The sequence below is a fragment of the Mastigoproctus giganteus genome, chromosome 12, assembly GCF_048544385.1.
Source record: "Mastigoproctus giganteus isolate SK-2022 chromosome 12, ASM4854438v1, whole genome shotgun sequence".
In the NCBI taxonomy this organism is placed as follows: domain Eukaryota; kingdom Metazoa; phylum Arthropoda; class Arachnida; order Uropygi; family Thelyphonidae; genus Mastigoproctus; species Mastigoproctus giganteus.
Window position 1 is genome coordinate 157,755,151 of NC_143586.1, and position 288,358 is coordinate 158,043,508.

A 288,358-nucleotide genomic window follows, 5' to 3' on the forward strand; every position below is an offset into this window, starting at 1 on the left:
AATGGCATTTATGAGAGCATCAGCACTTCTAAGATACAATATTCATGCATGATGGAGTGCTGTCACTTAGTCTAAAGAAAAACATTTGACTGGAGGTTTTGGCCTTCTCTACAGACTGACTGCAGGTGAGTGCAAACAATGTGATTTCTGTAGTGAATGGAGTGAAACAATGAAGTGAATCTGTAGAACATCTTTGATGTACTGTACAGTGGAAATATCTGTACCCGGTTTGTATTCGGTTAATGTTAGAAATTGCTTAATCTAATTTAATCTTATGTTGTATATGTAATCTTATGTCAAATTTTTTTTAAATTTTGACTTAATTACTGAAACATAAATATAGTCCTGCTGCCAGGGGAATTGAACTCAAGGTGACAACTATACATAGTTTATTTAAGAAGTATGGGGATTAGTGAACTAGAGAAAAAAGGATGAATGCAAATATCATTTATAATAGTATTTGTAGTAACATATAGATGTAAGGAAACAAACTTAGAAAGCATCATCATCAAAAAATATTTCCTACATCACTTGTCCAAATTCTATTTCCTCCTTGAATTTATTCAAACTATATACTTCTGCAATAGCAGATGCAAGTTTCTCCAAATAATCAACCACTGCTAGCTGAAGGCGAACCTACACACATCCATACTGCAACCAACCTTCCTCAATTTGAATTTATGCCACTTTGTGTGTGTCTCACCTGACCAAGAGGAAGAATACCTTCAGCATTGAGCTTGTGCAGTCCATTCAAAGCCTTAAATACCTCAATGAGATCACCTCACATGTGCCTAGTCTCCATATGCTGTAGTTTGCACAACTGAAGCCTGTCTTCATAAGACCACCCTTTTGTTCCCTTCACCAATCTTGTTGCTCTACTCTGTACCCATTCCAACAGTTCTACATCCTAAATTGAGTCCTCCAGTCCTGTATGCAACCTGAAGATGTGGCCTGACTATTGCCTTATCAATGGATAATCACCTTATCCTTGCTAGAAAAAATCCTGTATATCATTGATAAAACCCCCATGCGCTGTCGAGCCAGTCAGCATTGCTTGGGGAACCTCCTATATGACTACAGATTTACCCCCAGGACTTTTTCACACTAACCCTAGTTTTAATCTTTTATATTCTTTCTTATTTAGCTTAATTATTAAGCATTAGTATTTAAATTTACATTACACACCATTGCATCCCCCTCTGGTGAGTGAGAAAAAGGATGAATGAGTGAGTGAAAAAAAAAAAAAAAAAAAAAATATATATATATACAGTCGAACTTCCCTATAACGAATTCTATAAATCCAGCGAAAAAATTCGTTATAGAGAAATTTCGTTATACAGAGAATATCTTTTTTATTAGAAATTGTTATTTAATTAGAAAATGAAAATGAATCTACATTTATTTTTAATGTATTGTTATACTGGGGGTTTTTATTTATTATGCTTCTTGCTTGCTTATTAATTACTTACTTTCGTTCGGACTTCTCTGGACAACACATCTGTATGGCGGGACACTTTCCTTCCTTAATCATTTGTTCAATGATAACCCCAGTATACTCATGTGATTGTCTAGTGGTTTTTCATATTAGGACAATGATCTCGGCCCTCGGTAAACTATTCAAGGGAATAGGAACTGCAGCTTCGATCAGGCGTTGTGAAAATACTCAAACTCTTTCCAATTATAGGTAGAAATTCGAGTACCCGCGGTATCAGTTCTATTATATAATTCTTTGCTTACTCATTCGTGTGAATAGAGGATAGGCCTGAGGCATATGTTTAAAACAAAATATAGTTTAATATACTCCACTATAGAATTGATACATGTATGAAAACTACTGCCCTAGCGGCAGTGACAAGCAAATCCTAAATCATTTGGTTACAATAATATAAACTGACTTTATGGAAGTATTTAAGAGTTCTTAGCATTTATTGATGTTTTGGAAATTAATGGGTTCTTCACATAGGTGTTCTTCGTGTGGATACTTCATCTCAGGCAAGGACTAGCATATGACATAATGGTTGTACAAACATGATGGGGTCAATACTAAAAATACTGCACTATTTAGGATAGCATGCTTAAGATACATCATTTACCTATTGTTAATTTGTGAAACTGACAATCTAAGTGATGCGCTATTTAAGATAGCGGTATTAGGACATTTTACAATTTATCAATGCTAACATAATTAATTATATTATTGAGGAGTAAGGTTTATGTATAGCTGTGGGATGACTTACCTAAATACGGATGACTCATTCTACGGGGGCGGAACTCGGCGAGGGGATTCCGTGCTTTCGCAGCCTTCCTTCGGGTTCTGCTATCTTCGCTCGCTCATTCTGTATCTTCTTGCGCTGTTCTTCAAGCTTCTCTCTGTACAGTCATTCTGTAACGTAATTCCCGTTTCCAAAAACTTACTGTATTTTTTCACTCTCTCTCATACAGACTAACTAACCGACTGCTTCTACCAAAAGCCACCACAAAACAACCCCCTTTCGCTCATCGTCCACCAGGGTATATGCTCCTTATCGCATGAACTTTCGCCTCACACCGAGCTTGAACTAGGGTGGGACACTTTTCTCACGCGGTCAACATCAGACACACTGACCAGTATTTGTCAGGGAGAGCAAAGCTCGTATTTTCGTGGACTTGTGAACTTACTTCTACGTAGCGACTGTTATCTTCAGTTAGGAAAATAATGGCAAAGGGAATTTATAACTGAGAAAGCAACTAAGTCGAATTTAACCATTCTATATTTGACAAGAAACTGATAGCGGTTACTCATGTACGATTGGCATTTATATTTTCTGCTGAAACGGTCAAAACAACTCTTTAGCAAGAAGGGGCACAGCAAAGGGGGGGGGGGAAATGCATGGGAAATATCTGTAAATTAATATGAAAAATGTGGGCATTTTACACTCCTCGCCACTACCGCTGAGGATTTCAGTCGGGGTACACAACTAAGACTGAAATTCTCAACGTCCCTACTGGGGCTTTGACTTTTGTCAGGGGGGGACAACATAAACATTTCTCCTCTTACAGTATGTAAAAGAAACTTAATTACTAACATATTATATGGATATAATCAAATAAAATACAAGACAAACAAAACAAAGCGTATAGCACTTAGTTCACTGTGTGGACTTAATGTATTCACACTTCTCAATGCTGTTCGCTCTCCACATGGAGGCCATTGTCTGCACTTATCTGTTGGGAAATTGTTTTTTTTTTTTTTTTTTTTTTTTTTCACCACTAAAGTCCGTGCTTCAGTTAACGGTTTCCCTGGTTTAAATAAGTGAGCATTTTGAAGCACAACAGAAAACAGATCTGGACTTCCAGGCTGAGGTTGTCAGACAGTAAAAGAAAAGTTCTTCTGTAGTCCATGATTCGGTGAGGTTATTCTTCAGCAGGCTGGAGACACACAAAAGGAGCTTATCCCTCCAAGGAATGTTCTGGGCACTGCTTTTATTCATAGTCCTCACTTGGCTCACAGGCACGACATAAAACATAAACAATCACACAATTAGTAACTGTCCTTAGGTCATGGACACAAAGCATCTGAAGTTAATTAAGCAAGTACATTATAATTGTATACATGTAACTAAACATCACAATAACATAGACATGAACTAATAACTAAAATGGAACACTGCAACATACATAAAAGAAATATCATATATGTAAAGCTGATAAAAATATTAAAGTTAGGTCTATAAAATATATATATATATATATATATATATAATTTTTCTTTTGAATATTGTAGACCTTAGCAATCTCCTTACACAGAAATGAATGGAATTACAATCTCTTCTGTCTCCACGTTTGGCCTTGTCTTTCTCGGCTGTTAACACATGGCCTTGTGGTAAACCACTTTCACTATTCAGTTCTCAGGAAGAGCTTTTCTTGCCTTCACTAGACCGATGAATTCCAGCCACTGGGTGCAAAGGTTCACTGTGCGGACTGCACAGTGGTCCGCCGGGTGGTTCCAGGGACAATGAAAGGGATTGTTTCTTCATCAGGCAAGAATTCTGGATCGGGACAGGAGAAGACTTTAGCATCCACCACAGTCCGGAAGGGAAGGGCCTCTTCCAGGCTTTGTGCCTTTCTTCCTCCCAAAGTTATGATCGTTTGGTATGGCTTCGTAAGGATGCTTAACCATGATCCGAAATGCCGAGATGCAAACGCTCCTGCCTTTGGGGTTGATGCAATATACTGATGGTCCCAACTTACTAGGGCAATCTCCTCTACTTTGAGTGCACTTTCTTGGTTACTGGCAAATAGAAAATCAATGACGATCCACTTCGAGAAAGGAGGAAGTGATCCAAGGGGGTGTGTCCGTTGGTGACCGGGGAAGGGCAGGGTGCACCAGGTTGGGCGGACAAAGCGATCCACCATCCCAAGTCTATGTTTTGAAACCTGCACCTTACCTTTCCAATTTAGGAAACTTCTCGTGCCATGGTTCTCATAGTGGCAGGGAAAACGCATTTCCAGGGCTGCCTTAAGTTTCCTCCTCATGGGTTGAGTCCGCCTTACTTCCTTTTGTTTCTGCTCTCGCTGGCCAAGCTGCTGTGGGGTTAGAATCAGCTCAGCTCTGGAGGACTCCTGACAAGGACTTATGGATTGATTAGGCGCTGGGATCTCCCTTTCTGTGGTGGTCACCCTCTGTATCCAACGTAAAGGTGCTAGGAGGAAGGTCAGCATTCTAGCGATGAGGCATCGTACAGACCTGTGAAACTCCACCATTGCGACTAAACAAGGACGGATAAACACGACTAGTTAGTGAAGAAAATACTTCTGTTTATGCATTCCATCCATCCTCTCTTCCATACTAAAGATTTGCCCCACTTACACATCTTTTCCTCCTTATACTTTCGAATCCCGGGTGAGGGAGTATTTGGTACCATACATACTCCACATTTACCTTTCATTCATTCTTCCTGCTCTCACTCACAACCTCAAATGTCACTTTCTTGATTTCCTTGCATACCTCTCCGAAGACGAATTACTCAATTCATTTGCGAAATCAAACATGCCATGCATGGAAAAAAAAATAATATCCCCATCAGAAAACAAAAACTTTAGAAATCATTCTCTTATTTTAAAATAGCCCTTGATTCTCCTAATTAGCACAATGTTTTGTTTATCAGCAGTCTGGATTTTTGAAGGCACAAACATGCGTACACTACTTCAGCAATCTTGTTTCTGTTTTTTTTTTTTTTTTTTTTATAGTCAATATTACCTATATGTTTTGTTCTATATTGACCTTCTTACATTAATGCACTATCACTTACTCCCTACTGTCATACATGATGAAGTTCTCATTAGTAGGTAAACTTTATTCAAAAAGAAATTATTGACGGAATTAGAATTCTGATTAATATTGTTTTGAGGATTTCTTTCCACAGTAAAGTTTTTTTTTTTTTTTTTTTTAATATATATTATTTATATATATGCAGTACAAGAAGATGGATCCCAAGTCTAGATCTTGAAGTTCAGAAGTTACCTCCTATTCACTTAATTTTTTTTTTCTCTGGAAAGTGATAAAAACAACTAGTGACTGGGAGGAACCAGCCGTCCCCAGGCCAATTGCCCTATCCTCTCTCCAAAAGAAACCAAATATTATCTCCCTCTTGTTCTCCTTTTTTTTTTTTTTTTTTTTTTTTTTAGGATCCTCTCTCTTGACTTTTGGATTTCGATGTGCAATGAGAGAGAGGGAAAACAAAAAGTGACTAGGGGATTTCCGGACATTCCCTCAGCCACCTGTATCCTTCCTCTCTCCATTTTTATACCGCATAATTTCATAAAGTCTAGATATATTTGGTGGAGAAAGGTGTTTGCTTTAATAGTATTAGCTCAATGGTCATATAGTATTAGCTCAAACCTTGAATGGTTTGAGCATGCTCAATGCTGATGGGATTCTTCCTCTAGCTCAGAAAAATCACCTGAGAGGGCATAAATTCAAATTGAGGAAAGACAGATGTAGGATAGATGTGCGGAAATTTGCCTTTAGCCAGCGGGTGGTTGGTGGGTGGAACAGACTTCCATCCCTTGTCGTGGAAGTTGATAGCCTAAATAAGTTTAAGGCTCAGCTGGACAGGTATTTCGAACGAACAGAGGGGTGAAGTGGAAGTGGTTATTTTTATTTATTTATGTTACTTTTTTTTTTTTTTTTTTGGCTGATGCTGCATAAGCTTGCTTTCTTGCATCAAATGCCTCTACTAATGCTAATGCTAATGCTAATGCTAATATTTGAATAGAATTCGGATACAAAATCTCTGTTTTTTTTTTTTTTTCAAGGTTCATTGGAGTGGTTCGTGCTTCTGCGTGAGATTTATAAAGATAAATTAATTCTATTTTCCTACTTGTGCCATGTCATTCAATTTGCCATCCATTTATCTGGATGCTGATAAAACACACTGCCAGAATCCAACAAAACTGATCAATTTCTTCACCTCTGTGGTCAGTTATGTACTTTGATCCTTTTCTTATCATAACTTCGCTTATCCCCTCTCTCTTTCTCTTGAAATAACACAAGTGTTTTTTTTCACATTAGTACAGGAAGATGATCTTCTTATCCAAAATCTTGATCTCCTGATGTCATAAATTTTTTTTTGTACTGGTAAAGTGGTATGTAAATTAAAAAGAACCCTTTTCTCAATAGTCCTACCACAGTTTAAGCAGAAATGCAAATTACATTCCCAATCATTCCTCATACTCTCCTCAAAAAAAGACTCATGCTTGCTCTTCAGATCTGCTCCTCTAGTTCTCAGTATTCTTTGCTCCTTTCATCTCATGCATTATTATGCAGGGGATGTGTATACAGGTGTATATCCCTTCCTCCTTCTCCTATTTAGCTATTTGATACAGATTCAGAATCGAACCTTTTGTACATTGAATGCCTTACAAGAATGCTAAAAAGATTTTTTTTTTTTTTTTTTCATATCTTCTCTCTTCTGTGTTTCCACCTGTGCCATTTACACTTCTCAATCCTTTTTCCCGCTTTCACTCTCTGTCACCAATCTTATTTTTTTTTTGAATTTTCTGGTACTGGTTCTCAAACTGGTCGTTCGGTGTACACAACTGTCTTGCCAAAGCATTCACTTTGCTAGCAACTGCAATTATGGCTTGTTTCTCCTTGAAATCGATACACTTCGCTATCCTCACTTTAGTCTCTCCAGGCATCTCTCAGAATACCTGCCAGATCAGAACTACTGCCATCGCTTGGTCGAAGGTATCTCTCAGCAAGATGTGGACCCAATATCCACTGAACTGCTCTTTCTATCCTATCTGGTGGCTCGCTTTGGCTTGTGTTTGCTTGAGTGTTGTTACTCTGATCTGGGGTGACACCTCTTTCTGCTTCAGCTACATTGCTGGGAGTATCAACCACTGTATCTGCTCTTTCCACTGAAGCTGTCTCTGGCACTAATTCCTCTACTTGCGACTGGGACACCACAATTTCCTCTGGTGGGGCATGAGTTACTCGGTCGCGACTACGTAAATTATATCCGTGGGTCTGAGTCGGTGCTTGCACAGCTCCTTCTGGTCTTACTAACTGATCTGTCCTTGGTTGGCTCTCCTGATTTCTTTGTGGGAGGGATGACAACGGGATTGATATGGGTAAGCTGGTCGGCCTGGACATAGTTGGACGGGGAATTATAGGTGGATAAGATCACAATCCTCCACTAAAGGTTCATCAAAGATCCATGTCTCTTTGGGCACTGATGTAGTGCTTGTTTGGTCTGGTGAATTGCTATCCTCTGATTCCCCTGACTCCTCTACTCTCAGTTCGGGAAACACTTTCCTGTCAATAACCTTTGTCAATCTGTCCACGTGCACAATTTGTTTATCTTTTGGGTTATACAGGTGCTGTATTTCATAATTCACTAATGATGGCTGACTGATCACACGGTAGGGACCTGTGCTCAAACGAGCCAATTTCTTTGTAGTGCCCGGTTTTATCTTAGGGGTAAAAAGATAAACAAGGCTTCCTACACGGATGTTTTTGTCTACTGCAACGGATGCTCTACGATCCTCTTGCCTCTGCACTGCCTCTTCCAAGTGTTGGGAGACGATTTCATAGGATCTGCGAAGGCGTGCACACAATAGTTCTGCATAGTTTTCCAAAGACGCATATGAATGTCTCTCTTTGGAATGCCATAAGTCGGAAGGCAACACCAAATCTCTGCCATATATTAAAGAGTTTGGCGATTCCTGTGTGGAACTATGGGTTGCCGTGTGGTACGCAGCGATTGCTAGTGGGGCCATGACATCCCAGTCCGTTTGAGACTCGTTCACTACATGAGACAGGATGTTTGCCAAGGTGCGGTTTAGACGTTCGACCTTTGCATTGGCTTGGGGGTGGAAGGAACTCGTATGAAGCTGATGAATATTTAGCTTTTTACACACCTGTCGTAACAGTGATGACATGAAGTTAGTGCCCTGATCTGTTAGGATGTATTTAGGAATCCCATGTCTCGAGATCACATTGTTTATGAAAGCTGTGGCCACTTCCTCAGCCTTCTGGGTATAAAGCGGGCTTACTTCTGCGTAACGGGTAAAATTGTCTATTGCCATCAGTAAATATTTGTGCCCTTTCAAAGTCATTGGAAGGGGTCCCAAAATGTCCAAGGACACTCGGACCCAAGGTGAGTTCTCATTAGGAACTCTCATCAGGGCTGCTTTTGCCTTAGGGTTATACCCTCTACGCTCCAAACACGATGGACAAGTCTCCACATAATTCTTGACGTCGCCAAAAAGGCCTAGCCAGAAATAGTGTTTTCTAACCTTCTCTAACGTCTTGTGTAGGGCTAGGTGCCCCCCGCTGAGAAAACCGTCGTGACAGGACTTCAACACTTCTGCTTTCAAGCTGGTTGGAACTACTAACTGTTCACAAGGCTCTGAGCGAGTAGCTCCATGGTCAGGTAAAGTGTAGTGATACAGTATCCTGTCCTCACTCAGATAGAAGGAATCTGGGATTTTACTTGTTGCCTGTAGTGCTCCTTCTAATTGCTCAATTAACTCCTGCAAATTAGGGTCCTCTCTTTGGAGATTCCTAATCAAAGTTCTGGTTTGTTGTTGCGGCATGATCAGTGACTCTATGGTGGGATTTGCTGCTATAGGAGCAACTAATTCAGCAGTTTTGGATTTCTTAAGCCCCTTTTGTCTTTCCTCTTCCTCTAACACTGGCCTTGAAAAGAAATCGGCATTTGAGTGAAGTCGACCCGGCCTGTATATGATTTTGAAATTGTATTCTTGTAGAAGCATACTCCAGCGAGCTAATCTGGGGGATGGATTCTTTAAGTGAAGAAGATAGCTTAATGGTTGGTGGTCTGTTATTAGTGTGAAACTGGAGGCTATTAAGAATGGTCTGAACTGTGATACCGCAAAGACTATTGCCAAAGCTTCCTTCTCTGTGGTACTATACATAGTCTCTGCTTTCTTTAGTAGTCTGGAGGCGTAAGCGATTGGCTGTCTTTGATTTTCGTCAACTTGTTGCTCTAGCACAGCCGAGATTGCATAATTAGATGCGTCAGAGGACACAAAAAATGGTTTAGAAAAGTCAGGGTAAATCAATAGGGGTGGTGTGGTCAAAGCGACCTTCAGCTTGTCGAATGCCTCTTGGGCGGCACTGTTCCATAAAAAGGGGGTGTTCTTTTTTGTAAGTTGGGTTAGCGGCCTGACTATCTCTGCGTACTCTGGGACAAACTTTCTGTAAAATCCTGTCATCCCAAGAAACGATCGCACTTGCTTCATTGTTCTTGGCTCTCGACACTCTCGAACGGCCTTCACGTTCGCTGGATCGGGACGGACACCGTCCTTATCAATGAGATGACCTAAGTATTTTATTTGCTCTTTTAGGAACTCACACTTCTTTGGTTTCAGCTTCAGATCGTACTTTCTCAGGCGCTGGAAAACTTTCTCAAGCTTCGAAAGGTGTGAGGACCAAGATTTCGACACTATGATTATGTCATCTAAGTAAGCGAAAATGGAATCTCGTTGTAAATTATCCAAGACAAGCCCCATTGCTCTCACAAAACTGGATGGCGCGTTTTTTAACCCAAAAGGCATGCGCCGGTATTGTAGCAGCGATTCCCCTGTAGTAAAAGCTGTCTTGTGGCGGTCCGCGGGATGCACTTCAATCTGGTGGAATCCGGCTTCGAGGTCCAAAGAGCTGAAGTAGTGCGCGCCTCCCAGAAGTTCAAGTATCTCACTCATGGAAGGGATCGGGTATGCGTCGGAGATCGTCTTGGCGTTAAGTTTCCTAAAATCAATACATAACCTGTATCCCCCACCTCGCTTCTTCACCAGAACAATGGGCGCGGCATACGGAGAACAGCTGGGTTCAATGATGTTTGAATCTAGGAGTTCTTGGACCTGGTTGCGAATCTCATCCTTTAGTAAAAAGGGGGTTCTGTAAGCATTCTGTCTAACAGGAATGTTGTCTGTCAATTTAATTCTGTGTTGGATAACTTTTGAGTTGCCTAGTTGGGCTGGTGATTTGGCAAACACATCCCAGTATTTGCGTAACAGGTCTGATAATTGGTGTCTTTGATCGGCAGTCAGGTGATCAAGCTTAAAGTCCTCTATGGTCACTGGAGAAACTTCCCTTTTGCCTCTTTCCTGGCTCTTAGGGTTAATTGATTGAGGATTCAGGTTCTCCAGACACGCAATACCCATGCCTTTTGGAAGATGCAGCGGTTCCGCTGTTAAATTGGCGACGAGCACAGATATTTTCCCACTTTCATCTACCTGGTCTACCGAATATTTCACTGCTAAATCATCCCGGCTTAAGTTTGAATTTGGCCCTGCTAATACTAGTTGTTTGGGAGGAGCAGCAAGCTGGTCACAAGATACTGTTACCACCTGTTCTGTGCTTGCTGGGAGCACATGTTTACATGTAAGCTTAGCAACTGTGGGTGTGGAATCCACCAATTGTTGCCGAATATCCTCTTCCCTCAGGCAAATCCCTAATGGAACCGATCGTATGATCCCTTTACCTAAGTCTAGGCTGAATGAAAACTTCCTTAATATGTTCAAGCCGAGGATGATATCATATTTGCCACTAAAATTTTTTGAAGTAACCAGAATTTTCTCCCTAAAAGTTGCCTTACTTAATTTAATATTAGCAGTTACTGTAGTGTGTATTGGCACAATATTTCCCGAAACTCCGGTTACAGTTAATTCTGGAGGTCTGAAATCTAATGATGTATCATTTTTAATTTTATTAAATAAATCTGCACTCATTAAAGAAACGCCAGCACCTGTGTCTAAAAGAAATCTAGTTTTAATGTTTTGTACAGAACCCAATACCACAGGTAGTTTAGTATTATCCTCCAGAATGTAAATGCCATGTTGTATTCTGATGTCTCTGACTTCTGGCTTACTAACTTTACTAAAGTTAGGGGTTGGCAAAAGGGTTTTATTACATCGCGAATCCTTCCTATTAAGTTTAGAACCCCTTTTTAGTCATAAATTTCTATCTCTATCTCGCCTGTAGCTTCCAGTATTTGTATAATTATTTTGTCTGCCCTGAAATGTTTTTGGCCGAATTTGCCCCTGAATATGCTCATTCCTATATGTTCCTCTCCTTATCCTAGAATAAGAGTCTATATTACTCCTATTATGATCAGCATAATACATTCTATTGGCGGCTTGATCTCGATTTTCATTAAAATTACAATATCGATTGTTAGCATAGGACGTCCTAACTTTTGGGGATGCAGTGTACACATCCGTTTCGTAATTCGTGCACGGGCGGCTGCGGAACAGTTGGGTGGGTTGATGGAAGCTGGGACGGCCGTCAAAAATGCGTCTTTCCCTTCGTTCGCGATTGTTTACCATATTTCTGGCTGCCTGCTGCCGGCCGTAGTATGGCAAGATTATGCGTCTTTCCGGGCGGTCAACGACCTCTGGTCTGAAGGTCACGTTAGCGTCGGTTAGCGGATCTACTGCGCTGTCCGAGTGGAGGTAGGTAGCGCCTAATGCTGCCTGACCGTGGGGAGGGGGAAATTTTCCCACCTTCATAGTTTGCATCTGCTGACTCAGGGCGGCTATCTGTGTCTCTAAATTGTTGATTGTTGCGTGATTTATTGATAATGAACTTAACGATTGTTGTAAGTCGCGTATTTGATCTTGAATGGGTTCAAGAATGTGTTTGGGATTGTTTTCCTGTCGCTCCTGTTCATTCTCGGCCCTTACAGGACTATTAATAACATGTACAGGGACAGTTTTTGTGTGAGTAAGTTGGTCATTAATTTCCTCTCTTTTCGAAATCTCAATTGCCTGTGAAAAAGTTAAAGGATTGTGTGTGAGCACCATTTTTCTAATTTTTCCCGATATGCCCCTAAGGAATTGGGCCAGCATTGCCTGGTCTAAAATGTTTAATACTTCGGGTGTCTCTCCCTGAATTTTGAAAGCTGCCCTTGCCAAATTCCTCACGCGCGTGCTATAACTCGCAATGGTTTCCGAAGGTTCTTGCACAGCACTGGCGAACTGCTGGAGGGAAGTGATAATTGGTTCCGTTTTTTCGAACTGAGCTAAAAAAGCATTCTTAAATATGTTGTAATTCTTTTCCCCGCGTAATTCAAAGGATTGGGCTAAAAAGTCGGCTGCCGAAGCGCGAAGTTTAGATTTCGAGACTGCCAAAAGTTCTCTGTGTCCCCAGAGTGCTAATTCTCCAACACTCTCCAAAGTTTCGAAAAACAATTGGACTGAAGGGCCTTCATCATTTTTGCCAAAGAATAATGGCACAAGACTTAAAAATCCTGCGATATTCGCTGAATGCGGTCTGTCTGGTTCTGGGGTGGGTGGTGGCTGTTGTGTTTGAGGTAGGGGGGATGATATTCCTGTTGTTTGAGGAATTTGATCCTCCATTTTTTTTTTTTTTTTAAATTTACTAGGAATTGGGAAATTTAATTGCTAATTTTGGGCCCCTGTCTTCCAAAATAATGTGACTTACCTGTTGCTGAAACAAAATTATGATGTTAGTAATCACTTATTTAAAACAAGAGTGTGTTATAGCATGTAGTCATTTGTTTATTAAATCTAATTATAAAAATAGCAATAATTTATTAATTAGTGTAGATGTCCTGTGTTGTTGCAAAGGAGTAATGCCTCCTACCTATTCTCTTAGTGCACGAAATCAACAATCTTACTACTTATCAGTAATCCCTTTAGATTCTTTCTCTTTGTGACTTCTTCTTCTGTGTAGACAGTTTTTCATCCCGCAAAATATTTAATCCTGGACACAATTGGCACAAGTGTTATACTGGGGTGTTTTTATTTATTATGCTTCTTGCTTGCTTATTAATTACTTACTTTCGTTCGGACTTCTCTGGACAACACATCTGTATGGCGGGACACTTTCCTTCCTTAATCATTTGTTCAATGATAACCCCAGTATACTCATGTGATTGTCTAGTGGTTTTTCATATTAGGACAATGATCTCGGCCCTCGGTAAACTATTCAAGGGAATAGGAACTGCAGCTTCGATCAGGCGTTGTGAAAATACTCAAACTCTTTCCAATTATAGGTAGAAATTCGAGTACCCGCGGTATCAGTTCTATTATATAATTCTTTGCTTACTCATTCGTGTGAATAGAGGATAGGCCTGAGGCATATGTTTAAAACAAAATATAGTTTAATATACTCCACTATAGAATTGATACATGTATGAAAACTACTGCCCTAGCGGCAGTGACAAGCAAATCCTAAATCATTTGGTTACAATAATATAAACTGACTTTATGGAAGTATTTAAGAGTTCTTAGCATTTATTGATGTTTTGGAAATTAATGGGTTCTTCACATAGGTGTTCTTCGTGTGGATACTTCATCTCAGGCAAGGACTAGCATATGACATAATGGTTGTACAAACATGATGGGGTCAATACTAAAAATACTGCACTATTTAGGATAGCATGCTTAAGATACATCATTTACCTATTGTTAATTTGTGAAACTGACAATCTAAGTGATGCGCTATTTAAGATAGCGGTATTAGGACATTTTACAATTTATCAATGCTAACATAATTAATTATATTATTGAGGAGTAAGGTTTATGTATAGCTGTGGGATGACTTACCTAAATACGGATGACTCATTCTACGGGGGCGGAACTCGGCGAGGGGATTCCGTGCTTTCGCAGCCTTCCTTCGGGTTCTGCTATCTTCGCTCGCTCATTCTGTATCTTCTTGCGCTGTTCTTCAAGCTTCTCTCTGTACAGTCATTCTGTAACGTAATTCCCGTTTCCAAAAACTTACTGTATTTTTTCACTCTCTCTCATACAGACTAACTAACCGACTGCTTCTACCAAAAGCCACCACAAAACAACCCCCTTTCGCTCATCGTCCACCAGGGTATATGCTCCTTATCGCATGAACTTTCGCCTCACACCGAGCTTGAACTAGGGTGGGACACTTTTCTCACGCGGTCAACATCAGACACACTGACCAGTATTTGTCAGGGAGAGCGAAGCTCGTATTTTCGTGGACTTGTGAACTTACTTCTACGTAGCGACTGTTATCTTCAGTTAGGAAAATAATGGCAAAGGGAATTTATAACTGAGAAAGCAACTAAGTCGAATTTAACCATTCTATATTTGACAAGAAACTGATAGCGGTTACTCATGTACGATTGGCATTTATATTTTCTGCTGAAACGGTCAAAACAACTCTTTAGCAAGAAGGGGCACAGCAAAGGGGGGGGGGGGAAATGCATGGGAAATATCTGTAAATTAATATGAAAAATGTGGGCATTTTACAGTATTTTATTTCAAAAACACTTATTTAAATTACGCTTACACAATTTTCGCCAGTAAGTATCACAAATTAAAAAAAATCCGTAATTTTCGTTTGCACAGTACAATTAAAAAATGTCTGATTCTCAAAGAAAACCTCACATTTGTTCGGAGCATTAAAAACATTATCAGGAACATTTTCACAAAACTGTAGACCCATACGAACCGTTTTAAAAGCGTTAATCATTTCTTCACGAGTTGGCTTTTCTACGGGTTGTTCTGATGTGTCTTCAGCGTCATCGTTAATTTCTTCGTGATCATGGTCGTGTCTAACACTGTTCAGCAGTATTTCATCTTCATTTGGATGTTCTGTTGTAGTCAGGTCTTGATCTACATAAACATAACTATCCAGTGTTATTTCATTTTCGATGTTTCCGGACGATTCTAATATTTTCCAAAAGTTTTTCAGTTGTGAAAGGGGCAGTTCATCTTGTTCATCCAGTTGATGTTCGACTTCTGCATTCAAAAAACAATTTTGAATAGTGTATTCAGTGACATCGTTTGTCCAAACTTTTGCCAGTTCAGAGATGCAATCTCTAAGGTTAATTGTAACTTCCAAGTTTCTATTTTCTGATAACGCATTGACAATCTTCATTATTATTCTCTTTCGATAATGAAATTTAAAATTTTTAATTATGCCTTGGTCCATTGGCTGGAGTTTTGACGTCACGTTTGGTGGTAAAAACAATAACTTCACACTTTTAAGTTTGGCAGAAATACTGGCAGGATGTGCTGGACAGTTGTCAGTTACCAACACGATTTTCCTTTTTTGTTTTGTTATACGCTTGTCTAGTTTTAATATCCAGTCTTCAAAGATATCACTGGTCATCCATGCTTTTTTATTAAAGGTGTAGTCAACTTCCAAAGATTTTGTGCCTCTAAAACATCTTGGGTTTTTTGATTTTCCGATTACTAAAAGTCTTAATTTTTCACTTCCTGTCATATTTGCTCCAACTAGCACAGTGATTCTTTCTTTGCTTTGTTTTCCGCCAAAACATTTATCATCTTTAAAAGCAAGAGTTCTATTCGGTAAACATTTAAAGAATAAACCCATTTCGTTAGCATTAAAAACATCCTTAGGTTCATATTCTTCCAAAATCTTCTTTAAGGTATTGTTCCTCCAACTGTTGCAATCTTCTTCACTTACATTAACACTTTCTCCACAAATAACCTTTTCCACAATTCTGTGGCGCTTCTTAAATTTATCTAGCCACCCAGTGCTCGCATTAAATTCTGTATGTCCCAGGGACTGTGCAAATTTCAGAGCTTGTTGCTTAATTATTGGACCCGATATTGGTATATTCTTTTCACGTATCATTTGCACCCATTTTAGAACAGCTTTATCAACATCTTCGTATATACACAACTTAATTCGCTTCTTGTCTGCTGCTCCTTCAATTGCATTTAAAATTGATTCTCGATTTTTTAAAATCGTAGATAAGCTGCTTGCAGGTATGCCATATTTCTCCGCAATATCTTTTTTCTTAAAACTCTGGTCAATATCATGAAGAATCTTTACTTTATCATTAATACTTAAACATTTTCTCTTCGACATTTTTTCCCCAAATGTAAAAATCACTGGACTAGCTCTTGCCGATACATACACCGCAAACTTCGCTGCGCTGGCCATATAGTGAATTGTTAGTACAGGTACCGCCTACTCAATGACGTTTCTTTGCCAATTCAACAGTATCACGTGACTTTTCCTATCAATCACTTTGAAGAAATATACGACTTTCATTCATATATAAAATTTACGGTTAATGTATGCTGTATGTTACTTTTCAAAAAAAAAAAAAAAAAAATACAAGAGCATATAGCCTATGTGATTGATGACAAATTGTTCTAAAAGAACTAAATAAAAAAAAAAAATTTTTCATGAAAACCATCTACTAGGAGTCCAGTTAGATGAGAACGGACATATCATATAATGATTGACAGGAAGGTCACGTGGTACGGTTGAGGTGAGAAGCGAATGTCACTCAGTAGGCGTTCGTTACTAAAAATCGACTATGGCATCATTCTATGTATTGCCGCCGCAGCACGCTAAAGGCTTACCGCAGCGAATTTCGTTTTCCCCTGAGCCAACATCAATTTACAAATCTATCCTATTTATTGTAAAGTTCATGACCACTTTTAAGAAAACCCATTTGGTTTTATAACTGTAACAAAAATGAAACAAAGACCTTCCTACGGGCGTCAATGACCACAAGTATTCACTAAAAGAATGATTAATTCCAGATGCTAATGCGTAATTTCGGAGGGAAGGAGGTCGTATATTTTTAAAAATTCGTTATAGAGAGACTAACACTTCGCTATATGGGGTTAATTTTACATGTAATTTCGTTTCAAGGTGCAATGTTTTGCGAAAAAATTCGTAATATAGAGAAATTCGTTAAATAGAAGTTCGTAATAGAGAAGTTCCACTGTATATATATATATATATATATATATATATATATATATATAACCTAACAGGAAAAAAAAATTACTATAAGAAAAAAGTATAAAAGTAGAGTGAGAATACATATTACGAATGAAGTAAATGTGTGTCTCTTTCTCCCTCCGGGAGACAGGGGATTATTCCCCCCTTCCCCTGGTGGGTTCCCCACTGTCAGCTAACATATCCCACTGCTGGAGTGAGATGGGCAGTTTTTATTGTCAGGCAAACAGGAAATAAGTTGCGCAAGAAGGATAGGTTGAATAGGATCAGGTATGTCTGCCAGGGACAAGAGCAGATAGAGCAGATTTATGACATAGACCAGATTTAATCTTTTAAGTGCACAAAAGATGATATTGTTGTACACATTGACCCTAATGTGTATATTAAAAGTAAGAGATCTGAGGACTAAATTAACAAGTACCAGGCAACGTTGGCAAAATGTCACGAGTTAGGATTGAATTTGAAAGAGTCTGCAATTCTGCCCAGACAAGACAGGAGGAAGAATATGTTCAGAGCCTTGTCAATCAATTTGGCCTCGGCAAGAATGTGCAAGGCTCATGGGGTAGAATTTTTCTCAGTGTGATCTGTGCTTGTTAACAGGAGAGACTGTTTTTACAGGGATGGGATAGATTTGAATAGAAGTGGTGCAAGACTTTTTTTTTGTGAAAACACTAAATATGAAAATTATCAAAAACTATAGCATTTAGTACCATGCTAAAGTTGAAGGAGGGGAGGGGGGGTTGCTGGAAATTTTGCTCTAGAGACTAAACGTGGGTTTCACCACTTCAGGCCTCCCTCCAGTAAGTAAAGTGCAATACTTTATTGCACTGGTTGATGAGAGTCATCTACCACCTTGAATATTTACTGATGCTGTCGAGGCAGTGATAGGTGGGTCGCAAAACTGCTATCTTGGGGGGGATGGATACACACTAATAGTTTAACTAGAGCCACAGGCACAGGTGAAGGTGATTCTTGCATTGCTACTATTGGTAGCAGCCTGGAAAGCAAGGTGTCTGAGATTGCAAGCCCTGCTGTAGGTCATCATGGAACAAATGGATACATAGTAGTATCATTAGTAAAGGCACACGATGCAAGAAAGCAAGCTTATATAGCATCAGCCAAAAAAGAAAAAAAAAATTCTCATTTCACCTTCTGGGTGAAATGAGAATTTTTTTTTCTCCAAATGTTTGTCTAGTTCTGCCTTGAATCTATTTAACCTATCAACTTCTACGATAGATGAAAGTTTGTTCCAGCAATCAACCACCCGCTGGCTAAAGGCAAACTTCCGCACATCTATCCTACAACTGTCTTTCCTCAATTTGAATGTATGTCCTCTTAGGTGATTTTTCTGAGCAAGAGGAAGAATCCCATTAGCATTGAGCATGCTCAAACCATTCATACACCTCAATCAGATCACCTCTCAAGTGCCTAGTCTCCAGACACTGTAATTTGCAAAACTTAAGCCTTTCTTCAAATGATCAACCCTTTGTTCCATTCACTAATCTTGTTGCCCTTCTCTGTAATCTCCCAGCAGCTCTACATCCTTCTTAAAATGAGGCCTCCAGACTCGTATACAGTACTCAAGGTGTGGCCTGACCATTGCCTTATACAAGGAGATAATCACCTCCTCTTCCCTGCTAGAAAGATTCCTGTATATCATTGACAAGACACCATGAGATACTCTTGCAGACTGTCTGCACTGCTCAGAAAACTTCATATCTGCCTGCACAATTACCCCCAGGTCCTTTTCATTCTCTACCACTGTCAGTGTAGTACCATACAGTTAATACGTTACTCTGGGGTTACTAGACTGTGTTAGGCTAAGAATACGTGCATGTATACTTGCATGTAACCTAAAGCTAGGAGAATTGTGAATAAATTTGATGAATTAGAGGTACTGATTGTCATCAAATGCAGACATTGTACGTATAGGTTGGTAATTTAAATATGGGGAGTACAATGTATATAGGAAGAACAGGAGAAGTGGAGGGGTTATGCTTTTAGTTAAGAAGAATATTAAATCTAAGGCAATCTATCCAGTTGACTTAGGTGACAAGTGCAATGTTGTGTAATATACATTTTCCCAGTACCCCTATGTGCACTGGGAAAACAAAATTGAGACTAGAGGTATGTTATAGGCCTAATGACTTTGATAAGTATAGCAAACAGCTATACAGGGAAATAGACTTTGCCAGCAAATCAAAATGTCACACAATGTAGGATTTTAACTTTCCGGATGTTGACTGGAATTTGTGTTGGTCATTCACACTCTAGCAAGACTATTGTGAATTTATTGGATGACTGTTTTCTGTGGGTGCATGTTAGACATGAGGAAGCAATACTCTTGATCTGGTTATCAGCAGTGATTCCTCATGCATTCTTCTTCTTCTTTGGTCCTTAGCTGGCAGCTGGGGGAGGCGGTTGGCCATGCAACCAGTATGCTGCTGTAGGTGCCGCAGGGTTTCGGACTTGCTCTGTGATGTTCTTCCATACTTTACGATCCATGGCGTCAGTCCTGGCCTGGTTAAGGTCGAGACGTCGGCTCTTCAAGTCATTTTCCACTTGCTTGGCCCACGTTTTCCTAGGCACGGTCCGTTGGATGCTCCATTGGGTGGGTCGTTGTCTCCAAAGGAGTGTGGATGGTATTCTGTTCGTGCCCATTCTACATACGTGGCCAAACCATCTAAGCCTTCACTTCTGGATTTGGTGGGCAGTGGTTGGTTGCTGTTGGCATCTGGCGCAGATGGTATCATTAGTGATGCGGTCGCGAAGAGAGATGCCCAAGATCTGCCGCAGGCATCGCATTTGGAAAACCACAAGTTTGTTCAAATCTAACTTGAGACAAATCCATGTTTCCGATCCGTGAAGAAGAATGGGCAGGATCAAAGTCCGGAAGAGTCGGATTTTAGTCTTTGTGGAAATGTTGGTCCTCTTCCACAGACACCATTTGAGCGAGGCAAATGCAGTGGCCGCCTGTCCAATTCTGCTGTAGATTTCCATGGTGGATGCAACTTTCTTCTCCTGGACCAGCGACCGAAGGTATTTAAAGTCCTGCACTTGCTCGATCTGGATGCCTTCGAGATAGATGGTGGCTTGCGACCCATCTGTTGTCAGGGCCTTTGTCTTACCAGCATTGATCTTCAAACCGTATGGCCGGGCAATGCGGGCAATGTCGTAGAGGATGTCCGTGGCTTCAGCGTCGTTACCAGCAAGGATAGCACTATCATCAGCAAACATCAGGTCAGTCACATAGTGATCCTTGTCATATTGTATGCCCTGTCTGTTTCTGAATGCTTGCCTCATAATGGCGTCGATCACGATGTTGAAAAGCAATGGGGAGGCTACATCCCCTTGGCGGACTCCAGTTTGGATGGTAAATTCCTCAGATAAATCGTTCTGGATGCGCACCTGGCTGGTTAAACCGTTGTATGCAGTTTGGAGGAGTGTGATGACTTTTCGAGGGACATGTTCAACCTCTAGTAGTTGCCATTAGGCAGGCCGGTGGACACAGTCAAAAGCAGACTTAAAGTCAATGAAAACAATGACGGTTCACTGTCCACACCGGATCCTCTCCTCCATCAGCTGACGAATGGCAAAGATTTGATCACAGCATCCTCGCCCGGGTCTAAATCCTGCCTGTTCTTCTCGACTGGTTTGCTCGCGATGTTTTTGCAGTCTTGACTGGATGATCTTCATAAAGACCTTTCCGATGATGGAAAGGAGGCTGATGCCACGGTAGTTCTTGCAGTCCCGGTTATCACCTTTCTTGTGGATCGGTACGATAATGGCTTTCCTCCATGTTAGCGGAATTTGTTCAGTGCACCAGATGGTTTTGAGGAGTGAGTGTAGTCGGCGAAGCAGTACATCTCCCCCGCTTTGATCGCTTCTGTGGTGACTTGATCCACTCCTGGTGCCCTGCCATTCTTCAGGGATTGTATGGCTGCTTTCACTTCTTCTACTGTAGGCTCAACATCGACCATGGAGACCTCAGGGGGGGTCGATCGAGAGTGCTGCTGCTGGCAGTCCCTGAGGTGGGTTGTGATTATACAAAGCTTTGAAGAATTCACTCCACCGTTGCAGGCGTTCGGATGGTGATCGCACGAAGGTCCCATCAGCATTCTTGATGTTGTCACTAGTCAATTTGGTCTTTCCACTCAGACATCTGAGGGTGCGGTAGAGAGTGTGGTACTCGTTCTTGGATGCTGCCACTTCAAGATCGTCTGCCACTTGGTTCCACTATGCTTCTCTTTCTGCTGTCATTCTTTGTCGGACTTCTCGGTTTAGCTGCCGGTACCGTTCAAAGTCGACCAACTTTGCCTGTTTCTGTTTGTCCACGAGGTCAAGGCACTCGTCTGATATCCATAGTTGCGTTCGACGTCAGGCAGGTGGACATAGGGGCTTGGCACATTCCAGGATGGCATCAGAGATCTGCTTTTCTTCTTCATTTATATCCTCAGGCACGGCCAGCATCTCGAAGCGGTTGGATAGGGCGATCTGATATGCCTGTTTATTGGCAGCATTCATTAGCTGCCTCCAGTCCAGCTTGGCTGACCGAGATGATCTTTTTGCATGCCGTAATTTGAGCTGCACCTTAGCCCGGATGAGGTAGTGATCAGATCCGCAATCAGGTCCCCTCATGGCACGAACGTCCACGAATGATGAGCGAAATTTGGCATTGATCAAAATGTAGTCCAGGATTGCTGAGTCCTTGCCAGATGGATTTCGCCATGTAAGTTGATGTTTTTGAGGGTGCTGGAAATGGCTGTTTTCAATGATCAGGTTGTTAGATGCGGCAAAGGACAACAAGCGTAGTCCGTTGTCGTTGATCTTCCCATGGCCAAACTTGCCCATTGTTGTTTCCCAACCAGATCTGTCCACGCCAATGTGGGCATTAAAGTACCCTGTGAGGATGATCACTTCTGTCTGCGGAATTGAATCCAGCATATGTTGGAGCTGGTTGTAAAAGTCATTCTTGGTTGGGTCCAGGCTAGTCTCAGTTGGCGCATAGGCAGAGATAATATGGGTCTTGATGGTGCCCTTGACAGTAAGGACTGCCAGGCGGTCCGATATTGGTTGGAAAGCGATCACACTACTGGTGGCCTGAGCATCGACCATAAAGCCCACTCCTGCTTCTCGTTTCTCACCACCAGAGTAGAATAGCATAACCGCTTCGTTAGGTGCTGGTGGTTGGATGATCATCGTTCCAGACCTGGTGAGCCTTAATTCGGATAATGCCGCGATTGATATCTTGCACCTAAGTAGTTCTTGGGCAATGATTTCCTTTTGTCCAACGTGGTGCCCCGTTCGAACATTCCATTCGCCAATGTTAATTGTCCTTTTCGGCGTAGTAAGCTTATTGCTGTGGCCAGTGATCCACTTCACACCAGCACCCTGGGTCCCCAGTGCTGGTGCATCGGCTACCCCGGATGCGGTAACATTGTTTAAGAGCTTGTTCCGAATTTCATGCGGTTTCTTGCCTAGTTTCCCCGGTTTCCCGGTTCTGGTCATTTCGGCAGGATGACCACCCTCCTCCTTTCGCAGCCGGGCTTGGGACCGCCCATGCATTAAGAATCTGCAAATAAAAGACCCACTGGGTGACTGATCACAGTGTGCTAACAAATTTAATTAAAGACATACACTGAGCCAAAACATTATGACCACCTACCTAATATGATAATGGTCCTCCATGTGCAGCCAAAACAGCTCGTATCCGGCAAGGCATGGACGTTACAAGATTTCTAAATGTTTCTTGTAGTATCTGTTACCAACACATAACCAGCAGATCCTTTAACTCCTGTAAGGTTCGTGGATGAGACACCACAGATTGCAGTTCCAACACAAACCACAGATGCTCGATGGGATTGATATCTGAGGGAATTTGGAGGCCAGGGCAATACCTGGAAGTCTTCCTCGTTTTCCGCAAACCAATCTTGAACAATCCGGATGGTGAGGCATGGCACATTATCCAGCTGAAAGACAGGACACCACCAGAGGAGAAGACCATTGCCATGAAAGGGCGTACCTGGTCAGCAATGATGTTTAGGTACAAAGTACAATGTGCGTTGAGGGCCAAACAGCACCAGACATTTCTCCCATCTCCGCGAGTGTTCGCTGTATCAAGGGACAGTACTCTGTCAAGGCCAGAGATCTAAAAGTGTGTGGATCATATGTTGTATAGTATGTTGTGCCCATTGTTCTATTGGCCGTCAGGGCCCCTGATGGGACCCTACGTCCATACCATGCCAACGAGGAGACTGGCGAGGTGTACTCTGTAATTTATTGTATTCTGACAGGTCCTGCCACCTAATTTCCTGGGATTTCAGTGGCTAGGTCCTAAAAAAAAAAAAGGTAATAATCACAGTGGTATTTTTGAAAGATCGTATGTGGGGTTTGCTGAAATGACCATGGGGGTTGTACGCTAAGATGATACGTTCTAGAGGCCTAATGGATCAGGCAATTTTGGTGTGAATTTAAATTTGGATGTGTGGATCTTTTCCGGTGTATAGTCAAGAGAAGGGTAGGGAGACTGAAGGCTGGGGGAAAGAAAGAGAATGGGCCGATAGGGTAGATGGCCCCTGCAGTCAGTGGGGCATACTCATGCCCCACCAGAGGGAAAGAGGGGGTGGCAGGAGGGGAGAAGAGAGTGAGCCATCTCCCCCTAACAAGGAATAGGAGTTAAAGCAGGCTGGTCAAGGTGTCCAGCCCAGATCACCATATGACTAGGTGGCAGCAATGTGCTGCAGTCATTTCTCTGAGTCCTTGCATGGTAGGCTTGTTGTCTTAATCAGGTTGTCATGTCTGTGCTGGATGAGGTTGTCTAATCGGGTTGTCACTGTATTTTTTATTTTTTATTTGGTCTCGTCCAGATCAGGTCCAGTTATATTATCCATGTCACATTTGTGTGTTGAATGAGATTGTCACGTCAGGTGGATACAACTGTGATGGGGTTGTCATAGACATTGTCACTTCAAGCAGACTCAGTTTTAATATTTGATTCCATGGTTGTTTTACCATGGTCATGTCCTGTCCAGTTCGTCTGGGTAGGTTTCTGCGGTTGTGTAAACTTTCTGCTTATCTGCACAGCAGGTATCTTTGTTTACTGCAGTGGCTGAGGCTGTGGGAGCATCCTTGTGCAGATGTCCTGGGCCAACTGTGTGAACGCCTTGTATGTGTTGACTTTGGTTATGGCGAGGTCTTCTTGATTACAGAGGTTTAAGATGTGTTCTGGTGATGAACCTGCAATAGTGGGCAATTGTACATTAGGTGCTTCCACATTTCTCGTTCACCACAGAGGCAAAATGGCATTTCATTCAGTCCACATCCTTGTAGTTTGTCTCTAATGTCCCTGTGTTCCATCAGTAGGTAGGTGGTATAGAGTCCTGGTGAGAGCCATGGTGGATAATCTGGATATACCAGCCATATGTTGGGTAGAAATCTTCTAGTTATTGCACTTTTGCTGGAGGTCTCCCAGCTGGCCTGCCAAGTTTGTTGGAGGTAAGCAGAGAGATGGTTCCTATCTACTTTGGGATCATTTGTCAGGTCTATAGTGTAGTCAAGGCATGTTGCCATTCTGCCTTTGGTCAGTTGATAAGAGTAGCCCATGCTTAACAATCACTGGGTCCAGAGAGAGAGGGATTCCATTAGGGCCTGGAGTGCGTGGGTACTTAGTGTTACATGCTCTCGAGATGGTTATGTGTCGCTGCGTAGTCTCCAGTTTTTTCCGGTTCACTGCAGTGGTGGCCTTACAATACCATATTCCAGCAGCATATGTAATCGCTGGCGGGAAAATAGCTTTATAGTAGAGGCTGAGGGTTTTTCTCTTCAAGCCCCATCGTGTGTGATTCACACTAAAAAGTGCAGAGTATCCTCTAATTTTCTTTAAGTACACTGTATGTCATGTAAAGCTCGGGTTCTTGTGTAATACGACTCCAAGGTGCTTTAATTCGATGGTAAGCTTAACTGCGTTACCTTGTATCTTGATTTGAGGGGGTTGTCTGTTATCTAGGGTTCCTTTTAATAATATAGATCTTGTCTTCGAGAATGAGATCAAGTTACTGCTGTTAGCCCAGACCTCTAGAGTTTCTATTGCTCTGGTGGCGGTGTTCTCCAGTTGTGCCCTAGCCCCCCCCCCCGCATAGGCTAGGGGGATGACGTCACCTAATTCGAGGTTCAAAAAGCCATCTAAAACCAGCTTCCATAGGAGTGAACCCAGGATTGAGCCCTGTGGGCATCCTCTGAATACTCTTGTTACTGAAGAATGAATGAACCTATTTGACAGGTAGGATTTTATGACGATACAGATTTGATTGTTGGTTGGCCCTCCGGAGTTAGGCCAAGATGATTGGCCAACATAAAGTGACAAATGCCCTGGCAAAGTCTGTTGCTATGACCTGAAAGTATTTCTGATCTGAGGTATGAGTGTGGTTCAATAAAGAATCGCCCTCACCTACTTCCACATATCGCAGAGTCATGATATTTTGTGTGTAGCATCATACATATCTCTACTCTAAAGGTTTAAAATTTCAGCCCTGTGTCTTAATTTGTTTTTCTCTTACAGAGCTGAACGTGTGACGAAGTAGCATCATGGACAAAGTTAAAGCCAGAGCTGCAATCCGGTATCCATTCTTGAAGGGGAAATCTCCTAAAGAAATCCAAGTGGAGATTACTGCTGTATATAAGGATGAAGCCCCATCCTATGGTATTGCGAAGCACTGGCATAGACACTTTAGGTGTGGTCGTATATTGGTAGAATCTGAGCCCATTCCAGGTCGTCCCCATTCAGCCATTGATGACAGCACAATCAGAAAAGTGGAGTCGTTAATCATGGATCATGGAAGATCGCCGAATATCTGTGCGTGAATTGTCCCAGGAGGTGAAGATTAGTGTGAGCTCTGTTGAAACAGTCCATGACCAATTACATTTACGGAAATTGAATGCAAGATGGATTCCCCGATTATTGACTGGTTTCCAGAAGGCTGATCGACAACAGAAATCACAAGCGTTGTTAGCCCTGTGCCAAAAAATGAGGAAGACTTGTCCTGGCAACCAGAGAAAGTAATACTCTTGATCTGGTTATCAGCAGTGATCATTCATATATTAGGAATTTGCAGATAAAAGAACCACTAGGTGGCAGTGATCACAGTGTACTGATGTGGGATTTACTTAAAGATTTAATTACCATCAGGAGTAAAGGAAAGGGTTTTTGCTTCCGTAAAGGTGAGTACAGTGGCCTCCGACAGTTTTTAAATTCTGTACAGTGGGATCAACTAACGATGTTACCAACAGTAAATTCTAAGTGGTAAGCATTCAAGGAATTAATCGTAGAAGCTACTAAACGTTTCATACCTATTAAGAAATATTATTCAAGGTTTAGGCCTAAATGGTTGTCAAATGAACTAATGAGAGTCGTAACAGAGAAGAAAAACGCATGGGATGCATATAAATTATCAAGCGACACAGAAGCCTATGGCAGATATAAGTTAATCTGTAATCAGGTCACAAGGGAGGTTCGGCAGGCGAAGGCAGATTACGAGAAATCCTTGACAAAAGATGCTAGAAAAACAGCAAAGATTTCTTTACTTATATAAACCCTAAAAGGAAGGGGATAAATCTGATTGGTCCACTTGACATCGATGGTTCGACTGTTGATGATCCTGCTCAGATAGCAAACAAACTGAATGAGTATTTTGCATCTACATTCACACATGAGGAGTTATTAAGGTTTGAAAATGGCAGAAGGTTATCAAATTGTAGTAGGGTGCTTAATGATCTTGTAATAACTGAGCAAAGTGAAAGAGAAATTGTTGAAGTTAAACGTAAGAAAAGCACCTCGGGTGGATGGGATCTATCCAGTTATATTAAAGGAGACGGCAAAACCAACTAAGCAAACCCTTAGCCATAATTATGAGAGCATCCTTGGACTCAGGGGAGGTTCCCACGGACTGGAGATGTGCAAATGTATCCCCAATTCACAAAGGGGGTCGAAGGGTGACACGAGTAATTACAGACCAGTTAGTTTAACTTCTGTTCCGGGTAAAATAATGGAGTCGCTGGTTAAAGATGCATTGTAGGATCATCTAGACAAGACTGCAGCAATAATTCAGACACAGCATGGGTTTGTTAAGGGAAAGTCTTGTCTGACAAATTTGATAGGATATTATGATGTGGTTACAAAGGAACTGGATGCAAAAAATAATTTTGATATCATATATTTGGATTTCAGGAAAGCTTTTGACACTGTTGCGCATGGAAGACTATTGTACAAATTGGAGCAGAAGGGTATTAAGGATAAGTTGCTACAATGGATAAAAGGATGGTTAAGTGGGAGAAGACAGAGGGTGGTAATCAATGGGTGCTGCTCTTCTTGGACTAATGTTATTAGTGGAGTCCCACAGGGTTCGGTGTTAGGTCCACTGTTGTTTTGTGTATTTATCATTGATATTGATGAAGGTATATCAGGCTTAATGTTGAAGTTTGCAGATGATACAAAGGTGGGCAGGGTTGTTAATGACAGTAATGGCAGTGTGCTACTGCAACAGGATCTAGATAATTTGGGCAGATGGGCTAAGAAGTGGCAACTGAAGTTTAACCTTGACAAATGCAAAGTACTGCATATGGATAGAAGTAACCCCAGAGAAACGTACCAACTATGTGGTTCTACACTTAAGGTGGTAGAAGATGAACTGGGAGTAATTGTGCAGTCAGATATGAAGTTCTCTGAGCAATGTAGACAGGCTGCTAGGGAAGGTCATGGGGTTTTATCAATGATATATAGGAATTTTGCTAGCAGGGAAAAGGAGGTGATTGTTCCCTCTGTATAAGGCAATGGTCAGGCCACGCCTTGAGTACTGCGTACAGGTCTGGAGGCCTCATTTTAGGAAGGATGTAGATTTACTTGCGCGTGTACAGAGAAGGGCAACAAGATTGGTGAGGGGAATGAAGGGATCCTTTTACCAAGAGAGGCTTAAGTTCTGCAAATTGCAGTGGCTGGAGACTAGGCACCTGCGCGGTGATCTGATTGAGGTATATAAGGCCTTGAATGGGTTGAGCACGCTGAATTCTGATGGGATCCTTCCACTTGTTCAGATTACGAACCTAAGGGGGCATAAATTCAAATTAAGAAAATACAGATGTAGATTGGATGTGCGGAAATTTGCCTTTAGCCAGCGGGTGGTTAATTGCTGGAACAAACTTCCATCTGTCGTTGTGGAAGTTGATAGGTTGAATAAATTTAAGGAAGAACTGGATTTGGAGGGAATGGTGTGATTTTTTTTTTTTTTTTTGGCTGATGCTGCATAAGCTCATACATTTGCTTTCTTGCATCACATGCCACTACTACTCTCGTCTAATGAAAGTTGGATGCACCATTTTGACCCTGAAAGTAAAAAGCAGTCCCTGGAACAGCGACATCATGGTTCCCCCCCCCCCCGCCCCCAAGAAGGCAAGGGTCCAAGTTTCAGCAGGAAAGGTCTTGCTAACTGTTTTGGGATGTGAAAGGCATAATAATGACTAATTACCTGCCGAAAAGTAGAACAATTACAGATGCCTATTATGCCAACTTACTCACAGAATTACAGGAGAAAATCAAAACATGTAGGCGTGGCATGCTGTCCAAAGGTGTGAGAATGCTTCAAGACAATGCCCAGTTCACACTTCTGAAATTGCAACAACACAAATGGCCACTTGTGGATATGAAATACTGCTCCATCCAGCCTACTCACCCAATCTTCCACAATTGGACTTCTTGTTTGCTTCCCTCAAATCATTTCTTCGGGGGACCCACTTCCCTGATGAAGGCACTCTTTTCTGCAACAGAGTCGTGATTCAAAGACCAACCTCACCACTTCTACAAAAACGATATCGTAACCTCATCCATCGATGGGGAAAATGTGTAAATCTGCACCGTGGCTATGTAGAGGAGGACTAAAACCTGTGCCAAGAATCAACAGGCTAGCACCCCTGTAGCTAAGTCAGGGCAATTCTTTATTGAACCACCCTCGTTGTTGCAGCATCAGTAATATTTTCCAGGATATCCAGGGTTAAGCATCCTTTCGTAGAATTGTTGTCCTCCCACACGGGATGGAAAATACCTGAGTTTTTATAAGCATTTTCCACAACGTGGCTGAGTTAGTCGCACTCAGAAGAGGGTAGCTTGGTTTTTCCTCCCGGAAACTCGAATTTTTCATCCAGCAAACAGAAAATCGACAAGAGAACACACGCAATTTACAGACAGTATATATACGAAGTAATATGGCCTTAGTCGCTGATGCTCCTAAAACAAATATCATTTCAAATAATAATTTTATGTTATTTGAAATTTGATGGTTATCACCTCCTCCAGCCTAACCTCAAGCTGGAGGTGGCATTCCACAGCACGATTGATATTTCACAAAAAAAAAAAAAAAAAGAAGAAAACTTGCATATTAGAAAAATCAGTTTTATTAAATACTCCCCCAAGATTTTGTAATAACACTTTAAAGCCAAAATGAGGAAAAACTAGATTAATAACTGTGCATTTCAGAACTCTATCAGCATGGGTTCTTTAAAAGCGGGAATTAATTTATAAACAATGCTCAGTTAGACTCCATTTCTGAATAAATTATTTAATCCACTAGATAAGAACGAGGAAAAAATACAGAGCTCAACGGAATTATCACATTTATCTCCTCATAAATTCCTTGATAGTTATCTGGTGACTGTTTAGAACAAATGCTCTCTAGAACCACATTTCTGATAAAGAAGTTCAAATGCCTATCAATGTACAACCGAGGTTAGGAAAGACTTTGATCCTCTCTCTCTCTCTCTCTCTCTCTCTCTCTCTCTCTCTCTCTCTCTCTCTCTCTCTCTCTCTCTCCCTCCTAAGGATGACCTGGTTAAACGTCAGGACTTCAAAATTACAGTTATCTAATCATGAAATTTAAAATACTTTTGATAGCAGTCGTTCAGAAAAGAAGCCGGAGATATTGTAGCAGTTATAGAAAGCAAGGAATAATATCTTCATGATGTCTTCCTCTCTCCAGAATAGTGTAACATTTATGGAAAATAAAAATCGAGCTCATAAATTTTGCCGGCAGTTTCTTGGAGGGTCGTGGAGCAAAGTCTCTATTGAAAATATGGTATTTGAAGCAGTCAGGTGAGCATACAGTTTCCATTTTAGAAGAAAGGGTAGGATAGACGCAGAGTAATAGCACATATATAATAATTGTCATATGCCCACTAAATTTCAGTGGTAATCTGTTGAACAATGCCAATCTTCGGTTTTTAAGAATCCCCTAACGAGATGATGAGTGGTGCTCCAAGAACTGATTTGTGTGTGAAAAAGGCATTAATTGCAGGATCTTGCTTTCAAAATAGTTTTGTAATTACAAATGCATTTTAATGTATACTGATTTTGATACTTATCTTTAAAGACTTTTTAAACTCTTCAGATATTGTTGTACAACTTACCAGAATAGAAAAATCATCTACGGAAAATCCCAGAACAGTACCACTTCTGTTAAATGCGCCTTTCTGAGAAAACTGACCAAGGCATGGCTTCAATTGTCTTTGATGTTGAATTTCAATTTATGCTGAATTATTCAAGTGATAATCACATGACTAGGTAATGTTAAAAATAGTTTGTGTGCAGCAGTTTCCGTGTCCATTCTTAATTCTTAACCTTATGGGCTTTGAACACTTCAATTTTTAAAGCAAACTTACTTAACACGTATGTACAGTACTGCTCACTGACGAATTCAGAGAGCAGCCACCTATCCAATATTTCACACCAATATAATCGTGCCTTCCAGTATTAGGTAACCAGTATGGCCACCTGCTGAGCCCCACGTCATTCAGTATACTACACTGCTCGACAAAATTATCAGAACAAAATGTTTTTCATGAATTGTGATGAATTTTCATGAATTGTATTGTGAACAGTTTCACCGACGGCGAATGTATAATATACCAGGCATCCTAGCACTCAAATTGCTAGTATCCCATAGAAATCTATCTACCACCTTACAGAGCCGCACATTATTTTTTATTCTTTTTTATTTATTTATTTTTTACAATAGGCCCTTGCCACTGAAATTTTCAGAAACTTTGTAGCAGGGTCTGCCAGAGTAATATAATACGAAATATAATCTACTGTGTACCTGACCTGCCTCCTCATGGCAAGTGTGGGCAACGATGGGTCCCATTAAGGGCCCAACGGCTGAATGGTCATATATTATATCTCTCGCCTCCACAGAGTACTGTGTTTCACAAATGCATACAACGTGGAGATGGAAGAAACCCCTGGTGCCGTTAGACCCCAAATACTTTACACTTTACACTTTATGCAAATTAAGCATGCCTATAAAAACACCGGTTGAGACCACATCACTTCATTTCTACTTTTTGGCTTGCTCAGTGTGATAGCTACATCTCCAGGACTCCGGATGGCAAGTCATCTTCGTTTAAAAAACTATTTATTAGGGTCACCCAGAATGTTAATTCAATTACCCATGTGTATTTTGCCTGTTGCGTGTGTTCTCTGGTCGATTGGCCTGTTTTGCTGGACAAAAAACTCCAGTTTCTGGGGTATTAGTATCAGTAATGGCCACATGGTGCAAGGAAGCCTATGGCTTATGCTGCACCAGCCAAAAAAGCCTTAAAAAATAAAATAATAAGAATAAAAACAAATTAATAATAATAAGAGGAAAATTTAAAAAATAATAATAAGAAGAAAATTTAAAAAAAATAATAATAAGAAGAAGATAATTAAAAAATAATAATAATTAATAAGAGAAAAGGAAAATGGACAACCTATGCATTTCCCTCCTCCCTCAAGTAATTATCCAAGTGACTTTTGAATTTCCCCAAACTGCCAGCCTTAACCACTCATGTAGGTAATTTATTCCGTAATTTATAACTGGAATCAATTCGTCGGTTCCCAACCTTTTTTGCGAACCGCTTTCAACGTAATGTTTTTTTTTTTTTATCACGAACCCCTTTCAACATAATATTTTCAATCAGAACCACTAAGCCTATATTCTCTGAAATTGCATAAGATTTCTGAATTTTTATTATAAAATATTTCCAGTACTACGTTTTTATAAGCGACACTAAGTAATAATAAAAATTATTATTAAGTATTATTTATACTTTGTAAAGCAGTTATTAATCAGTCCAAACTAGATTTCGAACAGGCTAAGAGTAGAAAACTTGCTTCTTGTCCAAATGGTAGCCGAGCATTCTGGTCTTTTGCCAAAGCTATTGTCCGCAATTTTTGCTCATCTCTGTTCCCACCTCTGTCAAAACGAGATAGTTCTGTTACCACATCAGCCAAAGATAAAGTTAGCATACTATTTTTTTATAACTCATGCATTGATGATCTTGATAAATCACCTCAAACCATTCAATTCCATGCGTCCTGTGGTCTTCCGTCTAAAGGATGTCAGAAGGATTTTGATGAATCTGATGGTAAGAAAGCTCCAGATCCTGGTGGTATTTCTCTATTTGTTCTGAAAACCTGTGCCCCTGAACTTATCCCTGTATTGTGTAGTTCCTTTTTTACTTTCTTATTCCAATTTAATTTTTTTTTCTTCTGCTTGGAAATTTTCTTATATCCAGCCAGTTCCTAAAAAGGGTGACAAATCCCTTCCATTCAATTATCGTCCCATTACAATTACTTCTACTCTTTCCAAAATAATGGAGAAATCAATTAACCTCCAACTCTTAAACTATCTGGAAATCTTTAATCTTATCAACGATCGCCAGTATGAATTCCGACAATGTCGTTCCACTGGTGATATTCTGGCTTATATTATCCTTCTATGGACAAATTCAATGAAGAAGTTTGGCGAAACTCAAGCCATTGCTCTTGACACTTCACAGGCTTTTGATCGTGTTTGGCATAAAGGTCTTCTAAATAAGCTTCCATCCTATGGTTTGCCAGCTGTTCTAAATAAATAAATAAATATTCATTTATTGCAAATACAGTAAGCCCATTATAGCACATGGCTAAGGGCAGATTTCATATAAACATTAACAATGAATAGGAATTATACTTATGGATTAATAAAAATTTTGCAGAACAGCAAATTTGGCTTTCAGTTGCAGTTACTTGGGTTGAAGGCAGGCTGTTGTTTTTATTTCTCTTCACTTATCGGATATCTGACTCCTGTAGGCTTTAGAATTGAGTTATCTTTTGCAATGTTGTGATGATTTAGGAAGTAAAGGAATTCATTGGGGAACATTCTGTCGATTTGTTTGAGCCTGGAGAGGTGGGATTTGAATTGTTGGTTTCTTGAATTTTCTCTGTTGAGAGCTGCTATTGTATTGACTAAGTTTGGTGAATCCCATGCAGAAGTAATTAATTTTGCAATAAGCTTGACTCCATCGTTGATCATCTGTTGCAGAGGCTTTGTTTTTACGTTTTCATAAAGCTGTTGCCGTTGCCTGACTATTGTATAGGGAAAACGAAGCTTGCTATTGAACCATATAAGAACCCAATATTCTAGGGCAAGGAATTTCTTGACGGTTACTTGCGGAGCACCAGACAAGAGTTCGGAAGCATAGGACAGAATGGGAAAGAGAATCTCTGAACATGCTTAATGATTGTTTTTTTTTTTTTTTTTTTTTTGACGTGAATACGTCTTTAAATTTAAGACAGTACTAGGGGGTACGGGACGAAAAGTGGAGTGTAACGAAATCATTCGATAAGGTTTGGCTTAATAATTTCTAAAGTATTAAAGGTAGCCAAACCAAACTGATATCATTCGATAGTTGATTGAATAAAGATTCGTCAGTGACCTTCAGATAGCGCGCCGCGCTTCAGAAACTTTCACCCAGTATAACTTCGCACTCGGTCGTGGTACGACGCTCGTTTTAGTGTCAATCAACAGCTCTCGTCGATATCTATCGGTTTAATGCGAAATAATTAAATTCCAATACAATGTTGGTAAAGACAATGTGGATTGAAGTTGAAAAATTTTAGAAATTTCACAATGTCCGCCTATACTCGCCGGAAAGCGAGCCAGAAATATGTCGAACGCATATGACGGGAAAGCGCAGCTCGTCAGCTTTCCAATAATACTCCCATGTCTGGGTCGGAATGAATAAGGAAGTATCGGGAGGGGGAAAAATGGAAGCGGCGCAGCGCGCGGCTGACAGCACTAGCACTTCGGCGGCGGCTCACGAACCCATGGATGTAAATGACGTTAGTGACTATGCCACCGCTTCGGAAGTTGAATTGGACGAAATGGATGCGGATTTCGGAAAATCGGTGACAATGGAAGACCATTGGAGGTCGGCGAGTGAGCGTTTCGAGAGCACGTTTGTGAACAATCCATTCGGTCATAAATGTGATGTGTATGACAGACTATGGTTTCTGCAAAACCTGAAACCATTGAAGTCAAAACACATGCTACTGCTCCATAACACGTTCCCAGGCAAAGCGGTTGCAGATTTCAAGTTGTGCAGTGCTTGCAGAAAATCACTGGACAGCAATAAGATTCCAAACTTGTCGCGATCGAACGGTTTCAAGTATCCACTAAAGCCCAGCGGACTGCCACCGTTGGACCCGATCAATGCACGGCTGATTTTACCACGTCGATAACACTTGTATTGACCTGAATTTCGGCAGAAACTTGGATGTATCTTGCCTACTCTTTGTATCTTATTTCTCTTATCATAGACCTATGATAAATAAAATTGTAATCGATTATTAAACTTGTTTTCATTTATTTACACTTCCCAACACATATGTAATCCGCTGTCATGACGTATTCATGTAAAACCCCTCCGGCCGTGCTCCCACACAGCCACACGCGATTTTTTTCTTGAATCGCTGTTGTTTCTTGTTTGATTAACCTTTTTGCTTTTAGAATTTTTTGAGCAACATATAAATAGTGGGCATTAAAGGAGAGATTTTTTTCAAAAATAACTCCAAGGTCTTTGTGAGCATAGACATTTGGGATTGGGACATCTGCAATTTTTATTTCTGTGTGGTTGGGTTGTTTCTGAAGGGAATAAGTAATTTGAGCAGATTTGCTTGCATTTATAGTCAGATTGAGATCTTTTAGATACTTGAAGAATTTGCAAATCTGTAAATTTGCATCATGGATAACTTTGCGAATATAATTCGGTATCTAGGTTTTATTCTCGACCGCTCACTGCAGGTGATGGCAGACAGCTCTCTGTCTTCTAACTTCCCTACTAATTGGGGTGTTCCTCATTGTTCACTTCTTTCTCCCACTCTTTTTCTCTTGTATATTAATGACCTTCTTCCATTGACTGGAAATCCTATCCATAGTTTTGCAGACGATAGCACATTGCTTCCACCTTCCAGTTTGAGAAACCTTGTCCTGCTCAAACAGGCTTCAACTTCTCGAGTATCCACTGCCAAATCCTTAAGTACTGATCTCCAGGTAATTCTCCAGTGGAGCAAAAATAACTTAATTTCATTTCTTCTAAAACTCAGTCCTGTCTTATATCTCGCAAAAAGGATTCCTCTGCTCATCTTCGATGACGCTCCGATTTCTAGGCAAGATGTTGGGGATTACTCTGACTTCTAATCTCTCTCTCTCTCTCTCTCTCTCTCTCTCTCTCTCTCTCTCTCTCTCTCTCTCTCTCTCTCTCGGCATCAAGCATATATTAGAAATATTGCTACCTCTGCATCTAAAAAACTGCGTTTTTTCTTTCGCTCGTGGCGTTACTTTTCTTCCAAACAGTTGTTGACTCTGTAGAAATCGCAAATCCGGCCTACCATAGAATATCGTTCCCACACCTGTGGCGGTGCCCCCCAAAACCTCTCTCAGGCTTCTAGATTCCATTCAAAAGAAGGCAGTTAGGTTAATTAATGTCTCATCTCTAACAGAGTCTGTCTACTCTGTCTCACAGACTTTATGTTTCTGCTGCATGCCTTTTCTGTAGGTATTTTCACGGGAACTGTTCTTCTGAATTGGCTTCTATAATTCCCGCTCTCTCTTTCAAAGCAGTTCGAACAGATGCCGAAATCAGTCAACATCCTTTTACTGTCCAAGTTCAAACTCACAGAACCAACTTTTCTTCTTCCTCATTTATTCATTCAACTTCTGTTTTCTGGAACAACCTTCCTTCATACATATTTCTTGAAAATTACAATGTACAGAAGTTAAAGTGTAATGTCAACAAGTATCTTCTTTCATCTTTTCAACCTTCAACCCATGCACTGTACTAAGTACTCATGGTTCTAAAAAAAAGTACCTATACATAACAATGGTTTCTTTCTTTGCCAATTCTTTACTTTTTATTTAATTTAATTTTACTTTATTGTTTATTATTAGTTATATTTTATAGTTTACAATATTATACTTATGTAAATAGGCTTCTGTAATTCTGTAATGGCGTCTGCTTAGATTTCTAAGCAAACGTCATTACATCATTTTTTTGCGAACTCCCTGAAACACATTCACGAACCCCTAGGGGTTCGCGAACCACCGATTGGGAACCGCTGGTTTAAATGATTCTTTGAGATGGCGAGCCGTTGGACGACTAGAAGCCAGGCAGTCACGGGCGGAGGTAACACGTTGGCTTAATGTATCACGCAGTGTCGTCTCGGTACTGTGGAAGCAGTTTCAGGAGACAGGAACCATTACAAGGAGACCTGGCCAAGGAAGAATCGCTCGAGACTTCAACCAGAACAGACCGCTCTCTGGCTCTAACAGCAAGACGGAACCCTACGATATCCTGTCATTAACTGTCTCTTGAGGTTGCTGCGGCCACAGTTGAAAACATTTACAACAGGACTGTGTTAAGAAGACTGAACTGAAGGCTTCAAGTGGACTCTACGCAAGAAAGCCAATGGTTCGTGTCCCATTAACCCCAAACCACCACAGAGCTCGTGGAAACTTGTACCATTAACATGTGACTTGGAGCCCTGACAAACTGGGTACAGTTCGAATTTTGTTAATTACGCAAGGAATTTTTTAGACTGTTTTTTAAAACATTGTTTAGTAAGTCTGCCTTAGGCGAAGATATTATGGCTTTTTTCTCCCCCCCCTCCAGAAACTAGGGTTTTGCGTCAAGTAAAGAGATAAATAGGCCACAGAATACACAATATTCTAGCGCCCTTAGTAGCTGTATGTATTATGTTTTAGTGCATAACATATATCTACCCTCCCCTTCCGGGTGAGCGTCAGCGAGCGCCATATTTCTACACCAGGACGCCTCAAACTTAATGTTGCACAATTTAGTCAAAGCCAAAAAAATAAAATAATAAAATAATAATAATAAAAAGAAAATAAATAAATTTAATCTCACCTTCTCTTAAATTCCATTTCGGCCTTTTCTGACTTCCAAAATTCAGCCCCACTTTTTTTTTTTTTTTTTTTTTTTTTAAGGCTCTTGGCGCTGAAATCTTCGGAAACTAGGTGGCAGGGCCTGCCAAGAGTACCAAAATTATCTATCTACTGGGTGTACGGTGTAAGCAGTTAGGTTACACCATACACCCAGTGACCTGCCTCCTCGTGGCTAAGTTTGGGCAACGGTGGGTCCCACTAGGGGTCCAACGGCTAAATGGTCAGAGAAACCACAAAACATACCACTACACAATATAACCATCTCCCACACTTTTAAACCTCTGGCTTCCACAGAGTACTTGCTTCACAAACAGAGTACAGTACACAACGCGGAGAGGCACCTCCGTAGCCAGGTTGGCATGAGCAGCAGTGCGTAGCACACGCTTCTTGATTAGGCCGTGACCATCAAATACGGAGGATGCGGAAAGGTCAGGGAATGACCACCGCATATCCCCGGAGCAATATAGTCTTAGTTATTAATGCTCCTAAAAACCAAATAACAAACAACGCGGAGATGGGGGAACCCCCGATGCTGTTAGACAGTTAACACACTTTACACCAGCGCGTTCATTGTAGTGTGATGTTGCTGGACAAAAAAGTTTTAGAACATGTCTGTGAACATCGCTATTTCAAATAAAAAGTGTGTGTACCTCTCTCTTGTCTCCGCGGTAGCACAGTGGTATCGTCACTGTCCTCCCCACACCGCGTGTAAAAGGCCCGGGTTCGAATCCCGTTGATGACACGAGAAACTTTAATGGGCTTTTTTTCACCCCGTGGGTGAGTTTGTCGGTCTCAGGCGTAGGTAGCAGTTCTCCCCAGAAACTGGGGTTTTCCGTCCAGCAAACAGACAAATTGACCATAGAACACACGCAATTAACAGACACAAGACACAGCATGGTAGATGAATTTAATTAGTGCGTTCAGCAAAACAAACAAATCGACCATAGAACACACGAAATTTACTGACACAAATACGAGTTAATGTATTCAATTACGGGCAACCCTAAAATAATAATTTATTTATTTATTATTTTTTTTTTTTTGTACCTCTCTCCTGGTCATGACTGCAAGCATAATGTTGTTGGTGCGATTAAGCTTCTGCTACAGAAGCAGCATCAAACATTTTCGATATCCCTTGTGTACATGCGTGTTTGTTATTCTTTCACATGAAATACAGCTCGTCAGATTAAACAATTTCCCTAACAGTGTAACAGTTCCATATTTTCGATGATATGGAATTGGTACTTCGGCGGACATGGAATTGGTGCCTTTTCATTTTATGCCTACACTAGTTGCCATATGTTCTAAAAATGCAATCTGATTTGTTTCGTAGAATATTCACCCTCGTGGGTAGCACAGTTAGTATAATCGCCGTCCTCCTCACACCGGGTGGAAAAGATTTGAGTTCGACTCCCATCGATGAAATTAGGATGAAATTTTTTTGGCCCATTTTCACAACGTGGCTCTGATTGTCCGTCTCAGCGAAGGATAGCATGTTTTTTGTTCTCCCGGTAACTCGGGTTTTTCGTCCAGCAAACAGAAAATCGACCAGAGAATATGGCCTTAATCGCTGATGCTCCTAAAACCCTCCTCCTACAACAACAACGTAGAATATTCGAAACTGTGAAGGACACTAGCAATTTACACAATCTATTAACTGTAAGCAGTAAACTCCAATCCTAATTAAACGTGTTATCCGCTTTGTGTGGTTGTCCACGGTTACCTGTACGGTAGCGCAAACACTATATAACTGTGCATTTTGTCTTGAACTTACGTGCATTCTCTGGTTAGTTCACCTCCTTTACTGAATGATAAAACTCGTTTCCGGTAAAAAAAAGAAAACAGCTTTTCTACTATATCCTGTCGGGAGCAGTAGCAAAGCTCTTTCTATCAGCCAAAATGTGGGAAAAAAAAAAATCCTAGCTTCGTTAATGGGATCCAAACCCAGGCATTTTGAAGTGTGCAAAAAAAAAAAAAAAAAAAAAAAAAAAATTAAATAAAAAAAAAAAAAAAAAAAAATTAAATAAAAAAAATAATAAAAAATAAATAAAACCCTATTATATTAGGGTCACCCCGTAATCTCTTACATATATCCATATTAGTGTCTGTACATTGCGGGTTCTCTGGTCGATCTGCCTGTTTTGCTAGACAAAAAAATCCGTGTTTCTGGGGGAAAAAGACCTATCTACTCCTGAGACTAATCATCCACGAAGTGAAAGTCCATTAAAGTTCCTCACGTCATCGACGGATTCGAACCAGGCCTTTTTCACCAGGTGTGGGATGGATATCACACCTGTACACTTCAAAAGGTCTGTGCGGATAGCGCAGACCTTTTGAAGTGTACAGGTGTGATATTTGCATACATGTGAAGTATACAGATATCACAACCGAACACAATGAGAGGCAGCAAAGTTACAATATTTTAAATAGGCTTAATCGTTTTATGCCATATGAGCAATTCGTTATTGGTTACAATAGTCACACGTTTGATCTCCTCCAGGTCCCACATCTCTGATAGGAACATATAGGAGCACACTGTATTGTATCCTTGTGGCGCTAGAAGTTTTCTTCTTATCCTTCTGATTACGCTGCGTCTTAATCAGGTAGATAAGATGAACACTCACCATTAACACAAATGACTAACTCATCTACATGTATGTGTTAATGTGGAATTTCGTAGAGCACTGTTGTGGGGTTTTGTTGAGTTGTTAGACTGGATACTTTGCAACTAGGGTAGAAGAGCAACACGACGGAGGCCTTGCCACGTGAAGGCGGACATCAGTCTATATGTAGATCGCGTGCATGGTCTCTGAAGATCAACAGAGCAGGAAAAAGAGATCCAAGATAAAAAGGAAATAAAGAGAAAAAAATTAAGGAAAGAATACGAGAGGAGATACAAAAAGGAAACAAAATGAAAGAGAAAAAGTGGGCAACAGATCAAATCCTACTTCCAGATAGCCAGAGGTCAGCAAAGAACGTGAAAAGGTGAGGGAAAAAGGAAAAAATATAAGATGAAGAGGAAAAGAATAAAAAATGGCCCACAAGGGGGGAGGACCTCGAATTCAACCTATGGACAGACAGAGAGGGGTCAACAACGAGATAAAGGAGGAAAGCGGTGGACAAGTCGGTATTATAAGAAGTGAAAGATAACAACATTTCCCCGACAAATTTAGTGGTTGGCTTGAATTACCAGAACGTTGTTATAAGATTCCAGGCCCCGGGTGCCAAGCGTATTTCGAGGCCAAGCTATATTCTTGCGATTCATAAAGTGCTCTTGATAAGCAATTGAAATTATATTTTACGTTCACATTTCTTTAAACAGTCTTACTTTAAAAACAGTTCTATACTTGAAAAGTAACGAGTAGAACACAGAAAGGAAATACACCTTTCTTTACATTTTCCTCTATTTATATTTTTACTAATTAACTAACACTTCAACCGCTTGGCCTCCGAGCTCCTGCCTCCCCGTTGCGGGGCCGGTAACCTGGGGAAAAAGTTATCCTCAGGGGCGAAAAAGAGTAACGATGGATATAAGTGACTATCCACCACTAGAGCCTTCAAATTCAAGGCCAGACAAACCAAATGATGATGACCTAAACCAACCAAAAAGGCTCCGAAGAGAAGCAAAAGCTATACCGAAAGTGGAAAAGAACTGGACACCCGACTGATCGGACAACGTATAAATGCGAAAGGGCAAAGTTCATTCGACTGAAAAGACAAGCATACATTGAGGTTATTAAGGAAAAATTAAAAAAAGGAAAGAGAATAGTTAGCGAGAAAAACAACAAAAAAGAAATGACGGACCAGCTGTTTAGAGAGTGGACAGAAGTCACATTCGGAAAACCTTTGAATGAAAAGCAGAAAAATTGTGAGGAAAACATCCGCGAGATGCAGAAAATGATTGAAAAACTGATGGATCCCACTGGCACTAACCGAACTAGAGATAGAAACATATTACGTGAAATTAATATCAGCAGGGAAAACTTAAAGGAAGCTATTAATTCGCTCCCCAATAAAGCAACGATCGGGCCGGACCAGTTCCCGCTATTCATGATAAAAATATGTAGTGCTTACATAATTGACCCGCTCCACCACCTCTTCCAAAGAATACTAACTGAGGGGATTATCCCGAAAACATGGAAGAGATATTACGTAAAACCAGTTCCAAAAATAAACAATCCTAAAACCAGTAAAGATTTCAGGCCCATCGCAATCGGATGCTCTCTGCAAAAAGTTTTTGAGAAAGCAATCCTCAACACCGTCAATCAGCACTGCTTTGGGGACAGGCCACAATACTTACATTCTGTGCTTCCTCGAAGGTCGACTATTACAAATTTAATGGAGACTCTACTCCGAATACAGCTGGCATTACATAATAAAGAACAGTTGGACATCGTTTTCCTGGATGTAGCAGCAGCCTTCGACAACGTCTCAATCCCAGCTATAACAGTAATCCTCAAGGAGTATTTCCTCATTTCAGGAAGCACTTTAAGCATTCTCACTAACACCCTTCAAGAAAGACAAATTATCGCAATAAATGGGAAACAAACAGCAACTTACTGTATCTCTAGGGGAGTACCGCAAGGGGGTGTATTGTCCGCCACCTTCTTCGCAATAGCACTAGCCCCATTTTTAGCTCAAAACTGTGAGCAATTTATTACATATGCTGACGATTTGAAATTTTTTGTAATCTCTAAAGAACAAGAAACTGCACCCCATCTATCAGAGGAAGCAAACAAGGCAATCAGGAAACTAGAAGAATATCTGCACTACATTGGCCTGAAAGTTAATGAAAAGAAAACTGCCCAAATGACCTTCACCAATAAAAAGAAGAAAAATGAAATTACGATTTTCGTGAACAATACCAGAGTCCAAAAATCTCCCGCACATGTTGACCTTGGCCTTAAGTGGGATGAAGGATTAAACTTCATACCTCACTTCGAATACATTAGGAAAAAGACATACGCAGCACTCTGGAGCACTAGACAAGAACTCACCGGTCTCCGAAGCCCTCATCTCATGATTCAATACATCCTTAAATGCGTTACACCGATTCCGTTGTACGCATCGACTATCTGGTCATCGGCCCCCAAGAACAACATCAAGGCCTTCTTAGGAGTAGAATACTGGCTCCTGAGATGGCTAAACAAGATCGCCAGGAAACCGTTTACCATCTCAAGAGCGGTCTTGTCTGCCAATCTGGACATCACACCCTGGAAGTATATCATCACAACCAGAAACATCTTAACTCTGGCAAAGCTACTAACGGAGAGAACAGATGCGCCGAAAGTGGGAAACGTGATCACTCGCCCTCGGATGACACGACCGAGAATAAACAGAGAAGAACCAAATCTCAAGTGCCAACTGACTCAATTGGACTCTCTGGAGAGATTTTTCCCAGCAAATACTGTGAATTATTTTAATAATTTAAATATAGATCCAGAGAAACTATGTACAGACAAAATGTATAGGACAGAAATATTTGGTAATGTGTACCGGCAGGTACAAATATAATAAGAGTAATTTAATAATCTATATAATAATATTTAGCATTTAACAACCATTCGCAATTAATCCATTAACACATTCTGTGTTTTGTCATCTCCACATATTGTAAATAAGTTCATGTAAATATGCTTGTAAATACTGAAATAATGTAACCACACCCTCTAGCCACGTGCTGTCTATGGGTGTCTCGGAAGAGAAATAAACAGATAATAATAATAACATTAGTGCAATAACACTAGTCTCAATATACCTACCACCAAACAGTACTAACTCTTTAAAAGATCTTGAAGACCTCTTTATACAGATACCTCCACCTCTCTGTATATTAGGAGAGTTTAACGGGCACCACCCATTATGGGGCTCTCCTAAATTGGATAGACGAGGCCGACTAATTGAAAGTTTTTTGGAGGCACATACAGGTGCACCGACACACGTACAGCTTCCAACAGGACACACCTCAGCAATAAATCTCTCAATTTGTTCACCAGTACTAGTCCCGTAGCCGAGTGGTCAGGAGCGGGAGTGCAGTAGCACACGCTCTTTGAGTAGACCGGGGTTCAAGCCCCTGACTGCTGAATACGGTCGATCTGCCAACCCGCACTGGGCCAGCGTAGCAGATTATGGTCCATTTCCCTCAGCATGAATTGTTGAGGAGGAGGCTTCCATCCTGCAGTGGGTTGATAATGGCTGCACTTTACTTTTTTTCCCAGCCATAGAGTGGTATGTAATAAACTATCCCATGGGCAGTCACCACTTCCCAATAGTATGCAACTTTCTGAAAGCAAAGACTCCTTCAATTCAACCCTGCAGAAAGTGGAAATTTGTCCGAGCAGACTGGGCAAAATTTCAATTATCAATTGACCTCGATGAGGAAAAAATCGGCCTCCAGCACATTGATGATGTGACAGATTACATCACGTCGCATCTTCTAAATGTGGCCAAAGACACAATACCACTATCAAATCCGCCGGGCCGAAAGCATTATAATTACTGGTGGAATGACAAATGCACCACAGCAAAGAGAGCAAAAAATAAAGCCTGGAATTTGTTTCGGAAATGTCCGAGCACAGTCAATCTCATTAATTATAAGAAATTAAGGGCAAAAGCAAGCAAAGAAAGAATCCTGGATCCGTTTTGCATCCAGTTTTCACAGAAATACTGATCCCAAAATAATATGGAAAAAAATTAGACAGCTGTCTGGTAAGTTTCCTACCATACCTTCTCCAATCCTCTCCTGGAATGGGAAAGATGTCTCTAATCCTGTAGATATAGCTAATGCTTTAGGCAATACTTTTGCAGAAATCTCAGCAACGTCAGATTATACTACCTCATTCCAAAGTTAAAAACACTAAAGAAAAGCATGCTATTCATTTTCAAACTGCCCCTCTTCTCCCATATAACAAACCTCTGCAATATTCTGAACTTTTACATGTCATTAGAACAGCTCGCAATGGTGCTGCTGGGCCAGATGGGATTTATTATGTCATGCTACAACATCTTGATGACAAAGCTTTGCGCTTGCTGCTGATTTTTTACAATCGCATATTTTTAGAAAATGTTTTTCCAGCATCTTGGCTCTACAATTTTCCAGCTCTACAATTTTGGCATTCCTGAAGCCTGGAAAAGATCCATCCAACCCAAATAGCTATAGACCCATATCTCTCTCAAGCTGCCTCAGTAAAATCCTTGAGAAAATTATCCACAGAAGACTCGTCTGGATCATTGAGTCGGAACATCTAATGAGCCATAGTCAATATAGTTTTCGTCAAAACGGGTCATGCTTAGATCTTATGGTCAAGGCCGAATTTGCCATCCGTAATGCTTTTGTCAAACATGAACATCTAGTAATGGTTTCAATAGACATAGAGAAGGCTTTTGATACCACCTGGCGGTATGGTATACTTAGTGATATTTACCTTCTCGGACTACGAGGCAATCTTCCTATATTCGTTCAGAACTTTCTACATACTAGATCATTTCAAGTTCGATATCAACATGCCCTTTCCCCAACTTTCATCCAGGAAGAAAGTGTTCCACAGGGATCAGTACTGAGTGCCACTCTTTTTGCTCTGAGAATAGATTCTATCACTAAGCAGCTTCCAAATACAGTTGAGACTTACCTTTATGCAGATGACCTTTCCATCTCCTGTCATTCTCAAAACATGAGGTCTATTGAAAGACAGCTTCAGATATCACTTAATAAAATTCAACAATGGGGGAGCCTCAACGGCTATCGGCTCTCGCAGCAGAAAACAGTTGCTATCCATTTCTGTAGACAACGCAAAGTTCATCCAGATCCTGAACTTCAAATTTCTAACGTCTTTGTCCCGGTCACCAGCAACATCCGATTTCTAGGATTAACCCTTGACAATAAGTTAAAATTTCTAGATCATATTAAAAATGTACGGACTTCATGTCTAAAAAAGTTAAACATACTCTCAGAGCTTTATCTGCCCAAACATGGGGTGCAGATCGTATCTCCCTTCTTCGGTTATACAGGGCATTAATCAGATCCCGTCTCGATTATGGTGCTCTAATCTATGATTCTGCCAGAAAGAGTGCATTACGCTGGCTTGATCCCATTCAGCACAGTGCTTTGAGAATTGCAATTGGTGCATTCAGAACGTCGCCAGCACATAGTCTCTACATTGATGCTCATAAGCCCCCACTAACTTTACGCAGGAAAACACTGTTACTGCAATATGGTGTCAAGATACAAAGTTGTGCCTCTCATCCCGTTCAGTCATACCTTTTTAACCCACCGTTAGAAATCCTATACAGAAACAAGCCTAGCATAGTAAAACCAGCTGGTCTTCACCTTCTTGAACTGGTGCAAGTTTGGAATATTTCCATCCATTCCGTAAAGGAAGTAGCAACTTATACTCAACCTCCATGGATTCCTCCTCCTCTTCCAATCTGTGACACTTACCTCTGTCAATGGAGAAAGAATTCTTTGCAAGCATCAAATAGCAACCAAATTCATGCAGTTCACACTCAAAGATATTCTGATTTCTCCCCAATTTATACAGATGGCTCTAAATCTAATTCAAATGTTGGAGCAGCTGCAGTGTTTCCAAATAAAATTGTATCAGCTTCCCTTCCATCAGAATTTAGTATATTTTCTGCTGAATTATATGCAATAAAACTAGCTTTAGAAATCTCTATTCTAACTGTTCCTTAAAATCTGTTATTTACACTGATTCCCTCAGCTCAATCATGTCGTTATGTAATTCCTCAGATAAAGTTCACCCTGTTCTAGATGAAATCAGAAGCTTATTACTGCAAATTAAAGAACCCAATCAACAGGTCACTGTTTGCTGGATTCCAGCACATTCCGATATTTTAGGCAATGAACTGGCCGATAAAGTTGCAAAAAATCCAACTACCTTAGATTTAACCAACATCCCTGTTCCAGCATCAGATTATGCACTAACCATTCATGCTGCTTGCCTATCACAATGGACAGCACTGTGGCACTCTCAGACTAATAATAAACTCTTTCAGTTTAAACAAGACCCGAAAATTTGGCACTCCAGTGTCCGTACATCGAGACGAGAAGAAGTAGTCCTCTCAACGGCAAGAATAGGACATACTCATCTTACCCACCTTCATTTACTGACAGGAGATGATCCACCACAATGTACACATTGTTCAAAAATTTGACTGTAAAACATATTCTTATTGTCTGTTCCTATTATAAACAAGCCAGAACTTCTTCCTTGATCTCACTGGTTAATCTTCATAAACCAATAACTCTTGAAAATCTGATTGGTGATAAGGCAAATATTTCTGAATTTTTTTACTTTCTCCGGCAAACTGGGCTTTTTAATTATTTCTGATTTCAGATTTTCTTCTGATTTATGGAAAACTCATGTTTTAATATAATAAGTGAATAGACACATTATAGCCTTAGCAGCTTATGTGCCATTAAGCCTCCATAACAACAACAACAACAATAAGATTCCAGATAGTAGAGAAGTCCAGGTATAAGGAAGAAATATCCATCGGGTTAGTGACGTTGTCCAGTAGGCGGTGAAGAAGCAATGGGAAGTGCTTAAACACGACCAATGGTTTCCAGTCTTAGTTTAAAAGCAAATTCGAAAAATTCAGAGGGACTTTCTAAGGATTTAAAAAGTTCCTCTAAATCTGGATTCAGATTTCTAAGATAAGAAATTTAGATACGTTGGAAGAGGTCGAATATCAATCTTGAAGGTATTGTAGTGCCGACTAGTTTGTACAGTCTAATACGGGTAGAGAGGTAAATATAGAAAAAAGAAGGTTCATGGGCGGGATATTTTGCCAAGGATATTTTTTTTTCACCAAATTTTCGAATACGTGCAATATTTTAATTAAGTCAAGTTTGCCTGATTTATGTGTACAGCCGAGCCAACGTTTCTTGATCGGTGAGAGAAAGTACTTGTATTTTGAAAGAAAGAATTTGTATCGTTTTAATGTTTCAATAAATTAATGAAAATATTGTGTATTACTGTGAAATTCAAAGTTGGTGCACTTGCACCATGCTGCCGGCTCCCATGTGTGCATTAATTAGCATTAGCATTAGTTGAGACATATGATGCAAAAAAGCAAACTTATACAGCATCAGCCAAAAACAAAACAAAAAAAAAAAAAAACCCTTCCCATTTCACCCATCCAGTCACTCCAAAGATAGACCTCACAAAAAAAAAAAAAAAAAAAAAAAAGGTCTGATGGATAGAATTCGACGGTTCCTGAAAAAAAAGTGGTGAAATTGAACCGACCCAAATCTTAGAAAAAGTTACATTGAAGCCTCGATTTTCCACATGTGTTGTAGACATGTATAATATCTTATGTACGGCGACTCCAGGAACATTAATTCACCTCTACCATGTTACTTTGTAGAATTGCCAGAAGTGCGTAGAGTATGTGTTGTTTAGTTGTTCCAGGAGATCGCCTGCCCCGTGGCATCTTTGCCACGGGGCAAAGATGCCACGTGGCGATCTCCTGGAAAGCGTGCCCGGTGCTCGTCTACACCATGAGGAGGTGGGCCACAACTAGATATGTCCCTAGCCAAGTGGAAATAGGTCATTACAATCTTTGTCTTTCCTGAAGATGGTGAAGTCCCTCTTCAGGGCAGACAAAGATTGACAAAGACCTAAAATAAATTTATATGTAGTTCTGCCTTTAGGGGTTGTGTCGCAACGATCTTGCCAATTTTTTGTTAATTCAGACCAAATCAGGACTCTTTTAGCTCTGGTGTCTGCAAGAACGTCATTCTGTATTCCGTATAATTCCATGGAGATTTTAATTTTTTTGAAAGTAACAGAAGACATGATGTAAAATGCGCAAGTCCAGAGGTAGTACTGCAGCTATTAGCTGCAGAGCATCAGTTGAGACAGTACTGCAGGCATGGGGCATTGTAAGAATCGCTGATCTTTGCAAGGTGAGTAATTTTGATTTCAGTTTGACGTTCTTAATTCTGTCATACCAAACCAGAGCAGCATAGGCTGCAATAGGTATGAATACTGCCTTATAACATGTGTTCTAAATGTATATACAATCTATGTATAAAGGCTGTACAGTATGATTTCTAAAAGCAGATCTGCTGCTCGCCAGCAGCATATTTACACAGCAGCGTACTATGCGCGTGACCTCTTGGGTAGCACAGTTGGTATAATAACTGTACTCCTGCAGCGGGTGGAAAACCAAGTTACTATTACTATTACTATTATTATTAACTATATGGTGCAAGGAAGCCTGATGCTTATGCTGCACCAGCCAAAAAAAAAAAAATTCCCGAGTTATACCCTAATGAAGAGAGAGAGAGAGAGAGAGAGAGAGAGAGAGAGAGAGAGAGAGAGAGAGAATCACCAAGAAAGAGAAGAATGATGATATCTAGCTCAGGACCCTGGGTGTGCCAAGCCCATTAGTGGTTCTCAGGCGATGATAGCACGGTTTTTCTCACGGAAACTCTGGTTTTTTTTCGTCCAGTAAACGAGAAATAGACCACAGAACACGCGCAGTTTACAGACAGTAAACACGGAATAATATGACCTTAGTCGCTGGCTCTCCTAAAACTTTACAACAACAAGAACAACTAAGCACTTATCTAGGGCCCCAATATTTAGTGGAACTAAAAATGTTAAATTTTTTTTAGTAATTTTTGGGCTGAGTGGAATAAGGGCTCTTCATGACCTACGTTCGATTTTTAGGTATTCTAACACCAGCTTTCACCTGAATTCAGAATCTGATAATGCCATCTTTATCCACAAGATGGTATTTAAGGATTTATTTGTGCATCAATATTGAACCTTTTAGAGCGCGAGTAGTAGATCACCACATCCCAACCAAAGGCATGCTTTAAGTCACGTGGTTGCTTCACGCAGTAACACTACGGCTGGCGAGGTAATTTCTTATGTGTATGAAAAAGGTGAGGTATTAAATGAAGTCCTGTAACTATGTCTATGCAGTGCACATTGGGGCTCACCACTGAATAAAAGCTGATTGGTGGCGCTGCTGACTGATGCTTTAGAAATTGATGCTTATGCTCTAGTTGTTATTTTAAGGTAATGTTTGCATTATAAACTGAAAGAAGGCTTTTCCTATAGCTAGGTGGACGCTATCTAACTTCCTGTGCAAGTTTTGTCTATTTTATCAGGTATTTCCTTTACATATTATAAAGTTTGTCTCATTAGGCTTAGCATTCTGCTGACCGTATGCTAATACGTTATGTCACGGGTTGTTTCACCGTAAACGCAGTGGTTAGGCTTAGCGTGTTCGCTACTTGCTACTGCTTTAACACCAGTTATTGAGTCCGCTGATGTTAGTGAATCACTACCACATCCTGACATAGAGGTGTAACCGGATTACACTAAAATGGAGGGAAAACAAGGTAAAAACGGCGATAACCAGTTGCAGAGGAAGAAGGATGATCCTGTCATCATTTACTTGCAGGAGGAGGGGGAGGACATCCCATCCGGGCTGACCCCAATGAAGGGGAAAAACCGCAAAGAAAATGTCCCAATACCTGAACGGGAAATGCGCTCCAAGACGGAGAACAGGGAGCTGCCAGAAGCTACTTCGCTGCAAAAGAACACCAATGAGGACAAGCAGCAGGACTCACCCCTCGACTCTGCCCTACCACAGGGAACTGTTTACGAGAAGACCCTCTTCCTTAAAACGGCATTAGAAAATATATTTAAGGAGAATTCAAACAGTGTCCTCCGGACTTAGATCTCAAATTGTGACAATTTTCCACAAGATGGAAACAATACTACATGACCAGTACCTTGAAAGTGAGCGAGCCACCACTCGACTTCATGCTTACATAGAATGCGGGGCAAGTAAAATGCCACAGCGCGCCTCGACATATTCTGAAGCGCTGAGGCATAAAGGCGCCACTGCTGCCGATACCATGACCACTACAACCACAAAATTAGCAACTAGGAAGACGCTGCTTCCCCACATCTCGTGCTACTCAAACCGACCAACTCAGATACGCTGAAAACAAGTGAAGATGTCAAAAAAAAAAAAAAGGTTATTGACTCGCTAACGCAGGAATTTAAAACAGCCAGAATCCGCTCCATACGGAAAACTAGAAACACTGGTGTGATAATCGAAACGGAAAATAAAGAAGACGCTAAATTGATTATCAACAACACCAAGATCCCTACACTCGGTCTCATGGCGGAAACTCCTAAAGAAAAAGGTCCCTCAATCATCATATTTGGCGTAGACCCGAATCTGACTCTGGAGACAATCTGTAAAGAAATCTTCATGCGAAATCTGCAACAAGACTTCCCCGACGGAGACTACAAAAGTTTAGTAGTGCCCAAACATCAAACCAGGACCAGGGATGGCAGCTCGAACAACGTGGTGGTCGGATTTACCCCCTGAAGCGTGGAGAGTCATCACAAAACAAGAAAGGATCTACATATGCTGGAGCTCCCACCGCTTTAGGGAACACATCGCGGTGCCAAAATGCTTCCGATGTTGCCGATTCGGTTACACCACCCAAACATGCGCCCAACAGGAACCAACCTGCGGACACTGTGCCGAGAAGGGGCACAACTATGCTAACTGCCCGAACAAAGGAAAAGAACCAGCCTGCGCAAACTGCAAGTGGCAGAAGCTTCCCCACACGCACTCTGTTCGAGACAACAAATGCCCGGTATACGTAAAAGCAACAAGTGCACAACAAATAAGAATAAATTATGGGAACTCTCCCTAAAAGGTACAATAACAACTGTATCAAATTTCTTCAACTGAATGCGCAGCGGGCTATTGCCGTAGCTGGTCAAATTAGACAAAAAGCTGAAGATGAGAACCTGGACATCCTTCTGCTGCAGGAGCCCTACACCTGCGCGGGTGCTGTCCGGGGTTACCCACTCAGCTACAAAATTGTTCAGGTAGAGGGAGCCACCCCCTGGGCTGCGGTGGCTGTCAGGAATCCCGACATAACTGTGACAAGAATAACACACCTGTGCTTGGAGTGGGCGGCCTGCGCTCACATTGTTACTCCACTGGGAGAGCTATATATCATCTCTCTGTACTGCCGCCCAGGAGCAGACATCCAACCAGCCATCCAATACCTAAATCAAGTACAAACAGAACTTGTGGGTTCTAGGATCCTCGTATCTGCGGACCTAAACTGTCTATCGCCATTGTGGCATAGTGAGACTCCTGAACGTCGAGGAACTAGGAATGGCCAATATATGGAGGAATTCCTGGCTAACAGCAGCTTCGTTGTCCTAAATCGGCCAAACAATCTCCCCACATTTAGTTCCACTCTTTGGGAGGTCACTATAGATGCAACAATGGCTACCAGATCCCTTGCTGGGCACCTAAATGATTGGAAGGTACAGGAAGACTGGACCTCCTCAGACCATAGGGCTATCACCTTCACGATTCACAGATCGCTTCACCGGGCTCCAACAAACAGCTACAAACTCAACAGATATGCCGTTGATAAGGCCAACTGGAACAACTTTAAAGAAGCCATAATTAGGAACACAGAGAACCTGTCTTCCAATAACCTCCACAACCAAACCCCCGATCAACACCAGCGTGCTGTCACTAATGCCATCCTACAAGCAGCGGACCAGTCGATCCGGAGAAGGGCCCGCCGGCCAGGCGCTGTGCCGTGGTGGTCGCAGGAACTTGACCTACTTAGGAGAGATATGAACAGGAAAAGACGTGCCTTCCAAAGAGCCAGACGGTCCTGGCCTCCTCCTGAGGTTGAACCCCTCAGACAACAATACAGGGAGGCCAGGAATAAATACACTGCGATGATCAGGCAGCGGAAAAAACTGTCCTGGGAGCATCTGGTTTCCACAGTCGGCAATACAGACCCATGGAGCATCATATATAGAATAACCACAAAAACAAGTTACCAAGGGGAGAGGTCACGCCCTCCACCATCACCCCACAAGGCACCATGACAAAAAACTGGCACGACATCGTCAACAACATTCTCAATGCCACCTTCAAACCCATCGAAGAGGACAACACACCTCAACAGCATCAGCTGTGCCACGCCAACAAAACCTACCAATCGGCCCGAGTGGAACAACCATTCACTCTGCAAGATTTACAAACTGCCATACAAAAAATAAAAAACAAAAGAACCCCAGGACTGGACATGCTTGAACCAGAACTGGTAAAAAAGGTGGCCGAGTATGTCCCGAACTTGCTGTTAGACTTTGTATAACCACTGTCTTCGTCAGGGCTGGTTCCCCTCGGCTGGAAGGTAGCCAGCATAAAATTAATCATAAAAAACCCATCAAAGCAGCAACATATACTGGAGTCCTACCGACCTATATCCCTCCTGTCTGTACTCAGCAAAGTCCTGGAACAACTTCTTAGACAGAGGCTTGAAGTACATTACACCGCAGCAAATTTAACAACAGACAAACAATTCGGATTCAAAACGGGGAAATCCACTCTGGATGCACTAGAATATATCATGAATGCCACGTCAAACTGCCAACGAAAGTACCTTCTTCTCATCTCTGTGGACTTTGCAGGGGTGTTCGACGCCCTCTGGTGGCAGAGCATCCTCGCAAGACTAAGAGCTGCCAACCTGCCATCAAACCTATATGGATGCATTCAGAGCTACCTGAACAATAGGAAGGTTCTAGTGCAGGCTCCCTACTGCAAGGTTGAACGTCAGGTACACAGGGGCTGCCCTCAGGGCTCTACTGGGTCCCCTCCTTTGGAACTACGTGCTGGATGAGTTCCTCTCCCTGGAACTGGGGGGTGTGCAAGCGCTCGCATACGCAGATGACCTCTCCCTAATCCTCTCTGCTGATTCAAGAGCACAACTGGAAACGCTTGCCAACTCAGCACTTTCTACACTAAGAGAGTGGACCGAAAATCATCACCTTAATATCTCTGCCACCAAAACCCAATCTATCCTACTAAAGGGATATCTAACTCCTACCAGACCACCGCAGATAAAAATCTACAACAGAACGATCAAGTTGGCCACAGAAATCAAGTACCTAGGAGTGATCCTGGACCGAAATTTATCATTTACACCCCACTTAAAATACAACCAGAAGAAAATGAAAAACTATGCCGCCATGCTTGCCAGGATTACCCGCCGCGACTGAGGGCTGAAACGAAGAACCCTTGCAATACTTTACAAAGCAGCCATCATCCCTGCGATTGCATATGCTTCTGGTGTCTGGCACCATAAGGCTTCTACGGCGGTAAATCGTCGGCTACTCAACATCATTCGCCGACCGATTTTATTAACCCTCACCAGAGCGTGCCGCACTGTATCTACTCATGAGCTGCAAGTACTCACTGGGACCCTCCCTCTTGATCTTGAAGTGATTCGCCTAGGCATGTTACAGCAGCTTAGACGCGGAAATCCAACTACCTTCCAGGATCACACCACAGACCCAACTGCAAATCGGACAGTGGAGAAGAAAAGACTCCAGATCTATTTGCGATCGATATGGCAGCAGCGCTGGACGACCTCCACAAAAGGGGAAGTCACGTGGAGGTTCCTCCCCGATCTACAACAAATATACCCACAGTATCCGGTATGGCTTTGCCCTGGATTGTACAGCACATATCTCCTAACAGGACATGGAGCGATCCGCCACAAATTACACCTTCTCGGACTCGAAAACAACCCAATGTGTGCATGTGGCTCTGTGGAGACCTGGGAACACCAGATGTATGACTGCGAATTTTATGAAGATCTTCGTGTTGAATTAATCATCCAAGTGCGCCTTAATCCCAAAAACCGGGAACACTACTTACTGGAAGATGAAGCCTCATATATAGCGTTCACCAAGTTTGCCCAGAACCTGTATGCTAGACGCTTGACCATTCCTCTGCCTGCAAACTTCGAATAGATGTGTCAAACAAAGCTTCTCAGAGACCCCCAACCAGATTTCAGGTTTGACTGCTTGATCCTTCATGCAAGACAAAACTGGAACTCTTATGAGAAGTGAGAAAAAACTCCACTTCCCAGAACATTGACTACAGGACGGGACAACAGTCCCATGAATGACCCCCAACTGTGACATTTTGCACAACCTGTTCAGCCAAACCAACATTGGATCGCCTCTGCTGGGCCTCAAGTTTTTCTGGATGGTGCGGACCTGACCCTGCGGTCTGGTTTGCTCCCACCCATGCACACAGGCCACATTGGCAATCTGAGCCAGCTCTCTTGTCTGGCTCACTGTCTCACCTCTTCCTGGCAGGGTGGGGAGGGGACAGTTTACTGTCCCCTCCCCACCCTGCCACCCTATTTCTTCCCCCCTGGTGGGGCATGGGCATGCCCCACTGTAAACTGGAGTTGCCTTCCCTTTCGGCTCCATATTTCTGTCTATTTGCCTCCCAGTCTTCAGCCTTCACCCCACTCTATCTGATAGCAACGTGAACACGCCCCACACAATCTAAAATCACAAATCTAAATTAATTTTGCCCAACATTTTGAACTTCTAGCGCTCCCCGCGACGCGAACGCGATTTTTTTTTTTTTTTTTTTTAAGGTCCTAGCCACTGAAATCTTAGGAAATTAAGTGGCAGGACCTGCCAGAGTGAGTACCTGGTCTGCCTCCACGGGGCTAAAGTGGGACAACGTCGGCCCTCAGTAGGGGTCTGGCGGCTAAATGACCAGATGAACAACGGTACAAGGCATCAAATATATACAAAGTCCATACACTTTTAAATCTCTGGCTTTTCCAGTCAACTGGTTCACCCACAATGTAAACTACGCGGAGATGGGGAAAACCCCTGGTGCCGCTTGACCCTAAACACACTTTACACTTTACACTGAAAGGGAGCCTACTGCCCGAAATAGAAAAAAAATTTAATTGAGTAAAAATGTAAGTTTTTTTTAGTTATGTTTATGATAACTATTTACTATGTCTATGAACAATAATTTTTTTTCACACGAAACATGTTTATTGTTAACTAGCTGCACACATCACAAGCAAAACTCCAGTGACTAGAGGTGAAATCGTGTAGCATAGCTGCTGCTTCCAGGGCAATTTTTAAGAAATTGTGACTACTGCCAAAATCAAATAGCGGCCCACTTATAGTGGGTAGGAGCGCATTTATTAGTGATCATTATTGTTGAGTATAGTATTACTCGATATTTTAAGGGGACCTACACTAAACTTTGCATTGGGGCCCACTTTTTCTAGTTACGACACTGATTAAATGGGATAAATATAATGACCGAATTTTTTGATGATTAAAGGACACTTGCGAGTAACACTGCCGCGTTTTCAGGGTTGATGCCATATAGGGACTTAATGATTCCTGTGAAGCGTTTTTCGGATAAAAATGCGAAAAATGCTAAATGATTCCTTCGAACACTACTTTAGCCTCTTCTTCTCTTAGAAAATCATGGGACCGCCCTTGCGCGTTATAATGTGGTGTCCCGCTTTGGTAAACATAAAATCGTGACACCAGTAAAAATGCGAAACATAGCTTTGTACTGTTTCCTTCAATAATCAAAATTTTATTGAAAAAAAAATATATATATGCATCCAGCAGGAGCATTAGTTCCTTGTAAGCATAAAATGTATTCCACTATCTGTTTTAAAATTTCACCATGGACTTCATGGTTAGGAAAATGCGAAATATGCATTCCTATCTTATACCAATCGACAAAATTCTGAAATATGTAATATTTAAAGACACTATAAAAATTTTAATTGTCTAAACGGAATAAAAAGAATAGACGTCACTGAACACTATGCAAAATTCATATTAATTGACTCTAGTTATACAATTGGATATGGTAGCTGAACCATAGATAAATTACTTGTAAGGGCTGTTATTTCTTGGGTGGTAAAACTTTAGTAAAAAAGCGCCAAATTCAAATTAAGTCTGCTTTCGTGTCTTCGTAATAGAAGTGGTGTTAAGTGGGGATGAATTTTAAAAGAATGACTTGAAAATTGGAGTGGGTAGCGATGGAGAACAAAACGAAAATCTTTATGCAACAGCGGAATGGAATGTTTTAGCCTTTGGAAACGGACTAAAAAACGTGAACAGAATGAGCAGACAGGTGTGATCAAGTTAGTATCAATCAGACAATAATGAAAATAATGGAAAAATATTAAATCCACTGACTGATATATTGAATTTTGAGTTCCATGTTTTAGTTATTTATTCATTTTATTTATTTTTGGATTGTATAATTACATTTCGTTTTTTCCTTATTTCTCTTATTCGCTAAGATTTGTGCCTTATGGATGAATTACTGTATTTTTATTTTTAAACATATGGCCCTAATATGCTATCTCTTTATCATAAGAATGCCGACCGGGCTAGCCGGGTAGGTAAAGTGCTTACCTGGCACCCCAAAGGTCGCAAGATCGATTCCCGCCTCGGGCTGGATATCACGATGGTGCCGAACCAATCGGTTGGTTGGATATTCCGGCCACGATACATGAAGGAAGCAAGAAAAAACTGGTTCCTTCGTGTATTGATCACATCATACTAAATAAATAAATCATAGGAATAATTTCAGCGTTCCTCAGTCGTCCACTGTTGAATATTATTTTAATTTATTGATTGGTATAAAAGGTAGTATCAATATGGTCAAAGTACTTTTTCGTAATGTTATTTTTGCTGTTCATGACGTTTTAATATCAACAGCAATTTTTATAGGATTAGTGACAAGATGGATAATGTATGACTTAATTTCAATTGTTATTGTTATTTGGTTTTTTTTTAGGAGCATTAGCAACTAAGGCCATATTGCTCCGGGGATATGCGGTAGTCATTCCCTGACCTCTCCGCATCCTCCGTATTTGGTGGGCACGGGCTCGAACCCCGGTCTAATCAAGAAGCGTGTGCTACGACACTGCTGCCCCTGCCCACCTGGCTACGGAGGCGCCCCTTTAATTTCAATGAAATTGTTTTAAATGGCATTCTTTTACATTGTACTAGTTTAATGCAGTGTGTTTAACTCTCCCACCGTTTACACAAGTAACAGAGATTACTTTGTCAATTACCAAAAGCTTTACATTACTTTTATTTTTTAACCCCAGGGGCTCACATCTGGTGAGTATGGGCTTGGCACACCCAGGGTCCTGAGCTGGATATCATCATTCTTCTCTTTATTGGTGATTCCCTTTTACTTCTCACTGTCTCTCTCTCTCTCACAGGGTAACTGGGGAATTTTTTTTATTTATTTATTTATTTTTTTTGCTGGTGCAGCATATGCTTGTACCATATGGCTAATAATAATAATATATTTGCGTTATATTATATTTAATTACTTTTTATTTTTATTTACTTACTCTTTATTTTTATTTAATTATCCGACTTCTGTATGTTTTTCTTTTTTTTACTTACAGTGGTGGCGCTAGCAATATGTTATATCTGTGTACCCTTCCAGAAACGCAAAGATCACATTCTGACGAATTGAGTCAAGTGTTATTAAGGATATACGGTCAAATTAGCGGAAAAACGGATGCCATCTTAACAGAAAGTGTTATTTTTATGTTGTTGTCTGAAAGGAATCTGGGGCCAAAACTATATGGAGTATTTCCCGAAGGCCGGTTGGAAGAATACATTCCTGTAAGTACAATACGTCCATTAATATTTCTTTCTCATGACTGTCTTAGAAAGTCGTCTGCCGTATGCGTTGGTATAACTACGTTGTCTTAGATACATATCGCTTTACATTACAAAACATTGGTTTATTATGCCAGTTTTCGCCAAATTTATTTTTTGTATGAATTTTTATATTTTTTTATATATGCATTTTTATTTTCTGCATTTTTAATGCTTACATTATTGTCACCATTGGAACATATTTAAATTTTGAATAAAGACATATCAGTGAAGTGCTGATTAGGTTTGTTGTTATTGGAAACATCGGCAACTAAGGCCATATTGCTCTGTGTATGTCGATTTTTTGTTTTGCTGGACGAAAACCCCAAGTTTTCTGGCAAAAAAAAACAAAAAACACCGTACCCTCGCCTGAGACCGACTAATTCCTCCCGCCATTGACGGGATTCGAACTCACATCTTTTCCACCTGGTATATGAGGACGGCGGTCCAACTAACTGTGCTAACCACGAGTGCGCTGATTAGGTTTGAATTTAATAAAAAAATGAAATAACTGAAAATTGAGTAAAATTGAGTAAGATTAAGGTACCCCGTCCAACATGGCGGCTAGCAAAACAGTGGGAAAGAAGTGATTGACAAGTTGACTCTGCCCACTGTACCATCAAAAAGAAAATGCCTCCACAATACTCAGTATCTGAGAGTTTTAGATATTAATTCAGGTGCGAAAATGTGTCCGACTAACCAGTTATCAATTTTTATGGGTATTAAACGGTATTTGGTGATCTATGTGGGTACTAGTGACATGTCAAAAAATTATGTATAAGGTCATGCTGTAAAAATATCGCTAGAAGGGAGGACAAAATATTCTCGTGTCTACGGTTCTGTCCAGACATGATAGGAGCGAATATATGATGAAACTGTTGGATTAATTAGTTACAGTAGTTATAATCACCGTCAGTGCTATAGTTTTAAAATTAGCAGAAGGTATATGCAGAATGTTACGTATTACAAAATTAGCAGAATGTTTCGTATGCAGTTACTGTGCCTATTAATCGAATTCTAGAGCATATACTGCATATACCGGTGTGTATCTGTGTGTGTGTGTGCGTATATATATATATTAAAAAATAATAAAACTATAAGTATTGCCTAAGAATCAAATTCTAATAAATTTATTTTTTAATTTTCAATAAATATTTTAATATTTGTTTTTTCAAGTCTTTCAAAAACCAGAAGGTATACGTTATTCACCTTAAAAAAAAAAAAAAAAAAAGTCCCGAAGATATACGGCATATACCCGTATATACCCTCCACTACAGCCCTGATTACCGTTCTCCCCACAACTCGGAAAATGCCCAGGTTCGGATCCCATCAGTGGCGCCAGGAATCTTTCTGGGCTTTTGTCACTCCGTGGCTGAGTAAGTCAATCTCTGTCGTGGATAGTAAGGTCTGTTTCACCCACCCCGAAACACGGATTTTTCGTCTAGAAAAACAGCAACAAATCGACCAGAGAACTCTCAATTTATGACAATATGTGGATGAGTTGTTCTATGGAAAATTTTCTGTGTGAGTTGCTAGGGCACGGCGAGAAAATAAATTTGCAAAGTTGGAATTTATTTGAGCAGAAGTGGTGCACGAGTTTATGCTAATACCATACAGGTCTTTTAAGGGTTTAGGGAAATTGCTAATTAGAAGGGTTAGGGAAATCATTGGAATGCGTAGATTACTTAGCACCCTCCTGGCACTTTGCCGTCCCGGGGTGGTTTCCTTATGGAAATAAACAGATAATAATAATGATGACATGGGCCAAAATCACTTTCCCTGTAAGAACTTACCTATGTCCAAACTAATTATCTTATGCATAGGCTAGTATTTTAGCTATTTGCGGGGGGGGGGGGCGTCCCGAGGGTAAAAGTGGTGCACTGCACCCGGGCGCCAACGTTCAAAGGGACACCTGAAACTTGCATACACATATGAAGAAAATTTTAAAGGGGACGCCAAATTGCGATTGGCATCCGGGTGCTACATACCCTGGGAACGCCCCTGTGTTTGTGCATCAGGATTGTAAAAACCAAAAAAATACAAATTTCTGCTTTTGATAAGATTAACCACTGCTGATATAATAAGACTGAAGGAAACATGATGCTTGCTGCTCAGGGATACGGGTTAAGAATTTCATTATGGTGTGTGTGAAGTATTCAAGAGGGATAGTGAAGGTAGAAATGGAGAGGAACTGTACTTCTTATCTGAAGCTCTGAAAGCGACTAGACTGTACTCTGAGTCAGACCAAGTTCATATGGACGTTCAGTCTGTACGGTGCTACTTGACATTTGGTAATGGGAACATGATAATCAAGGTATGTTATTAATCAAACCAAATGATTTTGAGAAGTATGACAAAATCTATTCAGGCAACTTTAATGGGCAGCTAAGTGTGATTTCCACTTCAATCTGCTTCTTATAGATTGGAAACAGTGGTCTGGCAATACTCAATGGAGAACAGATTTTTCAGTCTGATGATAGTCTTGATTACCAACATGTTTAGAGAAAGTACAATAAGTTCTAATGTCCTCCACTTGGTTCCGACCAAGGAACCGGACTGCATTCAAAATTTGACAATGTAGGAACAAAATTTGACAATGTAGGGTAGTGAACATAAAATGTGTCATAAAAAGTGGCCAAAGAGATATCTGTGGTTGAACGAAAAGGTTATGCCTTCAACTTCAAGAGAGGGAACTATAATGGACAGCTATTTCTTGGGTTCTATTAACGGGAGAGACAGGTACTTGTATATACTGTTGGACACTAATTATCCTAGAAGGATTTTTTGGATACTAATTGTCCTGGAAGGATTTTTCTTGGAAATTCCAAATGCATCCGTTGATGCATTTGGAAATTACAAATGCATCAACGGATAATCTCAATTATCCGTTGATTCAACCACTGCTCGTCTCAGTTGCCCAAATTATTCGCTGTGTGATTCCTTTCGCCTCAAAGGTGGTACTTGAGCATATGTCCGTTACGATATTCCCTGTCAGAGATTTGGTAATTTGGAATCTTCTATTTTCGATCTTCTCTGGCTTAAAATCTCTCTACTCCGTTGTGTCAAATTCATCTGTTGTCTCTACCGTTCACCCAACTCCACTAATCACTTGGAGCTCTTTGATTTCCTCTTTTTGCAACTTGACTTTCTCCAGTCCATCTTTCCTAACAGTGAGGTAATTTTCCTTGGTGATTCTAATGTTCACAACTCCAGCTGGCTTCCGTTTTCTAGTCACAGCGACCCAGCTGGTAGAGATGCTGAGGCTTTTGCTATTACTAATGATCCTAACCGTGCAGCCAACACGCTTGATCTTTTTCTCACAAAGAACCCTTCAAAGTACACGGTCGAAGTGAGAGGTCCTTTAGGCACTTCAGATCACAACTTGGTGATTGTCTCTTCTCCAATGGAGCCTTTATCTCATGGCTATTCCCAACCTCGTATTGTTTGGCTTTACGAGAATGCAAAATGGCAAGACCTGTGAGATTTCTTTTCTTTTCCTTGGTCGGATTACTGTTTTAAAACTTCTGATGTTAACGTTTGCTCAGATCGTGTCAGTGAAATTATTCTTACAGGAATGGAATCCTTTATTCCACACTCCACTTTAAAATCTCGTACTTTATATAAACCTTGATTTTCCAATAAATGTGCTAAGGCTGTTCAAGAGAAGAATGCTGCATATCATAATTGGCTTGTTTCTAATTCTTCAGTTTCATTTTCTGCCTATACCAAAGCTTGCAACAATTGTAAAGCCGTTATTAATCAGTCCAAACTAGATTTTGAACAGGCTAAGAGTAGAAAACTTGCTTCTTGCCCGATTGGTGGCCGAGCATTCTGGTCTTGGTTACCATTAGAGCAAAGCTATCCGGCCGCAACTTTTGCCCATCTCTGCTCCCACCTCTGTCAAAACCAGATGGTTCTGTTGTCACTTCGACCAAGGATAAAGCTGACCTGCTAGCATCCCATTTTTCTTCCAACTCATGTATTAATGATCTTGGTAAAACACCTACCACCATTCACAACACGCTCTATTCAATGCCTCCTGTGGTCTCCCGTCAAAAGGATATCAGAAGGATTTTGATGAATCTTGATGCTAAGAAAGCTCCAGGTCCTGATGGTATTTCTACCACTTTTTCTCAAAACCTGTGCTCCTGAACTTACTCCTATTCTTTGCCGCCTTTTTTTTCACTTTCTTATTCCAAAGGTGTTTTTCCTTCTGCTTCGAAATTTGCTCATATCCAGCCAGTTCCTAAAAAGGGTGACAAATCCCTCCCATCCAATTATCGTCCCATTCCAATTACTTCTACTCTTTCTAAAGTAATGGAGAGATCAATTAACCGCCAACTCTTGAACTACCTAGAAACCTTCCGTCTGATCAACGATCGCCAGTATGCATTCCGTCAATGTCAATCCACGTGATATTCTGGCTTATGTTGACATTATATGTTGACATTCTGGCTCATTTATGGACAAATTCAGTGGAAAAGTTCGAGGAAACACAAGCAGTTGCTTTTGATTTCTCGAAGGCTTTCGATCGTGTTTGGCTTAAAGGTCTTCTAAACAAGCGTCCATCTTATGGTTTGCCAACTATTTTTTGCAATTGGTTATCTAGTTTTCTCTCTGATGACTCTTTGTTTTCTAACTTTTCCACTAATGCTGGTGTCCCCTAAGGTTCAGTTCTTTCCCCCACTCTTTTCCTCTTGTATATTAATGACATTCTTCCACTGACTGGAAATCCTATCCGTAGTTTTGCCGATGGTAGCACATTGCCTTCCACTTTCCATTTTAAGAAACCTTGCCCTGCTCAATCAGCTTCAACTTGTCGAAAATCCGCTACCAATTCCTTAAATGCCGATCTCCAGTTAATTCTTCGGTGGGGCAAAGACAACTTAGTTGATTTCAATCCTTCCAAAACTCAGTCTCGTCTTATATCTCGCAAAAAGGATTCTTTTGCACCTATGCATATCTTTGGTGACACTCCAATTTCTAGCAAAATTATACATCTCTTTTGGGGATTACCCTGACTTCTAATCTCTCTTGGTACAAGCCCATTACAAATATTGCTTCCTCTGCATCTAAAAAACTTGGTTTTCTCTTTCGCTGTCGGCATTACTTTTATTCCAAACAGCTGTTCACTGTGTACAAATGGCAAAGACGCCCTACCATGGTATATTGTTTCCACATCTGGGGCGATGCCCTCAAGACTTCTTTCAGGCTTCTAGATTCCATTCAGAAGAGGGCAGTTAGGTTAATTAATGACGCCTCTCTAACAGTCTCTTCACTCACTGTCTCATAGACGTACTGTTTCTGATGCCTGATTTTTCTACAGATACTTTATGAGCACTGTCCTGAATTGGATTTTATAATTTCCGCTCTCCCTCTTTCAAAACAGTCCGAACACGTCCCGCCACTAGCCAACATACATTTACTGTCCAACTTCAAATTCACAGAACCAACTTTTCAGCTTTCTCGTTTATTCATTCAACTGCCGTTTTCTGGAATAACCTTCCTTTGTACGTATTTCCTGAAAATTAGTCTACAGAAGTTCAAGTCTAATGTCAACAAATATCTTCTTTTCTCTTCTCAACCCCCATCCCAAGCACGGTACTAAGTACTATAGCTTCTAATACCTCTCGTGTTTGGGGTTTTCATAAAAAAAAAAAAAAAAAAACAGGAAGAAAGCATGGGGTGGTTAGAGATTATCACAAGATACTGATATACATTCATAAGCCAAAACATTATGACCATTTACACTCACGTCTAAAAGTTTGGAATCACGTTTCATATTTCTTAATTTTCAAAGTTTTTATTAAAATAGGTCAAACTCGAGTCTTTTTCCACCTGGTACGAGGAAGACGGCGATCCTACCCAGGAGGCCCCAATTTTTATTAAAATATTTTCTATTATGTATAAAAATCTAAAACCTTAAATAATATTAAAGAAATTTCTAGACTGTTGAAGAATATTCCAGAAAGTACAGAACATTCATGAATGTAGTAGATAGAACTCTGTAGAAGATCCCCGAAGGTTGTAGATGATTCTAGAATATTCAAGAAAGTGGGTGTATTGTTTCAATATTATAGAAGATTGTAGATGATTCTAGTGTGTTTTGCAATAATATAAATTGAGGAGTAAGAGCTGTAACTTATAAAATCGAACACCCGTCAATCAGAAAGAGTGTTTGGTGTAAGTTTTGTGCTTCGTGATAAAGATGGTAAGAAACAAGAAAATGAGCGTTGAAAAAAGAAATGAAACTAGTTTCATTTAAAGGATTACAAACTACCATTAGACGATTCAAGGAGACTGGCAGGTTTAATGACAAACTACGATCTGGACGACCGCGCTAAAAACGGAAGCACAAAATAAGATTATAATACTCCCTAAACGCAATCGATGAGGACTTACTGCACCTGAAATCCGAGCAGAGTTCAATAGGAAAAGAAACACCCCCGTCTATATTCACTGTAAAACTTCGTCTTAAACAAGCCGAACTTCATGGTCGTGTAGTGGTCGAAACCCTGATTAAAACTGGAAAATCGAAAGAGATAGTTGGCTTGGGATAAGAGCCGTCAACATTGGACAATTGATCAGAGGAAAAACGTACTGTGTACGAATGAATCCAAATTTGAAACATTTTGATCCGAGCGTAGAGTTTGTGAGCCGATCAACTGAAGGAAAATGGTGCCACATTGTTTTAGTGCCTACAGCCTAGCAACGATGGTGGTTCCATCGTGAACTGGGGTTGTTTCCTTGTTTCTGGAGTGGCCGATGTCGTCCAGAATTGAATAAATTTTAAGAAAAGAAGGCTATAAACATATGCAAGGGCTCACATCTGGTGAGTATGGGCTTGGCACACCCAGGGTCCTGAGCTGGATATCATCATTCTTCTCTTTCTTGGTGATTCCCTGCTACTTTTGACTCTCTCTCTCTCTCTCTCTCTCTCTCTCTCTCTCTCTCTCTCTCTCTCTCTCTCTCGCAGGGTAACTTGGGAATTTTTTTTTTGGCTGGTGCAGCATAAGCCTTAGGCTTCCTTGCACCATATGGCTAATACTAATGATATGCAATATACTCTGGACTTCGACTTTGTAGAAGAAATATATTACAACAGTCTCTAAACAGCTATAAGCTGTGCAGAGACTTCCTAGCAAATAAACAATAGCAGCAAGGAGGTTATTGCAAATTACGGTTAGGCCACCCCAATCGCCTTACTTAAACTCAGTAGAGTTTATATGCAACCATATAGACCGGAAACTTCGTAAAGTCTGCCCATCTTCACAAAATTAATGGGAACCTTGCAGATAGCTTGAAATAAAGTCACGACGCTATTAGATATTTAAGAATCTATTATAAAATTAATCGCCGGAATGCCACGCCTGTGTAAGTCTAATAAAATCTCTTGGAGGATATTTTGATGAAAAATCAGTATAGTTGTTAATATTAGTCATTTCAACAACGGAGTTCAGCAATGGAGCCAAGCACTAGCGTGAACTGGTAATGCTGCGTTACACCGCATCCGACAAATGTTCGATGAGGTCGATGTCGAGTGTAATTTTACGACTCGGGGGCCATATGAAATGTTTGGACTTGATCCTGATACCATTCCTGCACAGTACACTTGTGACATGGGCGTTGTCTAGTTGAAAGAGTCCAGGGCACAATTTGTGCCCTGGACTTTTTTTCTAAACAATGCCGAGATAGGATCTGGTGGTGAGGGTTTGTTCAATGGAGATAAGGGGAAGTGATGTCCATGAAAACATTCTCCAAAAACCATAATACTGATCATGACGGCCTGTTTTTTTTTTTTCCCCAACCGTGCACCTTGGTTTCCACTGTTAACATGCCATCGAATACTTACCCGTCCATTGCATGATGAAGCTGGAAGTTCGATTCATCAGGCCAGACGACTGTTTCCCAGTCGTCCAATGTCCAGGAATGGTGCTCTCCTGCCCATTGCAGGCGGAGGTGTTGATGACGGTCAGTCAACATAGGCACATGAATAGGTCATCTGCTCCATAGGCCTATCTGCAAGAAAATCCACTGGACGGTGTGCTCGGAAACAGTTCTCTGCCGTTAAATGAGAAACGGTGAGCGATCCGTACTCCTGGATAGCATCTTCCAACCACCATTTGCCTCGACTGTAAACCAGAGGTAACCTTGCCCTTTGCAATTTGGATGGTTGTGTGCCCTTCTTCAGACCATTCTCACCTTAACTATGGCAGCTCTCTAACAGCTGATATTGCCAGCGGTTGCTGAGATTCTCGTTCCTCCTACCTAGCGCCGGAAAATCATTTCCGTTCAGACTCCATGAGGCCCTTCCCTTTCGCCATTGCACGGGCTTAAATAAAATAGTGCCTAGATGTTTTAAATGTTTGGGCTATGGCCATTCAGTTCGATTATGTACGCAGGAATCACAAACTTGCGGTCATTGTAGGTCTGTGGTCATAGATAACCTGATCAATGGTGCGGGGGAAATAATGGAATCACTGGTTAAAGAAGCATTGCAGGATCATCTAGACAAGACTACAGTAATAGTTAAGACACAGCATGGGTTTATTAAAGGGAGGTCTTGTCTGACCAAATTGATTGGATACTATGATGTGGTCACAAAGGAACTGAATACCAAAAATATAAATTTTGATATCATATACAGTACTTGGATTTCAGGAAAGCTTTTGATACTGTTGCACATGAAAGACTGCTGTACAAATTGGAGAGGTATGGCGTTAAGGGTAAGTTGTTACAATGGATAAAGGGATGATTGAGAGGGAGACGACAAAGAGTGGTAATCAATGGACACTGCTCTTCGTGGACAAATGTTATTAGTGGAGTTCCCCAAGGTGTTGAGCCCATTGTTCTTTTGTATATTTATCAAAGATATTGATGAAGGTATATCAGGTTTAATGTCCAAGTTTGCAGATGTTACAAAGGTTGGCAGGGTTGTTAACGACGGTAAAGACAATATGCTACTCCAACTGGAACTAAATAAGTTGGGAAAATGGGCTGAGAAGTGGCAACTGAAATTTAACATTGACAAATGCAAAGTACTGCATATGGGTAGCAACAACCGAAAGAAACGTACCAACTTTGTGGTACTACACTCAGGGAAGTGGAGAATGAAAAGGGCCTGGAGGTAATTGTGCTGTCAGATATGAAGTTTTCTGAGCAGTGCAAAAAGGCTGCAAGAGTTCGCTGAGCAGTGCAGACGGGCGGCCAGGGCAGATCATGGAGTCTTGTCAATGACTACATGACAATATTTGTGAGACAGGGTGTCTCAAAAGTAGTGGTACAGACGTTTAGGGGGGGTAGGTAACATCTAAAGGAATGTGAATCGCATAGGAACCCATAACCGGAAACGTTACCGTAAGTCGGTACACGGCGCTGTTCATCAGTTCGCGAGAGGGAAAATTTCTGGTTTACTCATTCAAGCAGTAGTCGCCGCACGAAGAGCAGTCATTGATATACGAACTGTGAGCTGGAAGACATGCACCTAGTGTATGGATTAGCAGAGGGCCCACACGGTGTGCCCTCCCTTGCGGCACAACATCGCTTCGCAATAAATGTGTGGGCAGGTATGGTCGGTGACTGCTTAGTCGGCCCATACCTGTTACCATCCCGCATGAACTCCGCTAAACATCGGATTTTTCTTGAACAAGTTCGACCAGGGTTACTTGACCATGTTCCAGCAAATGTAAGACACAACATTTGGTTTCAACATGACGGGGCGCCTGCCCATTATGGAAGGTGTGTTCGTGACCATTTGAACAGGTGTTTTGGGCGTCGATGGATTGGCCGTGGTGGACCCGTTGATTGGCTCCCATGCTCACCTGATTTATCGAGCCTTGATAAATTGTCTGTGGAGACGGAAATGGATCTCGTGGCGAGACTCGTCTGCGCTGCTGCTACTATCAAAGAAACTACAGGTGTGTTTGACCATGTCCGCTAATCCATCCTGCGTCGGTGTCACGCATGCAGCGCGTCTCATGGTGGAATCTTCGTGCATCTGTTGTAACATCATGAAATGCATCCATCTCGTACTCCATTGTTAATATTATATCAAATAAATGTTTGCCACTAATTACTGTCTTGTGTCATTTCTGCTTCTTGTGCCTCTGCTACTACTTTCCTGTGACGTTTCCGGTTATGGGTTCCTATGCGATTCACATTCCTTTTGATGTTACCTACCTCCCCTAAACGTTTGTACCAATATTTTTGAGACACTATGTATAAATGACATATTCGAAGTAATAAAGAACTCCTTCATAAAAATTTATGCAGATGATATAATCTTATATACAATTGGAAAGAACCTGACAAAAATGGCTAAAGATTTACAGCAGGAATATTTACAAACTTGGTTGCATGATAATAAATTAGCACTCAGCTTTGAAAAAACAAAATTTTTGGTAATTAGACTTCCTCATCAAACCTTGGATATTCATCCCTCTGTTAAGTTACATAAACATGAATGCCTACATGATCAGAATTTCCAGAATTGCAAATATCTAACTGTGGAAGAAGTTTCAAATCTTTGTTACCTTGGGTGATTGACTACAGTCTAAGTTGGGCAATGTATATAACAAATTTGTACAAAAAAATGACATTTTATGTGTACTTTTTTTTCTACATTAAGAATAAGTTAAATCTTAGAACAAAAGTTACCTTATATTATGCATTAATGGATTCCCAACTCAATTATTTAGTAAATGTATGGGCACGTTCAAATATAACTGAAATAAGGGTTATAAACAACAAAATTAACAGGATTTTGAGACTTTTAATGGGGACAAACTTTTGGAATGACCTGAATAAGAGAAGGCAATTTTTGTTGAAATATAAAATACTTTATCCAGTTCAAAAACTGAAGTTAAATTTAATCTTGAAAAATCTTAACACTATTTTTGAAGAGTCGAATCTGCAAAGGAATGTCTCACATGATTTAAGGAACCCAAAAGCAATTGTTTTGCCACGCCCTAGGGTTATAAATAGATTTGGAGATAGGCATACAATGAATGTAATAAACAACTTGTTGGCTAGTGTAGATTTCAGACTCAGGAGAAGTTATTCTAGCTCCAAATTAAAATTCTTAATAAGAAAATTTTTGGTACTCAATGATACAGTAGATTAGAATTGCTATCTCTGTTTGCAGTGTGGAATGTACTATATGTTCTGATTTCATTATATATATATTTTTTTAGATAACAAATTTGTATGCAAAAACTGTTGTAAGTGAAGAATTACAACTTGTCAAGAAATTTACTTTTCTTAACAAGTTCATTTATTGTAAACAAATTCTCTTGATGAAAATAAATTGTACTGTGTTGTATTGTATTATTATTATTATTATGGTCAAAGAACAATTGGATGCAAGAAACAACTTTGACGATATTTACCTTAATTTCAGTAAAAGCTTTTGATGCGATTTTTAACGAATTGCTGTTTTAGATAAATTAGAGTAAATCATAACCGGTAAGATCTTTCTTTGGATTAAAGGCTAGCTAAAATAAGAAATGGATAATGATAATAATTATTTTTATTAGCCATATGGTGCAAGGAAGCCTGAGGCTTATGCTGCACCAGCCAAAAAAAAATTCTTCTGAGTTACCGAGAGAGAGAGAAGAATGAAAATATCTGGCTAAGGACCCTGGGTGTGCCAAGCCCATACTCACCAGATGTGAGCCCCTGGGGTTCATGGATCTTCCTCAGAGTGGCTAACGTTGAATACCTATTGGTATTAGTCCTTGCCTCTTTGTGTGGTGGCAGGACGACAGTTTAAGTAACTGTTTAATCATGAACAATTACTTTAACGAAAGCTAATGTCGTTTAGGAAACTCACCATTTGGCATTATACGTATATAAGGGTTGCTTTCTTATTTCTGATCACACACTATTCGCCATTTCTTACTGTCTTTCCCGAGTGTTGCACCGTTTCCATATCGGTTTTGTGTGCAGCTCCCTGGCTGGAAGTTAATCTGTAATTACCAAAGTAAAGTTTGTTATTCCCTTCTCTTTATGAAGTAGTTTTGCTTATAAAATTGATGCCCAGATTGTGTGGTTTATTTCATTCGCCAGTTTGGCAGAAGACTTACTGATCGCAGCTTAAAACAACTGAGTCCAACTCGCTTGTTCTGCTGTCGTTGAATACCTATTAGTATTAGGCGTGTGTTTGTGTGTGGTATCGTTGTTTATTGGCGCATTAGCTGCTATGCCTATAGTGCGCATATTCGTAGGAATATTAGAAAATAATTAATAATGAAGCCAGTTTAAATTAATTTCAGTTTTGAAACCTATTCATAAAAGATGATACACACCAATTTGTTTTAAAAAGCAGAAAAGTTCGTCTTATTTTGCTTCCTCTCCAATGATATGATGTAATGTCAATGGTTCTCGACGATTAGCCAGATTTCGAAGTATTGCAGCTCGATGTTGTTGATACTGTGAACAGTCAATCAGAATGTATTTGACTGTTAGATGCTCTAAGCAGTGTGGACACTGAAGAGGATCATCGCCCATTAGTAGATGGAGGTGAGTCAGATGGGTGTGTCCTATTCTCATTTGTGTGAGTACCACTTCTTCCAGCCGCACTGTCTGATTGCTCGAGTGCAAAAACTTTGGGTATTGTTTCAGCTGGAAAAGTTTGTTATTCGTTTGGGTATGCCATAACTCTGTGCATGGCATGCTGCTTGAATTAAGATATTATAATCGGGCGCTGGAATAGGGACAGAGGTTATGTCTAAACTTGGACTTTTGGCAGATATCAGCCACTTCATTCCCTTTTATGCCTGAATGTGCTGGAATCCAGCAAAACTTCACTAGTTGTTGACGATGATAAATCTGCAATAACAAACTCCTGATTTTCATTAAAATATGGTGATTCTTTTGAGAGGTATTCTGCATTGCTCTAATTGAGCCGAGAGAGTCAGTGTAAACTATATGTTTTGCAGATGGATGTAGAGTCAAATTTTCTAGAGCTAATTGTATTGCGTACAGTTCTGCTGAAAAGTTGCTATACTCAGGTGGAAGAGAAGCTGATATGATAGCAGAGCAAAACACTGCTGCTGCTCTAACAGTTGAAAGAGATTTGGAACCATCCGTCATAGGTTTGAATATGGCTAGCATGGATCTGTTGCACAGTCAGTGCTGGTAGACGATTCTTTCTCCATTGAAGAAAATAGGTATCAAAGGTCAGTTGAAGAAAGGTGGTCCATGGTGGATGAGAGTAATTCTTTATCTGTTGCCTATTGTGGAGAGGAACATTCCAATTCTGTGATATTTCAAAGAGTCGTAGGCCAGCTGGTCGTATTTTACTTGGTTTATATCTGTAGAGATTGAATAGTGGTTGAATAAAAAGGTATGGCTGAATAGGATGCAAAGAGCAAGTCTGTATTTTGGCTGCATATTTAAGTAATAACATTTTTCTACGAAGATGCAAAGGGGGCTCATGAGCTTCAATGTATAGACTCTGATTTGGAGATGTCCTGTATGCACCAATTGCAATCCGCAGTGCATTATGTTGAATAGGATCCAGCCAGCGTAGTACACTCCTTCGGGCAGAATCATAAACTGGAGCACCATAATCTAAATGGGATCTAATCAGTGCTCTATATAAGAGCAGCAGAGTTGTACGATCTGCTCCCCAAGAGAGGGCAGATAAAGCTCTTAGCATGGTGACCTTTTTAAGACAGGCAGTATGTATTAATTTAACATGCTCAAAGAAGTTGAGCTCAGGATCTGTATGCAATTTGCGTTGACTGCAAAAGTGGATCGAAACTGTTTTCTGTTGGGAAAGACGATATCCATTGAGCTCAGCCCACTTTTGTACTTTATTGAGGGACATCTGCAATTGCCGTTCGATAGATCTCATGTTCTGAGAATGGCAAGAAATAGAGAGATCGTCAGCGTAAAGGTAAGGCTCTGCAGTATTTGGGAGTTCTTTTGTAATGGAATCAATTCTAAGGGAAAACAGGGTTGCATTTAAAACTGATCCTTGCGGTACTCCTTCCTGCGAGAATGTAGCAGAAAGGAAATTTTGATATCTGACCTAGAAAGATCGGCTCTTGAGGAAGTTCCTCATAAATATGGGCAGGTTGCCTCGTAGACCAAGATTATATAGGTCACTGAGAATGCCATACCGCCAGGTGGTATCAAATGCCTTCTCTATATCAATGGAGACCATGACAAGATGTTCGTTTTTCGCAAAGGCATTGCGAATTTCAGATTCCGCCTTGATCATCAGATCTAGGGAGGACCTGTTTTTGCGAAAGCCATGTTGACAATTACTCAGTAGATGTTGAGTTTCAATGATCCAGGCGAGTCGACTGTGGATCATTTTTTCAAGAATTTTACCAAGGCAACTTGACAGAGATATTGGCCTGTGACTATTAATACTGGAGGGATCTTTTTCAGGTTTCAAAAACACCAAAACTGTATCATGGTGCCAAGAGGTTGGATAAATATTTTCCAGGAAGATCCGGTTAAAAAAAACTAGAAGCAGTTGTAAGTTTTTGTCATCGAGATGCTGCAGCATGACATAATATATGCCATCTGGCCAAGAGGCCTGTTTCGTGTTGTTCTGATGGCCTGTAGAAGTTCACAATATTGCAGAGGCTGATTATATGGAAGTGATAGTGAGGTTCGAAAGTTGATAGGTCTCTGTTCGGTGGCGGCCTTAATTTTCGTAATTTTGGAGTGTAGTTTGATGCAGCCGATATTTGAGCAAAGGTTTTGCCCAAGGCATTGGCTATAGCTAGAGGAGCAGAGAGTTCTTGCCCATTGCAGGAGAGAATTGGGGATGGAACAGTTGGAAACTTCCCAGAAAGCTGCCTAATTTTTTTCCATATTAGTCTGGAGTCAGTGTTTCTATTGATAGTTGATGCGAACCTAGTCCAAGAATCTTTCTTGGTCTGCTTTTGAATGTAACGCGCCTTTGCCCTTAGTTTCTTGTAGCTAATTAGATTAGCTGTGGTTGGAGATCGACGAAAAAAAATTAAATGCTTTATTTTTTTCCTTCTTTGCTTTTGTGCACTCTTCGTTCCACCAGTAGTTGAAATGTCATCGGGGCAGGGGATTTAATAATGAAGTTGAGTACTTAGCTGCAACTAAAAGACTGGATGTAATATAATCAGTAACTTCATCTATGGGCCGTAGTTGAATAGTTTTTTTGTCAAGAGTGATTGCTGACTGAAATTTGGCCCAATTGGCTTTAGAGAATTTCCATTTCCTGCAGGGCTGTTGTAATGGTGGTTGTGTAATCAATAGATTACAAACAATTGGAAAATGATCACTGCCCATGGGATCATCCAGAGCGGACCATTGCATGATTGAAAACAGTATCGGGGAGCATATCGATAGGTCAATTGCGGAAATCTGCCCAGTAGGTAACTGTGTATGGGTGTGCGAGCCACTATTAATAAGAGTGAGGTTTTATTTTTCTAGTAAAGTTTCAATCATTCGGCCGCGTCTGTCTAATTTAGATGATCCCCATAGAGGATGGTGGCCATTGAAATCCCCTAGCAAGCAGACGGAAGGGTAGCTGTCTTAAAGGTTCTTCAAAGTCATTGTAACAGAAAGTATGATTTGGTGCGAGATAAACTAAGACAATTGTTAACGCGATCTGAGTAATCAGACGCACAGCAGTGGCTTCGATTTGGGTTCTAAAGAGCGATTTGTCTAGCAGGAATCTTTGAGCTAATCAAGATGGCTACACCACCACGAGCAGAATCGGATGTATTCCGATCTCTTCTATAGATTGAATAGTTTTTTTTATGGAAACGGAGATTTGAGGAGCTAAATATGTTTCTTGCAGGCAGAAACCAACAAGGAGAGTAGCGGTTAATTAAGTTTTGAATGTCGTCGATGTTGCCATGAAAGTCTCTGCAATTCCACTGGAAAATGTAAGGCATTACTTGAATTTAAAAGAAGAAGCTGTACCTGACGTGGCTGTCTTTTGGCGTTCAGGCTTCAGTTTATCTCTTTTTGGAAAGGAAGGGTGACCGGTGTCCATCTCTTCTGCAAATATTTCCAGAATCGTATCTTCCTGTTTGGATGGGTACTCTTGCCTCGATCGATGTGTCCTGAATAATCTTTTTTGAAGTCGAACTATCATTATTTGTAGTAGTGGCATTCACTGGCGGAGATTGAGATTTTGCTGCTATTGTGAGAGGCGTATTATTTGCTTGGAATGAGTGCTTAACGGCACTGGACTGTTGCTGAGAGAGGACAGCCCGAGCCCAGTCAGACATTGAAGTGTTTGAAGGTACGGTAACATCGGTTTGTGTGGCAACGGTTTGATATTTTTTTGCAATATTGGCATAGGTACGGTTAGGTATACTGGGTGCAATTAATTTTCTTGCCTCCTGATAACTAAGTCTGTTTTCAACTTTATATTTCACAATTTTTTTTCTCTGTTTTCCAACTCTCACATGTCTTAGAGTAGGCAGGATGGTTGCTTTTGTAGGTTTTTTTTTTTTTTTTTTTTATGTAAACCCCAAACACGACAGGTGTTAGAACCTATAGTACTTAGTAACGTGCTTGGGTTGGAGATTGAGAAGACGAAAGAAGATATTTGTTGACATTGGACTTGAACTTCTGTAGACTGTAATTTTCAGGAAATACGTATGAAGGAAGGTTGTTCCAGAAAGCAGCAGTTGTATGAATAAACGAAGAAGATGAAAAGTTGGTTCTGTGAGTTGGAGGTTGGACAGTAAATGGATATTGACTGGTGGCGGCACGCGTTCGGACTGTTTTGAAAGAGAGAGCGGGAATTATAGAAGCCAATTCAGAAGAACAGTGCCCATGGAAGTATCTGTAGAAGAGGCATGCAGAATAAACAGTACGTCTATGAGACAGCGAGTGGAGAGACTCTGTTAGAGATGAGTCATTAATTAAACTAACTGACCTCTTCTGAATTGAAACAAGAAGCCTGAGAGAGGTTTTGGGAGCACCACCCCAGATGTGGGAACAATATTCCATGGCAGGGCGGATTTGCGATTTATACAGAGTGAACAGCTGTTTGGAAGAAAGTAACGCCGAGCGCGAAAGAGAAAACCAAGTTTTTAGATGCAGAAGAAGCAATATATTTGTAATGTGCTTGTGCCAAGAAGTCAGGGTAATCCCCAAAAGAGATATATAATTTTGCCTAGAAATCGGAGTGTCACTAAAGATAAGCATAGGAGCAGAAGAATCCTTTGTGCGAGATATAAGACAAGGCTAAGTTTTAGAAGGGTTGCAATCAACTAAGTTGTCTTTGCCCCACTGGAGAATTACCTGAAGATCGGCATTTAAGGAATTGGTAGCACATTTTCGGGAAGTTGAAGCTGATTCAGCAGGACAAGGTTTCTCAAAATGGAAAGTGGAATGCAATGTGCTATCATCGGCAAAACCATGGATAGGATGTCCAGTCAATGGAAGAAGGTCATTAATATACAAGAGGAAAAGAGTGGGGGTGAAAGAACTGAACCTTGGGGGACACCGGCATTAGTGGAGAAGTTAGAAGACAGAGAGCCATCTACCCTCGCCCTCAGTGAGCGATCAGAGAGAAAACTGGATAACCAGTTACTCAAAACAGTTGGCAAACCATAAGATGGAAGCTTGTTTAGAAGACCTTTATGTAAAACACGATCGAAAGCCTTTGAGATGTCAAGAGCAACTACTTGTGTTTCACCGAACCTTTCCATTTAATTAGTCCATAAATGGGTAACATAAATGGTATCGACACTGACGGAATCCATACTGGCGATCGTTGATCATATGAAAGGTTTCTAGCTAGTTTAAGAAGTTGGCGGTTAATTGATTTCTCCATTATTTTAGAAAGAGTAGAAGTAATTGCAATGGGACGATAATTGGATGGGAGGGATTTGTCACTCTTTTTAGGAACTGGCTGGATATGAGCAAATTTCCAAGCAGAAGGAAAAAAACCTTTGGAATAAAAAAGTGAAAAAAAGGTGGCAAAAAATAGGAGTAAGTTCAGGAGCACAGGTTTTGAGAACAAGTGGAGAAATACCATCGAGATCTGGAGTTTTCTTAGCATCAAGATTCGTCAAAATCCTTCTGACATCCTTTTGACGGAAGACCACAGGAAGCATTGAATGGAGTGTTGGGAATGGTGGGAGGAGTTTTACCAAGATCATTAATACATGAGCTGGAAGAAAAATGGGATGCTAGCAGGTCAGCTTTATCCTTGGCTGAAGTGACAACAGAACCATCTGGTTTGGACAGAGGTGAGGGCAGAGATGGGCAAAAGTTGCGGCCAATAGCGTTGGCAAGAGACCAGAATGCTCGGCTACCATTAGGGCAGGAAGCAAGTTTTCTACTCTTAGCCTGTTCAAACTCTAGTTTGGACTGATTAATAACTGCTTTACAATTGTTGCGAGGTTTAGTGTAGGCAGAAAATGAAACTGAAGAATCAGAAACAAGCCAATTACGATATGCAACTTTCTTCTCTTGAACAGATTTAGCACATTTATGGGAAAACCATGGTTTCGATAAAAGACGAGATTTTAAAGTGGAATGTGAGATAAAGGATTCCATTCCTGCAAGAATAATTTCACTGACATGATCTGAGCAAACGTTAACATCAGAAGTTTTGAATCAGTAATCCGACCAAGGAATAGAAGAAAAGAAGTCTCGCAGGTCATCCCATTTTTGCATTCTTGTAATGCCAAACAACACGAGGTTGGGAAAAGCCATGAGATAAAGATTCCATTGGAGAAGAGACAATCACCAAGTTGTGATCTGAAGTGCCCAAAGGACCTCTCACTTCGACCGTGTACTTATAAGGGTTGTTTGTGAGAAAGAGATCAAGCGTATTGGCAGTATGATTGGGATTTTCCGGTATTGTTGTTGGTAATGAACAATCTGTGCAAGGTGATTAGTAATTGCAAAAGCCTCAGCATCTCGACCAGCTGGGTCGGTGTGACTAGAAAACAGAAGCCAGCTGGAGTAATGAACATTAAAATAACCAAGGAAAATTACCTCACTGTTAGGAAAGATGGACTGGAGAAAGTCAAGTTGCAAAGAGAGGAAGTCAAAGAGCTCCAAGTGATTAGTGGAGTTGGGAGAACGGTAGAGACAACAGGTGAATTTGACATAATGAGGTAGAGAGATTTTAAGCCAGAAAAGATTCCAAATTGTTAAGTCTCTGACGGAATATCAGAACGGACATATTCACAAGTACGACCTTCGAGGGGAAGGGAATCATACAGTGAATAATTTGGGCATCTGAGATGAGCAGTAGTTGAATCAACCGATAACAGAGATTCTGTCAGAAAACGTACATGAGATTTGGCAGATTACAAGTGGAAATGGACATCGTTGAGATTAGAGTTGCGATCACGTATATTTGTGAAATGAATTAGGAAGTACTTGGGAGGGTTAGATCTTTTCGCAGATAAGCTTGCTCTATTAGTTTGACAATTCATGGTGTATTCAATAGTAAGAAAAAGTGTGTGGGACATGCTGTATGAAGTAATGAAATTTTTGGATATGGCATACACATGGTAAGGATATACCCAGATCCTTGACATAACATGGCCTCGACAATGCTGCCCGCACAGACACTACTCGGACTCCCTCCAGTTACTATCTGGCAGAGTAGAGGTATTATTATTATTATTATTTTAGGGTTTCCCGTAATTAAATACATTAACCCGTATTCGTGTCTGTAAATTGCCTGGGTTCTCTGGTCGATTTGCCTGTTTTGCTGGACAAAAAAAACCCAGTTTCTGAGGGAAAAAACCGTGCTATCTACGCCTGAGATTGACTAACTCAGCCACGGAGTGAAAAAAGCCCACTAAAGTTCCTCTCATCATCGACGGGATTCGAACCCGGGCCTTTTCCACCCGGTATGGTGAGGACGGTGACGATACCACTGTGCTACCCACGCAGACTGGCAGAGTAGAGGTAGCAAGATTATACACTAGCTGATCTGGAAGTCCCCTAGAGAGTTAACGATAGGTTCGGTCCGGTGTACTAACTAGCGGCCCACCTGCGAACACCGTTTTAGAGCTGTACCCTTGAAATGTAATGAATATTGGATCTCGCCAAAATGTTCACCCTAATCTCAAAAGTCATCATTCATACTGCATGGGTGGGGAAGGGTTGACCGGAACTTAGCTCTAGAGACTAAACGGCTTCCACCACTTTAAGCCTCCAATAAGCAAAGTAGTGGTATTGCACTGGTTGATGAGAGTCATCTACCACCTAGTACTGCCTGGGAACATAGAGGGGTGGCTTTCCTCCATGTGGTGTGGGTGCCACACATGTACCTCATTGCTTACATTGGTTCACACCTGGGTGGTCACCCACCATGTTTGTGCATGGAGGTTATACCCAGGATTACTAACAGTCCCACCATCGTGAAGGTGTTAGGAGAGGATTTGTCTGTCACGTTCCGTCTGGACTTCGCCGAAATTGGGTCCACTTGACTCGAGTGTCACCTGAATATCAGTTCCATCAGCATTTTAGACTCCCAGGTAGCAAGTACAGCTTGTTTGGCATATTTGAGAGAATGTCTGTGACAACCTCAAGGACCAGTTGAGACATATCATTTCTTTCGCCAAACGATCACTTTGAATGTGATCGGAGGATCTACAGTTGGGACAAACTGGGTTCCCTCAGCATGTCGTTTGAGAGTGGCCATACTTTTGGCATTTATAACATCTTAACGGATTGGGTACGAAAGGACGAGTGTGGCAAAGTAGATATCCAGCTTTTACTGATGAGGGTAGGCTTAGACCGTTAAAGATGAGAATGATATTTCTGGTAGGTGTGAGAATATTGTCTCTTTTTATCATAATTCTTTTTACAGCAATTGCATTTTGTTCCTGAAGCTCTTCTTTAATTTCTTCCTCCGTCACAATCATCAGGTTCCAACTAGATATTACACCCTTTGATGTATTTAGTGTTGCATATGGAGTTACTTTCACTGGAATACCAGCAAAAGTTGTCTGTTTTAGTAATTTTTCGGAGTGCCTGCAATTTATAGTGTCAATAAGTAAGTCCCCTGATTGCAGTCTCTTAATCGTCTTGGGAGACCCTGCAATACTTTCCAGGTGTTTTTGGAAAAGGGGATAGCTTACTGAGAGGCTGTTCAGATAGCGAGTGCATTATTAAGAATGCAGGTAAGTCTGTCGCCGAGGGATTGGTTTTCAACCTCGTTGCTTGCGATGAATCATGGTCATTTTCTTTGTTTGGCCGACAGCTTGATGGCTCTAAAGTTGGAAACATATTTTGTTCCATGTTGGCTCCTCTTAGCCCCTGGCAGATGAACTTTTCTGCCAAGGTTACCGGCCCCGCCACGGGGAGGCAGGAGCAGTGCCTGGTGTGACCAAGTGAAAAGTAGTAAGTTGTTAGTAGTAAATTAGAAGAAATAAAGAAAAGTGTCTTTCCTTTCTTGCTCTGAACAAGTATTTTTGTAACAAGAGCTGTTTTTAAATGAATAAATTTATTATTGTCAAGAACGTAAAATAACTATGAATCACTTTTGGGAATTCACAGTAGAAATCGCTCAGTCACAGTCGCTTGGCACCTGGGGCCTTTGTGTTAGGCAGTGTCACTCTCAATCCCCACTGTATACTGAGATTTTGACCTGCTTCCATGGTTTCCTCCACCGCTTACGATTGGCAGCACTTCATATGTGTGTGGCAGATCCCATTATTAATTGAAATGGAGGATCCTCTTATACCATATTATGGAGCCGGTGATGAGCAATGACGGATTTCTTATAAACACGGCCACGCAACATTCTGCTCCCCTCCCCCGGGGTCTAACGGATTATTTTTTCCATTTTGTTTATCTGTTTCTCCTCTTTTCTTTTGAGATTCTTGTTTTTATTTCCTTTTTTTTTTTTGGCTCACAACTCATTCTAATTTGCTTCTAGATATGTTTGGCGCATACCTGTCTACCATTTTATTTTCTCTCCTTTGCGAAAACCCCAGGGACTCACATCTGGTGAGTATGGGCTTGGCATACCCAGGGTATCATCATTCTTCTCTTTCTTGGTGATTCCCTTCTACTTCTGGCGCCTCCGTAGCCAGGTGGGAAGGAGCGGCAGTGTGTAGCACACGCTTCTTGATTAGACCAGGGTTTGAGCCCATCACCACCAAATACGGAGGATGCGGAAAGGTCAGGGAATGACCACCGCATATCTCTGAGCAATATGGCCTTAGTTGCTAATGCTCCTAAAAACCAAATAACAAAAGAAAACCCTTCTACTTCTCTCTCTCTCAGTGTAATTCAGAAATTTTTTTTTTTTGGCTGGTGCAGCATAAGCCTCGGGCTTCCTTGCACCATGTATCTAATAATAATAACCATTTATGCACGAATGTGCTGGAGGGGGAAGGAAGAGGGGTGCCGCTTGTGCGAGCCTGGTGTTAAAAAATTAGTTTGATAAAGTTCAACAGACTATTTTGGTACTTGTCTATTATCTCGCCAGTGTAAGCTACAAGTGAATAATAATCCAATCTAACCAGTGTATATTTATTTATACATAAATATACAAAGGTTGTGTTATGTTTGGTTAAACTTGTAACTTCTCACTGCCAGGAGAAAAATAGACAAGTACCACTGTTTTAACTGGGGATGACCGCTAGCTGAAATTCTTCTCGAGCGAGCCTGTTGTTAACATTATTATTATTAGCCGTATGGTGCAAAGAATCCTGAGGCTGTTGCTGCACCAGCAAAAAAAAATCTTTTTACAATGTGTGTGTGTGTGAGAGAGAGAGAGAGAGAGAGAGAGAGAGAGAGAGAGAGAGAGAGAGAGAGAGAGAGAACGAACAAGTAGAAGGGAACCACCAAGGAAGAGAAGAATGATGATATCCAGCTCAGGATCCTGAGTGTGCCAAGCCCATATTCACCAGACGCGATCACCTGGGGTTATCGGCAGCACACGCATGGACTTATACAATATATATTTTACACATGTGGCTTTTAATACTGTTGTGGTAAGTTTTGTTTTTTAATATTTTTATCGTTTTTATCTGTATATTTGCTATCTTATTTTATCTGTTTAATCGCTATGGGTGTGTTCCAATGTTCTCTCATTAGAAGTTAAATCTAAAATACTAAGAGATGAAAATCTCAATCTATCTCCCTTTTGTTAATTGTAATAATTAAGTATAATAATAATAATATTTGTAAAATAATAAGAGGAGTTTACCTCAATTTAGAACGTAGAACACTTCCGTATGATACCCTCCAGAAAATAAAAAACGGAAAAAACAAAAACTTACCGGTACATAAGAGTAAAATGTAAATAATTAAAAAACCAATCTACACAAATCAAATCAATATAAAATAATTAAAAAACAAATTAACACAATTAACAGAATCTAACGAAAATACTTAAAACGATTTTCCTTCCTGAAGCTGACAACGCTTTTCGACCGAATGTCGTGATCACAGGAATGAAAATTACCGAATCGGGCTAAACCTGAAACTTAAATAGTGATTATTTGTCCTCGCATGCGCGTAAAGGTCCACGCATAGGAGATCAAATATGGCCGCCGGACATTAACAGAATTCTCGTTTAATTTAATTTCTACGGTTTCCGCAATTAATAGTCGCGTATAATTACGTTGGACATTAAGTATTTTGGCCTCGTTAAATAAAAAGGTATGTTTTTCGTTAATGGCATGAAAGGCTAATTCTGACGCTGTTGAACGAGAAGCACGAACTGAGGCTTCATGTTGATTTATACAAATAAAGTAAAGTGCAGCCATTATCAACCCACTGCAGGATGGAAGCCTCCTCAACAATTCATGCTGAGGGAAATGGACCATAATCTGCCACGCTGGTCCAGTGCGGGTTGGCAGATCGACCGTATTCAGCAGTCAGGGGCTTGAACCCCGGTCTACTCAAAGAGCGTGTGCTACTGCACTCCCGCTCTTGCCCACTCGGCTACGGAGGCCGTGTCTTATACAAATATTAAGAAAAAATCGCGTCGAACCTTGGTAAGACGAGTCGCAATCACTGCAAGAAATGTATACCAGATCATTAATTTGTGTTGCGAATGCGGAAAGAACCGAGCGATTCTTCAGTATAGTGTGCAACTTCCGTATTGGCCTGGCTACAATTTTAAATTCGGTATCTTTAAAGAATCTATTAAGTTGTTTGTGCCACTTTTCAACGTATGGGATAGAAATAAAGTATTTTTGAAATTAGTATTGTTGGTTGGTGCAGTAGTTTGTATCCTATCCTTAGCCTGTATCCTAATTCGGTTTATTGTGGCACTGGAATAAACCCTGTTTAAGAACCTGCTAGTTAATATTTGTATTTCTGAGTCCAAAGCAGATTCCGTCGTTGAATATTTATAGGCATTTAGAAATTGATTAAAGATAATCGATCTTTTGTAGGTGAACGGGTGATAGCTATTATAATGTAGAAGCATAAAGGTGATGTAGTTGGCCTCAACTAACAGTTTAATTAAGTTAAAAATTTCCTTAATAGGTAGCTTCGTATAATTAATCGATATCGAGTTCTTATTTAACATATCCCAAATAATATCTAATGTGTATTCAACGTTTACATTCGTATATAAGGAGGTAACATCCAGTGAGAATAAATTGTCATTGTCGCCAAGTCTACAGTCTTTAAGATTATTAACATCACCTTTCGAGACAAAGTGTACAAACAAATTTTTGGATTACCAATGGGTTTGAGCCTGAGCGGCTTAATATCAGAGATCTATCTTTCAACGATTGAGCATATACATTTGACACCTTTTCGACCCCGTATCACATACTATGGGAGGTATTTAGACGATGTTCTAGTTATTTGTTCCGAAGTAATTTCTGTAATACTGTAGGGCGCCTGCTGGGCAGTGTTTAATATGAATAACGAGATTGCCACGCAGGTTTCCAACACTAAAATGAGAAACCAGAAAGACTGGGATTTATATGAGCGTCTAGCAGTTCATTCAAGACAAAACTCCTGTTTTCTTAGATTGACTCTGAGAGGGACAGAGCAAACTGCAACATCAAGAGGCATTGTGTTTATCTCCTTGAGGTACCTCTTAGATAAGGGGGCCCAAAGGTGACCGCAATTAATGGTTCTTTTACAATAACTTATTCAATGACTTAGGTATAACTAGGGAATAGTCAAGAGGCAGGAATAAACAAAAAAAACATGATTTATTGGATATAGACATATATGATGCACATGAATCAAAGCAGTGGCTGATTGTACCTCAGTATTAAAGAGTGACTCTGTACCTTATTTAGAGTTGACTTGTATGTTTACCTATAATCGATAGTATTCCATTTAACAGTATTAACAATAGGTAAAATGTTGACGTGTAAATCTGATTGGTAGTATTACATTTAATAAGGAGTAGTATTAATAACACATTCTAGGATTAATGTTGACATGTAAATCTGAGAGAAGGAATGTAAATAATCATCGACAGCGCGGGGGGGGGTGTCTATTTAACATGTGAGTTCAACAATGATTAACAATATTACATTTAATAATGGGTCGCATTAATAATACATTTTAAGATAATAATACATTTAATAATGGGTCGCATTAATAACACATTTTAAGATAATAATACATTTAATAATGGGTCGCATTAATAATACATTTTAAGGTAATAATACATTTAATAATGGGTCGCATTAATAATACATTTTAAGGTAATAATATATTTAATAATGGGTCGCATTAATAATACATTTTAAGGTAATAATACATTTAATAATGGGTCGCATTAATAATACATTTTAAGGTAATAATACATTTAATAATCGGTAGCATTAATAATACATTTTAAGGTAATAATACATTTAATAATGGGTCGCATTAATAATACATTTTAAGGTAAGAATACATTTAATAATCGGTAACATTAATAATACATTTTAAGGTAATAATACATTTAATAATCGGTCGCATTAATAGTACATTTTAAGATTCAAGTGCTATATAACTCAATATTCGTCATAGTGTAGCCCTAGGGGCTACACTATGACGAATATTGAGTTATATAGCACTGTCTGTTAGGGGCTTAATATTTAAGTAAAGTGTAGGATTTGATGTTGGTCAATTTAGTCTGGTATGCAATCAAACAGCGAGGGGCAACTTACCGACTAGCTTCTGTCTCATATCAGATTTTGGATTCCTCAGAACGATCCATCGGATATTCCTCTTCTTCCTTCATACAATACGTCTTTCTCTCCCTCTCCCTAAAACTTCACCACCGCTTTTGCACCACTGCTCTAGGACATCAGAATATGCAACCAACCAGAATAACTCCCCTTCTTGTCTTCCCTCACTATCTATATAGGTCCCCCTCTTTCGAACCTACCCCCCCACATTGGCTCGGGTTAATTTTGTTGGGGGGGGTGGAAGAAACACAGCGACTATCATCTAGGAGACCTGACATAATTCAAATGGAATTCATAAGGAGTATATAGGGGAACTTCATATTTGTATCAGGTTGCTTCTCTAGACTGTCCAGCGGTAATCACTAGATCTAAAGCTTGATCAGTTCTACTTATTTTTAGATAACAATCATGAAAGATGACCTCTCACTACTAACTAGCGGACACGTAATGGTGGTGTAATGTTTCACGAATCTTTCTCTGGTGCAGTGTCAATTGAAAACGAAAATAAAATACAGCCTTCTCCTGATTGTGTTACACATACAGTCAGTGACACAAGTATGGGGCCTCTGCTCTCACTTTAAAGGTGAGCCAAACTAAGTAAAAATGAAGACATTTTTACCCTCCTTACCGTCCCGAATAGATTTTTGGCCGTTGAAAGAAAGTTTCATGGGACAAAAATTTAAAGCCTTACACCGCCTCGAAGGTCGTGCATGGAGCCTTAGGTTGAGAAAAAAAAACAGACATATCTCCTCTTACACAATTGGATTAATCTTAATTACTACAAATTGTGTTAAAGAAGACCATGTATTGGATAAAACAGTCGTCAATATGTTATTAGGGTGTGTTTAGACATTTGACATCAACTGAGTACAATTCTGTATATAGCAACCTTACCTCGGTCAAAGCAGCCACTACGACAGAGATTCTGTAAAGTTGCACAAAAAAATCATTACCATAATTTAATGTTTTGTTCATAAAATGGTAAATGTTCACAGATTGTTGTGTAAATGTCTTTTGGATTCAGATAGTTTTCTTTATTACGTCTGTTGTAGAATGTTCTCCTCTTCATGAATGTTAATTGGAAATCCATAGTTCTGATGTACCGAAGAAACTGTCTATTATTGGTCCCAGGGATCACTGAAAGTTTACCTCTTCAGCGAGTGAATTGTGCAACATTCCATGTTGCACAATTCACTCGCTGTCACTCAATGCATAAACATACATGAAACAAATAAAAATACAAAGAGTTAATATCTGGCTTTATCTATGACCTTCATTTAAAGTATCATATATATACCTTATACTAAACATAATTCATATATACGGCAATTCATATCAAAAGACAATACATTGTTCATATAATATTTCATAATTTGTATAGTTATACATTTGTCCACATGCATTTTAGGTTATTAATCATACCTTAAAACACATAATCGAGGTTCAATAAAAGAAAATGTTCAAGGTGACAGATAATTATAATGGTTATATCAAAAACATAGAGTGATATGATATACCGGATTAACTAATAGCATAATTACCCATGAAACAATAGGTATTAGTATATGTCCTTATCATTTAGGAAATTATCAACATAAGATCCTCAAATATATTGTAACCATTCACTATAGAAAAACATAAGGTTAACATATATCAAAACTAAGATTAGCATTTATATAAGCACTCATAATTAAAGTGCAATATGCACATTACCATACAATTCTACTTCATTGATACAACACTAACCCTTCAAAAGACTAGCCAATCTTCAGAATTATGATGCTTGCTGTTGATTATTCTCTGGTGGTGGTGGTGCAAGTAGTAGGTTTAGCTTCCTTGCACTTATTTCAGTGTTTCACTGCACTAGTAGCTTCCCTTTTGAAAGGTTGAGACACTGCACTGTACTTCTATTCTCCAAGGAAAATAACTCACCGAGGTACATAGCATTGCATGTCAACATGAATAGCACTAATAGAATTGACTCCATTGATACAACACTAACCCTTCAAAAGACTAGCCAATGATATCTATGTCCTCTCAAGGACATAGGAAGATAGTCTTTGTTAGGGATTACAACAGGATGCCCTTGTGGAGTAGGCACATCTTATGATTCCATCTTCACACTGATTAAACCTTCCATTCCAGTACTGATTTTTTTTATTAACACAAGAAGATCCTCCTATCTTGACTTTGAAATTCAGATGTTACCACTTTTTCACTTCTCTTTTCTCTAGAAAAATGATAAAAACAAGTAGTAACTGGGAGGAACCAGCCGTCCCCAGGCTAATTGCTTCTTCTCATCTCCAAAAAAAAACTAAATATTGTTTTTTTTTCTCCTCTCTGGTCTCGCTCTGGATCCTTTCTCTTGAACTAGAATTTTAGCTATGCAATGAAAGAGAGTAAACAAAACCCCATTGTCTTTCTCTTTCGATACAGCAGAAACACAATAGTGAACCTTCTCCTCCTGCTGCTCTCTCATCCTTCAGAATTTCAATCTTACGATTTCCCCTTTTTTTTCAATCTCTCCACGCATCTCTGATAAGACCTGCCAAATTAAAGCCTTTGTCATCACTTGGTGCATCCAACCTCGTGGCAAGTGGACCTCCCAACATCCACTTAATAGTCCTATCCACCCGACTCGGCTGTTCGTTTTGATCTGCATTTTCCTGTTCACTGGGGGATGACTCTGTTCTGTTCCCTCTCTTCCTTCGGGAGCTGTTTCAAGGACTAACACTTCACTTTGTGATGGAGGGTTGATATTGACCACATGAGGGAGTATGAGTGACTCGACTACATAAGTTGTATCTGTGGGATTGGGTAGGTGCCTGGGCAGTTTCTTCTGAACTCTCGGATGGCTCTGTTCTCGGTTGGTTCCTCTGATTCCTTGATGGGAGAGAAGACAACGGAATTGACACGGGCAAACTTACTGTTCCAGTTGGTTGTAGTCTCACAGGTCTGGGGTCCATTGGAGGGATTAAATCACATTCTTCTACTATGGGATCATCAAAGATCCGTGTTTCTTTAGGCACTCTCTCTGTACATGGTTGATCTTGTATGTCACTATCTTCTGAGTCTTCTGACTCCTCTACTCTAAGTTCGGGAAAAACCTTCCTATCAATTAATTTCGTCAATCTATCCACATGCACTAATTGTCTGTCCTTTGGGACGTATAAATTCTGTATTTCAAAGTTGACCGGTGAGGTCTGATTGATGACATGGGATGGGCCTGTACTCAGGTGAGCTAGTTTCTTGGTAGTTCCCACTTTTACCTTAGGAGTAAAAAGATAAACAAGATTTCCAACACGAATGTTTTTATCAACAGCCACTGTGGCTCTTCGTTGCTCTTGTTTCTGGACGGCTTCCTCCAAATGTTCAGAAACAATCTCGTAGGTTCTACGGAGTTGTGCACACATCTGTTCTGAATAGTTCCCAGAGATGCGTACGAATGTCTCACTTTAGCGTGCCATAAATCTGAAGATCTCTTCCATAAATTAAGAAATTGGGTGTTTCTTGAGTAGAACTGTGAGTGGCAGCATGATATACAGCAATAGCCAATGGGACCATTTCGTCCCAGTCTGACTGAGCCCCTGATTCACCACATATGACAATATGTTCGCTAAGGTACGATGTAAACATTCCACTTCTGCATTGCACTGGGGGTGAAACGTAGATGTATGAATTTGGTGGATGTTCAATTTCTCACACACTTGTCGCAACAATGAGGACATGAAATTAGTACCTTTATCGGTGAGTATGTATTTCGGAATCCCATGCCTTGTAATCACATTGTTTATGAAAGCTGTGGCTACTTCATCTGCCTTCTGAGTTTGGAGTGGAATTACTTCAGCATAACGAATAAAATTATCTACTGCTAACAATAGATATCTATGTCCTCTCAAGGACATAGGAAGAAGTCCTAGAATGTCCAATGACACTCGCACCCAAGGTGAATTTTCAATGGGAACTCTCATCAGAGCTGCTTTGGCTTTAGCATTATAACCTTTACGTTCCATACATGATGGACATGACTCAATATAGTTCCTTACATCCGAAAACATTCCAATCCAAAAAAAATTCTTCCTGAGTTTCTCCATCTTCTGTAGCGCGAAGTGCCCCCCACTTAGAACATTGTCGTGGCATGCTTTCAACACCTCTGTCTTTAGGCCAACTGGGACTACCAATTGTTCTGTTGGCTGCTGCGACACGAGAGCAGCCAACTGGGACTACCAATTGTTCTGTTGGCCGCTCTCATGTCGCTCCAGGGTCAGATAGCGTGTAGTGATATAATATTCCCTCTTCAGATAAATAGAAGGAATCTGGGATTTTCACTGATGCTTGGGGTATTCCCTCCAACTGTTCGATTAGCTTTTGCAAAATTGAATCTTCTCTTTGCAGAGTTTTAATCAAAGTTTTGGTTTGTTGCTGAGGCATAACCAGTGATTCTATGGTTACATCAGCTGATATGGGAGCGACTAACTCAGTTGTTTTTGTGACCTTTGACCTTTTCGGTTTTTCCTCTGCTTCTAGCACTGGTCTTGAAAGGAAATCTGCATTTGAATGCACTTTACCTGGACGATACACAATTTTATAGTCATACTCTTGTAACAGCATGCTCCAGCGTGCCAATCGTGGTGAGGGATTTTTCAAATTGAGCAGAAAGTCCAATGGTTGGTGGTCCGTTATGAGCGTAAAGTGATTACCCACTAGAAAAGGTCTAAATTGCATAACTGCAAAGACAATAGCCAATGCTTCCTTTTCTGTTGTACTTTAATTCACTTCGGATTTCTTCAATAATCTTGAAGCATAGGCTTCAAGATTATTGAAGGTTGTCTTGAATTTTCATCTACTTGTGATTCTAAACACGTAGCAATTGCATAGGATGAGGTGTCAGCTGAAAGAACGAAAGATTTAGTGAAGTCAGGGTAAACCAGGAGCGGAGGAGTGGTCAAAATAGTTTTCAGCTGGTCAAAAGCCTGCTTCATGGAGCAATCCCAAACAAAAGGTGTTTCTTTTTTGGTCAACTGGGTCAATGGATGTGCGATTTCAGCATAATTTGCGATAAATTTCCTATAAAATCCTGCCATTCCAAGAAACGATCGGACTTGTTTGACAGTCCTCGGTTTTCGACAGTCTCGGATTACAGCGACGTTGGCCGGATCTGGACGAATACCGTCACCGCTGACTAAATGACCTAAATATTTCAATTGCTCCTTCAGAAACTCGCATTTCTTAGGCTTCAATTTCAAATCATATTCTCTCAGATGCTGAAAGACTTCGCAATTTCAGATGTGAATCAAAATCGTGTGATGTGACAATTATATCGTCCAGGTAGGCGAAAATGGAGTCTTTATGCAAATTTTGTAAGGTCAAGGTCATTGCTTGCATAAATGAACATGGCGCGTTCTTTAATCCGAACGGCATATTTCTAAATTGAAATAAGGATTCACCTGTGGTGAAGGCTGTTTTATGACGATCTGCTGGGTGAACTTCAATTTGGTGGAATCTGCTCTGCAAATCTAGTGAGCTAAAATAACGCGATTGGCCAAGAACTTCCAGAATCTCCGACATGGAAGGGATTGGATAATTATCGGAGATCGTCTTAGCATTCAGCTTGCGAAAATCTATACAGAGCCGATATGTGCCATCCTCCTTCTTCTTTACTAAAACTATAGGGGCAGAATAAGGTGAATTGCTGGGTTCGATAATATTTGATTCCAAAAGATTATTCACCTGCTTTCGGACTTCATCTTTCAATAAAAAGGGAACTCTATAGGCTGATTGCTTCACGGGGACACTGTCTGTCAATTTAATTTGGTGTTTAAACACTTTAGAGTCACCTAACTCAGCTGGAGATTTAGCGAAAATGTCTCTGTATTCATACAGTAAATCTGATAATTTATTTCTTTGTTCACTTGTCACATGGTCAAGGTCAAAGTCTTTTAAAGTCACAGGAGATACCCTTTCCTCACTTCCTTTCTCACCTGTAAAAGTAACTGGATTATTATTAATACCTTCCAGACTAGCGATTCCCATTCCCTTTGGAAGATGGAGAGGCTCAGTCGTCAGGTTCGCAATGAGCACTGATACTAATCCATTGGACCCTACTTGGTCGATCGAACACCTGACAGCTAAGTCTTCACGACTTAGGTTAGAATTAGGCTCTGTTAGCACCAATTGTTTAGTGGAAACAGCAAGCTGGTTACAATATGCTGTCACTACCCTCTCTGACGAAGCTGGTAGCACATGTTTACATGTGAGCTTAGCTACCACGGGTTTAGAACTCATGACTTGTTCCCTAACACCTACTTCTATTAAACAAACCTTCAATGGGATGGAGCGTATGATATGTTTGCCTAAGTCTATTATGAACGAAAAACATCTTAAAACATTTAATCCCAATATCACGTCATACTGCCCTTTAAAATTAATAGAAGCCACTAAAACTTTCTCCTGAAAGGTCGCATTATCCAATTTAAGATTCGTTGTAATTTCCATATTGATAGGAACAGTGTAACCCGATACTCCCATTACAGTCAAATCTGGTGACCTTGGATTTAATAATCTCTCATGCTTAATTTTATTATATAGTTCGGTACTTAAAAGAGAGCCACTTGCTCCTGTATCGACTAAAAATTTAGCTGGAACGTCTTGAACAAATCCGGATATTATTGGTAATTTAGCGTCATTGTCCAAAATATACACCCCGTGTTGCACTTTTTTATGTTGGGTACAAAGTTTAGGGGTTCTATAGTAATCTTTACATGGTAAAACGATTCTATGACCTTGACAACCTCTTTTATCTAGTACTGACCTTTGTCTTAGTCAAAACGATCTCTCTCCACCTTGCCTACAACTTCCACTGCCTACCTGATTAATTGGCCTACCTAAAACCGCTTTAGGGGGGCATTTGATCAGAAATAAACTCATTTCTAAATATTCCCCTTCTTTCCCGTGGATATGAGATCATATTTCTTCTATTCTGACTGTTATAATAATTTCCATATGCATTATTACCTCTATTCCCATCAAAATTGTCATTTTGCCTATTAACATGGGGCATGCTAATTTTTGGTGATGCAGTGTATTCGTTCGCTCTGCAATTTGTGTACCGATAAGGAGAAGAAATTGGCGTCGGGTGGTAGGTGCTCTGTTGACCACGATATGTAAAACGATTCTCCCTCTGTCTTGCTCCATAAGCAGTATTAGGTAATAGATGCCTCTCAGTATGGTATGTAGCAGGAGAGCATCTCCAGTAAGGTCCTCTGACCTGCGCGGTCAAGGCCACGGTGTCTCCTTGCCTCTTTGGCTGTGGTTATTGTGAACTGAACCCTTCACAAGTGCTGGGGAGGGGGGGTGCATAAGCTACTGTGTTGCAACCTTGATAGCGGTCTATTTCATTAACAGGGGTGACTGGGTTTTCTGAATTATTATGAGTGAGATTGTTTATGGTCAATGCATTTAATGTTTGTATGTTCTGTATTTGTTCTTGTAAGGGTCTAATGTTTTCAAAATAATTTTTGTGTTGATTCCTGACTTCATCATTGTTAGTCTGACTAAAAGCAGCATTAATTGGCCTATTTCTTGTATCTGTGAGTTCGTTATTGGTTTCCTCCCTCTTTGCTATTGTAACCACTTCTGAAAAAGTTAGGGGGTTCTGGGTAAGCACCATTCTTTTAATTTTATTTGAAATCCCCCTGAGAAATTGGGCCAACATAGCCTGATCAAGTATATTTAAAGATTCTTGAGAATTATTCTGAGTTTTAAACGCTAACAGGGCTAGGTTTTTTACTCTTGCACTGTAGCTGGCAATTGGCTCTGCCACCCCCTGTACAGCTGTTGCAAATTGGTGAAGGCTGGTTACTAATGGTTCTGTTTTCTCAAATTGTGCCAAAAAGGCTTTTTTAAATACACTATAATTTTTTTCTTTGTGTAAATCGGTTGATTGGGCCAAAAATTCTGCCGCAACAGACCGAAATTTTGCTTTACAGACTAGTAATTACTCAGTGTCCCGCCAGAGGGCTAACTCTCCAACACTCTCTAAGGTCTCAAAGAACATTTGTACTGAGGGGCCCTCAACAACTTTTCCAAAAAAGTAGGCACTAAACCAAGGTAGCCTGCAATATTAGCCAAATAAGACCTAACCGGATCAGCAGGGGATGGTTGTGTCTGTTGCATTTCAAACAAGGAGGCTGATAGGTCTACTTCTGTAATCTATGTAGTCTGGGGCCTCTGACCTTCCATTTTTAAATATCTAATATCTGGGTAAAGTCTAGTGACCCTATTTATATCTGGATTTAAACTGGGGCGAGTCTATCTGTATTTTGTGGAACCCCCAAAATAGTGTGACCTACCTTTCCGTTGAGCTGAAAGAAATTATAAGGCTAATAATCACAATACTAAAATAATAAGTGTTCCAACATATAGCAACTGTAAAAAAAATTTGAAGAAGAAAAAAAATTTTTTTTTATTTATTATTTTTTTTTATTTATTTTTTTTTTTTGTGAAAATAAATAATTCAAAACGTTACAAGTTCCCAACTGTTAACTAATATGGGTGTACTTTCAGACGTCTGTGTTGTTTGTCCTGCTGAAAGGGAAAACAATATTAGAGAAAATGTCTCTGACTATTCCTATACAGTTTTTTTTTTTTTTTTTTTACTACAGCAGTAATCCCCTTTATTTCATCCTCTATTTTCTAGTGTCTTATTGTCACTCTCCTCAGTTTAGAGCTCTTGGAATTGACCATAAGCACTGATCAAAGAGTGGTTTTTCATCCCGCAAAAACACAATAAATCCTGGTCGCGATATAGCACCAGTTGTTCCGAAGTCATTTCTGTAATAGTGTATGGCGCCTGCTGGGCAGTGTTTCATATGAATAACGAGATTCCCATGCAGGTTACCAGCACTAAAATGAGAAACCAGAAAGACAGATTTATATGAGCATCTAGCAGTTCATTCAAGACAAAACTCCTGTTTTTTTAGATTGACTCTGAGAGGGACAGAGCAAACTGCAACATCAAGAGGCGTTGTGTTTATCTCCTAGAGGTACCTCTTAGATAAGGGGGCCCAAAGGTGACCGCAATTAATGGTTCTTTTACAATAACTTATTCAATGACTTAGGTATAACTAGAGAATAGTCAAGAGGCAGGAGTAAACAAATAAAACATGATTTATTGGACATAGACATATATGATGCACATGAATCAAAGCAGTGGCTGATTGTACCTCAGTATTAAAGAGTGACTCTGTACCTTATTTAGAGTTGACTTGTATGTTTACCTATAATCGATAGTATTCCATTTAACAGTATTAACAATAGGTAAAATGTTGACGTGTAAATCTGATTGGTAGTATTACATTTAATAAGGAGTAGTATTAATAACACATTCTAGGACTAATGTTGACATGTAAATCTGAGAGAAGGAATGTAAATAATCATCGACAGCGCGGGGGGGGGGGTGTCTATTTAACATGTGAGTTCAACAATGATTAACAATATTACATTTAATAATGGGTCGCATTAATAATACATTTTAAGATAATAATACATTTAATAATGGGTCGCATTAATAACACATTTTAAGGAATAATACATTTAATAATGGGTCGCATTAATAATACATTTTAAGGTAATAATACATTTAATAATGGGTCGCATTAATAATACATTTTAAGGTAATAATATATTTAATAATGGGTCGCATTAATAATACATTTTAAGGTAATAATACATTTAATAATGGGTCGCATTAATAATACATTTTAAGGTAATAATACATTTAATAATCGGTAGCATTAATAATACATTTTAAGGTAATAATACATTTAATAATCGGTAACATTAATAATACATTTTAAGGTAATAATACATTTAATAATCGGTCGCATTAATAGTACATTTTAAGATTCAAGTGCATATATAACTCAATATTCGTCATAGTGTAGCCCTAGGAGGTGAAATGTCTGTTAGGGGCTTAATATTTAAGTAAAGTGTAGGATTTGATGTTGGTCAATTTAGTCTGGTATGCAATCAAACAGCGAGGGGCAACTTACCGACTAGCTTCTGTCTCATATCAGAGATTTTGGATTCCTCAGAACGATCCATCGGACATTCCTCTTCTTCCTTCATACAATACGTCTTTCTCTCCCTAAAACTTCGCCACCGCTTTTACACCACTGCTCTAGGACATCAGAATATGCAACCAACCAGAATGTCTTCCCTCGCTATCTATATGTCTCCCTCTTTCGAGCCTACCCCCCACATTGGCTCGGGTTAATTTTGTTGGGGTGGGGAGAAACACAGGGACTGTTATCTAGGAGACCTGACGTAATTCAAATGGAATTCATAAGGTGTATATAGGGGAACTTCATATTTGTATCAGGTTGCTTCTCTAGACTGTCCAGCAGTAATCACTAGATCTAAAGTCTGATCAGTTCTACTTATTTTTAGATAACAATCATGAAAGATGACCTCTCACTACTAACTAGTGGACACGTAATGGTTGTGTAATGTTTCACGACTCTTTCTCTGGTGCGATGTCAATTGAAAACGAAAGTAAAATACAGCCTTCTCCTGATTGTTTTACACATACAGTCAGTGACACAAGTATGGGGCCCTCTGCTCTCACTTTAAAGGTGAGCCAAACTAAGTAAAAATGAAGACATTTTTACATATTACTGATAGTAGTACTATCCAAGACATTTTACATTCGTTTAATAATATTCATTCTAGACTCAAATTTACGTTGGAAAGGGAGGATACGGATACAAAGTCATTAAACTTTCTAAATTTCAAGCTTACCCGGGACTCGAATAACATACAATTTAGCATCTATCGAAAACCTACAAACACCGGTATGCTTCTACATTATAATAGCTATCACCCGTTCACCTACAAAAGATCGATTATCTTTAATCAATTTCTAAATGCCTATAAATATTCAATGATGGAATCTGCTTTGGACTCAGAAATACAAATATTAACTAGCAGGTTCTTAAACAGGGGTTATTCCATTGCCACAATAAACCGAATTAGGATACAGGCTAAGGATAGGATACAAACTACTGCACCAACCAACAATACTAATATCAAAAAATACTTTATTTCTATCCCATATGTTGTACAGTGGCACAAACAACTTAATAGATTCTTTAGATACCAAATTTAAAATTGTAGCCAGGCCAATACTGAACAATCGCTCGGTTCTTTCCGCGTTCGCAACACAAATTAATGATCTGGTATACAACATTTCTTGCTGTGATTGCGACTCGTTTTACCAAGGTTCGATGCGATTTTCTCTTAATATTCATGTAAATCAACATGAAGCCTCAGTTCGTGCTTCTCGTTCAACAGCGTAAGAATTAGCCTTTCATGCCACTAACGAAAAACATACCTTTTTATTTAACAAGGCCAAAATACTTAATGTCCAACGTAATTATACGCGACTATTAATTGCAGAAACCGTAGAAATTAAATTACACGAGAATTCTGTTAATGTCCGGCGGCCATATTTGATCTCCGATGCATGGACCTTTTACGCGCATGCGTGAGGACAAATAATCACTATTTAAGTTTCAGGTTTAGCCCGATTCGGTAATTTTCATTCCTGTGATCACGACATTCGGTTGAAAAGCGTTGTCAGCTTCAGGAAGGAAAATCGTTTTGAATATTTTTGTTAGATTCTGTTAATTGTGTTAATTCTGTTAATTTACATTTTACTCTTATGTGCTGGTAAGTTTTTGTTTTTTCCGTTTTTTATTTTCTGGAGGGTATCATACGGAAGTGTTCTACGTTCTAAATTGAGGTAAACTCCTCTTATTATTTTACAAATACTATTATCAACGTAGAACGTATTGAGTATTACAGCTCTGATTCATACTATCTAAATAATTAATAATGTAATAACTTAATTGCCATTATCTCATTAGGAATTTAACTTGCTATGTTGTTTATCGTCTTAAGAAATTTAATGTCTATTCCCTATGCTTGTGGCCTCTTTTCTAATGAAATGAGGTAAACTCTAGAACACAGTGCCCCTTTGAAAATCACGTCGAGAAGAAGAGGGAAAGCAGTGATGTATGGTTTGTAACTCCGCCCACTCACTGTGTTCCCCCCCTCTTATTCTCGACAACTGCACGTGGTGAATGTCACGCAACATAATAGTATGGCGGAGCTGAAAAACAACAAAATTAATGGCAATACTGCAGTTTTTTTCGTAGCAGTAAACGAAATAATTATACGTAAAAATAACACCCTACCGTATTTCCCCATGTATAAGATGCACATTTTTTCGAAAAATTTGGGGTCGAAAACTGGGTGCGTCTTATACAGTGGTTGTAGATTTTTTTTTTACTTGCATTTCCCGCTTGTTGTCTTTGTCCTCGTTGTTTCGCACTTGTTACCGGTATATTAGGTTACATTTTGCCATGTTCTGTCCAGAAATGGCTCAGAAAAGATTTTCGTACAGTGCTGAATTTGAGTTATGAGGAGTTGTATGAATTTTATGATGAATAAAACTTGAGTTCAATAACTTTATGTAATACATTTTTTTTTCAAATTTTGGGCCCCAAAATTAAGGTGCGTCTTATACATGGGGAAATACGGTAATTTCTTTTTCAAAACAAAAAAAAATAATGAGACACAGTAAACGACCAATTTTCGGCAAATAACTCCCGAAATCCCTTAAAAAGGTAACCTAAAAACCTAACTATTTTTCATTAAACACAAACGAAAGACAATTAAAAACATAACTCCCATTATATATTTTTTTTCGTCCAACGACTGGTTTTTGCTTGAATCCTTCCCGAAGTCGTGTAAAAACCTAACATAAAAACTAACCATTTTTCATTAAATACAAATGAAAGACAATTAAAAACCTAACTCCCATTATATATATTTTTTCGTTCAACGACTGGTTTTTGCTTGAATCCTTCCCGAAGTCGCGTAAAAACCTAACCTTTTTTTTGCTAAACAGAAACGAAAGCCAATTAACACATGCAACGAACAATAAAATTGCTCTTTGCATAAGTACAAAACAGCAACACAGAATTTTTTTTTTGAAAAGAACGCAACGGACACAATACTAGGTTAATGATACGTGAAAATGACACAGAAATACAAATCAAACTAAACTCACCTCATCAGTGGAACGGGATAACAACCCAAACTCAGGACCACGAGGCAATTAGCAGCAAAGCAACAAGTAGCAGCTGAGCACCGTACACAGTAGCAACCAGCATTCAAAAGAAAAAATACGCAATGAATTTCGCATTTACCGCTCCAGTGACGTTGTGCCACATGACATCCGTGTGAAACGAAGAGAGGATGTGTCAGTAGGCGGGGTCACAACCTGTCAATCATTGCTTTCCCCCATTCTGACAGCCAATTACAAGGGGGTACCGTATATTGGAGTAGGGCCCGAAATGATTTCTTGCTATAGTGACCGGACGTCCCGGATTATGCGGGACAAGCCCGGATTTAAGTCGTTTACCCCGCGTTGCAACCTGTCCTGGAAAATGTCCCAGATTGGAGATGTAGCTTCCATACTTATATCATGAATCACGATTTTGCATATTTTATTTTATTCTGCATCCTTGCAACTTTTTTTTTTTTTGTCTCATAGATGGCACAATTGCAATTTTGTTAATCCTTGTGAAGAATTGTATGAAGAAATAATGAATAATTATTAAAAAATATTTTATCTGTGGAGAAATGTTTAATTATATTATTTTTATTGTTAAAAGAAGTATGTATTATTACTTCACATTTCTGTGAAATACTGTAAAAAAAAAATACAGTATGTGAAAAAAAAAAACAAATACAGGGTATACTGTATTTTTTTTATTTAATATGAAGCTTACATCTGGTAAGTATGGGCTTGGCAAACCCAGTGTCCTGAGCTGGATATCATCATTCTTCTCTTTCTTGGTGATTCCCTTTTACTTCTCTCTCTCTCTCTCACTCAGGGTGATGTGGGATTTTTTTTTTTTTGGCTGGTGCAGCATAAGCCTCAGGCTTCCTTATACCATACGGCTAATAATAATAATAACATCTGTAGTGACGCTTCACAATGGAATGTAACGGAAGTTTAGCAATGACGTCATACTACCATGCGACTGTTGAGAAATGTAATGCCAAATACCGAAATTAAAGCGATAGCCTACAGGATAACAGTAGCTTGTGGCAACGTTACCGGCTTGCTTGATACATGATCCAGGTTCGATTCCAGCTGCTACCCTTATGGGAACTTCCCAGAAGCATTGAGTTTGGTGGTTTTTAGGGTTTCCCCCTCACAACAGATAAAGCACCCTTCGCGACGAGGGGTACACAAAAATTTGGTAGGGCTAGTGCCATGCGTGGATTAAACTCCGCAGCATTTTTGCTGCGGAAGGATTGTGGGGCAGCCACGCCACCCCCAAAGGGTGGGTTGCTGGCAGTCTAACAAGAATTAGCATTAGTAGAGGCATATGATGCAAGAAAGCAAGCTTATGCAGCATCAGCCAAAAAAAAAACAAAAAAAAAACACTTCCACTTCACCTCCGTTCGTTCGAAATACCTGTCCAGCTGAGCCTTAAATTTATTTAGGCTATCAACTTCCACAACAAGGGATGGAAGTCTGTTCCACCAATCAACTACCTGCTGGCTAAAGGCAAATTTTCACACATCTATCCTACATCTGTCTTTCCTCAATCTGAATTTATGCCCTCTCTGGTGATTATTCTGAGCAAGAGGAAGAATCCCATCGGCATTGAGCATGCTCAAACCATTCAAGGCTTTATACACCTCTATCAGATCACCTAGTCTCCAGACACTGTAATTTACAGAACTTAAGTCTTTATTCGTAAGAGCATCCCTTTGTTCCATTCACTAATCTTGTTGCCCTTTCCTGTACTCATTCCAGCAGCTCTACATCCTTCTTGAAATGAGGCCTTCAGACCTGTATACAGTACTCAAGGTGTGGCCTGATCATTGCCTTATACAAGGGAATAATCACCTCCTTATCCCTGCTAGAAAAATTCCTGTATATTATTGGCAAGACACTATGAGCTACTCTTGCAGCTCGTCTGCACTGCTCAGAAAACTTCATATCTGCCTGCACAATTACCCTCAGGTCCTTTTCATTCTATACCACTGTCAGTGTAGTACCACAGAATTGATACATTGCTCTGGGGTTGCCCTCCGTAGCCGAGTGGTCAGGAGCGGGAGTGCAGTAGCACACGCTCTTTGAGTAGACCGGGGTTCAAGCCCCTGACTGCTGAATACGGTCTATCTGCCAACCCGCACTGGACCAGCGTGGCAGATTATGGTCCATTTCCCTCAGCATGAATTGTTGAGGAGGCTTCCATCCTGCAGTGGGTTGATAATGGCTGCACTTTACTTTACTTTTTTTCTGGGGTTGCCATTTCCCATATGTAGTACTTTACATTTGTCAATGTTAAACTTCATTTGCCACCTCTCAGCCCATCTGCTCAACCTTTCCAGATCCTGTTGCAGCAGCAACAGGATCTGGAAAGGTTGAGCAGATGGGCTGACTGTATCGTCTGCAAACTTGGACATTAAGCTTGATATACCATGATCAATATTATTTATAAATACAGAAAACAATAATGAACCCAACACTGAACCCTGAGGGACTCCACTAATAACATTAGTCCACAATGAGCAGTGTCTATTGATTACCACTTTCTGTCTTCTCCCCCATAAAATGTAATGAGCAATGTCCCCAGGTGGGCTTGAACCACCAACCTTTTGGTTAACAGCCGAATGCGCTAGCTGATTGCGGCATGGAGGCGGTCACTAAATAAATGGACTTGAACTGAGGAAAGAAAAAACTACCACCTACAGCATTCCCACATGGCTATCATAAACATTAAAAGAAAAGTGGGAATGGTGCTAGAGGAAGCGTCATTACACTTCATACCTCATAGGTAAAAAAAACAACTTAACAACGCCCACATTTCTAATGCACTAATTTCAGCATGCACTAATTTCAGCTGTGAAATCCGTCCATTAAAATACGAATAATTGTGCTGTTCAGCAAAAATCAATTGCTGCAGTGTGAACCTGCTGAAAAATATAAGTTCATTACAAAAGAGAGAAAAAAAGTAGTTAATGTGTGCAGTGCATTTCATTTCAGGCACGTTAATAATTCAGTAAAAAAAAACAAAAAAAAAACTATAAATGCGCAAACAGTAAAATTTCTTTTCTGTGCATGTCAGCAAGCATAATATACTGTGCTTCAACTACAATATATGGATAGTCCATGTGATATATATTCCAAAAAAAGAAAACAATTGCTGGAATTCTATTGGTGTGATTTTTATGAAACATAGGAAGGGTTGACAAATCTTTCTTACAGAGTGAAATATAAAATTTATTTAAATTGATCCACTGGGAAAAGTTATTAATGCACACAGACGGATGGACAAAGAAATAATAATTGTAGCATTTCAATTAATCTGATTTTAATGGTATTTGGAATGCTCAACAAATCATTCCAAAAGGTCCAAATATAAATTTCATGAAAATCTGCCCCGAGAGCTGAGTTGTTACATGTTAGTGGGCAGGTGAATGAGGTGTGGTGAATGCAATAGGTGCATTATGCATATATGCTAATGTTCTTAATTAAAAATGACTATATTTTACAAATCAGGCAGTTCGTTGCATGGTTAAGGTACTTTGCTTACTTTTATTTATTGATATGAAAACATCTATAGCAGCACCTAACAATGGGATGTAACAGAAATGCAAACGTTGTGGGCACATATTTATTCTTGTAATCATACTTCTAGCAGTAGTAACTGCAGGAAGTATGATTGTGACATCATACTATTATACTAATGCATTTTGCTAACCTCTTCCAAGCCAAGCCAAGCCAAGGATGTTTTCACATAAAACATCTTCCATGATTACACAGTATACAGGCTATAATTTTTTTTAAGTATGATATTTTATTTTATAAGTTTAGTTCAAAGAAGTATACACTGGTCTTCAAAGAAAGTGCATCACCCCTTAAAATTGAAATTGTCATCTGAGTAACATAACTATATGGCAATATAGTTATGTTATGGCGAGTTATATAGTTACTATATGGCGAGTTATGTGCAGTCGATGCCACGAAGAAAGAGTGATATTGTTGCTTTACATGAGGAAGGATGTTCTCCCCGTCATATTGCCTATAGAGTGTCTTGTAATCAGTCTACAGTGAGTAGATTTCTTTCCAAACTCAAGAATACTGGTTCTGCCGATAGGAAAACAGGAACCAGATGCAAATTAGTCTCTTGCCAAAACAGGACTGCATTTTGAAGTGCTTATGCCTTAAAAACCATAAAGCTTCTTGGCCTGAGCTGAAAATAGAATGGGAAGAACATACAGGAGTGGTAGAAAGTGCAATAACAGTCAGAAGATGCCTCTTCAAAAATGGACTTGTAGCCTGTCATCCTAAGAAGTCCCTCCTCACACAAAAAATGATAAAGGACCGATTAATTTGGTGTAAGGAGCATGTGAAATGGACCCCCAAGCAGTGGAAGTCAGTTATTTTCTTGGATGAGAAGAAATTCAACCTGCATGGCTCTGATGGGAGACAAACGATTTGCCGTAGACGTGGTGAAGAATACCATCCAGACTGTGTGGTGTCTACAGTGAAATTCCCTAGCAGCCAAATGATATGGGGGTGCATTTCTTATCGCAGAGTAGGTCACCTGCAGTTTAAAAAAGGTTCCGTAAATACCAATGGATACCTGGCTATATTGGAAGGCAAATTGCTTCCAACCATTAGAGACCATTTCAATCTGCCAAGTAAGTGCATCTTTCAGGACGACTCTGTTCCTTGTTATCGGGCAAAAAGTGTAAGTAGGCACTTCTGTAGTTACTTTAGCATCATTTCTGCATTAGGGATTTGACAGTAATGTGTTTACATTTGTTACAGGTGAAAAAAATGATTGTAAGAATGCTCCATTATAACTCTTAGCTGGACAGGAACCACCTGGACCTGAATCTCTCTGAATGCCCTCTGAGCAAGAGGAAGAATCCCATCGGCATTGAGCATGCTCAAACCATCCAAAGCCTTATACACCTCTATCAGATCACCTCGCCGGTGCCTAGTCTCCAGACTCTGTAATTTGCAAAACTTAAGCCTTTCTTGGTAAGAGCAACCCTGCTCCAATTTGTGCAGCAGTCTTCCATGTGCAACAGTATCAAAAGCTTTTCTAAGATCCAAATATATACCATCAAAGTTATTCCCTGCATCCAGTTCTTTTGTGACTACATGATTGTATCCAATCAAATTGGTCAGGCAAGACCTGCCCTTAACAAAACCATGCTGCGTCTGAGCTATAACTGAATTCTTGTCTAGATGATCCTGCAGTGCTTCTTTAACCAGTGCCTCCATTAATTTTCTTGGAACAGAAGTTAAACTAACAAGTCTATAATTACTTGCATCAGCCTTTGATCCTCCTTTATGAATTGGGGTTACATTTGCACATATCCAGTCTATGGGTACCTCCCCTGAGTCCAAAGAAGCTCTCATAATTATGGCTAGGGGTTTGCTTACTTGCTTTGCTGCCTCCTTTAATATAACTGGATAGATCCCATCCACCCCAGGTGCCTTTTTTATGTTTATCCTCAACAATCTCTCCTCCACTTTCCTCTCAGTTATTACGAAATCATCTAGCTCACTGCCAATGTTTACTTTACCTACGTCATTCTCCTTCCTGAATAACTCCTCATGTGTGAATGTAGATGCAAAACACTCATTTAGATTGTTAGCCACCTGAGCAGGATCCTCAACTGTTGAACCATCAATATCCAGTGGACCAATCTGATTCATCCCTTTCCTTCTTTAGTTTAAATAGGTAAAGAACTCTTTTCTGTTTTTCTTTGCATCCTTTGCCAAGGATTTTTCGTAGTCTGCCTTTGCCTGCCTAATCTCCTTTGTGACTTGGTTACAGACCAACTTATATCTATCATAGTCTTCCATGTCACCCATTAATTTGTATGTATCCCATGCATTTTTCTTCTCTGCCACATGTCTCATTAGTTCATCTGACAACCATTTAGGCCTAAACCTTGAATAATATATCTTAGTTGGTATGTAAAGCCTGGTAGCTTCCAAGATTAGTTCCTTGAATGCTTCCCATGTTGAGTTTGCTGTTGGTAACATCATCAGTGGTCCCACTGTAGAGAATTTAAATACTGTCTCAGACCATCATAGTCGCCTTTACGAAAACAAAAACCCTTCCCTTTACCTCTGATGATAGTTACCTCCTTGAGTAAATCCCACTTCAACACACTGTGATCACTGCCACCTAGTGGTTCATTTATCTGCAGATTCTTAATGCATGAAGAATCACTACTGATAATCAGATCAAGCGTATTTCTCCCTCTTGTTGCCTCACGAACATGCTGATATAGAAAAAAATCATCCAATAAATCCACAAAAGCCTTGCTAGTGTGCGAGTGACCAACCCACAAATTCCAGTCAATATCTGGGAAATTAAAATCCCCCATTATAAGACTCTCTGATTTACTGGCCCACTCTATTTCCCTGTACAGTATCTTATTATACTCATCAGAGTCATTAGGCCTATAGCACACTCCTATTCTCAATTTTGATTTCCCTATGCTTATGTCACACCAAACTGACTCGACACTGTCCTGTCCATCGATGTCGACTGGCTTCACTTCCTTGGATTTTATGTGTTTCTTAACTAATAGCATAACCCCTCCTCCCCTCCTGTCCTGTCTATCCTTTCTATACACGTATTCCCCAAATTCCAGTTCCGCATTCCTTATATCTGTGTGACACCATGTCTCTGATATCCCAACAATATCTGCCTTTGATGTTTTTAAGCAATACCTCAAATTCCTCAAATTTATTTACCAAACTCCTAGCATTGGTGTACACGCAAGTATACATGCACATGTTTCTATTCTTAGCTACCCTAACACAACCCATGTGTTTACTTGTACCGCAATGACTCCCAGCAGTCTCTGAAAGATCCTGCATCTTGTTTATCAAGCTACTGCTCATTTCAATAGAAGCAGTGCAAGAATCACTTCCACCTCTGCCAGTGGCTACTGTTAATCTATTAGTCCTTGTATCCCCCCCCAACTAGCAGTTTTCTGACCCACCTGACACTGCCTCGACAGCATCAGCAAATATTCTTGCACCCTTTCTATTTAAGTGTATCCCATCCTTGTAGAAGCAGTCTCTCCTGTTAACAAGTACAGACGAGGCTGAAAAAAATTCTACCCCTTGAGCCTTGCACAATCCCTCCAGGGCCTAATTGATCGACAAGGCTCTCATCATATACTCCCTCCTATTGTGTCTGGGCAGAATTGCAGACACTTTCAAATTCAACCCTAATTCACGGCTTTTTTTTCAACAGTGACCTGTACTTGCTAAGTAATTCCGCCGGTCTCCTACTCTTAATATCATTAGTGCCAACGTGTACAACTATACCACCTTTTTTGCCCTTAAAAGATGATATCCACTCTACAACGTCATTAACCTTTGCCCCTGGCAGACATACCCTGGTCCTATTCCACCTATCCTTTTTACAAAGCATGTTCCCCGTTTCCGTGACAATAGAGTCACCAACAACTACTAGTTCCTGTGGGACCAGCGCATTCTGCCTAATGGGCTGCCTCTGTGTTGCATGATGACCAAGTGCAAGCTGTGGCGTTGATGTGGGCAGCTGAGAGCTTGATGGGGCCCCTCAATTTATTTCCTTCAAGGGCATCCACCCTGTCCTTCAAGCTCTCATACAGACCAATAACAATGCTGAGTTGTCGCCTGATTTCCTTGCACTCCTTACATCATGCACACACAAAGACATCCCCCATGGCAGTATCATGTCCCGTACCCGACTGCTCCGCAAACATCAAGCAAACAGTGCATCATATAGCGAACTGTTGGCACCATGTGGAATCTGCAGTTACTAGAAAGAAATCAAAGAACCTTCATTAACTGCCATAATTTGTGTTTGGAACAACGAACTATATCAGTTGATTATCTTCAGAAATTGATCTTGCCAATGCCTCGACAGTGTGCTGCTGCTGCTGCTGCTGCTGTCACCAGGGCCAGAGGCAGTTCAACTAAATATTAGTTTGCACCTGGTGAACTTTTCATTTTGTTTTCCATTTAAAATGATAAACCGAAGCAAATTGAGGGCTTCTGATAACATTTCATCTATAATTGTCGTGTTTACCAAAACTTTGTATGAAGGTTGCAAATGCTCATTTTGGAATATTTTGATAGCACTTGTCAAATATTACGTAGCTTTGCCTTAACTATTAATAAATATCTTTTGTTTATATTTCTATTTGTGATGCTAGTCATTAATGTAACATATCATTGGGAAAAAGGATTAGAAATGTGGAATTCCTAGTTGATGCACTTTCTTTGAACACCAGTGTATGTATTGGTGTTCAAAGAAAGTGCATCAATGTAAAATCGATGTCCTGCATTGGAATACTAAGGATCTGGTCCCTTTACATATGAGTAATCCTAATTTATACAAGCAGTTCCCAACCATTTTTGACTCGTGAACTATTTTCAGCATAATATTTATATCGCGAACCACCAAAGTGTGACTGACTGTTGCGATAGATATGACATGTTCGCATCCAATCTCTCCCACTAACATTCTGTTGTGCTTGCTCATTGTATAAGGGCACGTGACCAAAACCACAACTAAATATTAATTTTGAACCGAACCGCATAAAGATTAAACTATTTTGTAATTTACAAAAATATACCTATGTAAATCTAAGCAGACGTGGTTACAAAATTTTTAGTGCAAATCCCCTGGAACAATTTTGTGAACCACCGATTGGGAACTGATCTATACTATATACACCAGCGTTTCCCAAACTTGTGTTCCGCAGAACATTAGTGTTCTGTGAATTGTGGACAAGTGTTCTGTGAAAAATCATTATTAATAATTAGAAAAATAAAATAAATAAATTTTGCATATTTGTAGCATACACCACTTTTGTATCATTATAATTTTTAACATTTTTTTTTTTTTTCTTTTATTAATATACTGGCATAGCCTAATAATCAGATAGAACATGGAACACTTTATTTCGGGCGACTTTGCATAGAGGTAATGACATCTATGAAAAGTAGCAATGTAGTGTGATCGATGAAAACGAACACAATATTGTCGCACTTCAAAGTGAGAGTGGACAGTCGCAGCGTTTTGTTCCCTAAAAATCAGAAGTGAAAAAACAGGAACCAACTAATAAAAGACCAAAATGAAAGTATGATGACAGTTATTTGAATTTCAGCTTTACATTTGTTGAAACTAAAGATGCTCCTGGTGCACAGTACATCGTATGTAATAAAATATTAGCAAACAGTTCTTTGGTTCACATTAAACTTGTGTTTCATAAGTGTTCCATAAATATATTGGAAAAGTGTTCTGTGACTAAAAAAAGTTTGGGAAATGCTGATATATACAATGCTCTAGCTCAGTGCTTCTCAAACTATCTGTGGTGAACGACCAGGTTCTTTTATTTCCAATTCATCACAGACTGATACTTTTGTAAAATACATTGTCATGGACCAGTACCGGACAAGCTGTCGTAGACTAGTTAACATTCCCGACAAATTTCCAATTCGTTGCTACCAGCAACAAACAGTTAACGAACTGCACTGATCTGCGGACCACACTTTGAGTAGCACTGCTCTAGCTGGTAGTACAGTGATTATAACCACTGCCCTCCCTTGCTAGCTGAACATGGCCTGGGTTCGAATCTACTCAATGATGTAAGGAATTTTTAAACAACTCAAACAGATGTACTTCCTAACCATAGCGTTGAACACCTGGCTACATGCACTTTTATACTTTCTAATAAAATTTGATGTGCAGTGAGGTAATTTAAACCTAGACTACGAAAAAAATGCTATTTATACAAGTATTTTACAAAGTATGAAGTGGTCAAGTTTCATTTAATCAATTATATTAGTGAAATTTTATTAATGAAATTTCAATTAATCTAATGAAATGTTTGTGGCTCCTAAAAACGGTGAGGTTATTATCTTTTTGCTGTGTGATGTTTCTTTTATGAACAGAATTCCTTTCCCATTCAGTTTCCTATTATTCAATTTACTTGCTGTTTTTAATAGTGTTCTTTATTTTTTATAGTCCCGAACGTTGTCATTCAATGAACTTAAAGTTCCAGAAATATCTGCTAGTATTGCAAAGAAGTTGGCTATTATTCATTCTCTTGAAGTGCCGATTAATAAGGAGCCAACTTGGCTATTTAGCACTATGTCAAGGTGAGTGATATTCGAAACGCTTTCTTTTTTAATATATTTTTCAGTTTTGTTTTTTTGTTCTTATTTTATTTATTTTTGTACTACTCAAACTGGGCTGTAACATACAGGAGTGCTGTTCTGGTTAATAAGCTTGCTTTTTACTTTTACTTTAAAGTTTACTTTTTAAAATTAAGTTCGAAGCATTGTTAAACTTTTAAAAGTTTTCCAAAATGTTAAAGGTGGACATTGCCGATTGAAAATTGGAACGCATTCTTTATTTATCATGGTGTTTGAATACCACAATCAATCAAAATTTGTCAGTTCATCAATTCATATTAATGTTCTTTACTGGTTTCCTTTTTTTTTTTTTACTGAACTTAGGTAGTCTGGGGTTCTGGTACACATTTTTAGAATTTTAGAAGACCTAAAGTAAGTGTGCAGGGCCTTAGACTAACAGATACTGTATTGTTCCTGGGCTCCTCGTAACCTTGGGGCCCTGAAACCACTGCGCCTCAGTAAATCTGGCCTTGATAATGTTTGTGCATGTTAGATAAAACTTTTACAGGACCTCTGTAGTTGAGTGGTCAAAAGCTAGAGTGCATAAGTACATACACATTGAGTAACTGTGGCTCTTGTGACTGCTAAATACAGTGCTGTTTCTCCATAGTCGAGTAGTCAAGAGCTAGAGTGCATAAGTACACACATTGAAAACTGTGGTTCATGTGCAGAGCCATGCTGAGTGTGCAGAGCTCATGTGTAGAGCCATGCTGAGTGTGAGGCGCATGAGGTTCTTGCCTCAGGTTAAAAGCTGAAAGGGTCGCCAAAAGAAAGATTAAATCATTTTTGATATGAGTGATACATAAATAAATCTGTTATATATTTATAATAAATACTGCTTATGAGAATAAAAATCACTTTAAACAGTTTTTATTTATTTATTTTTTTGTCATCCTTTTATTTTCATTAAAACATGTACAGAAATGTATTTTAAATGTCATTTTTTTTAATTAAAAAAATTTTTTTTAATATTTTAGGGGAGGGCACAATTATTCGTTCTTGCCTCAGGAACTAAAATGGCTTGGCACGGTCCTGCTCATGTGACTGCTAAATATGGTGCTATTTCTTGTATTCTGCCTTGTGAACATCTCTGACCATGTGGTTGCTCTGGGTATAAAGAGAAAATGGCGAAGGTAAAGAAAGCCAACGTGAGAACGACAAGAAATGTCGGATAACTTACGCTGAAAATTAGTTTCCTGATACAGCACTCTAGCGCTGCTTGCTTGGTAAACAGATGGTAGATGTTATCGGTCTGGAGCAAAGTCGAGAACGATATACTGATTGACAGGTAGGCGTGGCAATGATGTGCTGATTGCTGTGTTTTTCACTTTAGTAGCATGGAGAAGCACTAATGGTAACTTGCCCTAATGGATGCTTCCATAATGGCGAAAAAAGGTCAGGTTACCTCCACTTGAATCCCATGGGAGCTGAACCCCTTCCAAAATGGAGGGGGTAACCTAACCTTTTTTTCTTTAGAATCATGGGTGGATTCTAAAGAAAATTCTGGCTCATAAATAGTTTATTAACAAAATATTAATTTTTTTTTTACTGTACTTTTATTTTTAAAGACACTCGTGCGGATATACACATATCATAACATCAATCAGCACCTCAGTAGCTTTTCACTATATATATATATATTATATATATATATATATATATATAGTGAATAGCTATTGAGGTGTTAATTGAGAATATATAAAGAATCTATTTTTTTTCTAACATTTAAGGTTAGGTCATGAAATATAAGGAAACCTTTTCTATTATTTACTGGTGAAAAAAGACCTTAAACCTACCATTTAAGGTCAGGTTACGAAAAATAAAGAAACCTTTTGCTTTTTTCGTAACCAAACCTAAATCAATAATATAGTAAAAACACTCATGAACTCTAAAAATCTGCTTTTAATAATGAATGAGAAAAAAACAATGAACAGAACGAAACTTTTATTAATTTAGTTTTCAAAAAATCAACCAACGTTTTATTTTCCTCCATCTTTAAAAGTTTTATTGCTACTATTACCTGTTTACTATTCATCACAAAACTATTATGCACCGTTCTTTACTCATAAATACACATTATAATATCAACCAATGACTACATAGTAGCTTGTCTGTCGCGCCCACCACCAATCATTTCATTGTTTGCCATGCCTACCTGTCAATCAATATATCCTTCTTCGTTTCGGCTCCAGACCAATAACACCTACCGTATTTTTACCGAGCGAGCAGCGCTAGAGTCTGCTGTCGGGAAACTAATTTTCCGTGTAAGTTATCGGACGTTTCTTGTCGTTCTCATGTTGGCTTTCTTTACCTTAGCTGAGAAAATATAGTTTTATTTATTTATGTTCTAGTTGCTTATGTTTTCCATTTTGAGCACTGTAACTGTTTAACTATATCTGTAACTGTTAGTGACAAAGAAACAACTCAGATTTGTCTTGATATGCCAAGGTCCATATGTAAAAGTTAACTGAATTAATTATCTGAGAGCCACTGCTGCTCCAATCTAGAGAAAATTGTCCTTTTGAGTGTCTTTGGAAGGGGAGGCTGCTCAAGCAGTTATGTACAAAAAGATACATTCTAAGCGATTGCCTGCATGGCCATACAAACACCAAAAGGTTGATAGATTAAACTTGACTACTTCATCCTTTGTAAGGTACTTGTATAAATAGCCTTTTTCTTCATAGTCTTATGTTTAAATTATCAGTAAAACTGCAGAGAGTGGTACCACTTACAAAATGGCGTCGAAGAGAAAAGGGGAAAAGCAGTGATGTATGGTTTGTAACTCTGCCCACTCACTGTGTTCCCTGTTTTCTCTTCGACTGCACATGATGGATGTCACGTGGCATAACAGTATGCTGGAGCTGAAAAAGAAGAAAAAGGAACGGCAAAATGGCAATTTTTTAGGAGCATCAAATAACAGAAATGCATGTTATTCGGGGAAGACAAAATGTCACGTGACATAACAATATGTCACAGATAAAATGAAGAGAAATTAACATAAAAACAAAAAGTAACACCAAGTGCAACCAGTGATTCTTCTCGCTCGGACATGACCAAGTGATTGCACTGTGTTAACAATGAAATTGCTTCTACAGAAATACAAATTGTCAAAAGAAAAGGTGTTTTTTTTTTTTTTTTTTTTTTAAATCTTGGGGACTACTGCCCCCAAACCCCCACTTTTGTAACCATAGCACACTAGAGGATTGCACGTGTAATATAATTGCTCTTTGAAAATACAAAAAAGGTCGAAAAAATGGTATTTTTGCTTGAATCCGTACTGAAGTCGTGTGAAAATCTAACCTTTTTTCACTAAACACAAATGAAAGTCAATCAAAAGCATGGTCCTCTTATAATTGTGTTTTTTCCTTCAAATTACAACTATTTTTCTCAGTTCACATCCTTCATGCAACCTCTTCGTCACATATTATATTCGCACTCGAGTATACAATTCCACATGCATTTTACAATACAATGTTAAAAAAAGAAACAAAAATTAACACCACATGCAGATTAACAATAAAATTGCTCTTTGTATATGCACAATATGCCAAAAGAATTAATTTTTTTTTAAGAATCTAACTGACACAATATTAGGTTAGTGAGATGGGAAAAGAATACGGAAATACAAAGAAAACTCACCTCATCAGTCTGGCATGCGGGATTGTATATCACAGTCTTACATCTGTCCTTTTCCAATCCATGCAACATTTTCTCACTCACTTGCTCCATTGGGATTGAACAAAGGTTAAAAAAATACAAAAAAGAGATGAAAGAAACACAAAAAGAAATTAAAAAAATAAAAAGGAATAAGAAAATGTGACGGCAACACATGGCAGCAAAACAACGAAGCAGTTTACCCGCACAATGAAACAGGGTATAGTAACTTGTGGCAAGCAAACACAAGCAAGAAAATATGGCTACGAAATGATACGATGAATTTCACATTTGCTGCTGCAGTGACGTCGTGTCACATGACATCCACCTGAAACGAAGAAGGGGACTGCAGTGAGTGAGCGGTCACAACCTGTCAATCACTGCTTTTACCTGCTTCTCATCGCCATTTTGGAGGGTATACCACTAACTGGAGTTCAGCCTTGATGCACACCAAACTTTTTATTAGAAAGTAGAAAAGTGCTTTGGTTAGGAAGTACATGAATTTGAGTTGTTTAAAAATTCCTCACATCATTTGGGGAGAGTCCAACTCAGGCCATGTTTAGCTGGTGAGGGAGGGCAGTAGTTAGAAGCACTATGCTACCAGCTAGGGCATTTTGTAAATAGTGCAGATCTCTCTCTGTAGCAAGTAGAAAAACAAGAGGAAGAATAAAACTGTGATCTGTTTTTTTTTTTTTTTTCTCATTTCTCTAGTAGGCGGATATGAACCACAAAGCAAATTATTGATACGGACAGGTAGTTACATATGTTTTGCAAACAGCTTAAAAAAAATGGGAGATTCAATTATTAATCTCTGTTAAAATATATTTTTATTGGTTCTCTTGCTGGTTTATTGCTGGCTGTTGTGTACTTTACACACTTAGATCTTGATTAGTTAAGATCAGTGTCTTTTGCACCGTGTGTGAAAACCTTATGTCTGAAACTTCATCGAGACGGGAGGAATTTTTATGGCTCCTTTTATGCTGTGGCAAGTTTGTCCATCTGGGGCATGGGTTGCATGATTTCTCACCCTAGGCACTTGGATTTTTTGTCCAGGTAAAGCAAATCAACCAACCAATGATCAAACACAATACATTGAAGCCCTGCTGCTTTTATGGCAGCTAAACTGAATATTCTGTATGCAGGGAAGTCAAGAGGCAATAAGGGTTTTGGGACAAACATCCTCACTGGGTTCGTCTATCTTATCCCATAGGACATCAGTTCTACCTCCAGGGCATGTGCTGTGAATAGTACCAAAAGAAGATACTGATTTGTTTTGAACATTGTGATACATATTGAAAAATCAATAACAAAAATGTATATATAGTAAGATGTCACTATAAAACAAACATGCACTTAGAAGAAATTCTACAGTTGGTTGAAGATCATTCAGTAGTCCTTTTCACTCATTGCACATACCTTTCATGCATCGTAATGTGCGGTCAGTACCAGTACCGTGGAAACTAAGCATTACATTTCGTAGACCAATAGTTTGTAGATGAGAAGGGATGGCATTGTGGCATGAATGTACTGTGGCTGTAGAATATCCCTTGATTGTATCCATGACAGATTCTTTCATGTATATTGTTTGCTTTTCTTATAGGTGGCTGAAATATATGAAGGAGAATGCATGCATTGACAAAATTGAAAAACGGAGCAGGCATATAGCAAAAGAGATTTTATCTATAAACTTCGATGCTGAAATCCAGTGGCTTAGGTAACTTTTCCTAAGTGGGATTTTTATTTTCCTAAAAATCACTTTCTAGCATAAAGTTATTTCATTAATTATGGATAGTGAACAACTTTTTAGGTTTAAAAAAATTATAAAAGTATGCAGTTCCTCATTTTCTCTTATCTTGGGTAAATAAGAGAGAAGTGGGTAGGATAAACCTGAAAGTGAAGAGCTTAAAAATCTTTATCATTCCTCAAGTCACATAATTTTAATAAATATTAAAATATTATCACAAATAAATATCAAATAAGCTCAATTCCCACAATCTGCTCTTTCTGCCGCAGATTTCAAAATGCAAACATGTACTTGCTGGCTAGGGCCTTTGTGCAACTGCACATACCTCATATTATCCATAGTAAATTATTATTGTTAAATGTATTTCATTTGTCAATAATTTACTGGCTCTTCAAAAATGCCCGTGAAAACCATTCTAATTATTGTGCGAAACACCTTGATAGATAGCCCTCTTAACAATGTGATTGGAACAGTTTAATTCTTAGTTATTACATAAGACAAAAAGAGAGTAATGCACTATGTTCCAAAAGTTAAGCAACAGTCTCTAGAGACCCATCCTCAACATATTAAGAAAAATTTGTATTAAATTTTCCACACATCAGTAATAATAATGTAGTTAGCTTTAAATTAAAATAAATAAATCAAGAATATTAATATTTTATTAATTATATAATGCATAATAAATAAAAAAAAAAGTGAAAAATGACACACATTCATAATATAATTAATTTTTTTAAAGTTTTTGGTGAGTTTATGTGCAGAAAGAAGACATGTTTTTTGAATAAAAAATCCAGATGCAAAAAATTTCACCTTTTCCCCTCCCCACTGCTGGCAAGGTTGGCAAAGAATTAAATTCTTGCCATTCTCTAACAGAGGGGAGGAATGTACTTGACAAAGACTGGATGAAACCGTATATGCTAAAATGTTCCAGTGTGATAAAAGGAACTGCAAATGATATCTGCAATATAACATTCATGTAGGCTATGCAGCGCAAGGAGCTACAATAGCCAGAATGTAGTCATAATCCCAATTATCTTACTGACTGATACATGCACATTCAAATAGTAATAATCCAGACTAGCTGTGCTCTTTTTACCCACCACAAGGAGCTGCACTGTATTATTCCCAGTGTGCCACATCAGACCACAGCTTTCCTCAGTGTCCTGTTTTAGTGCAGGAGCCACCCCTCCCCTTATACAGCAGGGGAGGGGTGGCTCCACATATAGCAGCCACGTCCAATGCTGTATCAGCTAAATTGACTCCATTAAAGCGGGAAAGAACAAAGCTAACTATCGATTATCTACACTCCAATGTTATGATTAATAACCATCCTTAGTAAAAAGCAAGCAAACCACCAACACCTTCCATTCGAAATCCATCAGATAGATGCTGTGATCTCCTCACAATTAAGCACTTGGAACATGAAGTGTTTTGTGTGCACGAAGTGCTTCTACAAAACACTTCCAGTGCAAATTTTCATCGTGCCAGAAAGTCTGCACATTTTAACCAACTGTTGCTTGCCACCTTTGTCTAAATGTTTCTCCCCCTAGGAACACTCTGGAGAAATTCATAACACAGAACCTCGTGTTCCTAGCAGTAATAAAATATGTGCTTCCACATGCCCTTAGTTTCACAATATCAATTGGGCCATTTTAAGATGCTGATTTCATTCAGTTTGCTAGAAAGTGACCCATTTCCAGTTAGCAAAAACATGTATCATAGATTTGGTGCAAACCATCCTTTCCTCACCCGAGTTCGAATCCCATCAATAATACAAAAAAATTTTATGGGTCTTTTTCACAATATTTCTGAGTTAGTCCAGACAAGGTAATCACTAACCACAGTGACAATTCGAACCCAGGCCTTTTCCACCTGATATGGCGAGGATAGTGATTATAACTAGAGGGCTACCCATGCAGATAAAGCTTGTAGACAATTCCTCATAGGTCTTGATTTTACAGATGTAATCAACTCCTTCCAACTCTCAAACATTCTTTTGCAATCAAATGCACGTATCACCGCCACAGTGAAAGATATCCTGCCTTTAGTGTTGCATTCTCTTCTTCATCACCAATAAGCTTTTGGCATTAAAATCGTTTATTTGGTTTCTGTACTTTTTGACTCAGTTCTGTCCATTCACAAATCTACCACTTAACTGGTGCTCGCTTCATTTGAGTCTGTTTTCATCAATGCAGCTGACTCTTGGAGAATTCTCTGAAGAAATTCATCTGTCTCATCCTCCAGCCATATGTAAACTTTTCCGCAGGTTTCCTTCCAGTTCTGGATCATATCAAAGCAAGTCCAGTTTGCATATTTGACAACAAAGCTGTGCAAAAGTCGACCCTCCATTTGCAACATGGAAACTATGGAACAATGGTCAGTGCAGGCCCACCCTGCTTTCTTTGACTAACCAAAAATCATTTTAGCCCATCAGACATTCTAGAGAGTGATATTTATATTTGATTTTCCACTCCCATCCAGAACATCAAATACCAACCTGGTGTAGTATAAAGCACCAAGTTGTAAGCACTAATTCATCCAGTTTTCGCCCTCTACCATCAGTGATCTGACTGTACTATGATTCATTTTTTTCATTCCAGTCCATCTCTACGATAAATTGGTGTGTCACCAAACCATTTGAGAGCACGTAGAGGGGCACGTGCCCCTACCCGGAATCCACCTATGCAGTGATTATATCCTGTGCTACATGCCCTTGAGGCTAGCACAGTGGATATAATCACTACTCTCTCCACACCAGATAGAAAAGACATGGATTCAAAGCCAGTCAATGACACAAGGAATTTATGGACTTGTTTTCACAATATGGCCAAATTAGCTGGTCTCAGGTAAGGGTGGCATGGTTTTTCTACCCATAAACTCTGGTTTTTAGGTGCATTAGCGTATGTGTGCATTTGTATCTCCATGACGTATGTGCATTTGTCCATTTGCATGTGACTGCTTTGCTCCCAGTGGTCAGATTTTCAAGAAATTTTATGTTGAGCATTTGAGAAAGATTTATTTAACCATCCCAAATTTAATTAAAATTGGCATACAGATATTTCTGAGAATTATTATTTCTTTGTCTGTCCATCTGCATGTAATAATAACTTCCAGCGGATAGATTTTCAAGAAACTTAATATTTTGCTCTTATAGAACAAATTTTTGAGCCTTCTCAAAGGATTAAAATAAACTTAGCAGAAATCTAGCAATTATTTTTTTCATATGTTCACTGCCCTAACCATTAATATCCAGCCCCTCTGTTGATAGTTGGCCACATCCTACCCAAGGTAACATATAAGACACAACTATATATATGTACATAGGTCTTTGAGGAGACAGTGGTATAAATGATATTATACCACTAATGATATTAAGAGTAGGAGACCGGCGGAATTACTTAGCAAGTACAAGTCACTGTTGAAAAAAAGCCGTGAATTAGGGTTGAATTTGAAAGTGTCTGCAATTCTGCCCAGACACGATAGGAGGGAGTATATGATGGGAGCCTTGTCAACAAATTCGGCCCGGGAGGGATTGTGCAAGTCTCAAGGGGTAGAATTTTCTTCAGCCTGGTCTCTACTTGTTAACAGGAGAGACTGCTTCTACAGGGATGGGATACACTTAAATAGAAAGGGTGCAAGAATATTTGCTGATACTGTCGAGGCAGTGTTAGGTGACACAGAAAACTGCTAGTTGGGGGGGGATACAAGGACTAATAGATTAACAGTAGCCACTGGCAGAGGTGGAAGTGATTCTTGCACTGCTTCTATTGAAATGAGCAGCAGCCTGGAAAACAAGATTCGGGATATTTCAGAGACTGCTGGGAGTCATTGCGGAACAAGTAAACACATGGGTTGTGTTAGGGCAGCTAAGAATAAGAACAGGTGCATGTATACTTGTATGTACACCAATGCTAGGAGTTTGGTAAATAAATTTAATGAATTTGAGGTATTGCTCAAAACATCAAAGGCAGATATTGTTGGGATATCAGAGACGTGGTGTCACACAGATATAAGGAATGCGGAACTGGAATTTGGGGAATACAATGTGTATAGAAAGGATAGACAGGACAGGAGGGGTTATGCTATTAGTTAAGAAACACATAAAATCCAAGGAAGTGAAACCAGTTGACATCGATGGACAGGGCAGGACAGTGTCGAGTTGGTTTGGTGTGACATAAGCATAGGGAAATCAAAATTGAGAGCAGGAGTGTGCTATAGGCCTAATGACTCATGAGTATAATAAGACACTGTACAGGGAAATAGAGTGGGCCAGTAAATCAGAGAGTCTTATAATGGGAGATTTTAATTTCCCCGATATTGACTGGAATTTGTGGGTTGGTCACTCACACACTACCAAGGCTTTTGTGAATTTATTGGATGATTGTTTTCTACATCAGCATGTTTGTGAGGCAACAAGAGGGGGCAATACTCTTGATTTGATTATCAGTAGTGATTCTTCATGCATTAAGAATCTGCAGACAAATGAACCAGTAGGTGGCAGTGATCATAGTGTGTTGAAGTGCGGGGGCTCACATCTGGTGAGTATGGGCTTGGCACACCCAGGGTCCTGAGCTGGATATCATCATTCTTCTCTTTCTTGGTGATCCCCCTTCTACTTTTGATTCTCTCTCTCTCTCTCTCTCTTTCTCTCTCTCAGAGTAACTCGGGAACTTTTTTTTCCCCTGGTGCAGCATAAGCCTCAGGCTTCCTTGCATCATATGGCTATTAATAATAATAATAATAAAGTGGGATTTACTCAAGGAGGTAACTACCATCAGAGGAAAAGGGAAGGGTTTTTGCTTTCGTAAAGTCGACTATGATGGTCTGAGACAGTATTTAAATTCTATACAGTGGGACCAACAGCAAACTCAAAATGGGAAGCATTCAAGGAACTAATCTTGGAAACTACCAGGTTTTACATACCAACTAAGAAATATTGTTCAAGGTTTAGGCCTAAATGGATGTGAGATGAACTAATGAGACATACGGCAGAGAAGAAAAATGCATGGGATACATACAAATTAATAGATTTGATACTAGAGAGCTATTAAGTGCTCGATAATGCCTATATTCTATTATATTATGAGTCAACAGGGCTTACCTTTATTTTTGATATAGGAAGCTTCTTTTCCAACTCTCCTTGTCCAACTCGCTAATAATTCATGGGGAAGGCGATATCAATTTTGCAAAACATTGTCATAAAGTTAGATTTTGGAGGTCTAAACAGGCTAATAATTAAGGATCGATTTTTTTCTTTTTGGTCCTGTGGCTGGAATTTTGTGTTAAATTTAGGGGTCTAATAATTGGATATGGGGCAGGGGTGGGTGGTAGGGGGTGGGGGTTATTCTCTACATTCCTTAAGTTGGACTAGAACTTTTCGGGGCATCACGTTCACAGGAAGAGAGTTACTCACAATTAATCCGAAACTTTTTTTCTTTCCTTATGGTGTAGTATTTGTTCTTCACGCATGCGTATAATTGACCAATCGTTGGACAATAGGAATGGCCTACGGATATTGATTGAAGTTTCATGTAGTTTCATCTCTAAGGTTTCTGCAATGAGTAGTTTGTAGTAGTTGTGTTGAATATTTATAATTTTTGTTTCAGTAAAGCCGAATGTATGTCGTTCATTTATTGCGTGGAACGAAAGTTCCGATGCATTTGAACGACCCGCCCGCACCGGAGCTTCGTGTTGTTTTGCTTGTATCTGTGCCACTCCCATGGTGGATCCTATGTAGACAGCATAACAATTTTTGCATGGTGTACTGTATACGAGGTCATGCTGTGATTGGAATGTGGTGTTTGAAGGCCGATTTCTGAAGAATGTGTATAATTTGTTCATGGGTTTTGCTATGATTTTCATGTCGGTTTCCTTGTATATTTAGTTAAGTTTATTGTACCAGTGCTCGATATATGGAATGGTGATGAAATATATTTTGGTCTTGTCGGATTTTTTTGCTATGTTTGTTGCGAGGTTGTTGTTATTTATTTTATCACAGGCTATTGTTTTGACTTTGTTTATATAGGTTAGTGGGTAACCCCTATTTGAGAATCTTCTAGTTAGTTCATTTATTTCAGTGGTTAGAGAAATCTGGGTGGAAGAATATTTATAGGCATTTAGAAATTGGTTCAGCATGACCGTTTTTTGCATGGTTGGGGGTGGTAACAGTGGAAGTGCAGAAGCATCCCTTTATTAGTGGGTTTTCTATATATGCTGAAATTTAGTTTTTGGTCTAATCTGTGTATGGTAAAATTAAGGAAATTTATGGAGTGGGATTCTGCTTCAGTTTCTAATTCAAATTTTAGTCTCTGATGGATGTTATTAAAAACCTGTAGAATATTGTGTATGGTCAATTGGTCTGTGATGATTAGGATGTCATCCAGATATCTTCTGTAATATGTGATCTGTGGTATAAATGGATCAAGATGGATCTTTTCTAATTTGTCTAAGTATAGTTCGGCAATGAGTTCACTAATGTTTAAGCCCATTGGGAGGCCAAAAATCTGTCTGTATATTTTTTCTTGGAATAGAATGTAATTTGCATTTACTAATAGTTTTGTTAGTTCGAATATTCTGTCTTTGGGGAGTCTGGTGTTATTAATTTTTGTGTTATCATCGTTTAAGTAGGCCCAGACTATGTCTAAGGCGTAGGGTACATTTACGTTAGTGTATAGTGAAGTCACATCGACTGAATATAACTTCATATCCTCCTTGATATGGAGATCTTTGAGGTTCATGAATAAAGCATCGTAGTTTTCTATATTATATGTTAGGAGTTCTCGGAATGGTTTTAGAATAGGGTAGATGAACATGGCTAAGGAGGCAAAAGCTGAATTCTTATATTACACGATGGGTCGTATTGGGTATCCTCCTGTTTTGTGTAATTTTACTTGGCCGAATAAGGTTGGGATATTGTATGTGCGGGCTTTAATTTGTTTGAGCTGGGCCATAGTGATGTGGTCATCTTTCCTATAGGTGGTGAGCAATTTGTTATATTTGTTAACTAAGCTGTTGAACTCTGATGGTGCAACCTCTTCGTACATCGTTGTGTCTGAAATTATGGTGTATAATTTATTTATATAGTCTCCTTTATTGAGAATAACTACTGTATCGCCTTTGTCGGCCTTTTGAATAATGATATCTCGGTTTTGTCTAAGTGTGTGTAAAGCTTTTGCTTCTTCTCTATGTCGTTTTGATATTGAGGGGATAGCTTGGTTTATAATTCGATTGGTTTGTTGGATTAATAAGTTTTTTTGTGGCAAATCTCTAAGAGCGAACTCAAGATCAATAATCATTTGTTTCTTGGGGGGGGGGGATCTCGGTGGTAAATCATAATTTAAAACTTTGTTTAATAGGGCTATTTGCTGAGAAGTTAGCGCAACAGATGATAAGTTCTTTACATTATCTGATGGATTATAGTCGTTTCCCATGAATTATTAGCGCGTTGGACAAGGAGTGTTGGAAAAGAAGCTTCCTATATCAAAAATAAAGGTAAGCCCTGTTGATTCATAATACAAATTAATGGGTGACATGAGCCTATGATAGATATAAGCTGGTCTGTAACCAAGTCACAAAGGAGATTAGGCTGGCAAAGGCAGATTATGAGAAATCTTTGGGAAAGGATGCAAAGAAAAACAGCAAAGAGTTCTTTACCTATTTAAACTCAAGAAGGAAAGGGATGAATCAGATTGTTCCACTGGATATTGGTTCAACAACTGGTTCAACAATTGGATCCTCAACTGGTTCAACAGTTGAGGATCCTGCTCAGGTGGCTAACAATCTAAATGAGTATTTTGCATCTACATTCACACATGAGGAGTTATTCAGGAAGGAGAATGACGTAGGTAAAGTAAACATTGGCAGTGAGCTAGATGATTTTGTAATAACTGAGAGGAAAGTGGAGGAGAGATTGTTGAAGATAAACATAAAAAAGGCACCTGGGGTGGATGGGATCTATCCAGTTATATTAAAGGAGGCAGCAAAGGAAGTAAGCAAACCCCTAGCCATGATTATGAGAGCTTCTTTGGACTCAGGGGAGGTACCCATAGACTGGAGATGTGCAAATGTAACCCCAATTCACAATGGAGGATCAAAGGCTGACACAAGTAATTATAGACCCGTTAGTTTAACTTCTGTTCCAGGAAAATTAATGGAGGCACTGGTTAAAGAAGCACTGCAGGATCATCTAGACAAGAATTCAATAATAGCTCAAACGCAGCATGGTTTTGTTAAGGGCAGGTCTTGCCTGACCAATTTGATTGGATACTATGATGTAGTCACAAAAGAACTGGATGCAGGGAATAACTTTGATATTACATATTTGGATCTTAGAAAGGCTTTTGATACTGTTGCACATGGAAGATTGCTGCACAAATTGGAGCACTGTGGCATTGGAGGCAAATTGCTGCTATGGATAAAGGGATGGTTGAGTGGCAGAAGACAGAGAGTGGTAATCAATGTACACTGCTCAACGTGGACTAATGTTATTAGTGGAGTTCCTCAGGGTTCAGTGTTGGGTCCGTTGTTGTTTTCTGTATTTATATTGATGATGGTATATCAAGCTTAATGTCCAAGTTTGCAGATGATACAAAGGTTGACAGGGTTGTTAAGGACACTACTGATGCTATGCTGCTGCAACAGGATCTGGAAAGGTTGAGAGGTAGCAAATGAAGTTTAACATTGACAAATGTAAAGTACTACATATGGGAAACAGTAACCGCAGAGCAATGTATCAACTCTGCAGTACTACACTGACAGTGGTGGAGAATGAAAAGGACCTGGGGGTAATTGTGCAGGCAGATATGAAGTTCTCTGACCAGTGCAGACGATCTGCAAGAGTAGCTCATGGTGTCTTGTCAATGATATACAGGAATTTTTCTAGCAGGGATAAGGAGGTGATTATTCACTTGTATAAGGCAATGGTCAGGCCACACCTTGAGTACTGTATACAGGTCTGGAGGCTCATTTCAAGAAGGATGTAGAGCTGCTGGAACGAGTACAGAGAAGGGCAGCGAATGGAACAAAGGGTTGCTCTTACGAAGAAAGGCTTAAATTTTGCAAATTACAGAGTCTGGAGACTAGGCACCGGCGAGGTGATCTGATAGAGGTGTATAAGGCTTGAATGGTCTGAGCATGCTCAATGCTGATGGGATTCTTCCTCTTGCTCAGAATAATCACCTCAGAGGGCATAAATTCAAATTGAGGAAGGATAGATGTCGGATAGATGTGCGGAAATTTGCCTTTGGCCAGCGGGTGGTTGGTGGAACCGACTTCCATCACTTGTTGTTGAAGTTGATAGCCTAAACAAATTTTAGGCTCAACTGGACAGGTATTCCGAACGAACGGAGGGGTGAAATGGGAGTGGTGTGTTTTTTTTTTGGCTGATGCTGAATAAGCTTGCTTTCTTGCATCATATGCCTCTACTAATGCTAAATATGAATGCACGATTCCTTGACTTCCAATGTGGAATGATAATAGGGTGCCACATAATACTTATGTGGCACCCTATTATCATTCCAGTAATCAGTCTGCACGTGACATTTTGACAGCACTGAAGATCCCTAGGTTGATGATTGGTGATGTGATCTGCAAATAAGTGGACTGGTGCTGAAATGGTAACAAAATGACCTGGGGCAATCTCCAAAACAGACAACATTACAGCAGAGTCCTGCAAAGAATTGTCCCCTAGGAATGCAGGTTGATGTTGCAACACACACACACACACACACACACACACACACACACACACACACACACACACACACACACACACACACACACACACACACACACACACACACACACACACACACGGGGCTTCAGTGAGATGATTGAGACACATTGAAGCACCAGTAGTCTGCAGGATGTTACATGATATGGGTTATCAGTCATGTAGCCACCCATAAATGCTAATCACCCTGACTGATGCCAGATGCTGTTTAAATTGGTGTGAGGCTGACCAATCTTCGATCAGTGAGTGGAAAGCTATGCTTTGGAATGATGGGTTGCAGTACGTGGTCTACCTCTAATGGTCATGCCTGGTATTGGTGGATAGAAAGCTACCCATTGAGCTGTATCATCCTGATAATGAAGTTTGGTAGAGGGCATTGTGATGGACCGGGACTGTTTTTCATGGTTTTCCCTGGGACCATTGGTTATTTTGGACAAAACAATGAATACAGAAGTCTATTTAGATGTTCTGGACAATGTGTTACCTACATTGTGGCAGCTTGTCAAGGAAGGCCCATGCTTGAATTAGCAGGATAGTGCTCCAAGTCATAATGCTGATGTTGTGACAGACACTGGTTTGAGGCCAAGAGTGTTGAAAAGTTGGACTGGTCAGAGCCTTGACCTCAATCCTGTAGAGAACTGGGTTGTCAGGTGAGGATAGACTGCCCAAAAAAAAAAAAAAAAAAAAAAAAAAAAGAAGTGATTGCTGCTTTAAAGGCTGAATGGCAGAAAATTTTGTAGGATATTTACAAAAACTGCTGAAGCATTTCACAGGGACTAGAGACTGTCGTAAAGGTTTCGGTACATTATTAGTTTTCCAGCTAAGGTAAAGAAAGCCAATGCAAGAACAATGAGAAACATTGGATAACTTATGCAGAAAATTAGTTTCCTGACACCGGACTCTAGCACTGCTCGCTTGGTAAACAGACGGTAGGTGTTATCGGTCTGGAGCCAGAATCGAGAAGGATATATTGATTGAGAGGTAGGCATTGCAAATGTTGAAATGATTGGTGGTGGGCGCGACAGACAACAAGCTACTGTGTAGTCATTGGTTGGCATTATAATGTGTATTTATGAGTAAAGAATGGAGCATAATAGTTTTGATGAACGGACAGGTAATAGTAGCGATGAATCTTTTAAAGATGGAAGAAATTTGTAAGGAAAGTAAAACATTGGTTGATTTTTTGATAAACTAAATTAATAAAAGTTTCGTTCTGTTAATTTTTATGTTCTTCATTATGTTTTTTTCTCATTATTAAAAGCCGATTTTTGGAGTTCATGAGTCTTTTTACTATACCATTGATTTAGGTTTGGTTATGCAAAAAAAGAAATGGTTTTTTTTTTATTTTTCATTATATTTCATAACCTGACCTTAAATGGTAGGTTAGGAAATAATAGAAAAGGCTTCCTTATATTTTTTGACCTAACCTTAAATGTTAGATTAGGAAATAATAGGAAAAGAAAGAAATATCCTTTATATATATAGTGAATAGCTATTGAGGTGTTGATTGACGTTATGATACGTGTGTTTCTGCACGATTGTCTTTAAAAATAAAAGTACGGTAATAAAAAAAATTAATATTTTGTTAATAAACAATTTATGCACTAGTCCACCCATGATTCTAAAGAAAAAAGGTTAGGTTACCCCTTCCACTTCGGGAATGGTTAAAGCTCCCATGGGATTCAAGTGGAGGTAACCTGACCTTTTTTCACCATTATGGAAAGCGTTCATTAGGATATGTGTGATTAGGGCAAGTTACCATTAGTGCTTCTGAGTGCTACTAAAGTGATACTAAACCAATGTTATCGTGTGCTGTGTCCGTGCACCAATCAGCACATTGTTTGCCATGCCTACCTGTCAATCAATATATTGTTCTCGACTTTGCTCCAGACCGATAACACCTGCTGTCAGTTTACTGAGCAAGCAGTGCTAGAGTGCTGTATCGGGAAACTAATTTCCGCGTAAGTTTTCCTTTAAATAAGGATTATGTGTATATAGGAAGGTACATGGATAATAATGATAATGCAGTGTATATAGGCTATCCATATAACATATATTGTAGCTGAAGCATTGGATGTTATTTTTGTTGCCATGCAATGGTTGGAGGAATGAATTAATGTGGCAAATGCACAGAAACCAAATTTTCTTGGCTTGAACTTACAAGTCATTGCTTTTTGCTATAATTTTTTGTTATAAATCACAAATTATTAATATTTGCTAACATACTTTGAATATATTAACTAATTTATTTTATCTAGCAAATAGGCAAATTGACATGCAATTTAAGACAATATTTTGATGCTTCATAGTCACAGTTGCTTGGAATTTAACAAACATACCTTTAAAAGGCAGTTATCTTTGGCCATCACCTCGATTGGAATGATTGCATAATAGGTGCCCTTCACGAAGTTTTTGTATTGTTGCAGAACTGTACGTCTACCGGCTGCTGCTTTTTAAACCATGTTCATATTATGCACAATGAACACAGTTTATTTGCATTCTTTGCCAGAAGTATCTGGCAAAGAATGCAAAGAAAAGCAGCAAAGATTTCTATACTTATATCAACAGTAGCAGAAAGGGATTGAATCAATTGGGCGGCGCTTCCGTAGCCAGGTGGGCAGGAGCAGCAAGTACGCAGCACACGCTTCTTGATTAGACCAGGGTTCGAGCCCATCACCACCAAATACGGATAATGCGGAAAGGTCAGGGAATGACCACCGCATATTCCCGTAGCAATATGGCTTTAGTTCCTAATGCTCCTAAAAACCAAATAACAAACAAACAAACAAATCAATTGGGGCACTTGATGTCAATGGGTTAACTTTGATGACACAGCTCAGGTTAACATTAGCATTAGTAGAGGCATATGATGCAAGAAAGTAAGCTTCATCATCATCAGCCATTTTCAATCCACTGCAGGATGAAGGCCTCTCCAGCAACTTTCCAGTTCCTTCTGTTTTGAGCAGTGGCCATCCATTTACTACCTACAAACTCATGAATTTCATCTATCCATCTCTGCCTTTGTCTTCCAGGTTTTTTTCTAGCTCCTCTTGGATACCATTCTGTTATTTTCTTAGTCCATCTGTCATCATGTCTTTGAGCTATGTGTCCTGCCCAAGACCATTTTAGTTCTTTAGTTTTGATAAGAATGTCCTTTACTTGAGTTTGCTGCCTAATCCATGTGTTTCTCTTCTTATCTAACAGTCTGATTCCAATATAATTTGTTCCATTCTTCGCTGGGTAGTTCTCAGCTTCTCTTCTATTCTAAACTTGGTGAGTGCCCAAGTTTCACTTCCATAGGTCATGATGGGGGAGTATACATTAGTTCATTATTTTTGTTTCAGACAAACTGGGATATTGCTCTTCAGTATGTGACTGCATTAGCATTAGCATCAGTAGAGGCATATGATGCAAGAAAGCAAGCTTATTCAGCATCAGCCAAAAAAAAACACACCACTCCCATTTCACCCCTCTGTACGTTCGAGATACCTGTCCAGTTGAGCCTTAAATTTGTTTAGGCTATCAACTTCAACAACAAGTGATGGAAGTCGGTTCCACCAACCAACCAACCACCCACTGGCCAAACGCAAATTTCCGTACATCTATCCGACATCTGTCCTTCCTCAATTTGAATTTATGCCCCCTGAGGTGATTATTCTGAGCAAGAGGAAGAATCCCATCGGCATTGAGCATGCTCAGACCAACCTTATACACCTCTATCAGATCACCTCGCTGGTGCTTAGTCTCCAGACTGTAATTTGCAAAACTTAAGCCTTTCTTCGTAAGAGCAACCCTTTGTTCCATTCACTAATCTTGTTGCCCTTCTCTGTACCCGTTCCAGCAGCTCTATATCCTTCTTGAAATGAGGCCTCCAGACCTGTATACAGTACTCTAGGTGTGGCCTGACCATTGCCTTATACAATGGAATAATCACCTCCTTATCCCTGCTGGAAAAATTCCTGTATATCATTGACAATACTCCATGAGCTACTCTTGCAGCCCGTCTGCACTGCTCAGAGAACTTCATATCTGCCTGCACAACCACTCCCAAGTCCCTTTCATTCTCTACCACTGTCAGTGTAGTACCACAGAGTTGATACGTTGCTCTGGGGTTGCTGTTTCCCATGTGTAGTACTTTACATTTGTCAATGTTAAACTTCATTTGCCACCTCTCAGCCCATCTGCTCAACCTTTCCAGATCCTGTTGCAGCAGCATAGTGTCAGTAGTGTCCTTGACAACCCTGCCAACCTTTGTATCATCTGCAAACTTGGACATTAAGCTTGATATACCATCATCAATATCATTTATAAATACAAAAAACAATAATGGACCCAACACTGAGCCCTGAGGGACTCCACTAATAACATTAGTCCACGATGAGCAGTGTCCATTGATTACCACTCTGTCTTCTCCCCCTCAACCACCCCTTTATCCATAGCAGCAATTTGCCTCCAGTGTCACACTGCTCCAATTTGTGTAGCAGTCTTCCATGTGCAACAGTATCAAAAGCCTTTCTAAGATCCAAGTATATAATATCAAAGTTATTCCCTGCATCCAGTTCTTTTGTGACTGCATCATAGTATCCAATCAAGTTGGTCAGGCAAGACTTCCCCTTAACAAAACCATGCTGTGTCTTAGCTATAACTGAAATCTTGTCTAAATGATCCTGCAGTGCTTCTTTAACCAGTGCCTCCATTAATTTTCCTGGAACAAAGTTAAGCTCACAGGTCTATAATTACTTGTGTCAGCCTTTGATCCTCCTTTGTGAATTGGGGTCACATTTGCACATTTCCAGTCTATGGGTACCTCCCCTGAGTCCAAGGAAGCTCTCATAATTATGGCTAGGGGTTTGCTTACTTCCTTTGCTGCCTCCTTTAATATAACTGTAAAGATCCCATCCACCCCAGGTGCCTTTTTTATGTTTATCCTCAACAATCTCTCCTCCACTTTCCTCTCAGTTATTACAAAATCATATAGCTCACTGACAATGTTTATTTTACCTACGTCATTCTCCTTCCTGAATAACTCCTCATGTGTGAATGTAGATGCAAAATACTCATTTAGACTGTTAGCCACCTGAGCAGGATCCTCAACTGTTGAACCAACAATATCCAGTGGACCAATCTGATTCATCCCTTTCCTTCTTGAGGTTAAATAGGTAAAGAACTCTTTTCTGTTTTTCTTTGCATCCTTTGCCAAGGATTTCTCATAATCTGCCTTTGCCTGCCTAATCTCCTTTGTGACTTGGTTACAGACCAACTTATATCTATCATGGGCTTCCATGTCACCCATTAATTTGTATGTATCCCATGCATTTTTCTTCTCTGCCACATGTCTCATTAGTTCATCTGACAACCATTTAGGCCTAAACCTTGAACAATATTTCTTAGTTGGTATGTAAAGCCTGGTAGCTTCCAAGATGAGTTCCTTGAATGCTTTCCATTTTGAGTTTGCTGTTGGTAACATCATCAGTTGGTCCCACTGTATAGAATTTAAATACTGTCTCAGACCATCATAGTCGCCTTCCCGAAAACAAAAACCTATCCCTTTACCTCTGATGGTAGTTACCTCCTTGAGTAAATCCCACTTCAACACACTGTGATCACTGCCACCTAGTGGTTCATTTATCTGCAGATTCTTAATGCATGAAGAATCACTACTGATAATCAGATCAAGCGTATTTCTCCCTCTTGTTGCCTCCCGAACATGCTGATGTAGAAAACAATCATCCAATAAATCCACAAAAGCCTTGCTAGTGTGCGAGTGACCAACCCACAAATTCCAGTCAATATCTGGGAAATTAAAATCCCCCATTATAAGACTCCCTGATTTACTGGCCCACTCTATTTCCCTGTACAGTATCTTAATATACTCATCAGAGTCATTAGGCCTATAGCACACTCCTACTCTCAATTTTGATCTCCCAATGCTTATGTCACACCAAATTGACTCCACACTGCCCTGTCCATCGATGTTGACTGGCTTCACTTCCTTGGATTTTATGTGTTTCTTAACTAATAGCATAACCCCTCCTCCCCTCCTGTCCTGTCTATCCTTTCTATACACATTGTGTTCCCCAAATTCCAGTTCCGCATTCCTTATATCTGTGTGACACCATGTCTCTGATATCCCAAAAATATCTGCCTTTGATGTTTTGAGCAATACCTCAAATTCATCAAATTTATTTACTAAACTCCTAGCATTGGTGTTCATTCAAGTATACATGCACCTGTTTCTATTCTTGGCTACCCTAACACAACCCATGTGTTTACTTGTTCCGCGATGACTCCCAGCAGTCTCTGAAATATCCCGCATCTTTTGTTCTAGGCTGCTGCTCATTTCAATAGAAGCAGTGCAAGAATCACTTCCACCTCTGCCAGTGGCTACTGTTAATCTATTAGTCCTTGTATCCCCCCCAACTAGCAGTTTTCCGACCCACCTAACACTGCCTCGACAGCATCAGCAAATATTCTTGCACCCTTTCTATTTAAGTATATCCCATCCCTGTAGAAGCAGTCTCTCCTGTTAACAAGTACAGACCAGGTTGAAAAAAATTCTACCCCTTGAGCCTTGCACAATCCCTCCCTCTAGGGCCAAATTGATGACAAGGCTCTCATCATATACTCCCTCCTATCGTGTCTGGGCAGAATTGCAGACACTTTCAAATTCAACCCTAATTCACGGCTTTTTTTTCAACATTTCCTGAATGCTATCCATCCAAAATTTATTCTTCTCTTGACTTCCAGCCATTTATCATTATTACAGCTAATAACTTGTCCCAGATAAGTATATGAGTCCACCTTTTCAATTACTGCTCCTTCAATCATTATTTCCCTTTCTGTGGCATACTTGTTCATCATTACTTTTGTTTTAGCCATATTCATCTTTAGTCCAAAATCTTTACTAACTCTGCATAACTGATTAGATTTTCATCTAATTCTTTGGGATCGTGACTTATGAACACATCTGCTAATCGTAAATGGTTTAGGTACTCTCCGTTCACATTGACTCCTTTCTGCGACCAGTCTAACCTTCTGAAATCTTCCTCAAGGGCAACAGTAAACAGCTTCGGAGATATTGTGTTTCCTTATTAAACTCCTTTCTTGATTTTAAATTTCCTACTGTCTTTGTCTAGTCTAATAAAGGAGGTAGCATTCTCATATATTTTCTTCAAAATCATAATGTGTGGGGTATCTATGCTTTGTCTTTCCAGTGTCCGAAACATTGCCTTATGCTGTATGGAGGCAAATGCGTTTTCATAACCCAAAAATTCCAGGCATAATGGTGTTTTATATTCATTTGCTTTCTTCGTTAGCTGTGATATTACATGAAGGTGATCCATAGTTGAGAATCCTGTCCTAAAGCCAGCTTGCTCTTTTGGTTGATTCTCATCAAGTATTCTTTCTAATCTGTTAGTAATGACCCTTGTGAACAACTTGTAGATATGGGATAACAAGGTAATTGGTCTATAATTTCCAATTTCTGATTTATCTCCTTTCTTATGCAGCAAAACTATGATTGCATTATTCCACACTTTTAGGTGTCACACCTTTTCTAATGCACTTTGTGAAAGAGCCTTGCCAATTTTTGTGTTATGTCTATTCCTCCCAATTTTAACAACTCTACAGTAACTTCATCTTCTCCTGGGGCTTTCTGGTTCTTCATTTTCTTTACTGCATGTTCTATCTCATCAGGAAGAATATCGGGTATGTTGTATGTGTTGCTAATTTGTAATCCACTTCCCCACTGCTGGCATCATTCCCCTGCTCCTTGTATAATTCTCTATAGTAGTCTTCTGCTATTTGAATTATGCCTTCTCTGCTCTTTATAAGTACACCATCGCTATTCTTCAGTTTCAGTATCATTTGTCTTTCTGTATTTCTGCTCATGGCTGCTGATTTAAGTCCTTTGTTTTTCCTTAATGCTTGTTCTACTTTTCTTGTGTTAAATCTTCTTATGTCCTCTCTGAGTCTCTTCCTACTGGCTTTGCATAACTCAGTATACTCAATTTTTTCCTTGTCAGTGTTTATCCTGCTCTTCATTTTTCGCCTTCGGTTCTAACAAGTGTTTCTTGACTAATTTTTTCTTCTTTGGATTTCTTTTTCCCTATAAGTTTCTTGGGCTTTATCACTTTCAGAAAGTTGTAATATTCCTCGTCGATATCGTGGTCTTGAGCAGTTTGCAGAAGCTCAAACTTGTTCTTAAGTTCCAGTACATACTGCCTTTTCTCCTCTTCTGTTATCTCAAAGACCTTTGTATTATTTACTCGAGTCAGTTTTTTTTTTCCTTTCCTACATCTATATCAAGTGTACATCTTACCATTCTGTGATCAATTCCAACATTTACCTTAATCAGGACGGTAACATCATTCACAATATATCTTCTATTAGTCTTATTTCACAATATATGTTCTATCTTCCACTTTCTGTTCACTCTTTTCATGAAAAAAGTGTTCAATACTGACGATCCTTGAGATTCTGCAAATTCCACAAGTCTTTCGCCTCTCATTTCTTTCACCAATTCCAAAATTTCCTATAGTTCCCCTTTCTGTGCTGTTTTGTCTTTTTCCAACCTTAGCATTGAAGTTCCCCATAATAGTGTAGTGGGTTTTCTGCTCATCTAGAAGACTCAATTTTGGTGTACATTTCTTCAACCTCTTCATCATCATGGCTCGATGTTGGTGCATAAATCATTATAACCTTTAACTTGTACCTCGTAGAAATCTTGACACCCTTGATGATGTACTTTTGAATTCCAAAATGTTGTTTTTTAAATCATTATAGACCAGAAACCCAACTCCACCTTCACTCCTTTCACTGTTTCCATTGGTGTACAGTAGATTTCCACTTGATAAACTTATAAGTGATTAATTTCTTCTTCTTGTTTCAGCCAAACCGATGATATTCCAATTCACATTTTCTAATTCCTTTTCCAGCTCTAATATCTTGTCTTCACCGATGAGTGATCTTATGTTGTAACACGCCAAGTTCAGTTTCCGTGCATGGCATCCTGGTCGTACCCAGAGATTCTTAGCACCCTCTGCTTCCACTCTGATACTCTCACTGCCATAAGAGGGGGAGTGAAAGCTACTGGGGACTAAGGGTCATTTGTTTTGTCGTGCTCTCATATTCTGAAGGGTTTGGTCTTTTCCTCTTCACGCTGACCAGGCGTTTTGAAGAGAATCACTCTACACGTTCGTTGCCACCTAAGTGACGTAACAGGGCTTACCATCGAGAAGGTGTGCATGAGCTGATTTTAGGGAGGCAGGCCAACCGGACTTCTCCTAAATATTCTGTAATAGAAAGGTATTGGATCCATCAGTGTTTAAGACTGAGTGTCTGGTAACAAACAGGATACCTGTTCCCCCTCTAAGCCAATTAAAAGCAAGCTTATGCAGCATCAGCCAAAAAAATAAAAAATAAAACCTGCTCCCATTTCACCCCTCCGTTCGTTCCAAATACCTGTCCAGCTCGGCCTTAAATTTATTTAGGCTATCAACTTAAACAACAAAGGATGGAAGTCTGTTCCACCAACCAACTACCTTGGCTAAAGGCAAACTTCCACACATCTATCCTACATCTGTCTTTCCTTAATTTGAATTTATGCTGTCTCAGGTGATTATTCTGAGAAAGAGGAAGAATCCCATCAGCAATGAGCATGCTCAAACCATTCAGGCTTTATACACCTCAATCAGATCACCTTGCAGGTGCCTTGTCTCCAGAACTGCAATCTGCAAAACGTAAACCTTTCTTCATAAGAGTAACCCTTCGTTCCATTCACTAATCTTGTTGCCCTTCTCTGTACTTGTTCCAACAGCTCTACATCCTTCTTAAAATGAGGCCTCCTGACCTGTATATGGTACTCAAGGTGTGGTGTGACCATTGCCTTATACAAGGGGATAATCGCCTCCTCATCCCTGCATATAATTGACAAGACACCATGAGCTACTCTTGCAGACCGTCTGCATTGCTCAGAAAACTTCATATCTGCCTACACAATTACCCCCAGTCCTTTTCATTCTCTACCACTGTCAGTGCAGTACCACAGAGTTGATACGTTACTCTGGGGTTACTGCTTCCCATATGTAGTACTTTACATTTGTCAATGTTAAACTTTATTTGCCACCTCTCGGCTCATCTGCTCAACTTTTCCAGATCCTGTTGCAGCAGTGTATATCATTAGTGTCCTTAACAACCCTGCCAACCTTCGTATTGTCTGCAATCGTGGACATTAAACTTGATATACCATCATCAATATCATTTATAAATACAGAAAACAACAATGGACCTAACACTGAACCCTGAGGAACTCCACTAATAACATTAGTCCACGATGAGCAGTGTCCATTGATTACCGCTCTGTCTTCTGCCACCCAACATCCCTTTATCCATAGCAGCAATTTGCTTCCAATGCCACACTGCTCCAATTTGTGCACCAGTCTTCCCTGTGCAACAGTATCAAAAGCCTTTCTAAGATCCCAAATATATGATATCAAAGTTATTCTCTGCATCCAGTTCCTTTGTGACCACATCATAGTATCCAATCAAATTGGTCATGCAAGACTTTCCTTTAACAAAACCATGCTGTGTACGAGCTATAACTGAAGTCTTTGATCCTCCTTTGTGAATTGGGGTCACATTTGTACATCTCCAGTCCATGGGTACCTCCCCTGAATCCAAGGAAGCTCTCATAATTATGGCTAAGGGTTTGCTTACTTCCTTTGCTGCTTCCTTTAATATAACTGGATAGATCCCACCCACCCCGGATGCCTTTTTTATGTTTATCCTCAACAATTTCTCCTCCACTTTCCTCTCAGTTATTACAAAATCATTTAGCTCACTGCCAGAGTTTAATTCCCCTCCCTGAATAACTCCTCATGTGTGAATGTAGATGTAAAATACTCATTTAGTTTGTTAGCCACCTGAGGAAGATCATCAACAGTTGAACCATCAATATCCAGAGGACCAATCTGATTCATCTCTTTCCTTCTAATTTACATAGGTAAAGAACTCTTTGCTGTTTTCTTTGCATCCTTTCCCAAAGATTTCTCACAATCTGCCTTTGCCAGCCTAATCTTCTTTGTGACTTGGTTACAGACCAGCTTATATCTATCATAGGCTTCCATGTCACCCATTAATTTATATGTATCCCATGCTGTTTTCTTCTCTGCCGTATGTCTCATTAGTTCATCTGACATCCATTTAGGTCTAAATCTGAACAATATTTCTATGTAAAGCCTCCTATTAGCTTCCAAGATAAATTCTTTGAATGCCTCCCATTTTGAATTTACTGTTGGTAACTTCATCAGTTGGTCCCACTGTATAGAATTTAAATACTGTCTCAGACTACCATAGTCACTTTTACGAAAGCAAAAAACCTTCCCTTTATCCCTGATGGTAGTTACCTCTTTGAGTAAATCTGACATCAGCACACTATGATCACTGCCACCTAGTGGTTCCTTTATCTGCAGATTCTTAATGCATGAAGAATCACTACTGATAATCAGATCAAGAGTATTACTACCTCTAGTTGCCTCCCCGAACATGCTGATATAGAAAACAATCATCCAATAACTCCACAAAAGCCTTGCTTATGTGTGAGTGACCAACCCACAAATACCAGTCAATATCCGGGAAATTAAAATCCCCCATTATAAGACTCTCTGATTTACTGGCCCACTCTATTTCCCTGTACAGTATCTTATTATACTCATCAGAGACATTAGGTGTATGGCACACTTCTACTCTCAATTTTGATATCCCAATGCTTATGTCACACCAAACTGACTTGACACTGCACTGTCCAGCGATGTCGACTGGCTGCATTTCCTTGGATTTTGTGTTTCTTAACTAATAGCATAACCCCTCCTCCCTTCCTATCCTGTCTATCCTTCCTGTACTCATTGTACTCCACAAATTTCAGTTCTGCATTCCTTATATTTGTGTGACACCACTTCTCTGATATCCCAACAATATCTGCCTTTGATGTTTTGAGCAACACCACAAATTCATCAAATTTATTTATCAAACTCCTAGCACTGGTGTATGTATGCAAGTATAAATGCACCTGTTCCTATTCTTAGCTACCCTAACACAACTGTGTTAGGGTAGCTAAGAATAGTTCCTGCTAGTCCCTAAGAATAGTCCCTACTAGTTCCTGCGGGACCAGTGCATTCTGCCTTGGGGGTTGCCGCTGTGTTGTTGCGTGATGATCAGTGTTTCTTGTACCACAATGACTCTGAAATACCCTGCATCTTGTTTTCCAGGCTGCTGCTCATTCCAATAGAAGCAGTGCAAGAATCACTTTCACCTCTGCCAGTGGATACTGTTAATCTATTAATTCTTGTATCCCCCAGGCTAGCAGTTTTCCGACCCATCTAACACTGCCTCGATAGCATCAGCAAATATTCTTGCACCCTTTCTATTTAAGTGTATCCCAATCCTGTAGAAGCAGTCTCTCCTGTTAACAAGCACTGACCATTCTGAAAAAAATTCTACTCCTTGAGCCTTGCACAATCTTTCCAGGGCCAAATTGGTCGACAAGGCTCTCATCATATACTCCCTCCTATCATGTCTGGGCAGAATTGCAAACACTTTCAAATTCAACCCTAATTCATGGCTTTTTTTCAACAGTGACCTGTACTTGTTAAGTAATTCCACTGGTGTCCTACCATTAATATCATTAATGCTAACGTGTACAACAATATCACCTTTTTCCCTTAATAGATGATATCCACTCTACAACGTCATCAACCTCTCCTCTGGCAGATATACCCTGGTCCTGTTCCACCTATCCTCTTTACATACCATGTTCCTTGTTTCCCTGACAATAGTCACTACTAGTTCCTGCGGGACCAGTGCATTCTGCCTTGGGGGTTGCCGCTGTGTTGTTGCGTGATGATCAAGTGCAAGCTCTGGCGTTGATGTGGGCAGCTGAGAGCTTGATGAGCCCCTCAGTTTAGATTCTTCAAGGGCATCCACCCTGTCCTTCAAGCTCTTGTATAGGCCCTGAGTTTCGCCCGATTTCCTGACACTTCTTACATCACACCCACACAGACACAAAGACATTCCCCTTGGCAATATCATGTCCCCTACCCGATTGCTCCACAAACATCAAGCAAGCAGTGCATTTTAAAAGGCTGCGATTCAGAGGGCAACTGATCCCTTCAGTTCTCGCCTGAGCTAGAGCACTCGCATTAGCTTGAACGTTTTGCTTTGCTGCTGTGGTCTGAGTTATGATTTCAATTCAATTTCAATACAGAATTATAACCTTAAACTTATATCCAAAAGCAGTTATAACACTATATATCTATATATATATTTTTTTTTCAGTATCGAGTATTATCTGCCCAGTTTTGTTATATAACTTCCATATCAAGTTATGTATTAATTAATAATGTTATGTTTGTAAAATCCAAGTCGTTATATGTATTTAGTTGAAAAGTACAATTTAATTGACAATGAAGTTTAACAAGATTAATAAATTTTACTGATTAATTGATAATATTATATACTATACTATACTATACTAAGCTAACACTATCTAGTACGGGATATAACGTATCGTATAATAATGGCAGCAAGTTATGAATGGTAAATCTATGGACACCAAGTATTAATTAACTTCCAAAATCTCGCTGTCTCAATTCAGAATAAACCAAGGATCTTAACTAGGTCTATAAGCTACTTAGAGAAAATAATTTAGTATAACAGTTAGTCAATAAAGTGGCTAAATATAGCTAAAAACTTCCTGTTCGCCCGATCTGCAATACTTGTAAAACATGTGGATTGGATACCCTTACTGATACTCTGACAAACTGAATAGTTATTCTGCATCTACATTCAAACATGACAAATTCTTTAGGGGAGGGAATGCCGGAAGTTTAACAAATTCTAACGGAGAGCTAAATAACCATGTGGTAACGGGAATTGTTGAAGTTGAACATACAAAAAAAAAAAAAAAAAAAAGGAAGAAGCACCTGGGGTGGATGTGATTTATCCCATCATATTAAGAAAGGCCTTAAAGGAGGTAAGCAAGCCTTTAGCCATAATTATGAGAGTATCCTTGGTTATTGGTTATTTGTTTTTTTTTTTTTTTTTTTTTTTTTTTTTTTTTAGGAGCATTAGCAACTAAGGCCATATTGCTCCGGGATATGCGGTGGTCATTCCCTGACCTTTCCACATCCTCCGTATTTGGTGGTGACGGGCTCGAACCCCGGTCTAATCAAGAAGCATGTGCTATGCACATGCTGCTGCTCCTTCCCACCTGGCTACGGAGGCGCAGTATCCTTGGATTCAGGAGATGGACTGGAGGTGTGCAAATGTATCCCCAATTCATAAAGGGGTGTCAGAAAGTGACATGACTAATTACAGACCTTTTAGCTTAACATCTGGTCCATGCAAAATAATAGGGTCACTGGTTAAAGAAATAATGCAGGACCATCTGGACAGGAATGCAATTATACTGCAGTTGTAGCATGGATTTATTAAGGGATTTATATTGTCTAACCAATCTGATAGGTTACTATGATGCAATGACCAAGGAACTGGATTCAAAAAAATAATTTTGATATCATATACTTGGATTACAGGAAGGCTTTTGATACTGTGATACATAAGATACTATGGTGTATAAACTGTAGCAATGTGCCATTAAAGACAAATTACTGATTAAGTGGAAGAAGAAGACAGAGTGGTTATCAATGGATGCTTCCCTTTCTGGACTAATTAGTAGTAGTAGTATTAGTATTATTAGCAACATGGTGCAAGAAAGCCTAAGGTTTATGCTGCACCAGCCAAAAAAAAATTCCGAGAGAGAGAGAGAGAGAGAGAGAGTCAAAAGTAGAAGGGAATCACCAAGAAAGAGAAGAATGATGATATTCAGCTCAGGACCCTGGGTGTGCCAAGCCCATACTCACCAGATGTGAGGTCCTGGGGTTACTGTTATCAGTGGAGTTCCCCAGGATTCAGTGCTGGGTCCATTGTTGTTTTCAGTTTTTATTAATGATATTGATGAAGATATATCAGGCTTAATGTCAAAGTTTGCAGATACACAGGTTGGCAGGGTGGTTAATGACAGTAATCATGGTGAGCTACTGCAACATAGAAAAATTGTGTCAATGGCTGAAAAATGCCAGTTGAAGTTTAACAATGAAAAATGCAAAGTACTGCAAATGAGCAGCAGTAATCCCAGAGTAAGTTGTCAAATGTATGGTACCACACTCGGGGTAGTGGAAAATGAAAGAGACTTGGGGCTAATTGTACAGTGAGATATGAAATTATCTGACTGTACAATTGCAGACATGTTATCAGAAAACTGCTCAAGGAGTTTTGTCAGTGCTATATGGAAACTTTACTAGCAGGGATAAGGAGGTGATTATCCTCCTTATCCCAAGGAGGATAATCACCATGGCTATACAAGGCCATGGTTAGGCTGCATCTTGAGGCCTCACTTTAGGAAAGATGTAGATCTGCTGGAAGAGAAGTGTAGATAAGGGCAATCAGATTGATGAAGGGAACAAAAGGTGCTCTCTTACCCAGAGAAGCCTAAGTTCTGAAACTGCAGCTTCTGGAGACCAGGCATCTGCAGGGTGATCTGATCTGATTGAGGTGTTTAAGGCATTGACTGAGCTCAAAAGTGAATGGCATTTTTCCTCTTGCTGAGACACATGAGGGGTCATAAATTCAAGTTGAGGAAGGATGGTTGTAGAATAGATGTGTGGAAGTTTGCCTTCAGCCAGCAAATGGTTGATTGTTGGAACAGACTTCTATCTGTTGTTGTGGAAGTGGATGGTTTGAATAAATTTAAGGGAGAACTAGACAAATTCTTGGAATATATGGATGAGAGATTTTTTTTTTTTTTTTTTTGCTGATGCTATATAAGCTTACTTTCTTGCATCATTTGCTATTACTGCTACTACTATAACATTGCTGGCAGACTGTATCTTGAACCAAAATATACACTGTCCTTCAGATTGGCAAATTGTCCTACGATCACAGTTTTGATATTATGCTGCCATCTACTGTAGTACTTTAAAGTGGTTTTAGGTTTGTACCATGTACCCTATCACCAATACGTTTTAATTTCGTAAAAGAGGCTTGTGGACACCCTGGAATTGCAATCAGAAATGTCATTTTTTAATAATCATATACACTGACTTTCATTTCATTTATCATTTCAAATTCCAACAGGTACAGAGGTAATTAGGGAAATAGAGCACAGTGTAATCGAATATGGAGTGTGATATTTTTAAACAAGTTGACAGTTTCATTGTGACTACGATGGTATTTGAGAAGCAGTATATTAGTGCAATGCATAATAAGAGTTTTTCTGAGAAGAACATGTAACTTTTGGAACATTAATTTATATTCAAATTATTTTTGCACTTCTAAGAGACATACAGTAATAAACATCTAAAAAGTCTGCCTGTATCATATAAGACAACCGTTCGTAGCCCCCATCCTTCATTATTGCCAGACAGAGTAGAGTTGCATCAGACTCACTAGAAAGAATGAATGCAAGTCTAAATAAGCAAGGTGGATACTTTTGTCCTTTAATAGTTTGTTAACAGTTTCAATTCACTTTTTGTTCCTTTTTAAGAAAACTGTATTACCAAGTGGGTTGCATTTTAATTTGATTATCATATATTAGAGTAATTTGCAATTTGATACAGCTGCACAGGCCTACTGGGCATGCTTGTACACCAGTCTTCTACAGATTTATTAGAGATTCAAGTGTTGCAATACGCTCTCTCTCTCTCTCTCTCTCTCTCTCTCTCTCTCTCTCTCTCTCTCTCTCTCTCTCTCATTGGCAATGAAGCAGTGATCAGCTGGGTAGTTGTGGCAGGTCTTGAATAAGATCAGCAAGTTTTTAAAGTTGTTAATCGTTAGGACCATATTAGCCAAAACAGTTGGTTTCTGGCAGATTCCAACAGGTCCCCCCCCCCCCGCCAGCTGTAATATTCTACAAACACTATGGATGCTAGTAACAATTGCCACCTTGGCCAGTCTGTCCCTGGTGAACCTTGACTATTTTCCTGGCAGGGCACCATAATGATTGATATAATTTTGGGAATGTTCTCCATGACAGTATAGTAGTTTCACTACTTTTCACTCATTTGGAGAAGTCTGGGTTCGAATCCTGTCACCAACTGAAGGAATTTTAAAGTCTTCTACAGTCAGGGCTGTAGTTAGCTGAATTCAGGTGGAGGGAGTAGGCTTTTTAGCCCACATCACATGCAATTCTGTCAGCAAACACACACTTCAATAATAATAATAATAATTGTTATTGCTCCTGAGAGATATGATAATGATATGCGTGATCGCCAGTAACTGAAAATTGTTCTTGAATTTTTAACCAGCTTTTACATAGTAATGAAGTCACAAAGGAGGTTAGGCAAGCTAAGGCGGATTATGAAAACTCTCTGCAAAGAAAAGCAGCAATTTATATTTATTTTTTTATTTATTCTTCTTTATTTATATTAAAAGTAGAAGGAAGGAGTTGAATCACATTGGTCTACTTGATTTCAATGGTCTAATTTTGGGTTAATCTTTGATTTCAAAGATCTGTTAAGGAGTGATCCTGGTGATCAATCTGATTGGATACTATGATGCAGTAACAAAGAAATTGGATGCAAAAAAATAATTTTGATATCGTGTACTTGAATTTCAGGAGAACTTGAAACAGTTTTTCATAAAAGATTGTTGTACGAATTGGAGCAGTGTGGCATTAAAACAAGTTACTGGATAAAGGAATGTTTGAGTGGGGAAAATGCAGAGTGGTTATTATTATTATTATTATTAGCCATATGGTACAAGGGAGCCTGAGGCTTATTCTGCACCAGCCAAAAAAAAATTCCCGTGTTACCCTGAGAGAGAGAGAGAGAGAGTGTGTGTGTGTGAATGTCAGAAGTAGAAGGGAATCACCAAGAAAGAGAAGAATGATGATATCCAACTCAGGACACTGGATTTTCCAAGCCCTTACTCACCAGATGCAAGCCCCCGGGGTATTATTAATGTTTAATATGTCCCCTTAGTTTTTGTGGAGTAATATTTTTAGTGGAGTCCCCCAGAGGTCAATGGTGGGCCCAATGTTGTGTTCTGTATTTATTAATGATATTAATACATATACATATTAATGATATTAATACATATATATATATATATTAATTAAATATGTATATGTATATTTACATATATATTGTGAATTAAGCAGTTGACACCAACCGTGTTAAAGCATGTTGAATTAAAATAAAATGAAATAAACACAAAAAAACCAATTAAATAATTTAATATTACTTGGATAAAATGATGTAAAAATATTAATTACAATAAATACTATTTACAATAAATTATACAGTAATAAAATATTACTGTATAAATACCCACAGGCTCACGGCACTCCTCATGTGGGTCAGAAACACGTGCAACATTCTCCTCATGTGTTACGGAACCGGAAATGGCTTGGGAGTGTGCCAGGTGGAATCGTTCATCCCGTCCAAGGATCACTGCCTCAAAGAGGGGATGAATACATATTCTCCTGGCCCTATTGATAATATTGTTTTCAGCGGAACAAATCCGCAAGCTCTCGAGCCACTTGTGGTCCCAAAACCTATGTACTCGATCGATAATAACTGCTTCGTCCATAGCATAGGAGTGCGATAAAGAACGCAGACTTTGGAAAATCTGCTGTGGCGGAGCAGTTTTGGGAGGAGCATTATCAAATCTCCCCAGACGAAGCGGTTATCATCGATCGGGTGCATAGGTTTTGGGACCACAAGTGGCTCGAGAGCTTGCGGATTTGTTCCGCTGAAAACAATACTATCAATAGGGACAGGGGAATATGTATTCATCTCCTCTTTGAGGCAGTGATCTTTGGACAGGATGAACGATTCCACCTGGCACGCTCCCGAGCCATTTCTGGTTCCATAACACGAGTAGAATGTTGCACATGTTTCTGAACTACATGAGGAATGCCGTGAGCCTGTGGGTATTTAAGGGTGTACTGCAAGGTAAAGTGTGCTGTTGAAAAAGGAGGAGGATGCCTTCGAAAGCTTCAGTTTTAACGCTTTTATATTTTATTGGTTTTAATGCTTTTATTACTGTATAATTTATTGTAATTAGTATTTTTACATCATTTTATCCGAGTAATATTAAATTATTTAATTGGTTTATTGTGTTTATCTCATTTTATTTTAATTCAACATGCTTTAATATGGTCGGTGTCAACTGCTTAATTCACAATATGAGTCCCAATCCCTTAGGCCTATTTGAAGAATATTTATATACATATACATATTAATTAAAAGTATTTAAGAACAGTGAGAGTTTTTGTGGAGTAATATTTTTAGTGGAGTACCCCAGAGATCAGTGATGGGCCTAATGTTGTGTTCTGTATTTATTAAGGATATTAATACATATACATATTAAATAATTAAAAGTACTTAATACATATACATATTAATTCATAAAACAACTTAGATTTTATATAAACGTAACGTTATAACTTGATAGGAGATACGAAATTCACATAACATAACTCGGTTGGAGATAAAACTAGATACTGAAATATATATATACAGTGTTATAATTGCATTGGGATATAAGTCAGTGTTATATTTTTAATTGTATTGGAATTGAAATTTAATCGAAATCATGCCTCGGACCAGAGCAGCAAAGCAAAAGACTCAAGCTAGTGGAAGTGTTGTGGCTCAGGGAAGAACTGAGGATGGGGATTGTCCTCTGAATTGTAGCCTTTTGAAATGTACTGAGTGTTTGATGTTTGTGGAGCAATCAGGAATGGGACATGATATTGATAAGGGGAATGTCTTTGTGTGTGTTCGATGTAAGGATTGTGAGGGAATCAGGTGGAAACTCAGCATTGTTATGGGCCAAGGGCCTATATGACAGCTTGAAGAATAGGGTAGATGCCCTCAAAAGATTTAAATTGAGGGCCCATCAATAGCAAAGCTTGCACTTGAACATCAGGCAACACAGTGCAGAATGTGCTGGTCCCACAGGAAATAGTTGTTGTCAGTGACTATAATGTTGAAAAAAAGTTGTGAGTTAGGGTTCAATTTGAAAGTGTCTGCAATTCTGCCCAGACATGATAGGAGGGAGTATGTGATGAGACCCTTGTCAATCAATTCAGCCCTGGAGAGATTGAGCAATGCTCATGGGGTAGAATTTTTCTCAACCTGGTTTGAACTTGTCAACAGGAGAGACTGCTTTTACAGGGATGGGACACATTTAAATAGAAAGGGTGCAAGAATATTTGCTGATGCTTTTGAGACAGACAGTATTAGGTGAGTCGGAAAACTGCTAGCCTGGGGGAATACATGGATTAATAGATTAACAGTAATCGCTAGCAGAGGTGAAAGTGATTTGTGAACTGCTTCTACTGGAATGAGCAGCAGTCTAGAAAATAAGATGCGGGATATTTCAGAGACTGCTGGGATTCATTGTGGTACGAGTAAACACATGGGTTGTGTTGGGGTAGCTAAGAATAGGAACAGGTGCATGTATACTTGCGTATACACCAATGCTAGGAGTTTGGTAAATAAATTTGATGAATTTGAGGTGTTGCTCAAAACATCAAAGGCAGATATTGTTGGGATATCAGAAATGTGGTGTCACCCAGATATAAGGAATGCAGAACTGGAATTTGGGGAGTACAATTTGTACAGGAAGGATACGAAGGGAGGAGGAGTTATGCTATTAATTAAGAAACACATAAAATCTAAGGAAGTGCAGCCAGTCGACTTTGCTGGACAGTGCAGTGTCAAGTTAGTTTGGTGTGATATAAGCATTGGGAGATAAAAATTGAGAGTAGGAGTGTGTTATAGGCCTAATGACTCTGATGAGTATAATAAGAAACTGTACAGGGAAATAGAGTGGGCCAGTAAATCAGAGAGTCTTATAATGGTGGATTTTAATTTCCCGAATATTGACTGGAATTTGTGGGTTGGTCACTCACACACTACCAAGGCTTTTGTCGAGTTATTGGATTTAACTCAACAAAATCGAGCTAAATTTTGTAACTTAATGCATGGTCTGAGACAGTTTTTAAATTCTGTACAGTGGGACCAATTGATGAGTTACTAACAACAAATTCTAAATGGGAAGCATTCAGAGAATTAATCTTGGAAGCTACTAGACTTTTCATACCAACTAAGAAATATTGTTCAAGGTTTGTAGGTGGATGTCAAATGAACTAATGAGACATGTGGCAGAGAAGAAAAATGCATGGGATACATATAAATTAACAGGTAGTAGTAGTAGTGGCACGTGATGCAAGAAAGCAAGTGTAGGAGCTTATGCAGCATCAGCCAAAAAAAAAAAAAAAAAAACATCACACCATTCCCTCCAAATGCCTGTCCAGTTCCTCCTTAAATTTATTTAACCTATCAACTTCCACAACGACAGATGGAAGTTTGTTCCAGCAATTAACTACCCGCTGGCTAAAGGCAAATTTCTGCACATCTATTCTACATCTGTCCTTTCTTAATTTGAATTTATGTCCCCGTAGGTTCGTAATGTGAACAACTGGAAGGATCCCATCAGAATTCAGCGTGCTCAACCCATTCAAGGCCTTATAGATTTCAATCAGATCACCGTGCAGGTGCCTAGTCTCCAGCCACTGCAATTTGCAGAACTTAAGCCTCTCTTGGTAAGAGGATCCCTTCATAAGAGGGATCCTCTTACCAAGGGATCCTCCTTGGTAAGAGGTGATAGTGAAGCCTATGATAGCTTTAATCTGGCCTGTAATCAATTCACAAAGGAGGTTAGCAGGCAAAGGCAGATTATGAGAAATCTCTATCAAAGGATGCAAAGAAAAACGGCAAAGTGTACGTTACTTGTGTAAAGTCTAGAAGGAAGGGGATGAATCAGATTGGCCCACTTGATATTGATGGTTCAACTCTTGATGATCCTGCTCAGTTAGCTAGCAAACTGGAAGAGTATTTTGATTCTTTATTTATTGAGAGAGCAGAATGCCAGAAGTGAAGTAAACTCTGGCAGTGAGTTAAATGATTTTGTAATTACTCAGAGCAAAGTGGAGGAGAAATTGTTGAAGATAAATATAAAAAAACACACCTGGGGTGGATGGGATCTATCCAGTTATATTTAAGTAGGCAGTAAAGGAAGTAAGCATACCTTTAGCCATAATTATGAGAGCTTTCTTTGACTCAGGGGAGGTACCCATGAACTGGAGAAGTGCAAATGTGATCCCTATTCACAAAGGAGGATCAAAGGGCGAGATAAGTAATCATAGACCTGTTAGTTAACTTCTGTTCCAGAAAACTTAATGGAGGCACTGGTTAAAGAAGCACTGCAGGATCATGTAGACAAGACTTCAGTTATTGTTCATACACAGCAAGGGTTTGTTAAAGCAAAGTCTTGTCTGACTAATTTGATTGGATACTATGATGTGGTCACAAAGGAACTGGGTGCAAAAAATAATTTTGATATTATATACTTGGGTCTTAGGAAGGCTTTTGATACTGTTGCATATGGAAGGCTGCTGCACATATGGAGCAGTGTGGCATTGAATGCAAATTTCTGCTATAGATAAAGGATGGTTGAGTGGGAGAAGACAGAGTAGTAATCAATGGACACTGCTCTTCGTGGACTAATGTTATTAGTGGAATCCTCCAGGGTTTAGTGTAGGGCCCATTATTGTTTTCTGTATTTATTAATGATATTGATGGCGAATTTATTAATGATATAGTGTATCAGGCTTAACGTCTAAGTTTGCAGACAATACAAAGGTTGGCAGGATTGTTAACGACCGTAATGGCAGTACGCTACTGCAACAGGATCTAGAAAAGTTGAGCAGATGGGCTGAGAGGTGGCAACTGAAATTTAATATTGACAAATGTGATGTACTGTGTATAGGCAGCAGTAGTAACCCCAGAGTAATGTACCAACTGGGTGGTACTACACTCAGGGAAGTGGAGAATGAAAAGGACCTGAGGGTAATTGTGCAGTCAGATATGAAGTTTTCTGAGCAGAGCAAAAAAGGCTGCAAGAGTAGTTCATGGTGTCATGTCAATGATATCCAGGAATTTTGCTAGGGAGGTGATTGTCTCTTTGTATAAGACAATGTACCCACATCTTGGGTACTGCATACAGGTCTATAGGCCTCATTTTAGGAAGGATGTAGAGGTGCTGGAACGAGTACAGAAAAGGGCAACAAGATTGGTGAGTGGAACAAATGTTACCAAGAAAGGCTTAAGTTCTGCAAATTGCAGCTTCTGGAGACTAGGCACCTGTGAGGCCATCTAATTGAGGTTTATAAGGCCTTGAATGGATTGAGCAAGCTCAATGCTAATGATATTCTTCCTCTTGCTCAGCTTACTCACCTGAGGGATATAAATTCAAATTTAGGAAAGACAGTTATAGTATAGATGTGTGGAAGTTTGCCTTTAGCCAGTGGGTGGTTGATTGCTGGAATAAACTTCCATCTGTCGTAGAAGTTGACAGCTTAAATAAATTTAAGGCAGAACTAGAGAAACATTTGGGATGAAGGATGGGTGAAATGGGTAGGGGATTTTTTTTTTTTTTTTTTTGGCTGATGCTGTATAAGCTTGCTTTTTTGCATCATATACCTATGCTAATGAAAATATATCAGGCTTAATATCTAAGTTTTCAGATGAATAAGTAATCAGGATAATTAATAAGTAATTAATCCTAAGATTAATGATAGTAATCAGGTAAGCTACTGCAACAAGATTAAAAAAAAATTACACAGATGGACCAAGAAATTTCATTTGAAGTTTAATATTGAAAACTGAAGGTGCTGCGTTTGGGTAGCAGTAATCCCAGATTAACGTGCCAACTGTGTGGTATTACTTAGGGCAGTGAAAAATTAAAAAAAAGACTTGGGTAATTTTGCAGTCCGATTTGAAGTGCTCTTAGCAATGTAGAGAGGTTGCTTATAGAGTTTTGTCATAAGGAGGTGATTATCCTATTGTACAAGGCAATGCTTAGAGTGCATCTTGAGTACTGCGTACTGGTCTGGAGGCCTCATTTTAGGAAGAAATGCTTTAGTTCAGCAAATTGCAGTGTCTGGAGACTACGCATCTTCAAGGTGATCTGATTGAGGTGTTTAAAGCTTTGAATGGATTGAGCAAGCTCAATGCCGATGGAGTTATTCCTTTTGCTCAGACTACATGCAGAAGAGACATACATTAAAATTGAGAAGAGATGGAGCAGGATAGATGTGTGGAAGTTTGCCTTCAGTAAGCGGGTGAATGCTTTTTGGGACAAACGTCCATCCATTTTTGTGGAAGTGGTAGTTCTGAATAAATCTAGGGAAGAACTAGACAATCGTTGGAGGGTAACAGGTGATATGGGAAGGTTTTTTTTTTGCTGAAGTTTTATAAGCTTGCTTTTTTGCATTACATGCCACTATTACTAATAATAATAGTATGCATGGAACCTAAAATAAAATACACAATACTTGTTTCAGTTTACCTAAGCCATAGTAGGGTGATTCCCAACTTCTGGATCTGCCATGGTTAATTAAAATGGTATGCAGTATAAACCCTCATAACTGGATCCTGTTGCAGAAGCATACTTTGATTATTGTCATTAACCACCCTGCCAACCTTTGTATCATCCGCAAACTTGGAAATTAAGCCTAATATGCCTTTATCAATATCATTGATAAATACAGAAAACAATAATGGGCCCAATGTTGAACCATGGGGGGGTCTTCATTAATAACATTAGTCCAGGAAAAGCAATGTCCATTTATTACCACTCTCTGCCTCCTCCTCCCTCTCAACCATCCCTTTATCCGTAGCAGTAACTTGCCCTTAATGTCACACTGCTCCAATTTGTACAGCAATCTTTTATGTGCAACAGTATCAAACCTTTCCTGAAATCCAAGTACAGTAAGTGCTAGTTATAGTGATCACGTTTGCAAATTGCATTTTGATTCTAATAAACAGCATTCTAATAAGCGAAAATCGACAAATATTATCCAGAGGCTATAAAAATAAAGTTATAAAGAAAAAATTTACACTGTATTACCAATGGTTTATTACTAATTAAATGATATGTGAAAGTGGAAGAATATTATCCACAGGTTAGCAAAATAAAAATAAATTTATACTTGCATACATAACTTAATTAATATACATATTAATTAAACATAACACTTTGTAATATGATTATAATTTAAAATAGTCACTTATTTTAGATTGCTTTAAATTATCACTACAAAATCTATTTATAGAATTTTCAATATTGTATAACATTTTATATATTGTATATTCACGATCACTTGCACCAGTTTCTTCTAATGCTGTCCTCAGGATGGCTGTAGCTTTGCGAGTTTGCCATTTTGTAACTGGAATTTGTTCAGGTTCATCTTCAATTTCCTCCTCTGCAAAATTATCAGTAACAGACTGGGCAATTTCTTCATCTGTTAAAGCTGTTGTAACTTGTAAATTACCATCTATGTCCACCCAATCATTACACTCCTGTTCACCCATGTCTTCAGGCTTTTCAGTGTGATCAGTGTAGTGACTTAGTTGACTATCATGAATAAATAATCCACATTTTTTGAAACATTTGCTAATGCAGGTTTCGGAAACTTCATTCCAGGCACTCCTTGTCATACGAAGTGCATCTAGAACAGTTATCTGCTTTGCGATATTGGATGATGCTCCCAAACCTTCATCTATAGACTGGATGATTCTTTGCTTCATATCCGATTTATAAAAGGTCTTAAAAGTTTTTATTATTCCCTGGTCAAGAGGTTGAATCAGTGGTGTGGTATGCGAAGGTAGAAAAACTAATTCAGTGTTTTTGAAAGTCAACTTCAGATGAGCCGGGCAGTTGTCCAAAACCAATGCAATTTTTTTGTTTTTCTTATCCAATTTCAAATCCCATTTATGAAGATAATCTTCAAATATCTCATCCAATCACTGTTATTATTGGTATATTCAACAGGCAACTGTTTTACTCCTTTAAAACATCTAGGCAATTTACTCTTACCTATAACTAATGGTTTCATCTTGATTGTTCTTGTCATGTTGCATGTTAAAAGAACTGTAAGCCTGTCCTTGATCTTCTTTCCTCCAGATGCAAAGGAATTTTTTAAAATCATGCAGTGGTCTGGGGTTTCACCTGTATTAAAATTGTCTTCAGGATTATAAGTGCTTAACACGGTTTGCCAAAGGTTTTCAACCAGGTGTCAGCTGCAGAACCATCGGAATCCTGTTTTTCTCTGAATTTTTTTGGAAACAATATCATGCCTCTCCTTCCATCTTGTCGGCCATCTGTCCATCACCTTAAACTCTTCTTGTAGTTTTTCAGCAAAATCATTACCTTTTTGAAGAAGAATGCGATGATTGATTGGTGTATTAAATGAGCTGGCCTGTTTGAACCAAACGAACAGTTTCATCTACTGTTTGGCATTTCCCTTCACGCTTCCTTTTTCTGGTTTCACTAATCACATTAGTGTTTAATGTGTGACGTGATTTTAATAATTTTGATAAAGATGACCAAGGCACTCCTAATTTTACTGCTGCTTCCCTTTGAGAGATATTGTCTGAGTTTAAATTATCGTACGTTTCTATAATTCATTACTTATCTTTTTCACTCAAATTCACTCTTTTTGTTCACTGACATTTTTTTTTTTCCAGTAGTAAAATTTAAAACACAGCAAAAAAAATAAGCGTCTATCAATAACAAAGCACAGAACACACACACACACAAATTGGAACTAACATGACACATGCAAGTGAGACAAAGTTTAGATATAGAAATGAAGAGAAGATTTCAGTGAAGGGGGAAACACATTTCACCATAATAATGAGAAAAAACATTCCAGCTATCAGTATTATTGCAAATGCAATAAGATTGAATTTACTGCCTGTTTATTGTACTAACAGAATTGCATTAACAGAAAAGCCCAATAATCTGGAAACAGCAAATTGTTTTTATTGTTTTATGGTTGTGACTGCTATAAATGTGACCTCCAGAAATGTGCTTTAGAAAAATATCAGAGGCGTTCAAAATTGATTCTTAAAACTGAAAATGTGATTCTAATAAATGATGAAAGTGTAGTGCATTTTATTGATTTGATTGGTTCTTCGAAATTTGATTCTTTAAAGTGACTGATTTTAATAACTGGTGATCGCTATAACTGGCACTTACTGTATATGATAACAAAATTATTTTCATCCAGTTCCTTTGTAACCACATAGTATCCAATCAAATTGGCAGACAAAATTTCCCCTTAACAAACCCATGCTGTGTCTGAAGTATAATTATGGCCCTTTCTAGATGATCCTGCATTACTTCTTTTACCAGTGACTCCATTATTTTTCCTAGAACAAAAGTTAAATGAACAGGTCTGTAATTACTCATGTCACCCTTGTATTCTCCCCCCCACCTTTGTGAATTGGGGATACATTTGCACATCTTCAGACTGTGGAGACCTTCCCTGAATCCAAGGATACTCTCACAATTATGGCTAAAGGTTTGCTTACTTCCTTTGCTGCTCTCTTAATATAATTTGATAGATCCATCCATCCCATGTGCCTTTTTATGTTTAACTCCAACAATTTCTCTTCCACTTTCCTCTCTGTTACAAAATCATTTAGCTCTTTGTTAGAGTTTGATAAACATTTGTCATCCCCTTCCCTAAAGAATTCCTCATGTGTGAATGTAGATGCAAATACTCATTCAGTTTGTCAGCAATCTGAGCAGGATCATGGACAGTCAAACCACTGATATTGAGTCCAAATTAACTTCCCTTGTGACTTGATTACAGACTAGTTTATATCTAGCACAGGCTTGTGTAGCCTGATATAATTTATAAGCATCCCATGCATTTTTCGTCTCTGCCACGAGTCACATCAGTTCATCTGATATCCATTTAGTCTGTACCTTGAAGAGTATTTCTTAGTAGGTATAAAAAGTCTAGTAGCTTCTATGACTAATTTCTGAAAAAACACTTCCCATTTAGACTTTCTCTGTTTTTAACATCATCAGATGATCCTACTGTATAGAATTTAAAAACTCTCTGAGACCACTGTAGTCACCTTTATGAAAGCAAAACCCCCTCCCTTTACCCTTGATGGCAATTATATTGAAATAAATCCCATTAGTACACTGTGATCTAGTGGTTCCTTTATATGCAGATTCTTAATGCATGAATAATCACTGCTCATAATCAGATCAAGAGTATTACTCCCTCTTGTTGCCCCTCTAACATGCTGCTGTAGAAAACAGTCATCTAATAAATCCGCAAAAGTCTTTGCTAGTCTGTGAGTGACCAGCCCACATGTTTCAGTCAATATCTAGAAAGTTAAAAACCCCTGTTATAAGACATTTTGATTTACTGGATAATTATTTCTCTATACAGCTGTTTGTTTTACTCACTGGAGTCATCAGGCCTATAAAACACTTCTACCCTCATTTTTGCTATCCCAGTGATTATGTCACACCAACTGACTCAGCATTGCGCTGTCCACCCATGTTAATCATATTTTACAAATTTTACAAATTTGATCACTGGATCTGATACTACCTGATGGACTGCAAACACCTAATGGTGTAGAATATTGATACTGCTACAGCATGGGATGATCCCGGAGTAGATAATCCCTCAGTGCACTATCAATGCCGACAACCAGCGTGGTGGTGGATAAATTCAGGGCAACTCAGCTGCCAGAGCAACCCCTGGTAAATAAAGGACTTCAACTTTAAAGGTATGACTTACTGTGATACCAGTAGGTGTGGAATGCTGATGCTGTCACAGCATGGGATTACTGCTTGGACTCTCAGGCACCAAACTGACTGCTGTTACTTCAGTAGCATGGAACTACAGGGGAAGTTGCATCTAGAGGAACTCTGTATAAATCAAAGCCATCTATTTTGGATTACCTTGCCGCTTGTCTGACTGGTGTAAATAGCAAACACCACTGGCTATCCAGGGGAGGGGTAGTGGAGATCAGCTGCTTGCATCAGCCTGGAGTGAATCTTATTGTAGCCACCAGGGCTATGCTGGCACACCCCCATTCTCCTGTATACATCTATGATGATAGGGATTGAGCAGTATATTCTGCAACCAATAGCTAGGAGTTTCACTACCGTGTTGACCATGCATCTCTCCATGACCAGACATTAGTTTTTCCTGTGTCTAGAATGCTGCAGACATTTTCCATCTTGACATGGGATCTCAGTGTCCATGTGGTGACATCATGGGTTTTACCACTGACCTTTACTCCTCTTCCCTTGGGGGAACACGGCCTCTCCCAGTACACCCCTGCCCTCATTTCTCTCTCTCTAGGTGAATGTTTCCGCTTGCATCCATCTCCTATTATTTCCTCCTTTTGCCCTCCCCATTCACTACCCTTTCCCTATAACTTTTCCTCCCTCATCTCCCTAGGTGGAACTCCTTCCCTTCCCATCCCCCCCTTCTCGCCTGGTGGACAAATCTACTCCCTCTTTTAATACTCCCCTTGAGCAAGATGGGCATCCAGTTTCTCCAACTCTTTCCCCTTTTCCATTTCCATTTTTAACCCCCCTCCCCTCTCTCTCTCTCTCTCTCTCTTTTTTTTTCTGGGACCTTCCTGGGAAGCTCAGGCAATGGCAGGCTTCATCCCACCAGAATCTATTTCTTCCTATTGACCTGGCCCGCCTCCCTATGGAAAAGGATGGTAACTAGGGATTTGTGGCTTCCACAGACCCTTAGGCTAAGTGGCCAGATGAACAACATAGCAACATAACCCTACACTAACATTTCACAAACACTCATCTGGCCTCTACACAGTTCTGTACATGTGAGTGCCATTAGTGAAGTTGGGGGATCCCCCCAGTGCTGCCAGTCAAATTACACTATATCCTTTCTGTATACATTGTACTCCCCATATTCAAATTCTACGTCCCTTTTATCTGAATGATATGATGTCTCTGATATCCCAACAGTGTTTGCATTTGATGTCTTGCCTAGCACTTTAAATTCATCAAATTTATGTACTTTACTCCTAGCATTTATAGTCCAAGAATATATGCACCTGTTCTTACTCTTAGTTACCCTAACACAGTCCATATATTTTCTTGTTTCATGATGACTCCCAGCAGTCCTTGATATCCCCAACAACTTGCTTTTAAGGCTGCTGCTCATTTCAGTAGAAGCAGTGCAAGAATCACTTTCACCTCTGCTTGATGGGCCCAACTTAATTTCTTCGATGGCATCCACCCTGTTCAAGTTCTCATAAAGACCCACAACAACAACACCACAAACTGCTGAGTTGGCTCCTAATATCCTGACACTCCTTACATTGAGCACACACAAAGACATGTTCCTTGGCAGTATCATGTCCTATTCCTGATAGTTCTGCAAACATCAAACAAGCCATATGTTTCATAAGGCCATGATTCAGAAGATAACTCCCCCCCTCAGTTCTCTCCAGAGCCACGGCACTCCCACTAGCTTGGGCCCTTTGCTTTGCTGCTCTGATCTGAGCAGCAAAGATTTTCATTCAAATTCAGTATAATTAAAAATACTACACTAAACAAATATCTAATGCAGTAATAACACTGTATCTCAGTTATGCTATGAAATTTATATTATTAATTATATATAATTAAAATTCGAACGTTCTCATCGATACACCAATTATGCAGCAGTAATGCTACCATGGTACCAAATTTGCATTATATGTATTAGGCTATACTGTTACGCTTGAAAGATTGTTCCTAGCACACAGTTCAATTAAATAGTTATGTAATAATTCCAAAATGCCACCATTAGTCTGATTATTTAGCAAGAAGTCTTTCACATCATCTTTTTCTGTTGCTACAAGTGTATTTTCAGGCTGCACAGCCTGATAGCATTCTTCAGAATGCAGAGAGGTTTATCCATAGTTATGAGCTCCATTATACCTTACTCCTATATTTATTGCTCTTTTAGTCATCTTCACCCTTACCATTTACAACACTTGAAGGTAAAAACTTTTGAAGTAATTTTTGATAATTTACATTATCCTGATTCTTCTTCATTGTTGTATTTTTCACCCTTGCAGACTGCCTTTTCCCTCCGAAATCTACATCTAAAAGAAGTCTGGAGAAACAATGTTTTGTCACTGGGAAAAACAGGTCCTTCTTCAGTTGAGACTCTGACTGTTGTAAAAATACAGAATATCATGTGCATGCCATGGTAGTCATGCGTGGTGAAAATTGCATGTTACAAGTGCATGCAACAATTAGCTGGTTGAAGTGGAGGCTTGCGGTTGTAGTTTTAATGCTTGTGCCAATGTTTGTCAGCTAGAAGGATGGTTGCCTCATTGATTGGGTTAATATGACATCCTCTGTTCCAGTTAAAGGAACTGCTACAGCACTAGACGGGGAGCAATTCCAATAAGACATGGCATGGTAGTTGCGGGATTGGTCAATAATCTCAATGTTGCAGCATGGACTGACGTGCTGGGTAGACCAGAAGTGCTCAGCAATCGCTGAGCAATCCCATGAGCCTGTAAAACCCTAGGAATTTGTTGTGACAGTTTCGGGTAGTATGGGATAGATGCGGTCAAGGTGGAGTCATCATTGTGCGGGGCCCTGCAGTTGGCAAGGTGGTCACAGGCCTGTAGGTCCCATCTATCTGGAGCACTGGTAGGGTATCTGCACTTTGCCAGATCTGCCTTAACCCTAGTTTTTTAGGGTCTTACAGGCTCATGGGATAAAGTGTTTACAACTTCCAGGGAAAGTTGCGATCCCTTGTTTTGAGGGTGAAGACTAGTTCCACCCCCCCCCCCCCCCCCCCCACTGCAGCATGGATTAGTGTACTGTATTTCCTGACATGATTGCACTGGCTACTACGTTTGGGAAACTGGCAGACTCAGTAATCGGATCTCTGAGCATGAGAAAGCCATCCGTTCAGCAGATGTGGATCACTCAGCGATTGCTGAGCGCTTCTGGTCTACCCAGCACAAAATCAATCTACATCGCGATGTTGAGATTATTGACTGATCCCGCAACTACCATCACCGTATCTTGTTGGAATCGCTCCACATCTCATGTTGTAGCGGTTCCTTTAACCAGAACAGAGGATGTCACATCAACCCCATCACTGAGGCAACTATCCTTCTGGCTGACAAATGTTGGCACTCAGAGCATTCCCAATTATTACAGCTACAACCTCAAGCCTCCACTTCAACCAGCTAATTGTTGCATGCACCTGTAACACGATTTTCACCACGCATGACCACCATGGCACGCACATGGTAAGAATCTGTATTTTTAAGATAACGGTCATAGTCACAACTAAAGAAGGACATCCTCCATCCAAAAGCTTTTGTGTTTATTACTTTTGTTTTTTGTTCCTAGTTTATTAAATGAATTTTAACTCAACCTGTTTATTCAATCCTGTTTTTCTCAGTGACACAACATTGTTTCTCCAGCATGAATCCTAAATACGTAGGCCTTTTTTCTCATAAAAGAAGTCTTGTATTTTGGCCCACATCTACTTGCTATTAGTCTATCTGCATATTTGTGCAGTTGGACTAGTGGAAAGAAATATATTAGGAACATAACCCATTGAAATATTAGGAGCAGTTTCATTGACTTTTTCTGGCAGAACTCTGCTGCACAGATCCTATTGATCATGTAAATAGCATGGTTGCTGCCAATTTAGTAAACCCTGAGGCTGTGATTATTGCGACACCGATATGGCAACACTTGCTGAAGAGGCTAAAGGAATACTATATGCTTCTGAAGAAGAAGACAGTTGTTGGAGAAGCAGCTTCCATAAATTTGTTTGCATTCTCAGTATATCTGTTCAGATCAACTTGACAAACAAATGAAATAGGTGGATCGCTGCTGCAAATATAGTCATAAAGATTAATAAAGCTTTTCAAGGACTTTTCAAGTGAAATCCCTGAGTGGCTGCTAGAGTGACAAAACAGGCAAGGGAGGATGTTGCGACAATTCTCTTTTTTTCTCATAGCTAAAGATTCTTTGATAATCTTTTGTGCTTCTTCCTCATCATTTGTGGCAGTATATATAGACGGGATCACATTCATTTGAAGAAAATGACAGTAAGAACAAAGTCCTGGATGTTCTCTTGTCCCTAATAACTAAACCTTTTTAAAAAATAATATTCTCTCATTGATATATGAGAGAATATTATGAGAGATATACTCTTGATATATGATATTATATATGATAATGAGGCTATTAAAAACAAAGGTTTAAACCCTCTCATTTATTGTGAATTGAAAATGGATGAGCAACATACGAATAAAAGTTGTGGCTCATCATCACCATCCTGTAATTCAAGAACAATTGGTCCTCCTTGTTCTATGAATATACCATAGCACTGTGACTATCACTGGGAGTGGGGATATGACAGCTGGTGTTAAAAATCATGTGGTGCTTTTTGGCAAGTTGGCTGGGGGTGATAGAATTTATAGTTTTGCCATTGATAGGATTACTGTTTCAATTTAATAAATTTGGCTTCATTGCATTATTGGAAGATCTCAAAGAAACACAAATATTTCCAAACAGTGAGATTACATCAAGGATATTTATGTTTACATGTCTCTAATGTCAAAGGAGGGTGGTCATTATTAACACTGAAATTAATAAAGAATATGGTGTAACCAAACTCAGACCTTCAAAGTTTGTGATGTTTGGTGTTGGGGCTGACATAGTTAAACATTTAGGGTGGGTGAAATTGATCAATTTGCAGCAACAGTGAAATTACATGAAGTTACAAAGCATTAGTTGAAATTTATTCAAATAGCAACTATATATACCAAGGAATTGCCAACAAAAAAAAAGAAAAAAAAACCCTTTTGTGAAACTTTTCTATGTAGTTCAGCACAAAATTTCAACAATAAAGAATTCAAATTTATAGAAAAAGACAAAAAAATAAATAAATAAAAAATAAATTATATATGGTCATGATTATCAAAATTCACAATATATTTCTTTGATAAGGTTCCTTATGGTTCATAAATTTTTAGATCAGATATTCGGTTCAAGAGGTTAGAGCGTCTTCAGACCCACAAATTTACAAGTAGATAAATGAGATTTTTTTTTTTTTTTTTGTGAAACAAGAAATTAAGGACTTACTATCTTACTATATTAATGGAGGTTATTCATAAATTGAAACAGTTTAATAAAAGAATGCTACTCTGAGTTAGGGTCTATTATGAGGCTGTGATGGATGACATCAGTTACTTTTTGCCAACTACATGGACAAATATAGTTGTTTCTAGAGCCTAAATCCAAGTGCTGTCACTGGAGGGACAACAGCATTTCCAGATGGTCAATAAAACATAGTGTAAAGTAGCATTATTTTATAGAACTCTTTTAATTTACAAAACAAGTTGTTCTTTTTTGAATTTTTTAATATATTGTTTTATCAGTTATAATTTAGTGTTAATAGTAGAATGCAATAATAAGTTAAATGCTTAATTTCCTAACATTTCTCTTGACATTTATGATTTGGGTTGGGGCCCTTTAAATCAGCTGTGCATGGGGCCCATGTTTCTCTTAATATGGCCTTGTAGATATCTGCCTAGCTATATAAGCAATATTTGGAAGACAGTGTTTATAAATAATTACAAAAGCCAGTAATACTGTATTTTGAGATCTTGGGACAAGGGGTCTGTGCAGCAGAGATGGCAATTCGAATGATTCTTATGCAAGCAGAAAAAACTGATTTGTTTCTAGCAATGTCAGGAATGGCAATAATTGGTTGGTAGAACACTGGAAACAGAAATCTGGTTACAAGAAGAATTGTGTTTTATATTGCTTAGCATGTGACAGATATGTAAGCATCTGGCAAACTCATGTTACTAAAATTCAGAAAAAAAACTAACTTTTGGGGCCATGAAATTTATGCGTAGCATATCCCAGGGGGCTCACATCTGGTGAGTATGGGCTTAGCAAACCAAGAATCCTGAGCTGGATATCATCATTCTTCTCTTTCTTGCTTTCTTTGGTGATTCCCTTCTACTTCTCTCTCTCTCTCTCGGCGACTCCGTAGCCAGGTGGGAAGGAGCAGCAGTGCATAGCACACGCTTCTTGATTAGACCGGGGTTCGAGCCCGTCACCACCAAATATGGAGGATGCGGAAAGGTCAGGGAATGACCACCGCATATCCTGGAGCAATATGGCCTTAGTTGCTAATGCTCCTAAAAACCAAACAACACAACACACAAGCAACACACTCTCTCTCTCTCTCTCTCTCTCTCTCAGGGTAATGCGGGATTTTTTTTTTTTTTTTTTTTTTGGCTAGTGCAGCATAAGCCTCAGGCTTCCTTGCACCATATGGCTAATAATAATAATAATATGTCACTTCATTAATGTAGAGTATTTTTTCTTATGCAAATTAATTGTATACATCAGAACTTGAAATGGAAAATTTTATAAAATAGAATAGAATGCATATCAGGATAATATATGCAGAAGTCAGTTAACATATATACAAAGGGTACTAGGAAAGTTTTGCAATATGACGCAACAATGAATCACAGGAAGCTGCTTGTTGCTGCATGTTGAGACATGTTCATACGTGCATAGTAGCCGCCGCGCCAAGTCGATTGGCTCAGTTATTCATTAGTAGTGAGAGTGTAAAGTGCTTGCGATGGCATCGTGGTCACGAAATGAGATAAGGACAGTTTTGCGGTATAATTTCGTGCGTGGTTTAACCATAGACCAGTGCTTAGAAGAAATGACTCTTGCACTAGATGATGATTGTCCACATCGTACAACGATAATCAGGTGGTATAGAGAATTCCAAAGGGGAAATTTCACTCTGGAGGATTCTCAGAGGCCGGGAAGGCCACGAACGTCAGTTACGGAGGAAAACGTTACTGTTGTGAGGAAAATGCTTGACGAAAACAGGCGAGTGACCTACCAACAGATAGAGGATACTTTGGGCCTAAATGCACCAGCAATTCGTTCGATTCTGCAAGATCATTTGCACGTGAAGAAACTTTGTTCTCTCTGGGTGCCGCATCAACTGACTGAAGAGCAGATGACACGACGTGTGACTTGGTGCCGGGAGATGTTAAAAAAGTTTGATAAGGGACAATCTCGGTATGTGAACAACATCGTGACAGGTGACGAGACTTGGCTGTACTATTACGATCTGCCGACCAAGGCTCAAAACAAAGTTTGGGTCTTTGATGATGACGACACACCTGTAATTGTCAGAAAATCCCGATCTGTAAAGAAGAAAATGATAGCTGTATTTTTCAAATCGAGTGGAATTGTGGAACGTGTCGTTTTGGACACGCAGAAGACAGTCACAGCTAAGTGGTATACTGAACAATGCCTGCCTAAAGTCATTGGATCTATGAAGAACCTGCGGCCAAAGTCAAGAATAGACACCTGGTACCTCGATCACGATAATGCTCCAGCTCACCGCGCCAAAGCCTGCACCGAATATTTGACCACGACAGGACTGAAACTTCTCGAGCACCCTCCCTACAGTCCAGACCTTGCTCCCTGCGACTTTGCACTGTTCCCGCATGTGAAAATGAAGCTAAAAGGGAGGCGGTTTTCCAGTGATGAGGACCTTCTACGGGCTTGGGACAACGAGTGTGCTTTACTCCCTAGTGAAACTTGGCAGAATTGGTTTAAAGATTGGTTTCAGAGGATGGAGAGGTGTATTGAATGTAGAGGAAATTACTTTGAAAAAATTAAATAAACAAAGCTGTATTGCAAAACTTTCCTAGTACCCTTTGTATACATAATATTACTAATGAATACGATTAACTGGAAGAACATTTCCAGCTTCCTTCCTTCCTGAACCCCTGTTATATATTTGTTATGCATTTCTTTAGAGCTCCTGATAAAAAAAAAAAACTAATGGTTTAATAAAGTATAAATGAAATAAAATAAAAATCCTGATGTGGAATTTATTTATCTGAATATATGTTTATTATGCATTTAGTCATGCTATATAATATACACACACACACACACACACACAAAATTTATTTACATGTCAGAAGGAGGCCCCAAAATCCCATGATATCAAAAGATATAAACACATTGGATGCTGAAACAAATGCTTTGTGAAACTGGTTTTTAATCCAGCAAAACCTGGGAAATTGCAGACCATTTTTCCCTCCCCCACTTCAATTTCCACCTGTTTAAACCCTTAAAAAATTTGAAAGGATGAAGTTTGATGGCAATGCATGTACATATGTATTCTCTAGTGACCTACTTTAAAGAATTCTGTGTTGCAAAGTTATTAGCACTCATATCAATAGCATAAGAATATATATCCAGAAATTAAAAGAAATACATCAACCGTTTAACTATAGTGGTTATATTATATTTTATTGTATTGTAAATATTTTTATTTATATTTTATTGTATATTTTAAAAATTTTATCGTACATTTTATTTTATAAATCAGTTTTTTCCATATATTATTTTACAGTACTGTATCGTTCGGACCATTATAGTTAAACAGTTGGTGTATTTGTTTTAAATTCTGGATATGTATTACTCTCCCAACCTTAGAGGCCTTTTTGAAGAAGCATAAGAATATATATTAAGGTGACCGTTTGTCCCCGATTTTCGGGGACAGTCCTCAAAACAAGACTTGTGCCCCGGCTTATTTTTTCCCCCAATTCTGTATTTCTTCCTTAAAGTTATAAAATAATGAATATGAGACCGGAGCCATGATTTTGCTATTCAAATTAGAACTATTAAAATTCTGCTAATCTGGCAACAGTGTAACTGTACTGGGAATCCCCGAGATCTCAACTCGAACATTCGGTCCTGGGCTGTGATCAGTGATGAACAAGACATCAAAGTGGTTTGATGACAGATTTCTCATAGGAGTATTTTCGTAGCGTTGAACACTTGTCTTTCTATTTACTATGTGTATTTACTGTGTTATTAAATAAAAAAAGTTATACAAGATTAAAACTGTAAGTTGCTTTGTATGTTTAAATTTTAAATTAATTACATACTTGTTATTTTAGGATTATGAGTTCAAAAAAGCGAAAGCCTCACTTCAGCAAATCAAGCCCGATTTTCATTTATTCATGCAGTTAACAATGAAAGCACTTCAGTACAGTGCATTATGTGCAATTTGACATTTTCTATAGTCAGTGGTGGAAGATCTTCCCTAACAGACCACACATGAAAACACAAAACTGCATTGGAAGCAAAATCTCAGTCTTGGAAGTATTAGTAACTATTATCGCAAACTTGAGCCATCAAAATCTGAATACGATTTAGCTATTTAGCTATCATACCATTTGACACAGTCAAAGTTTTTGAAGCATGGATTGCACGAGTTAACAAAAAAAATTTTCGGATGAAAAGTTTTCATGCTCAAGAAAAAAGTGCGAGGCAATTGTAAAAAAATGTATTTTACCCTTGCACATATTGTACATAATTGTGCTAAGGCAGCTTTTGATTCAATGCCCATTGATGTTGAAGTACTTGTTACAAAAATATTTGGGTATTTCCATATATACATGGTTTGCGTAGAATGCTTAAAAGTTTTTTGTGATTTTGTTGGACAGGAATACAAACAAATATTGGGGTTATGCTAATGTGAGGTGGTTTTCATTACTTCCAGCCTTAGAAAGGATACTTAAACTTTACCTGGCACTGAAGTCCTTTTTTATGTCAGAAAACCAATGTCCAAAAGTGCTGAAACAAATTTTTGATAGAAGTGACAAAGAATTGTGGATTAGCTTTTCTCTTTTTCATGATACAATCAAGATACTTGAAGGCAATGATAAGTGCACTATGGAATCAGCATTAGTTGTAAAAATGCTATGGTCAAAACTGGAGACATGATGAGATGAAAATTTTATTCCACACATGGTGAAGAAACAATTAATAGATTTAGTGGACAATGGAATCTTATTTTGAAACATGAAAAGAATTTTATGATATGGCCTTATTTTATTTAAAACTTTGGAACAAAACAATGAAGATTTATCAGATTTAAGCTGCTTTCTTCTGAATCAGGTCCCTCTGAGAGAAAATTTTGATAAGGCAATTGATCTATTCTCGTCAGAGTGTCAAATAATAAATATCAATTGCGATCAGCTTTTTGATGAATTTACTTACTTGTGAACATATCTATTGGGAAGAGACAATGAATGGTTCAATTCTACAGCCCTTGCTAAGAAATGGTGCAAAGCTCTTCTTCATATGAAAGAAAATAATGTGTCACATGCTAACACGAAAAAAGTTGTTAGTCTTGTGATGTGCCTCTCTGGAAGCAATGCTTTTGTTGAAAGAGTGTTTTCTTGCATGAACTACATTGGAGTGACGAAAAATCACAGCTGAAAGCGGAAACAATGCGAGCTATCATAGCTATTAAAATAAACATAGGTTTATCATGTGAGGCCTTTAGTGTGAAATATCAGCAAACTCTGCTGTATTGAAAAAATTCATTCTTTGGACAAATGGGCTTACTAATGACCTTGCACATATTGTTCATTTACTGACAAGAATACCAGACAATCCTAACCATACAGCCAACACGCTTGATCTTTTTCTCACAAACAACCCTTCTAAGTACACGATTGAAGTGAGTGGTCCTTTAGGCACCTCATATTACAACTTGGTGATTCTCTTCTCCAATGGAGCCTTTATCTCATGGCTATTCCCAACCTCGTATTGTTTGGCATTACAAGAATGCAAAATGGGATGACCTGCGAGACTTCTTTTCTTCTTTTCCTTGTCGGATTACTGTTTCAAACTTCTGATGTCTACGCTTGCTCAGATCGTGTCAGTGAAGTTATTCTTGTAGGAATGGAATCCTTTATTCCACACTCCACTTTAAAATCTCATCTTTTATCCAAACCTTGGTTTTCCAATAAATGTGCTAAGCTGTTCAAGAGAAGAACGTTGCATATATGTTGTTAAAGGAGATTAGGCAGGCAAAGGCAGAGAAATCCTTGGCAAAGGATGCAAAGAAAAACAGAAAAGAGTTCTTTACCTATGTAAACTCTAGAAGGAAAGGGATGAATCAGATTGGTCCACTGGATATTGATGGTTCAACAGAGGATCCTGCCCAGGAGGCTAACAAACTAAACGAGTATTTTGCATCTACATTCACACATGAGGAGTTATTCAGGAAGGGGAATGACAGAGGTGAAGTAAACTCTGGCGGTGAGCTAGATGATTTTGTAATAACTGAGAGGAAAGTGGAGGAGAAATTCTTGAGGATAAACATAAAAAAGGCACCCAGGGTGGATGGGATCTATCCAGTTATATTAAAGTAGGCAGCAAAGGAGGTAAGCAAACCCGTAGCCATAATTATGAGAGCTTCTTTGGACTCAGGAGAGGTACCCATAGACTGGAGATGTGCAAATGTGACCTCAATTCACAAAGGAGGATCAAAGGCTGACACAAGTAATTATAGTAAATTGAAATTGAGGAAAGACAGATGTAGGATAGACGTGTGGAAATTTGCCTTTAGCCAGCGGGTGGTTGGTTGGTGGAACAGACTTCCATCCCTTGTCGTGAAGTTGATAGCCTAAATAAGTTTAAGGCTCAGCTGGACAGGTATTTCGAACGAAGAGAGGGGTGAAGTGGAAGTGGTTTTTTTTTTTTTTTTTTTTTGGGCTGATGCTGCATAAGCTTGCTTTCTTGCATCAAATGCCTCTACTAATGTTAATGCTAATAGACCTGTGAGTTTAACTTCTGTTCCAGGAAAATTAATGGAGGCACTGGTCACTGGTTAAAGGAGCACCACAGGATCATCTAGACGAGACTTCAGTTGTAGCTCGGGCAGAGCATGGTTTTGTTAAGGGAAAGTCTTGTCTGACCAATCTGATTGGATACTATGATGCAGTCACAAAAGAACTGGATGCAGGGAATAACTTTGATATTATATATTTGGATCTTAGAAAGGCTTCAATTTGTGCAGCAGTGTGGCATTGGAGGCAAATTGCTGCTATGGATAAAGGGATGGTTGAGAGGGAGAAGATAGAGAATGGTAATCAATGGACACTGCTCATCATGGAATAATGTTTTTTGTGGAGTTCCTCAGAGTTCAATGTTGGGTCCATTGTTGTTTTCTGTATTTATAATTGATATTGATGATGGTATATCAAGCTTAATGTCCAAGTTTGCAGACGATATGAAGGTTGGCAGGGTTGTTAAGACACTAATGATAGTACGCTGCTGCAACAGGATCTAGAAAAGTTGAGCAGATGGGCTGAGAAGTGGCAAATGAAGTTTAACGTTGACAAATGTAAAGTACCACATATGGGGAAACAGTAACTCCAGAGCAACGTATCAACTCTGTGGTACTACACTGACAGTGGTAGAGAATGAAGAGGGGCCTTGGGGGTAATTGTGCAGGCAGATATGAAGTTCTCTGAGCAGTGCAGACGATCTGCAAGAGTAGCTCATGGAGTCTTGTCAATGATATACAGGAATTTTTCTAGCAGGGATAAGGAGGTGATTATTCCCTTGTATAAGGCAATGGTCAGGCCACACCTTGAGTACTGTATACAGGTCTGGAGGCCTCATTTCAAGGATGTAGAGCTGCTGGAATGAGCACAGAGAAGGGCAACAAGATTAGTGAATGAAACAAAGGGTTGCTCTTATGAAGAAAGGCTTAAGTTTTGCAAATTACAGTGTTTGGAGACTAGGCACCGGCGAGGTGATCTGATAGAGGTATATAAAGCCTTGAATGGTTTGAGCATGCTCAATGCTGATGGGAGTCTTCCCCTTGTCCAGAATAATCACCTGAGAGGGCATAAATTCAAATTGAGGAAAGACAGATGTAGGATAGATGTGCAGAAATTTGCCTTTAGCCAGCGGGTAGTTGGTTGGTGGAACCGACTTCCATCACTTGTTGTGGAAGTTGATAGCCTAAATAAATTTAAGGCTCAGCTGGACAGGTATTTCGAACGAACGGAGGGGTGAAATGGGAGTGGTTTTTTTTTTGGCTGATGGTGCATAAGCTTGCTTTCTTGCATCATATGCCTCTACTAATACTAAGGCTTGTTTCCAATTCTACAGTTTCATTTTCTGCCTACACCAAAGCTTGCAACAATTGTAAAGCAGATATTAATCAGTTCAAACTAGATTTTGAACAGGGCTACGAGTAGCCCTATTGAAATTGCTTCTTGCCCTAATGGTAGCCGAGCATTCTGGTCTCTTGCCAGAGCTATTGGCCGCAACTTATACCCATCTCTGCTCCCACCTCTGTCAAAACCAGATGGTTCTGTTGTCACTTTGGCCAAGGGTAAAGCTGACCTGCTAGCATCCCATTTTTTTCCCAACTCGTGTATTAATGATCTTGGTAAAACACCTACCACCATTCCCAATATGCCCAATTCAATACCTCCTGTGGTCTTCCATCAAAAGGATTTCAGAAGGATTTTGACGATTCTTGATGCTAAGAAAGCTCCAGGTCCTGATGGTATTTCTCCACTTCTTCTCAAAATCTGTGATTCTGAACTTACTCCTCTTCTTCACCGCCTCTTTTCACTTTCTTATTCCAAAGGTGTTTTCCTTCTGCTTCGAAATTTGCTCATATCCAGCCAGTTCCTAAAAAGGGTGACAAATCCCTCCCATCCAATTATCGTCTGATTGCAATTACTTCTACTCTTTCTAAAGTAACAGAGAAATCAATTAACCGCCAACTCTTAAACTATCTAGAAACCTTCTGTCTGATCAACAATCGCCAGTATGGATTCTGTCAGTTTCCATCCACTGGTGATATTCTGGCTTATGTTACCCATTTATGGACAGATTCAATGGAAAAGTTCAGTGAAACACAAGCAGTTGCTCTTGACATCTCAAAGGCTTTCGATTGTGTTTGGCATAAAGGTCTTCTAAACAAGCTTCCATCTTATGGTTTGCCAACTGTTTTTTTTGTAATTGGTTATCCAGTTTTCTCTCTGATTGTTCACTGAGGGTGATGGTAGATGACTCTTTGTCTTCTAACTTCTCCACTAATGGTGGTGTCCCCCACGGTTCAGTTCTCTCCCCCACTCTTTTCCTCTTGTATATTAATGACCTTCTTCCATTGACTGGAAATTCTATCCATAGTTTTGCTGATGATAGCACATTGCATTCCACTTTCCATTTTGAGAAACCTTGCCTTGCTCAATCAGCTTCAACTTCTCGAATATCTGCTACCAATTCCTTAAATGCTTAAGTGCTCCAGGTAATTCTCGAGTGGGGCAAAGACAACTTAGTTGATTTCAGTCCTTCTAAAACTCAGTCTTGTCTTATATCTCGCAGAAAAGATTCTTCTGCTCCTCTGCTTATCTTTGGTGACACTCCGATTTCTAGGCAAAATGATATATCTCTTTTAGGGATTACCCTGACTTCTAATCTCTCTCTCTTGGCACAAGCACATTACAAATATTGCTTCCTCTGCATCTAAAAAACTTGGTTTTCTCTTGCACTCTCAGCATTACTTTTCTTCCAATGAGCTGTTCACTCTGTACAAATCGCAAATCTGCCCTACCATGGAATATTGTTCCCACATCTGGGGTGGTGCCTCCAAAACCTCTGGCTTCTAGATTCCATTCAGAAGAGGGCAATTAGGTAAATTAATGACTCATCTCTGACAGAGTCTCTCCACTTGCTGTCTCATAGATGTACAGTTTTTGCTGCATGCCTTTTCTACAGATACTTCCATGGGCACTGTTCTTCTGAATTGGGTTCTATAATTCCCACTCTCTCTTTAAAAACAGTCCAAACATGTGCTGCCACCAACCAACATCTATTTACTGTCCAACTTCAAACTCACAGAACCAACGTTTCATCTTCCTCATTTATTCATTCAGCTGCCATTTTCTGGAACAATCTTCCTTCATAAGTATTTCCTGAAAATTAGTCTACTGAAGTTGAAGTCTAATGTCTACAAATATCTTCTTTTATCATCTCCAACCCAAGCACAGTACTAAGTGCTATAGGTTCTAATACCGCTCGTATTTGGGGTTTTCATAAAAAAAAAAAAAAAAAAAAACAGCGGTTAATTAGTGCAATACAAACATTTATATAAAACAGGCTTTCAAATATTCAAATAAAATTATTATTACAATAGAATGAGTATTATTTAAGGTCCCGCATCAGGCCGTGCGATGGCTGCTCATATTAGAATGCATCTCTGTGATTGCTGGGGTTAAGGACCATTGGGCATGGTCAGTAGTTGGAGGGGTGTCCGTTCTATGGCAGTCAGTGCCGGTCTGTGGCATGATGGGCTGAGATTCTGCCAAGGGAATTTATATAGCCCATCAAAGGACTCATCCTCTGCCAGGAGTAGGGGATGGGCCCTTAAAAAAAAAAAAAAAAAAAAAAAAAAAGGTCCTGCTTCCCCGGAAACCCCAAGAAAATAATGGTCACCTTAATATATATGAGGTAGGGTGAGAAAGTTAACTTATTGATACAATAAGATCAAAATTATAAAATTTGAACTCCTTCTGTGTATAAATAAGGGTTTCTTTGTGTGTGTGTAAATTTTACAGAAAATTGGTGTTGCTTCACCAATTTTCTGTAAAAATTAATGCTGAAAATATATAATGTACTTGAATATGAAGATAAATTACTTATGAACTATTTATATCATTTGTTATACATTCTTGAAGTTCATGTTACGTTTTCTGAAAGTACAAGTAAATCCATGCATTCGAAGTGGATAAAAAATTAGTGGGAATTAGTGAAATGCGAAACAATTGATTTATCTTAACAAGTGCCAACATAAATGTTAGCACTTGTTGCCTCTGTGTGGATGGGCTTTTACACTCAGTGCTAGCTCAAGGTAAAATGGGATCCTCAGGCAATGTCTACTTTCAGTGCCCCTAAACCATTATTTTTTTTTTTTTTTTTTGCACTTGGCACCCTGGTTACCCTTCCCCCAATGTTTTATAAAAAACAAAATATTAAAACTTTAGAACTTTTTTATTAAACCCAGTTAATGCTAGGAAAAGTGACATGTTATGTGGTTTTCTGGCTTTTGCTAAGCACTAATCTTAAAACTGACTTGTTATTTTTCATTATAATAATACTGTTTTGCATTAAATTCATTTTTCAGAAGGCATATAGAAGATATTAATTCTCCAGTTCATTTTTGTCATAATGACTTACAAGAATGTAAGTAGATTTAAGAATGTTATAAATTAAATTTAATGAATTTAATTTAATTAATCCTAGAGTTTATGTACTGTATTTTCCAGTCTATGAGACACTGTTTTTCCTGGAAAATGTTGCCTAAGATTTTCCTATGGCACCTAAGGTATTCTAGGTGCAAATTGTGATGTTTTGATCTTTAGCTGTGTCTGGAGGCAGTATGGTAAACATTCAAGTGGCCTTCTCAAAAAAACTAGCTTTTTTCATATGTGGCTATTTCAGATTTCATGTAATAATGATAATGAATAGAACAATTACTGAATAAAAACAGTTAGCTGTTATTCCTGGATGCCTATACAACTGTGGTTAATAAATCATTTAAAGTATTTATGTGTAAAGAGTGAATCAAGTGAACGGAGACACCAAATTGTGATTTGATGCAGAATGAATCAAGTGACTAACCATTTTACTGTACAAATTGGTGAAAAATTAGTGAGCATTAGTGAAACACAAGACAGTTACCATGTCATTTCACAAAATGTGGATTGAGTAATGTCATTGATAGTCCTGAAGATAAAGCACTCTTTGAAAAAAGTAGACATTTAGACCATAACATCAATAATGATGAGAATGACAGTAGCAACAATTTCATAAGCACTATATGAATTTAGGCTTAAAATATATGCAGTAAAATTAGGGTTGTCCCTTGTTTCTAATTTTCATAAATGATATTGATGGGATCATCCAAGGTAAAATTTTTCCCAAAATTTGTCTTCTAAAACATGGGTGTGTCTTATCCACTGGTTTATACACTCTGCCAGAAGTATTAGAGCACTATCACATTTGGAAATACAGGTAACCCTCGTATAACACTGTAGTTTGGTTCCTACAAAATCTTGTGTAATGCAAAACCGTGTTATACAGGACTAAGAACAAAAAGAGGGTTTATGTTCCAAAAGCTAACAAAAATATGCCATTTTTTATAACTATTGGAAATGTAATTTTTATAGTAATAATAACTTAATATTTTAACTTTATTTTTATAATAGTAGTAATTGAACAAACGTCTTACCCTACAAACTGTGATACTTATATGTCAGATAATGTACGTTCATTTAATTTTCTTCATTGCTGCTAAGCACGATCTCTTCTGCAGCATCTAGATTTCACATACCTTCTGCTCTCTTTAAAAGTCACAGTCTGCATGCTTTAAAGTCACAATTTTTTATGGTCTCTAACAAGCAAAGTTCAATAGCACTGAACCTAACACAGGGATCTCCCAACAAAATACAGTGGACCCCCCCTGCTTAGATATAAAGCGCAAATTTAACTTTATTACCTTACCAATTAACAAAGTTAAATGATATGTAAAAATTGGAAGAATATTTTCCAGTTAGCAAACTAAAAATAAATTTACGCTTACATACATAGCTTAATTAATATGTACTGTAATATGTACATACTAACTAATTGATATTTTTGTTCACTGACTGTTTTTTTTTTTTTTTTGTTGTAAAATTTAAAACAGTAAAAATGATAAGCAATTAATAATAAAGAACATGGCATGCACAAGTTGCAACAAACATGATATGTGAGATATGGAGTAATGTGTTTCTGAAAATTTATTTATGTTTTTTATATGATTGAATATTTGATGGAAGGAGAAACACATTTCACCATAATAACACGAAAACCCACAGAATTCCAGCTATCGGTACTATAGCAAATGCAAGAAGATCAAGTTTACTACCCATTTATAATTGATTACACTAACAGAAAAGATCAATAAGCTGGGAACTTTATTGTTTTATGGTAGTGACCTCCAAAAATGCGCTTTAGAAAATTATCACGAAGGCAGTAACAACTAGATGCCAACAGCAAGGATTCACAAAAAAGAATGGAAACGTTCAAAATTACATTTAACATATAGCAGAGTTTTCTCAGCACAAAAGCTCAAAAATACCGTGTTATGAGGGATTTCCCACAATTCTCAAACCACATTAGAGCGAAACCATATTATATAAGTACCTTGTTGTGCAGGTATTGTCACAATTCTCAAACCATGTTAGAGCGAAAGCATGTTGTAGAAGTACCATTATAGGGGGGCGGGATTTGCCCTGTTTATGAATTTTAATGATCAAATTAATAAAGTGTAGGTCTGCCTTTGGCCCTAATAAAAAAAATAAAATAAACCTATCCATTGAGGGAATACTTTTATTTAACTCTTTGCAGCAGGAATCTGTTTCCATTCTTTCTTCACTGTTGGTGGTCAGTTCAGCTGTAAAAGGAGGATGCATGGGTAGCCACCAGATTCAGCATTCTGGTTATCCCAAAGGTGTTTGGTACTTTGATCTATACTATGGCCTAAGTTGCTGATGCATCTAAAACCCTACAACAAACACCAACCTTTACTATGGACTTGACTTGCCAGTCAAGTTATAGGGCTTTATCATCCTCAGATGGCTTTCTATCAGGTGGCACATTATTGTGCTAGAATGTAGAGGTTCCATTTCCTTGGGACTATCAATGTGGCCACCACAGAATTGTTCAAGAGTCAGTTGAATGACTTGCATTGATGGTTTCAGTACTACAACCAGTAGTCTGAGCATGAACCATGAAACTCAATCCCATTGCGTGACATTTTCTCCTCAGACCTTCATCACAGGAATAGTACACTGTTAAAGTTGACAATTCCCAGGCATTTTCCATACCCATATTTAATCATTTGATGTGAATATTGTAACCATCACTCCATATGATCTCTTTCTGTTCCTTGGTCCAGAAGCAATGGGCTAGTCACTATTAATTATGTTGAGGTTATGCTGCACACGATTTCAAGTGAATTTCTGATTGGGTCTAATCCGACGATATTGTTTAATTGGAGTGGTAGTACTGTAAGTGACAATTCATTGTTATTGGTGGCTCAACAATATTTAGTAGGCCCTGCCTAGTGAACAACATTGCTTCGGTCTGCCAATCAGTTTTTTTTCTCTCCTTCATTCTTGTGATCTGAAGAAAACCAATTTGAAAGATTAGTAATGTCAAGATAAATATCAATAAAAATCAAACTTGCTTCCAGTGTAAACAAGTGTGATATTGACTATTAGAGTGATGTCGCTGTACTTTGCATGTTGGGAAATTTGCTTGAAATTGTGTGCAATGTGACTTGAGCCTTACAAATGGTGTCAGGCATTTATTGGCGCGCGCGCGCGTGTGTTCCTGAGAGTTTGCCATGAAAACTGCTGTACATAAAGCAGTTTTTATGTTGTACAAATTGGAGCATTATGGCATTGGAGGAAAGTTACTGCTACGGATAAAGGTATGGTTGAGTGGCAGAAGACAGAGGGTGGTTATAAATGGAAACTGCTCTTTTTGGACTGGTGTTTTTAGTGGAGTCCTTTAGGGTTTAGTACTGAGCACTGTACTGTTTTCAACATTTAATAATGATATCGATAAAGGCCTATCAAATTTTCAGATGATTCAAAGGTTGGCAGGATGGTAAATGTCAGAAATCAAGGCATACTACTGCAACAAGCCCTACAAAAATTAGGCACATGGGCTGAGAAGTTTTCATGTTTTCATGGCAAGTGGCAGTTGTTTTAATATTGAAAAATGCATGCAGCTGTAATCCCAGAATGACATACCAGTTGGGTGGTACCACGCTCAGTGTGCTAGAGAGCAAATGACATGGGTAATTGTACAGGACAAGAAGTTCTCTGTAGTGCAGACAGGCTGCCAGGGTAGCTCATGGGGTTGTCAATTGGAATTTTGCTAGCAGAAACAAGGAGATTATTATCCTGTTCTATTTGGCAGTGGTTAGGCTGTATCTTGAGAACTGCATACAAATCTGGAAGCATCATTTTAAAGAAGGCTATTTGATTTGTTGGGACTGGTGCAGAGAAGAGTAGCAAAATTAGTAAAAACATTTGGTAATCTTGCTATGGAAGACTTCAGTACTAATGGCATCTTTACTCTTTCTCAGTCAATGCACATAAGGGGATATAAATTTAAATAATGAAAAAAAAAAAAAAAAAAACAAGGATAGTTTCAGGATATGTGTAAAAAACAAGGATAGTTTCAGGATATGTGTAAAATGTCTTCATTTTTACTCTTTATTCGCCTTTGAGAGCTGTCACCTCACCAAGTCATCCTATACTTTTGCCACTACTATACTTGTAGGGTGATATTCACTTCGTGTAAAAGGCTGTTTCCTTTTTTTTTTAGTATAGTCCGGCTGATTCACAGCAAGAGATCGTTACTCGATCGGATCAGACGAACATCATGGAGGTAGTGTTTATAAAATGGTGAAAAAGTATATGACTATTGTAAGAAAGAACTGAGTAATGTCAATTAAGGAACATACTTTTGGATGAAATCTGAACCTGATAACTACGCGGTGATTGCTGATTTTCCACAAGGAAAATCAGCAATCACCTTGGAAATTCCTTGTGTAGGAACGAACAGACTTTAGACCTAGTGACTACCGCTGGACAGTCTGGAAATGCCGCCCCATGCAGATGTGAAGTTCCTCTTTCTCCTCATAAATTCCATTTTTTTTATCAGGTCAGGTCTCTGAAATAACAGTCTCTGGGATTTTCTTTTCCCCACGAAATTAGCCTTTTGACCAATAGGATTGGAAACTCAAAAGGGGAGACATAGATATATGCAGATGGGAGACAAAAAAAAAGGGGAGAAAAAAGAGCACGGATGCAAGGAGAGAGAACACAGACGGACAGAAGAAAACAAGGAGAAAAATCTAGAGAGAGATGTCTCACGATTCGTACTGACTCCTGCTCTGAACCATCAACCCCCAGAACGTACCAAGGAGTGTTCTGGTAAGTTTCACCTTATGTTCGCGATACGATAGCCAGTGGAATGAAATTGCCAAATATTAAGACCTAACCCCTTATTTACTAGAGTCTTGACAAACATTCCTCCTCCTAGATATACACTATGGTAGCATCTATTTTATCACACTTAGAACCTAGAATTTAAGGCTAACAAGATCCAATTGTATAAATGTAATACTATCAGTTGTGATTGTCAAAGCTATATGGCATCCTTACACTTGTACCCAGATATTCGGACAGCGAGATGACTGTCAGCTCCAGAGAGTACGAGCAGCAGTGCCAACTAAAGGTTACATGAAGAACGCAGACAAATTTATATATATATATCATTATCATATTAATCTATTGTTTATCCATTAATAAGAGATAAAGAGTTCTTATTTAAGTGTTCAAAAGACACCATAACTTGATTTTTATATCTATTTGTATGCTACAAGTAATAAATCATGTTTTGTTTAATCATCCTTGCCTCTTAGCCATTCTCTTGAAACATGTTATCCACAGGAAAAGTTATAGTAAAAGAGCCATAATTCTGCGGCACTCTGAGGTCTAACTTCTGGGAGGATTTCAGAGTGAATAAACACAACGCCGATTTTGTTGTTGCGAGTCTATTCTCCACGTCTCAGAATAGATCTTGAGAACACGAGATTGTTGTCCTAATATATAAACCACTAGTCAATCATATAAAACACAGGCGTTTTCTGGAACATCCGAATTAGTGATTAGACTTGCCTGGAACCTTATTGTACACATTGAATAGTGAATAATAGTAAGAGCTGATGGCCTTATTCTCCATTGGCATGATGTCCAGCAAGCAAGCACACAATAACAGAAACCCCTGTGGAACATATGTATGTGAAAATTTTCAGCCAAAAAGTAATTGGTCGTTTGAAAAATTTATGTGGTTTAGTTGGTAGTTTGAATAAATTTAAGAAAGAATTAAAATATTTTTTAGATTAGATGGACAGATAAGTTTAGTTAGGTTTTTTTGTTGATGCTATATGAGCTTGCTTTCTTGCATCATTTCCCATTATAAAATAGATCTAGGAAACAATTTTGACATTATGTACCTAGACTTTATTAAAACTTTTGATACTGTTCTTCACAAAAGGCTGCTAAATAAACTGGAACAAATTGGAATTATTGGCAAGATCCTGAACTGGATATCATAGGGTGGCTAAAAGATGGGAGAAAGGATTGTGTAAATGGTTAGGCTGTATATGTAAGTAAAAAGTGTAGTCCTTCAGTGATCGGTTGTCCCTTCTTTCTAATTTTCTTAAATGATATTGATGAGAACATTCAAGGTAAGTTTTCAAATTCTGCCGATGATTTGATAGTGGGAATTATACCATATTGTTCCAAAACAACTTGGATTTGTTGCATATGTGACACGAAAACTCTAACTGAGGTTTGACGTTTCTAAATATTGAAATATGTAAGTGAGAGGTAGTATGGTGACATTGGTTACATTACTTGATTTTTCAGTTGAATTTAAAATTTTTTTTGTTTATTTTTTATTTTTTGGCTGGATGTGCTACATAAGCTTGCTTTTATTTTGTCAATATTGGGTCTTTGAAAATTTTCCAAAACATTTCACCGCAAATGCAATTTACTGAAAATGCAGTTCACCAATAAATAAATTAGAATAATTTATTTATCAGTGAACACCATAATAATGTTTATTTTAACTATTTATTTATTGGCAAACACTATAATGCTTATTTTTACTTATTTATTTGTCAGTGAACACAGTAATAATGTTTATTTTTAATTTAGAGCCTGTTATATACAATTCATTGAGAAGACAAAAAAATAAATTTTATTGAAATATATAATAATATAAATATTCTTCATGTTGAAAATACAAGCTAGTATTTTAAAACTATTTGACTCTGGTCCCAAAGTTGATCGTATTTAATATTTTCAACACAATAGATCCTTCAATTATTAGCACAGTCCCAGCACTGGTTTTAAACATACCATCTGGTGTGCAGATGGTATGTTTAAAACCATTCCTCCTCTTCTTTTCTCAGCTCTATATAATGACTCCACTCCAGGGAATGAGAAAAATGGTCGTTATATCAGAAAGAGGACATTATATCGATTATTCATAAAATAAGCAACAAAACAAGTAAAAGCTTATAGTATAATCTTATTTATAATATGTAAGAAAATTATGATTGTAAATTTTGCATTAATTGTAGAGTGCAGTAAGGTTACAATTAAATTGTAAATTTCACTACGTAGGCTACATACCAATTAAGACCTAACAAGAGAATTGTTTCATACTTTAAAATAATCTGTTAAAACATGCTGTTTCATTGATAGAGCATATTTTAAAACAGAATTATGAAGGTGCTCTATAGCAGTTACTTCACTTTCGCAGTTAGGGCTGCATTTGAAAAAATCGATGTAATCTAATCCTTGATGAGCATCTTTCACTTTAACTTCTTGTTCAACCAACAGTATACTGTATTCTTCATCTTCATCACAACAAATTTCAGAAGATTCCATTACATGCAATGAATTCCTCTTCATTTGCGCATATCCTGACACATTCAATGCCATACCACTTTTGCATAATCTTTGAAGCTCAAGTTTTCTTGTAAGCTTAGGTGATGATGCACATGCTCAAATATTTCTTCCCCATTATCGGACTTTTCTGTGCAATTAATATAGGAAGAAGCATGCGAAACTTCATCCAAGGTGGTAAATCCAGCATGTTTGAAGCAGTTGGCGATCACTAGTTCATCAACTTCATCCCATGCTGAAACACATAAAAAATACATTCCCAAAAAATAAATTGAAAGCAAAATTAAATCCAATTTTGCAATGAATTTTGCTTTCAAGATATAGTGCAACAGCATTCTTTGGTAGTTTTTCTTAAAACACTGGATTACACCTTGATCAAGTGGCTGAAGAACTGACATCATATTTGGTGGTAGGTACTCAACAGTGATTGCCCATAGGTGCAATTACTGTGTGCATCTAATTTGCCAATATCAAGTCCGATTTTGCAAGAAAAGGCAAATTATTTAGCTCAGCAACATGGAATTAGCAGCTTAAGATGCAGCAGTAGCTGTCCCCAAAGATTTAAAAACAGGAATAACTTTTTTTTGTGAAATGTTTGTGGTGAGTCTGGATTAGTCAACAAAGAAAAAGTTACAGACTGGTTGTGTTCTGTACAGTACATTCTTGAAAAATATGAGTCAAAGGATATTTTTAATCTTGATGAGACATGAGTATTTTATAATTTGCTGCCAAACAAAACATTTACTGATTTGATTTTGACCACTGCTGCTATATGGATGGCCTCCTACCATATGAGATAGCCTAAATAAGTTTAAGGCTCAGCTGGACAGGTATTTTGAACGAACAGAGGGGTGAAGTGGAAGTGGTTTTTTTTTTTTTTTTTGGCTGATGCTGCATAAGCGTGCTTTCTTGCATCAAATGCCTCTACTAATGCTAATGCTAATACATTAACTAATCAAAAAATACAACAGATATGCCCAAAAGGTGATTAAACCCTTCAACCCTACTGGTTAGTTCTATGTATGTTGTTCATAACTTACAAAATGAGATGGCACGAGTCTTGAACACAATCCAGTATCTCAATATTACATTGGGATTTACAATTAAAATTCTGCTTGCCCCAATAATGTTTAGTGATGGCTGAATTATCAAAATCAGCCCAGGGAATAAGCCTCCCTTTATGCTCATATACCCTATCACACAGTCTATGTTTAGACTTACCAATGTAGCAAACCTCTTACAATCTAGGTAAATAATATGATATACTACTTTCGTATGCTGTAATTTAAGAACAGTCAATTTCGCCCTAGGGCAACACTGACTAATTTCTTTGAAGGAAGCTACACACAACCCATATGGTAGCAACACAACACCCTGGCAATATTCTGGATAAATACCTGTCAAAGGTCTGGAAAATTTCAACTACAGGATGACACGTTTATTTCTCATCAACATGAATCACTTATTGCTACAGGCTACATTCACCACTGTCCAAGTGTTTCCCCACAGCTCAAGGCACCTCCGTAGCCATGTGAGCAGGAGTAGCAGTGTATAGCACACACTTCTTGATTAGACTGGGGTTCGAGCCTGTCACCATCAAATACGGAGGATGCGGAAAGGTCAGGGAATGACCACCACCGCATATCCCCGGAGCAATATGGTCTTAGTTGCTAATGCTCCTAAAAACCACACAACAATATCCCACAGCTCATGAGGTTTTGTCAATTATATACAGAAACTTTGCTAGCAGGGACAAAGAAGTGATTATCCCTTTGTACAAGGTCATGGTTAGGCCATATCTTGAGTATTGTAAGTCTAGAGGTTTCACTTTAGGAAGGATGTAGTTCTGCTGACAGGTGCAGAGAAGAGCAGCCAGATGGTGAAGGGAACAAAGGGTGGTCTTACTAGAAAGGCTTCAGTTCTGCAAATTGCAGTGTCTGGAGACCTGGCATGTGTATGGTGATCTGTTTGAGGTGTTTAAGGGCCTTGAATGGATTGAGTAAGCTGAATGTGAATGGCTTTCTTCCTCCAGAGAATACACGAGGGGACATAAATTTAAGTTGAAGAAGGATGGTTGCAGGACAGATGTGCAGAAGTTTATCTTCAATCGGCCAGTGGGTGGTTGACTGTTGGAACAGGCTTCCATCTGTTGTTCTTGTTGAAGTAGATGGTTTGAATAAATTCAGGTACAAAGGAAGAACTAGACAAATTCTTGGAGGGTATGGATGGGTGATTTCTGTAGGCATTTCTATCACTTGATACTTATATGCAACTCGTGCATTTTTCTTCAACACCACGAGTCTCATTAATTCATCTGCCATCCAATTAGGTTTATGCATTGAATTGTATTTCTTAGTTGGTAAGGAAAGCATAGTAGCTTCTAAGATAAATTAAATTTTCTGTTTATACTCTGGGACAACCACATGGTCAGAGAGGAGTTCACAAGACAGAGAGGCTGACTGGGCTAGCCGGGTGGGTCAAGTGCCTGCCTGGCAACCCAAAGGTGGCTAGTTCGAATCCCGCCTCAGGCTTGGATCAGAGTAGAAAATGAAAAAAACTTTGGGAGGTGCATTATGGCCACAGAAGCCGATACGCCAACAACTAACAAAAAAAAAAAGATGGAGAGAATACAAGAAACTGTATTTAGCAGTCACTGGTTTGAACCCTGGTCACTCAAGGCATGTGTACTTATGCACCCTTGCGCTTACTACTCTGCTACTTTCCATTTAGAATTTGCCATTGGTAGCTTCATCATTTGGTCCCAATCTTTGAATTTAAATATAGTTCTAGACCACTGTGGTTACCTTTACGAAGGCAACAGCCCCTTCAGTTGCCTTTGACATTGTTATATCTCTAAGTAAATCCCAAATAAACACATTGTGATCACTGCCACCTAGTGGATCTTTTAGCTGCTGATTCTTAATTCATGAAAGATTACTACTGATAATCGGATATCAAAGTACAGAACTCCCTGTTTTATGTACTACTCGACTTACGGTAATTTGACTTTATGTAAGTTTTTGCCGGCCAGTGCAAACTTAAAAAATTCATGGAAATGTGTTCTGCAACCCGTAGAAATAAAGGGAAGTATTGTAGTGTGAACCCAAAAACACTTTTTTTTTTTTTTTGTAATTTGTTTCAATCCTTGGAAGTTGAAAATTATCTAAACGAGTATTTTGCATCCACATTCACACGTGAGGAGTTATTCAAGTAGGAGAATGACGTAGGTAAAGTAACCACTGGCATTGAGCTAGATGATTTTGTAATAACTGAGAGGAAAGTGGAGGAGAGATTGTTGAGGATAAACATAAAAAAGCATGCGGGGTGGATGGGATCTATCCTGTTATATTAAAGGAGGCAGCAAAGGAAGTAAGCAAACCCCTAGCCATAATTATGAGAGCTTCTTTGGACTCAGGGGAGGTACCAATAGACTGGAGATGTGCAAATGTAACCCCAATTCACAAAGGAGGATCAAAGGCTGACACAAGTATTTATAGACCTGTTAGTTTAACTTCTGTTCCAGGAAAATTAATGGAGGCACTGGTTAAAGAAGCACTGCAGGATCATCTAGACAAGAATTCAGTTATAGTTCAGACACGGCATGGTTTTGTTAAGGGAAGGTCTTGCCTGACCAATTTGATTGGATACTATGATGTAGTCACAAAAGAACTGTATGCAGGGAATAACTTTGATATTATATATTTGGATCTTAGAAAGGCTTTTGATACTGTTGCACATGGAAGACTGCTGCACAAATTGGAGCAGTGTGGCATTGGAGGCAAATTGCTGCTATGGATAAAGGGATGGTTGAGTGGGAGAAGACAGAGAGTGGTAATCAATGGACACTGCTCATCGTGGACTAATGTTATTAGTAGAGTACCTCAGGGTTTAGTGTTGGGTCCGTTGTTGTTTTCTGTATTTATAAATGATATTGATGATGGTATATCAAGCTTAATGTCCAAGTTTGCAGACGATACAAAGGTTGGCAGGGTTGTTAAGGACACTACTGATGCTATGCTGCTGCAACAGGATCTGGAAAGGTTGAGCAGATGGGCTGAGAGGTGGCAAATGAAGTTTAACATTGACAAATGTCAAGTACTACATATGGGAAACAGTAACCCCAGAGCAATGCATCAACTCTGCGGTACTACACTGACAGTGGTGGAGAATGAAAAGGAGCTGGGGGTAATTGTGCAGGCAGATATGAAGTTCTCTGAGCAGTGCAGATGAGCTGCAAGAGTAGCTCATGGAGTCTTGTCAATGATATACAGGAATTTTTCTAGCAGGGATAAGGAGGTGATTATTCCCTTGTATAAGGCAATGGTCAGGCCACACCTTGAGTACTGTATACAGGTCTGGAGGCCTCATTTCAAGAAGGATGTAGAGCTGCTGGAATGGGTACAGAGAAGGGCAACAAGATTAGTGAATGGAACAAAGGGTTGGTCTTACGAAGAAAGGCTTAAGTTTTGAAAATTACAGTGTCTGGAGTCTAGGCACCGGCGAGGTGATCTGATAGAGGTGTATAAGGCTTTGAATGGTTTGAGCATGCTCAGTGCCGGTGGGATTCTTCCTCTTGCTCAGAATAATCACCTGAGAGGGCATAAATTTAAATTGAGGAAGGACGGATATCGGATGGATGTGCGAAAGTTTGCCTTTAGCCATCGGGTGGTTGGTTGGTGGAACCGACTTCCATCACTTGTTGTTGAAGTTGATAGCCTAAACAAATTTAAGGCTCAACTGGACAGGTATTTCGAACGAACGGAGGGGTGAAATGGGAGTGGTGTGTTTTTTTTTTTTTTTTTTTGGCTGATGCTGAATAAGCTTGCTTTCTTGCATCATATGCCTATGCTAATTTCACTATATTACTAAGCTATTTATCTCTCTGAAATGTCATATTTATAATGAAAATTGCACTACCCTTTCATCGTTACCATATGTACCCATTATAAGAATTAATTTTGAACACCTTTGTAATATTTTTTAAAGCACATTTCTGGAGGTCACGACCAAAAAACAATAAAAACCAATTGCACTTCCCAATTTATTGGGCTTTTCTCTTAGTGCATCTAATTATAAACGGGTAGTAAACTCGATCGTATTGCATTTCCTATAATACTGATAACTGTAATTGTCTGGGTTTTTACACTATTATAGTGAAATGTGTTCCTCTTCACTAAAATCTTCAATCATATAAAAAAACAAATTTTCAGAAATTTCTCTTCGTTCCTATTTATGTATTACAATGATGAAGGGAAAGTAACCAATGAAAACTGAAAGTGGTGGTAGTGTCAAGAAATGAAACAAAATTGATTTAGAAACAAAAATGAAAATGATTAAGAAGTACGAAGCAGGACAAAGTTTTTCATCTATTCCAAGGGAATTAGGTTTCACTGCTTCAACAGTGAATACTATTTTAAGTGACAGTGCACATATAAAAGAACATGTCAAAGGATCAACGCATTTAAGATCAACAGTGATCACAAAGCAGCATTCAGGTGCTATTAGCATTAGTAGAGGTATTTGATGCAAGAAAGCAAGCTTATGCACATCAGCCAAAAAAAAAAAAAAAACACACCACTCCCATTTCACCCCTCCATTCGTTCGAAATACCTGTCCAGTTGAGCCTTAAATTTGTTTAGGCTATCAACTTCAACAACAAGTGATGGAAGTCAGTTCCAACCACCCACTGGCCAAAGGAAAAACCATGAAAAACAGTCCTGGTCCATCATAATGCTCTCTACCAAACTTCATTATCAGGATGATACAGCTCAATGGGTAGCTTTCTATCCACCAACCACCAATACTAGGCATGACCATTAGAGGTAGACCATGTACTGCAACCCATCATTCCAAAGCAGAGCTTTCCACTCATTGATCGAAGATTGGTCAGCCGCACACCAACTTAAACAGCATCTGGCATCAGTCGGGATGATTAGCATTTATGGGTGGCTACATGACTGATAACCCATATCATGTAACATCCTGCAGACTACTGGTGCTTCAATGTGTCTCAATCATCTCACTGAAGCGTGTGTGTGTGTGTGTGTTGCAACATCAACCTGCATTCCTAGGGGACAATTCTTTGCAGGACTCTGCTGTAATGTTGTTGTCTGTTTTGGAGGTTGCCCCAGGTCATTTTGTGACCATTTCAGCACCAGTCCACTTATTTGCAGATCACATCACCAACCTAAGGATCTTCAGTGCTGTCAAAATGTCACGTACAGACTGATTACTGGAATGATAATAGGGTGCCACATAAGTATTATGTGGCACCCTATTATCATTCCACATTGGAAGTCAAGGAATCTTGCATTCATATTCAGCATTAGCATTAGTAGAGGCATATAATGCACGAAAGCAAGCTTATTCAGCATCAGCCAAAAAAAAACACACCACTCCCATTTCACCCCTCCGTTCGTTCGAAATACCTGTCCAGTTGAGCCTTAAATTTGTTTAGGCTATCAACTTCAACAACAAGTGATGGAAGTCGGTTCCACCAACCAACCACCCACTGGCCAAAGGCAAATTTCCGCACATCTATCCGACATCTGTCCTTCCTCAGTTTGAATTTATGCCCTCTGAGGTGATTATTCTGAGCAAGAGAAAGAATCCCATCGGCATTGAGCGTGCTCAGACCATTCAAAGCCTTATACACCCCCATCAATCACCTCGCCGGTGCCTAGTCTCCAGACTGTAATTTGCAAAACTTAAGCCTTTCTTTGTAAGAGCAACCCTTTGTTCCATTCACTAATCTTGTTGCCCTTCTCTGTTCCAGCAGCTCTACATCCTTCTTGAAATGAGGCCTCCAGACCTGTATACAGTACTCAAGGTGTGGCATGACTATTGCCTTATACAAGGGAATAATCACTTCCTTATCCCTGCTAGAAAAATTCCTATATATCATTGACAATACACCATGAGCTACTCTTGCTGCCCGTCTGCACTGCTCAGAGAACCATATCTGTATGCACAACCACCCCCAGGTCCCTTTCATTCTCTACCGCTGTCAGTAGTACCACAGAGTTGATACGTTGCTCTGGGGTTACTGTTTCCCATATGTAGTACTTTACATTTGTCAATGTTAAACTTCATTTGCCACCTCTCAGCCCATCTGCTCAACCTTTCCAGATCCTTTTGCAGCAGCATAGTGTCAATAGTGTCCTTGACAACCCTGCCAACCTTCGTATCATCTGCAAACTTGGACATTAAGCTTGATATACCATCATCAATATCATTTATAAATACAGAAAACAATAATGGACCCAACACTGAACCCTGAGGAACTCCACTGATAACATTAGTTCACGATGAGCAGGAGCAGTGTCCATTGATTACCACTCTCTGTCTTCTTCCCCTCAACCATCCCTTTATCCATAGCAGCAATTTGCCTCCAATGCCAAACTGCTTCAATTTGTGCAGCAGTCTTCCATGTGCAACAGTATCAAAAGCCTTTCTAAGATCCAAATATATAATAACAAAGTTATTCCCTGCATCCAGTTCTTTTGTGACTGCATCATAGTATCCAATCAAATTGTGGTCAGGCAAGCCTTCCCCTTAACAAAACCATGCTGTGTCCAAGCTATAACTGAAGACTTGTCTAGATGATCCTGCAGTGCTTCTTTAACCAGTGCCTCCATTAATTTTCCTGGAACAGAAGTTAAACTCACAGGTCTTTAATTACTTGTATCAGTCTTTGATCCTCCTTTGTGAATTGGGATCACATTTGCACATCTCCGGTCTGTGGGTACCTCCCCCGAGTCCAAGGAAGCTCTCATAATTATGGCTAAGGGTTTGCTTACTTCCTTTGCTGCCTCCTTTAATATAACTGGATAGATCCCATCCACACCAGGTGCCTTTCTTATCTCTATCTTCAACAATTTCTCCTCCACTTTACTCTCAGTTATTACAAGATTCTTAGCTTACTGCCAGAGTTGAATACACCTCTGGCATTCCCATCGCTGAATAACTCCTCATGTGTGAATGTCGATGCAAAATATTAATTTAGTTTGTTAGCTACCTGAGCAGGATCATCAACAGTTGACCCATCGATATCAAGTGGACCAATCTGATTCATCCCCTTCCTTCTAGAGTTTACATAAGTAAAGAACTCTTCGCTGTTTTTCTTTGCATCCCTTGCCAAAGATTTCTCGTAATCTGCCTTTGCCTGCCTAACCTCCTTTGTAACTTGGTTGCAGATCAACTTGTATCTATCATAGGCTTCTGTGTCATGTGTTAATTTGTATGTATCCTATGCATTTTTCCTCTCTGCCATATGTCTCATTAGTTCATCTGACATCCATTTAGGCCTAAACCTTGAACAATATTTCTTAGTTGGTATGTAAAGCCTAGTAGCTACCAAGATAAGTTCTTTGAATGCTTCCCATTTTGAATTTGCTGTTGGTAACATCATCAGTTGGTCCCACTGTATAGAATTTAAATACTGTCTCAGTCCATCGTAGTCACCTTTACGAAAGCAATAACCCTTCCCTTTACCCCTAATGGTTGTTACCTCTTTGTGTAAATCCCACTTCAGCACAGTGTGATCACTTCCACCTAGTGGTTCATTTATCTGCAGATTCTTAATGCATGAAGAATCACTACTGATAATCAAATCAAGAGTATTACTCCATCTAATTGCTTCCCGAACATGCTGATGTAGAAAACAATCATCCAATAAATCCACAAAAGCCTTGCTAGGTGTGTGAGTGACCAGCCCCCAAATTTCAGTCAATATCTGGGAAATTAAAATCCCCCATTATAAGACTCTCTGATTTACTGGTCCACTCTATTTCCCTCTACAGTTTCTTATTATACTCATCAGAGTCATTAGGCCTATAGCACACTCCTACTTTCAATTTTGATCTCCCAATGCTTATGTCACACCAAACTGACTCGACACTGCACTGTCCAGCGATGTTGACTGGCTTCACTTCCTTGGATTTTATGTGTTTCTTAACTAATAGCATAACCCTCCTTCTTTCCTATCCTGTCTATCCTTTCGGTAGACATTGTACTCCCCAAAATCCAGTTCTGCATTCCTTATATCTGTGTGACACCACGTCTCTGATATCCCATCAATATCTGCCCCTGATGTTTTGAGCAATACCTCAAATTCATCAAATTTATTTACTAAACTCCTAGCATTTATGTACACGCAAGTATACATGCACCTATTTCTATTCTTAGCTACCCTAACACAACCCATGTGTTTACTTGTACCGCAATGACTCCCAGCAGTCTCTGAAATATACTGCATCTTGTTTTTCAGGCTTCTGTTCATTCCAATAGAAGCAGTGCAAGAATCTCTTTCACCTCTGCCTGTGGCTACTGTTAATCTATTGTCTTTGTCTCCCCCCAAGCTAACAGTTTTCCGACCCACCTAACACTGCCTCGATAGCAGCAGCAAATATTCTTGCACCCTTTCTATTTAAGTGTATCCCATCCCTGTAGAAGCAGTCTGTCCTGTTTACAAGTACAGTCCAGGTGAAAAAAATTCTACCCTATATCGAAGATAGAAGAGCTGTTAATAATATAGATGGAAAATCAGATTCAGAAGCAAGTGCCCCTGTGTCTAATGACCATTCAAGCAAAAGCAACAAGTATTTATAAAGATATTAAGGATAAGTACAGCGAACCCCAACCCAAGTTCAAGGCAAGCAATGAGAGGTTTAATAGGTTCGAGCACCGTGCTGGTTTCCACAACGTTAAAGTATGCAGTGAAGTCGCCAAAGCTGATTCTGCATCTGCAGAGAAATTTTGTGATGGAAAGTTGGAAAAAGTTGGAAAAAGTTATTGACGAAGGCGACTATTCAATGCAGGAAATTTTTGATGTTAACGACACTGCTCTGTATTGGAAAAAAATGCCGGATCAAACATACATTGCCAAATAGGAAAATACAATGCCAGGTTTCAAAGCATCAAAAGATAGGCCATGCTCTGCTTGGGGCTAATGCAGGGGGAGATTACAGATTAAAACCACTGCTTATATACCATTCTGGAAATTCTCGTGTGTTTAAGTGCATCAATAAAGCCGGCCTACCCATGCATTTCTGATCGAACCAGGGAGCGTGGATAAAAAAATCTCTTTGAGGATTGGTTTAAATGCCGTTTCATTCCCGAGGTTGAAAAATTTTGTAAAGACAATGTTCCTTTCACGATTTTGCTTCTATTAGATAATGTTCCTGGACATCCTATGTGTCTAGATGATTTCAATTTGAACGTGAGAGTTGTATTTCTACTGCCAAACACGACTTCACTCATCCAACCTATGGATCAGGGTGTTATTTTGAATTTAAAAGCATATTATTTACGCACAACATTTACTCGGGCATTGTCTGCAGTGACAATGGGAAAAATTTTACCTTGAGAGACTTTTGGTTGAAAATTTTACAATATTTACCACCACGCTATATTAAACATTAATAAGGCCTGGGTGGAAATTACTAAAAGTTATTTAAATGGCGCATGGAAGAAAATATGTCCACTGCATGTAAAAGACTACGGAGGATTTGAAAAAGAATCATATGAAGAGGCTACAGATAAGATTGTAAAGGTTGCAGAGCTACTTCAGTTGCAGGTTGATGCCAAAGACGTGGAGGAGTTAACAGAGGAAGAAGAGAAGGAATTATCTAACGAATAACATATTGGCTTGCAGGCAGCAATAGTGAAAGAAGAAAATGCTGATGAAACTCAAGATGAATCAAATGAGCAGCTGAGAAGTTTCATCGCCAGAGATATGGCAATGGCAAGGTTTCAGAAGATGGATCCTGACAGCGAACTATTCTTAAAAGTTAACAGAAGGGTGAATGATATGCTTGCTTGCTACAAATGAATCTATGAAGAAAAGAAAAAAGCCACCGTCCAGTCATCCATTACTATGTTGTTTCATAAGGTCGAGCAGCTGACTCCTAAATCTCCACAGCCCTCAACCTGTCTCCTCTCTTTTTTTTGTAATTTTATAATTTTGAAATCTTTTTAAATTGCATGCTTTAATTTTCCCTGCGCATGAGATAAAAAATTAAATAAATACAATAAATAATTCTATTTATATGTCGTCGAACATTTCTTTTGTGATTCAATCAATTCAGCGAGCCAGTTACTGCACAAGCATAGGGAAATTCTCTGATTTAGGTAAAATCTGATTATGCTCCGTGGAACGCAACCCTTATGTAAGTCGGGGAGTTCCGGTATTGTTTTCTCTTGTTGTCTCTTTAACATGGTGGTGTGTAAACAATTGTACAATAAATCCAAAAAAGAGTTGCTAATGTTGTGGGTGACCAATCAATGAGGTCTATTCAATATCTGGAAAGAAAGTCTCCTATTATACGATATTCTGAGGTACTAGTACACTGTATATATCTGTACAGTTCATTATAATATTTACATTATAATTTTAACATTGTAAAAATAAACCATTAGGCCTATAGCACACATCTACCCTTATATTTTTTCTTAATGCTTATGTTACACCAAACTGACTCAAGAATGCACTTGCCATCTATGTTCACTAGATGCATTGTCTTAGATTTTGTGTTTCTTAATTAAGAGCATAACCCCCATCCCCTTCTTTCTAACTTTTCTATACTCCCCATATTCAAATTCTGAATCCCTTATGTCTGAGTCATACCATTTCTCTGATATTCTCCATAATGTCTGCATTTGATGATTTGATCAGTACATCAAATTTCATTAGCATTAGTAGAGGCATATGATGCAAGAAAGCAAGCTTATTCAGCATCAGCCAAAAAAAAAAAAACAAAAACACACCACTCCCATTTCACCCCTCCGTTCATTCGAAATACCTGTCCAGTTGAGCCTTAAATTTCTTTAGGCTATCAACTTCAGCAACAAGTGATGGAAGTCGGTTCCACCAACCAATCACCCACTGACTAAAGGCAAACTTCCGCACATCCATCCGACATCCATCCTTCCTCAATTTAAATTTATGCCCTCTGAGGTGATTATTCTAAGCAAGAGGAAGAATCCCATCGGCATTGAGCATGCTCAAACCATTCAAAGCCTTATACACCTCTATCAGATTACCTCGCCGGTGCCTAGTCTCCAGACTCTGTAATTTGCAAAACTTAAGCCTTTCTTCGTAAGAGCAACCCTTTGTTCCATTCACTAATCTTGTTGCCCTTCTCTGTACTTGTTCCAGCAGCTCTACATCCTTCTTGAAATGAGGCCTCCAGACCTGTATACAGTACTCAAGGTGTGGCCTGACCATTGCCTTATACAAGGGAATAATCACCTCCTTATCCCTGCTGGAAAAATTCCTGTATATCATTGACAAGACACCATGAGCTACTCTTGCAACTAGTCTGCACTGCTCAGAGAACTTCATATCTGCCTGCACAATTACCCCCAGGTCCTTTTCATTCTCCACCACTGTCAATGTAGTACTGCAGAGTTGATACGTTGCTCTGGGGTTACTGTTTCCCATATGTAGTACATTTACATTTGTCAATGTTAAACTTCATTTGCCACCTCTCAACCTTTCCAGATCCTGTTGCAGCAGCATAGCGTCAGTAGTGTCCTTAACAACCCTGCCAACCTTTGTATCATCTGCAAACTTGGACATTAAGCTTGATATACCATAATCAATATCATTTATAAATACAGAAAACAACAACGGACCCAACACTGAACCCTGAGGAACTCCACTAATAACATTAGTCCATGTTGAGCAGTGTCCAATGATTACCACTCTCTGTCTTCTGCCATTCAACCATCCCTTTATCCATAGCAGCAATTTGACTCCAATGCCACATTGCTCCAATTTGTGCAGCAGTCTTCCATGTGCAACAGTATCAAAAGCCTTTCTAAGATCCAAATATATAATATCAAAGTTATTCCCTGCATCCAGTTCTTTTGTGACTACATCATAGTATCCAATCAAATTGGTCAGGCAAGACCTTCTCTTAACAAAACCATGCTGTGTGTGGGTTTTAACTGAATTCTTGTCTAGATGATCCTGCAGTGCTTCTTTAACCAGTGCCTCCATTAATTCTCCTGGAACAGAAGTTAAACTAACAGGTCTATAAATACTTGTGTCAGCCTTTGATCCTCCTTTGTGAATTGGGGTTAAATTTGCACATCTCCAGTCTATTGGTACCTCCCTGAGTCCAAAGAAGCTCTCATAATTATGGCTAGGGGTTTGCTTACTTCCTTTGCTGCCTCCTTTAATATAACGGGATAGATCCCATCCACCCCGGGCGCCTTTTTTATGTTTATCTTCAATAATCTCTCCTCCACTTTCCTCTCAGTTATTACAAAATCATCTAGCTCAATGCCAGTGGTTACTTTACCTACGTCATTCTCCTTCCTGAATAACTCCTCATGTGTGAATGTAGATGCAAAATACTCGTTTAGTTTGTTAGCCACAAATTCCAGTCAATATCTGGGAAATTAAAATCCCCCTTTATAAGACTCTCTGATTTACTGGCACACTCTATTTCCCTGTACAGTATCGTATTATACTCATCAATGTCATTAGGTCTATAGCACACTCCTACTCTCAATTTTGATTTCTCTATGCTTATGTCACACCAAACTGACTTGACACTGCCCTGGCCATTGATGTTGACTGGCTTCACTTCCTTGGATTTTGTGTTTCTTAACTAATAGCATAACCCCTCTTCCCCTCCTGTCCTGTCTATCCTTTCTATACACATTGTATTCCCCAAATTCCAGTTCTGCATTCCTTATATCTGTGTGACACCACATCTCTGATATCCCAACAATATCTGCCTTTGATGATTTGAGCAATACCTCAAATTCATAAAATTTATTTACCAAACTTCTAGCATTTGGGCATCTTTATAATAATAGCTTTCAGGCATCTTTTGGGCAAGTCTGGTGCTTGTATGCATGCTTAGTCCATTCCATTTCATGAACCTGAAGCACCAGTTGTGTCCTCCTTTGAAATCAGTAACTTCTTTTTCATCAGCAATTCTTCTTGCCTCATGCTGAACCATCTTTGTGGACACAGGAATTCCAATTGCCCTTTGCTCTTCAATCCATATCTTCAATTCCTTCTCTAAATCAGGCCATTTTGCTGACTTGCCTCTAATGGCCTTCTTCTGCCGTGGTTTTTTCAGTAGGGTTTCTTCTTCCTGTAGCCAGTCTTGGATTGTTTTCTCAGTTGGAGGAGAACCAAACTTACGTTCAGCAGCATGATTTCCATTCACTTTTGCAAACTGGATCACTTTTAACTTGAATTCAGCACTGTACAAAAATCTTTTCTGAGCCATTTCTGGGCAGAATGTGGCTAAACGTAACCTAATATACCGGTAACAAGTATGAAACAATGAGTGCAAAGACAATTGCGAAAAAGCTGGAAATGCAAGTAAAAAAATCTACCACTGTATAAGACGTACTCAGTTTTTACACCCCAAATTTTTCAAAAAAAGGTGCATCTTATACATGGGGAAATACAGTATATATAGCTTCCTCTGTACAAAATTAAATACACAGATTAAAGCTGAAATTCTGAGTTTATTAGTGACTCCATTGTGTTCTTCACTTTACAGTGAATATTCTCCTTCCTAATAATGCAGATGCTGAAGGAATGGTTTTCATTGACTTTGAATATTGTAGCTATAATTATAGGTAAGCATTAAATATGATCATTAATAAAAATTAAAATGTTATTGCTTCCTTTATATTTTGATAAAAAGAAAAAAATTAAACCATTAGATATTTCTAGGCATTGGTGATGATTTTCTTTTTCAAAATTAAAAATAAATAAATAAGTTATTGGATAAACATGCTTAGATGTGGTATTTTTTGACATCAAATCTCCTTTGATAATGTTGCTATAAGAAATTCATGAGAAATACTTCAACTTTCAAGATGCTGCCCTCCTTATAATTCATAACATCGTAAGGCTGAGGAATTTGAATATATTTAATGGTAAAGTGAGTGTGTCCTGTGTTGTTGAAACGGGCTAACCACAAGGGGGAGTTTTATTGCCAACACCCTTTGAAAATTATCATGCACCATTTTTGACATCCCTTATGGGATTCACATGTTATACAGATGATGTAAAATTCTGGGGTTAATGTGAAATGAGAATTTAACATTCTATCACCAATTTTTGCAAATAAAGAGGAACACACGTGCAGCTTTGTGGAAGATATGTCAGGATATCATAGTCATTACAGATGAAAAGTTAATCTGCCAATACAAGAAGAGATGCCTTTTTACCTATCCCTTTTATGGATCTGAAATATGGTTGTTGGCACCTGAGAGCCATAAGGCAAAGTTCATTTATTCCATTCTCCATGGAATAAATGATCTTGAGATGGTTGAATTATCTGTGACCTCTTGCTTATCATCTCAAGATCAATACTTCTTGCAAATCTCGATCTCCAGCTCTGGAAGCATATGGTAACAGTAAAAAATATATTGAAATTCTTAAAACTTATAATGGGAAAGGTTGGATGCACCCTCAATATCATTGAGACATCCAGAATAAGCAGTAAACATTTGTTGAATAGTCACTTGACACTTTATCTCATCCCTTAAAACTTGCATTTATAAAAGGAATGTTCCCATCTAATACATTAATATATTAGTTGGGAGCAGTCATTGATATGGGTTGATCTCTACATGTATGTAGAGGTCAAGATGTATAGAAGAGAAATTCAGGAAAACATATATATAAATATATTTCAGACTTTAAACTCTCCCAGCCATAATGAATGTATGAATTGATATCAAAGCTGCCAAACAGATCAAGAGGATTTTGTAAATTCAATTGTTATGTATATAGTATGGTTATATATCACAAGCATGATTTGTAACTTGAAATTATCCATACCAACCATGTTATTGTAATATTACCTTTACTCTATTTATTTATCTTTATTTTAGTTTTGTAATTTTACGTTTCATTGTAATTATATTAAAATGTAATAGTAATATAACATTGTAATTATATAACATATAGAATTTAAGCCCTACTAGCAGTCTGCTGTTTGGGGACAAAATAATTTGGTTAAACTGAATAAATAAAATAAAATAAATACTAATTCTAATATTAATACACATTCAGAAGTTCAATCATTTTTTTATATTGCAACAGTTTGTATGTATATTAAACCCAAATTGGTTTATTGTTATTTAGTGAAAGTGGGAAAACTGACCATGATATGAGAACTGGTATTTGGTTTCCAGCAGAGGTTGGGTTGGGTAGGGTTGGTTGGTAGGTCAGTCAGAATAACATAGAGAAAACCCTACTTTCTCCACCTGTGATTGGCTAAATGCAACCCTGACTAAAGGAGGTATTAATTCCTCCAATATATGACTGGACTCCTCAAACCCAGTTCTCTCCAGATTAATGGTGAATATACAGTAAACCCCCGCGAATAGCGGGGGTTACGTTCCTGAGAAATGTCGTGAATACCGAAAACGCGAATACTGGCTCCCATAGTAATAAAGGGGTTCCATTCCAAAGTATGAAATATATAAGAAAAACTAGTCTAAAATTTTGTCTATGTATGTATTAGATGTACCTTCATAATATGACTATGTACATAGACAGTACATAGTGAAATGCAAGCATATGGCATCGAAATGAAAATAAGAAACAATTTAATATTAAATGTAATATTTATTAGAAATTTCAAACCAGCGCCTTTGCTAGGAAAAAAACTTATCCCGCCAGTGCTATCACCAGTTTCGCTAAAGTGTTGATAAAGGAGTTTTGTCTTTTCACGAATGATGAGTGAACTTAACAGAATTTTATTTTGAGTTCGGTCTTCTATCCACAGATTTAACGCCTTTTCCATTTTTTCTAATTAAACATCGTGAGTTACGGAGCAAATCTTTAAAGCAATTAGCGCATTTTCACGGACACTACGGCAGATTTTTTTCTTGCAATTTTTTGATTGATCGTACCGTTGACTCATTGATTTTATAATGTTTTGCCACTGATGAGACATTTTCACCATTAGAAATTTTATCTAATAACTCAATTTTATTTGCTAATGTCATCACCTTCTTTGATCTTTACACATTTCCCTTGTTATTCGTAGCCATATTTTTTGTATGGGTTAGAAAGAACTTGTCCAAAGTAAAGTCACTTTCTTCCGTTAACACTCGAAAAAGTCTGTTTTACACTTTTGTACGCATATCAATTTATAAATTTATTCAATTTATAAGCATATAAATTAAAAGCAAACGAAGAAACCTTCCATGACAAGCGCATAACACATACTGAACAAGGATGAGCGAGAAACATCCACGCTCGCGATTTTGTCACCCCTCTCCCCACACCCACTGAGCGCTGTTTTGACCGGGAAAGATAATTTTAGCCACGTTTTTTTTTTTTTTTTTTATGGCGGAAAATATTCACGGCGCTTTAAAAGTCACATTTTTTTAGGTTTCATTTTATATTAAATCAGCGATCGCGAAACCGCGAATACAGATACTGCGAACAGCGGGGGTTTACTGTGTATATATATATATATATATATATATAATGGTCACACCAGCAGAAATAGAATTGAAATATGTGAATATTCCAATACCAGTGATTTTATGTCTTGATCATTCACAAATCAATCCAATGTTGTTTTTTTTTAGTTCCAAAGAACCCAGTACTAGTTTGGGTTCTTAAACTGTCTCAAAATCACATTTGCACTTTTTTGTATTACAGTATCATCTTTGGCAGCCAGTGCAGAAAGTTTTCTTTTTTAGATATTTGTTGATTCTTTTTAAATAGTTTGGCCATAATTGCAAACAGATAATTGAATTTTTGGATTTCTCATAATTTCACATGCATTCTCCAGATGTCAGTGTGGTAGATATTTTGCATGAAACTGATTTCTTTCAAACTGCTATGTCTTTATCATTAATATTTCATTTAAAATGTCAACATTTATGAAAACTTTGTCTATTTTTATGACCTGAAATATTTTGTTGAGAAATTTAATAAAGTTTAAAATCAAATTGATTAAAATATATTACAAATTGTAGCAATATAAGCCTTTTTCTGTTCAAGATGGATACCCAGATAGAGAATTTGTGATTCTTTGTAAGAATTAACTAACAGATTTTCTATGCATAGATTTCCACTTTCCATGAATATACTTGTGTTACAACTTGCAGAAGCATTCACCGCTAGCAAAGTGGTTAAGATTGTGGTCTTTCTACACTAGTTAGCAAAGAGGTTATGATTGCTGTCTTTCCACACCATGCAGAAAATGTTTAGAGTCAATACATGAGAGATAGTTTCATGGACTTTCAAGTGGTGGAGTGAGTTGGTCTGTGGTAAGAGTTTTATGGCTTTTTATTCAACAATAATGGGGAGACAAACCATAAAATCCAGGCACTCCCTGACTTACGTAAATTCAACTTTATATAAGTTTTTGCCGGCAGGTGGAAACTGAAAAAAATATGGAAACATATTTTGTATCCCATAGGAATAAATGGAGGTATTTTGAAAACATCGTAATGTGAACCCAATAATGCATTTTTTTTTTTTTTTTTGGTAATTCGTTTCTAGACCTCAGAAGTTAATTTTCACTGTATAACAGCCATTTACCTCTCTGATAGGTCATTTTTACAATGGTAATTGTATTAGTTTTAATATAAATATATGTCAAGTAAGCACAATGCAAAAATCACTTTTAACTAAAGGATGCATAAAAAAAACGTGGCAAACACACTTACAAATGCTATTATTGGCTGGGAGGAAAAGCTACGTGGTCCGGCCAGAGAATGCATTACACTTTCATCGTTATCATATGTTCCATTATAAGAATCAATTTTGAATGCCTCTGTGATATTTTTCTCAAGCACATTTCTTGGAGGTCACGAGCATAAAAAAATAAAAACAATTTGCATTTTTTGATTTATTGGGCTTTTCTGTTAATGCAATCTATTACAAACAGATAGTAAATGTGATAATACTGATAACTGGAATTGTATGGGTTTTTACATTATTACGGTGAAATGTGCTTCCCCTTCACTGGAATCTTCAATCATATAAAAAACAAATAAATTTTCAGAACCTTCCCTTCATTCCTATTTACTTATTACAATGATGAAGAGAAAGCAATGGAAAGTGCAAGTGGTGGCAGTGCTAGAAAACAAAACAAAATTGATTTAGAAATGAAGATGAGAATGATTAAGAAGTAAGAAGCAGGACAAAGTTTGTCATCTATTGCACGGGAATTAGGTCTCGCTGTTTCAACAGTGAATACTATTTTAAAGGGCAGTGCATGTGTAAAAGAACATGTTAAAGGATCAGTGCATTTAAGTTGAACAGTATCACAAAACAGTGTTCAGATTTTATATCGAAGATGGAAAAGCTATTAATAATATGGATGGAAAATCAGATTCAGAAGTGAGTGCCCCTAAGTCTAACTGCCATTCAAGCAAAAGCAAGAAGTATTTATGAAGATACAGTGGCGTACTTATCAGCTGAAGATTCTGGCAATGATGTCATGCTGATGTCGTGCCTCTTTCCTTATAATTTTGAAATTTTTGTGGCTAAGGTAAAGAAAGCCAACATGAGAACCATGGAAAACTTTATGGGGCAAGCTCGTTTCCCACTACTGCAGTTTCTCCCTGCATCCTCGGTTAGCAGATGGTGCATGTTATCAGTGGTGGCAGTAGAAGTTGATAACGATGTATTAATTATTTTTTTCTCATTATTAAAAGCAGATTATTGGAGTTAATGAGTGGGCTGAAATTTACTTAAGGGTACACCCTCCACTGATGAACTCATGAGATGGGAAGGTGTTTATCCTCCCCATCCCATGAGTTCATGAGTGTAATGCCTTTGCAGCTGAAATTTACTTATGGGTACACCCTCCAGACTGTCTGTCTTGGGGTATTCCCAAGACAGACAGTCTGGAGTTCGCCAGGACAGTTCCCCTGCTCCCACTGTTTTAAAATAGGAAAACAACTTCTACAGTGTGTAGCACACACACTTCTTGATTAGACCGGGGTTTGAGCCTGTGCAAACCAAATACGGAGGATTCAGAAAGGCAGGGAATGACCACCGCATATCCCAGGAGCAATATGACCTTAGTTGCTAATGCTCCTAAAAACCAAATAACAAACAAACAACAACAAACAACTTCTACTGCCACTACCAATAACATGCACCCTCTGTAGAAGTCATTTTTCTATTTTAAAACAGTGGGAGTGGGGGTAAACGCCTCAAGACTGAGACAGTCTGGAGGGTGTACCCATAAGTAAATTTCAGCTGCGAAGGCATTACACTCATGAACTCCAATAATCTGCTTTTAATAATGAGGTAAAAACTAATCAATACATCATTATTGACTTCTACAGCTACTACCGATAACATGCACCACCTGTTTACCAAGAATGCAGGGAGAAAATGCAGTAGCGGGAAATGAGTTTTCCGGGTGTTTCTCGTGGTTCTTGTGTTGGTTTTTTTTTTTTTTATGAAAACATCAAACGCGAGAGGTATTAGAAAATCCTATAGTACTTAGTACCGTGCTTAGGTTGGAGGTTGGAAAGACAAAAGAAGATATTTGTTGACATTAGACTTGAACTTCTGTAGACTGTAATTATCAGGAAATACATATGAAGGTGTTCCGGAAATCGGCAGTTGAATGAATAAATGAGGAAGATGAAAAGTTGGTTCTGGGAGTTTGAAGTTGGACAGTAAATGAATGTTGGCTGGTGGCGATATGTGTTTGGACTGTTTTGAAAGAGAGAGCGGAAATTATAGAAGCCAATTCAGAAGAACAGTATCCATGGAAGTATCTGTAGAAAATACATGCAGCAGAAAAACAGTGTCTGAGACAGCAAATGGAGAGACTCTGTTAGAGATGAATCATTAATTAACCTAACTGCCCTCTTCTGAATGGAATCTAGAAGCCTGAGAGAGGTTTTAGGAGCACTGCCCCAGATGTGGGAACAATATTCCATGGTAGGGTGAATTTGCAATTTGTACAGAGTTGAACAGATGTTTGGAAGAAAAGTAACTCCGAGAGTGAAACAGAAAACCAAGTTTTTTAAATGCAGTGGAAGCAATATTTGTAATGTGCTTGTGCCAAGAGACATTAGAAGTCAGGTTAATCCCCAAAAGAGATATATCATTTTGCCTAGAAATCGCAGTGTCACCAAAGATAACCATAGGAGCAGAAGAATCGGTTTTGTGAGATATAAGACAAGAAGTTTTAGAAGGATTGAAATCAACTAAGTTGTCTTTGCCCCACTGGAGAATTACCTGGAGATTGGCATTTAAGGAATTAGTAGCAGATATTCGATAAGTTGAAGCTGATTGAGCAGGGCAAGGTTTCCCAAAATGGAAAGTAGAATGCAATGTGCTATCATTGGCAAAACTATAGATAGGATTTCCATTCAATGGAAGAAGTTCATTAATATACAAGAGGAAAAGTGTGGGAGAAAGAACTGAACCTTGGGGGTTCAGTTCTTTCAGAAGTTAGAAGACAAAGAGCCGTCTACCATCACCCTCAGTGAGCGATCAGAGAGAGAAAACTGGATAACCAATTACAAAAAACTGTTGGCAAACCATAAGATGGAAGCTTGTTTAGAAGATCTTTATGTCAAACATGATCGAAAGCTTTTGAGATGTAAAGAGCAACTGCTTGTGTTTCACTGAACTTTTCCATTGAATCTGTCCATAAATGGGTAACATAAGCCAGAATATCATCAGTGGATCGACACAGACTGAATCGATACTGGCGATCGTTGATTAGACGGAAGGTTTCTAGGTAGTTTAAGAGTTGGCGGTTAATTGATTTCTACATTACTTTAGAAAGAGTAGAAGTAATTGCAATGAGATGATAATTGGATGGGAGGGATTTGTCACCCTTTTAAGAACTGGCTGGATATGAGCAAATTTCGAAGCAGAAGGAAAAACACCTTTGGAATAAGAAAGTGAAAAGAGGCGGTGAAGAACAGGAGTAAGTTCAGAATCACAGATTTTGACCTGGACCTTTCTTAGCATCAAGAGTCATCAAAATCCTTCTGACATCCTTTTGACAGAAGACTACAGGAGGCATTGAATGGAGCTTGTTGGGAATGGTGGGAGGTGTTTTACCAAGATCATTAATACATGAGTTGGAAGAAAAATGGGATGCTAGCAGATCCGCTTTATCCTTGGCTGAAGTGACAACAGAACCATCTGGTTTTGACAGAGGTGGAAGCAGAGATGGAGAAAAGTTGCGGCCAATAGCTTTGGTAAGAGACCAGAATGCTCGGCTACCATTAGGGCAAGAAGCAAGTTTTCTACTCTTAACTTGTTCAAAATCTAGTTTGGACTGATTAATAACTGATTTACAATTGTTGCGAGCTTTGGTGTTGGCAGAAAATGAAACTGAAGAATTGGAAACAAGCCAATTATGATATGCAACATTCTTCTCTTGAAGAGCCTTAGTACAGTTATTGGAAAAACCAAGGTTTAGATTCATTACATTCCTACAAGGTTCACTACATTCCTACAAGAATAATTTCACTGATATGACTTGAGCAAACGTATTGAAATCAGAAGTTTTGAAACAGTAATCCAACGAAGGAAAAGAAGAAAAGAAATCTTGCATGTCATCCCTTTGGCATTCTTGTAATGCCAAACAATACGAGGTTGGGAATAGCCATGAGATAAAGGCTCCATTGGAAAAGAGACAATCACCAAGTTGTGATCTGATGTGCCTAAAGGACTACTCACTTAGACTTCGACTGTGTACTTAGAAGGGTTGTTTGTGAGAAAAAGATCAGGCATGTTGACTGTATGGTTAGGATTGTCTGGTATTCTTGTAGGTAAATGAACAATCTGTGCAAGTCATTAGTAATTGCAAAAGCCTTAGCATCTCAACCAGCTGGGTCGGCGTGACTAGAAAATGGAAGCCAGCTGGAGTTGTGAACATTAAAATCACCAAGGAAAATTACCTCACTGTTAGGAAAGTCAGACTGGAGAAAGTCAAGTTGCAAAGAGAGGAAGTCAAAGAGCTCCAAGTGATTAGTGGAGTTGGGAGAACGGTAGAGACAACAAATGAATTTGACACAATGAGGTAGAGAGGTTTTAAGCCAGAGAAGATCGAAAAGAGGAGATTCCCAATTACCAAATCTCTGACAGGGAATATTGGAACTGGCATATGCACAAGTACCACCTTTGCAACCGATAACTGAGATTCTGTCAGGAAAAGTACATGGGTTTGGCAGACTGAAGTGGAAATGGACATCGTTGAGATTGGAATTGAGACCATGTATATTTGTGAAATGAACTAGGAAATGTTTTTGGAGGTTTGATCTTTTTGCAGGTAAGCTTATTCTATTAGCTTGACAATTCATGGTGTATTCAATACCATAAGAATACCGTAAGAAAAAGTGGGTGGGACATGCTGTATGAAGTAAGGAAATTTTTGGATATGGCGTATACATGATAAGAATATACCCAGATCCTTGACATAATGTAGCCTCGACAGTGCTCTCCCCCCCACGTCATGCACACTACTTGGACTCCCTCCAGTCACTATCTGGCAGAGTAGAGGTAGCAAGATTATACACTAGCTGATCTGGAAGCCTCCTAGAGAGTTACCAATAGGTTCGGTCCAGTGTACTAACTAGCGGTCTGCCTCCTGCAAATACCGTTTTAGAGCTGCACCCTCAAAATTTAAGGAAGATTGGATCTTGCCATGATGTTCATCATAACCTCAAAAGTCATTAGTCATACTGCATGATGGAAGAGATGGGGAAGTGTTGACCGGAACTTAGCTCTAGAGACTAAACATGGATTCCACCACTTCAAGCCTCCAATAAGCAAAGTGGTGGTATTTCACCGGTTGATGAGAGTTATCTACCACCTAGTACTGCCTGGTAACACAGAGGGGCAGCATTCCTCCAATGTGGTGTGGGTGCCACACCTCGACCCCTGCTTACGTTGGTTCACACCTGTGTGGTCACCTACTGTGTGCTTGTTCATGGAGGTTAATACCAGGATTACTAACAGTCCCACCATCATGAAGGTGCAAGCAGAGGATTTCACTGTTAGAGACAGTCTGGACTTTGCTGAAATTGGTTGTTTGGTTTTTTTTTTTTTTAAGGAGCATTAGCAACTAAGGCCATATTGCTCCGGGTCATGCGGTGGTCATTCCCTGTCCTTTCCGCATCCTCCGCATTTGGTGGTGACGGGCTCGAACCCCGGTTTAATCAAGAAGCGTGTGCTACGCACTGCTGCTCCTTCCCACCTGGCTACGGAGACGCCGCTGAAATTGGGTCCACTTGACTTGAGTGTCACCCGAATATCAGTTTCATCAGTGTTTTAGACTCCCAGGTAGCAAGTACAGCTTGTCTGGCATAACTGAGAGAATGTCTGTGACAACCTCAAGCACACTTTTGTAATGTTTCCAGTGCATGAGATAAAAAAAAATTGAATAAATAATTCTATTTACATGTTTGCTGAACACTTCTTTTTTGCTTCAATCAAATTCAGTGAGCATAATTGCAAGTGCTGCATGAGCATTTAGAAAAATTCCAACGTATGTAAAATTCGATTTATGTAGAGTTGCACGGAATGCAACTCTTACATAAGTCGGGGAGTGGCTGTATACCCATTTTACGGATACAATATTTTGATACCTCATTTGAGTTGCCCAGTTGTAAATGCTAAAAAATGCAAAAACAGAACTAATGTATAGTCTGTTATTGACTATCCATTAGTATGTCAGGCAAAATGAGACTAGCATAGCCATCTGGTATGCTTGAATATGAATTGTAACAATTACAACTGTGCTTTCTTTGGTGTCAAGCAATATGAATGTGATGTCCTTCAAAAATGACTTTTGTCTTTAAAATTTATTTTCATTTTAAAAGCATTTCCTGGGAAATGATAATCCATAACTTGGTCTGATTTCTCAAGAAAAAAAAAGGATGAGAAATTCTTCAGCTGTCTCTTTAGCCAGTACTGTTGCAAAAAATGTGATTTTCCTCCATGATAATGTTATTTCATGCATACAGATCTAGCAGTAGTTCTAGCAATATGGGTGGATGATTTGGTTACATCCATGTAATTAAGCACTTCTTGCTCAAATTACCACTTCTTTGGGCCACCAAAACAACTTAGATAAAATTTTTAACATTATGAATAGAGTAAGGCATGGCAGAATAGATGAAAAATAACGTTTAAACCAAATGAAGTACTGTTCTCTTCAAGAGTGAGGGTTACTTCAATAAAAAGACTTATAGAAGGCATTTCTATGAAAGAAATTGCTTTAAAGATATTTAACTGATGTATGTTACTTATTTAATTTTTTCACACTGGGTATTCACAGATTTGCTTCCATGTTTACCAAGAGTGCCTAAGCTGGTAATTATGTAAAAAATAATTATGCACATGTAAAAAAATAAATACTATTCTATGCTATTGTACCCATGTTAATAAGTATGGTTGTATGGAAAAGTTTTTTTTTTTTTTTTTTTTTTTTTTGTGGGAACTACAAAATCTGCTTTCTTGCAGTACTTGGTTTTTATTACTGTAATTCTAAATGAATTGATATAGCAGTCCTGTGTGCTGTACTTTCTGTATACGTTTACATAAACAAATAAAAAATACTTATTTATCACCCTAATGTAAAATTAAAACATCTGCTTCTTCTTGAATTCTCTTATTTTAAATTCAATCAATAAAAATTTTAATTACTAACTGCTGTTTTTGTTACTATAGGGCTTTTGATATAGCAAATCATTTTTGTGAGTGGACTTTTGATAATTCTAATCCAAATTTTCCTTATTTTATTGGCAAGGCAGATAATTTTCCATTGCTACAGCAACAGGTAATGTGAAATTCTTGAGGGCTTATTTTATAAGTTACATTTTTATTTTTGTAGTTCTAAAAGTTTTATATGAGAGAGAGGGGGGATGCTTAGAAATAATATAGCAACATGCTTTTTTTTACTGATCCTTACATATCAAATACTAAATATACACTGCAGTTCATTAGTCACACTGACTGAATAGTAAGTAACACTTCCTTTAGCCTTCAGAACAGTTTCAAGTCATTGGGACTTGCATTCCATGAGGAACTAAAAGCATTCCACAAGGATGCTGTCCCATGGAGATACAATTACAGTTGTGATTTTCCACTGTCGATCCGGAGGCAACTTGCAGAAGCAGTTTCAAACTGCAAATTTTTTTTGACAAAATCATGTTCTATGATATGCATTTAAACCAATGCATTTAGACATTTTGTGCTGTAGCAAACAAAAATACATATACAATAAGAAAAACTAGAAATTATACATTTCATTGTTAATTTTTTTTTTTTTTTTGAAGGGTAGGATGCCCTCCTCCCCGACACATGCCTGCTCTGCTTATTAGGTAATCCTGCACTGCTGATGATAGTCCATTACAAGCAAATGTGCCTATGGTGTACAAGGAAATGGTGACAGTGGATTGAGTAATTAATTTCTTTAAATTAATTTCTGCCATAGAGAGAAAAGTACAAAAGCAATGCCCCCTATCACAGCAGATCTGTGGGACTTAAGAAAAATAAAGAAACTGTTGAGCCAGTAATGTCTACAAGTTTGATAAGCACAGTTTATAGATGTAAAATCAAATTTCCTTTCTATGTAGAGGCCAGAATAGAGTACTGATTTTGATTTGACAGTTCATGTGGGCAATCCTCCAGGAAGCCATATTCTGCATAAGACGAACTGTCATAAATTATAACTGTCACCAGTTATACATGAACTTCAATTGCCATTTCTCAGTTCACTGCCCAATTTTTCTAGATCTTGTTGCAGTAGCATACCCTGATTATTTTCATGAACCAACCTGACAACCTTCATATCATCCACAAGTTCATGTATAACTGGTGACAAGAAGTTGCTGGAGGAAGGAGAAGCTGATAGTACAGGTTTATCACATTCTAGGTTACATTTTAGGTTCCAAACTGCATCAACTGTTGTATGTAATTTGATAAGTTGGGTTCATTAAACTGTAATGTGTCATCCAAATATACATTGAAAAATTTCACAAATGAGGTGGGAAGAATCTATACCTGAGAAATTGAGATTTGAAGGTGACTTCGAATCTCAATTTGAATTCAAAATCTCACAAAGAGGGTAAAAACAATACTCTTTGACTTTGTTAGGATTCTCTCTCTCTCTCTCTCTCTCTCTAAATGATAAATACATTTGAGGCTTTTCTCAATATCATTTATTGATATTATTGATAATCTAGAAAGAAACTGATTCTGAAAGGAAAAAATTAAAACTATTAGTATTAGTAGTGGCAAATGATGCAAGAGAGGATTAGAGCTTATACAGAATCAGTAAAACAAAAAAAACATTTTCCCACATCACCTGTTCCATCTACTTCAATAGTTCTTCCTTGAATTTATTCAGATTATCCACTTCCTTAACAACAAATGGAAGTTTTTTACAACAATTAATCAACCATTGGCTGAAGGCAAACTTCTGCGCATCTGTTTTACAAACATCCTTCCTCAGTTTAAAATTATGTCCCCTCACAAGTCAGTAGTCTGAACAAGAGGAAGAATCCTATCAGCATTGAGCTTGCTCAATCAATTCAGAAACTTATATTGGTTAATATAAAAGCTAATAATGCTACAATGGACCTGAAATAAAGTACAGTAATAAAATTGTGGAAAGCATACCGGGGACTGTTAAACTGCTGCTAGACAAGTTTCCATGGATCTCTTTTCAAGACCGTAATGTATGCACTATGGATAAGTCAAAAAATATGGTTGGTTAGATGTGGCAACAGACTTTTATGGTAGTGTTAGTAGTGACAAATGTTCTTGTTTATACTCTGGCAGTACCACCAGGTCTGAGGAGTTTACAATAAATCATTAGAATTCTTAATCGTATTTAGTAATCATGGGCTTGAACCACTATTCACTCAAAGAGAGTTAGCTACTGCATCCTGACCACTCAGCTATGTCAAACAGTTCAAGAGAGCAAGGTTATACAGCCCTAACATGTGTGTATTCTTAGCAAAAGGAAGAATGCTCTCAGCATTAAGCTTTCTCAATCCATTCAAAGCCTTAAACACCTCATTCAGATCACCTCACAGGTGCTTAGTCTTTCCAAATGCTGAAATTTGTAGAACTGAAGCTCTTTCTTGTTAAGAGCACCACACTAGCTAAGAGCACCCTTGTGTTTCCCTGACCAATCGTATTGCCCTGTCTCTGCACCTGTTCCAGCAGTCTACATCCTAAAATGAGGACTCAAGATGTGGTCTAACCATTGCCTTATACAATGGGTTAATCATCCATTGTATAAGGCAGGGTTATCACTCCTATTAGCAAAATTCCTATATATCATTGAAAAAACCCCATTAGTTCTCTTGGTAGCCTGTCTGCCAAGGCATCTGCACTTAGTGCAGTGCCATACAGTTGGTATATTAACTTGGTAATACTGCTACCCAGACAGTCCCTTGCATTTGTCACTGTACTTCAATTGCCATTTCTCAGTTCACTGCCCAATTTTTCTAGATCTTGTTGCAGTAGCATACCCTGATTATTTTCATGAACCAACCTGACAACCTTCATATCATCCACAAACTTAGACATTAAGCCCAATATACTTTCATAAATATCATTAATAAATACAGAAAATAACAATTTTCCCAGCACTGAACCCTGGGGGAGTCCCCTAATCACATTAGTCCACAAAGAGCAGTGCCAATTGTTAACCACTCTATCTTCACCCACTCAGCCATCCCTTTATCCATAACAGTAACTTGCCCTCAATGGCACACTGCTCCAATTTGTCTTTTATATGCGACAGTATTAAAAGCTTTTCTGAAATCCAAGTATATGATATCAAAATTATTTTTTTCTCAAATTTTATTGATTGTTTCTGCATTGTAGTAAACAATAAAATTGTTGAGATAATTTTTCCATTATTTTTTCTGGAAGAGAAGTTAAACTAAGAGGTACAGTACTCCTAGCATTAGTGTACATTTCATGTACACTAATGCTAGGAGCATTGTAAATAAATCTGATGAATTTGAAGTACTGATTAAATCATCAGATGCAGAGATTGTAGGAATAGTGGAGACCTGGTGTCACTCAGACATAAGTAATAGTGAATTTGAATATGGGGAGTACAAGGTATACAGGAAGGATAGATTGGACAAGAGAGAGGGAGAGGAGGGGGTTATGTTCTTAGTTAAGAAGAATATTAAATTTAAGGCAGTGCATCCAGTTGACTTGGGTGAAGAGTGCAATGTTGAGCCAGGTTGGTGTTATATAAGCACCAGGAAAACAAAATTTGGACTAGAAGTGTGTTATAGGCCTAATGATTGTGATGAGTATACAAAACAGCTATACAGAGAAATAGAGCGGGCTAGCAAAATCAGAATAACTCATAATGGGGGATCTTAAATTTCCAAATGTTGACTGGAATTTGTGGATTGGTCACCATACTAGAAAGACTTGTGGATTTCTTGGATGACTGTTTTCTATAGGAAAAAATACTTTTGATCTGGTTATCAGCAATGATCCATCATGCATTAAGCATCTACAGGTAAAAGATTCATTGTGGCAGTAATCACATTGTAGTAATGCTGAATTTAATTAAAGATGCAACTACCAGGTAAAGGGAAAGGCTTTTGTAAGGTTGACTACAGGGGTCTCATACAGTTTTTAATTTGTGTGCAGTGGGACCAAATGATGACGTTACCAACAGCAAATTCTAAATGGGAAGTAATCAGGAAGGCTTTTCATACCAACAAAGAAATACTGTTCAAGGCTTAGACCTAAATAGATGTTGAGTGAACTATTAAACCACATGGCAGAGAAATAAAAAAGTGTATGGGATGTGTATAAATTATCAGGTGATAGAGAAGCCTATAGTAGATATAAATTATTCTGTAATCAATTTACGAAGGTGGTTAGGCAAGCTAAGGCAGATTACGAAAAGACTCTGGCAAAGAAAAAAATCAAAGACTTCTGTGATTATATTAACAGTAGAAGGAGGGGGTTGAATCACATTGGCCCACTTTGATGACCCTGCTCAGGCTGATGATAAATTGAATAGGTATTAGGAAAGAGTATGTCAGAAGTTTATCAATCTCTAATGAGGAGTTAAATTACTTTGTGATAACCGAAAGGGAAGTAGAGGAGAAATTGTTGAGGATGGACATAAAGGCACTTGGGGCAGATAGAATCTATCCAGTTTTATTAAGGGTTGCAGCAAAATTGGTAAACAAACCCTTAGCCACAATTATGAAACATCCTTGGATTCAGAGAAGGTCCCTATGGACTGGAGATGTGTTATCCCAATTCATAGAGGGGGATCGAAAGGTAACACAAGTAATTACAGACCTGTTAGCTTAACATATCATCATGAACTTGGTTCGGCTTAGGTCTTTTAAGACCTGTTCCATTGTAGCTCTTGGAGGTGGTCTTGATCTCGCCGTTGTTTTCTTGATCAACCCACATCTCTCATGCCTGTAGGTTTGTAGTTAAAGGCTAATTTTGGGATCCAGTCTGGGTTCATTCTTTCTATGTGGCTGATCCATTTTTTCTGATGCCATTTTATGTTATTTACTATGTTATCTACTTTTAATTTTTCACGGATATCTAAATTTCTTTGGTGGTCTAGTCTAGTAAAGCCTAATAATAGTCTTAAAAATCTCAATTGTGCTGCTTCTAGTTTGTGTGCATCTTTCTTATTCAAGTTACTGCTATAGATAAAGGGAAGTTAAATGAAAGAAAGACAGAGTGGTTATCAATGGGCTCTCTCTCTCTCTCTTTGTGGACTATTATTAGTGGAGTTCCCCAGGGTTCAGTGCTGGGTCCATTGTTGTTTTCAATATTTATCAATGATATTGATGAAGGTATATCAGGCTTAATGTCTAAATTTGAAGATGATACAAAGTGGTCGGCAGAGTGGTTAATGGCAGTCATCAGGGTGAGCTACTGGAACAAGATCGAGGAAAATGGGCTGTGAAATGGCAGTTGAAGTTTTTAACAATGACAAATGCAAGGTACTGCACATGGGGGGGGGACGGTAGCCCCAGAATAACTTATCAGTTGTGTGATACTACACTCAGCATAGTGGAGAATAAAAAAGACCTGGGGTAATTGTGCAGTTAGACATGAAATTCTTAGAGCAGTGTAAGGAGTTGATTCTCCCTTTGTATAAGTCCATGGTTAGGCTGCATCTTAAGTACTGTAATACAGGTCAGGAGGCTTCAGTTTAGGAAGGATGTAGATCTGATAGAACAGATGCAGAGAAGGGCAACTAGATTGGTGAAGGGAACAAAAGGGTGCTCTTGCTAGTAACACTACAGTTCTGCAAATTGCAGTGTCTCGAGACTAGGTACCTGCAAGGAGATCTGATTGAGGTGTTTAAAGCCTTGAATGGATTGAGTAAGCTGAACGTTAATGTTATTCTTCCACTTGGTGAGACTACACACATGGTGGGGCATAAATTAAATTTGGGGAAGGATGGTTGCATGATAGATGTGTAGAAGTTTTCCTTCAGTTAGCTGGTGGTTGATTGTTGGAACAGGCTTCCATCTGTTGTTGCAAAGGTGGATTGGTTGAATTAATTGAAGGGAGAACTAGTTCAAATCTTGAAGGGTACAGATTTTTTTTTTGGTTAATGCTATATAAGCTTGCTTTCTTGTATCATTTGCTATTACTAGTCTGCCTGCAGTTGTTGTTAACCGATTAGGCTCTGCATCCCTTCCCAAAGGTATCATTTTCCAATCCACCTAACACTGCATTGATAGCATCAGCAAATATTCTCATTCCTCTTCTTCTTTTTAAGTGCATCCCATCCCTGTAAAAACTCTTTTCTGTTAAGAAGTATAGGCCATGGTGAGAAAAATTCTATTCCATGAGTCTTGCAGTCTTCCCAGAGCTGAATTATTGCCAAGGCTCTCATCATGTACTCTGTGTTATCATGTCTGGAAATAATTTCAGGCAATTCAGATTTAATCCTAACTTGTGACTTTTTCTCAATATTGTCTTGTACTTGTAAGTCCTTATCTCCTACTCTGAATATCACCATTGCTAATGTGTACAATAGTATCACCTTTTGTGCCCTTAAAAGATGATACCAGCTAACATCAACTTTTGCCCCAGGTAGATAGACTCTGGTCATATTCCACCTATCCTTTTTGCACAATATATTTTCCATATAATAGAATCACTGACATTAATTGCCTCCTGTGGGACCAACACATTATGCCTTGGGGTTGCCACTTTGTTGCCACTCTGGCATTGAGGTGGAGAGGTGAGCACTTGATTTGTCCCCCATTTTATTTCCTTTGAGGACATCTGCCCTGTTCTTTAAGCTCTCATTAATGACCATTGGAGTGCTGAGTTCATGGTTAATTTCCTCACACCCTTTGCACAAAACACATCCCTCAGGTGTATCATGCCCCACTCCAGATGTCTGCAAACATAGAACAAGTATCACATTTTGTATGGTTGTGAATCATAGAACTGTCTCCTTCAGTTTCCCTATGAGAACAGCGCTCCCACTATTTTGAGCCCTTTGGTTTGTTTCTCTAATTTGAGGCATAATTTTCATTTAAATTCAATTTAATTTGAGAATACTGCACTACACTAATAAATAGAGCTAAATGCAATAATCACATTGCTCTATTCACAGGTTATGCAGCAATAATACATATTACAAACATAGATATCACTTGCAAAGCAAGTTTGTCTCACACACACACACACAATGCTATCAAGTTTACATAATGTGTATCATACTATACTGTTATGTTTGAAAAGTTATAAATTAGTTATAGCCTTCTTGATAATAGAATTTCTTACGTAAAAAAAAAAAAGGTGGGGGACCACTGAATCCAAGGATGTTCTCATAATTATGGCTAAGGGTTTGCTTACTTCCTTTGCTGCCTCGTTTAAAATAACTGGATAGATCCCATCCACCCCCAGGCGCCTTTCTTATGTTGAACTTCAACAATTTCTCCTCCACTTTGCTCAGTTATTAAAAATCATTTAGCTTGCATGTTAGAGTTTGGTAAATTTCTGGCCTCCACTTCCCTAAAGAATTCCTCATGTGTGAATGTAGATGCAAAATACTCATTCAGTTTGCTAGCTACCAGAGTGGGATCAGCAACAGTTGAACCATCAATATCAAGTGGACCAATCTAATTCATCCCCTTCTAGAGTTTACATAAGTAAAGAACTCTTTGCTGTTTTTTTACACACACACACACACACACACACACACACACACACACACACACACACAATGCTATCAAGTTTACATAACGTGTATTATACTATAGTGTTATGTTTGAAAAGTTATAAATTAGTTATAGCCTTATAGCAGATTAAGATTTCTCTTAATCTGCCTTTGCTTGCCTAACCTAATTTTTTGGCTTGATTACAGACTAGCTTATATCTACCACAGGCTTCTGTGTCGCCTGATAATTAATATGCATCCCATGCATTTTTCTTCTCTGCTATGAGTCTCATTAATTTGTGTGACATCTATTTAGGCCTAGACCTTGAACAGTATTTCTTAGTATGAAAAGCCTAGTAGCTTTCAAGATTACTTCCTTGAATGCTTCCCATTTAGAATTTTCTGTTGGTAACACCATGGTGCCTTGTCAATGATATGCAGGAATTTTTCTAGCAGGGATAAGGAGGTGATTATCCCCTTGTATAAAGAAATGGTCAGGCCACACTTTAAGTGGTATTTACAAGTCTGGAGGCCTCATTTTAAGAAGGATGTAGAGCTGCTGGAACGAGTACAAAGAAGGGCAACAAGGTTAGCGAATGGAACGAACAAAGAGTTGCTCTTACAAAGAAAGGCTTAAGTTTTGCAAATTACAATGTCTGGGGACTAGGCACTGCGAGGTGATCTAATTGAGGTGTATAAAGCCTTGAATGGTTTGAGCATGCTCAGTGTTGATGGGATTCTTCCTCTTGCTCAGAATAATCACCTGAGAGGGCATAAATTCAAATTGAGGAAAGACAGTTGTAGGATAGATGTGCGGAAGTTTGCCTTTAGCTTAAGCACCTCCGTAGCCAGGTGGGAAGGAGCAGCAGTGCGTAGCACACGCTTCTTGATTAGACCGTGGTTCGAGTCCACCACCACCAAATACCGGGAGATGCGGAAAGGTCAGGGAATGACCACCGCATATCATGGAGCAATATGGCCTTAGTTGCTAATGCTCCTAAAAACCAAATAACAAACAAGCCTTTAGCTAGTGGGTGGTTGACTGCTAGAAAACCTCCATCTGTTGTTGTAGAAGTTGATAGCTTAAATAGATTCAAGGCAGAACTAGACCAATGTTTGGAGCAAGTGGATGGGTAAAATGTTAAGGGTTTTTTTTTTTTTTTTTTTTTTGGGCTGATGCTATATAAGTTTGCTTCCTTGCATCATGTGCTTTTGCTAATGTTAATCATCAGTTGGTGTTAGTGTATAGAATTTAAAAACTGTCTGAGATCCCTGTAGTCATCTTTACGAAAGCAAAACCTTTACCCCTGATGGTAGTTACATCTAATGATGTGCTGGAGCTGGCTTGCATGAACTGATTGTTAAATTTTCAACAATTTTGCGAGCTGGTTGTTAAACTGACAATATCTATAAACTGTTGAGTGGCATACACTTTAATGGGCATGCTTATTTCACCACCCTTTGTGCTTCCTTTCCCCCACCACCTTCCTATGTGGCAGCCTGTGTAAGGAATATAATTTCCAACAAACATCCGCTTAATTTTGCCTGGGTTGCTCCTTCTTAAGGTAATGACATTACCATGGTTGGTGTCTGTCAAAGATTTTGTGTCTAGAATTCTGATATATTTTTATGATATTGTTACATATCGGATTTAATGACGATAAATTTATTGGGAGCAGGTAGAAGATTGGGTGCAACTCCATTAATCAAATTATGGCTTAAACGCAACCATAGATTGGACACAAGAGCTTGGCAAAAGTCAGTGAAAACATTTTGTGAGAATCATTTGGCTATATGAAAATTATAATAAAAAAAAAGGAATATTTTATTATTTTTTTGTAATTTTTGTTCAAAATTGTTGTAAATCAGTAAAACTTACAATAAATATATGCACATATATTCATGGTCTTTTCTCTTTTTTAGGTAGGCAGTTAAAAATTTACCAGCACACCACTGGTTACATCTTTAAGTAAATCTCATATCAGTACACTGCGTTCACTGCTACCTAGTGGTTTCTTTACCTGCAGATTCTTAATGCATGAATAATCACTGCTGATAATCATATCAAAAGCATTACTTCCTCTTGTTGCCATCTAATGTGCTGCTGTAGAAAACAGTCATCCAATAAATCCACAAAAGTCTTTGCTAGTCTGTGAGTGACCAGCCCACAAGTTTCAGTCAACATTTGGGTAGTTAAACCCCCCCCCCCATTATAACACAGTCTGATTTACTGGCCCATTCTATTTCTCTGTACAATTGTTTGTTGTACTCATCAGATTCATTTGGCTTATAACACACTCCTCTCATTTTTGCTTTCCCAGTGCTTATATCACACCTAACTGACTCAACATTGCAGTGTCTACCAATATCAATTGGATGCACTTCCTAAGATTTTATGTGCTTCTTAGCTAACAGCATCACCCCTCCTCCCTTCCTATCCTGTCTATCCTCTCTGTACACATTGTAATCCACAAATTCCAATTCTGCATTCCTTATACCTGTGTGACACAATGTCTCTGATATCCCAACAATATCTGGCTTTGATGTCATGACCAGCACTTCAAATTCATCAAATTTATTTACTATACTCCTAGCATTGGTGTACACACAAGTATACATGCACCTGTTCTTACTCTTAAGTTACCCTAGCACAATCCATATATTTACTTGTTCCATGATGACTCCCAGCAGTTCTTGAAATCCCCAACACCTTGCTTTCCAGGTTGTTGCTCATTCCAATAGTAGCAGTGCAAGAATTACTTTCACCTTTGTCTGTGGCTACTGTTAAGCTATTAATCTGTGAATCTCCCCAACCTAGCAGTTTTACAACTTGCCTAACACTGCCTCGATGGCATTAGCAAATATTCTTGTACCCTTTCTATTTAAGTGTATCTGGTTCCTGTAGAAGCAGTCTCTCCTGTTAAGGTATACAGTATGTTAAATTTCAGGTGCATTAGATTTTTATTTTTTATATTAGTTTTTTTCCCCCGTTTTGTTTGATTATTAGATTATATATTATATTAGATTATATATATATATATATATATATAAACAGTGCCTGATATATGGTCAGGAGTAGTTCCCTGTTTGAATTTCCTGGCTATATATCACATTTTCAACTACTATATTCAGATTTTGCATATTTGCCTTCCCCTGATTCGACCTTTTGCTAAAATTGTCCTCCCATATCTGATTACAGTGTTATTTACTTATTTATTTCTTTGTTATTTATTATTTTTCTTTTTTCTTTTTTTTGTATTTTGTTTGCTTCCTCAGTCCCAGTTCATTTTTGTACTAGGTTTTTCCTATCCCTTTAACTTCTCTTAGTTCAGGCACCGTGTGTACTTTTCCATTTTTACAGACACTTTATTTATTTTGCAAACCACACATTATTTATATATATATTAGATTTTTCCTCCTTTTTGTTTGATTAATAGAAGTGAAAAGTAAATATTTATCTTGTTACCAATTAAATGCTAATTGATTATCTCATAGTATATAAGATGAATTACTTTCACTTCATTGCACATACCTCCCAACGTAATATTCACTCTATATTTTCTAATCAACAGTGCATGAAATGAAATTCAGGCTTTGATTTAATAAATTGAGCACTTTAATAAATTGAGGCTCACATCTGGTGAGTATGGGCTTGGCACACACAGGGTCCTGAGCTGGATATCATCATTCTTCTCTTTCTTGTTATTTCCTTTCTACTTCTGGCTCTCTCTCTCTCTCTCACAGGGTAATTCAGAATTTTTTTTTTTTTGGCTGGTGTAGCATAAGCATCAGGCTCCCTTGCATCATATGGCTAATAATAATAATGATAAAAATGTAGTATAATAATGTGTTTATTCCGAATTATAATTAATTTATAGGAAAGGCTTAATTTGCGGCCTATTAGACAGGGTCCCACTGTATTATTATGATCCTTAAGATCCTTAATCCACTGTCTTTCCACTGTCTGCTTCCACTGTCTTACAACTTTCCATTGTCTGCTTCCACTGTCTTACAACTTTCCACTGTCTGCACGCAAAGAACAGAGTTCTCCAATATTTCAGATATCCTTATCAATTTCTTCAATGACAACCTCAGTTTTCATTCTTACCCTCTCAGTAGTGATGTCCATGAACATAACAATACAGTGGGATCTTAAAAGCTTTAACTATAGTTTTTAACTGTATTTATTCAGTTTATTTATAATAATGACTAACCACATCGGTCCTTCTTTCAGATGGCGCCTCCATAGCCAGGTGGGAAGGAGCAGTAGTGCGTAGCACACGCTTCTTGATTAGACCGGGGTTCGAGCCCGTCCCCACCAAATATGGAGGATGCGGAAAGGTCTGGGAATGACCATCGCATATCCCAAAGCAATATGCCCTTAGTTGCTAATGCTCCTAAAAACCAAATAACAAATAACAAACCTTCTTTCAGACAATAACTATTTGCTTTCAGTAATTGGGATTTAACATTTATTTCCTCTTGTGTTTTTCTTCTTTCTGGATTGATTACTACTAAGAATGAGCTCTTTACTCATTACACTTCTAATTTATTCCTACTAAATAATGAACACAAAAATATGCAGCCACATGTTCTGTATATTTAACCAAACAATATTATAGATTTTTGTTCCATAAAAATATTTTCAATGTAGAACTCTCCACTGTCTGCACATGAAGAGCAGAGTTCTCCAATATTGCAGATATCTTTATCAATTTCTTCAATGACAACTTCAGTTTTCATTCTTAATCTCTCAGTAGTGATGTCCATGATCATAACAGTACAATGGGACCCTGCCTGATAGGCCACAAATTTTGTTTTATTTATGAAAAAATGTTTTTGGTCTTTTTGAATTCTGCTTGGAGTATGCCAGTTTGTGACTTTTTCTTTATTGGATTGCATTACTTAAAGTTGCATTTTTTTATGCCTATTAATTTCGATGAAGCAAAACTTTTAATTCTGCTGGGGGGGAAAAAAATAGACATGAAACTGCAATAGAGGATAGTTTATCCGAAATTCCAAAAAAAAAAAAAGGACAATCAATATCAGTTAGTTTCTGAAAGCCATCATTGGTTGCCACTGCCTCATTTAGTTTGCTAAGGTGCCTCCATAGCCAGGTGGGTAGGAGCAGCAGTGCATAGCACACGCTTCTTGATTAGATCAGGGTTCGAGCCCATGACCACCAAATACGGAGGATGCGGAAAGGTCAGGAAATGACCACCGCATATCCTCCAGAGCAATATGGCCTTAGTTGTTAATGCTCCGAAAAACCAAATAACAACAAAAATAACAGGCTTGGTGAGTAAAAATACCTTTCTTGTAGTTACTCCCATTCTCACACGACACCTGTGAGATGCCAGCAAGAGCTGTCTATTCTTACCATAGAGTTTTGGTTTTGTCAGTAAATTCAAACAGCTGATGTTTGGGAGATAAATAACTTTGAAAATTTTAAAAACTTTATTATTACTGTTTCTCTTTATTTGTTCAGTGTTTTGTAAATGAGTCTAGCAAATATGATTAATGGAATACTGTTTTCAGTTCAGTAAAAAAATAAATAAAAATTACTTTTCTATAATTAAAACAAAGGAAGGCATTTCACGGATGCCATTTGAGCATATTTGATCCATTTAGAGAAATGAACGATAGAAGGTTAAAAATGAATTATAAATTCACTTCCTATTCAGCACCTACTATGAATTGCATGCCTGTGCCATGATGTTCTGTTACTAGTGATTTATTGAATTAAATTTCAATAACATTTAATGCCCCCCCCCAAAGTTTTTTCATGCTTATTGCAGGTATTGACAGTTTTTGTTGTCTGCAAAATGTTTCTCATTCTTATAGGTGCAAACATGCAAATTTAAGATTACCCCTTGCTTTTTGTAAAAAAAAATAATGTGCAAAGGATACATCACTGACAAATACAATAACTGATATCTATGGCTTTATTTTAAACATTCATTTATTTAAAATTTGCAGATATTTTAAATTTTTATAAATTTAAATATTTTAGGTTTTTTTTTTTTAATTTATAATTTTTACATAATTAAAGTGACATTAATATACTTATTTTTTGATTCTTATTTGTTGTACTAATTTGATCGATTATAATTACAGAGCCATTTTATCCAGACATACTTGAACAATCTGAATCCATTTATAAAGTCACAAAATGTTGATGCTAATACTGTAGCTCATATACTTAGAGAGGTGCAAATTTTCATACTCGCATCCCATCTTTTTTGGTCTTTATGGAGTATTAATATTGGATGTGAACCAAAAATTGAATTTGGTTACTGGGTAAGCTTATTATAGTAATGTGATCATTCCATTAACATAGATATACTATTCTTTTAAAACATAATTAATAGCACTGATATGCATGGTTTTTTGGTAATTGCACCAACCAGTTGTGTACCCAGTTAATATTTAGAATGTATATGTCAATTGGGTGCAACATAGTGCACCCAACTGACAAATGTTGTCTATCAAGAATTGTATATTTCTTGATATATGTCAATTTTATTTTATAATAACAAAGAAGTGTAGGCATTTTTAATTGTTAATTTATTATTAATAATGCAGCATATTTTTTTCAGATATCCATTGGTGCTGGAATGTCAACAATTCTGATTTCTTCTGCTACATCTGTTAAAATTTTATGCTACAAAATCAGAGATAAAGAATCAGTGACTTTTATAAGGATTATCATGCCTTATTTTGGTGTTAGAATTAGTGGTCAAGACAAATCATGAGCCTACATGTCTGTCACCCGTGTCTTGAATTGAGACAGTGTTTAAGGTCTAGTGTCACAGGTGGTTCGAGCAACTCCACGATCATTTCTCTTGTGTTGAATGCAGTACCTGTTAAAATGAGACAACGGTTACTGTAAGTTTTCAGCTACCCACAAATTTGAAGCTACATCAGACCCAATAGCTTAAAAGAGATTCTGCTATACAATGGGACCATTTCATGCACAAGTTTGGTCACTTATTCTTAAAGTTAAGGAAACAGGTAGAAAAGATGAAGTACTGTTATCACGAGTGAATAGGTTATAGTTATTTGAAGGTGACAGCCATATTTTTTGGACACCAGTCCAAAAAATATGGTTGGGGTGTGAAGAATCCTCATACATTTTTGTGGAAATGGAACAGCAGGGCTAAAAACTGATCATTTAATTAGAAAAACATGGGCAAAAGGACTGATAATCACACCTGGAGGTGTATAATCACACATTAGTCCTTTTTGGATTAATAATCCAAAGTGCTTCTGTCATCACTACATATAAAACTGGGACTAGTGGGGGGGGGAGAGTTAGTTAGTTAGTTAGTTAGTTATTTGGTTTTTAGGAGCATTAGCAACTAAGGCCATATTGCTCCGGGATATGCGGTGGTCATTCCTTGACCTTTCCGCATCCTCCGTATTTGGTGGTGACGGGCTCGAACCCCGGTCTAATCAAGAAGCGTGTACTACGCACTGCTGCTCCTTCCCACCTGGCTACGGAGGCGCCTGGGGGGGGGAGAGAGAGAGAGAGAGAGAGAGAGAGAGAGAGAGAGAGAGAGAGAGAGAGAGAGAGAGAGAGAGATTGTTTTCAGTAGTGTTAGTAGTGGAAACCGATGCTAGAAAGCAAGCTTATACAGCAGCATCAAAAAAAAAAAAAAAAAAAATTCCAACCAACAACAACCCAGATCATTTGGCCATCCATCCCCTCCAATAATTTGTCTAATCCTTTTCTAAATTTATTCAACCTCCCCGCAATGCAAAATTGAAGTTTGTTTTAATGGAGTGATATGGCAATCGCAGCATGGTTTCATTAAAAAGGCATTATGAAGTTGTCCCAAAAAATAATTTTATTTTTGTTATTTCGGAAAACTGTTGATATAGTCAAACTTTTTCATGCATAAATTGAAATGACATGCCATTAGGGTCTTTCTGTTTCTAATATTTATTAATGACATTGATATAGATATTTCAAATTTTAATGTATATATATCTGCTGTTGATATGATACAAATGTAGGTGAGATGGGCTGATTTATTATTGATAAATGCAGAGTTCTGCATTTGGGAGCAGGTTGGCATAGCATACCACCAGCTGGGTAACTCCAAACTCAAGGTAGTCACGAAAAATACTTGGGGATAAATCATCAAGTCTGACATAAAGTTGTCTTAGCTGCACAGGCATACTACTAAGACAGCTTAAGGGGGTTCTGTCAACAATATATAAGAACTTTGTGAGTGATTTTATATCAGCGTTTAATCAACATAAAAATTTTATTGTAGTAAATGATGTTCTGTTATTTGGCCAATACTTAATGTAAACACCACATCTATTTCATAATTTATATCAGGCTTAATTTCTTCAACCTAAGACTTGACTTCCTTAAAACACCATGTCACTAACAACCACTACCTCTAAATAATGCATTTCTTTAAAACAGCTCATTTAAATTTCTTAGGTCACACTCTGATTTCAAACTGAATGTTGAGGCTTTGACCAAGAAATAACACAAATTGTTTGAGTTCCTAAAGACAGATCTAATAAAAATTATTTTCAAATATATTAGCATTTATTCCTTGTTCACAGTTTGGTACTCTACAGATCTCCCCCACCCCCTCCAACCCCAGTTTAAAATTCCTTGCTTTCTTTGACTCCTGGATCTTAAGTAGGCCTGTAAATGTACCTGTCTCCAATTTATAGAGAAACACTATCCAAAGAATTAAAGATGTACTCACTGTCTTCCAGTCGATTGCACAAAGCTTCTATCTACCTTTCTAACAGCATTTTGGTTTATGAAGTGTGACCTTTCTCTGGTTCATAATTTGAACATCATATGGAAATATTTTTCTGTCTATGACCTATTGTCACTTTCTCAAGGTACCACTAATCTGATCTTTCATCTCAAAATATGCCCTTCAGCCTGTCCTGTCAGCTGAACGTTTTCTCATCGGATGGTTAAATTCCAAGCTTGGACATTCTGTTGTGTCATCTTGACATAAACTACACCGACAAATTGAAATAGTTCCCGTTACTGAAATAGTTCACTGGTAATACAAAGTGGTTCAGTTTGTAACTCTGATCACTAACCAAAGTGATTTTAGTGGCAAATTCGAAGACTCCAGAGCCACTCTGTCTCTTCATTTTAACAGGAGACACTGTTTTAACAGGAATGGAATACACTTAATGTCCCAAATGAAGAATATTCATTTGTTGCTATCAAGGCAGTGCTAGGTGGGCATAAAACTGATAGCATGAGGGAGGGAATAGACAGACTAATAGATTAACTGGAACAGGCAGAAGTGAAAGTGATTCTTGCATTGTTTCCATTAGAACATGCAGCAGTCTGGAAAGCAAGTTGTTGGGGATTTCAAGACCTGCTGGGAGTCACTATGGAACAAGTGAAAACACGGGCTGTGTTAAGGTAATTAGAAGTAAGAACAGGTGCATGTATACTACAGCAAAGAAAGGAGCACAGTAAATAAATTTGATGAATTTGAAGTACTGATTAAGTCATCAGATGCAGACATTGTGGGGGATATCAGAGAAATGGTCAGTCAAACATCAGGGAAGCAGAAATTATGGGAGTACACATGTACTGAAAGAACAGAAAGGGGAGCTTTTAGATAAGAAGCACATTAAATCTAAGTCAGTGTACCCAGTTGCATGGGTGACCAGCGCAACGTTGAGTCAGTTTTGTGTCACATAAGCAATAGGAAAACAAAAATGGGTGTAGGACAGCAGTTCCAAAACTGTGCACCACAGCGAACTCACAGGGATGCCACGGGATATTTTAAATTTTCAAGGGAAACACAGCGATACTCGATATCTGTTGGACACCATGTGAACTACTAGCTTGAGGTAGTTTACTTATTAAATAAATATGTTCTTTATTGTAAGGTGCAAAAGTACATACAGGTAATCAGACTTTACAATACCCTTCATGGCACTAAGCCAGGGGTTAACAAGCGGCTGAGATATCATCTCACTGGAAATATAATACAGGAAAAATAACAGAGTAGATTATATTTCCTTAAAAATTAATAAAATAAAATAATATATCAAATTAAAATAATATATCAAATTAAAATAATAAAATAATATATCAAATTAAAATAATAAAATACATAAAAAATTACACAGAATAGTTTTCTTGAATTCGGTTTTCCGTAAAATTCTTGCAAAGCAGGAGAGATCTTACATCAATTGATGGTTGTGCAACACGTGCAGATCTAGGATGAGCTGTCTATACTTTTTTTCCATCGACTATTTTGCACAGGTCAGCATCCAAAGATTGAGCTAGATGAATCTTCTGATAAGGAAGGAACTGATCTTTAAAATGAAGCCTCGAAGGAACACAGTGATCTCCCCAACCAGTGCTGTGCTCCACCCCGAAGCTTCTTGCTTCGGAGTGGAGCAGAGCACTGGTTGGGGGATCCACTAGCACACAATGTCCCAAATGTTGGGTGCTGAGATTCTTCCAGGGATCATTTTGATGGTGAAGATTAGTCTTCTTTTGTGCATTAAGGCTGAAAATCTGGTTAAGTTGAATTTGGCACAGATTGCTTTTATACGAAGATAGAATTTTAGTTTTCTGTCAAAGATTACACCCAGATCTCTTTGCTTTTCAACGCAGGGGATCAAGACTCCATCAATCGCGGGCTGAATTATGGTTGGTGTGGATTTCAGTGAGAAGACCATGATGGCAGATTTTTAGGGTTAACTTTCAAGTCAAATCTCATGAGGCACTGTTGCATTTCTGATAAAGTCTTGTTGATATGTACTGTAATGTCAATTGCTTCATAGGCTGATTTTATTTTTGTTTGTAGCTTCAAGTCATCAGCATATGATAACATATCTGTTCTGTTGTGCATTAGTGGGTTACTTATAGCTGTAAAAAGAATGCCCTTATGGCACACCTTCTTGTATTTGCCTAGTATATGTCTGCTTTCCTATGGACAGTTGGGTGATTCTATTCTGAAGAAGTGATGTCATAAACTTCAGTACTTGGCCTGTAATGTGATAGTAAGTGTGAAGGAGCTTAAGCAAGGCTGAGATATTAACACTATCGAATGCAGCTTGTAGATAAGTTATTATTATTATTTCTGCTCTTCTATTTCTTCCCCAATTGGGGGTTCCACTTCGTGATGGGTATTGCTACCAAGTACACAGGGTGGTTGTTGTTATGTCTGATGTTACTGTTGGTTGAGGAACTCTCTGACAATCCTACAGGTGTTCAGGATTGCGACTTTCTGGAGTTCCTTGTAGGTTTTTGCTGGGAGACCTATTGCTACTAGGCTGTTATGTAGGGTCTTTGGCACCATACCTGTGGTTGACACGATGATCGTTACTTGTTGCATATACCACATCTCTTTGATCTCCTGTCTTAAGTTCATGTACTTCCTGATTTTTTTCCCCATGGGTTTTCTGCAAGTTGCCAGTGTTGGGTACCGCTATGTCAATCAGATAGGTAGCCTTTTCCTTCTTGTCCACAAGGGTTAAGTCTGCTCTGTTGTGTGGGATTGTCCTATCCGTTATTATGGTGCAGTTCCAGTAAAGCTTGTGGGTTTGGGTGTCTAGTACTGCCTGGGGTTTGTACTTGTAGTATGGTACACTTTTTTTGACTTTTTTTTTCCTTGCTAGCTTCTGATGTATTATCCTGGCTACCTGGTCATGTCTATGAGTGTACTCAGTCTGGGTGATCACTTTGCATCCCGCGGTGATAATAATAATAATTATTATTATTAGCCCCGGTCAAAAAAAAAAAAAATTCCCACATTACCCTGAGAGAGAGAGATCCAGCTCATGATGATGATGAGCTGAATATCATCATTCTGTGTCGGTAGTACAGTGTTACCACATGAATGCTATTTTCTGTTACTGTTATAATTTTTCACTGCATAAGGGCCACCATTATTCAAATCCATTGCATCCGCAGATCAATCAGCGTATTGGTTCATGTATGCTTGGATTTGTCTAATGTTCTAAATGCAGTGATTCTTTGACCATTATTGGCCTCTGTCAAGATGGGGCATAATGGTCAGTCTTTCATTTTGTTTATGATTTATTATTTTAATTTGTTATAATAATTATTAACTTTTGGATTGTTCTAAATTATTTTAGGAACGTTTCCTTCTGCATTACCCTTTCTTCTTTCCCCTTTTTTGTTATCTTAAGATATATGGTTTATGTTATTTTTGCCTATTTGGTTTGCCATGCTACTGGCATTGAATTAATTATTTTATTTTGTATTTTAAGCAATATGGTGTGGTTTAGGCATTAATGCTGCCCCGATGTTTGCTAATCCTACTATTTTTAATTTAATATTCTTAACATTATTAATAGCCAGTTTATATATATATATATTTTTTTTTTCTTTTTTTTTATTACCTGGTGGAATATCCTCTCACACTCAGGAACTTCCAAGTCCAAGTATTATTTTTATTAGTTCCCCAATTAAGAACCACTGTACATGAATTGCTTCTTCTTTGAAATTAACTTGTGATGGGTTCATATGCTCAAATTAGTATTAATGTGAGCATTAATAGTGCATGAAGCAAAGCAGCTTATAGAGAACTACAAAAAAAAAAAAAAAAAAAACACAATCATCTATACTGACATTGCAAAACATCTATTTCTTTATCTTTGATGATTCTGAGAAGTATTGGATATTTTAATTTTTTCCATAAAAAAATTTCGAATCCAAAAATGATGCACTGCCAATTGATGAAAGTTATATGTTGCTACTTCAGTATTTATAAGAACATCAATTTCTAGTTCAACGTAAAATTGCAAGAATCAAAATTTCTTTTTTCGCTACTTCTTCCTCACTGAACAGAAAAAGTCTTTTACTTTTGAATTAGACTTTCTGTGACCTTGACAGTAGAGTTATGGATGATTAAATCAGTCATTCTTCTAATTTAGTTTGCTATGGTAATCAACTTCCAAAAGCGAAGTATAACATTTAACAACTCTTGGTCTAACATATATTACACATTACATTCTTTAACATATAAAGGAGTAATCACTTCAGTATTTGGATGTGAGGTATGAAGAACAATGGATTTTAAAAAAAAATTGATACACTGTTTGGATAAGTAACATGTATAATGCTTTATTCAAGTTAGAAAAAAGGAACATCAGCAGTCTTTCTGCATTTGATGTCCCATATGAAAAAGATCTAGGAGTAATTGTACAGTCTGACATGAAATTCTCAATAGCAGCACAAACAAGCTGCTAGAACAGCTAATAGGAGTCATTAATATACACAGGAACTTTGCTGGCAGGGACAAGAGGTGATCACTCTATAAGGTAATTAATGATTAGGCTAAATCTGCATAAGTTTTGATTCCTTGCATCTTATTACTAATATTAATAGTAAATTGAAGTATATTCAGGTAGTGGTAAACTTATTTCTAGTTGTGTAATGTACATGTAATTATCTCTGTTTACTTATAAATACATAAGACCAATTATATATTTAACAAATTGTTTGTTGCAGGAATATGGAAAAGCAAGACTGGAAGCTTTTTATCACCACAAGTACCAGTTATTGGAAGAAAATATTACAGAAAATTCATAAAAATGCTGGTTTTAAATATGAAATTATAGGAATTCATGTGCTCAGTATGTAAAGTATATTACTGTTACAGTTTTCTCTACTCTTAAAGGGGATCTTTTACATTTTACTTATTAGTAAATTAATAAGAGGAGTTTACCTCAATATAGTACGTGGAACACTTCCGTATGATACCCTCCAGAAATTAAAACGGAAAAAACGAAAAAATCGACAACTTACCGGTCCATTAAAGTAAAATATAAATAATTAAAGTAAAATATAAATAATTAAATTATTTTTCTCGTTCAGCAGCGTCAGAATTGGCCTTTCATGCCATTAACGAAAAACATACTTTTTTATTTAACGAGGCCAAAATACTTAACGTTCAACGTAATTATACGCGACTATTAATTGCAGAAACCATTGAAATTAAATTACACGAGAATTCTGTTAATGTTCGGCGGCCATATTTGATCTCCGATGCGTGGACCTTTACGCGCATGCGCGAAGACACATAATCACTATTTAAGTTGCAGGTTTAGCCTGATTCGGTGATTTTCATTCCTGTGATCACAACAGTCGGTCGAAAAGCATTGTCAGCTTCAGGAAGGAAGATCGTTTTGAATATTTTCGTTATTCTTTTAATTGCGTTAATTTGAATTTTAATTGTTTTGAATTGATTTTGAATTGTGTTAAATTGATTATTTAATTATTTATATTTTACTTTAATTATTTATATTTTACTTTAATGGACCGGTAAGTTGTCGATTTTTTCGTTTTTTCCGTTTTAATTTCTGGAGGGTATCATACGGAAGTGTTCCACGTACTATATTGAGGTAAACTCCTCTTATTAATTTACTAATATTATTATCAACGTAGAACATATTGAGTATTACAGCTCTGATTCATACTATATACATTTTACTTATGCATATTATTGATGATAGTAGGGCATACTGCAAGCAGGTGTGCATGACATAAGGCTAGTCAAATTAAATTTATTTTTTAAAAGCCTTAAAGAAGTTTTAAAAAAAATTTAAAATAAAAAAAAAATAATAATTTGAAAGAGCATTTAAAATTTTTATATGACTTGCCAGACAATTCCCCTTCATTCAATAACAATTATAATATTAATTATTTCTTTATCTTAACTTAAAATAACAGAACAAAAAATATATTAAAAGAAATAATTTCCTCAGCAAAGTCAGTAATATATAATAAAATAAGAGAGAGATATGAAAAGTACTTCTAGCAAAGACCATACTCTGGTAACAATTAATGTATGTTCATTAGCATTAGCATTAGCAGAGGCATATGATGCAAGAAAGCAAGCTTATTTAGCATCAGCCAAAAAAAAAAAAAAAAAACAAACAAACACACCACTCCCATTTCACCCCTCTGTTCATTCGAAATACCGGTCCAGTTGAGCCTTAAATTTGTTTAGGCTATCAACTTCAACAACAAGTGATGGAAGTCGGTTCCACCAACCAACCGCCCCTGGCCAAAGGCAAATTTCCGCACATCTATCCGACATCCATCCTTCTTAAATTTGAATTTATGCCCTCTGAGGTGATTATTCTGAGCAAGATGAAGAATCCCATTGGCATTGAGCATGCCAAACCATTCAAAGCCTTATACACCTCTATCAGATCACCTCGCCGGTGCCTAGTCTCCAGACTCTGTAATTTGCGAAACTTAAGCCTTTCTTCGTAAGAGCAACCCTTTGTTCCATTCACTAATCTTGTTGCCCTTCTCTGTACCTGTTCCAGCAGCTCTACATCCTTCTTGAAATGAAGCCTCCAGATCTGTATACAGAACTCAAGATGTGGCCTAACCATTGTCTTATACAAGGGAATAATCACCTCCTTATCCCTGCTAGAAAAATTCCTGTATATCATTGACAAGACACCATGAGCTACTCTTGCAGCTCGTCTGCACTGCTCAGAGAACTTCATATCTGCCTGCACAATTACCCCCAGATCCTTTTCATTTTCCACCACTGTCAGTCAGTGTAGTACCGCAGAGTTGAAACGTTGCTCTGGGGTTACTGTTTCCCATATGTAGTACTTTACATTTGTCAATGTTAAACTTCATTTGCCACCTCTCAGCCCATCTGTTCAACCTTTCCAGATCCTGTTGCAGCAGCATAGCGTCAGTAGTGTCCTTCGTATCATCTGCAAACTTCGACATTAAACTTGATATACCATCATCAATATCATTCATAAACACAGAAAACAACAACGGACCCAACACTGAACCCTGAGGAACTCCACTAATAACATTAGTCCACGTTGAGCAGTGTCCATTGATTACTACTCTCTGTCTTCTGCCATTCAACCATCCCTTTATCCATAGCAGCAATTTGCCTCCAATGCCACACTGCTCCAACTTGTGCAGCAGTCTTCCATGTGCAACAGTATCAAAAGCCTTTCTAAGATCCAAATATATAATATCAAAGTTATTCCCTGCATCCAGTTCTTTTGTGACTATATCATAGTATCCAATCAAATTGGTCAGGCAAGACCTGCCCTTAACAAAACCATGCTGCGTCTGAGCTATAACTGAATTCTTGTCTAGATGATCCTGCAGTGCTTCTTTAACCAGTGCCTCCATTAATTTTCCTGGAACAGAAGTTAAACTAACAGGTCTATAATTACTTGTGTCAGCCTTTGATCCTCCTTTGTGAATTGGGGTTACATTTGCACATCTCCAGTCTATGGGAACCTCCCCTGAGTCCAAAGAAGCTCTCATAATTATGGCTAGGGGTTTGCTTACTTCCTTTGCTGCCTCCTTTAATATAACTGGATAGATCCCATCCACCCCAGGTGCCTTTTTTATGTTTATCTTCAACAATCTCTCCTCCACTTTCCTCTCAGTTATTACAAAATCATCTAGCTCACTGCCAATGTTTACTTTACCTACGTCATTCTCCTTCCTGAATAACTCCTCATGCGTGAATGTAGATGCAAAATACTCGTTTAGATTGTTAGCCACCTGAGCAGGATCCTCAACTGTTGAACCATCAATATCCAGTGGACCAATCTGATTCATCTCTTTCCTTCTTGAGTTTAAATAGGTAAAGAACTAATTTCTGTTTTTCTTTGCATCCTTGGCCAAGGATTTTTCGTAGTCTGCCTTTGCCTGCCTAATCTCCTTTGTGACTTGGTTACAGACCAACTTATATCTATCATAAGCTTCCATGTCACCCATTAATTTGTATGTATCCCATGCATTTTTCTTCTCTGCCACATGTCTCATTAGTTCATCTGACAACCATTTAGGGCTAAACCTTGAACAATATTTCTTAGTTGGTATGTAAAGCCTGGTAGCTTCCAAGATTAGTTCCTTGAATGCTTCCCATTTTGAGTTTGCTGTTGGTAACATCATCAGTTGGTCCCACTGTATAGAATTTAAATACTGTCTCAGACCATCATAGTCGCCTTTACGAAAACCAAAACCCTTCCCTTTACCTCTGATGGTAGTTACCTCCTTGAGTAAATCCCACTTCAACACACTGTGATCACTGCCACCTAGTGGTTCATTTATCTGCAGATTCTTAATGCATGAAGAATCACTACTGATAATCAGATCAAGAGTATTGCTCCCTCTTGTTGCCTCACGAACATGCTGATGTAGAAAACAATCATCCAATAAATCCACAAAAGCCTTGCTAGCGTGTGAGTGACCAACCCACAAATTCCAGTCAATATCTGGGAAATTAAAATCCCCCATTATAAGACTCTCTGATTTACTGGTCCACTCTATTTCCCTGTATAATATCTTATTATACTCATCAGAGTCATTAGGCCTATAGCACACTCCTACTCTTTCAATTTTGATTTCCCTATGCTTATGTCACACCAAACTGACTCGACACTGCCCTGTCCATCGATGTCGACTGGCTTCACTTCCTTGGATTTTATGTGTTTCTTAACTAATAGCATAACCCCTCCTCCCCTGTCTATCTTTTCTATACACATTATATTCCCCAAATTCCAGTTCCGCATTGCTTATATCTGTGTGACACCACGTCTCTGATATCCCAACAATATCTGCCTTTGATGTTTTGAGCAATACCTCAAATTCATCAAATTTATTTACCAAATTCCTAGCATTGGTGTACACGCAGGTATACATGCACCTGTTTCTATTCTTAGCTACCCTAACACAACCCATGTGTTTACTTGTACCGCAATGACTCCCAGCAGTCTCTGAAATATCTTTAATAATGAGGAATATCCCAATGCAAGTTTTAAAGGATCTTTTCCATATATTCCTGTATACTGATAGATTGCCTCATTCTTTGTTCATAGCTTTAACAGTGTTTATTCCAAAGAAATCTGAACCATCTTGGTTTTCAGACTTCTGCTCATTTCAATAGAAGCAGTGCAAGAATCACTTCCACCTCTGCCAGTGGCTACTGTTAATCTATTAGTCCTTGTATCCCCCCCCCCCAACTAGCAGTTTTCCGACCCACCTAACACTGCCTCGACAGCATCAGCAAAAATTCTTGCACCCTTTCTATTTAAGTGTATCCCATCCCTGTAGAAGCAATCTCTCCTGTTAACAATTCTCATTCCGTATGATTCCAGTTATTGTCCTAAGTATTTTGAGTACTCTAGAGTTGTCTAACTATTTTAGAGCTACAAGACTCCATTTATAGTTGGCAGCTAGCAGAGAAATAGTGTTGGCATTGATAGAGGCATATGATGGAAGAAAGCAAGCTTATATAGCATCAGTCAAAAAAAAAAAAAAAAAAAAACACCCTTCCCATTTCACCCATCCATTCACTTCAAATATTTGTCTAGTTCTGCCTTGAACTTATTTAAGTTGCTGACCTCCACTACAATAGATGGAAGTTTGTTCCAACTATGAACCACCTTCTGGCAAGGTGAATTTCTGCACATCTATATGAATTTATGTCCCTTCAGGTGAGTAATCTGAGCAAGAGGAAGAATCCCATTAGCATTGATCTTGCTCAATCCATTCAAGGCCTTATACATCTCAATTAGATAACCTCACAGATGCCCAGTCTCCAGAAGCTGCAATTATCAGAATTTAAGTCTTTTTTGGTAACACCAACCCTTTGTTCCCCTCACCAATCTCGTTGCCCTTCCCTGTATTCATTCCAGCAGCTCTACATCTTTCCTAAAATGAGGCCTCCAGACCTGTATACAGTACTCAACATGTGGCCCGGCCACTGCCTTATACAAGGGGACAACCACCTCCTTATCCCTGCTAGCAAAATTTCTGCATATCATTGACAAGACACCATGAGCTACTCTTGCAGCCTTTTCACACTGCTCAGGAAACTTCATATCTGACTGCACAATTACCCATAAGGTCCTTTTCATTCTCCACTACCGTGAGTGCACTACCACCCAGTTGATATATTACTCTGGGGTTACTGCTACCCCTATGCAGTACTTTACATTTGTCAATGTTAAACTTCAATTGCCACCTCTTAGCCCATCTGCTCAACCTTTCCAGATTCTGTTGCAATAGTATACTATCATTACTGTCATTAACAACCCTGCCAACCTTTGTATCATCTGCAAACTTAGACATTAAGCCTGATACACCTTAATCAATATCATTGATAAATACCGAAAACAACAATGGGCTCAACACCAGTTTAAGTTGCCTAGTCTCCGGTTTAATTTGTAAAACAAATTACACTGAAATTCCTGTTGCCCTTCTCTGTACTCGTTCCAGCAGCTCTACATCCTTCTTGAAATGAGGCCTCCAGACCTGTATACAGTACTCAAGGTGTGGCCTGACCATTGCCTTATACAAGGGAATAATCACCTCCTTATCCGTGCTAGAAAAATTCCTGTATATCATTGATAAGACACCATGAGCAACTTGGTGTCTTAACTCTTGCAGCCCATCTGCACTGCTCAGAGAACTTCATATCTGCCTGCACAATTACCCCCAGGTCCTTTTCATTCTCTACCACTGTCATTGTAGTACCACAGAGTTGATACGTTGCTCTGGGGTTGCTGTTTCCCATGTATAGTACTTTACATTTGTCAATGTTAAACTTCATTTGCCACCTCTCAACCCATCTGCTCAACCTGTCCAGATCCTGTTGCAGCAGCATAGCGTCAGTAGTGTCCTTAACAACCCTGCCAACCTTTGTATCATCTGCAAACTTGGACATTAAGCTTGATATACCATCATCAATATTATTTCTAAATACAGAAAACAATAATGGACCCAACACTGAACCCTGAGGGACTCCACTAATAACATTAGTCCACGATGAGTAGTGTCCATTGATTACCACTCTCTGTCTTCTCCCACCTCATCACCCCTTTATACATAGCAGCAATTTGCCTCCAGTGTGTAGATGTCAAAGATGTGGTGTCACTCAGACATAAGCAATGCTGAATTTGAATTCAGCATTGCTGAATTCAAATTCAGCATGCTCATATGCTCATAGTTAAGAAGTATTTGCTCATAGCTCATATGCTCATAGTTAAGAAGTAGTTAAGGGTTATGCTCATAGTTAAGAAGTATTTAAATATAAGGCAATGCATCCAGTCGACATGGATGACTTGAGCAATATTGAGTCAGTTTGCATAAGCACTGGGTAGACAAAAATGGAAGTAGGAGTTTGTTATAGGCATAATGACAATGATGAGTATACCAAACAATTATACAGAGAAATAGATTAATGAGAATGAGGAGGATTGTATAGATACCAAGAGTAAGTTTCTGATGAAGATGTGGCAAAGATTATATATAAGCCTATAATGGGAGATGAGATTAAATCTGTTTCCTGCTACTCTGGCTCTCGATGAAGTGACTCCTTTAATAATGAGGAATATCCCAATGCAAGTTTTAAAGAATCTTTTCCATATATTCCTGTATACTGATAGATTGCCTCATTCTTTGTTCATAGCTTTAACAGTGTTTATTCCAAAGAAATCTGAACCTTCTTGTCCTAAGGACTTTAGACCAATATCAATGTCATCTATAATTTTAAGAACATATCATAAGATATTGGCCTCTAGATTGTCTACTGTAGTAAAATTTGATCCCTGGCAGCAAGCTTTTATCCCCACTGACAGGACTGCTGAAAATGTTTACTTGCTCCAGAGTATTTTAACTGAAACTAGAAGTAAATTAAAACCACTTCATATGGCCACTTTAGATCTTTTGTAGGCCTTTGACTCAGTATCTCATTATGCAATAATAGAGGCAATCCAAGACTTGGACTTCCTAAATCCTTTGCAGCCTATATAAGTGATTTGTATAAATCGGCTAGTACTACTTTGAAGTTTCATGGCAGAGGCCATTGCATAGCCCCTACCAGTGAGTAAATCAAGGGGACCCTCTTTCCCCCCTTGCTTTTTAACATGGTTATTGACCTCCTTCTGAATGAGTTGCCAAATCATGTGGGATTTAAGATTCCAGGTGATAATGTTAATGCAATGGCCCTTTGCAGACGATCTCATTTTCGTTGCTAGTACGAAAATAGGTCCGCAAACCCTGTTGGATAGAACAAGGTCATTTCTTGGCAAAAGGGGATTAGAAATTAATATTACTAAATTTGGACTTTGTCGTTCCTCCTGGAGAGAAATGAAGTTGAAGATTGTAACAAATAGATTCCTATTGGGAAATGATGAATTACCATTAGTGAGTGTTTTGGATAAGTGGACTTTTTTCTATTTTATGAGAATCCCAAACACGAGAGGTATTAAAACATATAGTACTTAGTGCCATGTTTGGGTTGGAGGTTCAGAAGATGAAAGAAGATATTTGTTGACATTAGACTTGAACTTCTGTAATTTTCAGGAAATACGGATGAAGGAAGGTTGTTCCAGAAAACGGCAGTTGAATGAATAAATGAGGAGATTATGAAAAGTTGGTTCTGTGAGTTTGAAGTTGGAGAGTAAATGGATGTTGGCTGGTGATGGCACTTGTTCGGACTGTTTTCAAAGAGAGAGGGGGAATTATAGAAGCCAATTCAGAAGAATAGTGCCGATGGAAGTATCTGTAGAAAAGGCACGAAGCAGAAAGCGAGTGGAGAGACTGTTAGAGATGAGTCATTAATTAACCTAACTGCCCTCTTCTGAATGGAATCTAGAAGCCTGAGAGAGGTTTTGGGGGCACCGCTCCAGATGGGGGCGGTGTCCCCAAAACCTCTGGCCTACCATGGAATATGGGGGCATATTCCATGGTAGGGCAGATTTGCGATTTCTACAGAGTGAACAGCTGTTTGGAAGAAAAGTAACGCCGAGAGCAAAAGAGAAAACCAAGTTTTTTAGATGCAGAGGAAGCATCTAAAAATTTTTTAGATGCTGAGGAATATTTATAATGTGCTTGTGCCAAGAGAGATTAGAAGTCAGGGTAATCCCCAAAAGATATATATCAACTTTCCTAGAAATTGAAGTGTCACCAAAGATAAGCATAGGAGCAGAAGAATCCTTTTTGCGAGATATAAGACAAGACTGAGTTTTAGAAGGATTGAAATCAACTAAATTGTCTTTGCCCCAGTGGAGAATTACCTGGAGATTGGCATTTAAGGAATTGGTAGAAGATATTCTACAAGTTGAAGCTGTTTTAGCGGGGCAAGGTTTCTTAAACTGGAAAGTGCAATCCAATGTGCTATCATCGCCAAAACTATGGTTAGGATTTCCAGTCAATGGAAGAAGGTCATTAATATACAAGAGGAAAATCATGACTCCGACCAGAGCATCAAAACAAAAGGCTGTACACCAATGATAGGAGTATGATAAATAAATTTGATGAATTTGAGGTATTGCTCAAAACATCAAAGGCAGATATTGTTGGGATATCAGAGACATGGTGTCACACAGATATAAGGAATGCAGAACTGGAATTTGGAGAGTACAATGTGTACAGGAAGGATAAACAGGATAGGAAGGCAGGAGGGGTTATGGTTATTAGTCAAGAAACACATAAAATCCAAGGAAGTGAAGACGTTCGACATTGCTGGACAGTGCAGTGTCAAGTCAGTTTGGTGTGACATAAGCATTGGGAGATCAAAATTAAGAGTAGGAGTGTGTTATAGGCCTAATAACTCTGATGAGTATAATAAGAAACTGTACAGGGAAATAGAGTGGGCCAGTAAATCAAAGTCTTATAATTGGGGATTTTAATTTCCCAGATATTGACTGGAATTTGTGGGTTGGTCACTCACACACTAGCAAGGCTTTTGTGGATTTATTGAATGATTTGTTTTCTACATCAGCATGTTCGGGAGGCAACTAGAGAGAGTAATACTCTTGATATGATTATCAGTAGTGATTCTTCATGCATTAAGAATATGCAGATAAAGGAACCACTAGGTGGCAGTGATCACAGTGTGCTGAAGTGGGATTTACTCAAAGAGGTAACTACCATCAGGGATAAAGGGAAGGGTTTTTGCTTTCGTAAAGGCAACTGTGGTGGTCTGAGACAGTATTTAAATTCTATACAGTGGGACCAACTGATAATGTTACCAACAGCAAATTCAAAATGGGAAGCATTCAAAGAATTTATCTTGGAAGCTACTAGGCTTTACATGCCAACTAAGAAATATAGTTCAAGGTTTAAGCCTAAATGGATGTCAGATGAACTAATGAGACATATGGCAGAGAATAAAAATTCATGGGATACATATAAATTAATGGGTGATATGGAAGCCTTAAGCTGGTTTGTAACCCAGTCACAAAGGAGATTAGGCTGGCAAAGGCAGATTACGAGAAATCTTTGGCAACGGATGCAATGACAAAAAAAAAAAAAAAAAAGTTCTTTACCTATGTAAACTCTAGAAAGAAAGGGATGACTCAGATTGGTCCACTGGATATTGATGGTTCAACTGTTGATGATCCTATCCTGCTCCAGGTGGCTAACAAACTAAATGAGTATTTTGCATCTACATTCACCCATGAGAAGTTATTCAGAGAGGGGAATGCCAGAGGTGAATTAAACTCTGGCAGTGAGCTAGATGATTTTGTAATAACTGACATGAAAGTGGAGGAGAAATTGTTGAAGATAAACATAAAAAAGGCACCCGGGGTGGATGGCATCTATCCAGTTATATTAAAGGAGGCAGCAAAGGAAGTAAGCAAACCCTTCGCCATAATTATGAGAGTTTCTTTGGACTCAGGGAAGGTACCCATGGACTTGAGATGTGCAAATGTGACCCCAATTCATAAAGGAGGATCAAAGGGCAACACAAGTAATTATAGACCTGTTAGTTTAACTTCTGTTCCAGGAAAATTAATGGAGGTACTGGTTAAAGAAACACTGCAGGATCATCTAGGTCACATCATAGTATCCAATTTGATTGGATACTATGATGTGGTTACAAAGGAACTGGATGCAGAGAATAACTTTGATATCATACATTTAGGCTTTTGATACTGTTGCACATGGAAGGCTACTGAACAAATTCGAGCAGCGTGGCATTGGAGGCAAATTGCTGCTATGAATAAAGGGATGGTTGAGGATGAGAAGACAGAGAGTGGTAATCAATGGACACCGCTCATGGACTAACGTTATTAGTGGAGTCCTTCAGGGTTGGGTCCATTGTTGTTTTCTGTATTTATAAATGATATTGATGATGGTATATCAGGCCTAATGTCCACGTTTGCAGATGATATGATGGTTGGCAGGGTTGTTAAGGACACTAATGATAGTACGCTGCTGCAACAGGATCTAGAAAAGTTGAGCAGATGGGCTGAGAAGTGGCAAATGAAGTTTAACAGTGACAAATGTAAATTACTACATATGGGAAGCAGTAACCCCAGAGTGACGTATCAACTCTGTGGTAAGACACTGACAGTAGTAGAGAACAAAAAGGACCTGGGGGTAATTGTGCAGGCAGATATGGAGTTTTCTGAATAGTGCAGATGGTCTGCGAGAGTAGCTCACAGTGTCTTTTCAATGATATACAGGAATTTTTCTAGCAAGGATAAGGAGGTGATTATCCCCTTGTATATGGCAAGGGTCAGGCCACACCTTGAGTACTCTACCCGTTACCTCTTTGAGTAAATCCCACTTCAGCACACTGCGATCACTGCCACCTAGTGGTTCCTTTATCTGCATATTCTTAATGCATGAAGAATGCAGGTCTGGAGGCCTCATTTTACGAAGGATGTAGAGCTGTTGGAACGAGTACAGAGTATTAATGAATGGAACAAAGGGTTGCTCTTATGAAGAAAGGCATAATTTTGCAAATTACAGTGTCTGGAGACTAGGCACATGTGAGATGATCTGATTGAGATGTATAAAGCCCTGAATAGTTTGAGCATGCTCAATGCTGATGGGATTCTTCCTCTCCCTCAGAATAATCACCTGAGACGACATAAATTCAAATTGAGGAAAGACAGATGTAGGATAAATGTGCGGAAGTTTGCCTTTAGCCAGCAGGTAGTTGGTTGGTGGAACAGACTTCCATCCTTTGTTGTGGAAGTTGATAGCTTTAAGGCAGAGCTAGACAGGTATTTGGAACGAACGGAGGGGTGAAATGGCAGTGTTTTTTTTTATTTATTTTTATTTTTTTATTAGCTGATATAAGCTTGCTTTCTTGCATCATATGCCTCTACTAATGCTAATGCTAAAGAGGAAAAGAGTGGGGGAAAGAACTGAACCTTGGGGGACACCAGCATTAGTGGAGAAGTTAGAAGACAGAGAGCCATCACCCTCAGTGAGTGATCAGAGAGAAAACTAGATAATCAATTACAAAAAACAGTTGGCAAACCATAAGATGGAAGATAGAAGCTTGTTTAGAAGACCTTTAGGCAAAACTCGATCAAAAGCCTTTGAGATGTCAAGAGCAACTGCTTATGTTTCACCGAACGTTTCCATTGAATTTGTCCATAATTGGTTAACATAGGCCAGAATATCACCAGTGGATCGACAGACTGAATCCATACTGGCGATCGTTGATCAGACGGAAGGTTTCTAGGTAGTTTAAGGGTTGGCGGTTAATTGATTTCTCCATTACTTTAGAAAGATTAGAAGTAACTGCAATGGGAAGATAACTGGATGGGAGGGATTTGTCACTCTTTTTAGGAACTGGTTGGGTATGAGCAAATTTCCAAGCAGAAGGAAAAACACCTTCGGAATAAGAAAGTGAAAACAGGTGGCAAAGAACAGGAGTAAGTTCAGGAGCAGAGGTTTTATGAAAGAGGAGAAATATGTATCATCAGGACCTGGAGCTTTCTTAGTATCAAGAATTGTCAAAATCTTTCTGACATTCTTTTGATGGAAGACGACAGGAGGCATTAAATGGAGCATGTTGGGAATGTTTGGAAGTGTTTTACCAAGATCATTAATACATGAGTTGGAAGAAAAATGAGATGCTAGCAGGTCAGCATTTTCAGCCATTAAACTTCAGCCAAGTTTATCCTTGGTTGAAGTGACAACAGAACCATTTGGTTTTGACAGAGGTGGGAGCAGAGATGGGCAAAAGTGGCAGCCAATAGTTTTGGCAAGTGACTAGAATGCTCGGCTACCATTTAGTCAAGAAGCAAGTTTTCTACTCTTAGTCTGTTCAAAATCTAGTTTGGACTGATTAATAACTGCTTTACCATTGTTGCGAGCTTTAATGTAGACAGAAAATGAAACTGAAGAATTGCAAACAAGCCAATTACGATATGCAGCACTCTTCTCTTGAACAGCCTTAGCACATTTATTGGAAAACCAAGGTTTAGATAAAGGATGAAATTTTAAAGTGGAATGTGGGATAAAGTATTCCATTCCTACAAGAATAATTTCACTGACACGATCTGAGTAAATGTTGACATGAGAAGTTTTGAAACAGTAATCTGACCAAGGAAAAGAAGAAAAGAAATCTCGCAGGTCATCCCATTTTGCATTCTTGTAATGCCCAAATGACATGAGCTTGGGAATAGTCACAAGCTAAAGGTTCCATTGGAGAAGAGACAACATCAAATTGTGATCTGAGGTGCCTAAAGGACCACTCGCTTCGACCATGTACTTAGACAGGTTGTTTGTAAGAAAAAGATCAAATATGTTGGCTGTATGGTTAGGATTGTCCGGTATTCTGGTAGGTAAATGAACAATCTGTGTGAGGTCATTAATAATTGCAAAAGCCTCAGAATCTCGACCAGCTGGGTCATTGTGACTAGAAAACGGAAGCCAGCTGGAGTTGTGAACATTAAAACTGCCAAGGAAAATTACCTCACTGTTAGGAAAGTTGGACTGGAGAAGATCAAGTTGCAAAGAGAGGAAGTCAAAGAGCTCCAAGTGATTAGTGGAGTTGGGAGAACGGTAGAGATAACAGATGAATTTGACAGAATGAGGTAGGGAGATTTTAAGCCAGAGAATATCGAAAAGAGGAGATTCCAAATTACCAAGCCTCTGACAGGGAATATCGGAACTGGCATATGCACAAGTATCACTTTTTGAGGCGAAAGAAATCGCACAGCGAATTTGGGCAACTGAGATGATCAGTAGTTGAATCAACCGATAACTGAGATTCTATCTGAAAAAGCACATGGGGTTTGGCAGACTGTAAGTGGAAATGGGCATCGTTCAGATTAGAATTGAGACCACATTTATTTGTGAAATGAACTAGGAAGTATTTGTGAGGTTTAGATCTTTTTGTATATAAGCTTTTTCTATTAGTTTGACAATTCATGGTGTATTCAATAGTGAGAAAAAGTGGGGGGGGGGAGGACATGCTGTATGAAGTAATGAAATTTTTGGATGTGGCGTACACATGGTAAGATTATACCCAGATTCTTGACATAGCGTAGCCTCGACAATGCTCCCCCCCCCTGCATGCACACCACTTGGACTCCTTCCAATCACTATCTGGCAGAGTAGAGTAGAGGTAGCAAGATTATACACTAGCTGATCTGGAAGCTTCCTAGAGAGTTACCAATAGGTTCGGTGTACCAACTAGAGGCCATCTGCGAACACTGTTTTAGAGTTGTATCCTTGAGATATAAGGAAGATTGGATCTCTCCATGATGTCCATCGTAACCTCAAAAGTCATACTGCAATTTGGGACCTATTTTTGGAGTTTAATTTTCATCATCAGGCAAAACATTAGTTGTGGCAGATTTGGATAAAGAACTTGGACGATTATCCAAGGCACCACTTAAGTGACAACAACGGATGTTTATATTGAGAGTCTTTTTAATTCCAAGACTGTATCATAGATTAATTCTTGCAAAGATAACGATTAGTAAATTGAACTCTCTGGATCTCCAAGTTAGAACTGCAGTAAAGAAGTGGCTCCGTTTGCCTAAAGATACTCTAACTCCTTATTTTTATGCGGACGTCTCAGATGGGGGACTGGGAGTTCCCTCCCTTCGGTGGGTGGTCCCAGTCCTAAAGCTGGGACGTCTGGATAAACTGCAATATTCTAACTCAGCACTCATTAGAAAGATTGCCTGAGGGTTGAGATGGAGCAGATTAGATGGTTCTAGCAGGACGGTCAATTGACAGTAGATACTAAAAAGAAAGTAAAGAAAAGATAGCAAACCATGTTGTACAATTCTGTGGATGGTCGTGCTCTGTGGGTGTCATTTTCTTCTCTGCCCAGCATCAATGGATTGGGGAAGGTACCCAGTTCTTGACCAGTTATGATTATACTGACTTGGTCAAGAACCGTATAAATGCGCTTTCTACCCCCTCCAGGACATCTAGAGGGAGATCTAATGATTGAAATTGTAGGGGAGGATGCTTGTCATCTGAGTCTCTGGCCCATATTGCTCTCTGGTGTTATAGGCCCCACCAGGATACGTCGGCATGATGCTGTGGTTTCTTCAGACAACAATAGGTTGAATCAGAGGGGTTGGATGATTCTTGTGGGCCATGCTATTCCACTTCAGGGGGTGTACATAAACCCGATCTAATCTGTGTGAAAGAACACCATTTATATTTTGGATGCCCAAGTGGTAGGAGCAGGCTATGACTTGGTTTGTTGTTGTTTGGTTTTTAGGAGCATTAGCAACTAAGGCCATATTGCTCCGGGATATGCGGTGGTCATTCCCTGACCTTTCCGCATCCTTCATATTTGGTGGCGACGGGCTCGAACCCCGGTCTAATCAAGAAGCGTGTGCTATGCACTGCTGCTCCTTCCCACCTGGCTACGGAGGCGCCGCTATGACTTGGAGATTTGGCATAGGCTGAAGCAGAGAAAATATGATTTGAATAATGATTTAAAGAAACAGATACAAGAGGAGTTTAAAAATAACCCGGTAGTTTCAACCATAACATTATCATATAGGGCAATCTGGAGTAAGACTTCAGCTCATTTAATGCTTGTCCTTATGAGTTCAGATTTGAAAGTCATATTGGTCAGAATGCTTCAAGGAATGCATAATTGTTGGAAAGTCCATCAGCGTAGGACTACCATGTTGTAGATTACCTTCTACGTTGATGTTGAAATATGGTTTTGTAATGGCATTGCAGACCTATAATACGCAAGAATGAAGTTATAAAAAAAATTAAGCATTTAAAATATAAGGTAGTGCATCCAGTTGACATGGGTGACCAGTGCAATATTGAGTCAGTTTGCATAAGCACTGGGAAGAGAAAAATGGAAGTAGGAGTTTGTTATAGGCATAATGACAGTGATGAGTATACAAAACATCTATACAAAGAAACAGAGTATGTCAGTAAATCAGAATTACCTTATAATGGAGGGATTTTAATTTTCCAGATGACTGTTTTCTCCAGCAGCATGTTGAAGAGGCAATAACCCTTGATCTGATTATCAGCAATGATTCTTCATGCAATAAGAATCTGCAGATAAAAGAACCACTAGGTGGCAGTGATCACAGTGTACTTATGTGGAATTTACTTAGAAGTTAACTACCATCAAGGATAAAGGAAAGAGTTTTTGATTTTGTAAAAGAGACTACAGTAATCTCATCAATTTTTAAATTCCATACAGTGGGTCCCACTAATGAAAGGGAATTTCTGTTGAGTCTTATGCATGATCTAACTCATTTTAAGTCTAAGATGCAAATGATAACTTTTTTTTTTTTTTTTTTTTTTTTAATAGTCTCCACCTTCTTATTAATACATGTCTGTCAAGCTTTAATTCAATCATCAGAGGTTTTGCCGAAGTGTCCAAAAAAAAAAACTCAGACAGCAGCCACACATCTGAATCTGTGTGAAAACAAGAAAGGGAGTTCCAACAAAACTTGGAAAGTCACCAATGCTGCACACATTTGTTGTAATTTGTAGTAAATTTCTCAAATCTAGATGGTAGTTACCAGGACTGGCGCTAGGCTGGACGTCGCCTCCCTGCAAAGCTGAAATGGGCACCCCTGCATTGCAAGGTGGGCGCCCCCAAACATACTAAACTTCATACTTCACACTTTGAAACAGCACCCACCTTGTAGTGGTGCCCGCCTGCAATGCAGGCCCACTTCTGCCAGCCCTGGTAGTTACAATCTAAGATAATATACACCACATAGGAAGTGGATAAACCGAATTTATGCAGTTTTGAGTTGATACTACCATGGTCGGTTAGCAAAATGTGAGTTAAGTCCCAAACCAAGCTAGTTACTCTGTCTACCATGTACATACACATTTGTAAGAAAATTATAAGTTACTCTACCCAACGGAGAATTATTCCATTGCATTTGCCAGTCCCTCAGAAATCCGATTTCAATCTGGCTACATCGTCCTTTTCTGACAAGTAAAAAATTTAGGTTATAATTATCCAAGTTTGCTGGAAGTTTTCTTCGATAATACTAGGGGCATATATTCAGGGTGTGCGGTGCACACCCATTGAATCGCATTGTCACCGACATTATATTTTTGCATTTTTTTTCTGTTAAAGACTCTCCTAATTGTTTGCTGGCTTCGCATGATTCCTAAAATTAAATCCAATATTTCACGAAGAGGAGAAGTTTCAGTGCATAAATATCGTATCACATTCGCGTTAATAGCCCAGGTGTGCAGTCACAAATATGGACACCTTTGAACCCCGTAAACAGACATACAGAGGGTGCAGCAGGTCAAATTCTTAGCCTTCCAGTGGATTTAACCATCCAGAAGGCATGGCAGGGTGTGCGCTGAGACAACAGCACCCAGAAGTAGTTATTGCGTTGCTGTTTTCTGAGTTTTGTCTGTTGTAAAGTATGAACTGACGTGTTTTTGACATCGATTTACACAATTTTTTAATATACATTTATATTTATAATTTATAGCTTTCTTGCCCATATTTATAATGGGAAAAAGTGTTGACAATGTACTAAATGTCCCGTTTTCTGCCAGAGATTTTGCAGATTGTATGAAGAAGGTACGCCTCGTCCTCCTCCTCTTCCAAAAACTGAATACGAGACATTTCTGTTTCACAATACAATAAGTAGAACGGTTAACTGGATGTGAAGCATGGTCAAGACTTTTTTGTTGGCCTTGTTTATTATTCTCCAAAGTTTGGTTTGGTTTTGGATTTTATTGGCACATTAGCAACTAAGGCCATAAAGCGCTTTTCTCCAAAGAGAAAGGTGTTTGAAATAAGCATGGTTATTCCAATCTCAATCATTTAGCCACAGCAGTGCAAAAGCATGAGCCCTCCCAACCACATGTTCAGTTATTTTTAAATCTTAAGATGTTTGGAAAACAAAAAATTGACACTCTCATTGACAATCAAATAAAAATTGAAATTAGCCGTCGTAATGAACAAGTAAAGAAAAATAGAGACATTTTAAAACGATTAATCTGTATGTTATTTGGCTAAGCAAGAGCTTCCTTTGAGAGATGAGTCTGAAGATTCAGCTAATCAAGGGAATTATATAGAATTTTTAAATGTGCTCCGTGAGTATGACCTCTTTTAGACAGTCATTTAAAGGCATCGACTGTAATTCGAGGAACTTCTTCCACAGTACAAAATGATATCATTAACGCTATATCTGATGTGGTTAAAGATGCTATAAGGAAAGAGATTTCTTCTGCTATATTTGTGGCCGTTCTTCTGATGTCATGTCAAAATCGCAGCTATCAACTGTTTTCCGTTTTGTCCATAATGGGCAAACACATGAAAGGGTCATCAGATTTACAGACGTAAATGATGATAGAATGTCTTGTGGTCTTTTTAAACATTGTAAACAGAGTTGAAGAATTTAATATTATTAAAGACAAGTTGGTCAGCTAAACTTATAATGGTGCTTCTGTCATGAGTGGGCATATTAATGGGTTGCAGAATAAAGTTATCAAGGCCTATCCTTTAGCAATATTTATGCATTGCTACGCCCATGTTTTGATCTTAGTTCTGAAGCAAAGCCTCTCAAATATCAAGGAATGTAGATTGTTTTCCCAAACTATCAGTGGATTGGCAGCATATTTTTCTAAATCACGAAAAGAGTACATGCTTTGCAAGATTTTGTTGCTAAAAATTACCCTCCGTCACACCAACCAGATGGAACTTTACTTCCCGTTTAACAAACATACATCACAGAATTCAACTTATTGAATTTTTTGAACACATTGTGGAAAATTCTGGAGAATGGGACATGGATGTTGTAATCAAAACTTGTGGTTTGTTTTGTATTTCTTGCAAGATTTTCAAACAGTTTTGTTGCTAGAAATTTTTTCTGTTGTTTGGCTATACTGATGTCTTGAATAATATAATGCAAATTTCATCCTATGACATGCTGTTGTGAAAAGGTGCATGATACTATGAAACAGCTTAGGAATGACAAGGAACCTGGATTTCATAATATTTGGGTTTCTGCAAAGGAAAAGCAAAGTTGAGGAGCTGAAGCCTAAAAGATGAAAAGGACCTGAAGAAAGGAGATGAACTTTGATTATACCAGGGAATAGTCGACTGCATGTGTCTGGAGATGGAAAAAAGATACTCTTCACTTTCAAAACTTGAATTTTTTCAACTCCTTTGTAGTAAAAGATATGATCAATATGTGAAAACTTTTCCTTGGTATTCTAGAAAAATTAAAGGATTTCTACAGATCCATTTTTGACTACGATCACTTGAAAAATGAACTATGTACTCTTTTCTTTTTATGAACCAGTGCATCACCTATTAAAATTCATGCAAGAAAATGCTTCAGGTTGCATTCAAGGAAATTTATAAATTAGCAGAACTTATCGTGAAGATTCCGAGTTCTACTGCTATGCTTGACTGTAGCAGTTCTGCTATAGTCAAGCATCCTTTTTTGGCTATGAAGAGAATACATACATATTATAGAGGAACAAATGCAGGGAAGGTTATGCAGCGAAAGTTTACTCCCCATTGAAAAGACATTGCTGGTGAAACTGAAGAAAAGACCATCATTTTATGATACACTAACACAATTCTTAAGGAAAAACAGGAGATTGGAACTGGTGTATAATAAGTAAAATTTGTAAAATAATAAGAGGAGTTTACCTCAGTATACCTTAAATAAGTAAAATGAAAAGTTTTTTAAAGCCCAAGTGATTACTTTTTCAGATTTCTGTGCATATTATATGGTTGTATTTAAAAGTCTTAACAAAATACAGATATTTTGTTACGACTAGTAACAAAATATCTCTAGTATTTGTCCAATTAGCATTAGTAGAGGCATATGATGCAAGAAAGCAAGCTTATTCAGCATCAGCCAAAAAAAAAAAAAAAAAAAACAACCACTACTCCCATTTCACCCCTCCGTTCGTTCGAAATACCTGTCCAGCTGAGCCTTAAATTTGTTTAGGCTATCAACTTCAACAACAAGCGATGGGAGTCTATTCCACAAACCAACTGCCCACTGGCTAAAGGCAAATTTCTGTACATCTATCTGACATCCAATGTTATTCGCACATCTATCTGACATCCAATATTTGCCAATGATATTCTATTCTTCTCACCATGAAGCATAAACCCTTTGTGCTTCTCACATAAATGCTGCACGTGATGCATTAGCTATTATTTATTTGATGGGGAACTTTTATGATAATTGTGGATTGTTTAGTTAAAATTATAGTAGTTAGTAAATTAAAGTATTGAAAATTATTCTACAATTAATTGCATCTGACCAATTAAGAAGAGCGCTGCTGCGCTATGCACTCTTAAAACTTTCACGCATCTATAAAAATGCAATTGTACATTCAAATTAACGTGTGAATTTTGTAGCATGGGTTGCATAACCCCCCCAATAAAAGCACACCCAACCTAAATGGCCACGTGATGCCACTGGATAATACAGCAAATAAGGTAGAATGGAAGTCACCCATTGAGGACCTGCAGGGCAACTGTAGAAACAGTTCTACAGGCCCTGAAAGTGTTGAGATTGAGACAAGTATTACATTACCTAAGTTTACATTACCTACTCTGTAGCCCCAAGCACCTGCTGCATAACAGATGATGGGAATGAAAATGCATTTATAACAAAGCATTAGTGCTGATGATTTCAAACCCCAAATATTGCAACTAATTCTTAAGATTTTTCCAGTCAGGGTTTTAATTTTCTGCAAGGTTTGTTTTACACGTTGAGTAAAAGATAACTATCTATAATAACCCCTAAGTATTTATAAATTATTTCTTGTTTAATACTTTAATTATTGAGTTTTATAACTGGAGGTCTGTTTACACTTACATTTCCCTTTAAGAGGACTTGTTTGGTCTTTGCAACCAAAATTATGAGGCTTGTGCACATCGCACCAGTTGTCCAAGTCTTCTAAGATGGTATTCGATTTCTGTTCCAATACAGGAATCAGAAGGGCCAGGTCGTGTGCATGATTAACAGCTAGCCACCCATCGAGGACCACGTTCCAACAGATTGGACCTAGTACAATCCTTGAGGGTAGCCACAGGTTACTTGTCTCGTAACCTGTGGGTAAAAAGCATGAGCTCAAAGAGACCAGGTGCATATTATTGAAGTAATCAGTAATTAACCTGTAAAGAGGAGCAGAAACCCCAGCCTCCCTGAACGTCACCAGGACACTGCCACCAGAGGGTGTCAAAGGCCCCATTGAAGTCCACAAAGAGGCTGAGGACATATCTGTAATTTAAGGAGTTTACTGTGTTCAGAACCAAATTTATTGCATCTGCTCTTTATAAAACCAAACTGTGATGAAACAGACAAGTCCTTGAAGGCATAGTACTCTTTCTTTAAATATCACTACAATGAGTTTTTTCAGCACCTTCCCCAATGCAGGGAGAAGTGTGATATGGCTGTGTGATGTAATCTCATTTGCTGGTTTGCCCAGACTTTTTAATAGAGCTTTAAGACACGAGTTCATTAACATAACAATTAGTTGCGGTTTCAGCCACCAGACCCTCTTGAGAACTGATATCTCAAGTTCAGCCCAGGGCATTTACCAACTCTAAGGGAAACCACTGCATCATGCAATTTAATCTGCATGAAAGGCTCTTTGCTAGCCAGGCCTGAATAAGTCAAATGTTCTGCTCCATGTGCAAGTTGGTCTGAAGCATACCCTCAAAAGACGGGGAGTCCTGTTGGATGATCTCATCCAAAATGTCGTTAATAGTTTTCGCCCAAGACGGTCTCTGGGAAGTTGTTTTTCAAAATTGAAGTATAAATTTCTGCAGGGTGTAGCTTTTCAGTAATTACCTTATATGGTAAACCCCAGGGTTTGTTTTCCATTGTTTTATTTTCCATTCTATCTCACACAAGACACTTTTCTTTTGAATTGAGCTAAAATATCTTCTCCTGGAGGCTTTGTACAGTTCTGCAAGCCGAGCAGTCTCCTCTTCATTTCTATTGTTCTGTCTGGAACACTGAAAGTCTCTTTTAGCCGACTTGAGTTGTTCTCAATTCTGTTAGCTGTGTGGTCCACCATGGGACCACATTTAGTCTCCTTTTCTTCTTAGCAAAGCTGGCATTACAAGCAGAAATTATAGCCCCCAGTTGCTTCCTCCACCTGCTGTGTGACAGGCAAATCAGCAAGGTCAACAATGAATTGTTCAGCTACAATTCGTATTGTTCATCTTTTATCTTGTATCTTGGAAAGTCATGGATATTTCTAGTATGTGAAGAATCAAAGCCAAGCAGTATGTCAAAAGTGATTGCATTGTGGTCACTACATGATCACGATGTGTGTATGTTCCAATTTTGAATATTTCTACCAAAAGAACGATTGGTAAGAATCAAATCTATAAAAGATTGCCCAATAGAACTAAAGAAAGTAGGAGGATATTCCAGAGTATTCCAAATAGTTAAATCTTTAGTATAGATAAATTCTTCAATAGTTCAAAGACAGACTATTCCAAAGGGGAGAGAATACATTTGCATCAGTAAGAATAATAACTGGTTTACCTGCCAATCTGATTAATAAAGCTTCCAAGTTGTTTAAATAAGGTTCCATTGGTTGATTGTCCTAGCTACACTTCATATACAATGAAACAAAAAATAATTGACTGAAGAAATCTTCCAAGCTGGCACAAACAGCAAATTTTGAACACAAACTATTTATTTTAGTTATTGTTATGCAACGGTTTGCTATGATCAAGGTGGCCCAAACTCTAGCCACGGCATTTCCACCAGCATCTGCAATCTCAGTTTCTGTATTATTTTACAATTAAAGGGCAAGCCCTCGATGGCCCCTTTATATGAATACAGTTCCTGCAAACCCAGGATTTTAATTTTTTGATCTATTATTATTTTAGAGATATCATTCATGACTGAGAGAGCTCTTTGGCAGTTAAGCTGAAGAACTCTTAGACCTGCACTAAACCTATTTTCCATTTGGGGTGTACTATTCATAATTGGTTCTGGATTTTATTTGATCCTGGACTCTGAGATATTCAGGGCACATTGAGTCCCTGTATAAATGATCAGATTTGATTAGTTTCCTTAGTTTACAGTTTGGGTATTTAACTGGGGAGCCCTTGTTTGGAAAATCCTGGTATTGATGTCACTGGGCACCATAGTGCTTACACGTATTTTCTATCTGTCTGCAGTTTCTTGATGAATGGCTGTACCCGAGGCATCTGAAGCAGCAGGAAGCTACCACAAAATCTTTAACCCTGTGCACAGACTATCCTATATGTATTTTATTGTTCCTAACTTCCTAACTAGGCCAGGCACCTCAATGACCCAGTGCTGGCAACCCTTGTTTTTGGCATTTATCTTAAATCTTTCCTTAATTTTATCTTTTAATGTTTCTGTTGAAAAATCATGTTCAAGTTTTTGTGTAGAAAGTCATGTATAAATTCATCTTCGGTAATTTCTTTGCTTATATCATACACTATAATAGTGGGATTCAGTTTGCTGGGTGTGTCAATACTAAATTGACACACCCTTGTTAAATCCAAGTCCTTAAACTTGTTGCATTCTTTAAGAGAGTAAACATCTGATTTATTTGTCATTTTGATCAATGCCTCTATATCTCCCTTTTCTAACTGATTTGACTTTTATTTAGTTAAATTCACTCTCAAACTTTTTCGTTATTTCCTTTTTAACTTCTTTGCTTGTCTTTAATTCTGACTTTTGCTAGCTCTAACTATTACAACATGCTTGGGTTGGAAACCTTTTGAGAATCAAAAACCAGTGACTTGTTCGCCCATACCCTTAGCAGCCACACTAGCATAGGTGACTGATGGAGCAACAACAAGCAAAGTTTAATTTTCCAGCGAAAATTTAAGTCTTTCATTCTGTGAACTTAACTTTAAAACTAATCTTTCTAGAGAATTAAAATCTTTGGTAACCTCTATTATCATTGTGGGGATGACCTTTTCATTCTCCTTTAATATATCTAACAATTTATTTCTTAAAGCAAATGTAAAATCAATGGTTGTGGTTTCAACCTTATGGGCAGAACCATTCTGGTTTGTGGAGTTCAGCTCATTCTGAGCTGGATTTTAAGGTGGGTTTAAAGCTGGAAAATGTTCCAATAAATCCAATAACTTTACAAAAGTTTGTTCCAATTCTTGTAGTCCCACCTCAGGGAGACATGGTTAAGTCACCTGGCATTGTGGCAAAGGAGCCTGAGGAATCAAAGTCTGCTTTCAGGAAACAATATTAATTAGAGAAAGCTGAACTGCCAAAACTAGTGCCCAGGAGAAAAGTCCTTTTCTGGTGAAGTCAGTGCCTGGATGAAAACCAGAAATTTGGAACCCAACTGACCAGGTTCCAAGGAGCAATGTGAAGTTCAGCACAGAGATCAACCTAAAATCACAGGTGCCCAGAAGTTCACTTCAAAATACTAGGTCTAGTCAGCTGGTTGAAATGTCGATCACCAGCCCAGAGAACAGTGCCATATGAGGCAGTCATTCTGCTCTTTGAAGTGTTGCAGCCAAGTCATTGCTACACTTAAATTACTGATACACAGTCTCAGGATTTTTATGTGATCAGCCTCTTTTTTTTTTTCTTCTTCTTCTTTTAATTTGATGTCCATGTCTGGTGGAACCATTCCAGTAGCATTTCTTCAAGATCTTTGTGTACACACTTTCTTCTTTTTATCATCATTCTGACTTCAGAAGTGTTCCCCTAGTTTTTTTTTTTTTTACACTATCCATTTTTTTAAACACTGTTGATAACTTCTGTAGAGGAATGTCAAATTGTTTTGCAATTTTTGTTTTGGTGCCCCCATCTTATCAGTTTAAATGGTTTTGATTTAGTATCCAAGTGTAACTTGCTTCATTATTGCTCTGTATCCATGTTAAACAATAGTAATTTTCACTTTTGACATAAACTGAATGTTGAATTCACTAAAAAATATAAAAGTGGTTTGAAAGATACATCTTACTTTCACAGAATATGCTACATTTGAAAATATTTATATTGTCCTATTTATTTTTCCAGTGCCTACAGCTGTGGAGTGAATTATGGGACTTGCATTTTAGCTCCCTTCATATTTCACACTAAACTGATGAATCTGACTCCCTCCTCTCCTGAAATGATAGTGACCACAACAGCTAGATCAGCACACTTTTCACTAACCATACTGAAAAGTATGGTTATACTATCCATGGCATAAACATTAACTTTGTAGTGCATATTAACTATATCTTGTATTAAATAATTTTTTTAACATGACAATGCCTATCCTTTTTGAAGGGAATGAGATTTATTTTGTATAAAGGAGAATTGTGCAAACCAATATTGTTGTAACAAGGTTTTCCTATTTATGTTCTCATTACTTTTGAGCAGCACTCATATATTATGACATTTAATGGAATAAACCAATATTAGTTTGGTGTGCTAATTCCTGGCCACTACAAATAAATTGCTGATGAATAAAATCAGGATTGAACTTTTCTGTCCTCAGTATTTTGAAATAAATTAATGGTGGCATTAGCAAAAGTGTTTGGCCATTAAATGTATGTATATATATATATATATATATTTATATATATATATATATATATATATATATATACAAAAGAGTATAATGATAAAGAATTAATTAGTTATTTGTATATTTCAGCTTAATTATGCACAGAAATACATTTTTTTCCCTTTTTATTGTACACTGGACCCCAACCATTTCAGTTTGTACAAGCTTATCTCCAAAATTCTATAGTAAAAGCTCAAATGGAAACCAGAATAATTAAGAATGAAAGCAAAAAAAAAAAATTTTTTTTTTTTTTTTTTTTCTTAAACTGTAATACAAGTTATAATAGCTATTGAAAGTATAATTGTGTATTGTACTGCTTATATAATAAATAAAAACAAAAGGTAATACAGAAAAATTTTTAGAAATTTATTTAAAACAATCTACATATTTTATAGAATATCACTTTCATGCTATAAGAAATAGAGCATTGCTTTACATTTTCCACTTGAATCATATGCTCATTTTTTTAGCTGTTTTTTTTGACATAAACTGTACATTGATGTCCTCAAGACTAAAATACCGTTGAATAAGTGAAACCAGCAATGCCTGCAGAGAAAGAGAGAGGAAATAAAAAAAAAAACTTATATGAAATACCAGTGTGCTGGAGAAGAGGACAAATCCAGATATAGGAAAATATGTTCAGATTAAGTAACTATAGGGTTATAAAATTAATGACAAATAAATATAAAACTGACTTCTAAGATTTTAGCACACCTGATATCAATTTTCAGAGGTGTTCGTAGTGGCAAAAAGGATGCTATGTAAGCAACAAAGTAAGCTTACATACAGTAGCATCAGCCACAGGAAAAAAAACAAAAAAAAAAAAACTACCCACACTGTGTCCATCCTCTTTAACAATATGTCTAATCCTTTCTTAAATTTATTCTAACTCTACACTTTCACAACTTTCACAACCAGATGGAAATTTGAACAATCTCTGGCTGAACACAAATTTCACATCTATTCTGAAAACATCCCTTTTCTGTAAATTTATCATCTTATGTGTGCTGTCCAAGAAAGAGTAAAGGTGCCATCATTACTTGATCCATTGATCATTACTTGAGCCGAATGAAGTGCTTAAGGCCTTAAGTATTTCAATCAGGTCTCCTCACAGGTGCCTACTTTCCAGGCACTTTCAATTTGTAGACATGGTTTTTCCTGGTAAGTCTCCTTTGTGTACCTGACTAATATTGTTGCTCTTATCAGGAAATACTTTAATAGATCCTTCCTGAACTGAACTGAAACCCCAGACTTGTATACAGTACTCAAGGTGAGTCCTAACTATCCCTATACAATGGGATAATAACTGCCTTGTTCTTACTGGCAAAATTCCTGAATATCATTGACAGAACCCCATGAGCTGTCCTAGCAGCCTGTCTGCTCTGATTTTGATTTGGTAGTTGTTGGCGCATCGGCTTCTGTGGCCATATTGCACCTCCCAAGGTTTTTGCAGTACTTTGATCCAAGCCCGAGGCGGGAATCGAACCCGCGACCTTTGGGTTGCCGGGCAGGTATTTTACCCACTCGGCTAGCCCGGTCGGCCTAGTCTGCTCTGCTCAGAGAACTTGTTGTCATACTGTAAAATTACCCCTAGGACTATATATAAAGAATATCCGAAAGAGCAGGAACTAAAATACCAAAAGGGAGGGAATAGGTGTTTTCACCCTAGAGATAAGTGATCATAATTTTCTGCCTGGAAATTGTCTTTTGGATGTGAAAATATTCTTTATATATTATGGAACCTGAAGCAAAAGGCCTTTTCTTAAATACCCCTGTCTGTTTTGTTCTCTACCAATAACATATCAATTGAGTGATACCACTCAATTGGTATGTTATTCTGGGATTTCTGCTAACTTTATGCACTAATCTAAGAATCAATGTTAAGCCTCAATTACCACTTGTCAATCCAGCTGCCTAATTTCTTTAGGTCTCGTTGCAGTAGCATATCCTGATTTTGGTGACCGGATAAATGCCCACATGAAAATTCACAAAAAAAAAAAAAAAAATGCCCACATGAAAATTCTGCACAGAAAAAACCCCACTGCCATAAATGCTCACATTAAAATACCCATACGGAAAATTGCTCACATGGATAAATGCTCACATTATTTTTAGTTTACAAAAAAAAAACCAAATTATTTCATATTTCAAAACGCATCAAAATGTTGAATTTATATATTTTGTTTCTACTTCTATATGATGTATTTTAATTAACTATATAATATCGTTGTAGATATATCATAGTTTACCCATAAATTTGAATTATGCATGTAGTGTAAAGGAATCGTTTTAATTGTATCTCATATTATGGGAGGCTTCACAATGAGATAGCTGGTATTGCACTACTTCAAGTAAATAATGCTTCCTAGTAGAGAAGGCTACTGTTATTTATTTTCAGTGGATACCACCACTCAGACAATCGTTTTGAAGCTAGTTGGCTTCATCATCGGTGGGTGGGCAGGTACCCGGTAATGCAACATGCCTTCACAGTCTTGAAGTTATTTCCACAATATGAGAGATGCCAAATGGTGTATAAATAATAATGTATTAGAAGGTGAAATGCACAAGGCATAATTTCTTATGGGTTTAGGTAATTAACTATATAATATCAGTGTAGATACACCATATTTTACCCATAAATTTGAACTACATATGTAGTATAAAGGCATCGTTTTAATTGTATCTCATATTGTGGGTGCCTTCACAATGAGCTAACTGGTGTTGCACTACTTCAAATAAATAATGCTTCCTAGTAGAGAAGACTACTGTTATTTATTTTCAGTGGATACTACCACCCAGACGATTGTTTCCAGAGTGTTTTTCTGTGGTGTATCTACAGTGTTCTACACCGATATTATTTAGTTAATTACCTAAACATAAGATATTATGCCTTGTGTATTTCATCTTCTAATGATGTATTTTAATATAACTTCTGATATAAAACATTTGATTTTAATATAAAATAGAATATTTTATATTAAAATCAAATTTTTGTAAGGGAAATTACAGGAAATAAAATGCTCTGGTTTTATTGCAACTAAAGCCTTTTATTTTATTTATAAAAATAAATTATTTTTCTCTGTCTTAAAGTGAACAGTCAACACTTTTTATCAACAAGCAACCAATTCAGACATATTTCAGTGATTTATTTATATTTCAAGGATTTAAATAGAATTTTCATTACTGTAAGTTAGCCAATCTCTGCAAGTATTTCAGTTTGTCTTCTACCTGCTCATATTCCTGCACAAAACTGGCAACCAAGTCATGCAGTGCATCATATCTTCTCTTTTTTTCACCCCTAAACAGACCTGCCTGTGCATTAGCCAGTGTCAATCTATGGCAAGCCAGGACAGGTTCCTCTTTAGTCCATCAAACAAAAACCACATGTTGGAATGACTGCAGTGGAATAGGAAATTAAGTGCATTGTGAAATCCCTCACAACAGTTTGTAGTTTTAGGCGACCATTCAAGAGCTGCATCATGATGATTCCATATTCTTATTGTAAACTGGGGATCTCTACCTACTGCACCCTCAATGTTTGTAGAAAAGAAGTACTGAGCACCTCATTATAGCTATCTTCATCTGGAAATGTAACAGCAAGCTCATCAAAGACACTCCTCACATCATCATGGACAGGGACAAAGGTTAATGCAGCAAGAGACTTGAGCTTGAGTTTTATATTTATATCAGTTTCAAATTCAGTCTTCAAGTCAACATTGCTGAGTTTCTTGATTAGACTCTGACATTGATGGAAATAGCACCCTTTGACCTCAGCATATGGAAAGGCAATCCCTACTGCATTCATGCAAGCCTTCTCAAAATCCATAAAACCTTTTGAGGCACCAGATTTGGAACCAACAGCTTCATGATTTTAAACATTCTATTATAAGTTTCAAGTTATTTTTCTGTAAAAAAATTTAAATACATGGTGGATATGAGTTACCCACCTTGGCATGCCACATATACAGTTGGTAAAACATGTTTGGAACTTTATCAAAGGTGCCATCTCTATAAATTGTATCTTTGTTCAGTTCTTCCAAGAGTTCTTTTTCACCTAAAACCAGAGTTCTGTCTGGTTCATCCACACCTGAATCATGAAGTATCAGTTGATGGTACTTCTCAGGAATGTCAAAAGTTATTGTTGTTGGATTAGGCAAATGACTGTCTTTTCTGGAAGATTTCTTGCAAGGGATGATTGTTTGGGCATATGGGCCAGTACATCCTTACTCAACTCTGACAACACGTTCCCCATCACATTGCGAGGAGTACAACTAACTACTCTAATATATTGCCTCATTTTGCTTCTGGCAATGTTGGCTTCTGCTTTTTGAGGAAAGGAATAATAACAATGTTTGGGTGGTTGTACTATGCTGCCATTTTTGTCTTCATAACTGAATGACAATTGAGGGTAAAGCAGGTAGAAATCTCCAGTTTCCAATAAGAATATGGAATCATGATGCAGCTTTTGAATGGTTGCCTAAAACTACAAACTGCTGTGAGGGATTTCACAATGCACTTAATTCTCTATTCCACTGCAGTCATCCCAGCATGTAGTTTTTGTTTGATGGACTGAAGAGGGACCTAGCTTGCCACAGATTTACACTGGCTAATGCACAGGCAGGTCCATATAGAGGCGAAAAAGAGAAGATATGATGCACTGCATGACTTGGTTGCCAGTTTTGTGCAGGAATATGAGCAGGTAGAAGACAAACTGAAATACCTGTGGAGATTGGCTAACTTACAGTAATGAAAATTCTATTCAAATCCTTGACAAATAAATAAATCACTGAAATATGTCTGAATTAGTTGTTTGCTGATAAAGTCTTGACTGTTCACTTTGTAAAACAGAGAAAAAATTATTTATCTAAATAAAATAAAAGGCTTTAGCAGCAATGAAACCAGAGCATTTTATTTCCTGTAATTTTCCTTACAAACATTTACAACCAAATATTGTACTTTATATTTAAATATGTCGTATAGAAGTAGAATTTGATAGTATGAATCAGAGTTGTACTCAATATGTTCTCTGTTGAGGGTATCATACGTAAGTGTTCTGCGTACTATAGTGAGGTAAACTCCTCTTATTATTTTACAAATAGAAGTAGAAATAAAAAATATATATTCAACATTTTGTTGTGTTTTGAAATATGAAATAATTTGTTTTTTGTAAACTAAAAATAATGTGAGCATTCTTCTGTGTGAACATTTTTCTTGTGAGCATTTATGACAGGAGTTTTTTTTCTGTGTGGAATTTTCATGTGGGCTTTTGTCAGGGAACCCCTGATTTCATCACCCTGCCCAACCTTTGTATCATCAGAAAACTTGTATTAAATTTGACTAGCCTTTGATTATTGTTAACATATTGAAAACAATAAGGATTCCAGCACTAAACCCTGAGAGATACCCTTGCTTTATTTCCTCTAAAGTAAATTAAATCCACACTCAACTAAGTTCTTCATATATAAATTCTCAATTATTTTATCTTATCCAAGATCCTTTGGAATGTCATATAGTAAAATTGAAGGGTTACCCATACGTGGAACTCCAAAATGATAACCCTGCAGAGCTTAAAGACTTTGAACCTGAAATAGACTGAGCATGAGACGTAGAAGCTGTCTCAATCAACACCCCATAATTACAGACTAATCTAAGTGATTTAACCTTTACACTTTTAAAGTCTGATTGAAGGGTTTTGGTCACTAAACTTTTTACTTCAACACTAGACTTACAATCACAAGAATCAGAAGCTCTAAGTATTATTATATTTTTCTCCTGCCAACTTGAAATTGGTTTTTTAACAACATCAGCGAAAGATCTCAGAGTTGTTAACAATTTATCTGTATCTTTAGGTTACTCATCTGATATGTGATCTTGTGCACTAAATTCCAAATTAGATTCTATTTGTTCCTTTGCTGATACAAAGGGAGAAATTTATAGAATTTTTTCAAACAATTGGGCATGCTTATTTACTTCCTCATTAATTGATATAAGCCTCTCACTCTCTATTAGTAACACAGTAGCCACTGTCTCCAAATTTGACCATTTGTCCATTATAATATCTCTGGCCTTTCTTTGTAACTTTATTTGTTTGGGTAACTTGCCTAGTGAGATCTGCAAAAGGGTGTCCATATGAGGAAAGACTTTTAATATGTGGGTTGCAGAGCTTGGAAACTAGGCACCTTAGAGGAGACTTGATTGCAGTGTTTGAGGCTCTGAGAGGCACAAGTAAAGGAATTAGGATGAAATTTTCATGGTTATAAATGATTCTAGAACAAGGGGCCATAATTTCAAGTTACAGGGGGAGATGTTTAGACTGGATTGCAGGAAGTTTTATTTTAGCTAGGGAGTTATAAATTACTGGAATAAGTTACCTACATGGGTGGTATATATAGGCTGACAGTTTGGAGAAATTCAAAGGTCAGCTAGAAAATAATTACCTACCAGAGGAAGGAAATGCATAGGTTGTCTATTTCCTTTTCTCTTATTAATTATATTTTCATTATTCAAGAATTAATGGGTTCATACTAACACATTAGCTGTTTTTGAGTTGAGAGGTATTGATGTTGCAGGTTTTATAAGTTGTATTTGTTGAGGTTACTAATAAGAATAATATTGTTGGAATTAATAGTGACTCCACTAACAACATTAGTCCAAGAAGGATAGTGCCCATTAATATCCACTCTATCTTCTGGCACTCAGAAACAACTTTATCTACAGCTACATTTGTTCGTCTACTCTGTTTGATGTAGTTGTTCATTATACTTAGAATAGTCATTTGGTTTATAACATGCTCCTGCTCTTATTTTTGTTTTCCCAGAACTCATGTCACACTGAGTATTCACATCAAATGGGTGTACTGCTTTAGATTCTATGTGCTTTTCAATCGAGCATATGTTCTTCCCCTCTCATCTTTTCTGTGCACATTGTACCACATTAAATTCTTCATTCATTATGTCCAAGTGGCTCATGTTCCTGATATCCCTATAATTTCTACATTTTTTGATTTAACTAATTTTCATTAAATTTATCACTATACTCCTAGAATTTGTGTTCAAGCAATTAAAAATGTGTCTGTTTTTGCTCTTAGCAACCCTGAGACAGTCCATGTAATTTCTTGTCCCATGAGAATCCCTGCCACCTTGCCTTTCAGGCTGCTGCATGTCCCAATAGAAACAGTGCAAGAATCAATTCTGCCTCTGTGTGCAGCTACCATTAAACTCAATCTGTATGTCCTTACAAACAGTGTTCTCCATAACTATGAAGAATAGCACAGAACATGGGTTTTATTAAAGTATATTTTTTACAACTAAAGAATCACAAGATAAGATTTTAAAACTATCGGTGCTTTTTTTTTTTTTTTTTTTTTTTGTTGACTCACCATAAATATTATAAACTTTACCACTATCTATTCCTGAAAATCTTCTAAATGTTGGACTTTGCATGGCAACATTATGATTGCAATGTATTTTTTACTGTTGGACTATTTTATCCATTTTCTGAAATATAATGCATGCACAGCATTTTGTGCAAGCCACAATATATTTATATTGAATAAATTCTAAGAAACATTATATAAGTAGAAGGGAAAGTCACATATGAGTATCCACGGAGATATCCAAATCTGTAATTGTCCTCCCATCAGCACATTTTTAAGGATTTTTTGAATTGCATAAACTATACTATATGCATTCAAATAGAAATATTTGGACCTGAACAAAAGTTTTTAGAATTACACATTTCTATAGAAATGTACATTTAAAACAAAAACTGCCCTGAAGTTTCATATGATTGATATCATGCATGCAACTGCCCATTTCAAGAATGGATTCAGCTTCACAACAGTGTGAACTCAAGAAGTACACACGTGTATTTTTTCTCCTTTACTTCATGTACAGAAACTCCCCAACTTACGTAAGAGTTGCATTCCGCGGCACTCTATGTAAGTCGAATTTTATGTAAGTTGGAATTTCCCTAAATGCTTATGCAGCACTCGCAACTATACGCACTGAATTTGACTAAGGCAAAAAAGAAATATTTGACAAACATGTAAATAGAATTATTTTATTCAATTTTTTTTTATCATGCACAGGAAAAATTACCAAAGTGTACAAAATTTCAAAATTATAAAATTACAAAAAAGGAAGGGGACAGGCATAATGTCAGCAAGTTTTACTTTTCGAGCATCGTTGCCAGAATCAACATCTCCAGCTGATAAGTACACCGCTGCAGAGGTTGAGGGCTATGGAAATTTAGAAGGGGTTTTTTCCAACACATCACAAAATTTCTCTGCTGCTGCAGAATCGGCACTGGCAACTTCACTGCATACTTTAACTTTGTGGAAACCAGCGCTATGCTTGAACCTATTAAACCCCCCCGTTGCTTGCCACGAACTTGACTTGGGTTTGCCGTACTAATCCTTAATGTCTTCATAAATACTTCTTGCTTTTGCTTGAATGACCTTAGACTCAGGGGCACTCGCTTCTGAACCTGATTTTCCATCCATATTATTAATAGCTTTTCTATCTTTGATATAGTACCTGAAAATGCTGCTTTGTGATCACTGTTGATCTTAAATGCGTTGATCTTTTAACGTGTTCTTTTATACACTCACTGTCCTTTGAAACAGTATTCACTTTTGAAGCAACAAGACCTAATTTCTGTGCAATAGATGATAAACTTTGTCCTGCTACGTACTTCTAAATCAATTTTGTTTCATTTCCTAGCCCTACCACCACCTGCACTTTCCCTCCACCATTGTAATAAGTAAATAGGAATGAAGAGAAGATTCTGAAAATTTATTTATGTTATTTATATGATTGAAGATTTCAGTGAAGGGGAACACATTTCACCATAATACCATAATGTAAAAACCCACAGAATTTTAGTTATCAGTATTATCGCAAATGCAATAGGATCGAGTTTACTACCCGATTGCACTAACAGAAAAGCCCAACAAACCTGCAAATTGTTTTATGGTAGTGACCTCCAGTAATGTGCTTTTGAAAAATATCACAAAGGCATTCAAAATTGATTCTTATAACAGAACATATGATAACGATGAAAGTGTAGAGCAATTTCCATTATAAAAATGACCTCTTAGAGAGATAAATAGCTTTGTTATATAGCACAAAATCTTGGAATGAATTACCAAAAAAAATAAATAAAAACTTGTTAATGGGTTCACATTTCAATATTTTCATGATACCTCCATTTATTCCTACGAGATGCAAAATAAGTTTCCACAATTGTTTTAAGTTTGCACCAGCTGCAAAAACTTGCATAAAGTTGAATCATAAGTCAAATATTATATAAGCCGGGGAGTGCCTGTTTTCTTAATTTGTATAGTATACAACTGCATTTTCATGAACATATCTCCAGGACTAGTGGCAGACCTCTCAGCATGTGACTTTTTTTTATGGAAATACTTGAAAAGCAAGGTGTACTCTCAGAATTTACAGAATTTGTGAAGAAATTGCATTTCCTTTGGAGACATTATGCTGCATCATGGAAAACACATTGAAGATTAGATGCATGGCTCGGTAGATGGAGATCACTTTGAGGATATCATCTTGACAAAAATAAATGCTATGCTATGCTATGTACTTTAGATGCTACATATGTAATCTGGTGAATACAAATTCTTTATTTATTTAATTACTGAGTTTTTAAAATTTCCCATTTCCCTGTCCCACCTATAATAAGATGTAACTGTGTAAAATATATTCCAATTCCATCTGTTACTGAAGAAGTTTTGTTAATGCTTCAATTAGATTGTACAGGAAAGTCACTAAATGTTTTGTTCTCTACACAGCAAAGTGTAATTTCATTATTCTATTTGTCCATCTGCATTATAACCATGTCTTTTGCAAACTACATTAGAAATTATAAAATAGAACATTTGTAAAATATATCCAAATTTCATCTTTTACTGAAGAAGTCTCCAAGCTTTGTACAGGTCAGCCACTAAATGTTTTTTCTCTATGCATAAATTACAATTTGCTGCAAAGAGAAAAAAATATTTAGCAGCTTGCCTGATTCATTCTTCTATCTATCTACATTATAATCACATCTTTTGACAATTATATTAGAAAACCAACTAAATGTGAAGTAAAGTAGTACCACTGAAATTTTTTAGTTTACAAAAATGTTTGCCATCTTTATTTTTATGGGTATTTACTTGAGAGTGCAAATAACACTGGTCAACGAGTAAAATGTTATGAAATTGAAAATCACATTAAAATTTGTCAATTGGCTCTTGTTTTTGAATTACAGTTGGGGTCTCATATTAGCGAGTTACTCTACACTATCAACTACGGCTCTTGGCAAAACACATGGCAACACTGCAGTTTCAGTACCACCACTCTCTTATCACGTGATTATCGCCTCACTCTGCATCACATGATAATTGTCACCTCATGCATCTTCAACTCTGTTGCAGTAACCCTTGAATACGGCTAGGTACTGGGTGATTTCCTTTCAGTTAACAGTTGTTCTCTGTAAGATTCCTACTTTTTGCACAGTATTCATGCTGTGTAAGATTAATATGCCCCACATATGTTACATATGTGGAGAAGTCATGTTAGCTTCAAGAAAGCATCGCTTAACTTGAGCCATAAAAAAAAAAGCCTGCTTCTTGTACTTTGAGTGTAACATAGGCAACCAGGACAAGAATTGGGATCCACACATATGCTGCACTACCTGTTCATCAAAACTTAACATGTGGATGGGTCGAAAGGGATCTTTAATGCCTTTTGCAGTGCCCATGATATGGTGGGAGTCAACAAATCATGTCACAAACTGTTACTTCTGTATGGTGCTTCCTGTTAGAAAAGGGATGACAATGCAGAAAAAGTGCACAGCGACATACCTACATATACCATATATTCTTCCCATGCCTCACGGTGAAGCACTACCTATTGCTGAACTACCTGACCATTTTTTTGTACACTGATGAACAACTTGATATACATGAAGTACAGCAGTCTTCTACTTCAAGGGATCCACCATTTTGTCCAAACCTTTATTCTTCTGAACCACATAAAATCACAGAAAGTGAGCTTAATGACCTCATCACAGATCTCGAACTGCTGAAGAATAAGGCAGAGCTTTTGGCCTTGAGGCTAAACCAATGGAATCTTCTAGATCATTCTGTGAAAGTGGCAACATTTTGTACTTGAAATAAAGATTATGATAAATTCTATCAAACAGAAGGTGAACCCACTGTTTGTAAAGATGTTGATGGTCTAATGGCAAGAATGAAAGTGAGGCATGTTCCTGAAGAACAGCAGCCCTCCGTTCGTTAGAAATACCTGTCCAGCTGAGCCTTAAATTTATTTAGGCTATCAACTCCCACAACAAGGGGTGGAAGTCTGTTCCACCAACCAACTACCTGCTGGCTAAAGGCAAATTTCTGCACATCTATCCTACATCTGTCTTTCCTCAATTTGAATTTATGCCCTCTCAGGTGATTATTCTGAGCAAGAGGAAGAATCCCATCAGCATTGAGCATGCTCAAACCATTCAAAGCCTTATACACCTCTATCAGATCACCTCACCGGTGCTTAGTCTCCAGACACTAATTTGCAAAACTTAAGCCTTTCTTCGTAAGACCAACCTTTTGTTCCATTCACTAATCTTGTTGCCCTTCTCTGTACTCGTTCCAGCAGCAGCTCTGCATCCTTCTTGAAATGAGGCCTCCAGACCTGAATACAGTACTCAAGGTATAGCCTGACCATTGCCTTATAGTAAAGTGCAGCCATTATCAACCCACTGCAGGGTGGAAGCCTCCTCAACAATTCATGCTGAGGGAAATGGACCATAATCTGCCACGCTGGTCCAGTGCGGGTTGGCAGATCGACCGTATTCAGCAGTCAGGGGCTTGAACCCCGGTCTACTCAAAGAGCGTGTGCTACTGCACTCCCGCTCCTGCCCACTCGGCTACACAAGGGAATAATCATCTCCTTATCCCTGCTAGAAAAATTCCTGTATATCATTGACAACACACCATGAGCTACTCTTGCAGCCCATCTGCACTGCTCAGAGAACTTCATATCTGCCTACACAATTACCCCCAGGTCCTTTTCATTCTCTATCACTGTCAGTATACCGCAGAGTTGATATACTGCTCCGGGGTTACTGTTTCCCATATGTAGTACTTTACATTTGTCAATGTTAAACTTCATTTGCCACCTCTCAGCCCATCTGTTCAACCTTTCCAGATCCTGTTGCAGCAGCATAGCGTCATTAACAGCCTTAACAACCCTGCCAACCTTTGTATTGTTTGCAAACTTGGACATTAAGCTTGATATACCATCATCAATATTATTTAAAAATACAGAAAACAATGGACCCAACACTGAACCTTGAGGGACTATACTAATAGCATTAGTCCACAAAGAGAAGTGTCCAATGATTACCACTCTCTGTCTTCTCCCACTGAACCACCCCTTTATCTATAGCAGCAATTTACCTCCAATGCCACACTGCTCCAATTTGTACAGCAGTCTTCCTTGTGCATCACTATCAAAAGCCTTTCTAAGATCCAAGTATATAATATCAAAGTTATTACCTGCATCCAGTTTTTTAGTGACTGCATCATAGTACCCAATCAAATTGGTCTGGCATGACTTTCCCTTAACAAAACCATGCTGTGTCCGAGCTATAACTGAAGTCTTGTCTAGGTGATCCTGCAGTGCTTCTTTAACCAGTGCCTCCATTAATTTTACTGGAACCGAAGTTAAACTCACAGGTCTATAATTACTTTTGTCAGCCTTTGATCCTCCTTTGTGAATTGAGGTCACATTTGCATATCTCCAGTCTATGGGTACCTCCCCTGAGTCCAAGGAAGCTCTCATAATTATGGCTAAGGGTTTGCTTACTTCCTTTAATATAACTGAATAGATCCCATCCACACCAAGTGCCTTTCTTGTGTTTACCTTCAACAATTTCTCCTCCACTTTACTCTTAGTTATTACAAGATTATCTAGCTTACTGCCAGAGTTGAATACACCTCTGGCATTCCCCTCGCTGAATAACTCCTCATGTGTGAATGTCGAGCAAAATATTCATTTAGTTTGTTAGCTACCTGAGCAGGATCATCAACAGTTGACCCATCGATATCAAGTGGACCAATCTGATTCATCCCCTTCCTTCTAGAGTTTACATAAGTAAAGAACTCTTCGCTGTTTTTCGTTGCATCCCTTGTCAAAGATGTCTTGTAATCTGCCTTCGCCTGCCTAACCTCCTGTAACTTGGTTACAGATCAACTTATATTTATCATAGGTTTCTGTGTCACATGTCAATTTATATGTATCCCATGCATTTTTCTTCTCTGCCGTATGTCTCATTAGTTCATCTGACATCCATTTAGGCCTAAACCTTGAACAATATTTCTTAGTTGGTATGTTAAGCCTAGTAGCTTCCAAGATAAGTTCTTTGTATGCTTCCCATTTTGAATTTGCTGTTGGTAACATCAGTTGGTCCCACTGTATAGAATTTAAATACTGTCTCAGACCATTGTAGTCGCCTTTATGAAACCAAAAACCCTTCCCTTTACTCCTGATGGTAGTTACCTCTTTGTGTAAATCCCACTTTAGCACACTGTGATCACTGCCACCTAGTGGTTCCTTTATCTGCAGCTTCTTAATGCATGAAGAATCACTACTGATAAACAAAAGAGTATTACTCCCTCTAGTTGCCTCCGGAACATGCTGATGTAGAAAACAATCATCCAATAAATCCAAAAAAGCCTTGCTAGTGTGTGAGTGACCAACCCCCAAATTCCAGTCAATGTCTGGGAAATTAAAATCTCCCATTATAAGACTCTCTGATTTACTGGCCCACTGTATTTCCCTGTACAGTTTCTTATTATACTCATCAGAGTCATTAGGCCTATAGCACACTCCTACTCTCAATTTTGATCTCCCAATGCTTATGTCACACCAAACTGACTCGACACTGCATTGTTCAGTGATGTCGACTGGCTTCATTTTCTTGGATTTTATGTGTTTCTTAACTAATAGCATAACCCCTCCTCCTCTTCCCTTCCTATCCTGTCTATCCTTTCTGTACACATTGTACTCCCCAAATTCCAGTTCTACATTGGGCGCGTCAGGTGGGAAGGAGCAGCAGTGCGTAGCACACAGTTCTTGATTAGACCGGGGTTCGAGCCCATCACCACCAAATGCGGAGGATGCGGAAAGGTCAACGGAATGACTACCGCATATTCCCAGAGCAATATGGCCTTAGTTGCTAATGCCCCTAAAAACCAAATAAACAAACAAATAAACAGTTCTGCATTCCTTATATCTGTGTTACACCATGTCTCTGATATCCCAACAATATCCACCTTTGATGCTTTGAGCAATACCTCAAATTCATCAAATTTATTTACCAAACTCCTAGCATTGGTGTACATGCAAGTATACATGCACCTGTTCCTATTCTTAGCTACCCTAACACAACCCATGTACACTTGTATCACAATGACTCCCAGCAGTCTGAAATATCATGCATCTTGTTTTCCAGGCTGCTGCTCATTCCAATAGAAGCAGTGCAAGAATCACTTTCACCTCTGCCAGTGGCTACTGTTAATCTATTAGTCCTTTTATCCCCCCCCCCAAACTAGCAGTTTTCCGACCCACCTAACACTGCCTCGATAGCATCAGCAAATATTCTTGCACCGTTTCTATTTAAGTGTATCCCATCCCTGTATAACATGAAGAACACCCTCTTATGTGTACACTATCATTTGTTAATAGTGTTTTTTTTTTTTATTTATTTTACTTATTTATTTTTTGCTTACATATGGGTAACAGTAGTTCCTTGCAAGCAAAATACTTTCTGTAGTTTCAGAAACACTTTCACGCAGTAAACAGTTGTTTAATTTTAATTCAATCATCTTGTGATAATACCATGTTTTCTTTTCTTTGATTTATTAATTCTGTTTATCTGTACAAGAATAGGAAATAAAGGAAATATAAAATTGAGTATATTAATTCTATCTCTATTTGAAATAATCCAGCAATCTAATACTAGGGAATAATTGAAAAGTTTTTACACATTTTCTGTTTTCATATGTAAATTTTTATTTTAAATACTTACATTGTACTGAGTAAGATTTTCTTCTGGGGGGAAAGTAGGTTCCAGGTAGCAACATCTCTATTTCAGAATTAAGAATTGATAAATAATAAAATCTCTCTCTATCAATATATTTACTGACATTAATTATATTTATTGACTGATATTTATAAATACTTATTAATTATATAAAACACAAAGCTTTTGTTTTAAAATTCAGAAGGCATTTTGAGTCTTTTACTTATTTGAAATGTTTCTTCATTTTGTCTGGTATAGTTTACTTATATTTTTTTTTGGTTGGTAACACATATCCAGGAATAACTCATAATATGTTTCTCTTTTATTCCTATCAAGATGCTTCTTAAATTTAGATACCAAAACTTTCCCTACCACAGAGATTAAAATTATAGATCTGAAATATCAATTCACAGATTATCAGAAAATAAGCAATGTTTTTGAATATTTTCTTGCACTATTAAGTTTCCATGAAAACATGATAGTAGCAGATTGACTTCCTGTAAAGAGATGCATGTAGGAGTCATCTGAAGTGAACACACAGATGTCACCTTTTGCCAGGTTCACTTTCTTTAGAGAAAAGAGCTATACAATTCAATAAAAAAATAAGTAAATATCTATAAATATTTTCTTGTATATTTTCTTAATTAAATTGGCTTTCCATGAAAACATGACAGGAATTGAGTGGAATAGGATCAAGATTCTGTATACATGGAAATTATATAAGTTGGTAGTTTGTAACTTAACAATGCAGGCACCTCCGTAGCCAGGCGGGAAGGAGCAGCAATGCATAGCACACGCTTCTTGATTAGACCGGGGTTCAAGCCCGTCACCACCAAATACGGAGGATGCGGAAAGGTCAGGGAATGACCACCGCATAACCCGGAGCAATATGGCCTTAGTTGCTAATGCTCCTAAAAACCAAATAACAAACAAACAAACTTAACAATGCAGTCTATTTGCAAGATGTCTGAAAATTCTATATAGCTTGTTGTTTCCATCCGTTCAGTCACAGCTGACTTTTGGAGACTTTATGGGCAAGCTGCCTCCATGCTGTCCAGTCTTCAACAGCTCTTTCAAGTCCTTCATGCTCATGCCAGTGTTGCTCTTGGATGTTGTCAAGCCAGCATGTTCTTTGCCAACCTCTTCCCCTTGTTCCATTGATGTTTCCTAGCATTATCACTGAATTTTTAGAAAACTGCAAGACATGTTACTCTCCCAGTCAGAATCTAACTATTGATGAGAAATTAGACTCGATGCAAATATGGACTCAATGCTGTACTCTTACAATCCTGAAATATACACAGGAAAGCAACCCGAAGGTCTGTACCAAATCAGCAATAAACCCGATGTTGTCAAAAGACTGGCAGAACCTATCCGTGAGACTGGTTGGAAGATTATGGCAGATAATTGGTTTACGGATGTCAGTTTGGTTTTGGAACTCAGAAAAAGGAAACTCTTTTGTTGGAATGATAAAAAAGAACAAACCCCAACTCCCATTCAAATTTGTGTCAGCCAAGAGCCAGCCTGAAAAATAGAGTTTGTTTGACTTCAGGGAAGAAGCAACAATTGTTTCTTATGTACCGAAGAAATCAAAGAATGTCATCTTGATTTCCTTGCATTTTGATGAGCCATTGACCCTGAAACAGGTCAAAAGTTTCAGTAAACCAGAAATTGTAACATTTTATACTGCTATTGTACTTTATATCTGGAGTAGATAACTGTGGATCAGATGTGTGTGACTTACAATGTGGCATGAGCTTGTCGTTATTGGTTGATGATGATATCCTACACCATGCTAAACATTAGCGGAATCAATGCACAAGTGATATACATAGGAAATTAAAAAGAAGTAAAGAGCTGCACTCTTTCTCAAGCAACTTTCTGTGGAATTAGTGGCTGAGAAATTTCATCAGAGGAGCCAGGTCCCTCGAGGTGTAACTTCCCTTCAACTAAGGTTACAGTATATTGAGCCTTCTACAAGCGCAGAATGGGAGAGCATTCACAAGTGGTGCACTATTAATTGTTGGCCAGCAACAAAGAGAACCAGACTGACAAGGTATTCTTGCATAAATTGTAAGCTATACTGCTGCTGAGAGCATGCAGAAATTATTTGTACATCATGCTCTAAAAAAACAATGTCCAATGAACAACAAGAAGAAAAATATTTTTTTATATAAAAATAAAAATTTCTTAAGTATAAACATTTGAATCCCTTGTATATGTTATTTATGAATAAACTAGAGTGATTTTTAAACATAGTCTTTAATTTTTCAATATGAAACCTAGTATGTATCTGAGAGATACCTTGCAACCAACTATGTTTGTTTTGCTGGTGTGTCCAATGAAGGGTTAAATATCCTATGATATTTTCCACCATTAGCTCTCAAAGCAGTGACCAGTTCACAGAAATCTTTTCTCTCTACTTATACCCTTTGTATTTAATTCATTTTAAATTTAAAACTCTCCCCCCCCACACACTAATATCTGGATACCTGCATATTCAAATAACCTTTACTTACAGGAAAACTAATGTATTGAAACTGTTATCCTTGTGATCACCATCTCCACCAGATTTTTGTAAATGTCCACCACTGTTTCCACCATTAGCTATCAAAGCAGTGACCAGTTCAGCTCTGCTTTTTTGGGCATTTTCTTCTCACACATACACATTTGCGACCAGACAGTCCAATACTTTTCAGAGATTCTCTGTAGGATTGAAGTCAAGGCTCTGGACTCCAACTTTTTCACTCCCTCATCTTCAAACCAGTCTGTTGCATCTCAAGCAGTATGACATGAAGGATTGTCCTGCTGATAAAATATGGACCTTCACCAACATAAGTGATGCATTATTGTCCAGTATGTCTAGATAGACCTCAGCATTCATGGTTTTGTTCAAAACAACCAACGGTCCTCAGACCCCACTGCATCCTGCCTTCACAATTTTACTATTGTTTCCTCAAAGGTCTACAAGCATATTTAAGTTGTTTCATACGTGGTACTTTGGTAGTATGTGATCAGTGGAGGTCTGGAAATTAATGATATGGCAGTGTATGCACATATATATATTTATTTATATACATACACAGTGCAGCCTCAATATATGTGGAATTATGTTGGATTGGCCAGTGAGAGGACAATTTTAACACTTGTATATTTAACTGAAAAAGCAATTCACCAACTTTTTTATATGAATATATAAAGACTAAAAAGCACAAACTACTGTCTTAACCAGGCATTTTTATTGTAAATAAAGAGCATTCCACATTTTTGTTTTAAGTCATACTATATTGACTACAGCAGAACTATATTGCTATGGGCTCCTTTTAAATGGAAAATGCAATGCTACTAAAGTATAAAAACCAATACTTTGCCTACATAACAATATTAATATTAGTAAATTAATAAGAGGAGTTTACCTCAATATAGTACGTGGAACACTTCCGTTTTAATTTCTGGAGGGTATCATACGGAAGTGTTCCACGTACTATATTGAGGTAAACTCCTCTTATTAATTTACTAATATTATTATCAACGTAGAACATATTGAGTATTACAGCTCTGATTCATACTATATAACAATATTAAACAGCAATATTACAAGTATTTAAAAAAAAGATAATTTCAAAACTGTTAATTCCTCATAGCAATCCAAACTTCCAAATAAGCTTTTGTTTACAGGGAAACCAACATACAGTACAGAACTATAAATAGGCAAGAAGTAACCACTCAGTGACATATTGGTCTTGTGGCTTTTGGTTTTTATGAACTTAAATTAGCACAGTTACTTCATTATACTTACTGTTTCATTGTAGTTTACTGTACAGTGTTCTAAAGAAAATATATATGTATATATATATACACAATGAATAAAATGAATTTTCAAAAAAAATTCATTTTCTTCATTCAGCAACCCCATAATAACACTGCAGTGAAGTTGACACCAAAGATTCATAATTATCTTCTTTCCTTCCAAGAAATCCACATGCAGCTGCCAGGCTGATAGTCCAGTATCTTGTAGCATTGTTTCAAATACATTATCTTTGAAGAGTTTCTTTCTTTGAGGCCCAATAAAAATTTCTTCTTTCAGTTTTGCATCTGTTAAACTGGGAAACACTTTCCTTGGGTAGCAGAATCCATTTCCTTTTTTTATCCAGAGCCTTAACAAAATTCTTCATTAATCCAAGTTTTATATGCAAAGGTGGAAGAAGAAGAACCTCTTTTGGTTCAACCAATGGAACATATTTTATATTATATCTCCCTGATAAAAACTGCTCCTTCTTTTTCCACATACTGCACAATATGTTTTTCTGTTGCACAATTCTCACAAACAGAAATAACATTGTTTTCTATGTAGTAAGATAAAAGTTTAATTGAAGTAAGATAAAAGTATCATGGGTAAACACAAAAACCTGTATACGTAGAAACTGTGACATAAATGAAATTTTATGAATTATTTGCAAAATTTACACCTAAAAATTGACTGCAACCATATTAGTGGAGGTACAAACCTGGCTGGCCAAGGTAATTAGTCTTGGATAAATATGCCTGAAGACCAGTGAGTAATCTAGTTAATTTAAGATCACCACAGACATTCCAAACAAAGTCATGGTAGTATCTTGGAAAGAAAGACCACTAATATCTTTACAGAAAGTGTTTTCCATAACAAAATATTTTGAAAACACTTTGTGATGCTTCTGATATAATGTAATTTTAGTTCCTGCCTCAATTAACTTCCACTGTTGTTTGCACTTAATTAAGCAAGATGAGTTCAAGTCTTTTTTGCTTAATTAAGTGCAGCATGTTATAATTTTCTGGTTGGTATTCCAAATCTGATGAAGTTTGAAATGGATGGCTGGCAAAGTCAGTAACACAAGAATCATTGCTATATTCATCACTGCATTCTTTATTCCATGATTTTGGGAATCTGGTATCAGCATGTCTTCATTTATGTGGAACAAGCATTATTTGCAGATGATAGCTTAGGATATTTGATATTGTGCTTGCTTTTTCTGGAATTTTTTTTTGTCATGTAGAAATAGCAACTCAACATGGTTGTGCACACCACAGGAACAGTGAAAGGCATATTTTTAATTTTTCAAATTAGCCACATACTCAGTTTGTAGTGAAGAAATGCAGCACATATGCAGAGCAATAGTCTTGCCACCAAAATACAAAGAATGGGCACATTCAGTAATACTGTCGATTTTCTTTTTCTCTTTAATTTTTGTTGAAAACTGTTCAAACACAGCAGAAATGGCCAGGGTGATTGACACTTCCTTTGCTTCTACTTAAACATTTTAATAATACAATGTTAAGCAAAACACAGAAGAAACAAGCAGTATGCAATAGATATGCGGAAAAAATTGTACACATACACTAAATTTCAATTTAAATTATAAAAGAGAATTGCAGCCAATTACTGCAGGCTAAATATATGTGTAAGTATATTTTATAGTTCCATCTTAAAAAATAAAGAACAATGTGATTTTTATTTATTCGAACTATTATTGTCACTCACCAATCTTATTTTACAAATGCTGCATAAATGAGCAGGGCTACACCTAGTGGGTGTTCACAATGTTCAGAAAACACAGTTTGCCAAGGTGACCAAAACAGTATCAATTTACAAATTATTTTGGCTTTATTCTTATGCAAACTGCAAGAATGAATATAAACAATGAGCTTATTTCCTTAGAGAGACCATCTGAGTTTTATCCTACAATGCAATTATTTTCATTTTTAATTTTAGTCCTCAAGAAAATTTGCAAGAACAAATGTATTTAATAAAACAAAACAACAATTCTCGAATAACTTTTATTAAAGAAATAAATCTCTGGACACGTGCAACCACTGAAGTCCATTTTATGGTGACTCTCCATATTTTACTCTTTAATTACTATTACCTTATATCTGTTACAGCGAAAGCCAGTGATAACAGCCAAACAGTTCATAGCTTTGGCAGCCTGTCAATTGTTTAAAATAACTACCCTCCCAATTCCACCTTTATAAAAATCTGCAAAAGAACCTACATATCATTATTAGATAAAGGTTTTAAGTTTTATCTTTTGAAATTACCTCATTTTATTGCCATGAACCATTACTTGGATAAGAACCAACTCCTTTTCACAACCAGTTTTGCCTTAGATATTGTCTGACTAATAGTAGTCATGAAAAGTATTTTGTTGCAGTATTTTTGAACAATCAAAGTAAGAATAATAAAATTATTAAAATATTCAGAGTGTGAAAGGGTTCTAGTTTTGTGCATCTCATGTCAAATTATTAACTTCATTATCAGTAGTAAGAACTTATCTGTTACAGCGAAAGCCAGTGATAACAGCCAAACAGTTCATAGCTTTGGCAGCCTGTCAATTGTTTAAAATAACTACCCTCCCAATTCCACCTTTATAAAAATCTGCAAAAGAACCTACATATCATTATTAGATAAAGGTTTTAAGTTTTATCTTTTGAAATTACCTCATTTTATTGCCATGAACCATTACTTGGATAAGAACCAACTCCTTTTCACAACCAGTTTTGCCTTAGATATTGTCTGACTAATAGTAGTCATGAAAAGTATTTTGTTGCAGTATTTTTGAACAATCAAAGTAAGAATAATAAAATTATTAAAATATTCAGAGTGTGAAAGGGTTCTAGTTTTGTGCATCTCATGTCAAATTATTAACTTCATTATCAGTAGTAAGAACTTATTAAAACTGAAACACTTTAAGGACTAAAGCCTCAGGCTGCAATAGAATTAGACAACATACAAGTTAGTGCAAACTCCATATTAATATGCAGAAAACTCTGAATTAGCAAAAACGCCATCGTTTTAGTTAAATCTCATATTGTGAATACCTTCACAATGAGTTGCCATGATATTGCACTACTTCGAATAAGTGATGCTTCACCAAAGGAGGAGAAGACTCAGTGGATACCACCACCACCACCCGGACTGCACCATTTTGGGGCTATTTGGCCCTCCTTCGGTGGGTGGGTGGGTAGGCCAAATAGCCCCAAAATGATGCAGTCTGGGTGATGATATCCGCTGAGTCTTCTCCTTTGGTGAAGCGTTACTTATTCGAAGTAGTGCAATATCATGGCAACTCGTTGTGAAGGTATTCACAATATGAAATTTAACTAAAACGATGCTGTTTTTGTAATTCAAAGTTTTCTGCATACAATATGATGCATTTGCACTGACTTGAACTTAATAAAATTAAGTAAAATTAATTTTCTTAATGAAATAGATCAAAAGATCTGATTATTATTCAATATGTATATGTATATATTGATCCCTGAGGCCTGTTGCACACATTCTTCCAGGTATGACATGGTAAAACACTGATGGAACTGATATTCAAGTCTCATTTGTGAGTAAAGTGAACCAAATTTCCATGAAGTCTGGCCATTTTGCAATCATCCTCTGCCTGCACCTTCAAGATAGTGGGGCTGTTAGTATCCTTTGGTACACCCTTAGAGTTATTAACACCTCTTAAAAATTCTGCAAGCCCTGAAATGCTACACCTAGTATATTGTATCCCCCAGGTGTGAGTCAATGCAAGTAGGTGTCAAAGTATAGCATCCATATCACACAGAGAAATGCTGCCCACTCTTTGTCACCAGTCAGCAGTAGATGCAATTCCACTACTTTGCTTTTTGGAGTGTGAACTGATGAAACCCATGTTTAGTCTCCAATGCAAAGCTGTGGCAAGCTCTCAATCTCTTCTATCATGCCCATCATAACCGCAAATGAGGTTACTGTGGCATCAGCTAGATCCAATATTCTTTACATTTACAGGGTACAGCTATAAAAGTTTTTGCAGTTTGGCCAATCTGTCTCTAATTGACTTAAATAAATGGAAAGGAAACTCCATGGGGAACAAAATTTTTAAATAAACTAGATGACTTTCATATAAATTAGTGTTATGTTATTTTGGTTTTTAGGAGCATTAGCAACTAAGGCCATATTGCTCCGGGATATGCGGTGGTCATTCCCTGACCTTTCCGCATCCTCCGTATTTGGTGGTGACGGGCTCGAACCCCGGTCTAATCAAGAAGCGTGTGCTATACACTGCTGCTCCTTCTCACCTGGCTACGGAGGTGCCAATATAAATTAGTGTATTAGTATCATTTATATACACAATAAATGATTTGTAGAGTACCATCATTATATAACATCTCATATTGTGAATTCTTCACAATGAGTTGCCTATCTCATTATACCTTTAATAAGCAACACTGCCCCAGTAGAGAGAGGACTACTGTTACTTATCCTCAGTAGGTGCCGCCACCACCCAGACAGCCATGTTAGGGCTGTTATGTGTTACTTATTTGAGGTATAATGAGACAGATAACTCGTGTATATGAGATATTATGCAATAATGCCACTGAACAAGTTTGGTTGGTTTACTGTGTATAGAAATGATAATAATGCACTAACTTATGTGACAGTAAACTCTTCTCGCAGTCTGACATTTTTTAGCCTTAAATTCTAGATGTAATAAATTAGATGATTATTATTTGTACCACAATGTTAAAGAAAAATACTAACGGCAAGAATATTCTAGACCTCATTGTTACTCAGAAATTAGATGACATCATAGGGCTTACAATACACGAATCATACCGGGGTTCGAGCCCGTCACCACCAAATATGGAGGATGCGGAAAGGTCAGGGAATGACCACCGCATATCCCGGAGCAATATGGCCTTAGTTGCTAATGCTCCTAAAAACCAAATAACAAACAAACAAACAAACACGAATCATTGGCAGGTAGCGATCATGAAGTCATTAAAGGCAAAGAAAGGGGTTTTAATTTCAGAAAAGGGGACAGGACTATGACAGATGGCACCTATTAATTGGGCAGATTGCAGAGGGAAAGCAAATATATTAGAATTATAGAATACCTTTAAGGCAATAATCAAAGAAGCCACAAGCACATATATAATATACCATTAAGAAAATGTAGCACCAGGAGGATGCAAAGATTGATGAATACTGAGTTAAGAGAACTGAAAAAGATAGCATGGGATATTACTAAGTGATAAATAGTATTCAAGCCTACAGCAGCTACAAGTTGATCTGTAATCGTACCACAGATAACATTAGAGAAGCCAAGACTGAGTGTGAGAAGGTACTGGATAAGAGAGCAAAGAATGGAACATGTTAGGATTACTAGAAAGATTTCAACACAGATTGCAGGGCAGAAGGCAGAGAGAGGTTGTGATCAATACATAGTCTTCAGATTGGTGTAATGTCAGAAGTGGGGTTCCCCAAGGATTGGTTCTTGGATCACTGTTATTTCTGACTTTCATAAACAACATTGACAAAGGGATAAAGGGAGTGATGTGACAATGTTAAGATTGGGAGAGCCATTAATGATCAGTGCCAAGTGGGGCTCCTCCAGGATGACTTGAACAAGCTTTAAGACTAGTCAGAAAAGTACCAGCTATGTTTTAATGCAGCAAAATCTTACATTTGGGGAAGAGCAACCCCAAAATAAATTATACATATGGTGTAGCTGAATGAAAAAACAACAGAGGAATAAAGGGATCTGGAAGATACAGGCAGATATAAAGTTTTCCGAACAGGCAGCCAGGAAAACCACAGTGTCCATTTGTCAAAAAGCTAAGCTATATTATTTGACCTGTCTTTTAGCATTTTGTTCAAGATTGGTTATAAATTTTTGTATTCTCACATGAATAGCACACAAGTGCTCTTTCATTAATTTGGGTGGGAGTGTGAGGTGTGACTAAGTTCCTGAGTGCCAAAATTCATGTACATAAGTAATTTTAGTGTGTGTATTGTCCATAAACAATACATTGAAAAAATAAAAGTAAGTATCTAATTATATTCAATGTACAACAATAAGCAGCATGATCAGTTCAATTTATTGGGATTGTAATCATCTAATTGAATTTATACATGACCTTTGAGAATCAATAATCCCTTCTATAAATTAATGAGTCACCAGGAGAGTGTGAGAGTGAAATATGTCTTAATAGATCATGTTTCTCTATTTCATGCAGTATGGTAGTTTTAATTTGTTAAACATTTTTAGTTCTCATGAAATGGGTACAAAGCTGAAGAGGATTTTGTACACTGTTGGATTCAAATTGACGTGTTAAAATATGCCAAAGAACACAGAAACAGAATGATATTACGGGCCTCCTGCAACCAAGAAAATGATACCTTGTGAATTTGTATTTCAAAATACAATGTGTGTGGTTTCAGTTAGTATTAGTAATGGCCGCATGATGCAAGAAAGCCTATGGCGTATGCTGTACCAGCCAAAAAAAAAATAAAAATAAAATAAATAAATAAATACCGAACAAAACAATGATTAAAAACAAAAAAATAAATAATAATTAATAAAAAAAAAGGAAATTAAACCTATCGTCCTATGCGCTTCCCTGACCCGATGGTACTATCCAGATGACCTTTGAATTTCCCCAAACTGCCAGCCTCTACTACCCATGTAGGCAACTTATTCCAGTAATTTATAACTCGCTGGCTAAAATAAAACTTCCTGCAGTCCAATCTAAACCTTTCCCCCCTGTAACTTGAATTTATGTCCCCTAGTTCTAGCATTATTTACAATCTTGAAAATTTCCTCCTCATTCATTTTACTGATGCATCTCAGAGCCTTAAACACCTCAATCAAATCTCCTCTATGCAACCCACATATTCGAAGTCTTTCTTCATAAGGATGCAATTTTTCCGATCTCACCAGGTGAGTTACCCGTCTTTGCACCCTCTACTTGCAAAAGTTCGATAGATCATTGATAGGACACTATGGGCCTTCCTTGCGACCTGTTTACAATGCTCAGAGAATTTCATGTCTGACCGCATCGTAACACCCAAGTCCCTTTCCTCCAGTACTGGGTTTAGTTCAGCTCCACCAAGTGAATAAGTTATTTTGGGATTACTGTTTCCCAGGGGTAATCCAACAAAGTGTATTACCCCTGTTTCCCAGGGGTAATACACTTTGTTGGATTAAAGCATAGCTGCCATTTTTCTGACCATTCCTGAAGTCTATCTAGGTCTCTCTAAAGAAGCTCAGCTTGACAGTGATCATTAACTACTCTACCAATTTTAACATCATCTGGAAATTTAGACATCATGCCCTCTATTCCTTCATCAATGTCGTTTATGAAAATTAAAAACAACAGTGGTCCTAATACTGATCCTTGGGTAACCCCACTTCTTACAGCAACCCAATTGGAGGAATAGCCATTTATCACAACCCTCTGCCTCCTACCCTGAAGCCATCTTGCTATCCATCTAAGGATTTTCCCAGTGATTCCAACCTGTTCCAGCTTATAAAGCAACTGCTCATGTGGGACTGAGTCAAAAGCTTTGCTGAAATCTAAATAAACAATGTCAAAATTATTCCCTAAATCCAGCTAGTGAGTGACCCTTTCGAAATAGCGAACCAGATTTGTTAAACATGATTTTCCCTTTACAAAATCATGCTGAGTATCCTTGAGAATTTCAATTCGATCCAAATGATCCTGAATTCCACCCTTGATCATTGCCTCCATGATTTTCCCTACTACTGAAGTCAGACTGACAAGTCGATAATTTCCAACTTCACTTTTAGAGCCACCTTTATGTATGGGAGATACATCTGCTCTTTTCCAATCCAAGGGAATCTCCCCAGAGTCTAGTGATGCTCGCATAATTAGCCTCAATGGTTCAATGCACTTGCCTGCCGCTTCCCTTAAGATTATAGGGTATATTCCATCAACTCCAGGAGCCTTACTGGTCTGTAGGCTCGAAAGTTTTTTCATTAAATAATCTTGCGAAATTTCAATACCCATTAATTACATATTTTTTAACTTCACTCCAACAATTTCCCATTGCCACAAAAGGTTTTTCATTTGTAAATATCGATGCAAAATAACTGTTGAGTTCATCTGCAACGGCAGCTGGTGTATTTAATACTATCCCCTTTCCCTTACGTAAAGGTCCGATCTGGTTTGTCCTGCTCTTCTTGGCATTTATATATGTGAAGAATTCTTTATCCCCCCTCTTTGCTCTGTTTGCTAGTGATTTCTCATAAACTGCCTTTGCCTGTCGAACCTTTTCTGTGGCTCTATTACACATCACCTTGTAGCTGTTATAGGCTTCAGTACTTTTTATTGCTATGTAACCTTTCCATGCCACCTTTTTCTGCTCAAGTAATGTAGCAACTTCACTGTTCATCCAACTTGGAACCCTCCTTGTGGAGTATTCCAACAAATATCATTTAATGGTATATACGCATTCAAGGCATCTGTGATTAATGTTTTAAAAGCGTACCACAGTTCAAATGTATTCATTCTCTGCATGATATCTACCCAGTTAATAGAGGCCATGTAATACCTTAAGGCATCGTAATTTCATTTTCTGAAGTTAAAACCCATTCCTTTGCCTTTTACTACTGCTACCTCTCTCATCATCATCCACCGTAGAACTCCGTGATCACTTCCTGCTACTGGTTCCTCTACTGTCAGCCCTGTTATGTCATCTGATTCATGGGTGATGATGAGGTCTAGGATATTCTTTTCTCTAGTACTTTCCCTGACATGTTGATACAAATAACAGTCATCTAGTTGATTTAAAAGTTTTGTTCCCCATGTCGAGTTTCCTTCCCATTTTCTCCAATCAAATAGAGGCAAATTGAAATCACACATAATAAGACATTGACGCTTACTTTCCCATTCCATTTGCATGTAGAAGTTTCATATATAAGTGCAACCTCCATATACTGTGCCTCTTCATATTGAAGTTTCAGATATACTGCAGATATGTTCATGTCTTCCAATACAAATTATGAAAAAAAAAAAAAAAAAAAAAATTAAATAAATATATAAAAATATTGTACAAAGAACTTGCAATTACTTCTTGAAAATGCAGTAGGATGTACCTACCGTACATCCTACTGTATTTTCAAGAAGGGAAATTAATTACTATATTTGCTTTGATATAACCAGTATTCACTTGCAGATAATTTTTGTAAACAACAGGACTCATCAGAAACTAATTACTGTAGACATCCAGTTTCTCCTCCCAGCTATCTATGGAGGAGAATATGGCTAATGTTCATTAAGTGCTACATTCAGTTACAAAGTAAATTTTTGTAAACAATAGTGCATGACATCCTTTCTTCAACTAGAAGTTACACTTAGGATAGCAAAAACTGCTAAGGACTAACTTATTCAAAAATATATATGAAGTGACTTATAGAGAAATGTTACTTCACTTTGGCAGTATGATAGGCTGGACAGTTAAGTTTTGATTTAGTTTTTTCAAAAATTGGTAAATTCTAGGGCATAAGAAATAAATACACAGTAAATATTAGTAAATCAGTAGGACTGAAGTAATGGACACCAAAAGAAAAAATATATATATACAGTTGAAGAAAAGTTAAAGATTATTAAAAGAGTTATGAGTGACAAAACAAAATGCAGTGTGTTTCATGAATGTGGAATTCCACAAGGAACAATCTCCGGTTGGACGAAAGAGGAAGTAAAATTGTGTTCACATTCATAGTTCATTAGCATTATTAGCATTACCATTAGTTTATGCATATAATGCAAGAAAGCAAGCTTATACAGCCTCAGCCAAAAAAAAACCCCTTCCCATTTCACCCACTGGTCACTCCAAATGTTGGTCTAGTTTAGCTTAAATTTATTTAAGCTATCAACTTCCACAACAACAGATGGGAGTCTCTTCCAGCAATCAACTACATGCTGGCTAAAGGCAAACTTCGGCATATCTATTCTGCAATTGTCTTTCTTCAATTTGAATCTATGCCCACTCAGGTTCGTAATCTGAGCAAGCAGAAGAATTCCATCAGCATTGAGCCTGCTCAAACCATTCAAGGCCTTATAAACCTCAATAAAATCACCTCACAGGTGCCTACTCTCCGGATGCTGCAACTTGCAAAACTTAATCCTTTCTTGTTAAGAGCACCCCTTTGTTCCGCTCACCAATCTTTTGTTGCCCTTCTTTGTACTCGTTCTAGCAACTCTACCTCTAACAATAGTACACCCTTCCTAAAATGAGGCCTCCAGACCTGTATGCAGTACTCAAGTTCTGGCCTGACCATTGCCTTGTACAAAGGGATAATCACCTCCTTGTCTCTGCAAGCAAAATTACTATATATAAGTAACGATACTTCATGACCTTCTCTGGCAGCCCATTTGCACTGTTCAGAGAGCTTCATATCTGATGGCACAATTACCCCCAGGTCTTTTTTCACTCTGCACTTCCCCAAGTGTTATACCACACAGTTGGTATGTTTCTCTTGGGTTACTGCTACCCATATGCATTTGTTAATGTTAAACTTCAGTTGCCACGTCTCAGCCCATCAGCCTAACTTTTCTAGATCCTCTTGCAGTAGCATGCTGTCTTTAGTGTCATTAACAACCCATGCCAACTTTTGTATCATCAGCAAACTTGGATATTAAGCATGATATACCTTTGTTGATATCAATGATAAATACACAAAACAACAATCGGCCCAGCACCGAACCCTTGTGGGGACTCCACTAATAACATTAGTCAAAGAAGAGCAGTGTCCATTTATTACCACTCTCTGTCGTCTCCCACTCAACCATCCCTTTATCCGTTGAAGCAACCTTGCTCTTAATGCCATTCCACTCCCATTATCACTTCCAAAAGCTTTAAAAAAGAGTATCAAAAGCTTTCTTTTAATACTCTTTTTATTATTAAACTCCCTGTTAGAGTTTGATAAACCTCTGGCATTCCCATCCTTGAATATCTCCTCATGTGTGAATGTAGATGCAAAATATTCAGTTTATTAGCTACTTGAGCAGGTTCATCAATAGTCGAACCATCTATGTAAAAGTGGAACAATCTGATTCATCCCCTTCTTTCTAAACTTTATAGAGGTAAAGAGCTCTTTGCTGTTTTCTTTGCATCCTTTGCCAAAGATTTCTCATAATCTGCCTTTGCCTGCCTAACCTCCTTTGTGACTTGATTACAGACTAGCTTATATCTGCCATAGGCTTCTGGTGTTGCCTGATAATTTATATGCATCCCATGCATTTTTCCTCTCTGCTACGAGCCTCGTTAATTCATTTGACATCCATTTTTTAGGCTTGAACAATATTTCTTAGTTGGTATGAAAAGCATAGTAGCCTCCAAGATTAAGTCCCTGAAGGTTTCTCATTTAGAATTCACCATTGGTAACATCATTAGTTGATCCCACTGTATAGAATTTAAAAACTGTCTGAGACCACTGTAGTCACCTTTACAAAAGCAAAAACCCTTCCCTGCCCCTTGATGGTAATTAAATCTTTTAAGTAAATTCCATATCAGTACACTCTGATCACTGTCACCTAGTGGTTCCTTTATCTGCAAATTCTTAATGCATGAATAATCACTGCTGATAATCAAATCAAGAATATTAATCTCTCTCTCTCTGGTTGCTCCTCGAACATGTTGCTGTAGAAAACAATCCTCCAATAAATCCACAAAAGTCTTGCTAGCATGTGAATGACTAACCCACAAGTTCCAGAATATCTGGAAAGTTAAAATTCCCCATTACGAGACATTCTGATTTACTGGCCCACTCTGCACAACTGTTCGTTGTACTCTTCAGAGTCATTAGGCCTATAACACACTCCTACTCTCATTTTCCCTTTCCCAGTGTTTATGTCATACTAAACAGACTCAACGTTGCATTGTCCACCAACATCAACTGGATGCAGTTCCTTAGATTTTATGTGTTTCTTAACTAACAGCATAACCCCTCCTCCCTTCCTACCCTTACTGTACACATTGTACTCCCCAAATTTCAGTTCTCCACTGCTTATATCTGTGTGACACCATGTCTCTGATATCCCAACAATATCTGCCTTTGATATCTTGATCAGCACTTCAAATTCATCAAATTTATTTACTATTCTTCTAGCATTGGTGGACATGCAAGTATATATGCACCTGTTCTTACTTTTAGTTACCCTAACACAGCCCATGTATTTACTTTTTCCATGATGACTCCCAGCAGTTCTTAAAATCCCCAGCAACCTGATCTGCAGGCTGCTGCTCATTCCAATAGAAGCAATGCAAGAATCACTTTGTTAGCTATTATTAATCCTTTAGTATTGGTGTATTAGTGTTGTTCCAATAACTTAACTATTTTCTCCCAGAGAAAGTTTTTTAATTTGTTTCAAGGAATGCAGTCCAACAATTTCAGTCAGAGCAAAATACAAAACAGTTTTTTTAATTGTAAATGTTCAAGCTTCCAAATGCATGCAACCTGTGGCCGCACACACAGGCCTCCATAGCCTAGGAATGGGAGTGTGACAGCACATGCTCTTTGAGTAGACCAGTGTTCAAGCCCATAATCTGCTATGCTGGTCCAGTACCCTGCACTGGATCAGCATGGCAGATTATGGTTCCTTTTCTTCAACATGACTTGTTGAGGAGGCCTACATCCTGTAGTGGATTGACAATGGCTGCAGGATTATTATATTTATATATAATTTGTATTAATATTAAATTAATACTACATATATTAATTTAACATTAATTTAATCTCTCTCTCTCTCTCTCTCTCTCCCTTTATATATATATGTGTGTGTGTGTGTGTGTGTGTGTGTCTTTGTTGCACCTAAGATTTCTGAATAAAGGAATAATATCATTTTTGTTAAAACATTCAGATTATAATTAGTTCTGTTTTACTCATTAAATTTCATACATCATTATATGAAGATAATTTTCTTATTAAATATAATTGATAAACTGCATTTCCATACCCTGAAATTAAATTTTGCTCTCATATCTGGATCCTTCTTGAAACGTGTTCTAATCCAGGTTACTAGATTTATAAAGAATGCTGGATCAGGGATCAAGTTAAATGGGCTGGGCATCAATGAAGCATCATGAAAATAAAATGTCCACAACTGTGCACGTGCAAACTTCCATTCCATATCTGCATTGTCCTAAGAGTCAAATAATAAAGCTAAGTTTAATTAAATTTAAAAATATTACCATTTTTTTTTTGTTTAGTGAATATTGTTAATATTCACTAACAATTCACTACTGTTAGTGAATATAGTGTATTAGTGAATATTACCAAAATGGTAATATTCACTAACAATAATACCATTTTGTAGTATTATTACAAAATTATAAAGTGAAATGTTAGAAATTCACTTTATAGTACTTTTTTTTTTTTTTTTTTTTGGTAGTTGTTGGCGCACAGGCTTCTGTGGCCATAATGCACCTCCCATGGTTTTTGCAGTACTCTGATCCAAGCCTGAGGTGGGAATCGAACCCGCGACCTTTGGGTTGCCAGGCAGGCAATTTACCCACCCGGCTAGCCTGGTCAGCACTTTATAGTACTATTGAAATCATACATATAGTACTCTATAGTACTATTAAAGTTTATTCATCATTATCCAAATCTGTTATATCAAGTTGGTGTAGAGATAATTATAATCATCCAAGTGAGTTCTAAAACTGGAATGATTTAATTGCAAATGCATAATTCACCTGTTGCAGTGTATGATATGCATTAATTAATTATCATTAATTTGGAAGAAAAGCCTAAGAAAGCAGTTCTGGAGCATGCTGGCCAAAGCTGAATCTTCTTAAAAAAAAAAAAAAAAAAAAGGCCTGATTATTGAATCCTGAAAGGTGGCAAATATGTGAATAGTGTGAGGTATGAGGAGCATTTGAAAAGTTTGTGGCCTAAGTATAAAGGATTTATTTCAGGAGTCTGGTAACATTACCTTTCAACGTTAGGAAGAACCCTGCTTCCAACCCTTTGGAAGCAGTACATTTTTGACACCGATGCTGCAATATGTTGATTCCAGCTGCAAAGAAAGTTCTTTTTTGGGGCTCCTGGAATGCATCCACTGCAGCATTGAGGTCACCATTATTGGTGGGAAAATGCACCAGGCAGATATTTTTTCAAATTAGGAAATAGGTAAAAGTCTTATGGTGCTAGATCTGAAATATGGGGATGGTCCAATATTTTATTTCAAAGCTTCACTCATGAAGTGCAGCCACGCCAAAGGCAGACAAGGCTCCTTTGCTGAGTTTTTCTTAGTCTGTCTTTGATGTTTTCACACAAATGCCGTGCAAGGTCTACATAATATGCCCTGTGACTGTCTGGCCTTTCTCAAGGTAATCCACAAGCAACACTTCATCAGCATTCCAAAAAACTGATGCCATCACTTTCCCAGCAGAAAGAACTGACTTGTCTTTCTTTGGTGGGGAGGAGCTGAGTTTCCGCTCTATTGTCTTTGGCTGAAAGTGATGGACCCACATTTCATTAATGGTCACAAACCTTGCAAGGAACTTTGCTGGATCTGCTTGAAAATTATGCAATGTTCACTTGACTTGACAACTCTTGTGCATTTTTGATATGCTATCAACTTTGGGACCTGTCCCTGTTGACACCTTTTTAATAGTAAGAACCTCTATTCTAATTTGGCACACATGTTCAGATGAGATGCTAGCAATGTATTGAAATGTTACTCATCAACAGATCATGCACACTGTCAACAACTTCTGGAGTAATGGATGTTACAGGATTTCCACAGCATGGATCATCTTCCAGGCTCTCCTTCTCTCATTTAAATTCTGCTGCACACTTCTTAATCCTGGAATAGGAAGGGGGCTTCTTCCCCCAGTGTTGTAACCATATCTTCACAAATTGCCTTTAGCATTAGTCGCCCTTTTTCCCAAATATTTATTAGATGATTGCACAGTAACTGAATTTTGTCCATCTTTCCTTATGCACACAACTTTGTTGACTTTATGATCTATTTAGATGTTATCAAAAACTGCATGAAAGTAGGTTACTTTTGAAGTGTTATACATTAAGTACAAAAATCTTTAACACCGTACCACTAGCTGTTCATACTCAGGCCACAACTCTACCCCTCTCCCATAGTTGGAAGCAAAGGCAAAATGAAAGTGGCTATTGCCCAAAAACTGTGAAGACAACAAGAGATTCTAAATGCAGTTGGAATGGGCAAACATGTGTGAATGCTCATTATAGATGATTACAGTTTGTCCATTACTGATTGTAGCAAGTGAAAAGGAAAATTCACTATGCGAGATTTTTTTTTTTTGATGTGAAAACATCTTTGGCAGCACCTACTAAATTTCAGAGTGAAGTAAATACCAATCTTTCTCAATCTTTTTCACAAGGAAATGATATTTGATGTCACCTCCACTTTGTCGATTAAATTGAAAAACCAGAAATGATGATTTTGCAACATGGAAGTGTTGCAAAATCGCGACAGAATAATGAATTCCAATGGGACGAAATAGGCATCAATGATGGAAACGACAATTTATTTCTGTCATTGACACCTTTCATTTATCCCCATTATTTTCTTGTAGCATGTGAATGCATGTATGTATATTGGAAATGATGTGTTGCAAAATCATGCGTCTACCCAATTTTATCGATTTGAAGGCTTTGTTGTTTATCTGGTGTTATCTTCTTGAAACACATGATTGTAAGTATGTGAGTTTGAAGCTTGATGTTCCCTGAAACCTCACTAGTGGAGACAGACACTAACTTGTCGACCATTGCGATTCCACCTTCTTTGTTCTTGCCCAAAATTTGAGATAATGCTCCCAAAAGGACTTTGGGAGCATTATTTAGCCACAGCAAAATGTGCATGTGTGGACTACTACGATGTTGAAATTCTACACTTGAAAAAATTGACAAAACAGCCTATAACGTTTCTACTGCAATATGTTCAAAATTGCATCCACATTCTTGAAGTATATCGCATAAGTTACAGCATTTTCGCTCACTAGCATAGCCTTCTCATGAAGTCAACGTCTCTCGCATCATCCTCACTAATATTCTGTAACTTGCACAATACTGAAGCAAGTGCGGCCAACCGATTTCATTGGTACTCAGAGTCAAGAACATCGTAGGTTTACTGAGCTCTTTAACCATAGCGAATAGATTGCACTTATGTTGTTGTTTTTGTTGTTTTTTGGTTTTTAGGAGCATTAGCAACTAAGGCCATATTGCTCCGGGATATGTGGTGGTCATTCCCTGACCTTTCCGCATCTTCCGTATTTGGTGGTGACGGGCTCGAACCCCGATCTATCAAGAAGCATGTGATATGCACTATTACTACTCCTTCCCACCTGTCTACAGAGGCACCCAATTGCACGTATGTTGAGCCCAGTAGTAGGTGGAGTTTGCAATTTTCCTTAGGAAGGCCAAATTGTCAGCTTCGACTGTATATACCAGTCAGAAAATATAACACCAGGAAGATGGAATGGAAAAGTTATAGTAATAAAATGAAGCCTGATGTCTGAGAATCATTTGTATTTCTTCAAGAAATTAAAGTCAGATTTCACTTTACTCAACCTGAAGTGCTTAGATTTATACAATTTTTCCATTTTGATTTACCTGTGCACTATGCTGCTAACATAAAAACTTTGTTACTACTTTTAAAGAGAAACATTTCTTAAAGATGTACAGCCTGATTGACATTAGCTGGAAACCAGCATCTTTATTCCTTGTTTAATATCAGTGAAATACTAAAATATTTTCTATCAATATTTCCATCAAACTCAATTATTTAAGGCAGCACTTTTGGTTCCAGAAATTTAACAGCTGCATATCATGTCTATGAATACATTATCAAAAATACCTATCATGAAAACATTAAAGAAAAAAAAGAAATTCTCAAAAACTGAATTTTTAAAATGAATGACAATGATTATCTGTGTTACTAATTGTGTCACCAAAGTTTATGCGACCACTGAAGTGTTAAAAATCACAAGCAAAGAGAGCAATGAATGGGGACAAGGACTGTTATTTTCATTTAATGGTTCTTTTTCTCCACATGCGTATTCATGTACATGGATGAAAAGAATGAATCATATCAGACTGTTGCACTGTAAAATTAGCAATATTGATTGCATTATTGCAGAAGATTGTTTATAAGAAAAACTTTCAAGCCTAAATACAAGTAAAGTCCACAGGGTTATCATATACATACTAATGTTTAGCAAGACAGGGTGAGAAAGAGAGTGAACTGAATTATTAAGATTATTTATCAGAACTTCATTGGACTCAGGAGAAATTCCTTTGGATTAGAGAAATGCCAGTTATTGCCAATTCATAAAGAAAGATCTAAAAGCAAGAAAGCATGGAAGATAATAGAGGCAATAGTCAATGCAATACAGGGGCATATGAACAGATATATCATGAAAAAAAAACATGACAAGTTTGGAAAAGGGAAAAGCATGTTTAACTAACCTAGTTAGCCATTTTAAGTGTCATGAAATAGATGTAGGAAAAAAATTTGACATTCGTTATTTGGATTTTAGCGAAGCATTTGAGGATATAACTGGAATAATTCATAACACAATATAGCTATCTATCTGCATTCAGCAATGATGAATTTCTGTTTGAGAAAGATTGTTATTATTATTTTTTTTTTTAGGAGCATTAGCAACTAAGGCTATATTGCTCCGGGATATGCGGTGGTCATTCCCTGACCTTTCCGCATCCTCCGTATTTGGTGGTGACGGGCTCGAATCCCGGTCTGATCAAGAAGCGTGTGGTACGCACTGCTGCTCCTTCCCACCTGGCTACGGAGGCACCGGATTTTTGAGAAAGAGAGTCACCATGAAATATTCTACACCTGATGTAACACTTCCTAGTCCCTCTTCATTGACTATCACTAGGGTGTTTGATTTTTTTTACTGCTGCTAATAAAATTATTATTATGAGATTATAACTTGTCATTTATTATAAGATTATTATTGTATTTATTTATTTATTTATTTTTGCTGATGCAGAAAAGATCTGCTTCCTTGAATCATTTGGCCAATCAAAGCATAATAAATGACATAACTGAATAGCATTTATGCACAAGTGACAATTAAATAGAAGCAAACAAACAATGTTAGTAACTGAGTTAAACAGCCAGCATCTGCAGGACACCTGTTAGCAAAGTCAAAAGCTTACACAAATGACCAAGAATGTATTGTGCTAGAGCACAATACAGGGTCTGTCCGGAAAGTATCCAGCCATTTTGAATATCTTGAGAACCGGTCCCGTGGCCTTGATGTAACTTGGCAGCTTGTCAGAGGAGACCTTACTGCACATGCGTGAATAGTCACTCTCCTGTGGGGCTAGTCAGTCGGCAGTGAGATGCCATTGAGTGAGCTTGTGTACTGTGTAACCATTGCATTTACAATGACCAAGGGAGTAGATCAGCAAATGTGCATCATGTTTTACTTCAAACTTGGACCGTCTGTGGAAACTATTTGAATGATTAAGAAGGCTTTCAGGGATGATTCAATGAGTGAAGCCCAGATAAAAATGTGGTACTGATGCTTCAAAGATGGATGGGAATCCGTTGAAAACGATCCATGTTCTGGAAGGCCTTTAACAAGCAGAACACCTGAAAATGTTGAATGTCTACGTGCGGCAATCAACAAAAATTGGCAGTGAGAGAATTAGAAGATGTGAGGATTCAAGGAAGCAGATCTTTGTTGAGATCTGCTTCCTTGAGAAATCCATAAATAGAAAAATGTTAGGTAAGCTAATATGCAAAAGCATACCGTACTGGTAAATAATCATGTGTAATGTGCTAATGAAGCTAATATGCAAAAGATACTGCAGTGGTAAACAATCCTGTCTGTATTTTAATATGAGATGTGTATTTTGTCAGTAGAATTTAACTCCCAGTGCAATACAGACTTAAAAAATATCTCCTGTTCAGACCCAAAAAAATCCATGTTTTCATCTTGCTTAAATTGCTTGATTTCTATCTTTTTTGAAATCAAATGTTGGTTTCAGCTGTCACACCTTGATCAAGTCACTTGGCTTTCATATAGTGTAACTATAACTGAAGTCTGTCTTGTCGGGACAACCCCTTTGTGCTTATAACCAATCATCTTGTCACTCTTTTCTATACCCTTTCCAAAAGGTCTGCATCTTTCCTAAAATCAGGTTTCCTAACCTGTATGCAATATTCAACATGCACCTTAAACCACTACTTTATGTAATGTAATAAACATATCTTTATCTACTGACAAATTCCTGTATATCATTGACAGAACCCCATAAGTTGTCCTAGTAGCCCATCTGTGTTGTTCATAGAACTTTGTGTTGGACTATATTGTTAATTGCAAGTCCTTTTCACTACCAACTATCTTGAAAACAAGAGCTAGAAAAATGAGGTGGTTGGGCTGAGAAATGGCAATTTAAGTTTAACATTGATAAATGCAAAGTACTGCACAGGAGTAGCAGTAATCCCAGGTTAACATACCAACTGTGTGGCATTACACTTAGGGTAGTGGAAAATGAAAAAAGATCCTGGGCAACTGTGCAGTCAGATATGCAGTTCTCTGAGCAGTGAAGACAGGCTGCCAGAACAGCACATGGGATTTTGTCAGTGATTATTCCATTGTACAATGAAATGGTCAGGCCACATCTTGAGTACTGCATACAGGTCTGGAGGTCTCATTTAAGGAAGGATGTGGAGTTCCTGGACAGAAAGGTATAAAGGGAAAGTACAGAAAGGAGTAAAGATATCGGTGAAGGAAACAAAGGGGTGCTTTTCCAAGAAAGGCTTCAATTCTGCAAGTTGCAGTCTGGAGACTAGGTTCCTGCAAGGTGATCTGATTGAGGTGTTTAAGATTTTGAATGGATTGAGCAAGCTCAATGCTAATTGAGCTTGCTCAATCCATTATCCATAACAATATCTTTCTTGAAGCAATCAAGATCATTGAGCAAGCTCAATGATCTTGATTGCTTCAAGAAAGATATTGCTGCATACTTCTCCCTCTTCAGAAATGCTGAGTCAAAGTTCATTGCTATTTAGACTTGACTGTCAAGATCATTTCCAAAGCTTCATCAAAAGAGAAAAACCAAACTTAGGTTTTTTCACTTGACTGAATATTCTCTCAGTACTGCTATGAGGAACTGTTAAAATGCTAAGCACAACTTGGATAATTTGTTATATTTCAAGCTTCCTCATGCACTTGTCAGTTTCTCAACCAAGGACCAGTGTACATCAGTTCTTTCTTCTTTCATAATAGCATCTGGTAGGTTCTCATACTGAAACTAACAGAATTGATGCTGCAACACATCTATTGCTCTATCTTTAATGATGCTAAGACATATTCAAAACCTGTCCACAAAAATTAAAATTTTAAAAACGTTGCACTACCAAATGATGAAATTTGCACTGCTTGGCATTTCTAAGAACATCATTTTTCAATGGGTATACAAGTACCCATTGAAAAATGATGGGATGATTTTTTTTCTATCTTGACTTCATCAATTTGTCTTCTTTTAAAATACCATGTTGTCACACACAGCAATCAAGAACTTCCTCACTGAACAAAAGAACAGGACTTTCTTTTGTTTTGGACCCTTCATGTTCCTGGCGGCAATGCCTATGACTATGTTAGTACAATTCTTCTAGTTTAGTTTGCTATGGTCATCATCTTCAGAATGGAAGTGGTGGAAGATTTACTGTTGGTATAATAAATTTTCACATCAATTTCTTCAACATATCTAGAAGTAATGACCTCAGTACATGGATGTGAGGTATTGGATTGCTGTTTTCAGAATTTCAAACATTGCTATAATATTAAGAAACAACAAGCAAACAATTCAAAGCAGAAAAGAAGAACATGGGGAGACTATCTGCACAAGTGAAATATCATGCCCAGAATTATCAGCATGTCCGTGTCTGGCCTGTTTATGACTGCTTTCATCAGAAGTTTGTGATTCAGAAATTTTTATTCTATCTTGACTTCATCAACTTGTCTTTGTAAGCTTCCACTATTTTTATAAGGCACTGGCTGGCACGCCAAATTTGTAAGCTCTTGCTTTTCTTATTTTAATTATAGTGAGAATGCTTATTTTAATTTTAGGTAACGCTTGTTATTTTTTGGGCCACTGACTGCATCAGAAAATTTCAGGATTACTTATACCTTTTGCTAGAGATTGAGTGAGGCAGTGAACAACACCTGATAAACTTAACATGTTTAATTATAGAACAAACAAATTTATACAAATATTTATCCACAACTTTTGCTATTATGGAAGTTTTCCAAAAAAAACCAATTACATCAATTCCATTTAGAAAATCTCTTCTCTAAAAAAAACGATACAACAATTCCATTTAGAATATCTCTTCTCTAATCTAACTGACAATCTAACTAAAGGTTTCATTACAATCTCAAACTTGTTAGTCCAGCTATTCCCTAGGCTAAACAAACCAATAGTACTTTAGGACTCAAGAATGCCTTTTTGTTCTCACCCCATGTTTTTTTTTTTTTTTTTTTTTTTTATATAAATTAAGCCCTAAGCTTACACTCCCTCCTCCTATCTGTAGAAAATTCCTTCTAAAGAATTTTCTAGAAAAACTACTAGCCCTAAATCTTCCTAAAACTCTATATAGCCCCTTGGCCCTTTTTTTCCAATTTCTCCTTGTAATTAAAGCCCAATTTCCCTTTACAATTTGTTTCTGGTTTTGTTCCATGTCTAAGTCTGGTTTTGTCCCATGTCTAAGTCTCTCCCTTTGTTTTTACTACTTACCTCACTTTGTGTTTTTGCCAACTCTCTGGCTATTTCAAATCTAGCAGCAATCTCACCCTTAAATGGAGAATGCTTACTTTAATTTTAGGTAACACTTAGTAGTAGTAGTAGTAGTGGCATGTGATGCAAATGTATGAGCTTATGCAGCATCAGCCAAAAAAAAAAAATACACCATTCCCTCCAAATACCTGTCCAGTTCCTCCTTAAATTTATTCAACCTATCAACTTCCACAACGACAGATGGAAGTTTGTTCCAGAAATTAACCACCCGCTGGCTAAAGGAAAATTTCCGCACATCTATTCTACATCTGTCTTTTCTTAATTTGAATTTATGCCCCCTTAGATTCGTAATCTGAACAAGTGGAAGGATCCCATCAGAATTCAGCGTGCTCAACCCATTCAAGGCCTTATATACCTCAATCAGATCACCGTTCAGGTGCCTAGTCTCCAGCCACTGCAATTTGCAGAACTTAAGCCTCTCTTGGTAAGAGGATCCCTTCATTCCCCTCACCAATCTTGTTGCCCTTCTCTGTACACGCTCAAGTAAATCTACATCCTTCCTAAAATGAGGACTCCAGACCTGTACGCAGTACTCAAGCCGTGGCCTGACCATTGCCTTATACAGAGGGATAATCACCTCCTTTTCCCTGCTAGCA

The 288,358-nt window shown here is 38.3% G+C and overlaps 1 protein-coding gene and 1 long non-coding RNA gene across 2 annotated transcripts; both read left to right on the forward strand.

Annotated features, from left to right (window-relative positions):
- The first annotated feature begins 34,319 nt into the window (after positions 1-34,319).
- LOC150077537 (choline kinase alpha-like) lies at positions 34,320-167,754 on the forward strand. The gene is made up of 5 exons (XM_090385935.1): positions 34,320-34,576; positions 57,863-58,085; positions 107,371-107,504; positions 112,795-112,908; positions 167,688-167,754. The coding sequence occupies exons 1-5, from the start codon at positions 34,320-34,322 to the stop codon at positions 167,752-167,754; spliced, it is 795 nt and encodes a 264-aa protein (XP_090242061.1).
- Positions 167,755-200,789: 33,035 nt separating this feature from the next.
- LOC150077538 (uncharacterized) lies at positions 200,790-221,870 on the forward strand. The gene is made up of 3 exons (XR_016547711.1): positions 200,790-200,885; positions 214,371-214,553; positions 221,752-221,870. It is a non-coding gene; the product is annotated as an uncharacterized LOC150077538 (long non-coding RNA).
- Positions 221,871-288,358: the final 66,488 nt, after the last annotated feature.

Excerpts from the sequence above, each read along its gene's own strand:
- LOC150077537 (XM_090385935.1), top strand. The coding sequence starts at position 34,320 with ATGAATAAGGAAGTATCGGGAGGGGGAAAAATGGAAGCGGCGCAGCGC. Across the intron at positions 34,577-57,862 it reads TTCGGTCATAAATGTGATGT|TGGTGGCGCTAGCAATATGT; the intron begins GTATGACAGACT and ends TTTTACTTACAG. Across the intron at positions 112,909-167,687 it reads GCTGAAATCCAGTGGCTTAG|AAGGCATATAGAAGATATTA; the intron begins GTAACTTTTCCT and ends TTCATTTTTCAG.